Here is a 288,358-nt window from a genome sequence, read left to right as displayed (position 1 = left end):
CCGGTTCAAGTTCAGTTCAGTTTCCGAGGCCTTCCGTTCCGAGCTACCCGGTGAGTACCATTACTGGGGAGGCGTTCTGGCGTGCACATAAGTTGTGCCGGTCCAGACGGGTTTGGGTACACAAATCCGGTCTGCACTGTTTCAGCAGTGTATCTGTACTGTTTGGCAGTATATCTAGTATATCAAGTATATAAATTCAGAATAATTCAGTTCAAGTCGAGTATTATGTTTAGTGATTAAGTTTTTCTTAGATCGTCATCATCATCGTTGCTCTGTTAAATGTTAAATGTTAAATGTTTTAATAACGTTCTGCATATTGTGGTGTGAATGACTGTTCATTATTGTGTTTAATGTATTAAGTTTGTTCAAAATCAAGTATCAGATCAGTTTTCAATATGCCGCTCTTTTCGAAATTAAGACAGATCACAACAAGAAAAGGGGTACTCGAAGAAGCCGTTCCTATTCCTCCTAGGGACACTCCAGGGCACTTCATGTATCATAAACATGGCTTAGACGCTATATTATTTCTTGATTTATGGGTAGACTACACTAAGGAATTACCAGAAAGTCAGAGGTGGCCCGCGGCTGGGACCTGGGATGCAGAGTGCATCGTGAAAGTAGAGGAAGAATTATGGAAAAAGAAAGCTAGACAATCACAGAAAGACGCCATTGAATTATGGCGTAAAGAATCGTATAGACGTACAGAAAAAGCACGTAGACAGGAAGAGAAGAGTAAAGAGAATTCAAATGAAGTCCGAGAAAATCTATTGATTGAAGAAGGTGCACGAGTGAAATCAGAACAAGTAGACAGACAAAGAAATGCCCTTATGAATGGTATGTATCCCCTTCTGGCTGAAGGATTACCTAAGGCTACTCCAGGGATACCAAAAGACTTGCCAACCCCATTATTTCCAATAAAGGTACATCCTAAGGGGCATCCTAGAACCGCAGAAGATGTTTTTCTTTCCTCATATTTAGATGACGCAGCTCCCGAGTATGCTAATCCCGCCCCACATAGACCGCCTGCCAGGGAGGTTCAACGCCAAGATCCAGTACCCGTATCCCTACAGCAACAAGTTCTGACACAAGTTCCGGCAAGCACATCTGTTTCTGCATCTGTTCCTACAGCTACTTCTATAGCTGTATCCACACCTATAGTTGCTGTATCACGTTCAACGAATCCTTTCACACCCGATACCCCAGACGGGGCTACCGGAGGTGCTACCAATATCTTTTCTACGCCACCTAGAATAAATAAACTTACTTTTCAAGAGTCAGCACATTCACGTACCCCCAAACTCATAAATGCCCGTACGCTTAAGGAACTTCTTATAGATTGTAGATATGACCCTGTGCCCGGAAAAGAGGACGAAATGACCCTAGCATCATTACGTATCAGACGTATCAGACGAGCCGCGGTGTATTTAGGGAAGTTACCAGGAATGACTGCGCATCTATATAATATATACCATTTTGTCCAAACAGGGCGAGATTCTGAATGTATTAACAGAGCTATGGAATACCAGAAAGTGGAAATACAGGGGGAACTGTTACGTTTCCTCATAAATTGTGTGATCAGAAATCAAGACCGACCGGGGGTAGACCCGGAAGCAATGCAAATTCTTACCAGATGGAGCCAGAATATATCAGAAGGGAGACATGATAAGCAAAACTGTATAATAGCCATGTGCCGAAAGATCCGTAAAGAAATAGAACGCCTACTCGAAGAAAGATTAGCGGTAGACCAGTTCGAACAAAGCGAGGAAGAAGCATCAGGACTGCCCACAGGACAGTCAGAAACTATAGCCTATGTAGGTAGAGGAAGATCTTGTAATAGTACTAGATGTCTTACTGATCCGATACGTCCGATATGTCTAGAAAATAACAGGAATTTTCAAACACCAATAATAAATATAAGGTCTAACGAGCATTCATTCCAAGCCGCTGACAAATTACTGCGAGAACGAAGGGGTTATCATTTTCTCGATTCTATGGATGAACAAGAATTAGCCAGGTCAGCTGTCCATTGGGTTGACAGTCCCGGAATGTATGGTGATAATACAGTAGCACACACATTTTTGAATCTCACCCCAGATGAACAGCGTTTAGCTGGGATTTATATGATTCAACAACTTCTTATACTATATAAAAGCCAACATTCAGATCCTGGTCCCTTACCTGATATATTGACTGAATTACTCACGAATAAATGGAGAGGTTCAGGTACTAAGCTAATTAAAGAAATACTAGAATCAAGAAAGCAGTACATTCTTTTTGTATGTCCAGGACATGTCTCACTGCCCATTAAGGAAAGAACCACATATTACATGGACAGACAGAATCCCTTACGAGAAGTACACCCAATAAAAGGCGAGGACAATGAGTTTAAACGTGTATTTGTATATACACCCATATCGAAAATAGAATTGTTAGAAATGAAGAAAGTGGTACCCAGTCATGACAAAGACCCAGCGGGTTTCCACCGAGAAATTAAAGACATGTTACTCATGGGAGAGTATACCTATCCCGACATTATGACAATATTAAAGGTATTAATGCCTGCTGGCATTTATGAAAAACTCAAGGAAAAAGAGTGGGAGGTGGGAGACCAAAAGATAGATTGGACAGCATTAGAAAATGAAGAAAAGGCCCGAGGTCCAGGTTCGGGGCTTGGGGACAAAACTAAAGCACTACCAGGTTTACTAGTACAGGTACTGCCACGTTTATTAACCACGAAAAAGGAAGACTGGGGTGCAATTTCAGCCTGTAAACAAAAGCAAGATGAAGACACTAGTGATTTCTATGCACGATTTGAAAAATGTTTCGGTATAAATAGTGGCATAAAAGCAAGTAGCGAATCATACCCACATCTGTTTGTGACAAAATTAGTTGAAAATTCCTTGCCCCAAGTGAAGAATAGAGTATTAAAATTCGAGAGTACCTGGCAAGGTAACACTCCATCACAACTGTTACAAATGTTACAGTATCATCACAATAGAATTAGAGAGGAACAAGATCATGAACAAAGACGCATGAAAGACACGAAAATGAAAATGCTAGTCTCCCAGACAGTTCCAGCTGAAGGACATAAAAAGGGTACGACACATTCTGGCGATTTAGCAGGACCTGTAAAAGGGACATGCAACTATTGTAAACAACTAGGTCATCATGTACACGATTGTCCAGTCCTGAAGCGTAATATCGCCACGGGTATTACAAAAGAAAGACCACGGCCACTTAGACAGGATCAGAATGAACAAGGAGCCTTGCAGCATGCACAGTCCATGCCAGCTCCACAACAGACTATACAGTTTGTGCCAGCTGCACCAGCGCTGCCTGTTGCTGCCACGCAAACCACGACACGACAACTGTACCAGACCGCACAGTATGACTATCCTGATTATCAACGATATGCATGAACCAGCCTAGAGAGGGAAGTTGACTTACCCCTTATCGAGATCCCTGTAGATCAAGAAGGACCTTATGTACATAGTGAATTATTAGGCCAAGAAAGAAAATTTTTACTCGATACAGGGGCAAGTCGAACAACTATAAAACGTAGTGAAGTTCCAGGGGCACCCCTCTCAGGCTCACAGAATATTTCCCTTGGTTTTTCAGGAAAACCTATTGTTAATGAAGTGTCACAACCTCTTCCACTTACGATAGGACCTTTGACCCGAACTACAGATTTATTGCTTACTAAATCATGTCCAGAAAACCTGTTAGGAATAAAGACATTGAAAGCTCTAGGAGCTATAATATGTTGTTCTCCGGAAGGAGTAAGATTGTTTTTACGTGATTTTAAAGGTCATTATGTGTCTAGAGACATGGATCCCCGATTGCAGACTTTACCTACACATCTATGGGCACAAGGCCCTACTGATGTTGGTTGCATGAATATTACACCATATCGAGTTACACTAAAGGCAGGAGTGGTACTACCACGAATGCGACAATACAAGTTACCACCAGATGCTGTAGTGGCTTTACTACAAATCATTGACGAGCTCATTGCCCAAGGAGTGGTTGTAGAAACAGACTCCAATGTATGTAATTCACCGATAATTCCGATTCTCAAACGAACAGATCCGAAGGCCCCGCCAGTATATCGATTGGTTATTGATCTGCGCGAATTAAACAAGTGTATTGTGCCACAATTCCCTGTGGTCCCCGATATCTCATCATTACTGACAGCTATTGATTCCGAAGCAACATTCTTTACTGTAATTGATCTCAAAAATGCCTTTTTCAGCGTCCCAATAGATCCGGAAAGACAATATTTGTTCGGATTTAGTTTAAATGGACGTAGCTTCAAATTCTCATGCGCACCTCAAGGATTTACAGAAAGCCCCAGCATCTATAGCCAAGCACTGAAACGAGAACTCGACAGTATCCACATGCCAGTTAACACTGCCTTGCTTCAATATGTCGATGATCTGCTGATCACCGCTAGAAAGGAACCCGAATGTGAGAAAGCATCACTGACAGTTTTACAATTTCTAGCCGAAAAGGGGCACAAGGTGTCCCCTTCTAAGCTGCAATTCTGTGTCCAGCGAGTTGTTTATCTTGGACACTCGCTGTCCAAGGAGGGAAGGCAGCTTACACCCGACCGCATTCAGTTAATAGCTAACATGCCAATACCCAAGACACAAAAGGAGGTACGGGCTTTCATAGGCCTCACTTCATATTGTAGGCAGTGGATCCCTCAGTATGCATTTCTAGCAAAACCACTCATTCAGTTGACAACACAGGAGGCAGCCACATCGACTGTTCTCCCTTGGACTCAGGAACATACACAAGCTTTTGAAAGCTTAAAGAAAGCTTTATGTCAAGCACCTGTTTTAGCAACACCATGTTACAGTAAACAGTTTACACTCTTTATTACAGAACGCGAAGGTACTGCCTTGTCAGTACTCACACAGGAACAAGCAGGAGCACACAAACCATGTGCTTATTTTTCTAGTACATTAGATCCCGTAGCTCAGGCTCTGCCTGCGTGCCTGAAATCAGTGGCAGCGACAGCTTTAGCAATCAGACAAAGCGATGCCATAGTGTTAGGACATCCATTGACAGTACAAGTACCACATGCAGTGGAGGTTCTTGTGAATCGAACGCAAACACAACATTTGACTATAGCAAGACTTACAGGGTATGAACTAACACTGTTTCAGCCACATATAGAAATCAGACGTTGTAACACATTGAATCCTGCCACACTTTTACCTGTAAATGGAACAGACCCACTAGCCCATGACTGTATTGAAGTTATTACAATCACGACGAAACCCAGACAAGATTTAACCGATGTCCCATTATCAGACCCAGACCTGACGTTGTATGTAGATGGTTCATGTATGAGAAAAGGTACAGGAGAACTAGTGGCCGCTTACGCAGTCACAACAGACACTGAAATCATTGAAACAAATTGCATAAATACCTTGTCCGCTCAAGCAGCAGAGCTCGTCGCTCTGACACAAGCCTGTATTCAAGCCACAAATAAAAAAGTCAACATATACACTGATTCACGTTATGCATTCGGAGTCGTACATGACTTCGGCGTGCTGTGGCGAGAGAGAGGTTATTTAACTTCTCACGGTGCCCACATTCAGCACGGACCCCTCATTCATGCTTTATTAGATGCAATACATCTACCCACTGCAATATCAATTATGAAATGTAAAGCTCATACGAAAGTTACTGATATCATTTCTCAAGGCAATGATTTAGCTGATAGAACAGCTAAACAGACTGCTCAAACTCAAACATCCGACATGACAAAGACAATAGTCCCGACGCCAACACATTGTATGACGGTTAAAGATCCTACTCTTGACGTAATTGACATACAGACACATGCTACACCAGACGAAATAAAGAAATGGACTGAATTAGGAGGGATCCAAACCGATCAAGGATGGATGATGAAGGAAAAATCTGTGTGGTTCCTTCCTGATTCAATGGTCCAAGTTATAATTAACACTGTACATAGTCCAGCACGTCTAGGAGAAAAAGCTATGCTAGATAGCATTCAACACATTTGGTTTAATAAACATTTACGAGCTGCAGCCAAACAAAAAGTTCGTACCTGTATGATCTGTTGCCAGTTCAACCCAGGAAAAAGCGTTCCCGTAGAACAGGGTGGATTTCATCCTCCTGATCATCCTTTTGAAGTCCTCCAGATGGATTATATCCAGATGGAACGATGTAGAGGATTCAAATATGTTCTCGTAGTTGTGTGTGCTCTTTCCCGTTGGACGGAGGCATACCCGGTTTCAGATTACACTGCCCCGACTACTGCCAAACAGTTGGTTCGAGAATTCTTCCCACGATACGGTTTACCACGTGTTGTTCACTCAGATAACGGCCAGCCGTTCTCATCCGAATTAATGAAACACGTTTCACTTTTGTTAGGCTATCAGTGGAAATTCCACTGTGTCCGACACCCCGAAGCAGCAGGTCTCGTAGAAAGACATAATCAGACTCTGAAAATAAGATTATCCAAAATATGCAGAGAGAAAGGTGTCGACTGGGTAGTAGCACTACCAGTTGCACTCTTTTACACAAGAATGGTAGCACACTCTCGAACAGGGCTATCCCCGTATGAAGTGATCTTCGGCAGACCACCAAATATGTGGGGGACGCCTATACCACGTAAAATAACTGATATTGACTGTAACATGCTGACAGATTACTTGGCTTCCTTGATGTCTGCACTACAATCTTGTCGTTCACAGGTAGCTGCAGCTTTTCCTGACAACACTGAGGTGAAACCCCATGACGTGGTTCCGGGAGACTTGGTCCTCGTGAGGAACTTTGATCGAAAGACTCAGCTGGAACCTAGGTGGAGGTCACCTCAGCTGGTGTTGCTCACCACAAGAACAGCCGTGAAGATCGAAGGCAGAAAAGGATGGATTCATTCAAGTCATATCAAGAAATTTCATGGACTAAAATCAGATGTGAATACCACACCTTGTGTGTCTTCACCCATTGACTCAAAACTTCCTTTTGTGGAAAAAAGTGATTCCGAACATTATAAATTAAAGCTCAGGCCCAATCAGTCGAGCAATTTGATTGTTTAAGTCCTCTCCAAGGTGAAGCGGTTGAATTGTCTCTGACAGGTATCCCTTGGACCTGAATAGAGAAAGCACCCGAAAAATGTTGAAACGACAGGCGTACTGTAAATCACTGCGTAGTCATTGCATAGTGACGTTATTAATTTTGTTTTTCTCAAGTCTTTTAATAATTACTGCAAGTATATTGTTGCACATATATTATCCTATTTCTAGACATGTTTACAATGTTACTGCTGAACATTCTTTTAGTGAATTACCTCCGCTTGAGTTGTCTTATAGATTTGCACTGCGCAATAACACGTTTATTAGTATGTTGCATCATTCCCATCAGGTTAGCAATGCTACAAATTGTTGGATATGTGGCCGACTCCCTCCCTATCAGAATTATAAAGGAATTCTACCTCTCTTTCCATACCCGTTCACACACAACGGCTCCTGTGGAGCATGGTTTAGTTTAATTAATTCTCTAGATTCGAATTCTGCAGTTTATCAAGATAACTGGGTATGGGGAAATTTGAACTTAGTTTTGCTTAAAGTCTGCCACCCTAACAAGGAGGGACTTCCCCAGAGAACAGGAACTGATCTAGAAAATGAAGTGTATGGATTAGGTAATTTTACGCTCAATCTTATGATCCTAAATGTCGAATCAGAAGCTACTTCAATTTTGCCCGCTATGTCAATATTTCCAGTAAAAGGTGAATTATGTATAAGAAAGAATGGTTCCATACACATGGGCCATAGTAAATGCACCACTGTAGTAGAATTTAGTGATCAAGGCAAGTCTACATTTAGAGCTTCCCGCCATTCCTATTTCATATGTGGTCAGACGGCATATGTACGTTTACCTCTGGATTGGGATGGTACTTGCTATATTGGATTCCTTTTGCCACCTGTTTTTCTAGCTCCTGCTGATTATCACAGAAATATTCATTTAGTACACAATAGAGAAAGGAGAGATCTCCCGATAGTCGATTACACTGAAACAGCATGGGAAAAATACACAGATTTCAATAAAGGTCTCTTTCCCTATATAGGTACCGTTACTAATAGTAAGCTGATACGTAGATTAACTAGAACCCTTGAAGCAGTAGTGAACGAAACTATTTCCGCCTTAGGCAATTTAACAGAAGAGCAGTCTGCTATGCGAATTGTTGTGCTTCAAAATCGTCTTGTCCTTGACGTCATCCTGGCCGATAGGGGCGGAGCTTGTAGGGTCATCGGATCAAGCTGTTGCATTTTCATACCAGAAAATTCGCCATCTGTATATAAAGCCATAACTCGTCTTCATAAGATTGTAAGCCAGATACACCAGAATCCAGGCACCTGGACTTGGTCCGGTTGGTTTTGGAGTGTATTATCTACCTTTGGATGGAAGGTCCTATCTTTCCTAGGTATTGGCCTTCTCATACTATTCAGTTGCTGTCTATGTCTACAATGTGGACCAGCGATTTGTGGTCTGTGTGCCACATCGTGCATTCCACATCAAGATTTTCATTCAAGATCCCGGAAGAAGAAAGAAGAACAAATGATGCTATATGAACAGATCAACGGATTAATGAAGATTGATATCTCTTGACGGGCAAGTAGGGGACAAGGAGGGAATGTGGAAATATGGATTTTTCTGGTCAGTTATGTCCCCTATCTTGGACCCCAACGGTTCTATGTGCATGTTACAAGTACATGTATGTTCCCTCCAGTTCCAGTTATGAAGACGCAAATACATGTGCGTCCACCGTTAACATGTCCTCTGTCAGATCCGCCATGAATAGGCCGGATATTCCATTCCTAAGTATGAAAGGCCACCGGCTTTATATGGTTCACTTATGCCATTTTACAGTCCAGGCAAGTAGGCCCTGATTCTGTCATCAAACTCTTCTTGCCTTCTGCCTCTGAAAGCTCCAGTCTGAGCCTGCATCTGTGACCATGAACTTTGTCTCATTCTCTGCGCGGCTCACGAAGCCTGACATCAGCCTGCTGCCTGCCAAAAACTGTATTTCACCTTCGAAGTTATCTGCTCCGATCCCTGCCCAATGCATTCCTGTCTAGTAGTTTAAGTAAACATTCTGCCAGCTACCGAGCAAAGGCCCGGCTTCTCTGTCTTCATGCAAGTAATTCATAGCCCTATTACTATGGAAGATTCCGCCCTCGCATCTAGTATAGACACTTAGACGCTTGTACACGCACTAACAGTCAGTATAGTCAGTATAGAATAAGATTCTACTCGAAGAGACCTCTCTTTTGGATAACTTAGTTCTTTAAACATAGGATGTTAGATATGATTTGGGATTAGGTTGACTTGACCCTCCAGACTTCTGTCGCCACATGTAGAGCTAAATGTCAAGTCCCCTTCACCCCCTAGTTGCACGTCAATTACACGTCATGCTGCTGCGCGCGCATATCTGCCAAGTATTTCTGCTGACATTGCGAAATTCTTTCATGTAACCACCCTCTTATGACATCACATCTGATGACGTTCTTTAAACCACTCCCAGTTACGCCTATATTTTTGCTACGTACGAATATATTATCACCACTATCAATTGTTACGCCTCTTGTATTTGCCTCACTGTAATGCCTATTGTATAAAAGTAATTGATTGTTAATAATGTATGTACTTCACTTCCTGAACCTTCGTGGTGATGGAACCTGGAGCAACCGATTATAATCGACCACTGGAATAAAGCCCATTCCGAACCTCTAATACCACGGATTCTGCCTCTTATTTACTGAGCTATTTTATTATGTTTCTGTATCAAATTAAGTCCCGGTAATTAAATTATTTACCACATCCAGGTGCTACTGCTTTAAATGTGACTGATTCAGTAAAACATCTACAAGCTGCAGATGTACAGACAGTGCCTAGACAAATTATAACTGTTCAAATTAATATGGGCCCTACTGAAAAGGTTCAAAGAGCTGTAGAAGGAGTAAATATGTCAGGGTTTATTACAGAAACTCAGAATGCACAGATTATTGAACAGAAACTACCCCAGACAGTCCAAGCATTGAAAGATGTGGGAAAATGGTGTTTACAGCACCCACAACCCAGGATAAAATGAATATATTTGAAGATGGGATTTTTCAAACCTACTTTGAGGAAGCAGCAGTAATTAAAAAGAAAGAAAGCATGGGGGAACACATTAACCCAGACCCCGAAAAAGAGAAACAGCTTAGTGTTTTAAATTCAACATTTGAGCATGGCGAAATTAACAGTCCTTGCTATTTACATCATGAAAATGTGAACCAGTGTCAGGAAAAATAATTAATTTCCCTGAGTAAGGAAATAAATACATGTGTAGTAACTACACATTGTAGACTGACAGATTTGGCTCAAAAATATGAAATTAATGTTTCAGGAAGTTTTCCATTTCAGAAAAGTTTCAGGGTACATGTGGATGATGAGGCAAATGAGACAATGCGTTCTTTAGAAATGCAATTGCACATTGCAGAAACGAAATATATTTTTAAATGCAATGGGTTTGAGAAATTAGGAGACTAGTGCACAAGAAAACATGGGAAGAAAAAGAAATCACCAGACCTAGCAAGGGAATTGGTTAAGAAAAAGAAACCACCAGATTTAGTTGAGGAAAATAATAAGCAGAATGAAGGAGAAGCGTTTGCTTGCTCATTGAGAAAAATGGTGGGAGAAGTGCATGTTCATGTGCCACGGAACAAAAGTGAACTTGCAGAATTTCTGAACACATTCCCGAAATTGAGAGACAAACATGCTGTGGTACCCACAAGTTTATGGATTTATCAAAATTTTAAAGGAGTTGTGTATTAATTTGGAAATGATTTTTGATGCTGCCATGCAAACTGAATTATGGTTTAAATCTAAAGTTGCGATGAAAAGGCCAGGTGAGGAGACAGTCAAAAATGTTTGCATGAATGCACCATAATTTTCTCTTGTTGTTGAGAAAAATGAAGCAGTGATTACTTTTCTGAAGGGCAGAGTGCCAGCAAAATATGTTAATTGGGTACAGATTAAAAGAACAAAACAGGAGCTAAAATTGGTTCATGAGTTTTGTGAAAGTGTGTGTTTAATGTTTCAGCAGCACAGTGGTAGACAATGTCCTGATGCCACTAGCATAATATTCTTTGTGACTCAGTTGGTTATTGGTTTAATATTTTCTGATCAGATCAGTGTGCACATACAGCAAAAGCTGATAGAATGGCACCTGAAGGATGAAGGTTACTATTGTGCTGGACAGGGAATGAAGTCAAAAGAGTTTGAAGAAAAACCTATGATGGTACAGAGAAGGTTTGCACAGAAACGTTGTCAGAATAAGCTGTTTGCAGAGAATACAATTGTGGTACAGGGTGATGTTTCAGAAGCAGTGGTAAAAAGTGCTCAAGGAAGATTTGGTGTTCCACAGGATGGAAATAAAGGTGTTTTGGTTTGTGCAAATTCAGGTGTGGATGTTGTACTGCTGGAAAAAGTGTCCTTTTGCCATCTTTGTGACAGATTTGAGCACTGGAAGAAGAAATGTATATTTAAACATGATGCAGCAGTAGGAAATGTGAAAAAACAGAGAGAAATGCAGGTGCAAGAGGTGCCAGCTAAGCAAATGCAAATGTCAGTTCAGAAACAGGTACCAATGACAGGACTTTTTCAAGCCCAAATGGTCCAACAAAATATGGAAAATGCTAAAATTAATTTAAATAAGTTGTCCAGAGCAAATGTGAATTATTTCCAGAAACAAGGCCTGACAGAAAAACAATTGTTTTGCAAATTAAACAGCACAGATTACTATACACCAGATAATGTTAATTTTCAGATTCCTGATGAGGATGTACATTTTAAAATGGCCCAACAAGAGACAGCTGTAGCATTGTTTTCAGAAAAGACAGCTGAAAAATGACCTTCTGATTTGAAAGCAATAATAAACACAGAAATAAGAGAGTTCACAGAGAAAGATGTCAGATTAATAAAATGTGCAGAGCATGTCTCATTCAAATTAGAATTAGATGACATGTATTCAAGAACAGCATCAGTTGCAGGAATTTTACCAATAAAAGGATTTTTGATGGAATTGATTGGAAGTTTATGTAACTTTCTGATCACAGGTTCGCAGAAACTAAATGAAAAGAACAGATTAGAGCAGGAGATTAATAGCATCATTTTTCCATGTTGTCCTGTGGTACCGAATCCAGCCAATATACTTTTTCACATTCCATGTGCTGAAGAATGGCTTACTGTTATTGATTTTTGCCAAGTTCATGTCACAGTGCCATTGCATGAAGCTAGTGAGAAGTACTGTCAGAAAGAGAATGAATGGCTGGGGCACATAATTGGAAAGGGAGGTAGAAAAGTGCCACCAGAGAGAGTGGAAATAATTTACCAGATGAATCCACCTCAAATTCAGAAAGAAGTCAGGAAGTTTTTGGGAATGGTTAGCTGCTGTAGTGAGTGGTTGCTAAACCTTTCCCTAGTGGCTAAGCCTTTACTGAGGCTGACACACAAGGATGTGTCTGATCCGCTTCCAATGGACAACAATTGCACAAAAACATTCCTAGAGTTGAAAGAGAAAAGGTGTCGCGCCCCGGCACTAGGAATGCAAGTTTATTTAAAAGAAAATACACCGATGTGCAGTGAGAGGGAGGGCTGCGCTCTCTCAGTGCCTGTTCAAAAACATGACAGCGTTCAAAGGTCTGTGACGTATTTCCCAATGACCCTTGACCCCAACGTCACAGTAATGCCCAGCTGCCTTAATCTAGTAGCTGTGGTAGATGTCAGTCATAAAAAGAGTGAGTTTATAATAATTGCATTTCCAATTATTGTAATGGTTGCTTCCTTTGTGGAGTTGTTTTGGGAAAATATTTTGACCAAGAAATGTCTAAATTCAAATGTATTTAGCTTACTGCCAGCAAATAAAATTGTTTTTGATCAAACTGAACCTAAATGTTTAAATGTCATGAATTTCTGCATGAAACCAAAGTTAGACTTTAATAATGAACGTCTGATTCAGCCCAACCATTTTGTAGATGGACCATATTTGAAAGGTAACAATGACACATTAAGAGCAGCACATGCTGTGCTTGCTATTCATTATGTTGTCAAAGTTTCATGGCTGTCAGCAGTTACCTCAGCCCAAAATTCGAGATTGATTGCCCTTATCATAACATGCAATATAATTTCTCAATTGAGTGTCACTGTTTTCCTGGGAAAGAGAAATGCTAATTCAGTTGCACAATATTGTATCCTGTTAGTCTCAAATGTGTTATTGCAAAAGCTGATGCCCAGGTATAGATTGCCAGTTTGTCTGAAATCAGATCATAATGAGGTCTCAAAGATGATGAGTTCAGAACCACAGACTGGGCAAGGAGTGGATTGTAGCGATCTGCCTGAAGTTTCAAGCATAATAATGCAACACAAAGGCAGCACAGAGTTACACTTTGCAAAAGACTGTGTTTCAGCATCACCAAAGTTGCCTGAGTATTTACATGCAAATGCACTTGTGAAAACAACTAATGAAAAGACTAGCCATTGCCGTGAAGGTCTGACTGATGTGGAGCGTGCAGTTTCTCACCAGATTGCAGCTGCTACACAAGATCTACATAATGAATGGTGTCAAAACTTTGATCTGAGAGATGCTGTGAAATGGAAAGGCCTGTTCCAAATGATCCTGGCAAAGACTGTTGTGAAATGTGGTGGGCTTCCAAATTGGGTGCATGCCTCTCACACACGTATGGTCCTGTGTCCCCCTGATAAAACAGCTCCTCTTCAAGAAAAAATGCCAGCAGTTGTCAAAAGTCCACAGAAGAGGGTCAGTCAAGCTGTAAGGGAACACACAGAGTTTAAAGCAGCACTAGAGAATACTGAGGTGGCACTGGAAAAGCAAAAAGTGGAAACTGACTCAGATGAAAGCGGTATCCAAAGGGTGAAAGAGTCAGATGCAGCCTCTGAAGGAGAAATTAGTGCTGTGGGCCTACGAGTGGAGGTAGGAAAAAGCTGGCTGAAAGGGAAACCACAAAGTTTGCAGTGGTCCCTTGAAAAATCATTTGCACCCATAGCTGAAACATCTGATCTGATCAAAGTGAAAATAAAAGTGAAAGGCTTGGATTGGAAAAGTGCACGGAATTGATGGTGCTCTGTCAACGTTTTTCAGCACCTGAGTGGTCAAAATGCATAGAAAAAGTAAAGGATGCCACACTGTTTGAGCCACCCTGAAGGCAAGAAGGTGACACGGAGCCAAAATTTGCTGAAACAAATACATGAGAATTGTCAAACTGTTCCAAGAAGCTACTTACAGAAATCTGCACAACAACATTTGAGCTTGGCCATATATGATCTGCTTACAGACCAAATTTGTGTGGCCTGTGAAATAGAGGTAACATTGTTATGTGCTCAGCTTTTGTAATAACTAGTGATAAACAACATAATCATTTAGTAGGGTTTTCTTTTAGACACCTCTGTACTAAAGATGAGTAGTAATATTTTAGGTAGAGAAAAACATATATTTGACTCAACTAATGAAGTGGTTTTTTTTTTTTTTTAACAAATGTAACATGTGAAATTAAATTAGTGTGATAAATTTCGAAATCATTTAAGGTACAATGATTTGATATTTATCAAAAGGGTGAATTGATGGAGCTTAGATTTCACCTATAAAATGTATGCATTATTATATGACAAAAAGCTGCAGACATGAGTTTTATAATGGCACGCAGATTATGGAAAAGCAAGTTGAAAACATAGGGCTTAAGTTTGGAGGTGCTTTTATGTGAAAACATGCTTAATTAGTTGAACAGCCATGCTTATATGTGATTAATCCATATGTAATCGCACTATAGAATGCACACTAATTTAGAAAATGTATTTGTACTTTTAAAATGGCATAATGTATTTTTGAGTAGAAATGTGCTGAATTGTGTTTCACAGTGTAGAAAACCATGTGATTTTCATAGTGGACTAAATTGAAACATAAATTTGGAATGTGCTCCACTTTCCCTGCAACTTTCAATGAAAGGACCCAGATGAAAAATCCTGCTTACCGCTTCCTCCGACCTTCAAAATGTTGCATATTTTTGTAGCTTGTTTAAACGTGGAGAGAAGAACACACTATTTTTTCATAAATCACATGACTGAAATTTGAACAGGAACAAGCCTGATTAATGACGTATCCAGTCAGCCCATGGGGAGATGATATGTCTTGAAGTTCTGATTGGACCAGCTATGTGGACTGAGCACGTGAACCTTTACTTGAAATATGGCTTACAAGTGGGAGGAGTGCCTTTTTTGCCTTGCTTTTTGCCTCTCTCTTCTTTTTTCATTTTTCTGAGAGCCAGGCCCAGTTTCTGTGCTGGACACAGAGACAGGGAGGGGCTGCATTATGTGGGGGCTATGGTGCAGCTTGAGACAGAGACACAGACTAGCACAGCGAAGCAGAGGCAGAGGGAAAGAGCTGAAAGGATCAGAAAAGATTTAGATTTTAGGTCCTAAACTGCATTTATTTCTCTTTATGGGATATTTTTGCCATTATTAATTATTGATTAACCTTGTAAGACTTACTCTTTTTCTTAGAAACTCTTTAAGAGTTTTGACGGACAATTTGCGCCACATTTCCCTTCCTATATGTGATGCTTATATGCAAACTGTAATATGTTCTGTATTAATGCTATTTTTCATTTTTTTCAATTCTGTAACCTGATTGATATTTGACTAATGAATAAAGAGTCAGAGAACCTTAACTTTTTACTTAAATAAAACCCTTTAAAATAACTCACCACTCTCATTATTGCCTCTAATATTGTTTGCATTTAATTTTTTTATATATGTCAAGTCTCCTGTTTGGTGAAACACGGTCATCAAAAGATCCATAATTTTTCACCCTTTACACCGGTAAACCATAGGTGATGTGGTTTTGAATAGGGAAATTACCAGGTAATTACCGCTGGATCAGTAGCACCAATGAGAATTCAGAAGATGGTCCAAGACTTTCTGGATGACCCAACAGAGGTATATCTAGATTAAGACCCCTTGATCTATTGGTATGGCAAGGGGGCACAATGGGCAGAGCTCAGCAGGCTGGGAAACATCCTAAACAACGAAGTTCAAACAACTACTTACATTAACAATGAAGCCTTAACAACGAAGAATCGCATACAACAAAGTACTGAACCACAAAGTCCTGAACAACGACTTTTCAACAAAGAATCAGACAGGCTTACGTCTTGTTTGTATCTGGGCAGTATGTGAGGCACGTCACTTCTCTCCGCCCCCCTACCCCTCATCTACACTTTGATTAGGCAGTGTTTTAGTGTTATGTCACTCATCTCCGCCCCCTCACCTTTCTGAAGTGCAATACCAACCCCAAGACAAGGACCTTACACCTAATGTTCTTCAGAAGTTTGTACCCCATTTCCCACAAATATCTGCCACATCTCACCTTGTCAGTACCGAACCCAAGGCCACAAAACCCGAATACCAGACTTCTGTGTTAAGCATTATCAAAAGCTTTACTGATGCCCAAGTAGACCGCATCATAGTTTTAAAAATAAAACATCCTTTTAATTCTAAGAATCCATGCAGATGCAGATCTCGTATGTCCCGTGCCCTAAGTCATATGCCTCAGGTGGTTGTGAAAAAAGCTTGTCAATGGATTAATTTGTTCAGTTTTATGGACAGAGGTTGTAATGTTAAAATCCCCCTGTTATTTGTTGTCAAAATGAGAGGACCCACAGCCACCATCCATGAATAAATTATCAATAAAAAGTGTAATGAGCAATTTAAAAACATTTCTTGAAGTATTGTTATTACAATAGTGCCATCTATTGGCCAGTCACGAGGTGTTTCATTTTGTGGTTTAGGAACCCGTTGTAAAAAACGTAGTGGTTTAGCATAGCTCGTTGTTTAGCTTTCATGGTTCAGGAAGTCATGGTTTAGGCAGTAGTTGTTTAGACATACATCCCAGCAGGCTTTCAGTAAAGTATCTTGCATGTCCGGTAGCCAGAGTTCTTTTCGCCGCATGCTTTCAGTGCAGCTTACGCAGTTATCACAGTTAGAAAAACAAGTCTCTCGCCTCAGAATATGGAGAGACTGATGATGATAAATATGAACAAACACTTCATCCCAAAGCATTATAGTGCTCCTGAAACAACCAAGGTTGATAAGGGGAATTCATTTCACATCTAAAGTTTGGTCAGTGATTATCCTCCGGATGACCCTCATCCCCTTACCCCATGATGAGGACAAACTCTCCTTTCCAGACTAGTGTGACAGAAGTTAAAAATTCCAGATTCATTTATGATGTCCTGTTGTAAACCCTGTGATTTCATCCCTTTGAGGGCTGTTGGTCCTCCACCACTAGTAATAAGAAGGCCCTTTGGAAACCTTGCATTATTAGATGGACTGCTTATAGACGGAGCAAATATTTATTTACTTTAGTAAGAAAAGAAGCTCTCAGAAATAAGGGATTGTTGTTTTGCTGTATGTTGACCATCCCCTTTAAAGGTCACTAGTTACAGATAGTAGGGTAAAAGAAGTAAGTAGTATACAACTATTACTGATACAGATTGGAGGGTGGGTGGTGCTCCGCCTCATCAAGCAAGGCTAGAAGGGTTGTGTACTGTCACTCATATTCTGTTTTACAACCCTGTTTACTGAACTTGATGAGGTATGGTAAGTAGAGTAGTTAACACACATGGAAAGAGATATCAAGAAGGGAAATATTAAAAACTTGAAAGGTGATAGACACTGTGGGTATCAGTTTGCGATGGGACAGGTATGGAGAAGGACTGGGTTGATAATGCTTCCTCTTTAGCTGTTTTTCATGTTATTTTTCTAACCAATAATGCAAAAGCAGATACTCATGATATAACGAGACCGATCGATTTAACAAAACTGTTTGAGTCCCACCCTCACCTTCCTCAGCAGGCCCATACCCTCACCCAAACCTAATATACCCCAAACACACCATATATGCAACTGTCTTTCACACACTCTCCACCCAATAAAGGTCCACTACCTCCCCCAGACCGAACATATACCATAAACACCCTCCCACCAAATGCCCTTCCCACCCTCACCTTCCACAACAAGTCCCAGCTCTCATAAAAATTAGGTCTCCACAGCCTCCACCTGGCGCGAATGTTCTTGCTGGCCATGCTTTATCTCCTCCAGGTCCTGCATGTTTTGCTGGAGGAGGGCAGAGTCTGTGGTGGCAGCTGGGAGTGGCTTAGGTGTCTGTGGACCTCAGCTGCCTGTGGTGGCACTGAAATAAGTGTATCCCTCCAGCTGGTCACCTGAGGCAGCATTGGCTGCCTTGTCCTCCTCCTTCTCAAGCACCACCAGCTGGCGGTACTTCAGCGCAATTTCTTCTATTTTTGGAAGGCTCAGTTGAGTCTTGCAGTGAGTGGGCTTCTAGGCCAGGTCCTCCAGAAAAAGTAGCTAGATGATCTAAATAAAAAAGAAAATAATATGCATCATAGCACTTAATTAATTGTGCAGTAGCCATAACATTGCTGTTCGTCTAGGGCCATTGGATTTTTAAAAAATGATTCTTGGTCTGTGGGCATTTTTTCCCATACATACTTGCAGTGGCAGTGTGTGGTATGAATAATTCCATGATCACCACTATGATCAGAAATTGATATTTTTACTAAAAAAATGAAAAGTTAAAATGATTTTATGTGGTGATGCCTGCAACACATGCTTAACGAGTGTTTATGAATGAGATGACTTTTAGAAATAAATATTGCCATTAATGAATATGACACATATGAATAATGCTGCACAATTTATTTGCAACAATATTGGAGACAAAATAGTGTCAATGTATGTTTTTGGGACAACTAGTGGTGTGTTATCATAAATTCCGATGCCCCAGCTCATATTCTTCCTACTCCCTTCTGAGGCCCACACTAAGTGCAACTCCATACTAAGTTTCACACTACACCCTTCACTCAAAATATTACTCTCCAAATCGTTTTTCTCTTGGCTATGGGACAAGTAAGTGACAGTGTTAGGTAGGTAAGGTTAGCGAAGTAAAACAGCAGGCCTTCGGCTAGGTTTATGTTTGGCAATGGAATGGTTGAGTGCCATATACTAATAGGCTTAATTCCATGGTTAGTGGGAGGTAGATAATAGAATAATAATGAAGCATTAAAGTAGTTTCCTAGGCAAACATTTTGGCAGAAATGTGGCACATGCCGAAATGCGATTTTAATTTAATGGCTGGGTAGGACATGAAGAATGGGCTAAGTTATAGTCAACTGGACACTGGGCACCGCACCTTTTTTTCTAACAGTCGAATTGTAGGGATGAAGGGTCACAAATATAGGTTGGATAATTTATTAAAATATTTCTAAGAGGGTGTGAAAGAATAAGAGTAATACCTTAATAAATGTAGTATTTTTTTTTACCTTGTTTTTATTATTTTTCTACAAATTTGCAATTTACAGTGCATTTTCTATTTTGCCATTGTGTATAATACAGTTCAGACCACAGCTTCACAGAGACAGAGCCCTTATTGATAAACGGCATTCTGACCAGTTACATCTGTTATAGTCTGTTTCATTTACATATCTAGCAACATAGCTTACTGTGAAAAAACTTACATATTGCTTGTATATTAACATAACATGGAACGTTGTACCCTACACCTGAAACATTTACACTAGAATTATACATTTCCTTACATGCTGCACCCATGACTCCCCTTTCGACCACGTGCTAGACCTAGCATATCATCGTATCTGTGGATTGTGTTGGCCCAGTCGACCATTCTATGCAATGTGTATTAACTATAGTTCGGATGGCATATACTGTTGTTATGTGGGGGCTAATGGCGTGCATGGAAGGAAGGGCAGAGAAGACATGCATGAACTCACTCCAAGCAGTGGGACGAGGCACCAAAGACCACCCCCATTCCCCATACTATGAGCCTTCTGCACTCTCATGCCCGTTGACAGCCGTTGGTGTACCCGGCATCGACTGTGGGCGATCACACCAGGCTTTGCGAAAGTCTGAGAGAATCACATCCCATGCCGCAGCTATTGGTTGTTTACGCAGCCCTCTGGCATCTTCCCGCTGAAGAGCCGCACCTTCCACCTGCGCCCAGCATAGCATGGACTGGTACCAGGCTAAGGCCACTGGGGGGGTAAGAGACTTCCATTGGCGAGTAAGCAGCAGTTTGGCGACTATGAGTCCCAGATCTATGTGCCTCAAAGTCACCTTGTGTCATTTGGATCTGGGGTACAGTCCCAAGATGCACTGCTCCCACGTCCAGTCCAGCCCCCATTCCGTGCATTGAGCTAAGCAGCTGGTGACCACCCCCCAGTATGTTTGAATGGTGGCACAAGTCCACAGCATATGTAAGTCTGCTCCCACTACATCACATCTCGCGTATTTGGCATCAGTGCGACCAAAATACTTATTTATTTGCTCCGATGTCAAATATGCTCTGTGATCGATATAATATTGAATAAGTCAGAGTCAAATGTTCTGAGGAATGCGCACCGTATTTTTGAGAATATTCTCCCAGTCCCAGTCGGTAGTCGGTCGCTGCAGGTCCATGTCCCATTGGCTCCGGAGGGAGAGCAGCTGCGGTGCTGTGTGTGTTCGGAGAAATTCTGCAAACCACTTTGTTAAATGCTGGCCTGTACCCAGTTTGTGTAAGTTAAATGGGTAGCAGGCTTCCGTGCTATGTCCCCCCACAGTGCGCTTAGTGAATGGACTATTGCAGTATGTAGCAGTAATTGACCCTGCGGCAAGTCTGAGTTCTCGGCTAATTCTGCAAATGGGAGGAGTAGCGCATCAGTATATAAATCAGCCAGTGTCTGTACCCCGGCTTCTTCTCAGTGAGCAAGCTCAGCGCCGGATATTGCCCGGAGCCTTCTTGGGGTACCTAAAAACGGGAGTGATAGCACGTAAGGTATGACACGTCACGTAATATAAAGATTGTGCCGATAACATTGGTACGCCACCTCCACCAGGAAATGTGTAGGTGGACTGCCCGTTTGGGCCGGGTGGAATAGGGTCACAATCTGGGTATGCATGAGCTCAGGCACCTGCGTTGCTGTGTCCGCCATGTGGGGCACGCCAAACCAACGCACCACCCATTGGAGCTGTGCAGCCAAGTAATATTGTTCCATGTGGGGCAGTGAGAGACCGCCCTGCTTGGTCGGCAGGTATATTTTGGTTAGTGTCCCTGCTCCAAGTCCTGTGCCATATGAATTGCCGCATGTCTGATTCCAGAGACTTAAACAATGGAAGTCTGAGGTGCAATGGCAAATTTGTGAAGTAGTAAAGCAGGTGCGGCAGAACCACCATTTTTAACAATGCGATTCTGCCAATGACTGCCAGCGGCAAAGTAGACCAAATGACATCAGTGCTCTAAGCGCTGTAACAGCCCAGGTCAGGTTTCCATCAAGGAGGTCCCGTGAGCTTCTATAGATCAGGATCCCCAGGTATCTAAACGCCTCAGTCTGCCAGTTGACACCCCTGCCGCTGATGATCCGGTTCGGATCAGGGGTAGAGACTGCGAATGGATATAAGCAGGACGTATCCCATCCGAATTTGAGGAGCATTGTCTCAATAACTCAATGTGATTGCCCCACATCTTTGAGATAGATCAGCAGATCATCTGCATTTAAGGAGACCGCATGTATACCATCCCCAAGTGGTATTCCCCAGTCATCCTACGTAAAACAGAGTGCCTCCACCAATGGCTTAATGGCAAGCACGAATAACAATGGGGAAACCGGGCATCCCTGCCTCGTTCCCCATTCCACAGGAACACTACTCAAAATAAATGGGCCTGTCTTGACTCTGGCCGTGGGGAATTTGTAAAGCAACTTGACCAGCTTTAAGAATTAATCTCCCAGGCCATCACGTCGCAGTGCTGCAAACAGAAACTCCCATTCTAGGGTGTCAAAAGCTTTCTCGAGGTCTAACACCGGACACCCAGCTTGCGGCCAGTCATGCCCTGCATAATGCACCACGTAAAAGAATCGATGCAGGTTTACCGATGTACTGCGTTCTGGCACAAAACCATTCGGGTCTGCATGTACCAACTGCGACACCAAGGGGGCAACCTGCCTGCCAGTATTTTAGCGAGTATCTTATAGTCTGAGTTGAGCAGTGCTAACGGGGACTGGACAAGAGGAACATGGCGGCTGTCAGCTAAACGGCCGCAGTCGCGCTCTGCCTCGAGCTCCACGGAGGTGGTCTGAAGCCATGAACCCAATGCCGCAACCTGACGCCGCGATCCGGGTCATAATTTTTGTATGGCCGTAACCCCTTTTTTCACGTACCTTTGATGGGGCGATGTGGGGTGCCCTCCTCGGTGGATTCTCTCCTAGTGAGCGGGCAGTCTCGTGTCTCTGCCCCTGGGAGGCCGGCGACTGGTAGTGGGAGGAGGTGGCTCGGCTGTGGAGGTGCCAAGACGCTGCCTGCATCCGCCTCCGAGTCGCAAGGGGCAGAGACAGTAATGGTGCCGGTCTTCACCAGGATCCTGGGGCGCGGCTGGAGCAGTGGGCTCTCCTGCGGGTGCTGCATGAAGGTAGGATGGAGTGTGCAGTGCTCCAAGCCAATCCCCCAGTTTGGCCCCCCGCTGGTGCTGTCCACGGAGTATGCTTAACCTGCGGAGAGAAGCCAATAAGTGCAGGCATATTTTCTGCCATTTTTTCAGCTGTGGAAGGAGGGGTGGTGGTGGGGGTGGTAGGAGAAGACCCTTTTTTACCGCATGGAGATGGGTGAAGGAGGAGAAGCAGAGGTTAAAGGGATCTCCCCCCCAAAAAGAATTAGTAGGTACGCGCTCTGTGCTAGAGTGGCCCACTCATCCCACAACATTGAAATCACACAGCCTATGTTGACTCCAAGAAAATCTCCTCCTATTTTAGAAGTCAAAGCACTGGTTAAGCAGCGCAAGCAGCAAGGGGTCATAACGGACGAAGCAGATTCAAAGGGGAGAGAGGTCAGTAAGGGCAAGGGGAGAGGCAGGGAGAAGAAAAAATCATCCCTGAGGGTGAAAATTACCCCCTCCCTGAAAACCTATTATTAAGTCATGTCCTCCTCAAAAGCAGCCAAGAGTGAGCCAGAAAAAAGGGCTATCCAAGAGGGTCCTCAGGGTGGCCCCTTTAATCCATTAGTAAATGTTAAGGGTCAACTCCCAGCCCTCACCCCTTCCCAGCAGTGTAAATCGAAGGGAACTAAGCCACAAACCCCTCTGGGTAAGCAAGTAAGAAGCCCGGATGGACAGGGGGGTTCAACAGTAACTTTGTCAGCTGTCCACTCGGCAGTCAGTCTGTCTAACAGGTATACTGTCCTGGAAATTCAGGACAGTCATGACAGTGTAAGTAAAACTGCGACTGGGGAAGATGGAGCCCAAGGCTCTACACCTCGTTCATTGTCCGATACCTTACTTGTCATGAAGGAAGAAATGTCGAGCTGGTTTAAGATCTCGGAGACGAACCAGGCTGAGATGGCTAGTAGGTTCTCTGTGTCAGAAGCAAACCAGGCGGCTATTCAGTCATCCTCTGAGGTGTTAGCCCAGAAGCCGGAGGAAATTACCGCGAGGACTGATGCAATAGAGTCAGAGATCCCTAAACTTAAGGAGGCTATACACAGCACGTTAGAGGATGTGGCCAAACTAGCAGCCCAGAAAAAAGAACTCAAAGACGGCCTCAAACGGCTGGAAAATTATTCCAGGAAAAACAACTTGATGCTCTTGAATATTCCTGAGGCCCTTGAGGGTTCGGACATTAAGGGATTTCTCATCTCTTTGCTAAAGGGAACTGTTTTAAAAAGCTCACCCTGTATCGATCTGGTACACGAAATCCAAAGGGTACATGGAGATCCCTTCAGGAGGAATCCTGGCAGACAAAGACCAAGGAAGATCTTGATCAATTTCTTTTCATACTCTGTTAAGGAGTTAATTTGATCTTTGGCCATCAAGGAAGGCACTATAACTTTTTCACCTACAGGCAAAGACCCATTCCCCTTCCTGATAAGATCCGATATTTCACATATTACAGCAACAAGGCAATGGGAGTTGGGGAAGAGACTGGAGGATTGAAAACATTTGGGGGCAAAGGCTCAATTGAAATTTCCAGCCCCATTACAGGTAATGTGGGACAATCAAATGCATCAGTTCCGCTCAACAGAGGAGGTGGACGCCTTCATTGTAAAGATTAAAACGGAGACTGAAACTAGGAGAGGAGGGCGATAAAGGCATAAGGGGTTCTATGGCATTATATTCCCAGACCAAACCTATTATAATAAGCACATGACGTTTGCCCGAGGGAGCAGTGACCGAATAAGCTTAGCCTATTGGAAGGGAAGGTTCCTCAAGGGAGTAAGGGGTCTCAAGGGGGGGGAGGGGTTAGCGGGGGAACACAGGGTGGGGAGCAATGGGAGGAAATATAAAAAAAAAAATCCTCATCTTACTTGAAGCCAAAAATAATTTGGTCGATTAGACAACATCAAGGGTCTGTAAGCTGATGGCAAGAGATTTCATAAAAAATAGTAAGATATATTTTATCTCTTGCAATGTAAACGGACTGAGATGTCCAAGAAGGCAAAGGTTGATATTGAAATACCTAGAGCTCTCTGTAGCGCAGGTTTGTCTCCTACAAGAAACACACTTGAGCTCAGAGGAGTCTCACACATTATTCTCCAGAATGCCTTGGATAAAAGGTTTTTGTTCCTCTGAACAAACAATTAACAGCAGGGGAGTCGCAATCCTAATCAAGCAGGGAGTCACTTGTTCTATTAAATCGGCACAGACAGATCAGATGGGGAAGTGGATAGTGGCACATCTGGATCTCGGAGGAACAGAATTAACCTGCATCTCTTTTTATGGACTAAATGTTGACGATCCAACTTATATTTGTAAATTACAGTCCAAGATAACTATGGCATCCCCTCCCCTGATTATCGGTGGAGATTTCAATGTTCTCCTTGACCCCTTAAAAGACAGGTCAAATCAGACACACTATATAGGGGCCCCCCGAATCCGTTGAGCCATGAAGAATATGATGCATGATTTAGAGTTGGTCGACGTCTGGAGGGGAAAGAAGGGAGATCTTCCGGGTTACACGTTCTACAGTAAAAGACATCACCATTCATCTAGGATTGATTATATTCTAACTAATAGATACGTGCTGGATACCATGCTGGAGGTCACTATATTACCGAGCCACCATGCAGATCATGCCCAAATACTATTTTCATATCTTAAAAAAAGCCAATACGCTACAAACCAGATGGACACTTAATAGAGCAAAGTTATTGGATCGTGAAATTATTCAGGCTACTAAACTATCCTCCTCAGAATGCTTTAAATATTGGTTCAACGACTATAGAAATCATCTGGGATGCCTTCAAGGCCAATCTGAGGGATAGGCTTCATGTTCTCATATGCTCTAAAAACCGAGGTGATGCCCGGGCGCTACAATCAATCGAGGAAAAAATTGGGCAGTTAGAAGCCGAGAGGATTCAACTAATGGAGGGGTATCCAGTAAGGTTGGCTAAAGTTCAGGATGACCTTGAGAGGGTTAGGCAGGAGTTCAGGGGGAAACTAGATGATAAGTGCAAGGCACAATGACGTACTAAGAACATGCAAAATTATGAATATGGAGAGAAAGCAGGTGCTCTTTTGGCCTGGAAGGCTAGAGCTGATCGCTCCAAAAATAATATTAGTGAGCTTATAATAAACGATAATGGGGAAAAATCTACCAACGTTGAAGATATGCAGACCTGCCTTCTCTCGCTATTTTCAGATCTCTATAAAGAGAAATTAGCCCCCTCTAAAGAACGAATACAAACATGGTTGAGGAGTAAATCTCTCCTTGTGTTAGCCAAAGCCAGCCGGGAACTCCTGGATGCCCCTACTACATTGGAAGAGATAAAAACCCAAATTAAGATTTCTAAGAACAATAAAGCATCAGGAATGGATGCACTGCCAAATTAACTTTACAAACTCTTATCATATGAACTTTGGGAACCCTGTTTGAGTCAACATATAGTCTAATGGGCCAGATCCCTAGCACTTGGAAGGAAGGAAGCAACCATTGTTTTGATATTGAAACCTGGTAAGGACCCTCTTAAAGCACATTCATATCACCCAAACTCCCTCCTAAATGCCGATTACAAGATCTTTATGGGTATTCTGGCAGGGAGATTAGCCAAGCTGGTCCCTGAGCTGGTTAACATTGATCAGAAAGGCTTCATAACTGGGAGATACATCCAAGAGCAGACACAACTGCTGATAGGTAACATCGATCTGGTCATAACTAGAACAGACCCCTTGGCAGTAGTTGCTTTGGACGCTGCCAAGGCCTTTGACAGGGTCAGCTGGGTGTATCTCTGGGAGGTATTAGAGGCAATGGGCTTCGGCCTTATATTCATACAAACTCTGAGGAAATGTTACCAGGGAGCATCAGCAAAAATTTTGCTAAATGGAATGCTTACTTCCAGTTTTATTATCCAGAGGGGGACTAGACAGGGGTGCCCTATTTCACCCCTGTTATTCAATATATACATAGAGCCACTGGCACAAGACATCAGGTCGGATGATCTAATTTACCCCTTTAAATCTCAGCATTATCAATGTAAATTAGCTCTTTATGCTGACGATATAATTTTATACACCAGCAACCCAGAAGAAACTATCCTGAGGGTTGAAACCCTCCTGGGCGAATTTGGCGCCATCTCCGGCTATTTAGCTAACTCCTCCAAAACAGAGGTGATGTCTTGGAACTTCGATCAGTGGGGGGGACCTATCAGTAATGTGTTTAAATATCTAGTCATTATTATTGTTAAGGATCTTGAGAAAATCCCTCTTATCAACCTGAACAAATCCACCAAGGAAATTGATCGCCTCTTCGCAAGGTGGAGGAATCTTCCCTTGACAATCTACAGGAAGGTCAACCTTGTGAAGATGATCATTCTTCCAAAATCGACTTATTTGTTCAATGCTGTTCCCCTGGCTTTCCCCCAACATTTCCAGGATTCAAAGCAAGATAGGGAGTTTCATCTGGGGTGATAAGGGATTAAGGCTATCATGGAAGAAACTGAGGCATAAAGTAACTAAAGGTGGGTTAGCCCTCCCTGACATCAGCTGGTATTTAGTTGCATTCCAATTTAAAGCGACACGGATGCTACTTTTCAAACCAACTGAAACTTCTTGGGGAAGGTTGTTAGGCCAAATGGCAAGGAACGAGGGTGGTGGTGGCGCAGAAGGGTTTCTTTATTAGTTTGGGGCCCCAATGTTCTTTAAACGAGTATGCCTGAAAGTTATTAAGTCTGCCCAGGACACTTGGTTTAAAGTAAGAACGAGATGGGAAATTGGTTACTATTCCGATCTCGCCCCCCCTATATGGGACTCCTCTGGGCCACCACTCTGTCTTCAAGATGGTTTGGCTGGACTCAAGAGAGCAGGCATTTCTATCTGGTCTGACTTGGGGGATGTAAATGGAATACATCCGTGGGAGCTGTTAAGAGCCAAGATAGGTTCTAGCCTCTCTGAGTTTAAGTATATACAACTTAAATCCTGGTTTGAGGCAGAAAAAGGGGGCATAAGAGGAGAATGGGATATAGAGATTATTTTCCAATCAGTCCGGCCAATTAAGAAAAAAATCTCCATTTGGTACAAGAAGCTTTTGGACGCTGATGATTTAGAAATTCCAACCAGTCCCCCTTTAAATCTACCATAGGCGATCTTATAGAACCATCTCTAAAACTACTTTATAAATTCATTGAACCAGCTAGTTTAAAGAAAAAACATTTCTTTGTAACCAACCGCCTTTATTATAAGCCAATCAGAATAGCTAAGTCTGCCCCCCTTCCTACGCCAAAATGCCCTAGATGCATGGCACCCAATGCCAATGATATCCACATTTTTTATGAGTGTCCTGATCTAGGTATGTTTTGGAAGGGGGTGGGAGACTCTATGTGTAACATTTTCAGAGTAAACATCGAGGTCAATACATCATTAGTGTTCTTCGGTAACGATGGCCTATCCACTTTAGACCTACCACAGACACATAGAGGGTTGTTGTTATATTTGGTCCTGCTCGCCCGTAGAGAAATATGTAACAAATTAAAAGATCCCCACCTCTCAAAAACAGAAGAATAGCTAAAATCCTCACTTGCCATGGCCAGCCTCGAGTATGAAGGGACAAGAGATAAAGCCATGAACATCTGGCAGCCCTTTATGATCTGGGGCCAAGGATTGAGACTATTGTAACATCTGTGGTACTAACTCTTCTGTCCTATGATTACACCAAGCCTCCATAAAAAGAGGCTGGTCGGGTCGACCTAAGCAAGTGCAGGAAGCCTAAGGGCGCCCAGTTAGAAAATGATGACTTTTTAAGATCTGCAGTAGCATATTGGTGAGATGAGGACAAAAAAAATAAAAGAGCAGTACTAACGGGTGATAGGACCCCATGAGTTCCACATTTCCTGTGTGGCTTGGGCAGAGACACCAGCAGGGACTCGCAAAGCATGACCAGGAGAATGCCTACCTCCTGCTCATTTTTTTATACTGCAAGGAGATGCGGCCACAGGGCCTGTTGATAGGCCTAATAATACTCAGCCAGGTAACCGCCTGGCACTGGGGCCTTTCTGGTAGCTAATGAGCTGATGGCCATTCGCACTTCCTCCAGCGTGAGCGGTTCACTTAACTCGTCGCACTGGTCTACTGTGACCTGCCGTAAGGGCAAAGGGGTAAGGAACGCATCTATGTCTGCTGGCGTCACGCAGTTGATCGATTGGTATATTCTGGTGTAATGACCGGTGAACGCGCTATGTATGTCATGCTGTGCAGTTAGCACCTCTCCCTCTGCAGATCAAATTCTCATTATAAGCATCTGTGGGGTCTCCTGCCGAATCATGCGCGCCAGCAGCCTATCTGCCCCAGCCGCCTCTGCATGCGTGCATGCAGCATGTGATGCATAATTCAAGAGCACAGCCGCTCCATCACCGCAGCGCGTTTAGTTTGCTGCGCTTCTAAATCCTGCTGCACCCCAACACCCTGCCCCAGGTCAGCCTCCAGCCGTGTTAAGGTGTCTTCAATGCTCTTTACCTGTACATCTAGCTGTCTCCTAATCCTCCAACACAACCCCATGCTGTGGCCTCTCACTAATGCCTTGCCCGCATCCCACAGTGCACCCACATCAGCAACAGACCCCCCATTATGTTCAAAATATGTTTCTAGCGCTGCATGCACTGCCTCTCGAAATGGCGGGTCTTTCAGTGCTAGGGGTTGAAGTTACCACAGATGAGTGATGGGTCCCCCTGCCTCACCCTACAGCATCAGTACATGTGGGTTATGGTCTGAGTGTGTCCTGCCCAAGTATGCTGCCTTGGTGCACTGTGGAAGCAGTGAGGCACTTGCAGCGAAATGGTCAATGCGAACATGTAACCTATGTGGGTGTGAGTAGTGTGAATATCTATGTGTCTGTAGGTGGAGAGCCCTCCATATGTCCATCAGTCCCCAACTATGCAGCCATTCCCCCAACAGTCTAGCATTCATTGTCGCAACAGTCTGTGTTAGTGGCGGAAAGGACCTAGCTAGTGTCGTGTCCAGAACTGCATTAAAATCCCCTCCCAGGAGCCAGGGAATATGACACCAGCGCAATAATAGGCCAGTCAGCGACTGCCAAAAGGGTTCCTGTTCCGTGATCGGAGCATAAATGGAGCTCAGTATTACCTGTGTTCCATTCAACCATCCTTTGGCAAATACATACCTGCCATGAATGTCTATGTCTGTGTCTTTAGATATGAAATGGGTACGCAGGTGTACCCATACCAGGGCTCCCCTGGCATATGCTCAGTAGCTGGTGGCAAAAATCTGCCCCCTCCACCTGCTGTAGCATACAAATCTCCGGTTGTGAAACATGTGTTTCCTGGCGGAGAACCACATGTGCGGTATGGCGCTTTAGATATGCATACATGCCATATCTACGGACCGGTGTGTGGAGCCCACCATCGTTCCAGGTGACTACATTTGTGGGAGACATAGGTTGTGTTGATGGGGGTCTAAATTACACGGGTCAGTGGCAGGAGCATAGGGGCGACCCAGGCAGGCTTTAGTCAGTACTGAGTGCGGTTGTAGCGACTTAAAAACTCGAACAGGGGGTAGGAAAGGAACACTAGTCAGCGTTAACTGGGAGAGAGCAGATAAGCAACATATACTCACCCAAACTAAGTAGAACACCATGAGGCAACACACGGCTAGATACTAAGGGTGGGCGTAGTTCGCGAAGTAGCACTTCGCGAAGCTACGCAAAGTGAAGTTCGCACTACGCGAGCTACGCGTAGCACTTCGCGAACTGCGAAGTAACATGTTCGCACTGTGCAAGATGTTGTTTTCAATGATTGCACAGTGCGGACAAGCAACCGGCACTGTGCAATCATTGAAAATGGCATCTTGCACAGTGCGAGCTGTAGTTTTCTGCTGCTCGAGTAGATTTTTACTCGAGCTGCAGCTTTCTCAACGCGAACTGGTAGTTTCTCATCGCGAGCGGTCGCGAGCATACGCGACCCCTCGCAATGAGAAACCTGACCTTCTCGCGTTGGGAATCTCGCCGGGAGGTTCATTTTCCATGCTCGCGATCGCGAACAAGGAAAAAGTCTCGCCAGGATGTCATTTTGCTTGCTCGCGGTCGCCAACTTGACGTTGAGGACCGCGAGCAAGCAAAAAATGACCGCAGCACTACGCAACACTACGCTACGCGTGTTCGCACTGTGCTACGTGCAGTTCGCGTAGCGCGAAGTAGCGCGAACTTCGCAAACTACGCGAGCGTAGCGTAGTGCTTCGCCCAGGCCTACTAGATACGCCGTTTAGGTCTTACTGAAAGGTTGGGTGAGCTAAAGCTAGTTGTGAAGGGAGTGCATGTTGGGAGATCCGCTCTGTGTTTGCAGATGCATGTGTAACCTTACTTCGTACATCGTGCCTCAATAGGTAGCCGTCTGTTATGTTAACCAACCTGCTAAGGCCCACCCAGTTATCGCGCTCCAACCAATGGCACAAGACTATCACCTCCTAAAGCATATACGTGTTGCAAATGTCACATTAGTATTTAGCTTCTCTATCTGATACTTGTGTGCCCTGGAACTGCACACCAATGTTACATCAAATCATCCGCAGTCTGTGGTGTTACAGTTGGAAGCAGCTGTGAATCTTCATGTATCAGCCACCATGCTTGCGAGCCGTCCTCGCTGGGCGATTGCTCAGACGAGGCGTTAGTGTCCCTGTTACTCCAATGGTCACCCATGTCCACCACTGCCTGCAGTGCGTCCCTCTTCTCACGGAGTACTTGCTTACGATCGGGACCCACCGTCAACTCCACCAACGCTCCTGTCGGCCACAGACCACGCCTGGCCCACCAACCTCAGCGAGTGTCCGTCCGTGGGCCCGTACCCCTGTGTCTCCGGCTTGGTGAAGTGTGGTGACCTTTGGATTCAAGCCATTCCCATGCATCTTCTGCCGCTTTGAAGAAGTGCGTAGAGTCATCCGCTACTACTCGCAGTCTAGCAGGGAAAATTAGAGAATATTTGAGGTTAAGCTCCCTCATTCGTTGCTTGACGGTGAGGAAGGTATTCCACTGCCACAGCACACATAGGGCATAGTCCAGGAAGAAGAGGACTTGTGAGTTATTCACTTTGATCGCCTCTAATTTCCTGGCCTCGCGGAGCACCGCATCTCTATCCTTAAAATTCATGAGGCGAACTAGGAAAGGCCGGGGCCCAGCTTCCGGCAGCAGCCTGCGCGCCGGCCCCCTGTGTGCCCTTTCCACCATGAAAAAGGGCGAGAGCACACCCTCAGGCAGCAGAGACTTCAGCCAGTCCTCAGTATATGCAACTGCATCAGCACCTTCCATGCCCTCCGGCAGGCCTACCACGTATATGTTATTTCGCCTTGAGTGAAATTCTGCATCTTCCATTCTGCGCTCCAGGGAGTGAAGTCTGGCCGTGAGGTCACGTACTTCTGTGGACACCGCCTTGGCCATCGGGGATATCTCTTTCACCTCTTTATACAGTTTGTGGACCTTGCCAGTTATTTTACTGTGATCGGCATGTAAGAGCGCGAAGTCTGATGTAACTTTATCAATGCGGCCTTCCAGAGACATGCAGGTCTGAGTCAGCGCCTCACCGATCTTCGTTACGGCTTGTAGTACTGAGTCTATCTTAGACTCCAAGCTTGCAGTTATGGAGACATCTGTCGACTCAGTCTCTTGATCCAACTGGGTGGGGCCTGATGTCAAGCACGTGGGTGCCGCCCCCGCCCCTGTGCATTGCCTGCCCATCCCGGAGTGAGTGCAAGTCTTCTGGCACACGACAGATGGGGTAATGTTTCGTATGTCACTCCCTCCTGCACACACCAAGGCGACAAAGCCCGCACAGTGCGGCGAGTAGCCACATGCCCCAGTTGCCACCGGATCACTTAGTTAGCTCAGACTGTGTTGCAAGCCTGCATATCCCTTAAGCTAGTCCAGGGCAATCAAGCTGGTCTCTGACATTGAAACACTCTTCAGCGATCACACACGTGCTCCGGGGCCATGAATGCCCACAACACCATTTGCCGCGGGCCTGCCTGCAGTGCTCAGGCCTCTGACAGTACACCAAGCATTCCGCTCTCAATGAATGAACAACACCCACTTGGTGTCAAAGTGTTGTGGCAGTGGGCTCACTCATGGCAGGGGTCCATGTAGTTCAGTACATTAACCATGCCTCACAGGATCGCATTGTCACCTACAGCACACAGACACTGTACCTCCAGTTATATCAAGACAACAATGCTGCTAACTCCTGTAAGACTTTCAATTTGATCGCTGTGTTTGTGGTGCCACAACTCAGGCCCTCAACCGCATTCGGGGTAGTCAGGGAAAAAAATGAGGGGGTTGGGGGAGAGAAGGCCCCCAGAGTCTGATATCGCGTGCGTGATACACAGGCAGTCCAGAACCAAGTGACTGCAGCTTCGCCCGCTCTCACCTCTCCCACACAATTACAGCAAAGAGGGGGAGTCACAGGCCATGACTTCACCTGTTCCCTCAGTCTATAGCTGCGTTTGCAGTACACAGTCAGCTGCACACGATCAGGACACCTCAGTGCATCCCTGACTGACCAGACCCGGCTTCCAGGTGGTCCCGTGGTCCGCTCCGGTTCCCCTCAGTGGCATTGCCGAAACTCGCCTCCTCGAGGCTCAGGGGCTAGGGCCAGCACTCTGTTATTCGGTTGCCAGCTGTTTCATGTAGCGGTCAGACACTGCCACGCAGCTCCTCAGCAGGGCCCAATGCTGAGCTCCAGAAGCTGGGTGTCTGGCAAGGCCGTACATTACCCAGTCAAGGCCCACATCGCCAACTCCTCGACGGCAGACCTAACAGGGCAAAAACAGCAGTCAGCCGACTCAAACTCGCCAGCCGTGTTCTGCAGAGGATCTTCTCACTGGTAGGCGATCGTAACCGACACAATGGCACTGTTACGGACAGGATAAATGTCTGATCTTCGGATCGTGGGACGGACCCTCACTTGAGTGCGTCCGCCATCTTGGCTAGCTAGCCACGCCCAATAAATGTATGAATTGTTATTGAGAAAGGAAAGTGACCTACTATTTGTACCAGCCGCCACTCCTTCCCCGCCACTGGATGGTGGTCTCTAACTGTTGTGCAGTTTCTACTAATCAGTTAGAACAACATGTTTACAGATGTCTTAAACATAGGATGCTGCCATACTGATTCCATGCACCCCCACAGGGTATATTGTCCCTTGGACCAGCTAGCTCACAGTGTCACTGTTAGCCCTCCTAAACTTAGATAGTAAGTGAACACTTCTAGCAAGTACTGAAAATGACAACCCTGTTCCATCAGGAACTGTGGTGTCAGACCTAGATCTTTTTCACTCAGTCACTCGTTCTCATGTTCGCTCATCGAAATATAAAAACAATACACAAAGGGACAACTCTCAATATTTACTGAACTGTAGGGATTCTAGTATAGAAAATATGTGCTGCAATGAGACAACTTATACGTATACATATACAATATTATAAGAATCTAGCTTACTCCTACATTTGCATCACACACATGAAGGCCTTCTAAATAATGCCAAGGCAGTGTGATAGCGTCTCATGAAGTTATTTATGTCAGCAAGGTCGGTGTTTATTAGAAACGAAGCCAAGTGTCACAAATGTTTGTCAAAGGTCGATGTGACAAAGGGAAGGCAACTTTTGGAAAGAATTGTGTACATGTAAATTGGCACTATATTATTCAGTAGTTCCTGAGAAATTCGAAAAAAATGGATTACACCAAATTTGGCAACAAGGTAGCCCTTGCTTCAGAAAGAGCCCTTTTTGTTAAATGATGTAAATCCGTTCAGTAGTTGCTGAGAATATAGAAAAAGAAAGTTTCGATATCTGAGCACAGAGGAGGGTTTGCACACCCTCCCGGGCACGAGCTACACTCTGATTATCTGCCAACACTCCAAACCAGGAAGTGTTGGCAGCCATTTTGTGACGGTTACCAAATCAGAAGATAACTGGAAAAAAGGATGAAAAACAAGAATAGGGGGCTGGGTAGGAACACCCTGAACCTCTAGGCCTGCTCAGGGGGTTCCACAAGGACCCCCAGGGCACCCCTATTTGTTTTTTTTTATACAACAAATTCAAAGTTGTGCTGGGTGTGCGCCTCCTGCCGTGAAAATAAAAAAAAACAAGCGCGGGTTCCCGAGCTTTGTTTTTCAAAGCCTCCGGGTGGGCCAAGTCCCAAGGGCACTCAGCAAATAAATTGCGGGGGACCATGGGGGCCACCTGCAGACCCGGGGACCGCCACCTTCCCAGGGATGAAACAAAAAAAATGTGTGGGGGGGTCCCAAACTCCACACGCTGACTCGGGGACCACCACTTTCCCGGGGCTTTGATAATATACTTTGGTTTGGCACGTGGTCCCCCCTCCGCAGCCCCAGGGACCACCACCTCCCTGGGGCTCTGTTTTAAAATAAAAAATATGTGTGTGGGGGGAAAGAGCCCCCTACACACCTCGGGGACCACCACCTCCCCGGGGGCACTTAAAGTTGAAATTACGGACCCCAAGCCCCAGGAATCACCAAATCCCTAGGGCTTTAGAAATGTTGAAAGGGGGGCTGGGCCCTTAATGGCCCTGGGGACCACCACCCCCCAGGGCCGGCTCCTGATGTGTCCCGGGGTGCCCACCCCCGGGACACTGCTGTTTGCTATGGCAGGCCGGCAGCACAGCTCCCACCCTGTCATACCAAACTCTGCTTTGCTTCGTTGAAGAGAGAGCAGGGAAACCTGCTCTCACTTCAATGAAGCAAAGCAGGATTGCTTTTGGGCAAGGGGAGCTGCAAGTCAGCAGCTCCCCTTGATCAAAAGCAATACCGGCTCCCACAGGAGGTGGGGAGCCGGCGGGACATTGGGGGCATTGTGGCTCCCCCCTCTGCCCCCAATGAGTGCCCATGCCCCAGGGGATGGGGTCCCCGGGGCAAAAAATGGCCCAGGAGGGGGACAACATAGTCCCCTGCTTTAAAAAAATATATATATAAAAGGATTGGCCATGCCCCAGGGGATGAGGTTCCCGGGGCAAATATAAATTAATGGAAGTAGACAATTTTTTGTTAGCCAAAGTTTGAAGTCGCGATTCGAGCGCGGTGCTCAGCGCGACCCATAGTGTGAACGCAATGGGTGCGCAGCTTCAAGCAAATAAAATTAAGATTTTTTTTAAAAGAAGCTTGGTTATATGTCGGGTTAATTTGTGGCTCTAAAAAGAGCCCTTATTTTCATTGGGAGATTGTTGTAGCTACATGTAAGTGTGGATACAGAGCTTCAGGTTGTTGAGAAACACTCTGTTGCCTTGATCGGTGAAGTGTACTCCATCACTTCTGTAGATGCCATCCACATGGAAGCGTAGATTGTTGTTATAGATGGAACCCATCCTATGGTCTCTGAGGTAAGCAGAAACAGCTTTATTTACATTTTTCTAGCTTTCTCAATCTGAGGACAAAATTGATTGGACCAGTTCCATTTCTGTCTTTTTTGGCATATGTTAGAGTATACAAAGACAGTTTGGGGGAAAAGCAACATCAATTCTGCAAAGGTGTCCATCATTAGCATTTCCAGACCTAGCCCAGTCAATGTGCCTAGGTCATTGCCACCACAGTGCACAATCATGAGGTCAGGGGGTTGGAGATGCAAAAAGGTTTTAACCAAAGGCATTAATTGATACCACTTTAACCCTCTCTGTCCAATCCATTTAATATCTACATTTTGCAAAGCTAGATCTTTGTCAATACTCTGAGAAGTTGGCCTGGTATATGCTGTCCACTAGTTATAGTGGGCACCCTGTACCAGTCCAAACAACACCTTATTGGTTATAGGTTAAAGACAACCTTTATTGAAAGCTATCCTAGTGGTAGCTATGGAAAGCAGCCTTCAGGCTAAGTCTTGAAGGAATGTAAAGCAGCTTGTTTTTGCCAGTCTATAATCTCTTGAGTGCATAAGTGAAAGATAACCACACCAGGAATATATATAAAATATATGTATTTATTTCTAAACACATCCTCCTAGACTCTTTATGAGACTAGAGGTCAAAACACATAAGTTACACTTCAAATATCATAGTAATAGGCGCAAATACACGTCAGGCCATAGGGGCGAGCCAAACCATATACTAAAATAGTGGTATAAGAAACACGGCTTAACTAGACACAAGGCCTAGGAACTTGTAGAATCGCTGGGACCCCAAGAAACTACCCAAGGTAGTGACACAGGCAACCCACGGGGGCCGTGTGCAGTGTGTGAACAGAGCCACGAGCTCCCGTTAGCTTCTATAGGAAAAGTTGCTGTTAGATTTTTAAAGATTAGGGACACTTTATAATTGAGTCAGGACCAAACCTTTTGGACTTTAGGAAGTTCTAGGGTCAACACCCACGAGAGCACTGGAGTACTCGTGTTACCTCACTCAGGGAAGCCGGGTGCATAGGTGTCTTTTGGTGTCGGGTCGCGTCGTCGATTTCAATGGGAGCTGGCGAAGAAGTGCTGCTGCGGGGAAGATGCCAAGTGTCCGAAGAGATCCAAGCCTGGATCGAAAATGAGAAGAACCTGAAAGCAGAGCAGACAGAGTCTGGGTCACTAGCCAGTGACCAGGAAGGCATTAGGCAGATTCGAACCGATGTTGGGTGATTTCAGGTGAAGCTTGACTCTTCAGCCACGAGGACCAGGAGGCGTCGAGGACAACCAGGAGCTGGATTCGAGCTGTCCTACGAAGGATGTCGAGTGCTGCAGCGTCGGTACCCGGTTTGGACACAACAAGCCTTGGCAACAGCAACCCACGCAGCAACGAGAAAGATGCTTCGGTGCAGACCAGCAAGGTCTGTGGGACTCACCAATTGGTAGGGAGTCAGGGCACATCTAGAGCAATCAGGGAAGCCCAAGGAAATTCAAAATGACCCCCTCAGAGACCCACCAGTCGACGGACCAGGGATTGCAAAGGTACCTCGAGATGAAACACAAAATGTCGGCCCATGGGTTACTCAGGGTGACTTGGCCGACAATCATCAGTGGATTCTGTGCTCGAGGTGGGGGCTACAAGTAAGCCCAAGAACGACTTCAAGAGATATCGAGAAGTCAATGCACTTTAAAAAGGGCACGGTGACCAGGAGTTCTGATTCCACGCTACTCACGAGGGCTGCAGGTCTCAGCTTTGCTGGGGACTCGAGTCGGCCTGTGAGATGTCTGGAAATCCTCTTCCTTGGCTGCAAATACTTCGGAGTCTGGCGGGAGCTTCGGAAATGCAGACCGGCAAATTGCTTCGTTGGTGATTGCCTAAGAAAGGGGTTGGACTAGCTCTGGGGACCCACCTATGGGAGGGATTGGAAAGAAAAGTGGCTACACCCATTTCCTTTGTCCAGTTTCACACCAGAGCAGGGGCTGGAAGCCCCTGAACCCGTCGGAGCTGGGCTATGCACAGGGACACCAAATGTGCCCCTAGTGCAGGACTTCAAATCACTCAGAGAGTGCTCCCAACCAGCCCCAAAACACATAAGCCTGTCTGGGAGGTGGATACACCTCCCTGTGACAGGAAACCTATTGTCCAGGCCTCCCGTGCCGGAGGTTCGGTCAGCAGCAGGAGGCCAGACCCGTGTCTGTGGCTGCAGCATCCATTTTGTGACTCCTGGGCTCTATTAGGTTTCTACCGGGTATATCAGTGGGGACTTGTCTCTCCCTCTAGAATGATGGAATTCTACCCCCACCGCCAGAACTGGAGGGGGGTCGGATTCCAAAGTTTTTGACACCAAACACGACATGTTTCTGTGCAGCCATCCCAAAGTTAGCATTTACCGCGAGGTTATAATGCACTTAAGAGTATATGGTCAGGCTGCATTACAAACAGCTTCAGAGAAGGGTCTCCGAACGCTGCAGAGGAGCTCTGCTCATGCAGGGGTACCCTATCACACAAGAACTAAGCACTCTGCCTTCAGGATTGTTAAGGTCTGCCATAGGAGTGACTTATAGGTTTATATGTGTGTACATACATAGTGATATAGGTAACCTATATCACAGTAAAGGGTGCATGCACCACCTTAGCCAGGCTGCAGTAGCAGACCTGTGGTGTCATTTTGGGTGGTTTTCCAGGGGTGGCATAATACATGCTTCAGCCCCTGGTAGGCCTCTGGGGTACCTATACCCTGGGTACATAGTGTACCATATACTAGGGACTCACAAGTGTACCTCAGGATCCAATCTGTGGTGTACCTAATGTACATGCAATCAATTTAGAGAGGAAGCAGCTAGGCTGGGGCCCTGAATAGCACGGTCCCAGCCAGACTAAAGTCGAAAAACAGTGAAACACCAGCAAAAAGTGGGGGTAAACATGTGAAGCAGATCCTACTCTCCTACACAACCCCCCACCCCCAAATGCAGGGACATTAAACTAACCTCGTCCAGTTGAGACTTCATGTTCTAAGTGGAAATATTTGGAGAGTCCATCTGCATTGGCATGGTTACTCCTAGTTCTATGTTCCACTGTATAGTCCACCCCCTGTAGGGAAATGGACCACCTGAGAAGTTTGGGGTTTTCACCCTTCATCTGTTTTAGCGATAAGAGGGGCTTAATGCCTGTCTGAACAATGAAGTGAGTACCAAACAAGTATGGCCCCAACTTCTTCTGAGCCCAAACCACAGCAAAGGCCTCCCTCTCAATGGCTGGCCAACGTTTCTCTCTGGGGGTCAACCTTCTGCTTATGAAAGCTTCTGGTTGATTCTGACCTTCATCATTCAACTGTGACAGTACAGCCCCTACCCCCAACTCAGATGCATCTGTTTGGACAATGAACTTTTTGGAGTAGTCAGGACTTTGCAGAATGGGAGCAGTGCACATGGCCTGCTTCTGATCATTAAATGCCTTTTGACAGCTAGCTATCCACTGAACCTTTTTGGGCATTTTCTTAGAGGTTAAGTCATTCAGGGGTGTCATTATTGATCCATATCCCTTGACAAATCTTCTGTAATACCCAGTCAGGCCTAAGAAGGCTCTCACCTGAGTCTGGGTAGTGGGAGCAACCCAGTCCATTATGGTCTGGATTTTGCTCTGCAATGGTTGAACCTGGCCTCCACCTACAAGGTGGCCAAGGTACACAACCTGACTCTGTCTTATCTGGCACTTAGTAGCCTTGATATTTGGGCCTGCTTTTTGCAGGGTCTCCAAAAAATTCCTCAGGTGGACCAGGTGATCCTCCCTAGTTTAGCTAAAGACAGCAATATCATCTAGATATGCTGCACGATAGTCTTCCAGGCCTGTAGGGACTTGATTCACCAACCTTTGGAAAGTGGCAGGTGCATTCTTCTAACCAAAGGGCATTACCAAATATTGATAGTGCCCACTAGTGGTAGAAAATGCTGTCTTTGGCTCTGCATCATCAGCTAGTCTGATCTGCCAGTAGCCAGCTGTCAGATCAAATGTGCTTAGAAACTTGGCTGAGGCCAAAGTATCTATCAGCTCATCTGCCCTGGGGATGGGATGGGCATCAGTCCTAGTGCATGCATTGAGACCCCTGTAATCCACACAAAACCTAATCTCTCTTTTGTCATCTTTGGTGTGAGGTTTAGGTACCAGGACTACTGGACTAGCCCAAGGGCTATCTGAGGGTTCAATAACTCCCACATCCAACATCTTTTGGAATTCTGTCCATATACAGTCCCTGACATGGTCAGGTTGCATTTAGATCTTATTCTTCACAGGCAGACTGTCCCCAGTGTCCACTTCATGAGTGCACCAGGTAGTCTGACTTGGAGTCAGAGAAAACATATGTCTGAACTGGCTGAGAAGTTTTCTGCAGTCAGTTTGCTGCTGGGCAGTGAGGCAGCCTGCCAAGGCTACACCATCATCTGACCCATCATCAGGGTTCTGAGAAAGCAGGTCAGGGAGGGGGTTACTCTCTTCCTCCTGTCCTTCATCAGTAGCCATGAGCAATCCCATGTCTGCCCTGTCAACATATGGTTTAAGTCTGTTGACATGAAGAACCCTGTGAAGATTCCTAGGGGTTCCAAGGTCTACCAAGTAGGTGACTTCCCCTTTCTGTTCAACAATTGTATGGGGGCCACTCCATTTGTCCTGGAGGGCTGCTGGGGCCACAGGCTCCAACACCCACTCTTTCTGTCCTGGTTGATAAACATCCAGTACAGCCGTTTGGTCGTGCAGGCTTTTTGTAATTCCTGGCTAGCCTCAAGGTTTTTGGTTGCCTTTTTCATATACTCAGCCATCCTGGAGCGGAGACCAAGTACATAGTCCACTATGTCATATTTAGGGGGTTTGAGAGGTAACTCGTATCCCTCCTTCACCAGACACAAAGGACCCCTAACAGGATGGCCAAACAAACATTCAAGAAGGGCAGTAACCAGCCCTCTTTTGTGGCACCTCCCCGTAGGCTAACAAAAGACAGGGCAAAAGGATGTCCCATCTGCGCCTAAGCTTCTCTGGGAGACCTTTAATCATGCCCTTTAGGGTTTGTTGAATCTTTCAACTAAACCATTGCATTGTGGGTGATAGGGTGTGGTGAACTTGTAGTTCACGCCACACTCCTTCCACATGGCAGTCAAGTAACTAGACATGAAGTTTGCACCCCTGTCCGATACTACCTCCTGAGGAAAGACTACTCTTGAGAATACGCCCAAGAGAGCTCTTCCCACCACAGGTGCTGTAGTGGCCCTTAGGGGAATTACTTCTGGGTACTGGGTGGCATGGTCCATCACCATGAGTAGAAACCTGTGCCCAGATGCTGTCTGAGGATCCATGGGACCAACAATGTCAATCCCAACCCTCTCAAAGGGAACCCCCACCACAGGTAGTGGTATCAGGTTGGCCTTTGTGGTTCCACCTGCCTTGCCACTGGCTTGGCAGGTCACACAGGAGCGACAAAACTCCTTAGTGTCTTCAGACATGTGGGGCCAGTGAAAGTGAGGGACAATTCTGTCCCAAGTCTTGTTCTGGCCCAGGTCTCCTACTAGGGGAATATCATGGGCTAGTGTCAATAGGAAGCCCCTAAACTTCAGAGGTATAACCAACCTCCTGGATGCACCAGGATTGGGATCTCTACTCTCTAAGTAAAGGAGTCCATCATCCCAATATATCTTATGGGTGCCACTAGCATTCCCAGCAGCCTCATCAGCAGCTTGCGTTCTGAGGAGTTCAAGAGAGGGGCAGATTTTCTGCTCTTGACTCAGATCAGACCTGGAAGGGCCCCCTGTCTCCAAGAACTCAACCTGGTCAGGTTCAAGCTCCTCTGGGACAGTTCCTTCTTCAGGCTCAAGAACACCTCCCTGAGGAGACTTATCTGCATTCTGAGTCAGGTAGAAGGTGTTGCCTTAACCCTACTGCTCCTCCTTTTGGGAGGCACCTGGTCCATTATTCCAGAATCCAGGGCATGCCCAGTGTTAGACATGTTGGCCTGTGACCTAGTCACAGTGAAGACATGAGCTGGGATCCCTAACATTTCTGAATGTGTCCTGAGCTCCACTTCAGCCCAAGCTGAAGTTTCTAGATCATTGCCAAGCAAGCACTGTACTGGTAGGTCTGCACTTACCACAACCTTCTTAAGGCCAGCTACCACTCCCCAGGAGAAGTTAACAACTGCCAGAGAATGGTCTGTTCTGACATTGCTAGCATTGGTAACTTGGTACATTTCACCAAGTATAATCTGCCCAGGATCCACAAGATCTTTTGGCACCATTGTGACACTTGCTCCTGTGTCCCTGAATGCCAAAGCCTCTTTTCCATGTATTAAAGCCTGTGGTCTGTATTTGACCAGATTACTGGGACTCACAAAGGAGGGCATATCCATGCCTCCATCACAGACTAGAACAGGCTGAGTTGGAACTCTGACTCGGCCAGAGTCCATCTCAGAACCCAGGGTCAATCCTACTACACCCTTATTCTGAACATTACCACCACCAATTGTAGCTGTACTAGGGGGAACAGTTGCCTTAGGGGCAATGGTGGATGGAGTAGATTCTTTGGACTTGGTGCAGTCACTGGTCCAGTGAGTTTTCTGCTTACAGATTTTCACCATGGTTTCTTTTGGCCTTTACTCTTGTTAGACTGTGAATCCCCACCTGAAGAAGATTTTTGGGGGCCTTGTGAAGACTTCTGATCTTTACCATTCTCCCCACCCTTGTCAGAGTTTTTAGGATCTTGCTTCTTGGGTTCACTGCCTTGGTTCTGTACCTTCTGCCTCACCCTGGTTCTGACCCACCTGTCTGCCTTCTTTCCCAATTCTTGGGGAGAGGTCAGATCTGAGTCCATCAGGTACTGGTGCAACAGCTGATTCTGACAATTATTCAGGATCTGCTCCCTCATAATTACATTGTACAATCCTTGAAAGTCATGCACTTTGCTGCCAAGTAACCAACCTTCCAGAGCCTTAGTAGCACAATCTACAAAGTCTACCCAGTCTTGATTCTGTGCCTTTTGGGTATCCCTGAACTTTAACCTGTATTGCTCAGTGATTAGGCCAAACCCATCAATCAAGGCGCTCTTCAGACTGTTGTAATCATCTGCCTTCTCCTCTCTAACAGTGAGGAGCTTATCTCTACCTTTGTCTGGAAAGGAGAGCCATAAGATTGCTACCCACTGCTCCTGGAGGACCCTTTGAACTTTACAGGCCCTTTCCAGTGCAGTTATCCATTTGTAGATGTCATCCCCACTCTGGTAAGGAGGGACAATCTTATTTAGGTTTCTATGGTCATAAGACCTCTCCCTATCTCTAGGGATGTTGCTGCCACCATGGGACTCTAGTCCCATCTTTTTTCTAGCTCTGTAGAGCTCTATGGCCTCCTTATCTAGGACTACCTGCCTCTTTCTGATTTCCAGCTGAGCTTCCTCATACTTAAGCAGTCTCTCCCTCCTCTCCTGAGAGGTTTCCCTCCTATGAGAGGAAACAGAGGTCCCTACTGATGAGTAAGAATGGTTAGACTCCACTGAGGGAGGTCTTGACCTTCTAGGCCCACCACCAACTCTTCCAGGAGGGACCAAGAGGGGCTCATTGTGGCCCTCTCCATCATCTTCTAGGGGAATTGGATTTTCCAGGTCCAGACTATTGTCATCTGCCTGGCCAGCATCTGAGGTCAGGTCATGGGGAGTTTCACCCCTAGGCAGTGCTTAATTTGTGCCGGTGCTTTCCGGTGCTTAGCACTGGCACTTATTTATCAGGGCCGGGTCTAGATGTCAGGGCGAACTCACATCAACTCACATCAACGACTGCACAACGTGCGTAGAGTCAGACGACATACTTTGAAACTCTTTCTGCTGAAGAGCTGAGCTGATAATAAATCTATGCCTCCCGTCAGTGTTGCCGGTGGGGGCTGGATTTCATTTAGTCCTGTGCAGCCACAGCAGCGTACATAACCTTTTAAAATGTCATTTGCCGCCGGCCTGCCATATCGTCATGAGGCACACACGCACTACGCACCAGCAGTCCGGAACAATTAACTGAAGTAGCAGCATGTGTGTCTTGCAGTGTGCAGCAACATTCCTCTTAAAAAACAGCCCTGCCAAGTGTCACATTACCGCAAGTAAAAATATTGTTTGTCACGCATAGCAGCTTATTAAAAAAAGGACAGTGCATTACCTATTTTTGTGCTCTAGTATCAACTCCGCTATTTTTCGTTAGACTACCAAATCACACATGGGCCAGGTGGCACTGAGCAGCCAATAGATCACGTTCTAGTAAAAGTTACAACGAGGCTAGCAGACAGCTTTTCATTTGTTGGCGCTGCGCTGGCTGACCTGACTACCTCCCTTATGCTGATTGGTCAGGACCAGTACGCACATGCATGTGCCACAGGGCCTGACCTGCACGAGGAGGTTTACTTCTGCCTAGTGTGTGCGTGTGCTGGTGAGGGAAGATCGGCACCCACTTGAGTATGGCCCGCTGGCCTGGGTGAGCAATGGGCAGAAAAAGCATCCGAATACCAGCAGCACTGTTCAGCCGGGAGACGTTGATATCGCAAAAATGTGACTGCTCGGGGGTTCGCCAAGGCTCGATGGTGCCAGGTGAGCAGAGCTGTATCAGCCCTTTCTATTAAGCACAATTTCTGTGCATTCTTGAATCAACTAATACGATTCAACGGCATTAATACCATTGGTGAACTTTGAATTTCCCTCTGGATCACTATCTGAAATGTTACTCCAGTGAGTGAAACAAACACGTACAGTACACTCATAGGGATCACCTTTCTAACATCTCAAAATGTGTGCCTTGTGCATGGCAGAATGTCATGAGGACCATGATAAATTAGTGTGTTGGGTTATCAGTTTTTACCAGATGTCACTACGGAGCCTGTTGGATAAAAAGAATTACATTATTATTAATAGAGAGGGTTGTGAGTGAGCCTGGGAATACGAAGGTCAAATGCTTGGTTTTCACGAGTCATTGAATTTTTGGATGTAAACATGGACGAAATTTACATACATAAGACTAATTCGCCCCGTGATTCTCATCCTTGCGGGATAAAAAAATAAAGTTAGGTAGCTGTAAATGGCATTACAACATGAGTGAAGGTTGCACTGCTACTCCCCACGTGTTGCTGCCTGCCTATTTTAAATTTATGAATCCTATTTAGAAAAAAGAAATATTAGAAAAGTGTAGATAGCTATACCATATCTGTACTCCACATCCTTAGTAAACATCGACTCTCCTCTTTATACAATTGCCAAGGGCTTTTCAGTAGCTCTTCTGTATAAAAATTATTCTTGCACTGCCATTCAATTTGCTAGGGCTCTTCTTTGTGCAAGTGATGATGTCACTGCTGCTGGTTATTCTGCTGTACTGCATGGGAATGAAGCTTACTCCACTACTGTCTCTTTGGCTGCTCTTCTGAGTTTGTGAAGCTTGTGCTGCATGTTCTGTGCATTTTTTATGCATATCTACATATAGCAAGGGCAATCTTTGCAGCTATGCCACTGTGGCCTGGCGGATTTTGATTGGCCCCCTTAGACACTGAGGCAGCAGTGGGCAGCTTTGATTTCCATGGTGTGCCTGTTGCTGCCAAAATGGTGCCTCCTCTGATCGATGCACAACCCATCACTGCTGCTCTGTGGAAGAGGTTGGTGTGCTTAAGTGAAGCAGCACAAAATAGGGAGCATTATGGAAGTCCGTAAAAGCCATATTTTTCAAAATGCTGGTAAATGTTTCAGCATGAAGTGAGCATACTAAAGAGGGTTGTTTACCCTCTGCCACTCTTAATGTGGGTGAAGAATGGTCTTAGGCATGTGACCATTCAGGCAAAGGAGACATTTGCTAAATGCCGATGCAGGGCATGAGGTAGACAGCAACGTAGTGGAATCGCTGTCTTTAGGCATGAGTAACAGTGCGACCGGCTCAGCTCACCGTTCATTGTAGCAGCAGCTGCAGCATTGTCTGATGCCGACTCTTCCCACACTGAATCAAGAGAGAGAGGCTCAGGGCCTGCCAACCAGTGCAACGCCAGCATGACCGGTAAGTTTAGGCCTTAGCAGTATTGAGGCAAATGCAATTTCGCAGTGCGCAGCAGTCCACCACTGCGAGAGACCACTACAGCAGAGCTCCAGCATTTCCCAGCGGTTGATAAGTGGCCACACCAGTAGGGGCACACACTGGTTAGAGAGTGATGTCTCTAGAGAGCTGCAAAGTGGTGTATACTTATGAGAGGAAGGAGTCAGGAGTTAATTTGTATTGTAGAGAAGTGCATGTAGCCAAAAATGGTCTGGCAATTTTTAAACTGGAGACAGCAATGTGATTTGTCCGTGGTACTGCACGCAAGTGTAGTGAAGCAGGTGTGAAATATGGGGTGTGAGGAGAATGTGCAAACTTATGGGAGCGTTTTGGAGAAGAGTGTTTTGGACAATTTTATCAAGGGGCAGTAGATTAGTGAAATTCCATTCCAGCCTGTTTACAGCAGTTTCAAGACCTTTTGAAAGCTTCTTGTTGCTCAAAGGAGTGTCATTTTTGATATTTATCTCTGCATGCAGTTAATTTCTTTGTTTGTTTTATTCACAAGAAGGTGTTACTCTAAGTGTCACACATTTGGTCCGTGAATTTCACACGTAAGTAAACTGAAACCATAGAAATATCACACACAAGGAATCTGAAAACTTGGCAGCTATGACTGGTGTTATTTCTGATATTTATCTGTTTTCCTCTTCATTGCTTGATATTGCTCGCTAGAAAGTGTCACTCATAGTCGTTGAATGGCATTCATAATTAGATTGAAATTATGAAAATGTCACACATATGCAATCTGAAACCGTGGCAGCTATGACAAAAGGCAGTAAACCAAGTAAGTAACCAACTCCTGCTTTTCCAGTGAAATCTGCTTGTTTTGAAATGTTTTGTGACCGCAGCTCTTTCGGGGTCACGTGAAAGGTGGCATCTGTTTATTTTGAAATGTTCAGTGTCTGCCATGTCTTTAAAAGTCAATGAAAGGTTTGATCAGTTTATTCTGGAAGCTTCGGTGTGCGGCTGTCACTGGGTAAAGCAAGTTCGTTTTGCACACTTGTGACGGGACAATTAGTTGCAACGACAAAGGATTTCATTGGTATAATGCTGGAACGAGGTATTTAATTTATGTGCAAAATAATGATCTCAGGCTACGAGCCCGATAAAGAGAGATAGAAACAGAGCGATGGGAAGTGTAGAGTGAGGATGGGTCCTTGCACTTCCCTGGTGCAAGCTCCTTGTGGTTCCCTCTGGCGCCAGCCTATCACACTGCGCACCTGTGATAACTTGTCGCACTGCTTATCAATGCTATACAAGGGAGTATCCAGAAAATGAAAATATCTCCCTGTTTGACAAGCCCTGTAAGGCGCTGGTGAGCAAAACAGGACACCGTCCCTAGAGGGTTGAAGGGGAGTTGGTGCTCAAGAAACCTTTTTTTAATAGCTAATGATAAAATAGGGTTTTAAAGAGATTCCCCAAACAAAAAAAATGGCTTCTGAATGTGTGCCAAATGAATAATACAAAACGTATTTCCAGTTCATAAATGGGGTTTCCTTCCGTTAGTCACCCTTTCTCCACTTTTCCTTTCAAGAATGTATTTTCCTTTTCTCACCTCCATACTTTTTGTTTCCGTTTTGAAAATCCCAGCCTTTTTGACCGCAAAACTCCTTCATAAATCAGCCTTATGTGGGTAAATGTAAAGTCTTGAGTACTCATAAAAACCAATGCTGATGGTGTAACACCCGATGTAACGCCAGGAAAAATTCCCAGGCCTCAATTCAAATATTCTATTGATTCAAACACTATGTATTGAAGTTAAATTGGAATATTTATTTTATGGCAATCGAACTTTGATACAGAGTAAATAACACATGTCTTGTGTTGGGCTGCAAATAATGACCATGGAGGGAGCCAGTAAGTGCATATTTTGTTACATTTGTCATCATTGACCTCAATTTACAAAGCTCCTTTATGCCTTTCAAAAACATAAATGTCACATACACTACGATTAGCATTCAACACATCTTAAGTCAGCTACCTTTTAGGTTTGACTTGATCACACCTCCACCATTCATACCAGATTTTTCCATATGATGTACATGAACGGATTAGGACACAGATTTGTAGAATTGCTTGCATTTCTTAGAAAGAAAGAGATATGCGATTATTCCATCCAGGTGTTACAGATATGACAGCACAGAGGAGCTTGAGGACACACAGAGTGTTGTTATAACTAACTTTCTCAACTAGGATGACTCTGAAGCCTTACTGGACAATCTATACCACAATACATCACTGCTCTCTGTGAGGTTGGCCCCATTTAAAACTGGAAACACTAAATTTGGCATTAAATCCACAAAAAATGGTCCAATGTGGTGACAGTGGAACTGAAACAAACCAGTCTCGACCTCTAATGCAAGTTGCACAAGACTATTTTGACTGAAGATAGCCCCTCTCTAAGAGATACGTGTAAGGCCTCCAAAGTGCCATAAAGAGAGCCAAAAAGTCTTAATTTACAAAATTCATCTACCAGGTCTGACTGAATAAGAGAAACCTTCAGCATCTTTTAAGAACTGTCTAATCCAGATGCCCAGAAGAACAACCCCTGCGCATCACAACAATATTGTGACAAACTCCTGGATTTTTTTTGCTCAAAATTAGCACCATCCGTGACTCCAACTTCACTGCCCTGTACCATCTGCCTGACACTCTCTCTCCTTTCTTCACAGCGTTAGTCCTTTCTCTGCCTCCGTCTACATCGCTATTGCTCCACTGCCAGCACTCAACTAGGCCTGGGCAAAAATTTCGTTCCGTTCGCGGAAATTGCGATAATTTGACATTTTTGCGTTCCGCGGAGAGCGCGAAAATGTCAAAAATTCCGGTTTCCGCAGCTTGGCGATAATTTGTTTCTTGCTCGCGCTGTAAAATGATACATTCTCGCGCGCGCGCGATCGCCTTACCTGAATCCCTGCGTTCGCCGACAAGTTTTCTTGATCCGGTCGCGTTCTCCATGAGATGTTGTATTGTTTTTAGCCATTTGCGCTGTCTCGCGACAGTTCGCGCCCGCAGTGACGTCATGCGTCGCGCGATCACGTCTTTCTTCTCGCGATCATGCACCGCGAGAACAACTCAAAACAAGATGGCCGCGCCCGCAAGCAACCACATGGGTAAGTTGGCGACCCGCAACCATGCAGAAAATCTCGCGAACATGCCGGAAAAAAACTTCCGCATCTTCGCGATATTTCTGCTTGTTTGCGATAATTTTAAACATTCTCGCGATAATTTGCGAAGGTTAATTCCGCAAATTCCGCCCACCCCTACACTCAACCCTCACTAATATCTCTAGCATGGCATTTTAAAGGCATTTTATTTATGAGCGTAGGCATAAACAATAGGAAGGCGGGAGCCAAAAAGGTAGTAATTATAGGTGTCCCCTTTTCAGTGCATTAGTCATTTCAGCCAATTTATTCTGAAATTCTGTTTTAAATGCACTTTTTGAATTCAATTTTTTCAAAATGTTCTCGAGTGGGGGGAACCTCCTATCAAACCTTTATTTGAGGAAGGCTCCCTTGCTGATATTCAGACCGGGTATTACATCTGGCTTTCAGCAGTGCCAGTTGAGAATGTGGGTGGAGACAAATAAGTGGGTGGAGCCAGTGAAGGAAGTAGGTGGAGCCAGGTAAAGTGGGTGTGGTCTACTAAAAAAATGTGAGCACCTGCACTTAATATTTTACAAATTAAGCACTGCCCCTAGGCCCTTCCTCAGGTGCTGTCCCACCCACTCTGCCCACCCCTTCAGATCCTATAGATCTGCTGAGATCATCTAGCCTGACTACCTCTATGAGATGCTGGGTGTTTGGACTTTTGCCTGTCATCAGTTTCCCAGCTGTGCATAATGCTCTCAGTTCCATGAATGGGAGGTTATCATACTTGGAAACTAGAAGCCCATTGGCTTCTGGCAGGGACCCACTGGTTCCTGGCCTTGAAGACATTATTAGTGAGGTGTGGTGTATTGCACTACCTACTTTAGTGTGGCCTACTAAACTCTCTTCAGTTGTAGAAAGGGTGTGCTAAGCCCTTAACACACAACTCTAAGTTCAGTAGAACTTACTGTTATTCTAAAGCTTGTATTATATGTACTTAGGGCACCTTTAGTGGTTTTCAGTTAGTCACTCAATTGAGATTATCTGGTAAAACAATAGCAAGCTGGAAACCCACACGCTGCACACCGATGTGAGAAGTGGCCTGGTATATGCTGTCCACTAGTTATAGTGGGCACCCTGTACCAGTCCAAACAACCCCTTATTGGTTATAGGTTAAAGAGAACCTTTATTGAAAGCTATCCTAGTGGTAGCTATGGAGAGCAGCCTTCAGGCTAAGTCTTGAAGGAATGGAAAGCAGCTTGTTTTACCAGTCTGTAATCTCTTGAGTGTCTTAATGAAAGATAACCACAAAAGGTATATTTATAAAATACATGTATTAATTTCTAAACACATCCTCCTAGACTCTTTATGAGGCTAGAGGTTAAAACACATAAGTTACACTTCAAATATCACAGTAATAAGCACAAATACACATCAGGCCCTAGGGGCGAGCCAAACCATATACTAAAATAGTGGTATAAGAACCACGACTTAACTAGACACAAGGCGTAAAGCCTTCAGAATTGCTGGGACCCCAAGGAACCACCCAAGATAGTGACAGAGGGGACCCACGGGGGCCGTGTGCAGTGTGTGAACACAGCCGCGAGCTCCCGTTAGCTTCTATGGGAAAAGTCGCGGTTAGATTTTTAAAGATTAGGGCCACTTAGAATTGAGTCAGGACCAAACCCTTTGGGACTTAAGAAGTTCTAGGGTCAACACCCACGGGAGCACCGGAGAACTCGAGTTACCTTAGCCAGGGAAGCCGGGTGCATAGGTGTCTTTTCGTGTCGGGTCGCGTTGTCGATTTCAATGGGAGCTGGTGAAGAAGTGCAGCTGCCGGGAAGATGCGAAGTGTCTGAAGAGATCCAAGCCTGGATAGAAGATGAGAAGATGAGAAGAACCTGATAGCAGAGGGGACAGAGTCTGGGTCAGTAGACAATGACCAGGAAGGTGATAGGCATATGCCCACCGATTTCAGGTGAAGAAGTTGAAGTTTGACTACTCTTCAGCCACGAGGACCATTAGGCGTCGAGGACAACCAGGAGCTGGTTTTGAGCTGTCCCTCAAAGGATGTCAAGTGCTGCAGCGTCAGTGCCCAGTTTGGACACAACAAGTCTTGGCAACAGCAACCCACGCAGAAATGAGAAAGATGCTTCGGTGCAGACCTGCAAGGTCTGTGGGACTCACCACTTGGTAGGGAGTCAGGGCACATCTGGAGCAACCAGGGAAGCCCAAGGAAATTCAAAGTTACCCACTCAGGGACCAACTAGTCGACGGAACAGGGATCGCGAATGGACCTCAAGATGAAACACAAAATGGCGGCCCACGGTTCACTCGGTGTGACTAGGCCAACAATCTTTGGTGAATTCTGTGCTTGTGGTGGGGGCTATAAGTAAGTCTTCAAGAGACGTCGAGAAGTCAATGCACTTGCAAAAGTGCATGGTGACTAGGAGTTCCGGTTCCACTCTACTCACAAGGGCTGCGGGTCTCAGCTTTGCTGGGGACTTGGGTCGGCCTGTGAGATGTCTGGAAATCCTTTTCCTGGGCTGCAAATACTTCAGAGTCTGGCAGGAGCTTCAGAAATGCAGACTGGCAAATTGCTTCGTTGATGCCTGCCAAGCAGGGGAGTCACTCCTTGACCCCAAGGGAGATTTCTTCAGTCCTCTAGTCTTGAGTAGAGCGTCGAAGTTCCAGGATTCAGCTTTAGAGTTTCGTCCAGGGATCTCTAAAGTTCTGTTTACAGAGGTTTTAATTATACTCAAGGAAGGGGTTGGACTAGCTCTGGGGACCCACCTATTGGAGGGTTTGGAAAGAGGGGTGGCTACACCCATTTCCTTTGTCCAGTTTCACACCAGAGCAGGGGCTGGAAGCCCCTGAACCTGTCTGAGCTGGACTATGCACAGGGACACCACATGTGCCCCCAGGGCAGGACTTCAAAGCACTCAGAGAGTGCTCCCACCAAGCCCCAATACACATAAGCTTGTCTGGGAGGTGGTTACACCTCCCTGTGACAGGAAACCTATTGTCCAGGCCTCCCCTGCCGGAGTTTCGGTCAGCAGCAGGAGGCCAGACCTGTGTCTGTGACTGCAGCATCCATCTTGTGATGCCAGGGCTCTATTAAGTTTCTACCGGGTATACCAGTGGGGACATGTCTCTCCCTCTAGAAGGGTGGAAGTCTACCCCCACAGCCAGAACTGGCGGAGGGGTAGGATTCCAAAGTGTTTGATACCAAACACAACATGATTCCGTGCAGCCATCCCAAAGTTAGCATTTACCGAGAGGTTATAATGCACTTAAGAGTATATGGTCAGGCTGCATTACAAACAACATCAGAGAAGGGTCTCCGAATGCTGAAAAGGGGCTCTGCTCATGCAGGTGCACCCTCTCACACAAGAACCAAGCAGTCTGCCTTCAGGATTGTTAAGGCCTGCCATAGAAGTGACGTATAGGTTTATATGTGTGTACATACATAGTGATATAGGTAACCTATATCACAGTAAGGGGTGCATGCACCACCTTACCCAGGCTGCAGTAGCAGACCTGTGGTGTCATTTTGGGTGGCTTTCCAGGGGTGGCATAATACATGCTTCAGCCCCTGGTAGGCCTCTGGGGTAGCTATGCCCTTGGTACATAGTGTACCATATACTAGGGACTCACAAGGGTATCTCAGGATCCAATCTGTGGTGTACCTAAAGTACATGCAATCAATTTACAGAGGAAGTAGCTAGGCTGGGGCCATGAATAGGAGGATGCCAGCCAAACTAAAGTCTAAAAACAGTGAAACACCGGCAAAAAGTAGGGGGAAACATGTGAAGCAGATCCTACTCTCCTACAACTACCTCTGCGTTCAACATACCTTTTGCACCAGAAAACATAGCTATGCCCAATAATCCACACTGAAAGCATCTTGAAGTGATGACTAGAAGTAAGGAAAAGATGTCTGTAGCTGAAGTAGTCAGTTGGTAGAATGAGAGGTATCTAAAATGGTGGACAAGATGCTGTTTTTAAGAAAGTAGAGAATTGATTGACTGTTTATGAAATTTGTACATTCAAAAATAGGGTGCATTTTACTTTCTTTTAAAAACAGGTTTATTATTGGTTAGTAAAAAATGTTTGAAAGGTACAGTAGAAAGGATAAGGTCATATTTTGCAAAATAAACCACACCTGCTGTTTGCATTTGCAACATTGTGTGGTGAACTTGAAAATATGGTGAACTTGTGTGACCTGTCAGTTTAGTTGAATGTTCCATGAACTGCTACTGAGGAAACTGGCACTAAGCAGAATGGAGGTAGATGCCAGTTGCTAAGGTTTATTATGTGTAACCAATAGATGTGCTCCCACCTGATAGTTCAGACAAAGGAGCTTTCAACCCTAATGTTAGTTTGTCATCTGCTTGCATTCAGGCAGTGTGATGTGCCTTGATGGGGTGGGGTAGAATGTGTGCGACTTTGGGATTCATGTTTGTCATGTCTTGCGTGTGTCCCTCAATTGTGTTTCTTTTGTGCAAAATGTGCGGCATCACTATGTGTAAAGTTGCCTCACAGCCGCTCCTCCCTCCCTCTGAGCCTATTTACTTGTGTGCACTGCGCGGTTCTATCACTTGCACTGCTATAGCACACCATTGTCATGCTTTTATGCGCATGTCCACAAGCCTGACAACACACACTAACGTTGGCTGTTGAAGGTTGGCGGCCACGTGATTGTAGGCCTATTGTAAGGATAGGGCGGACACAATTGTAGAGTTCAAGCTTGGTGAAGTCATTATTTGAGTAGGGCTAGGCATGTGGCTCATGCTGCGGCAATACAGATACACACAACACTTGGCATGTATGAGCTAAGACCCTGAGCGATCTTGCACACTTCCTTTCTCCATTCATGTGAGCCCGCCCTCTGGGTGCATGCTACATTGTAACATTGTCAATTGTGTGCCAGGTGGCGACGACACTAAAACACAGACACGCGCATTTGTTACTTTCTTGTCGAATCCAGAACTGAACCACTGCCAGAGCCCTGGGCAAATTCAGCACAGCCCAACGCTGTACTGGCGTACGCCGGCTCTGCCCACTCCGCTTACACTTACAAGGGGGGACAACTAAGCTACATAACCAAGGTCTTCCCCACTGCCAAAGGTAACATGGTTGCTTCCACTGTCCACAGCACAATGTAATGTGGTAGAGCCCGGGGCCATCACACATACATAATGAACACACGGACACAATTAGATAGATAGTGGAACCGGCTATGGGCAAGTGCGCCCGGCCCCTTTTTATTACCAGGGTCACATGTCCAGTAATGCCTGTGCTGGATGCGTGTGGGGTAAATGTAAGCCAGCCCTCAGGGAATGGTTGGTGCTGGCAACAACTACAACAGTGATCATCGGATTACACACAGAGACTCAAACATAAAGGGTCCATGACTTGTGGTGCACTAAGGTAGGGGCTCCAGACCTGAAATCACACACAAAAGATTCTATTGTAAAGGGTCCATGACTGGTGGTGCACTGAGGTAGGGCCACTAGAGATGACCGTGCTCATGTGAAGAAAATTTTAATGTCCCTTTGGGATATTTCTGCTGCCTGAGGTGACATTGTTGCATCCGGTGTCAACAGCACGAAAGTAAATCATAAAGAGTCCATGAGTTCTGATGCACAGAGTTAGTGGCCCTGAAGCACTCAGCGTGTGTGATGGCGTGTTCTTGCAGGTCAGGATTGGATAGGATATGTGTGAGACCTGCTGACCACAGTGTAGGCTGGACGCAGTGGTCAGCAAGGGCCTACAGCCACGTGGCGTTGACTTGAGCTGCACAGAGTTAGTGGCACCTGATGCACTCAGCGTGTGTGCAGCCAATGATAATGCATTGTCCGGGCGGCGGGCCGCACTGGATGCAATGTCTGTTGCCTACTAGACTCTGCAATTAATGAATCAAGACTGAATTTGAATTGTGAGCCCTGATGACCGCAGTGTAGGCCGGAGGCAGCAGTCAGCAAGGGCCCATAGCCACGTGGCATTGACTTGAGCTACATAGAGTTAGTGGCACCTGAAGCAGTAAGCATGTGCGCAGCCAGCGATGATTCATAGTCCGGGCGGGCCGCACTGAATGCAATGTCTGTTGCCTACTGGACTGCGTCATCTGCAATCGCTACTCGATCTGAATTGTGAGCCCTGTTGTCCGCAGTGTAGGCCGGAGGCAGCGGTCAGCAAGTGCCCACAGCCACGTGGCAGTGACTTGAGCCGCACAAATTGGGAGCATACAGTCTTCTTAACCAATTATATTTTATTACACACTTTGCATGGGCACTAATCTTGATTTATTAGCCCTGCTGACCACAGTGTAAGCTGGAGCCAGTGGTCAGCAAGGACACAGAGCCACGTGGCATTGACTTGAGCTGCACAGAGTTAGTGGCACCTGAAGCCCTCAGCGTTAATGTGTGGTAAGGGCGGGGCGCACCGGGAGCAATGTTTTTGCCTGATGAATTCTGCCTCAATAAGGCCACGTGGAGGTGACTTGTGGTGCACTGAGTGGCACCTGAAGCAGTCAGCGTATCCGCAGCCAGTGATGGTGCGTGGTCCGGGCGGGCCGCAGTGGGAGCAATGTCTTTTGCCTAATAAGTTCTGCCTCAATAAGGCCACGTGACGGTGACTTGTGGTGCACTGAGTTAGTGGCACCTGAGGCACTCAGCGTGTGCGCAGCCAGCGATGATACATGGTCCAGGTGGGCCACACTGATAGCAATGTCTGTTGCCTACTGGACTGCGTCATCTGCAATCGCGATTCGATCTGAATTGGCAGGGTGAGGGCCGCCGCCCTGACAGATGTGTTGGCCTTCCTGGAAGTGAACCATGCCCAGAGCCCCAGCATATTTATTCACACGCCTAAGCTGGAGTGGCGTTCGCCGTATCAGCCCACTCCGCTTACGCTTACAGGGGGGGATGACACAGCTATATGACCGAGATCTTCCCCACTGCCTGAGGTAATATGGTTGCAACCACTGTCCACAACACTACAAGCACCAGCAGTATATGTCCACATGGAGAGGTCTGTGCTTTGCATAGAGAGGTCTGTGCAGCACATCCCCGCCACACTTGGCATTGTGTGCATTCTTATTCATGGGTGACTAGCCTCCTTCACACATACTTGGTTCCTACCTCTCCCAACATTCACCTATTGTGTGGCTGAGGGGCCATGCCGTTTTTGTAACGTCCGATGTCCTGTTCTGCGCTGCCTCAGTGGTAGTCGGGGGTTCCTGGGGGTGGTAGTGGTGGGTGTTGTGGCCCTCTTGGGTGTCCGACATGCATGATCAGTAGCTCCATGACATGTGATGGTATTCAGATGTGGAGCTGGACTTGGCTCCCTTTCATACTGTAGGCAGTCATCCTGTTTTACACCAATAAAAGGCAGGTGTTAAATTCCGACTGCTAACGCGTCTTATTGCCTGCTTTTGGATCGCATCGCAGATTTGTCTGATCATTGAAAATATCGGGAAGTGGTGTTTTCATGTTTTTTTTGCACTGGAATGGCTACTCTGCATATCATTAGCAGTAGTTGTCACTCTCCTCCGTGGCGATGTTTTTTGCGGAAGCTATCACTGGAAAACTGGTGATATCGGCAGTTTGCACCAGGCTGAGAATGGAACGATAACTGTTTTGCCACTTTTTCTGCACTAAAGTGCAGATAACCCGGCGATAAGTCCTTGAGAATATGCTCCATCACTTTTTTAATTTTTTCATCCAGAAACGCGCACCCAGCCGCTTTAAAAAAATAAAAATAAATTGGGGGCCCTGAGCAGGCCTGGGGGGTCAGAGTGTTTGTACCCTGCCCACCTTTCTTGTTTTTTAACCCTTTTTAAAAATCTTTTGTATAACAAACCCCTAATAAACACAAGGGTTCGTTTAAGAGTCACCCTATAACCCAACAGTGGGGAGTTATTGGCAGTTTAGCACAGCAAAAGTGTTAAAAGAATTATCGCCCCATTCTCAAGTTGGTGCCACATTGCCCACAGGCTGACGGTACAAACACAACTGACAACCAACATCCCTCCGCAGACAAAGCTGCTGGTTGTGCTGCACCTGTTGGCCTCTGGTACCCTTGAACCAATAACTGCCAAAGTTGGAGGAGTCTCACAGCCAGCCCTATTAAACTTCCTCACACATGTTTTGGATGCATGGCCACAAAAGGAATGGCGGGTCCCTGTATGCGCACCACACGCTCGTCCCAATTTGTACTCTTCCTGCGCAACCAACTCCAACCCCAGCCGTTGCCTTGTGCCTCCAGATCCAAGAATTTGGTTTCTGAAATGGGTGTGCACTGGGTCATGAATTCCCGTAGTCAACAGTAGTGGAAAAACAGTACTTTATTACAAAAAGATAAATTAACAACACGAAAAACATCAAACAACGAGTGACATTCCCAAAGAGGAACGTCATCAGGGCAACTTGTGGATCCAAATAACTGCAGATCCTCCTGGAAATCCCAAAGCAATTCAATATTCTGAAAGTCCGGATTCAGAAACCAGTTGGATAAATGGTGACACTGGTCAAGCGTTAATATGGTCAGAAACGTAATCTGGTAGAATGTATTGCACTTAGATAAAGCAGAATGCTTACAGGTATGATCAATCCTGCACAAAAAGAGCGTAACAGAAGTTCGTGTGGTCGTAAACTTCGTAGGAAAGAAAAGGAAGGTTAGGACCACACAAACTTCTGTTACAGTCTCATTTTGCAGGATTTATCATACCTGTAAGCATCACGGTTTGTTTCAGCTTGATACACCTGCAGTTTCACTTCAACCACACTGCGCAGGAACAGCTGGTGACGAGGCAAGGTAACCACTCCATAGCAGGCTTCCCAAACGTGTTGGGGCAATTGATGGCACATATGTACTACTTGCACCTCCTGCCGACACTGCACACAATCGCAACAGAAATCACACACATTCTAACAATGTGAAGGCAAAACTGGACCACCGGGGCCTGTACACTAATGTCATCGCAATCTTCTCAGGCAGTGTGCATGATTCCTACATCTTCCGCAAGCACCCCAGCCCTAATCCCAGACCGGTCTGCCGCCCAGCAATGGCTACCCGACCCTGCACACCCAGACCTCAATGCTCACCTGCCGCCACCGGCGTGTCTCCAAGAGGGCCAACCAAGTGCCGGAGCAACCTCCTCAGCCGTCGCTGCATTCTGCGGCATAGGCCCCCAGCGCATCCTGCTGCTCCGCGCATCCTGCTGCCTTTGGTGTACAAGCGGTCCAGCTGAGCTCACAATTCAAATCAGGTCTTGATTGCCAGGATGGCGTATCGAGGCCTACGCATCATCGCAGGCTGCCCACCCACTCACCTCTGGTGGCACTAACTCAGTGCAGCTCAAGTCATTGCCATGTGGCAGGAGGCCCGTGATGGCCAAAATGCCCTGACTGCCACCAACTCTGTGTACCTCAAGTCATTGCCACGTGGCGGGAGGACTGTGTCGGCCAAAATGCCTTGGCTGTCACAAACTCTGTGTACCTCAAGTCATCGCCACGTTGTGGGAGGCCTGTGTCGGCCAAAGTGCCTCGGCTGCCACCAACTCTGTGCACCTCAAGTCTTGGGCCCTTTATGATTGAATATTGTGGTGTGGACACCATCATGTCACCTCCGGCAGTGAGGAATGTGATGTGGTAGGTCCCTAGGCCCTCATGAATAAGTAATAACCACATGGACACACCCAGATAGAAAGTGGAAATGGCGTTGAGCACGTGCGCCCGGCCCTTTTTATTCGGCGGGTCACTTGTCCTGTGATGCTTGTGCTGGATGGGAGTGGTGTGGGTATAAACCAGCCCTGAAGGAGTGGCTGTGGCATGCTGACAACTAGACCTGTGATCAGGAAAGCACTACAGGGAAGACCAGGGACATGTAGCATTGTCGTCCCCCCGTGTAAGCATTAGCAGAGTGGGCTAGCTTGGTGTATGGTTATATGAACGGGATGCACACCGTGTTTAGTCCTGATTGCTATATTCTCATTAGTCCTCCAAAAGTGCGTGCGTGAACTGGCATAGTGCCTCACCCTGGTGACACTGACAACATCAACACTTAAATGGGGTGTCCTTAACACCCCAAGCCAGGCGCACTGCGTGATTCGTTAATTCGTTACTTGATGCTACTGCATTTGTCCAAACTTGCACAATTAATCACAGGTAATCTTGTCTCTGCTTAACGCCGTTTGATCCACACGAAGAATGATGCCATTTGCCAAATTTCTTATACTTATGATGCGACCATCCGGACTTCTGTCATAAATACGAAAGACGCATAATTCTTCTCAGGCAAGTTCTTTATTGGAAACCCAATGCATTTCGGACTACATGAGTCCTTCTTCGGGGGTAACTACAATTAAAACATTGTACAATTAATTACCACTTCGTACAATCTCATGATGCTTTCAAGTTTTCAACAGAATTGAATATTTTAGTCGACTGCAATGCTGGACTATGTGCTGGTAAACTATTATCCTAAACGATATGCATGGTTACGCTTAATAACTAAGTCCCCTTCTGTCTTTCACTCCCCAAGACCTGGCCCTTGCAAGTTATCACCCTTCTAAACTCCGTGTTGTTACATAAAAAAACCACCCACGTAACCTGAAGTGCTAGTAATCGTCATCTTCTTTCCTGCCCTCCCGTCACAACTGGGTTCAGCGTATTGATCTTTTAACAAACAAACGTCTTTTAATGCCTTCAACACATACCTGCCCAAGAGCTTAATCAAGTCCACATCCTTGTTGCGGAAAGAAAGTTCACCCGCCCATAACCGAGCTCGGTTTTTAAACCAGGCACGTAAGCCCTCCCTCATAGTCACGAGTTAAGATTGAACACCTGATTGTAATTACACCGCTGTAAACCTAATCTCTACTACAACTCCCAGCATACCTTATGTTTCTAAAACCCGCTCTCTGAATTAAACATAAATATGCATGTACATATTGTATACAACAGACAAAACCAATCTAATTTAACATCAGTGCGTTGTTCGTTGCTGTACGCAAATGCTCTAAAAATGTTCTGTAATGAAAAATCCACATCATTTACGACAATACCCCTATTATTCAAAAGAACACGATCTTTGTTTGTTAAAAGATCAATACGCTGAACCCAGTTGTGACGGGAGGGCAGGAAAGAAGATGACGATTACTAGCACTTCAGGTTACGTGGGTGGTTTTTTTATGTAACAACACGGAGTTTAGAAGGGTCATAACTTGCAAGGGCCAGGTCTTGGGGAGTGAAAGACAGAAGGGGACTTAGTTATTAAGCGTAACCATGCATATCGTTTAGGATAATAGTGTACCAGTACATAGTCCAGCAGTGCAGTCGACTAAAATATTCAATTCTGTTGAAAACTTGAAAGCATCATGAGATTGTACGAAGTGGTAATTAATTGTACAATGTTTTAATTGTAGTTACCCCCGAAGAAGGACTCATGTAGTCCGAAATGCATTGGGTTTCCAATAAAGAACTTGCCTGAGAAGAATTATGCGTCTTTCGTATTTATGACAGAAGTCCGGATGGTCGCATCATAAGTATAAGAAATTTGGCAAATGGCATCATTCTTCGTGTGGATCAAACGGCGTTAAGCAGAGACAAGATTACCTGTGATTAATTGTGCAAGTTTGGACAAATGCAGTAGCATCAAGTAACGAATTAACGAATCACGCAGTGCGCCTGGCTTGGGGTGTTAAGGACACCCCATTTAAGTGTTGATGTTGTCAGTGTCACCAGGGTGAGGCACTATGCGAGTTCACGCACGCACTTTTGGAGGACTAATGAGAATATAGCAATCAGGACTAAACACGGTGTGCATCCCGTTCATATAACCATTAACCATGAATCTTCACCCTAATTACGGTTTGCACCCACCATTGACATTGAGAAGATGATGAACAGATTTATGAAGCTTGACCCACACACTTAGCAATTTACATCGTGTTGTTTTGAATAATAGGGGTATTGTCGTAAATGATGTGGATTTTTCATTACAGAACATTTTTAGAGCATTTGCGTACAGCAACGAACAACGCACTGATGTTAAATTAGATTGGTTTTGTCTGTTGTATACAATATGTACAGGCATATTTATGTTTAATTCAGAGAGCGGGTTTTAGAAACATAAGGTATGCTGGGAGTTGTAGTAGAGATTAGGTTTACAGCGGTGTAATTACAATCAGGTGTTCAATCTTAACTCGTGACTATGAGGGAGGGCTTACGTGCCTGGTTTAAAAACCGAGCTCGGTTATGGGCGGGTGAACTTTCTTTCCGCAACAAGGATGTGGACTTGATTAAGCTCTTGGGCAGGTATGTGTTGAAGGCATTAAAAGACGTTTGTTTGTTAAAAGATCAATACGCTGAACCCAGTTGTGACGGGAGGGCAGGAAAGAAGATGACGATTACTAGCACTTCAGGTTACGTGGGTGGTTTTTTTATGTAACAACACGGAGTTTAGAAGGGTGATAACTTGCAAGGGCCAGGTCTTGGGGAGTGAAAGACAGAAGGGGACTTAGTTATTAAGCGTAACCATGCATATCGTTTAGGATAATAGTGTACCAGTACATAGTCCAGCAGTGCAGTCGACTAAAATATTCAATTCTGTTGAAAACTTGAAAGCATCATGAGATTGTACGAAGTGGTAATTAATTGTACAATGTTTTAATTGTAGTTACCCCCGAAGAAGGACTCATGTAGTCCGAAATGCATTGGGTTTCCAATAAAGAACTTGCCTGAGAAGAATTATGCGTCTTTCGTATTTATGACAGAAGTCCGGATGGTCGCATCATAAGTATAAGAAATTTGGCAAATGGCATCATTCTTCGTGTGGATCAAACGGCGTTAAGCAGAGACAAGATTACCTGTGATTAATTGTGCAAGTTTGGACAAATGCAGTAGCATCAAGTAACGAATTAACGAATCACGCAGTGCGCCTGGCTTGGGGTGTTAAGGACACCCCATTTAAGTGTTGCTAGCTTGGTGTATGCCAGTCCAGCGTAGTGGTGTGAACAATCACCCCTGGGCTCTGGGTGTGGTTCCGCCCTGTGCTGAACAAGGAAGTAAGTAATGGTTGTGTCTCTGTTATAGTGTCGGGGCCACCCAGAGCGCAATCGATAATGTTGCACGTGTTATATGGGTTAGCCACTCCCTATTTACAACACTAAGTTAGCATAACCGAGTCAACTGTTAGAAAGCCAGCTTGCAGTTTCTGCTACTTTGCACGCGACACTGTTGTTATATGTTATTCATTTTAGAAATGCTTACTCGACTTTGCCTTACAGGATAACAGTTTATTATTTAACATTCTTAACAGTGTGCTGTGACCTTTGTCTGTACATCATGTAAAGAACAAGGCTAGGACACTAGACGGTGCAGAGTGTTGTGTTCAGATTGATCGTACCACTTTTTAGACATATCATACATGCAGCTGCCAATATCTGAAGGACAAGTGCCTTTAATATTACAGTACAGAATGTTTTAGAATTCATTCGAACAGAAGAGCTGATGCATGAGAGAGCTAGCTGATCCTTTGATGTGATTCTACTAAGCTGATCTGAACGGTATGGGGTCCCCCCTGTTAGCCTATGAGACCTTCTATTAGTCTAATAATAATTTATTAGTTGCTAGAGAAAGGAGTTTGGCTGCATACCACTGTCATTATTATTATGATTGCTCCTTTTATTCTGTATGGTATTGTAACAATGCTGATGGTTTTGATCTTAACCATTTGTCTGCTAGTGTTAGCCAAAGTACTGCATCTTAGGACGCGAGGTTTATAAAATAAACTCTTTAAACTTTACCGTGTCTGTATTATTCTGTTGTGGACTGATAAATAAGTACAAACTGGTATTTCTGATGCACACCACTCCTGAGAAATATCTAAGTCGCATGTTCTGGTTTGTCTATACATTGGGACCGCCTAGCTAGATCTAGGCTAACGAATGGGACACTAAGCTAGTCGGATATGGGGTTCTTGGTTCTGAGGGGAGTTTCTGGTACACCACAGTTCTCTGAGGTCCTGGTTTCCTGCGCATAGTTCTGTGCAAACACAGAATCCCTGCAACACACCCTGTGACTCAGTTGCACCCACAACATGAGCAACATGGACGTAAGAGGGAATTACTGACCCTAAATTCATCCATACTTGCACACATGAATGATCATAGACATCTGTGTGAATTTGATCGCATATTCAGTGGAGTGTTGTCTTAAGGTATTTTCTTCTCTTATTTTTGGTATAGCCAGTATTATATACTCATCCAATCACTCCGCTAATTCCCAAGCACTTATAAATTCACCATGCACTCTCCTTGCAGTACTGTAATTATTCAGTCAGTACCCATGTACTCATGTAATGACCCAGGCACTAACACATGCACTGCTACAATCATCTGTACACTACCCATGCAGTCCTCTAACCAACTACACACTACTCATTCGCTATTCAATTCCCCAAGTAGTACCCATGCAGTCCAGTAATCACCCCATTGCTCCCCATGCACTCCTCCAATCACCCAGCCAGTACTATGTACTTATCCAATCACTCTGCCAAATACCCAGGCACTTGCAAATTTACCATGCACTCTCCTTTCAGTACTCTAATCATTCAGTTAGTACACACGTACTCATGCAATGACCCAGGCACTAACACATTCACTGCTACAATCCCCTGTGCACCACCCTTGCAGTCCTCTAACCACCTACACACTACTCATTCGCTCCTTTAATTACCCAGGTAGTACCCATGCACTCCAGCAATCACCTTGTCACTACCCATGTAATCCTCCAATCACCCAGGAAGTACCATGTACTTATCCAATCACTCCACTAATACCCAATCACTCATAAATTCACCATGCACTATCCTTGCAGTACTCCAATCATACAGTCAGTACCCATGTACTCATGCAATAACCCAAGCATTACCAATGCACTGATGCAATCACACATGCAGTACCTTTGCAGCTCTACAATCACCCACACAGTGCCCTTGCACTCATGCAATCATTCAGGAAATGTTTCTTTTTTTAACTAATAGATGTGGTTCCAAAGGAACCGTTTTTTTATAGGAGCAATTAAAAAATATTATCTTTTTAAACCTTTTTTATTTTTTTGTGTGTTTTTCATTTTTTAAAGAACATAACAAAAATAAAAACAGCAAATAAGCTGTTTCACAAAAAGAAAAGCACATTTAAAAAAAACTTAGCCTTTATGTGCTTCTAAGGCAGCTGTAACAACATTGATGCATTGTTCTGCAATGCAGAGTTTGGTGTCACACTTCTTACAGCTGATATCCACTTCAAACAGTTCAGGGATGATGTGGGGCCTTGGCGCTGGAGGAACTTGCTGTGAACAGGTAGAAGGGGCGTTTGGGTCTTGTTCTGCTGCTTCATTAAGTTGTCTCCTCCTCTCCTCTCTAGCCAGGTGAAGCGGGTGCAGAGTTTCCAGATGCTTTTTCATGCTGCTGGTTCCGCACAAGTAGGTTTTTTTCGGGCTTTCTGGACAAAATGCGTTTGTAGATTTTGCAAGTTACCTTACGGGTATTGACTGTCTTCTCACACTCTGGTACTGAGAAGAAGGCCCATACAATACTCTCCTTCCTCTTCTTCACCGGTTCAACAATATTTTCTTCCTCCATATCCAAGGGGTTGATGTCTTGCTGAGTAGAAGCCATAGTGTTGAAAAACAAAATCTCAATTGGAAAAAAAGAGAGTAACAAGAAGCAGGTCTTGTCACCATGAAAGCCAAATAATAAGAGGAGTATCGCAAGGATGGATCCTCCCTCATACAGAATGAAAATGTTTTAAACCAATCAGATTCTTTCTTTTCCTGCTGACCCAAAGTCGCGTAGGGTGCGCACACCCATCGCGTACGCATCGCGCACCCGTGAAATATTGTATACATAATTATAAAATATAAATAAAGGTTTATACATTATTTTACAAAGGATATTAGTGAAAGTGTGTTTACAAATCTGATATTTGAACTTTATATGGTAAGACCTGGTAATAAGCGCGGAGACGGCCGCTTACAGTATGCACATACATCGCGCACACGTGGCGCGTTTTAAGTTGGGATTATGTCCCTCTGAATCCTGTGGGTCCCTGGGGTCCAGCTAGCCCACCAGCTACCTCCAGTAAGTGCCACAAGGCTGCGTTGCAGAGAGGTGTAAAAAGGGGCGTGGCCTGGAGCACCTCTCTGCAACGCAGCCCTGTGGCGCTTACTGGAGGTACCTGGTGGGCTAGTTGGCCCCCAGGGACCCCCAGTATTGAAGGGGAATTAATTCCCCAATTTAAAATGTGCCACAGGGTGCTTTTGCAGAGTGTGCTTGTGAGGGGGTGGGGCCTAGGAACGATTGCGTCTTTTTTTTTTTAAAGGGGGTCTGTGTGGCCCCCCTTCCTTTTACATTTTTGTGGCCCTGGGGAACCCATCCCCCAGGGCTTCACCCCCAAATTATTATTTTGTTTTTTAAATTACGGGAAGAGGCCACATGGCCCCCTCCCATGGCCAATTCCGGGCCCCGGGGGCCCCATCCCCAGGGCATGGCCAACTTTTTAAATCTTTTTATGGAGGGGGCTGCGTAGCTCCCCTCCTCTGGCCACTTAAGGCCCCGGGGACCCCATCCCCCGGGGCCGGCCATTGATTTTTTTGTATTAATGGGGAGGGGGGCCGCGTTGCCCCCCTCCCGGGCCACTTATGGCCCCGGGGACCACATCCCCTGGGGCCTGGCTCTCGTTGGGGACAGTGGGGGGGTCCCCAATCCCCTCACGGTTCCAGCCAGCTCCCCGCCTCCTGCGGGAGCCGGCATTGCTTTTCCACATGGGGAGCAGCAAACATGCTGCTCCCCATATGGAAAAGCAATCTGCTTTGCTTCATTGAAGCGAGAGCAGGTTTCCCTGCTCTCGCTTCAATGAAGCAAAGCAGTTTGCAATGGTAGGGTGGGAGCCGCGAGGCTCCCGCCCTGCCATTGCGAACAGCAGTGTCCCGGGGGTGGGCACCCCGGGACACTGCAGGAGCCGGCCCTGGGGGGTGGCGGTCCCCAGGGCCTGTACAAGGCTCCAGGAGGGGGCCCATGTGGCCCCCTCCCACATTTTAAATTTTCCCCGGGGGTGGCGGTCCCCGGGGCTGGGGGGGCCTGAGAGACCCCCATTTTAAAGAAGCCCCGGGGTGGCGGTCCCCAGGGCTGCGGGGGGGCCGTGAGCCCCCGCCTATTTTATGTTAGTGCCCCGGGGGTGGCGGTCCCCAGGGCAGTGTGGGGGGGATTGGGACCCCCCAAACTATTTTTTCATTATGCCCCCGGGATTTGGCATATTTTTTTTCTATCGGCAGGATGCGCGCATCATCTGAGCAGGCCTAGGGGGTCAGGGTGTTTCTACCCTGCCCCCTTTTCGCGTTTTGTGACATATTTTGGGGGTTTCTCGTGCCTCAGTTCTACCGAGGCACAAGATGGCTGCCAACACTTCCTGATTCAGAGTGTTGGCAGTCAATGAAAATTCAGCTTGTGATCGGGAGGGTGCGCTCAGGGTGCGCAGAGGGTGCGCGGATTTTCCGAGGCCATAGATATATATGTACTTTTAACTGTCATTTTCTCTGGAACTACTGAACGAATTAACACCATTTAAGCAAAAGGCACGAGTCTGAACTGAGGACTACCTCTTTCTTTGCCATATTTGGTGTAATTCCATTCAGCAGTTTGGGCTGTAGCTGCGGCTAAAGGTCCTATGGGAAAATGCATGGGGAAAACGTGTTTTGGGGCCCCCTTCTTTTCTCGGCCCCCGCTCGAGGAATCACTGTGAAACTTTCAGGAAAGGAGCGGACCGGAGCTGGCCAAAAGTTTGGAAAATTTTGCGACAATTCATCAATCGACATCAAAGTTATTCTAAATAGAATGTTGCGGATTTCCTATGGAAACTAGGTCCTAACTACATCTACCTACTGGTGACCGCCAGCTGGTAATATATATATATATATATATATATATATATATATATATATATATATATATATATATATATATATATATATATATATATACTATCTACTGGCGATCGCCAGTAGATAGTTATAGTTGGGACCATTTTATTTTTCCATAGGAAATCTGAAAACTCTATTTTGAATAACTTTGGCACCGGTTGACGAATCCTCGCAAATTTTTTAAAATAGGTGGGAAGCTCTGCTCCGCTCCTACCCAGAAAGTCTTGGGGTGATTAGTCAAGCGGGGGCCGAGAAAAAAGGGGGGTCCCAAAACGCGTTTTCCCCATCGATTTTTCCATAGGGACCTTTAGTCCAAGGTACAGCCCGAACGGCTGAACAGAATTACTTGAAATTTGGCAGAGAGGTAGTCCTCAGGTCAGGGATGTGCCTTTTGAATATCTGGAGTCAATCTGTTCACTAGTTCCTGAGAAAATTTCAGTTAAATGTACATATATATCTATAAGCGCGCAATTCTGATTGGTTTTTAGATGTCAGTAAAACATTCGAATCGGTCGAAATCACGAAGTGTCGTCCGCCATTTTGCCTCTCGCAGTCTGAGGCAGTGAAAAACAAAGGTGGAGAACGTGAAAAGGGGGCAGGGTGGACAGTTCCTGACCCCCTAGACTTTTTGTCAGGGGGTCACTGAAGGACCCCCAAGGGTGAAAAAAACATTTTTTTATTTTACGAAAAAGCGCGGGGTACGCACAACGCATGTTGGGCGCTCGGTGCGTGAAGCGCACCGAGTGCCCACAGTGCGCGCACGGTGAAAAACCTGAAAAAAAAATATTAATAAATACATAACTTAGCATTTAAAAAAACATACAAATTCACTTAAAAAACCATAGGTTTCACATACGTTATAGTTAGGAATTAGCATTTAAAAAACCTTGCAAATTCACTTAAAAAACCATAGGTTTCACACATGTTATAGTTATCTGGACATTTCCCTCGTAAAAAACCAATGAAATTCCCCTGTTATAGTTAGTGCAGGTAACTATAACTCACACGACCGCAATCCTCTGCTGATGACGTCAGATATTACATCACTGTATTTAGACACCTATTTACCCATGTCTTCTTCCATTAATCTTTAGCTATACATATATTACAAATATTTATTTTTCAGAAAGACACATATGTAATGAGTGATGTACCGAGTGCCCAAGGTTCGCAATGCGCGCTGGGTGCGCGCACCTCGTGATTTAAAAAAAAAAAAAAAGTTTTTTTTTCCCTTGGGGGTCCTTCTGTGACCCCCTGACCAAGGCTAGGGGGTCAGGAACTGTCCACTCTGCCCCATTTTCACGTTCTCCATCTTTGATTTTCACCCCCTCAGACTGCGAGAGACAAAATGGCGGCCGACACTTCCTGGTTTCGACGGATTCGAATGTTTACCGACAACTAACAACCAATCAGAATTGCGCTCGCGCACGGCAGGGTGCGCGCACCCAGCGCGCACGGTGCGCGCGTATAGATATTGATATGCTTTTAAATGCTAATTTCTCAGGAAATACTGAACATATTTACACCAGACCTGCGAAAGGCACTTCCTTGACCTTATGGCTACCTCTCTGCCAAATTTCAAGTAATTGTGTTCAGCCGTTCCGGCTGTAGCTGTGTCTAAAGGTCCTATGGAAAAATGCATGGGGAAAACGCGTTTTGGGACCCCCCTTTTTTCTCGGCCCCCGCTTGACGAATCACCCCGAGACTTTCAGGGTAGGAGCTGAACGGAGCGCCCCATTAGCTTTGAAAATTTCGCAAGGATTCGTCAACCGGCGCCAAAGTTATTCAAAATAGAATTTTGAGATTTCCTATGGAAACACGGTCCTAACTATAACTATCTACTGGCAACCGCCAGTAGATAATATATATATATATATATATATATATATATATATATATTTTCACTGAAAAAACCATCTGACTCACTGTTTGTATGTGTTGAGGACAGCATGTGTGCAGGACTGTATGGGTGGATGAGTGTGTGCATGGGTGTGTTAGTGAGTGAATGACTGTCTCAATAGTGTCTCTATGAGTAACTACATATGTTTTAAACTAGTATATGTGACTATTGGTGTATATAAGTGAGTATATGTGAGAGTGAGAGATTGAAAGAGTTCCTGTATGAATAAGTATGTGTTTCTATAAGTGATTGTTAGAAAGACTAAGTATGTGTAAGTTTCTGTAGAAGTAAGTGTGGTGGGGTGTGTATAACTGTATATGCAGGTAAACGGATGTTTGATTCTTTATTAGCATGAGTGACTATGTGTGTGAGTAACTTTATGGATGAGTGGCGTTGTGTAACAGGATGTATAGGTGTATGAGTACATATGATGAGTAAGTACATGTATGAGTGACTGTATAGGACTGTTGGTGAATGAGTGGATGTGGATGTGGATCTTACAATTACTGAACAGGTTGTTGTAACTGGTATTGGTATGTCCATTGTTTAGAAAATTTTAATTTCTATTTTTGAAAGGTTATATTAGGGGGAGAGGAGGTCTGCCACTCTATCACAAGGATGATGTCATCAGTGATGTCATCAGTAATGTCATGAGTGATGTCACTGACCATGTCATGAGTGATGTAATATGTGACGTCATCAGCAGTGCATTGCGGGCGCTCGAGTTATAGTTAGCTGAACTAACTATAACGGGGACATTTCTATGGTTTTGTATGAGTGAAAAGTCCAGCTAACTATAACGCCCCTGAAACCTATGGTTTTTTCAGTGAATTTCTGAGGTTTTTTAAATGCTAATTCCTAGCTATAACGTGCCTGAAACCTATGTTTTTTTCAGTGAATTTCAAAGGTTTTTTAAATGCTAATTTTTAGCTATGCCTACAGAGATAGGACATGTGAAGAAAGAAGGAAAAACACACAGAAAGAAAAAAAAGAAATGCAGAAAGAAGCAACAGAAGTCCTCAAAGACGAAGAAAAGTGCAGGAAGAACTATAACGTGCAGAAAGAACAAACAGAAGAGCAGAAACAAGCCTTGTTGCAAAATCATCCTGTACCCTCAACTTTTTCAGACGGATACTGGTGGTAACTGAGTCTGACTAACCAGTCCTAGAGCCAGTGCTATGTTAAAAGACACTCAGAATACAGTGAAAACACCTACATACACTAGGGCACACTATGTGTTGGGGTCCCCCTGTGATTAGCATGACCTCCTCTATAAGCCCCTAGTATATAATAGGGCAGGGGATTAAAACTACCTCTTAAAACGCACCACAGGGCGTGTTTGAACACGTCACCTCATGCCCCGTCCCCTCCCTTCCCCACTGTGTAAACACGCCCTGTAGCCGTTTTAAGTTGGGAGATTAAGTCCCCTTGAATCCTGAGGGTCCCTAGGGTCCAACTAGACCACTAGGTACCTCCAGTAAGCACCACAGAGCTGCGTTGCAGAGAGGTGTAAAAAGTGGCACGGCCTGCACCACCTCTCTGCTTACTGGAAGCACCTGGTGGGCTAGTTGGACCCCAGGGTCCCTCAGGATTGAAAGGGAATTATTTCCCAAACTTAAAAACGCGCCACAGGGCCTGTGGGCGTTCTGAGTTGAGAGATTAAGTCCCCTTGAATCCTAAGGGTCCCTAGGGTCAAACTAGCCCACTACGTACCTCCAGCAAGCGCCATAGAGCTGCGTTGCATGGAGGTGTAAAAAGGGGCGTGGCCTCAGAACACCTGTCTGCAACGCAGCTCCCTGGCGCATACTGGAGATACCTGTTGGGCTAGTTGGCCCTCGGGGACCCTCAGTATTGAAGGGGAATTAATTCCTCAACTTACAACTGGCCAGGGGGCACGTTTGCAGAGTGTTGCAAGGAGGGGGCGTGGCCTCCGGCGCGATGCCGGTCTTTTATTTATTTATTTTTAAGAAGGAGGGCTGTGTGGCCCCCTTTCTTTTTCTAATTTATTTGCTGTGGGGACCCCATCCCCCAGGGCCTGTATCCTAATTTTGTTTGTTGAAAAAAATTAATTTGGCCCTCCCAAGGCCTTAATCGGCCCGGGGACCCCAACCCCCAGGTCATGGCCTTTTATTTATTTTTTTATTCTTTAGGAGGGGGGCTGTGTTGCCCCCCTCCTCAGGCCACTTATGGCCCCGGGGACCACATCCCCCGGGGCCGGCCTTTGTTTTTTATTTAAAAAAATATATATATATTTATAGAAACACCTAGGACATGCTGGACAAACCGTATGTACCTATCACCATGACAATTTGCGTGATATTCATTAAAAGGCGACCATGCATACAATGAATCCACGTAGAATGTATTCACACCGCTAGAGAAGCTCTGACATGTCTGACACCCTACCGTGCCTAATCCCGGCGCCCCCGCTGGTGGGTACTCTCCAAGTAGACACCCTTGTCGTTTATTTATACAAACATGGGTAGCTATTGACGGGCACATTTAATACACATGCACACCAAGCCATTCAAAGGGGATTCGACAAAAATTTGACCAAACTATGCAAGAAACCCCCTCACGGTTAATAAAACACACATCCACCGCCGGATGTGTAATACTTTTTATTTTACTCTCTGGAAAGGAGACAAATCTCACTTGAGAGTCACAGCGTGCTCCTGGCTGAGCCCAATGCTGTGTTACACCCACCAGTGCCCGCCGAGTGCCACACACCTCTGTGTTGTATTCCACCAGCTAGTGCGTATGCTATGACACTCTCTAGCCCATGTGCACTGTAACACCACCCCGTGAATATGTCATGCCACACTTGCCTTCGCACGGGTTATATTGCCCCATCTAACGTGCCTTCCTCTATGCCTATGTTATAAAGCACAGCGCTATGCCATACATATTACAATCTGGGATCCATATCTTTGTCACAGTGCATATGCAATGTTACACTACCCAGCACATATTTTATATTACAACTTTAGAGACTACTTAGGTTACACAACACTGCCCTGTGCATATTACACTCCAAGGCGCATATCACATAGCAAGCGCTGGTGCCTGTGCTATCTCGCGCTCTCCAATGAATCTGTCATTGCGCACAATGTATTGCATATGATATTTCACGCCCCGGTTCATCTCATATCACACTTTTTGGTGCATAGTTTATACCATATACTATATCTAGTTTTAATTTTCAATCGTGCTCTCAGGACTATGTTCTATATAACACTGCGTCCACCTACCCTTTTCACGGGCATTACATTTTGCGATGGGGGTGGAGGGTCAGGGGATGTTTCTGCCAAGTGAGCCCGGACTCACAGTCCCAAACATCCTCTTCTTCCTGAATAAAAGTGAGATTATGCTGCATACTTGTTCATATTTTAAGTAGTTCGCACAGACACACATTTTAAAAACAATAACGTTCCTAATACCCACCTTCTATGAACAGTTAGCTTGCTGCCCCATCCACCTCCTCCCAATCCTCTGTTGTCTGAATCCATGGACTAGCCTCTTCCCTCCTCCCATGCATGGTCTGATGTGCTGCCACTGCCCTGCATTTAGCATGATGTACCAGTCCACTCATCCTGCCCTCCATTGCCCAATTCTATGGCCCATCATTGACCTCCTGCTTAGCCTCTGTGCTTTGCTTGCTGCCCCTATTCTCCTTCCCCCTGCCCTCCGATGTCTTTGTGCATGCCCCTGCTCCATCCTTTTTGACCACCATGTTCCATGGACCTGCCACTCCTATCTACTCCGAGTGTTCTGTTGAGCTGCCACTCCCCTACACCTGCCTAGCATTGTCAAATGACTGTAACCTGTCCCTGCCACCTCCACCCTGCCTGTCCACATGCCATGTCCCTATCCCCTTCCTCCTGTCCTCCATGGTCCATTTTACTGCCACACCCTTCTGCCCTCCCTGGTCTGTTGTGCTGCAGCTGCTCTTCCTGCCTGCCCCACGCGGTCTGTTGTGAGGCCTCTTCCCCTGAACTCTCTTGTCTGTGCCCAGGTCCTGACCCTCCCTTCTATCCTCCATGGTCCTTTGTGCATGCCCCAGCACCCTCCTTCTTGCCCATCATAGCCATTGTGCTGCCACTAACCCTCTCGCTTGCCATGCATGGTCTTCTGTGCTGCCATGGCCCCTCCCACCTTCCCTGTGTGGTCAGCTAGCTGCTCCTGACCCCCTCCCACCTTCCCTCCATGGTCTGTGTGTATGCCATCATAGTCTCACTGTTGCTCTCCATGGTGTGTCTTGTTTCTAGTGCCCATCCTGCCTGAGCTCCATGGTCATCTTGCTGCTCCTACCCTGCCCCCTTGCCCCCAGCCCTCTGTTTCCATGTGCAGACCTCTATTCCCTCCCTCCTGGCTTGTCGGTTCCATTGTAATGCCCCTGATCCGTCCCGCCTGCCCTTTATGGTCTTTTATGCTGCAGCTTTCTCTCCTGTCTGTCCATTATGGTCAGCAGGCTACCATTGCCTCTTTCCCCTCTGTTATCTGTTGTCCATGTGCATGGTCCTGTCCCCTCCCTATTGCTTTCTATGGATTGTTGTGCTGCACTCCCGTACCGCATGCCCTGTGTGGTGTATTGTGCTGCTGCAAACCCTGATGCCTGCCCTGTAGGGTCAGTTTGGTGCACCTCTCAATGTCCCTCCTGTCCTCTGTTATCCGAGTCCATGTCCTTTCCCCAATTCATCCTGCCTACCATGATCCAATGTACCCTACTTGCGAACATTTTGAACTTGGTAAGAGGGAGATTTTGAAATAAAACTGGGGTATTGATTTTCCTCTTTGAGTTACATTGAAAAAGAGAAGATTGTAGACAGGAAACAGATCAAGTAAAGCCCATTTGAGCTTAAAAACATCGGACGTTTCCTGGCTGAAACAGGTCTGTTGGCATGTATGGTTGTATGTCCACTGCCTCTTCCTTCTGCCCACAATGGTCTATTATATTGCCACAGCCTCTCTTGCCAGTCCTGTATTGTTGGTTTGTTGCCCCTGCCCCCCTTTCCACTGCCCTCCATAGTCTGTTGTGCTGCCACTGCCCTTCCTGCCTGCCTAGTGTGGTCAAATTGTTGCCTCTGCACTCTCCTACCTGCCTTCAATTTTCAGAGTCCGTGCCCCTGGTCTCTGCCTCTCAACAGTATCCCAATGAACAACTAGATTGCTAACATTCTATATTTATTACAAAAGTGTGGAATGCCTGACGTCATCTTGATGTAATCAAAACTGTAATGCCTAGAGCATTTCCTTTAGAAATTACATATATGAGAGGGTCTTATTTGCATCAAAATTATGGTTAGTGCTCTAAAAAACTAAAATGAGGACATATTTTCTGAGTTTTCAAATAGCGACAAAGAACTTTTAAATTATTTGTAATCTTAGTTTTTTTATCCAGTTGACCACTTGATTAAATGTTGCATCCAAGGGGAGAGGGTGTGGTGTTACTTCCAGAGCTGCAGACTTTGCAACTGGGGAACCAGGTTGGAGTTTCTGCTTCAGCTCAACATTCTGTGATTCTGGTCAAATCACTTAATCTCCCCATGTCTACAACCAAAATGAATTTGATCTTGTGTGATGTAACCAATGTTCGTGTAAAGCACTCCAATACCTGACAAGTCTGCACTATATAAAACTGCAAATACACAAAAAATAAGTGTTTTGCACACTTCTGTCATTGGGCTACATTTGGGCTACATCTGGGTGATATTTGGGCTACATTTGGGCTCTTTTGTCTCTGGTGGCCATTTTAGGAGATTTATTTGTTATGAAGTTTCCTAATTTCCTCATTTACTGCAGTCTCCTCAGTAGGAAATGCTTTCAGTTTTTTACTTTGATTCCATCAAGAAGGTATTCAGATATGTCACACATTTGCCATAAATTCTGAATGTTAGCACTCTAGTTGCTCATTAGATCACTGTAGTAAAGCTACTGCTCACCACGGAAGTCTGCTGCTAGTATTAGAAGTGCATGTTTCAGTCTGCATATCAGAATTTTTTAATGAAATAGAAGAGGATTTGAGAAGTCACTCAAAATGTGCCCTAATTTTTCTTTCTTCAGCACTAATCATAATTTCTATGGCAAAATGAACCCCCTCATTGTGTTCCTTTTTAAATTAAATGTTTTAAGTGTTACCAGTTTATTCAAATCAAGATGGCTTCAGGTGTGCCACACTTTTGTCATAAGTAAGACAGTAAGCGCTCTAGTTGTTCTTAAGAAAACTCTGGGACATTCTGTAATTGGGCTATACTTGGGCTACATCTGGGTGATATTTGGGCTACATTTGGGCTCTTTTGTCTCTGGTGGCCATCTTGGGAGACCTATGTGTTGTGAAGTTTCCTAATTTCCTCATTTACTGCAGTCTCCTCAGTAGGAAATACTTTCAGTTTTTTACTTTGGTTCCATCAAGAAGGCATTCAGATGTGTCACATATTTGCCATAAATTCTGAATGTTGGCACTTTAGTTGCTCATTAGATCACTGTAGTACAGCTACTGCTCATCAGGGAAGTCTGCTGCTGGTAGTCAAAGTGCAAGTTTCAGTCTGCATGTCAGAATTTTTTATGAAATAGAAGAGGATTTTCCCCTCTGTTATCTGTTGTCCATGTGCATGGTCCTGTCCCCTCCCTATTGCTTTCTATGGATTGGTGTGCGGCACTCCCGTCCCGCATGCCCTGTGTGGTGTATTGTGCTGCTGCAAACCCTGATGCCTGCCCTGCAGGGTCAGTTTGGTGCACCTCTCCATGTCCCTCCTGTCATCTGTTATCCAAGTCCATGTCCCTACCCCATTTCCTTCCATGATCCAATGTACCATACTTGCGAACATTTTGAACTTGGTAAGAGGGAGATTTTGAAAAAAAACTGGGGTATTGATTTTCCCCTTTGAGTTACATTGAAAAAGAGGAGATTGTAGACAGGAGACAGATCAAATAAAGGCCATTTGAGCTTGTCTGTTGTCATGTATGGTTGTACTACCATTGCCTCTTCCTTCTGCCCACAATGGTCTATTACATTGCCACAGCCTCTCTTGCAAGTCCTGTATTGTTTTATTTGTTGCCCCTGCCCCCCTTTCCACTGCCCTCCATAGTCTGTTGTGCTTCCTCCGCCCTTCCTGCCTGCTCAGTGTGGTTAAATTGTTGACTTTGCACCCTCCTACCTTCCTTCAATTTTCAGAGTCCGTGCCCCTGGCCTCTGCCTCTCAACAGTATCCTAATGAACAACTAGATTGCTAACATTCTATATTTATTACAAAAGTGTGGAACGCCTGACGTCATCTTGATGTAATCAAAACTGTAATACCTAGAGCATTTCCTTTAGAAATTACATATATGAGAGGGTCTTATTGGCATCAAAATTATGGTTAGTGCTCTAAAAGACTAAAATAAGGACATATTTTCTGAGTTTTCAAATAGCGACAAAGCACTTTTAAATTATTTGTTATCTTTATGTTTTGTTATCCAGTTGACCACTTGATTAAATGTTGCACTTAGGGTAGAGGATGTGGTGTTACTTCCAGAACTGCAGACTTTGCAACGGCGGAACCAGGTTGGAGTTTCTGCTTCAGCTCGACATTCTGTGATTCTGGTCAAATCACTTAGTCTCCCCATGTCTACAACCAAAATGAATTTGTTCTTGTGTGAAGTAACCAATGCTCATGTAAAGCACTCCAATACCTGACAAGTCTGCACTATATAACACTGCAAAAACACAAAATAATAAGTATTTTGCACACTTCTGTCATTGGGCTATATTTGGGCTACATCTGGGTGATTTTGGGCTACATTTGGGCTCTTTTGTCTCCGGTGGCCATCTTGGAGATTTATTTGTTATGAAGTTTCCTAATTTCCTCATGTACTGCAGTCTCCTCAGTAGGAAATGCTTTCAGTTTTTTACTTTGATTCCATCATGAAGGTATTCAGATATGTCACACATTTGCCATAAATTCTGAATGTTAGCACTCTAGTTGCTCATTAGATCACTGTAGTAAAACTACTGTTCACCATGGAAGTCTGCTACTGGTATTAAAAGTGCATGTTTCAGTCTGCATGTCAGAATTTTTTAATGAAATAGAAGAGGATTTGAGAAGTCACTCAAAATGTGCCTGCTGTCGTGATTACGGCGCTTGCCGGTACTCCCGTTACTCCCGCTAACACACACACAGAATGATCGGGAGACTCACTTCCGGGTGGAAGTGGAGTCCCGGTCTAGTCTTGCAACACCAACGAAAGGTCAGGAAACCACTTCCGGGGGAAACGCTTAAACAGCGCGTTTCCCGCCGGAGTCATTGCTTCGAATTCTTGGAGGTAGCTTGAGTCGCGAGGATCGTCCCGGAGCCAAGCAGCGTCGAACGCCAGTGGACTCGCCGTGCTGTGGAGACAGGTGGAGGCTTTTGCAACCACGCTGGAACCAAGTAAAGGTATCCTACCCGATCCGGGAATCTTGCAAACGCCGGAGCGTTGCGAGGTTTGATCTTGTTTCCCCCGCGCTGGAGCGCATTTACCTTGTTTAATTTCACCGCGCTGGAGCGCATTTGCTTTGTTTATTTCCACCGCGCTGGAGCGCATTTTCGTTGTTTTAAGTGCACCCCGCTGGGGCGCTTGTATTGCTTTTTGATTTCTCTGCGCAGGAGCGCTTTATGGTAATTTTGTCCCCAAACCGCGCAGGAGCGCTGAGGGGTTACTTTGGGGGGTTATTTCTCTTCTTTACTTTTGCACAGTTCCATTGCACTGACGCTGAGGTGGGCCAGAATACCCCAGTGTTGTAGCAGCATTCAGCGGAACGTGTGCCTTCCAGAAGTGCCTCTGGTGTATTAGGACACTCGAGGGCACGATAAGCGCAGGAGCGCTTTTCTTTGACTTAGGAGGAGCTTACAGGACAGCACCTGATTCAGGAAGCCTCTCCGGGCTGCCAGTATATTTGATACCCGTGGACTGCTGAGCACTGATGAGTCTTCCGAACGGGGACAAGAGCATTTCTGTGTGTGGATTACGGGGTGTATAGAAGAAGGAGTTGGGGTCCCTTACTAAGCTGGGTCTTTGTTCTTATTTTCCAGTCGTCTTCGAGAAACCCTACGCTCCAACCCCCTACCTTCTTTTCTGGCTCCCTTCCCTGCGTCCATCTCATCCCTGCTGGGTTCTACCTTCCACGAGGGTCAGGTGGGTACAGGGACGGGCGCTCTTGTCGTCTCTGCCGAATCACTCCACAAGCAGAGGTAAGCCTTGTGGGGTACTTGACACCCTCATTTTCTTTCTTCAGCATTAATCATAATTTCTATGGTAAAATGAACCCCCTCATTGTGTTTCTTTTTAAATTAAATGTTTTAAGTGTTACCAGTTTATTCCAATTAAGATGGCTTCAGGTGTGCCATACTTTTGTCATTGTACTTTTGTATATTGGTCCCAAGATGGCTGCCAACACTTCTTGGATGAAGTACTGACAGCCAATCAGATCTCACGATGAGATGTGTGGTTAGGCTACGCCCAGATATGTATGTGATTTTACTTTTGATTTTCTCAGGAACTACTGAACAGATTGACACCATATATGCAAAAGGCACATGCCTGACCTGAGGACTACCTCTTTGCCAAATTTCAAGTAATTCTGTTCAGCTGTTCGGGCTGTACCTTGGACTAAAGGTCCCTATGGAAAATTGCATGGGGAAAATGCATTTTGGGACCCCCTTTTTCTCAGCCCCTGCTTGACGAATCCCCCCGAGACTTTCAGGGTAGGAGCGGAGTGGAGCTCCCCACCTATTTTGAAAATTTCGCGAGGATTCGTCAACCGGCGCCAAAGTTATTCCAAATCGAATGTTGCGGATTTCCTATGGAAACACGGTCCTAACTATAACTATCTACTGGCGACCGCCAGTAGATAATATATATATATATATATATATATATATATATATATATATATGCAAACGCGTCTGTTTTGTTATAGTTTTCACCGAAATAAATCCTTAACTGGATTGAATACCAACAGGAGTGCTGGTCCTTGTTGTGTGTGAAAGCAACAGTGGAGCGTGTAGATATATATATATATCTCAACTAAATACTCCTCAAAACCTCCACACGGCGAAATGAGGAAATGGACCCATCGACTGCTGGTTAGAAATTTGATCTTTATTCCAACCTCTCTTGTTGACGCGTTTCGAGCATCAAGTGCTCTTGATCACACAACGAGCACCGCGTCAGCCATTATTTTAAATGCAATGTGTGTCCCACCCCTTAGTGTTTGTCATGTGATCTTCCACCATGGATATAAAAGAGTTACTTCATTGACGCATATCATTCGGACAGCATATCAAAAGGGACACAAGTATAACCCAATATTTTACCATTTCTCATGTACAGCCCAAATGCTGCAATAGGGTACTCTTGCACAGTGTTGACCCCAAAATTACATATATAAAACAGGTTTGTATACCTTGAATTTGTTCATGATAGGTGAATTTTCTCACTTTTTTGCCTGCATAAATGCTGAGAATCACTTGTAAAGTGACACGTGCAATAAAGATACATACACCCATCAATATACAATATGCATTATTATAAATTCACTCAATAGTAATAAAACCTAATGAATAAATTATGTGCAGAGTAACAATAAATGTGCAAATTACAGCCTGTGCAAAATCACGAAAAAAACCCACGTCCCTATATTTGCATTTGACATACTTAATTGAAGATTTAAAACCTCTTCTAAAAACCCACCTTATAGTGAAAATATTGAAAAAAGACTTTTTGATAAAAATATACATATAAAATATATACATATATTAAACTTCTTCTAATTATTTGTGATTATAAAGTGCTATTTTTGTACCCTTAAGTACTAAAATATGTTGAGTTTAAAACTCAATAAAATACCTATTTCCCCACTAAGAGTTTTACACTAAGATATTTACAAATTTTAAAAGAATCTGGGTAATGGGATGGATAGGAATGATATCAACAGTACCTGACCTGTGTCGTAGACCAATCAAAAATACACATTATGTATTATAGATTCAGTCTAAAATGCTGGACAATATTCAATTGGTTTCAGTGCGCTACGGTTTAACCTTCTAGTTGGTTATCTAAGACAACAAACTAAAACCAGTTATAAAAAGTTATAAAAAGTTATGTAGGTCCTCCGTTGTGTTTAAACCATTGGGGTATTTGCTATCAAGTTCTAGTATATAGCCGGTTTCCTTTCTTCTCAATAGCTTTTCTCTATTTTCTCCCCTTCTAAGTGGTGCCACTGCATCTATTCCAAAATAAGTTAGACATGCTAAATCATTGTTGTGAGTCGATTTAAAATGGCGTGCCACCGGGTAAGATTGATCATTGTTAACAATGGCTCTCAGGTGTTGTAAGATCCTGACGTGCACCTGTAGCTTGGTACTTACCACATAACGCAAGCCACAGGTGCACACCAGGACATACACAGCAAACTCAGTGCGACAACTGTAGTTGCCCCTGATCGCCACTAGATTTTTAGAAAGGGGAGTGTCGTAATGGGTTGTATTGTTGCCAAATTTACACGCTCTGCAAGACGTGCATTTAAAAAACCCATTCTTCAATTTTAGCCAGGTACTGCCATTGCTTAGTTCTGGACTAGATCTCACCAGTCTGTTACGCATGGATTGTGCTCTTCTATATGTAATATTGGGAGTTTTGGTTAATTTTTCTCCCAATATGCCATCTGTTAATATGATGGGCCAGTTCTTTGTAATGATAGTTTTAATTTTTCTTTCCTGTTTGCTGAATGTCATTATAAAACGAGGTGTCTCACATTCTGTTGTATCTTCTTTTGTTGTGGGCTTCAGTAACGACTCCCTAGACCGTTCTTGCGTTTTGTTCAATGCTTTAGCCAGAGTTCGTTTACTGTAACCTCTGGCTTTCAAACGACTCATCATTGCTGCCGCCCCTTCATTAAAGCCTTCTGTTGTGCTGCACATTCTTTTGAGTCTTAATAGCTCCCCATAGGGTATGCTTTCTATTAGATGGCTGGGATGGCCACTGCTGACATGTAAAATACTATTGCCAGCAGTGGCTTTGCGAAATATTGATGTTGATAATATGTTATTTTTTTAAATCTTTTTTTAATTTTTTAATTTTTTTTATTTCAATTTGAACATCTAAAAATTCAGCTTTGGTTGTACTCACATTGGATGTAAACACCAGGTTATAATTATTGATGTTCAATGATTCCGCAAACTTATGGGCACTTAATTCGCCTCCCTCCCACACACAGAAAACATCATCAATGAATCGATACCAATGACGCACATGAATGAAGTCAGGGGTGGCGATGAGATCACGCTCCTCCCACCAGCCAACATGAAGACATGCAAAGCTGGGGGAGAAGCATGATCTCATCGCCACACCTCCAGTCTGTTTCCAAATCTCTTTACCAAACATGAAGAAATTGTTGTGTAAACACCAACTTATTAGGTCATAAATCATTTGATTGTGGCTGTAATATTCACAGGATCTTCTGCCTAGAAAGTGTTTAATGGCCTCCAATCCTTTATCATGGTTGATACTCGTATAGAGTGATTCAATGTCTAGTGTTATCATACACCACTTTTCCTGCCATTTTATCTGGTTTAATCTGTTCAAAAAATACCCAGTGTCCCGAATGTAACTTGGGAGCATTTTCACAAAGTCCTGTAAATAAAAGTCAATGTATTGGGAGATGTTTTCGCTTACACTGTTGATTGCTGCAATGATCGGTCTGCCCGGTGTAGGTAATCTCATTTTGTGAACTTTCAGTATGAAATATAGATTTGTTATGATTGGGTTTTCATTGTGAAGAAATGCAAATTCAGTGGGTGATATTGAACCTTCCCTCTTGAATTTCAACAATGATTTTTTTATATTTTCTTTTGCTTTTTTATACTCAACCCCATTAGATTTTCTGTAGCACTCAACATCTTCCAAGTGTCTCAATGCCTCAATGATGTAATCTGTTTTGCGCCAAAGCACTATATTTCCGCCTTTATCTGATTTATTTATAATGATTTCATGATTCATGCTGAGTTTCCTCATTAAGTTGGTATATTGTACTTCGTTGTATGACCTTGTAGTCCTGAGACCATTCACTTTCTTGTTGAGTTTTTTTAAATCTTCAATAACACATTCATAAAAGATATCCACTGCGTCTTTGGGCATTACCGGGGTAAAGATACTCTTAGGCTTAAATGGGCTTTCACCTGCTCCTTTTTGCTTGATGTTGATATTAAATAGTTACGTTTGCGTACTTGTAGCTTCTGTCAAATTGTGTTGTGAGGTATTGACAGAGGTTTCTGCAAGTTCACATAGTGTCAATAAAAGTTTGGCATCAGCTGCTACAGTTGTAGAATTTTCATTGCTTGGAACTTTATGTGTTCCCTCAAGTGAACTCACATTAGCTGCCACATTACTGGTACTTGCTTTGATGGTGAAGAATTTTTTCAGTTTAAGTTTTCTAACAAAACAGAAAATATCTGCCCTCGTGTTGATGTAATTAAAATTATTTTCAGGGCCGAAACTCAGGCCTAGAGCTAGGAGTTGTTTTTCTGCCGTTGTTAAAATTTCATCTGTTAGATTAATTATAGTGCAGTCTTCTGTTGCCTCTTTTTGTACCACGTTTTTTTTTTTTCAATGTATTTCTTTATTTATTTAAAAAAAAAAGTTTTGCTATGGTTTTCTTATGTTGTTATCTCCTTGCTCTTCTTCTCGCATTTCTCCTTTTTCTGTTTTGTTGTTCCGCGTTCTGGGGCGTAATGTCTGTAGCTTTTCTTCCACTAAAAAATCCACTTCTTCACCTACATTCAATACCATGTTGTATGTATACTCTCCATTGACACTTAATTCAGAGCCTGATGTACTCGTTAAGGATGCCGTATCTTCATCTGATTCCAATCCTCTTCCACCTATGCTTTGTTGGTTTTACTGGCGTATTTGTGTTTGATTGTTGGGTTTGTCACCTAATCTTAATCTTTTAGCATGTTCAAATCTACGTGCAAAAGTATATATTTGTCCCATCTCATAATCTCTTTGATCACGGGAGAATTTATGCGCCTTGCGCATCTTGATTTTATCCTCATGTTTGCGTAATCTGCTACTTATTTCTGAGCGTGTGTTTGATATTAAATCCTTCTCCTCCATTATGTCTATTTTGTCAAGTTCTTCATTGATTTTGGTGATTTCATCCAACAATATTTGACGATCAATTAGAGCATATTTGCTTAGAATTTTAACCATATATATATATTTATATTTATTTTATCTACTGGCGGTCGCCAGTGGATAGTTACAGTTAGGACCTAGTTTCCATAGGAAACTCATTTTTAGTTTTCGCAATAACTTTGGCGCCGGTTGACGAATCTTTGAGAATATTTTAAACTTATGGCACATTACGGTCAGCTCCTATCCTGAAAGTTTCTGGGTGATTCGCCAAGCGGTGGCCAAGAAAAGAGGGGGTCCCAAAACATGTTTTCTCTATGTTATTTCCCATAGGAAACTTTAGACACAGCTACATCCCGAACTGCTGAACGGAATTACACCACAATTGGCAAAAATGTAGCCCTTGGTTCAGAAAGAACTCTTTTTGTTAAATTATACACACATATATATATATATATATATATATATATATATATATATATATATATATATATATATATATATATATATATATATATTACCTACTGGCGGTCGCCAGTAGGTAGTTATAGTTAGGACCCCTTTTCCATAGGAAATCCGCAACATTCTATTTTGAATAACTTTGGCGCCGGTCGACGAATCCTCGCGAATTTCTCAAAATAGGTGGGGCGCTACGCTCCGCTCCTACCCTGAAAGTCTCGGGGGGATTCGTCAAGCGGGGGCTGAGATAAAACGGGGGTCCCAAAACGCGTTTTTCCCATGCATTTTTCCATAGGACCTTTAGACAGGGCTACAGCCCGAACGGCTGAACAGAATTACTAGAAATTTGGCAGAGAGGTAGTCCCTAGGTCAAGGAAGTGCTTTTTGTAGGTTTGGTGTAAATCTGTTCAGTAGATTCTGAGAAAATAGCCTTTAAATCAATATATATATCTGAGCCAGCTTACGGTACGCTTACCGTAAGCTTACCGTACGCGTACGGTGGCGTGCGCGAGCGCGATTCTGATTGGCTCTTAGATCTTAGTAAACATTCGAATCGGCCGAAACCAGGAAGCGGCGGCCGCCATTTTGTGTGTTTCACTCAGAAAAAAAAGAGTGAAAACAAGAAAAGGGGGCAAGGAGGAGAGTTACAGACCCCCTTACATTTGTGAGGGGGTCAAAAAAGGACAGAAAAGTACAAAGAAAACATTTATTGATTTTTAAAAAAATCACGGGGTACGCGTACGGTAAGCGTACGAAAGAAAAAAAAATTTAAAAAATAAATGAAATGCAGATTTAAGAGTTTAGATATTAGGGGGCTCTAAAAAGAGCCGTTGTGTTTATGAAGTGATTTTTTAAGTGGTACCTACAAGTAAGTACCGATGCAGAGTCTAAGGTTCAAGAGGAAGACTCTGTTCCCTTCATCATTGAAGTGTACACCATCTCCTCTATAAATGTCTTGCATGTCATAACGCAAGTTGTTGTGGTAAATGGCACCCATACCATAGTCACGGAGGAAAGCAGAAACAGATTTGTTGACGTGCTTCCTTGCTTTGTCAATTTGCGGACAGAAATGATTGGACCAGTTCCATTTTTGCCTTTGGCATATGTTGGAAAACACAAAGGCAGTTTTAGGGAAAAGAGAAAACAGTTGTGCAAAGGTGTCCTTCATAAGCATTTCCAGACCTACCCCAGTCAAAGTGCCTAGGTCATTGCCACCACAGTGCACTATTATGAGGTCAGGGTGTTGGTTTTGCATGAAGGATTTCACCAATGGCATCAATTGGTGCCACTTTAACCCTCTCTGACCAATCCATTTAATGTCTACATTTGGCAAAGCAAGGTCTCTCACCATACCTGTTTTCTCTGCAAACTTTTCACTCCAGAAGACATAGCTGTGCCCTACAATCCACACTGTGAACATCTTCAAAGGAGATCTGGATGCACTCAGGAGGTGTAATTCAGAAGAATGGGAAAAAGAAATGAAAAACAGTTTGGAAATGGAGGCATACATAATTTTTTTTTTTTAAAAAGAACTGATTGGCTGTTTCATACCATTCTACACTAAAAACTAGGCTGTATGTGTAAATATATAGAAGCATGTTTTGTATTGGTACAGAAAAATGTGTTACCAAAGAACAGTACTATGGATTTGCTGTAAGGTTTGAAAAGTCAAGCACTCTTGCTCTGTGGAATTGAAACATTGTTTGGCGAACTTCTGACCTAACTCCACACAGCAGTGTTCCATGAGGTGTTGCTATGGTAGCAGGCAGAAGTCAAGTTGGGGGAAGGGTACTTTAAGAAAAGGGTTGGTTTTCAACCAATAGAAATGTGTGATTACATTTGAAAAAAAGGGGGAAGCACTGAGATTTGAAACTTACATGTATATGTGTGGAAAAATAGAGGGAAACTTTGCCATTTTCTGGTTCTGCTGAGAGGCGAGAGGTGTAGAGAACAGAGATCCTGGCTCTGATAATCTGCTGTTTGAGTGCCACATTTCTTTCACAACTAACTAATTTTAAAGGTGAGTTATGAGTTTGAGAGGGGATGTATATGGTAAATTAAGAAATGAATAATAGAATTGGAATTCCTTTTGTAGAAGTTGTGTTTATTATTTTCTGTTTTGGGAGAAATTTAAATGTGAGGAACATGTAAAATAATATGGACTATTTTTTCATGATAAATTAAGGTGTACTGGTAAAAATAAGGAATACTTTAAGGGTTTGAGGTTGCAGTCAGTAATGCAAATACATTCAGCATCACTAAGGCTGGTTGCCCTTGCTGGAGTGTAGGCAGTCACCGAGGATACACATGGTGGTGGTCTGAAAAAGCAGTTTGGACATGGGCTTTTTAAAAAAATCTAAAAAGTGGATTCATAATGTGTCAGTCTGTAAAAGTGATTTTCACTTGCCAAAAAAAAAGAGCAGTAAGTGTGCATTTAAATTGGCAAAGAAATTTCGTTTTGTGACTAATGTGAAAACATGACTCTGTGTGCAAATAGGAATTACAGGCAGAGATTTATTGCGTTTTGCTCTGGTGATTTCACAGTTGCATTAGTAGGAAAAAGGGGGAGCGATTTTTTGGGGGAAGAAGCAGACTCTTAGCACACACCCAGCTCCTTTCCATGTATAATCATGCACAGTATTTAGAAGCGAGTGGGGTTTTGAGGTTTCAGTCTGTAATGCAAATACATTCAGCATCACTAAGGCTGGTTGCCCTTGCTGGAGTGTAGGCAGTCACCGAGAATACACATGGTGGTGGTCTGAAAAAGCAGTCTGGACATGTGCAATTAAAAAAATCTAAAAAGTGGATTCATAATGTGTCAGTCTGTAAAAGTGATTTTCACTTGCCAAAAAAAAGAGCAGTAAGTGTGCATTTAAATTGGCAAAGAAATTTCGTTTTGGGACTAATGTGAAAACATGACTGTGTGCAAATAGGAATTACAGGCAGAGATTTATTGCGTTTTGCTCTGGTGATTTCACAGTTGCATTAGTAGGAAAAAGGGGGAGCGATTTTTTGGGGGAAGAAGCAGACTTTTAGCACACACCCAGCTCCTTTCCATGTATAATCATGCACAGTATTTACAAGCGAGTGGGGTTTTGAGGTTTCAGTCTGTAATGCAAATACATTCAGCATCACTAAGGCTGGTTGCCCTTGCTGGAGTGTAGGCAGTCACCGAGGATACACATGGTGGTGGTCTGAAAAAGCAGTCTGGACATGGGCTTTTTAAAAAAACTGAAAAGTGGTTTCATAATGTGTCAGTCTGTAAAAGTGATTTTCACTTGCCCAAAAAAAAGAGCAGTAAGTGTGCTTTCAAATTGGCAAAGAAATTTCGTTTTGGGACTAATGTGAAAACATGACTCTGTGTGGAAATAGGAATTACAGGCAGAGATTTATTGCGTTTTGCTCTGGTGATTTCACAGTTGCATTAGTAGGAAAAAGGGGGAGCGATTTTTTGGGGGAAGAAGCAGACTCTTAGCACACACCCAGCTCCTTTCCATGTATAATCATGCACAGTATTTAGAAGCGAGTGGGGTTTTGAGGTTTCAGTCTGTAATGCAAATACATTCAGCATCACTAAGGCTGGTTGCCCTTGCTGGAGTGTAGGCAGTCACCGAGGATACACATGGTGGTGGTCTGAAAAAGCAGTCTGGACATGGGCTTTTTAAAAAAACTGAAAAGTGGTTTCATAATGTGTCAGTCTGTAAAAGTGATTTTAACTTGCCAAAAAAAAAGAGCAGTAAGTGTGCATTCAAATTGGCAAAGAAATTTCGTTTTGTGACTAATGTGAAAACATGACTCTGTGTGCAAATAGGATTTACAAGCAGAGATTTATTGCGTTTTGCTCTGGTGATTTCACAGTTGCATTAGTAGGAAAAAGGGGGAGCGATTTTTTGGGGGAAGAAGCAGACTCTTAGCACACACCCAGCTCCTTTCCATGTATAATCATGCACAGTATTTACAAGCGAGTGGGGTTTTGAGGTTTCAGTCTGTAATGCAAATACATTCAGCATCACTAAGGCTGGTTGCCCTTGCTGGAGTGTAGGCAGTCACCGAGGATACACATGGTGGTGGTCTGAAAAAGCAGTCTGGACATGGGCTTTTTAAAAAAACTGAAAAGTGGTTTCATAATGTGTCAGTCTGTAAAAGTGATTTTCACTTGCCCAAAAAAAAGAGCAGTAAGTGTGCTTTCAAATTGGCAAAGAAATTTCGTTTTGGGACTAATGTGAAAACATGACTCTGTGTGGAAATAGGAATTACAGGCAGAGATTTATTGCGTTTTGCTCTGGTGATTTCACAGTTGCATTAGTAGGAAAAAGGGGGAGCGATTTTTTGGGGGAAGAAGCAGACTCTTAGCACACACCCAGCTCCTTTCCATGTATAATCATGCACAGTATTTAGAAGCGAGTGTGGTTTTGAGGTTTCAGTCTGTAATGCAAATACATTCAGCATCACTAAGGCTGGTTGCCCTTGCGGGAGTGTAGGCAGTCACCGAGGCTACACATGGTGGTGGTCTGAAAAAGCAGTCTGGACATGGGCTTTTTAAAAAAACTGAAAAGTGGTTTCATAATGTGTCAGTCTGTAAAAGTGATTTTAACTTGCCAAAAAAAAAGAGCAGTAAGTGTGCATTCAAATTGGCAAAGAAATTACGTTTTGTGACTATTGTGAAAAGAAATGTAGTAATATATTTAAATAAAATAAAGGAATTTTTTTTAGTTTTTTTCAGGTATTGCTGAAGAGCAGTGGACAAAATTTAAGATGCCTACAAAATCCAGAGTTCAAAAAACGCACAAAAAAAAACCTATATTTGAAGACAACTAGAGGACCAAAGTTAGTAGAAGATGCTCATGTTGGGAAAAAGGGAAAATCTTCTGGTAAGCAGAAAAAACAATTTCTAAAAAATATATTCAAAAGAATGAAAAATGTACAAAATGTCTGTACTCGAAAGGATGTTTTGAAAAAAAAAGGAGAGGAAAAAATTGACAATTTAGTTAATGCAAATATACCTTCTGCAACTGAAAAGATTTATATAAATAGAAAAACAGCGTTTAAAGAGATACGTAGAAAAATGTTTCAGAGAAGAGTTATGTCCAATTTGATGAAGGATGTGAAGAAATATAAGAAAAAGACAAAGTTTTATAAAAGAAAAAAAGAAATAGAAGCCATTGCAGCAAAGGCATTAGAATTAAAAAGGAAACTATTCATTTTAATTTTGAATAGGATGCGCACATTAGACAAAATGGTTAATGTACTGAAATCACATAGCAAAAGGAAAAGAGTAGTGAACAGAACAAACTTTTGTAAAGTGTTTTTAGGAAAGTGGATGCATAGTTCAAGTAGTGAACTTTTTTTTAATGAAGAGAGCTATTTTCAAAGTAATAGTTTGCTGCATGCAGTTGACACCAGAGGTCGTTCTTACGAAGTAAAAAATGGTTGCATAATGGAGAAGGAGATAATGGTTCCAAGAGATGAGGTACAAGTGATGGCAGATGAGGCTATGGGGAGACGTCCTAAAGCCCCAGTGTACACTTGGAATTGTAGTAGTATTTGCACTGTGCGTCAGGAATCTATTGACAAATTTCGAGAGTTTCTAAGAGAATATAGTAAAAAAAGTATAAAACAGAAGATTAAGGTGCTTCAAAGTCTGGATCCATGCAGAGTGAGAGAGAATACTGGTTTGCAGGGTCATTCTCTGGCTTGTCTATCTAGAAAAGTGTGCAATAGTGTTTTACATCATTTTAGGATGCTGGCTGTTCATCATACTGAAATGAGAAAGTTTGTGAGACGGTTGTATTTTGCCAAAAGTCCAGCAATAAAGTTAAATGAATTGAATAGGGCTCTGTTCCGAGGAACGGTATCAGATGTAGAGAAGGTTGTTGATGAAATTCAGTTTTGTTACTTTGGTCCTGAACAAAACAGTGCAGAGAAGGACACAGTAAATGAGGAAGAAGTGGAAGAGAATGTAGAACCCTCTGTAAGTAACACATTTAATGATCACATAACAAAATTTGCAATAGTCTCTAATGAAAGACCAAATTTTACTTGTATTTGTTGCCGCAGAACTCATTATAGAAAACAAACTAGGAATGTTGATCTCTACAGAAAGAGTGAAAATGAAGATAATTATAAGTGGAAGGATTTTGCCACATATATATTTCTAGAAAATTGTTTTGATTTGGGTGAAGATCAGCGTATTTGTAAATACTGTTACAACAAGTTAGAGGAAAATAGAATGCCGACCACAGCTGTACATAATAATTTAGAATTGGATGCTATTCCTGCTGAACTTTCTGAATTAAATACATATGAGTCTATACTCATTCAATGTGTTCATCCGTTCCAGACCATAGTACGTATGGAGCCCAAAACTGGTAAATTACCTCCTTCTGATTTACTGAGAGGTTTAAAAGGAAGAGTGGTGTATTTGCCCTTGGATTTGAAAAAAAATATGGAAACTATTGATGCAGATACTTTGGAAACTGAACCATTAGTTATTCTGGTTAATGGTGTACCTACAAAGAATAAGAAGATTTGGCAGGAGCTGGTAGATGTGCGGAAAGTACAAAGAGCAAATTTGTATTTGAAAAGGAATAACAAATGGTATGAATCAATTTATATAGAAGAAGAAGAAGAAGAAGATTTACAAGAAGACACAGAAACACCAACTGGACAAATTGAAAAAGTGGACAAGTCAAAGGAAGAAGAAATTTATGAACATTTTAGCATACATCCTCTTCATTCAAAAGAAGTTATGGGAGATAATATTGATCTCTTTCAGATGAAGAAAGCGAAAGGAACTCCCGTGAGTGTATGGGAGGAGAGCTTGGAAGCTCGATGTTTTCCCCAGCTGTTTCCTAAAGGAAAAGGAGGACGATACGATGAACGTCCAGAACAGATTCCAGCTTCTGAGTATCGGACTACAAGACTATATGCTGAAGATCCCAGATTTCGACAAAGTATTCCTTATTTGTTCCATCTTTTATTTGAAAGCGACTTGTCTGCACTGTCTTATGCAGTAAATCACATTTTAAAAAGTGGATTACATTTACAAAATGTGTCTGCTAAGGATTTTATGGAGAAAGTGCAGCACCGAGATTATCATTTGGAAACACAACTGATCAATCTGATGGCTTGTCAGCGTGGGACAAATGAATATTGGTACCGACGCCATGGTGAATTAAAATGCATGTTACGGAATTTAGGAACACCAACATGGTTCGTTACCCTAAGCTGTGCGGAGTATGCTTGGGATGATTTACTGGATTTTCTACGAGAGGCAAATTCAAACATTAAAAACATCGAATACAAGACAGCAGGAGAACTGTGCTCATTGGATCGGGTTAATGTTTGCAGATATTTCAATCATAGATTTGAGGCTATGATGTCCTTCATCTGCAATAAAAAAAATCCACCTCTTGGAGAAGTAGTAGATTTCTTTTGGAGAAAAGAGTACCAGGCAAGAGGTGCTCCTCATATTCATATGCTGTTGTGGATCAAGGATGCCCCAAAGTTTGGAACAGATACTGATGAAGCAGTGTTATCTTTCATTGAAGAATATGCAACATGTGCTATACCAAAAAGCACAGAAGAGAAAAAGTTAAAGGAGCAAGTTTCACGTTTCCAAAGTCATCGGTGTGGAAAATACTGTCGACGGAAATACAAGAGCAAAGATAAATACTACACTAAATGTCGATTTGGATTTCCTAGACCTGTTCTTTCAAATGGAAGAGTCAACAGTTTTATGTCAGCTGTGAGACATACTATCACAAGAAAATCACCTAAGAATACCTACAACCTAAAAAGAAAAGAAGAATCAAAAAATATAAATGACTACAACCCAGTCATTTTATCCATGTGGAACGCTAACATGGATATACAGTATGTAGCTGACAATTCCATTGCTGTTGCTCGATATGTAACGTCTTACATTACGAAATCAGAAAAAACAGAATTGAAGGAAATGTGGGAAGAGATTTCTCACGAGAAGACTGTCAGTAAGAAGCTGTACAGTTTCAGTTTGAAGATGTTATCGCATCGAGAAATTGGATCCTGCGAATGTTCAGATAGGTTATCTTCTGCAAGTCTCTACTCGAAGTCAAGAAGAATAATTTGGGCAAGTTTAGGCCTTGCAGCAATGAGAAATCGGGTACTGAAATCTGTTGGAGAAATTGAATATTTGGCCGAGAATGACCCAGAAAGTACAGATATTTTGAAATCAAACATGTTGGACACATATTATCCCAAGAGAAGTCAACATCTGGAGAACATGTGTCTCTATGAAGTGCTGCAGAACTACATTTATTCACGGAAAGCCGCAGAAGACATCAACAATGGAAAATATAAAGTCATTGGTGAGGAAGGATGTTTGGTGAAGCAAAAAAAAGGAAGTTTGATAAATCACAGGAAGCTGAGTTGCGACACTACTGACAAGAAGGAATTTTACTACTTGGCTCTTTTACAGTTGTTTAAACCATGGCGTACAGAGGATGAACTACTGGGAGAATTTCAAAGCTATGAAGATTCTTTTAATGCTTGCAAAGACAGCATACAATGCAGTACATTCTCAAGTTATCTGCAAATGTTAAATGAAGAAATTGAACAGGAAACTACAATTGCAGCAGAAATAGCTAGAGACAGTTCTCAGGACAGCCAAAGTTCAGGAACACTCAGTCAAGATCCCCTAGGACAACCAATCGTTGAAAATGAAGCATCAATAGCCATGAATGAAGTGGAAACGGCTATGAATCAAGCTCAAGAAGAATTTATAGACTTAGAAAATTTGGAAAGACAACTGAATGAAGAGCAGCAACAAATTTATGAAGAGATCAGAAACAAAATTGATCACGGATTTCTACATGAAAAAAAAGAGTGCTCATGCACATCATTTCATCCAATCAGGATGTATGTAAGCGGACAAGCTGGAACTGGAAAAAGTTTCCTTATAAAAGTCATCAGAAGCTACCTACAGCAAAAAACAGATTCTACTTTGTCTTGTGTGGTTACTGCTCCAACTGGGTTAGCAGCATATAACATAAAAGGAATCACTTTACATCGTTTGCTAATGTTACCAGTGGAGCATGAGAACAAAATACAATACAACAAGCTAACTGGAGAAGCATCCTTGGAAGTTTCAAGAGTATTGAAGAAGATGCAAGTTCTCATTATTGATGAGGTGAGCATGGTATCAAACTTAATGCTTGCCTTTGTGCATTTAAGAATGCAGCAAATTTTGAAGACAGACTATGACATGTTATTTGGTGGAAAACACGTCATAGTTTTTGGAGATCTTTTGCAACTTACTCCAGTTAAAGGACAACCAGTGTTTAATACTGTCACACATGAAGACACGAAGAAGTCATTGGGAAGCATCGGAAATACAAATATTTGGTCCTTCTTTGAGTACAAGGAACTTACTACTAATATGAGGCAAGCAAGCGATGAAGAATATGGAAGTATTCTGAAAGATATCAGAATTGGACTACTCACAGAAGTTGGCAAAAAAGCATTACAGAGTCGGTTGCTACATAATTTATTTCCAAAGGAAGAAATAGTTGCAGAGAAAATATACAAGAACATTGCAGAAAACAAAAGTGTCATCTGCTTAATGCCAACTCTACGTGAATGCTCAATATTTAATGAGGAGCTTTTGAAATTGGAAAAGGAAGAGATCAGGAAATTAGAAGCAGTGGACAAAATTGAGGATGGAAGAATTACTGTCACAGTAACAGGCAAACTGAAAAATAAATTGGATTCACTAGAGAAGAACATCTCCAAAACAGCTGGATTAGAAAAAAATCTATATGTTTGCATGAACTGTAGAGTATTTTTAAGAAGACATTTGGATGTTGAAAAAGGTTTAGTTAATGGAGCTATGGGAAGAGTTGTGGGTTTTATTAATTATCAGAAAAAAGATGGAATTGAATGTTTAAAAATAAAATTTGATCAGATAGAAGAAGTTAAAGATATTTGTCGTTGTACAGTTCGTTTCATGCTTGTGAAAGACTTATATGTACGTAGGAAGCAGTTTCCGTTTTCTCTAGCATATGCTGTAACTATTCACAAGTCTCAAGGATTGACTGTAGATTGTGCATTTGTGAACATTGGTTCAACTGTGTTCAAAGAAGGTATGGCATATGTTGCTTTGTCACGAGTGAAAACATTATCAGGTTTATTCATGATAGACTTTGATGATTCAAAAGTTAGTGCTGATACAAACTGTGTAAAGGAGTATAATAGATTAAGAAGAAGTTATGCTCCTCATTTAGGTCAGTATCCTGTGTTGGAGAAACGTGTAGTTTCTCGTAAAAGAAAAAATGAGAATATCTGTAATGAAGATGTAGAGAAGAGGAAAAAAAAGAGGAGTGATGTAATTGCAAGCAAAAAGAAAAAGGAAAATGAAGAACAGGTTGTAGGATGTCATTTTGAAAATAGCTCTGGTGTCAACTGCTACGCAAATGTAGTGCTGAATGTTGCATTTTATCTGGAAAGTTTGCAAGAGCAGATAATAGTAAATCAGGGAAAAAGATTCTGTTCTGAGCTGAGTCTCCTTTTTCAAAAGCTGAGTAAAGATGAAACTCAAATAGAAAGTGCTACTGAAATTAGAGAACTTTTAGATATATGTTCAGGACGAACACAGTTTTCTCAAAATGAACAGCAAGATGCACACAAATTTTTGATGTATTTTCTTCAAGTACTGGAAGAAGAAGAAGTTGCAATTGATATTTTATTTGGTCTCTCTTATAAATGGGAACATAGTTGTGAAAACTGTTATAATATATGTGGCTCTAATGTTGATAATGAAAGGTTTATTTATTTGACATTGCCAGAGAGTAAAACAGTCACTTTTTCAAAATTAGTTAAAGATGCTAATCATAGCATGAAATGCGGTGAGTGTAAATCTGACATGTTTTCAACATTAATTTTAAAGGAATACGGACAGTATGTAATTTTAATGATGCAACGATGTAGAGCTGATGGTTCAAAATTGGATACTTTAATAAAGAAGTTTACAGGACAGCAATTATCAATTTCAGGAAAAACTTTTGTAACTGTTGCAATAATTTTCCATGATGGACCTACTGTTACTTCTGGACATTACACAGTTTATCTTAAATGTGAAAAAGGCTGGACACTGTGTAATGATTCCCAATTGATTTTCAAACAACGTTTGCCTTTTGATTTAGCAAATTCCTATCTAATCTTCCTGAAACCTAAATTTTAGAGAGACTTGGTAAGATCTGGACAAAATAATTTTACCATTTTACTGGATTACCATTGGAATTTTCTAAAAAAAAGATTTTTTAAATTATCATTTGGCCTAATGGAAAGATAACCAATTGTAATGTGGACTTTTTTAATTTTTGATGAAACTTTCAAAAACCAATAATTTAGAGAAAATCGGTAACATCTGCACAATTTAAATTTTGGAATGTAATTGGAGTGCCATTGTAAATTTTTTCAAAAAAGATTTTAAAAATTACTATTTGGCCATGCGGAAAAGTAACCAATTCTATTGTGGACTTAATAAATTATTTAAAAAAAATTCGGGAACCCAAATGTTACAGAGAATCGGTGAGATCTGGACAAATTAAACTTTAGAATTTTATTGGATTACCATTGGAAATTTAATCCAAAAAAACGTTTAAAATTACTATTTGGCCTAAAGGAAATGGAATCAGATGTATTGTGGAGTTATTTGAGATATAATATTGTGATTATACTTCTGAAACAAAAATATCAGACGGTATTTTAAAGAAATAAGTATTGTTTTTTGATGATATTTTTTTAGAATATTATGCATTTCTGTAATGTTAAGTTTAAGTGAGAAGAGATTCTGGGCTTTTTTAATACAATCTTTGAGATTGGTATTTTTTTTTTGCCCGCTGTTAAATGATGAATGCAATTGCTTTCACAATTTAAAGTGAAATGCAATATATTCTGAAAACAGCAAAAATAAGGCAAAAATATTTTTTGGTAAATATGTAAATACGTGTACTGTATTTTAAAATGTTTAAAAAATATTAATACTTTTTTCTTTTTTTTCAGATTGATATAGAAAATTTTCGAAAACTAGAACCATTTTTAAAGCAATTTTTTTAAAAAAAAACAAATGAATAAATATTTTTTTGAGTGGGTATGGTAAGTCAATAATAATGATTGTAGTGTTTCAAAGTCCTTGTAATGTGATTATTGATTTTTAGTGTTTTTAAAAAAAAAAAAAAAAAATTACGCGCACCGTACGCGTACGGTAAAAAAAAAAAAAAACGTTTTTAAAAACATCTATAAAAAAAAGATGAAAGATAAGGTTGGCTCTTAAAAGCCGTTGTGTTCATGCAGGGAGAGAGGAAAGAAAGAATGGGAAAATTAGTCTCTGTGACAAGTGTGCTGATCTATTTTGAGGTTCACTAGGGAAACACTGGTCTTCCTATGACAAATTAGATCATGACAAGAGGCACATCGAATATCAACCCTCAGAAATCGAGGGTTAATTTCCAGAGGGCCAGCAAAAGGAGATGCTCCCCCCACAGATGAAGGGCTCACCTGACCTGCAGAAGAAGGAGTCAGCCCTGCAGATGATGGTCCAGGCTGAGCTGCTGTGGATGTGCTTGGTTGACTTTCTGAAGGGTTACCTCCAAAAAGTCGAGCATGTGTCCTTTTGTGTACATCCTTGAGGTGCCTCATCATGGTATGATTCCCAAAGGAATACTTCCTGTCAGGATTACCTCTTGAAAGTACACGCTGACACAGCTTGCAAGTCACTAAGGGTGCATTTACCTTTAGCTGGCCTTCAGGAAAAGTAAAATAATCCCATACATAAGAGGTCTTTTGTTTCCTCGCTCTCTGCCTCAAGGTAGTGCTGCTAGTGCTAGCCTCACTCTCAGAAGAGCTCTGCTGTTCTGCCATCGTATCACAAAGACAACCCAGCTCCTTCTCCTAAGGGATCACAAGCAGAAATGAGGGGAATGGGTGTGGTGTAGGAGAGTTCTAGAACTGAAAGTAGTTTCAACCAATCAAAAGTTGTGTTTCATGATCACATGACCTACCGTACGCTTACGGTACGCTTACGGTACGCTTACGGCAAAAGTGCGCATGCGTGTAAAAAAGACACGCGCTTGCGTGCATGCGCATAACAGTCACTACCCGACACTTCCGCGTAACGTGCGCGTGTAGCATACACGCGTACGCGTCCCACGCGGAGTACGCGCGGCTACGCAAATTGCGTAACTATACGCAAACAGCGTAGATAAATTACGGACATTGCGTAAACCGTACGCTTACCGTAAGCTTACGGTACGCGTACTAAAAAAAAAAGGAAAAAATGTACTGCAAAAAATTATAACATGTTTATTTTATGAAATATATTTAAAAAAACATATTAAAGAATTTTAAAAATTTAACCATAGTCTTTATAAAAGGTTAGAACATTAAATTAAAAATATGTTTAAAAAAATAGAAGAAAAAAAAAAATTAGCATTTAAAAAACCTTGCAAATTCACTGAAAAAACCATGGGTTTCACACACGTTATAGTTAGGAATTAGCATTTAAAAAACCTTGCTAATTCAATGAAAAAACCATAGGTTTCACACACGTTATAGTTAGGAATTAGCATTTAAAAAACCTTAGAAATTCATTGAAAAAACCAAAGGTTTCACACACGTTATAGTTAGCTGGACATTTTACTCGTAAAAAAACATTGAAATTCCCCCGTTATAGTTAGTTAAGCTAACTATAACTCGCGCGCCCGCAATGCACTGCTGATGACGTCACATATTACATCACTCATGACATGGTCAGTGACATCACTCATGACATCACTGATGACATCTCAAATGACATCACTGATGGCATCACTGATGACATCATCCTTGTGATAGAGTGGCAGACCTCGTCTCACCCTAATATAACCTTTGATACACACATTCATAAATAGAGACTAAACTTTTCAAAACAATGGACATACCAATATCAGTTACAACAACCTCTTCAGTAATTCTAAGATCCACATACACATCCACTCATTCACCAACAGTCCTATACAGTCACTCATACATGTACTCATTCATCATATGTACTCATACACCTATACATCCTGTTACACAATGCCACTCATCCGTAGAGTTACTCACACACATAGTCACTCATGCTAATAAAGAATCAAACATCCGTTTACTTGCATATAGTTATACACACACCACCACACTTACTTCTACAAAAACTTACACATACTTAGTCTTTTAAACAATCACTTATAGAAACACATACTTATTCATACAGGAACTCTTTCAATCTCTCACTCTCACATATACTCACTTATATACACCAATAGTCACATATACTAGTTAAAAACATATGTAGTTACTCATAAAGACACTGTAGAGACAGTCATTCACTCACTAACACACCCATACACACACTCATCCACCCATGCAGTCCTGCACACATACTATCTTCAACACATACAAACAGTGAGTCACTCATTCATGCACCTATGCACTACGTAATACCCCCCACCGAACCATGCAGACACTCAGACTGATAATCAAAAAACCAACTAATAACCTATATAGACACTCATGTAGGTACTCACCAACCCATATAGCCACTTATACACAAAGTGAAAGACTGATACAGATATATACATATTTAAACATTACTCACTAAGCCATGTATTCACTACGACACACCTAATCAGTCAGTTACACAATCAATTTTTCAAAAACAAATCATCCATTTAGACACTTATACACTCATTTATTCTTCCATCGACCTTGAGATATACATATATAAAACATATTTAATTTTCAGAAAAACACACATTCACGGGATGATGTCATCAGTGATGTCATCAGTGATGTCATTTGAGATGTCATCAGTGATGTCATGAGTGATGTCACTGACCATGTCATGAGTGATGTAATATTAGGCCTGGGCGAAGCACTACGCTACGCTCGCGTAGTTTGCGAAGTTCGCGCTACTTCGCACTACGCGAACTGCACGTAGCACAGTGCGAACACGCGTAGCGTAGTGTTGCGTAGTGCTGCGGTCATTTTTTGCTTGCTCGCGGTCCTCAACGTCAAGTTGGCGACCGCGAGCAAGCAAAATGACATCCTGGCGAGACTATTTCCTTGTTCGCGATCGCGAGCATGGAAAATAAACCTCCCGGCGAGATTCCCAACGCGAGAAGGTCAGGTTTCTCATTGCGAGGGGTCGCGTATGCTCGCGACCGCTCGCGATGAGAAACTACCAGTTCGCGTTGAGAAAGCTGCAGCTCGAGTAAAAATCTACTCGAGCAGCAGAAAACTACAGCTCGCACTGTGCAAGATGCCATTTTCAATGATTGCACAGTGCCGGTTGCTTGTCCGCACTGTGCAATCATTGAAAACAACATCTTGCACAGTGCGAACATGTTACTTCGCAGTTCGCGAAGTGCTACGCGTAGCTCGCGTAGTGCGAACTTCACTTTGCGTAGCTTCGCGAAGTGCTACTTCACGAACTACGCCCACCCTTATGTAATATGTGACGTCATCAGCAGTGCATTGCGGGCGCGCGAGTTATAGTTAGCTTAACTAACTATAACGGGGGAATTTCAATGGTTTTTTACGAGTAAAATGTCCAGCTAACTATAACGTGTGTGAAACCTTTGGTTTTTTCATTGAATATATATATATATATATACATACATACATACATATATATATATATATATATATATATATATATATATATATATATATATATATATATATATATATATATATTATCTACTGGCGGTCGCCAGTAGATAGTTATAGTTAGGACCGTGTTTCCATAGGAAACACGCAACATTCTATTTGGAATAACTTTGGCGCCGGTTGACGAATCCTCACGAAATTTTCAAAATAGGTGGGGCGCTCCGCTCCGCTCCTACCCTGAAAGTCTCGGGGGATTCATCAAGTGGGGGCTTAGAAAAAAGGGGGGTCCCAAAACACGTTTTCCCCATGCGATTTTCCATAGGGACCTTTAGTCCAAGGTACAGCCCGAACGGCTGAACAGATTTACTTGAAATTTGGTAAAGACGTAGTCCTCAGGTCAGGGAAGTGCCTTTTGCAGGTCTGGTGTCAATCTGTTCAGTAGTTCCTGAGAAAATCAACAGTAAAATCATATATATATGTGGGCGGAGCCTAACCACACATCTCATCCTGAGATCTGATTGGCTGTCAGCACTTCATCCAAGAAGTGTTGGCAGCCATCTTGGGACCAATATACATGATAGCACCTCATTAAAAAGCATTGTAGTTAATAGAAGGTTTTAAGACTTTAGTTACATTATAAATCATTTGTTGATGGTACCATACTCATTTTAGGTATGTTCTAAGGTGATTTCACCATGTGAAAACGCCTTCTGCTGGGAAATCATGATTGAGAGAAAAATATTTTCTCATGCTTTTCCCACAGAGGTTTGTAAGGTGATCTATAAGCTAAACTGACATGCAGACTGAAACATGCACTTTCAATACCAGCAGCAGTTTTCCCTGGTGAGCAGTAGCTTTACTACAGTGATCTAATGAGCAAAAAGAGTGCTAACATTCTGAATTTATGGCAAATGTGGGACACATCTGAATGCCTTCTTGATGGAATCAAAGTAAAAAACTGAAAGTATTTCCTACTGAGGAGACTGCAGTAAATGAGGAAATTAGGAAACTTCATAACAAATAAATCTCCCAAGATGGCCACCAGAGACAAAAGAGCCCAAATGTAGCCCAAATATCACCCAGATGCAGCACACGTATAGCCCAATGACAGAATGTCCCAGAGTGTTCTTAAGAACAACTAGAGTGCTTACTGTCTTACGTATGACAAAAGTATGGCGCACCTGAAGCCATCTTGATTGGAATACACTGGTAACACTTAAAACATTTAATTTAAAAAGGAACACAATGAGGGGGTTCATTTCGCCATAGATTATGATTAGTGCTGAAGAAAGAAAAATTAGGGCACATTTTGAGTGACTTCTCAAATCCTCTTCTATTTCATAAAAAAATTCTGATATGCAGACTGAAACATGAACTTTTAATACCAGCAGCAGACTTCCGTGGTGGGCAGTAGCTCTACTACATTGATCTAATGAACAACTAGAGTGGTAACATTCAGAATGTATGGCAAATGTGTGACATATCTGAATACCTTCTTGATGGAATCAAAGTAAAAAACTGAAAGCATTTCCTACTGAGTAGACTGCAGTATATGAGGAAATTTGGAAACTTCATAACAAATAAATCTCCCAAGATGGCCACCAGAGACCAGTTTTATATAGTGCAGACTTGTCAGGTATTGGAGTGTTTTACATGAGCATTGGTTACATCACACAAGATCAAATTCATTTTGGTTGTAGACATGGGGAGATTAAGTGATTTGACCAGAATCACAGAATGTTGAGCTGAAGCAGAAACTCCAACCTGGTTCCCCAGTTGCAAAGTCTGCAGCTCTGGAAGTAACACCACATCCTCTCCCCTAGGTGCAACATTTAATCAAGTGGTCAACTGGATAAAAAAACATAAAGTTTACAAATAATTGAAAAGTTCTTTGTCGCTATTTGAAGACTCAGAAAATATGTACTCATTTTAGTTTTTTAGAGCACTAACCATAATTTTGATGCAAATAAGACCCTCTCATATATGTAATTTCTTAAGGAAATGCTCTAGGTATTACAGTTGTTCATTGGGATACTGTTGAGAGGCAGAGGCCAGGGGCACAGACTCTAAAAATTGAAGGCAGGTAGGAGAGTGCAGAGGCAACAATTTGACCACACTGGGCAGGCAGGAAGGGCAGTGGCAGCACAACAGACTATGGAGGGCAGTGAAAAGGGGGGCAGGGGCAACAAACCAACAATACAGGACTGGCAAGAGAGGCTGTGGCAATATAATAGACCATTGTGGGCAGAAGGAAGAGGCAGTGGTAGTACAACCATACTTGCCAACAGACCTGTTTCAGCCAGGAAACGTCCAATGTTTTAAGCTCAAATCGACTTTATTTGATCTGACTCCTGTCTACAATCTCCTCTTTTTCAATGTAACTCAAAGGGGTAAATCAATACCCCAGTTTTTTTCAAAATCTCCCTTTTACCAAGTTCAAAATGTTCGCAAGTATGGTACATTGGATCATGGTAGGCAGGAGGAATTGGGGTAGGGACATGGACTTGGATAACAGAGGACAGGAGGGACATTGAGAGGTGCACCAAACTGACCCTACAGGGCAGGCATCAGGGTTTGCAGCAGCACAATACACCACACAGGGCATGCGGGACGGGAGTGCAGCACAACAATCCATAGAAAGCAAGAGGGAGGGGACAGGACCATGCACATGGACAACAGAGAACTGAGGGGCAAGAGGCAATGGTAGCTAGCTGACCATAATGGACAGACAGGAGAGAAAGTTGCAGCATAACAGACCATAAAGGGCAGGAGGGACGGATCAGGGGCATTACAATGGAACAGACAAGCCAGGAGGGAGGGAGTAGGGGGCTGCACATGTAAACAGAGGGCTGGGGGCAAGGGGGCAGGGCAGGAGCAGCAAGATAGCCATGGAGGTCAGGCAGGATGGGCACTAGAAGAAAGACACACCATGAAGAGCAACAGTGAGACTGTGATGGCATACACACAGACCATGGAGGGAAGGTGGGAGGGGTCAGGGGCAGCTTACTGACCACACAGGGAAGGTGGGAGGGGCCACGGCAGCACAGACCATGCATGGCAAGTGGGAGGGTTAGTGGCAGCACAATGGCTATGATGGGCAAGAAGGAGGGTGCAAGGGCATGCACAAAGGACGATGGAGGATAGAAGGGAGGGTCAGGACCTGTGCACAGACAAGAAAGTTCAGGGGAAGGGGCCTCACAACAGACCGCACGGGGCAGGCAGGAGGAGCAGTTGCAGAACACCAGACCAGGGAGGGCAGAAGGGTGTGGCAGTACAATGGACCATGTAGGAGAGGAGGAAGAGGATAGGGGCATGGCATGTGGACAGGCAGGGTGGAAGTGGCAGGGACAGGTTACAGTCATCTGACAATGTTAAGCAGGTGGGAGGGGAGGGGCAGCTCAACAGAACACTCAGAGTAGATAGGAGTGGCAGGTCCATGGAACATGGTGGGCAAAAAGGATGGAGCAGGGGCATGGACAAAGACATCGGAGGGCAGGGGGAAGGAGAATAGGGGCAGCAAGCTAAGCACAGAGTTTAAGCAGGAGGTCAATGATGGGGCATATAATTGGGCAATGGAGGGCAGGAGGAGTGGACTGGTGCATCATACTAAATTGAGGGCAGTGGCAGCACATCAGACCATGCATGGCAGAAGGGAGGAGGCTAGTCCATGGATTCAGACAACAGAGGATAGGGAGGAGGTGGATGGGGCAGCAAGCTAACTGTTCAGAGAAGGCGGGTATTAGGAACTTTATTGTTTTTAAAACGTGTGTCTGTGCGAACTACTTAAAATATGAACAAGTATGCAGCATAATCTCACTTTTATTCAGGAAGAAGAGGACGTTTGTGACTGTGACTCCGGGCTCATTTGGCAGAAACACCTCCTGACCCTTCACCCCCTATCGCAAAATGTAATGCCCGTGAAAAGGGTAGGTGAACACAGTGTTATATAGAACATAGTCCTGAGAGCACGATTGAAAATGAAAACTAGATATAGTGTATGGTATAAACTATGCACCAAAAAGTGTGATATAAGATGAACCGGGCGTGTTCGCAATACATTGTGCGCAATGACAGATTCATTGGAGAGCGCGAGATAGCACAGGCACTAGCGCGTGCTATGCGATATGCGCCTTGGAGTGTAATATGCACAGGGCAGTGTTGTGTAACCTAACTAGCCTCTAAAGTTGTAATATAAAATATGTGCTGGGGATTGTAACGTTGCATATGCACTGTGACAAAGATATGGATCCCAGATTGTAATATGTATGGCATAGCGCTGTGCGTTATAACATAGGCATCGAGGAAGGCACGTTAGATGGGGCAATATAACCCGTGCGAAGACAAGTGTGGCATGACATATTCACGGGGTGGTGTTACAGTGCACATGGGCTAGAGAGTGTTATAGCATATGCACTAGCTAGTGGAATACAACACAGAGGTGTGTGGCACTCAGCAGGCAATGGTGGGTGTAACACAGCATTGGGCTCTGCCAGGAGCGCGCTGTGACTCTCAAGTGATGTTCGTCCCCTTTCCAGAGAGTAAAATAAAAAGTATTACACATCCGGCAGTGGATGTGTGTTTTATTAACCATGAGGGGGGTTTCTTGCAAAGTTTTGGTTGAATTTTTGTCGAATCCCATTTGAATGGCTTGGTGTGCATGTGTATTAAATGTGCCCGTCAATAGCTACCCATGTTTGTATAAATAAACGACAAGGGTGTCTACCAGGATTAGGCACGGTAGGGCATCAGACATGTCAGAGCTTCACTAGTGGTGTAAATACATTCCACGTGGATTCATTGTATGCATAGTCGCCTTTTAATGAATATCACGCAAATCGTCATGGTGATAGGTACGTACGGTTTGTCCAGCATGTCCTAGGTGTGTCTATAAATATATATTTTTTTTAAATAATAAAAAACAGTGGCCGGCCCTGGGGATTGGGGTCAAAAAAATATAATTAGGAGACAGGCCCTGGGGGATGGGGTCATCAGGGCCAATAAATTAGAATAAGAAGGGGAACCACACAGCCCCCCTTCTTAAAAAATTTAAATAAATAAAAGACTGGCATCGTGCCGGAGGCCATGCCCCCTCCTTGTAGCACTCTTCAAACGCGCCCCCTGGCGAGTTGTACGTTGGGGAATTAATTCCTCTTCAATTCTGAGGGTCCCTGAGGGCCAACTAGCCCAACAGGCATCTCCAGTATGCGCCAGGGAGCTGCGCTGCAGACAGGAGTTCTGAGGCCAAGCCCCTTTTTACACCTCTCTGCAACGCAGCTCTGTGGCGCTTACTGGAGGTACCTAGTGGTCTAGTTTGACCCTAGGGACCCTTAGGATTCAAAGGGACTTAATCTCTCAACTTAGAACAGCCACAGGGCGCGTTTACACAGTGGTGAATGGAGGGGACGGGGCCTGAGGTGACGTGTGCAAACACGCACTATGGCACGTTTTAAATTGGGGATATAATTTCCCTTCAATACTGAGGGCCCCTGGGGGCTAACTAGCCCACCAAGTGCTTCCAGTAAGCACCACTGAGCTGCATTGCAGAGAGGTGGTCCAGGCCGTGCCACTTTTTACACCTCTCTGCAACGCAGCTCTGTGGCACTTACTGGAGGTACCTAGTGGGCTAGTTGGACCCTAGGGACCCTCAGGATTGAAATGAACTTAATCTCCCAACTAAAAACGGACACAGGGCGTGTTTACACAGTGGTGAAGGGAGGGGACGGGGCCTGAGTTAACGTGTGCAAAAAGGCCCTGTAGCCTGTTTTAAGAGGTAGTTTACCTGCCCTATTATATACTAGGGGCTTACAGAGGAGGTCATGCTAATCACAGGGGGACCCCAACGCATAATGTTGAAGTACTGGGTATTTTAAGCCCAGCGGTGCAGGGGAACACACCCTATGACTTCGGGTTCTTCCTGTTTCAGACTTACAGAAACACAGAGTCTTCTGGGTGAAGTCAAAGATCAGTTTATTGGCTGCAGACAAATTACAGGTATCCTAGAAGTACAACAGCGTGTATGTTCTCAGGAGACTGCTAAAAATCACAGAAACGGGCTTCTTCTTAAATACAGAATATCCTGCTTCAGGCATACATTCCTTGGTTTACGATATGGCCATTACATGTATACATTACAAACGAAAAGGCAGAGTCATGATGACCATCCCACATTCCAGTTAAGCCAGCCCGCAATTATTTACCCAGCAAGGTTCAGATCCCACATCAGATATCGATAGGCCCCAATAAACATGAGCATCTCCTGTTTGGAAAACAAGCCATAAAGCAGGAACAGTCAGGTGAGAAAGAGATTAGCTGGAGGCTCGTGTAGGATGAAAAGACTTCATGGTGTGTCAAGCCCTGATGCTAATCACAGGTGGCCAGAGGACGGGGAACTCGTGGGACCAGTTTGACCTGGGGCAGCGGAGCCAAGCTGCCCAGGTCACAGAAAAGTCAAAGAAAGGCACATGTGCTCTAAAAGGCCCGTATTCGCTTCATGCTATGTAGCCTATGTGAGGGCAACCATAAGATGGCCACCGCTCTAAAATGGAACCCACGTAGTGATGTATAATAGCGTATACACAGTGCATTCATAGCTAAAACGTTACACAAAGCACTTGTACATACCGCATTACCATTCGCGGTTCACTAATACCGGGATAGACAGGGGTAGGGCCCTGCCTCCTACGCGGTCCCAAATTCTAAAGTACGACAGACCCTCCTTTTGACCTTACATAGGCAATAACTATACTCATTTCAATCCAAGTCTAGGTCAATATTCACGAAGTCATGGAGATGTTGCTGTAGCATCATCCTATTACTTAGCTCGTCCCTCGATACAGGTTTCCTTACACATAATGTAGCACAGAGGCCACATATCGCAGGAGCACACTGTATGCACAGACAGAACAGGAAAAGGATGGCTAAGATCATTCCAATGACCATCAAAACTTTCCAACCCCAGGCAGATATCAGTTCCCAGAACCACCCCACCAGTGACCAATCTCCTTTATCCACGTGTATGGACTCAGATATTTTATGTAGTTTGGAGATGGCTTGACAAACTGTTGGAGCGTTGTCTGGTATGAAAATGCAACAACTAGATTGGATAACCTTACATACCCCACCGCGGTCTGCAAGTATGATGTCTAGAACCATGCGGTTCTGCAAAGTCATGAGGCGATCCGCTTGGAGCTCAGCTGTCAAATTACCAAGGGCACCAGCCGTAACACTAACAGTGGATTCAACCACACGAGTCAGTTGTCTCAAGTTCCTACTATTGACCATAGGTCCCCAAAACGGCAGGAAACCCAAAAAGAAATCTCCCGCTTCCTGACCGGCAGTATCCTCCTTAATAATCACGCCTCTCACAACTCTGGTCTTGTGATAGTCGGAGGCGGCAGTAAATGTTGGCGGTAGCAGATTTGCAATATAACATGTGCCCGAGAAGTCAGGGGGCAACCATGTATATGCTCGGTCATTGCAGATAAAATATGTACCCTTGGCAGCCAAAAACGCAGGGGAAAACTGTGACGGAAAAGTATACGTTTCAGTACAGTCACTTCTCCCCAGTTGAGCTCTAGGATTCTGACCATTACCTTGCAAACAGAACCGACCTATGTGGGGTACGACCCAGATTGGGGATGAGATTTTTTGCTGTCTTTCGCCCAGACTAATACTATACCCCGTCGCGTTCTACCCTACATAAGCTCTCAACTCTTCTTTGGGAATAGATGAGTATGCGTCGATATCTCTGCTCATATCAGCAACTCCTTTCATTAAAGCTTTATTATTGGTGCTAGGTCTGATGGAACGCGGTTGTCGCGGGGAGTACGCATCTAGTGCATAGAAAAACATGGTCTGGAATGCCCATGACGATCCATTGTAACTATACGGCAGCACTAGATAGGGAATACCCTTATTAATGGTATGTGGCATTAAACCACACACCCAGCAATTGGTTGTATTCATGACTAGTTGGTGTTGGTGCAGGAGCTGAATAAACAAGTTATTCACAAATTCAGACCGTCTAGCTTGTTCATGTTCAGGCAGAGGGTGAAAAGAGTGTGAGGAGACAGTAGGAGGAGGTATAGGCTGTACAGTGGGTGCAATGGGCTCTTGAGAGGAGAAGAATACAAATCCTACAGTAAACACTACCATACTACATAATACGAACAGGCATAAAAATACAAAACGTTTGCTCTTCATTATTTTACATATTCTTGCTTTAAAGTTCATTTCCTCAGCGGGTCTCTCCATCTTGAAAAACTCCATCCTCTAATCGTGCCGCTCGCGGCGGGTGAGTATCTTCTGCTAAGGAGTACGCCTGTCAGTCCAGGGAACGCCCTAGACCAACCAGAACCGTCGACCTAACGTCTTCTGCCTGTACCCCAAAGTCTTGGCACCGCGACCCTGCAGCTGAACCCGGATGGTGGTTCGAAAAACAAAAATCAAGAAAGTCCTTCAGATGGGAGAGCTCTGGTTAGCAAAAAATAAACAGGTAAAAGAAAAAGAATATTTATTTGTCCATAGGCCTTGGTCTTAGATTGTAATGAAAACGGCCAGGTACTGTTTGATCTTGAAACAAAAGTTCAGGCTCTGTAGTGTCCAATCGAATTGACGGTGGCACAGCTTCTTGCAAAATATCGTCACTTTCCTGTGCTGAAGGTGTGCCTTTTATGCGTGCATCACTGAACGGCACAAAACGAGGTACAGTGTCTGTTTCAGAGTCTGTGATACCCTCCTGGACCCACTGGTCATACGGCAGAGGCAAAGGTATCCTCTTCACGTGGGCGCCGTGGATCCAGTTCTTTTTCCCCTTTACTCGAACAGCTGATCTTGTGGATAGGAGTACGAGATGAGGGCCGATCCAACGAGGCTCATCATTGCTCTTGCGCTGGAAGTTTTTGATGAGGACCCACGTGCCAGGGTCGATAGGGTGTCCTGGAGCCTCAGAGGCCTGGGGGAGAGTATCATGCACCTGTTGGTGTAAAACACGCAGTTTAACCATCAAATCATACAAGTAATCAAGCAGTACTGGATGCTCGATTTCACTGAATTTTGTCGGTCTTGGCACACCCCATACATTGGCCGGGCGGCCAAAAACAACCTCGTAGGGACTAAGTCCCACTCGTGAATGCACAGTCATTCTGGTGGACAGGAGTGCTAGAGGCAGAGCGTCAGGCCATTTAAGACCTGAGCTCGCTTGGATTTTGGCCAGCTTGAGTTTTAGAGCGCCATTGTAGCGCTCTACTAATCCAGCTGATTGGGGGTGATTTGCAGCGTGAAATTTCTGCTTTATCCCTACTCCCTCACACACATTCTTCATCACTTGACTCACAAACTCACTCCCATTATCACTCCACACCATTCTTGGCATTCCAAACCTAGGGAAAAATTCCTTCACAAGGGCTTTGGCTGTGGACAGAGCAGTGTTATCTTTTAGAGGATAGGCCTCTATCCATTTTGAGAAAGCGCAAACAACCACCAATACATATTTCAGGTTGTTGCATCTTTCCATGTGGATAAAATCCAACTGCAAAACTTCAAATGGATATGATGGAGGCGCAAAATGACCAGCTGGAGTTGGGGTTCCCCTACCAGGGTTGTACTTCAAGCATACCATACAATTCTTGACCACATTCTCTGCACACTTAGGAATTCCAGCATTCTGCCATACTGGAGCCAACAACTTACAGATTCCTTTCGTACTGATGTGTGCCATTCCATGTGCCATAGTAACCACTGGAAGCACATATGCATCAGGTAACAACCATCGCCTATGGTCTGACAAATCAATCCAACAACCATTCTCATCCAACTTACCCATACTTTCTCTCCACTTGCTTAACTCTTTCTCTGTGGCTTCAGCTTGAAGGGACTTCACACTCTCTATTGTGTTTTCACACATTCCAACATCACCAACCCATCTGGCAGGGCCTGCAATATACATTCGAGTCTTTACATCTTTTGCTGTTTCTTTCGCGACTTCATCAGCAAACGCGTTACCATGACCAACATCATCAGTGATTTACTTGTGCGCACTGCATTTCATAATCGCAACTTGTGATGGTAGGGTCAGCGACTCAAGGAGATCATTCACCAGTCAGGAACCCACGTTCCTTCCACAATCGCCCAAAACTATGAGCCACGCCAAAGGCGTACTGGCTATCCGTATATATGTTCACTTTCATTCCTTCAGACACCACGCATGCTCTCGTAAGGGCAATCAATTCTGCTGCTTGAGCCGAATTCTGTGGCACACGTGCAGTTTCCACAATCGTGTGCAAAGTCGTGATAGCATATGCAGCAGTTGTATCACCATTTGGAAGCTTGAAACACAAACCATCCACCCATAAAGTACCATCACACTCAGTCAGGGGAGTATCTTTAAGATCTACTCTCCCTTTCGTCTCTTCTTCTGTTCTGAACAGACAATCATGTTGCTCAATCTCATCTAGGTCTGCTGGAATTGGTAATAGTGTAGCTGGATTCAACGTGTTGCATCTCTTTATGTGTATATGATTTGCTAACAGTGTCAGCTCATAACCAGATAATCGCGCACTAGTTAAGTGTTGTGTCTTGGTCCTGTTTAACAATGTGTCCACAGCATGTGGAACCATGACAATCAATGTATTATCCATAACTAGGCCAGCAGACTGTCGAATAGACATAGCTGCGGCGGCTGTGGCTCTCAGACAACTTGGCAATGCCCTTGCTACCGGGTCCAAGGTTGACGAAAAATATGCGCATGGACGCGGTCTATCGCCAAAAGGCTGTGTCAACACTGATAATGCGCAACCATCTTTTTCATGAACATACAATGTAAAAGGCTTGCTGTAGTCAGGGGTACCCAACACAGGAGCTGAACATAATGCATTACGCAATTCCCAAAAACTTTTCTGACACTCTTCAGACCATGGAATAGGATTCGGTGTGTCTTTGCATGTTAATGCTAACAAAGGTTTTGCCAACAAGGAAAAATTAGGAATCCAATGCCTACAGTATGAAGTAATGCCCAAGAAAGAACGCACTTCTCTCTGTGTTCTTGGCACACTCAACTGTGCAATGGCTTCAATTCTTTCTGGGGTCAGTTTCCTTCCCTCCTTCGATAAGAGATGACCTAAGTAGGTCACTTCTTGTCGACAATATTGCAGCTTTGAGAGAGACACTTTGTGATGAAAGGCAGACAAATGACACAACAATGACAAGGTAGCTTCTTTGCAAATCTTTTAAGTATCCGCGGCGATTAGTAAATCGTCAACGTACTGAATGAGGAAAGCGCCACTGGGTAAAACCAGTGCATCAAGCTGCGCTTTTAAAGCCTGACTGTATATTGATGGACTTTCACAGTAGCCCTGGGTAGCGCGTTTAAAGCGGAAACTGCGACCTCCTAAACTAAAACCAAAAATGTCTCTGCTCTCCTCTGCAATTGGGATGCTAAAGAAAGCATTCTTCAGATCAATCACTGAGAACCATGCAGCCGAGGCTGGAATCATGGTTAACAAGGCAGTTATATCAGGGACAACTGGAAACTGTGGCACAACAATCTTATTTACCTCTCTAAGATCAATCACAAATCTGTAAACAGGTGGCTGTGAAGGGTCCGTTTGTTTTAAGACAGGTAAAACAGGACTATTGCAAACGTTGCCTCTTGTCTCTTCAATTACACCCTTTTTAATCAAATCACTGACAATTGCTAACAATGCTTTCTGACCTTCATTGGAGATCTTGTACTGGGGAATACGTGGCAATCTGACATTGGCTTTTAAAGGGACCACATATGGCGGTATTTCCAAAAGACCCACATCATTGGGACCAGTAGCCCAAAGGACATCCGGAAGGGATGACAATTCAGGTGGCATTGCATTTTTAGACAAATACATCGGGGAAATCACTTTCTTACCTAATGTAAGTTGTACTCCTGAGGGAGAACAATATAGCGTTGAATGCAATCTTTTTAGCAAATCTAAGCCTAGCAAATTTTCACCACAACCTGTCGTTAGAATGAGGGGTGCTTTTAGCTCACAAGGACCAACAGAAAGTGACATAGGACTAGAAATCGGGTTCCTAACTGGGGCACCAGAAAAACCTACTGAGACATTCATTTCGCCAGACAAAGGCGCTCCAGGGAGTTTTGAATGCATGATTGAACTCTTTGCAGCACCAGTATCCAGCAGAAAGGGCTCCGTTATGTTTGCTGTAGTTACTTTAACATAGGGTCCACTCTGATCCACTGGCACTGAAACAACTCCCTCTCTCTGTCTATGGCTGTCCTAGTAATCATTATCTTCTACATTGTCATCTTCTGCATAATAATCAATATTGTAGTACTGAGCTGTATTAACAGTCGCGTTGGCTTGCTGATCAAAGCTATTTATGGTATTTTGAGGCGGAAGAGGACGCGCGTTCTGGGGAGCATTTCCACGCCCTCTGCCTCTAGGAGCTTGCTGACCACCTCTACCTCTTGCGCCATACGCATTACTGTTACGCTGCATTAATTTAGGGCAACTATATTTAAAATGACCTTCCTCTTTGCAATATGAACATTGGTTGGGACCTACAGGGATTCGTGGTTGATAATACCCGTTCATTTGCTGATTATTCTGAAACTGTTGGGGCTGCTGATAGATACCTTGTGTTTGCCTATAATTATTCTGTCCTCCACGTGGCGGATAGGCCTGCTGTAAAAGGACCTTTGTTTTAAGTTCTTTCGTTTTCTTATCTGTTCTATCCTTCTCATCTTTGTCTCTATTCTCATAATACTGTTCAGTAGCCAGTATTTGCGGTGAAAAGGAAACAGCCCAGGAACTTTCTGAGTCTTTTAATTTTTTACACAACTCGGGAAGTAGATTCTGCACAAATTTATCAACAAATAACCGTTGGCCACCTTCAGTGCTCATGTCTTGACCACTGTGGTCGATAAACGTTTCTTCAAACCTGGTAAAGAAATCAGACACTGTCTCATCTTTCTTCTGCTTACATGCGGATAGTTTATCCCAATTTACGCGCATCGCGGGCATTATAGTTTTCATGTAGGTAATAATTCTACCAGGGAGTTCTGCTACCAAAGGGTCAGGCTTCGCGCCACCAACTTGTCTAGCGTCTGCAGCAATGATATTAGCCCATGTACCCCCTAGCTCTACAGCATGATCCGTATTACGGATGGATCCCCATAAAGGCTGTGGAACAACATTCCCGAACAACATATCTATGTCAGCCAAATTCATGACACACGATTCTGCAGTTTGGGATAACTCCTTATAATATCCTGTAGGGTTCTTACGGGGGTCAGGCAATGTCTGTTTAAGCGCTAAGACCTCAGATCGCTTCCAAGGGACATGCACCCAAAAATGTGCTAAGACAGGTGGATTAGCATTTGGATCAGCAGGTCTCCAAACTGGGGGAATCTCACGCATCGGATATTGGCGCGCTTTTACCTTTTTCCCCACATTGAGTTCCTGTTCGAACAATGATTGCTGGCAATCACCATTTCTGAGGGACAGTAAAGTCGCAACTGCTTTATCTACATTGGGACCCACAATTGTACCTTTTTCAAAATCAAATCGCACTCGACACAATTCCTGTGGGTTTGGGTTTGCACCATTATCCTCCAATTCCTCACAGAGGAATTCACACATTTTATCAAAGACATACCTCTGTTTTGGGGCATCCCATTGGTGAAAAACGTTAACAACTGATTCCACATCATAGAGTGAAGGGAAACCAATCCACCTACGCGCCAGATGATCTAACACCTCTTTCTCGTCGGGATCAGGCAGCTGACTGCGCAATTGCTTACGCTGTAAGGCAGGAGTCGCACTAGATGACCCAAAGAGAGGCGACATTAAACTAGTAACTACATTAGCTAGTCGTTGTCGTGCTGAAGGAGAAGTTGAGGCGAAAACAGGGGGATAGACAGAGGGAAGAAAAACGGATTCAGATACAGGTACCGGGGTAGTGCAAGAAGGAGCGCCAGAGGAAGCCGCTGGCGTGCTAGGCAAAGTCGCAGGAAGCGCAGGGACAACAGGTAGCAAAACTGGCGGCCCTTGAGAGGGCTGCACTGCAGGGATAGGAGCCAGCTGAAGAGGAGCTGGCAGCTGCGGGAAGGCTTGCGGCATATTTACTGGAGGCTGCGCATTTACAAGCTGTGGAGGTGCTGTGGCATTTTGCGCATACGGGGGTGGTGAACTTAACAAATGGGACATTAGGGAATCTTTTTCTTTCTCTTTTGTCTCTTCTTGCACAAGGGGTGACAAAACAGGGTGACATTTATCAATCCCTAGTTTGACCTGTCTGTGCAATTGCTCATTCATTTGTTCCTCCTCATTATCTTTAAATTGCACAGCTGCTTGCATCACTGACATACCTCTCTCTCTCTTATTTCTTTTCGCTAGCTTAATTTCCTTCTGTTTGGCTTCCTTTCGCCATAGGCGGAAAGAATCAAACATCGCCGGCCGGGCTTTCTTTTTAAAGAATTTCCCTTCCAAATTATCTAAGATATCTGTATCGAAACTACCATTTTGGGGCCATTTTAAAACACCGTCCTTTCTGGTGTATTGGATCCATACTTCATTATATGCAATGGGGCCCACGCCATGTTTTACATAAAGCTCATAAGTTGGAGTTCCAATTGGAGGAACCGGACATGAATCCTCCAACTGGAAATCCCTTCTACAACTCAAACAAAACCAATTACCAAATACACTAGCACCAGGCATCTTCGCTCACTAGTCTAATTCCAAACTTCAAAGGATTATCGATTACGATAGTCTCGTGAATACACGAGTCCTCTGGCTTTGGGGTTTGCAAACTCCAAATAAACCAAAATTATCCCGAAGGATACCAAATTCAAACTTATACTGAACTGAATATTGATGATCGATGGCGTCACCAGAAGACTCTCTCGATTGTTTCGCTCTACCAAAAAATCGTCAAGGGTCCAAAACAGGGCGATTAATCAGGGCAGCAGTCCTTCGTAGCCGCCGGGACGCGGAGAACATCGCAGAAAAGGCTTGTGGACCACGTCGACATGCAGGGGTCGATGAAGTGGTGGCCTTCCTCCAGAATTTCCACACGAAGCTCCTCACGAACCTCTGGCTTGGACCGGTACCGCTGAAATCGCGCCGAGTTGGGCGCCAACTGAAGTACTGGGTATTTTAAGCCCAGCGGTGCAGGGGAACACACCCTATGACTTCGGGTTCTTCCTGTTTCAGACCTACAGAAACACAGAGTCTTCTGGGTGAAGTCAAAGATCAGTTTATTGGCTGCAGACCAATTACAGGTATCCTAGAAGTACAACAGCGTGTATGTTCTCAGGAGACTGCTAAAAATCACAGAAACGGGCTTCTTCTTAAATACAGAATATCCTGCTTCAGGCATACATTCCTTGGTTTACGATATGGCCATTATATGTATACATTACAAACGAAAAGGCAGAGTCATGATGACCATCCCACATTCCAGTTAAGCCAGCCCGCAATTATTTACCCAGCAAGGTTCAGATCCCACATCAGATATCGATAGGCCCCAATAAACATGAGCATCTCCTCTTTGGAAAACAAGCCATAAAGCAGGAACAGTCAGGTGAGAAAGAGATTAGCTGGAGGCTCGTGTAGGATGAAAAGACTTCATGGTGTGTCAAGCCCCGATGCTAATCACAGGTGGCCAGAGGACGGGGAACTCGTGGGACCAGTTTGACCTGGGGCAGCGGAGCCAAGCTGCCCAGGTCACAGAAAAGTCAAAGAAAGGCACATGTGCTCTAAAAGGCCCGTATTCGCTTCATGCTATGTAGCCTATGTGAGGGCAACCATAAGATGGCCACCGCTCTAAAATGGAACCCACGTAGTGATGTATAATAGCGTATACACAGTGCATTCATAGCTAAAATGTTACACAAAGCACTTGTACATACCGCATTAACCATTCGCGGTTCACTAATACCGGGATAGACAGGGGTAGGGCCCTGCCTCCTACGCGGTCCCAAATTCTAAAGTACGACAATGTTCCCTAGTGTATGTAGGTGTTTTCACTGTATTCTAAGTGTCTTTTAACATAGCACTGGCTCTAGGACTGGTTAGTCAGACTCAGTTACCACCAGTATCCGTCTGAAAAAGTTGAGGGTACAGGATGATTTTGCAACAAGGCTTCTTTCTGCTCTTCTTTTTGTTCTTTCTGCACGTTATCCTTCTTCCTGCACTCTTCTTCGTCTTTGAGGACTTCTGTTGCTTCTTTCTGCACTTCTTTTTTTTCTTTCTGTGCATTTTTTCTTCTTTCTTCACATGTCCTATCTCTGTAGGCATAGTTAGAAATTAGCATTTAAAAAAACCTTTGAAATTCACAGAAAAAACCATAGGTTTCCGGCACGTTATAGTTAGGAATTAGCATTTAAAAAACCTCAGAAATTCACTGAAAAACCATAGGTTTCAGGGGTGTTATAGTTAGCTGGACTTTTCACTCATACAAAACCCTTGAAATTCCCCGGTTATAGTTAGTTCAGCTAACTATAACTCGCGCGCCCGCAATGCACTGCTGATGACGTCACATATTACATCACTCATGACATGGTCACTGACATCACTGATGACATCACTGATGACATCATCCTTGTGATAGAGTGGCAGACCTCCTCTCACCCTAATATAACCTTTGATACACACATTCAAAAATAGAGACTAAAATTTTCAAAACAATGGACATACCAATACCAGTTACAACAACCTCTTCAGTAATTCTAAGATCCACATACACATCCACTCATTCACCAACAGTCCTATACAGTCACTCATACATGTACTCACTCATCATATGTACTCATACACCTATACATCCTGTTACACAATGCCACTCATCCATAGAGTTACTCACACACATAGTCACTCATGCTAATAAAGAATCAAACATATATTTACTTGCATATAGAGTTATACACACACCACCACACTTACTTCTATGGAAGCTTACACATACTTAGTCTTTTAAACAATCACTTATAGAAACACATACTTATTCATAAGGAACTCTTTCAATCTCTCACTCTCACATATACTCACTTATATACACCAATAGTCACATATGCTAGTTTAAAACATATGTAGTTACTCATAAAGACACAATTCAGACAGTCATTCACTCACTAACACACCCATACACACACTCATCCACCCATACAGTCCTGCACACATGCTGTGTTCAACACATACAAACAGTGAGTCACTCATTCATGCACCTATGCACTACGTAATACCCCCCACCGAACCATGCAGACACTCAGACTGATACTCAAAAAACCAACTAATAACCTATATAGACACCCATGTAGCTACTCACCAACCCATGCAGCCACTTATACACAAAGTGAGAGACTGATACAGATATTTACATATTTAAACATTACTCACTAAGCCATGTATTCACTATGATACACTTAATCAGTCAGTTACACAATCAATTTTTCAAAAACAAATCATCCATTTAGACACTTATATACCCATTTATTCTTCCATCGACCTTGAGATATACATATATAAAACATATTTAATTTTCAGAAAAACAAACATTCACTGGATGATGTCATCAGTGATGTCATCAGTGATGTCATTTGAGATGTCATGAGTGATGTCATGAGTGATGTCACTGACCATGTCATGAGTGATGTAATATGTGACGTCATCAGCAGTGCATTGCGGGCGCGCGAGTTATAGTTAGCTGAACTAACTATAACGGGGGAATTGCAATGGTTTTGTACGAGTGAAAAGTCCAGCTAACTATAACACCCCTGAAACCTATGGTTTTTTCAGTGAATTTCTGAGGTTTTTTAAATGCTAATTCCGAACTATAACGTGCCTGAAACCTATGTTTTTTTCTGTGAATATATATATATATTACCTACTGGCGGTCGCCAGTAGGTAGTTATAGTTAGGACCCTGTTTCCATAGGAAAACCGCAACATTCTATTTTGAATAACTTTGGCGCCGGTCGACGAATACTCGCGAAATTTTCAAAACTAATGGGGCGCTACGCTACGCTCCTACCCTGAAAGTCTCGGGGGGATTCGTCAATCGGGGGCTGAGAAAAAAGGGGGGTCCCAAAACGCGTTTTCCCCATGCATTTTTCCATAGGACCTTTAGACACAGCTACAGCCCAAACGGCTGAACAGAGTTACTTGAAATTTGGCAGAGAGGTAGTCTACAGGTCAAGGAAGTGCCTTTTGTAGGTCTGGTGTAAATCTGTTCAGTAGTTCCTGAGAAAATAGCATTTAAATCAATATATATATCTGTGGCAGCTTACCGTGCGCTTACCGTACGCGTACGGTGCCGTGCGCGAGCGCGATTCTGATTATTTGATCATTTAATAGAAAACCTTTCCCAACGAAGTGCATAATATGTCCTCCGTGTGTGGACGATGCGCGAAGCGCATCGTGCGTACATGGCCCACGGCATGGCCCACGGCACTAACTGCGTAAAGTGGGCGCGCAGTGCGCGAAGCGCACCGTGCGCGCACGGAACGAACTGCGTGAAGTAAGCGCGCACGCCACGAACGGCGTAAAGTAACTTAGCATTTAAAAAACCGTACAAATTCACTGAAAAAACCATAGGTTTCACACACGCTATAGTTAGGAATTAGCATTTAAAAAACCTTGCAAATTCACTGAAAAAACCATAGGTTTCACACATGTTATAGTTAGCTGGACATTTCACTCGTAAAAAACCATTGAAATTCCCCCGTTATAGTTAGTGCAGGCAACTATAACTCACGCGACCGCAATCCTCTGCTGATGACATATGTGTCTTTATGAAAAAAAAATATTTGCAATATATGTATAGCTAAAATTTAATGGAAGAAGACATGGGCAAATAAGTGTCTAAATACAGTATTAGCATCAGCAGAGGATTGCGGTCGCGTGAGTTATAGTTGCCTGCACTAACTATAACGGGGGAGTTTCAATGGTTTTTTACGAGTGAAATGTCCAGCTAACTATAACATGTGTGAAACCTATGGTTTTTTCAGTGAATATATATATATATATATATATATATATATATATATATATATATATATATATATATATATACAAAACACATATAAACTTTACAGAAACACACAGTCACTGGATGATGTTATCAGTGATGTCATTTGAGATGTCATCAGTGATGTCACTGACCATGTCATAAATGATGTAATATGTGACATCATTACCAGTTCATTGCGGGGTGTGAGTTATAGTTAGCTGAACTAACTATAAAGGCCGAATTTCTCTGGTTTTGTATGAGTGAAATGTCCAACTAACTATAACATCCCTGAAACCTATGTCTTTTTTAGTGAAAAAAAAATATATATATATATATATATATCGTACTGCCTGTCACCAGTTGGTAGTTATAGTTAGGACCTAGTTTCTATAGGAAAAGCGTTTTTTGATTTGCCAATATCTTTGATGTCATTTGAAGAATCTTCGCGAAATTTTCAAAACTAATGGGGTGCTCCAATCAGCTCCTGTCTTTCGAAAGTTGTGTCATTATTTGTCAAGCGGGGGCTGGGAAAACGGGGAGTACCAAAATGCGTTTTCACCATGTTACTGTCCATAGGAAACTTAAGCCATGGCTACAGCCCAAACTGCTGAATGGAATGACACCAAATTTTGCAAAAATGTAGATCCTGGTCCAGAAAGAACTCTTTTTGTTAAATGGTATAAAGTAGTTCCTGAGAAATTCATATAGAAAAAAATGAGCATCTGGTGACCGTGGTGGATCTGCGAACTCTTCCGATCACGAGCTTGAGTCTGATTGTCTGCCAACATTTTAAACCAGGATAAAAGGTTAAACAAAAGTGTTAAAATCAAGAAAAATACCCTGGTCCACTAGGCCTGCTCAGGGGTTCCCAAAGGGAACAGGAGGGCCAAAAAAGCATTTAGAAAAAACTATTTTCAGCAAGATTCCTAGCCTAATATTTAGAAAAAGAAAGTGTGGTCTCCTGTGCTTACTTTAATTAAGCCTAAGGGTGGCCCACTCGCAGCCCGAAGGACCTCCACATCCCCGGGGCTTCAATTGACCCCCACACTACCCAGGGGACCACCACCTCCCCAGGGCAATAAATTATTAAATTGCAGGGGTTTGTAGTGGACTCCCAGCATGTTTGCAGCTCCCTTTGTCCAAAAGCAATGCCGGGCTCCCACAGGAGGCAAGAGACGACAGGCACTGAGGGGGCATTGGGGCTCCCCCCTCGGTCCCCAACTTGAGGCAAGACCCTGGGGATGGTGTCCCCGGGGCCAAAAATGTCCCGGGAGGGGGGCCCCGGAGGTCCCCGTGGCCGAAAACGGCCTGTGGAGGGTGGATGCACGGCCCCCTCCCCTATAAAAAAATAAATAAACAAAGGCCTAGCCCTGGGGGATGGGGTCGCCGCGGCCGTAATCAGCCTCGGGAGGGGGGCTTGCGCTCGCCTCCCTTTTCAATAATATTTTTTTTTTAAATGGCTCAGGCTCCAGGGGATTGGGTCCCTGGGGCCAAAAAGGGTCAAGCGAAGGGGGCGGGGGCACACAGCCCCCCTTCCAAAGAGAAAAAACAGAAAAGAAATCAGCAACTCACCAGAGGCCCCCCTTTCCCTGCACCACTATGCAAGCACGCAGGCTGGCATGTTTGGGGTTGCGGGATTAAGTACCCTTCACTGGGTCCTTAGGGGCCAACTAGCCCACCTGGTACCTCCAGTAAGCCCCACACGGTGGGATTGCTGAGAAGTGATAGGAGGCCATGCCCCTTTTACACCACTCTTTAAACGTGCCGCTTGGTGCACTGCTGGTGGGGTGATGAGGTCCCCTTGTGTCCTGAGGACCTCAGGACTAAAGTGGACTTCATCCTCAAAGCAGCAGTGTGCCAGGAGGTGTGTTTGCAGAGTGGTGTAAAAAGGGGGCATGGCCACTGACCAGTCTAGCTGTGTCAGGTTTACTAGAGGTAATAGGAGGGCTAGTTGGCCCCAGAGACCCTCAGGAGGCAAGGGGACATCATCCCCCAACTAAGAGCACACCAGGAGTTGTGTTTGCAGAGTGGTGGATAAAGGGGGCATGGCCTGTGCCCGACTCTCAGCAATCCCACTGTGTGGGGCTTACTGGAGGTAACAGGTAGGCTAGTAGAGCCCTAAATGCCCCCAGCAGCATAGGGGACTGTAATCCCCATCCAAGAGCGGACCACGGAGCACGTTTGCAGAGTGGTGGGCAAAGAGGGAGTAGCCTGCTATGGGAACTTTGCAATCCTGCTGTGTGGGACTTACTGGAGGTAGTTGGAGAGGTAGTTGGCCCCCAAGGATGTCCTTGCTAAAAGGTCTTCAGTGGCCATAGGAATCATATGCATTATATTGGCCTAGGATTCATATGCATTATATCACTGAATTCCAAGACACTATGAGGACACAGAAAGTATTCAATGTTTACTTTGGCTCAGGCTAGGGATCATAAGTGATAGTTATTTAAGGAGTAGTTGTGCTGGAATAGGATGGTTTGCCTGATTTGTGTTTCTTGTGTTTCATTTTATATAATTTGGTTTTAACAGAAGTTGAGGCTGAGAGAGCCTCAGCTCTTTGATTCAGCAGAGATTAAATCTTTTTTCTTGCATTAACTATGCATATTGTATATGTTGTCATTGTAGCCTTGGAAACGTTTTGGCAATTGACTCCAGATTCTATTCATCAAACATCATGAATTAGCCATTTTAGCAGGATGGTAGAATATAAAGGGTTAAAAGCACAAAAATATTGAAATTCACCAGTAATAGTTATCTCAAGTAACTGTAACTATAGGTCATGAGTTACAGTTACTTGAGATAATTATAACTTCAGTTGGTTTGTTTGTTTAATTTAATTTAATCAGCATAATAGAACGGCCCTTTAACCTTTGTTTTTTTCAGTGAACCTCTAAGGGGTTTTTGAGAACATACATATAACAGTCACTTTAACCTTTAATTTGTTAGTGAATTTCTAAAGTTCTTTTCAAAGTAAGTTACTATCATTATATAGAAGGCAAGTCTGTTAGTTCTGTCAATAAAGCATGTATACTAAAACACAAACACAAACATTGGCAGTCTTTTTTTTATTACACACCTCAGGCCACATAATACACCTAAACACAAGGGATCCCTACATGCCAATTCTCTGGAAATGCTTGAAAATATCAACACATTCCCCTCCCTCAGGTCATATTCTGTAGACCCTAGAAAACAAAGGGTTAATATTTTTAAAGTCTTTATCAAGGGGATTGCTGCTCTTTATGCTGCCCCCACCAGTATTAATAAACATGCTGGTGGTGTCCCTGCCTTGACTGGGGGCATGATCAGCAGTACGAAATATGTAAATTAGCCCATGAAGGACATTATTGAGTTCTCCCTGCAGACCCTGGCGCACATTATTCATTTTTTCATTTTGTCAAAACTGCTTTTATTATCTTTTCAAGCATGGAAATAGCAGGACAAACCCGATAGTACAGTTCCTTCACCAGAGTAAGCAGCTGATGTCAAAGTCAGGGTCATGTAAAAGATGAAACTGACCAATTTCTGATAGTATACAAATCGCCTGCATTAAGCACCAAAGAAATTACAACAATTCCTCAAGCCTCAACAACCTCTCCCTCTCCCTCCCCCTCCTGCCAATCCTAACCCCTAACTAACTACTGTACATGGGGACTTTAGTAATAGTATGAGAGGGATCATCGTCTCCAAACTGGCTTACATCTAGCAGACACAAGAGCATCACAATCTACAGCCCCATTCTCCCTGTGACACATGCGGCAACCCCCGTAAGAACTGGAAAAGATGCAGGGCTTTGCTTCGGGTAGGGCAGGCATATAAAGACAGACCCACAGATAGGTAATGTACAAGAGGACCCCTGATGTACTCAACATTTTTGTAGGTATCCAATAATACATCTGACATGCACTCCATTGTAACTGCTTTCCATAACCTGGCATGCTAATGGGTCAGCAAGGGCGCCTCCTTATGTTCCCATGCAGGTGCTACTGGCATCTTTGCAACACCAAAGCAGATCCACATCACTGTCTTATCCCCAATGATTTGATAATTCAATGAGTCACTTCTCAGCCCCAATATTAGAAATCCAGAATCAGTAAGGACGGAGTAGCCTAGAATCTCCTTGAGCTGAGCAAGAATCTCATTCCAAAAGGGTTGAATACTCGGGCAATCCCACCAAATATGTTCAAAATCACTGGGCATTCCACATCCTCTCCAAGGAAAGGTCAGACATGTGTGATTTTTTTGGGAGTTTAGATGGGTTGAGGTACCAATCAACATGAGTTTATAATGTGCTTCCCTCATGCCTTCTAAGTGATTAAACTGAAGAATATCCCACCCCACCTAGGACCAACAAACCTCTGAGATAGTGCAGGCTAATGTCTGGTCCCTGAGTTCCATGTGCCACAGCCACAGTGTAAGCAAGGAATCTAATAAGAGATAAGACAGAAAAGAGATACATCTCTTGGTGCCGCTCCCGGCTGAGTGAAGCTCTCAATAGGGGTCGGGCTCCTAGTGGCTGACTCCCTCACAGCCAGTTAGAGCACCCAGTGGGCTAGTTGAGTATAACAAAAGAATTCTGTAGATAAGAGGTGGAATTACCACTGACAATGTTCAAAAGTCAAAATGTCCCAAATCTGGAATAAATCAGATATCGTAAGGCATCCCCCCAGCCTCCACACCTGGAACAGGCCTAAATGTAGTGCTGGAGTGAAGGCAGGGTTGAAGTGAATAGGTGTAAGAGGTGAAAGAAGCCTGTCTAAGCACCTCATACCACACTTTAAGCGAAGTCTTGTTAGTCGGGCTCAAATATGTATTTAGAGGCCTGTCTGCCTTGGGCTTCCACAGCAGTTCCCAGATGTATTTCCTCACAACTGCTCTGTCTATATGGAGCCAATGTTTATCTGACTCCCGGGGCTGACCACTCTGGGATCACCATCAACTGGGCTGCCTTATAATGAAGATTGAAGTCGGGTAGGGCTAGACCCATGGTGGACCTCGGTTAACCCAACAGTTTGTACAACAGATATGCCCTCTGGTTTTGCCACACAGACTGAATCAATAAAGAGAGGAGTGCCGGAAGATAGCTTTGATCTAGCTTAACTAGAAGTCTTTGAAATAGATAAAGTAACTTGGACAATACCGTCATGTTAACTGCACGAATTCTCCCCAGCAATGACAGGTACAAAGGTGCCAATCTGTGAAGCTCAGTCTTCAGTTGTTGTAAAAATGGGGAATAGTTAAAGAGAAAGGGATACAAAAATGCTGGGAGAAATCTTAATACCCAAGTAGGTGATGTCCCTCTTAGCCCATTGAAATAGCATGTGTGTCCTTATCACTTCCACTTTGGACAAGGGCAGAGTCAAGTTAAGTAAAAAGGATTTAGTTAAGTGAACACAAAACCCCGCCACCCATCCAAAGCGATCCAGCTCCTCTAGAAGAGAAGAAAATGATTCTTGGGTGATGTCAAAGGCAAGAGAACTTCGTCCACAAGGTTTATACCTTCGATCCCTGGGGCCGCCCAGATCATGTCTGCTAGTGGTTCAGTACTTAAAGCACTTAACAAGGGTGACAAAGGTCACCTTCATCTTGTCCCTCTTGCCAGTTGGAACAATTCTGAGCTCTCCCTATTCACCAACACTCTGGAACAAGGCCATGCATAATTGGCCCTGACCATGGTGATACATTGTTCAGAAAAATCAAATCAAATTTTCGTTGAGTGTGCCGCAGAACTTACTAATCCACCCAGTCAAAAGCCTTCTCCACATCCAACGTTGATTTTAGTGGCTCTTTCGATTAGATGGATAACTCATGCATTTTCCTGCCTTTGATGAATCCATATTGAGCTACGTGAATCAGGTCACGAAGTAAGCCACCTAACCTTGTAGACAGTATCTTTGAATGTTGTTTGGTGTCCAAGTTCAGCAGCGCTATGGGGCAATAGGAGCCACATACCTTAAGGTCCTTACACTGTTTGGTATAAGGCAAACCCTACAACTAGAAAAAAATATATACTGTGTCTCGAGAATAACATTCCAATAAGGCAATACCTCATCTCCGGCGTAATGGTAATTACCCACTGAGGCAACCCAAACAGAACTAACAGAAGTGAATCAGGGAGAGGATGTAGCTTTCTGGCTAGAGTGGTCGACTTCAAAGCTGGGGAACTGGGTTCGAGTCTCGCCAACAACGCTCAACATCCTGTAAATCTGGGCAAATCACTTAATCTCCCCGTGACTAACAAAAATGAATGTGTCTGTCGGTAAAGCAACTGGTGCTCATGTGAAGCGCTCTGATACCGATTACTCGGGTCTAGTTTGCAGCATATAAAACTCAAAAAAATCAAGGATCTGTGATAGAGCGGGTTACCAGCTTGGGCTACACACACATACCAAATACTCACCTGGGCCCATAACATTCATACAGATAAGCTAGTAAAAACCCGCTGTCATCAATTTTGAGAATTTACCTGTAATTTGATATTCACCTTTACCAAATCTTCCTGTCAATAAATGTCCTTTACCCAATGAATCAGGTTGCTGAGTTAGTTTAAGGTGGAAAATGACATTTATATTCCATCGAAATGACCACAAACTCAAAAAGTTTTAAAATCATTATCTAATCAATAATTTTGTGAGTCATAATCAATTACAGTCAACACCATCTTCCTTCAAGTAGAATTTAAAATTCAAATGAAACTAGTCACAAATAAAAAGATCAATCATGACAGTACCTATAAAAGGGAGTAAAAGAGAGCAGGTACAAAGACAGGTTTCACATAATTATATTTACCTAAGGTGATAGACGAACCCTACTCCTTGAAGATGGGCCAGTTGGAGACCACAGGGACAGGTGGCAGACTGAGGATCAGCACAGGTTCAGTTCTGGGAAGGTGACCTTTTCTAAATGCAATGCCAGCGTCATACCCCTCTCTGGTGCTACTCTCCTCGAATTTCTCTTCCGAAATCCCCTTTCCAAATGATTGGATTATCTTGGTCTCTTGAGCAGGGTCTCTGGCATCTGCAGGGTGTGAGACAGAGTCTGTGGCAGCATACATGTCGGGTCTAAGTCTGACAGGATCTCGCTCTGACTCTATGACGGGTCCGAATCTGACAGTTAACTAACTAACTTTACCTCAATTATACTATTCTGTGTTCATGTACCACCCACAAAAGTTTCAATATTCGTGTTTTCCACTATTCTGATTGAACAGGGCAAGGAGGTGAGTTCATCACACCATACTAAAAGTAATATATTTCTCTTTGGACCATTGTTCTATGTTTCTGCCCCTTAATTTACTTTCCCAAACCTTTATTCCCAACCGCATTTCTCATTATAATCAATACAGTTTGAAACATTATTCATAATTTTGTCCTTTGTCCGGGTCAATAGGTCGATTTCTCAGGCGTCTCTGCCCAGTGTGGCCTTGGCTGTGTTTCAAGTTGTGCCGTCATGGTTTCCTGCAGGTTTCTGTGCGCCTGCGCGCTGGACAGGTGGGTAGGGATTTCAGTCACCCTCCGAGGCCATAAAATGAACTAATAATAAAGTCAGAAATAGACACGTTAGAATGAGGAAATAAATGATCTCACTGTACACCACTTATCTCTACTCTATCCCCATTTACTTATTTTAATCTTCCGCATTAGTTTTTCATAGAACTGATAAGGTTTAGTTTAAGCAATAGCATGTGCATTATCATGTGAGTTTCAAGCAGCCATATTAAAGCTATTGCGCAGCTGCAAAGGTTCCCCCCAAGCATAGAAGGCGTCATACTACGAAGATGCAGTAGACGCATGCGCAATGAAGTTCAAGAGTTTTTGGCAACCATTTTAAGACACTCGCGTTACTTGTTAGTAATACACATAGGAAAGCTTCCCCTAGATACAGTATGTTGTGTATAATGAAATATTAGTATTAACAAAACATATTTGTTACGTGATTACATGTTATTTGAGAGGATTGCATACAAGCACATTTCTTTAATACGAAGCGTTGCTCCATCAATATCCTCACTGATGGCATTTAATGACTTCACTAACTTCTACTGAATCAGATGCCAACTTTAGCACATCTCAATTTCTTCTTCAGCCCTTTTTTTTCTTTTTCCTTTTTGCATTGTAATCCTCTCTTTTTTTTTGTAAAAGTCTCCTTTTAATTCTTCCAGCTGTATTTCTTCGAATTTTCTTTTCTTACACCTTTCATTTACTTCATACCTCTTTCTCCCTTTGCAGCATTTGTGCCAAAACATTATTGCTAATACTAATAGCGTTATTCCCATTATGGGCAATAATATTTGACCTAGAGTACCTTTACCTATGTTGGAAAACCAACTACCTATGTTAGAAATACTATTTATCAATTTCTTGCATATTCTTTCAACTTCCAGTTGTTTCAACTCTTCTTCTAATTTTGTAATATTTTTAATATATCGTCCAATTTCAACACTTTTATCAGGAATATAAGTGCAACAATGTTGCATTTTCAATATTTTACAGACTCCACCCTCTTTTGCTAATAATATGTCAAGTGCAAGTCGATTTTGCATAACCATAGATCTGACCGCAACTAGTTCAGTGTTAATAATTAAGAATCCTCCAGCAGCGTCAGTAGATAATCGATCAACTACTGTGGACAACTGACACATTTTCCGTGAATTTAGAACTCCCCGTGAAGGTATCAATGCTAGGCCTGGGTGGTAAATTTCGTTCCGCTCGCGGAATTTGCGATATTTTGACATTTTTTGCGTTCCGCGGAGAGCGCGAAAATGTAAAATCTTTCGCAACCTGCCGCGGAACGGAAGTATTTTTCTTGTTCGCGCTTTAAAAATGCGTTCTCGCGTGCACGGTCGCGACTTACCGGGTCCCTGCATTCAACGCCGAGTTTTCCTATCCGTTCGCGCGCGTCACAAGATGTTGGATTGTCGGTAGCCGGTTGCGCTATCCCGCGAGAGTTTGCGATCACGAACACGTCATTGCGATTACAAACAGGAAATAAGCATCGCGAGCAAGATGGCAACGCCCATTAACGACCGCATTGGGCAAGTTATATTTCCCCGCGAGCACGCAAAAACACATCGCGAACGGGCGGGAAAAGCAATCTCCGCATCTTCGCGAAAGTTCTGCATGCTCGCGGAGATTTTGCGCAGTTTCGCGATAATTTGCGAAAGTCTATTTCGCAAATTCCGCCCACCCCTAATCAATGCACCAAAAATGTTACCTACTAATTCAGAAAAACTAGCTCTTTTTCTACGTGTTAGTCCATTATTATCTTCATTGCGTCCAGTGATTCTTTTTACATGGTATACTTTAGGGAATACTATTTCGAAATAGCAACTCCCATACCAATGGTCTGGCAGCCTAAAATAGACTTTATTGCCACACACATAATAAATTCCAGGAAATACTGGATCGGTCCCTCCTTTTAGTCCCCATCCCCCAATTACTAAGAAATTATGTTCACATTCACTGGAACCAATAAACACATTGTTATATTCAGTGTTTAAGCTATGGAGACAGATTTTCCCTTTCTTTTCAAAGTCCTGGGACACAGCAGCATGAGTCTTGTCATTTGCATAATGCACTTCCTCTTCAGTCCATCTGAGGTTTAGGCTCAAAAGCTCTTCTTTGGAAATACTGTCTCCTTGTCTCAACTAAATTCAAACATATTTTCTCTTCTTCTTGAAATTTACAGGTTAAATTGTGCTTATGTGCTTAGGCTATATCTATTACTTTCATCGTTAGAAAATATTCACCCATAAATTGTGAGTCTCTTGTACTAAGGACAGGGTTCACGCTCTTTCACATAGGAACCTCAGAAAACATCACATCTATATTAGAATAATAATATTGAAATTTCCCTGTTCTTTAAATTAAGCTTGCTAAAACACTACACGAAATACCATATGTCAAAGGTAAATGATGATATGTTACTCCTTCTGCTACAGATGCGGGTAATTTCATTCATACGTAACAATCACTAACCTCCATGGTAGGCCTGGGCTAAAATTCCGTTCCGCTCGCGGAAATTGCGATAATTTGACATTTTCGCGTTCCGCGGAGAGCGCGAAAATGTCAAAATTTCCGCAATCCGCATTTTACCGGAAATTTTTTGCTTGCTCGCGCTGTAAAATAATACATTATCGCCTTACCTAAATCACCGCGTTCTCCGACAAGTTTTCCCGATCCGGTCACGTTCTCCACGAGATGTTGGATTGTTGGTAGCCATTTGCGCTGTCTCGCGACAGTTCGCGCCCGCAGTAATGTCATTCATCACGCGATCACGTCTTTCTTCTCGCGATCATGCACCGCGAGACAAGTGAAAACAAGATGGCCGCGCCTGCGAGCAACCGCATGGGTAAGTTGGCGAGCTGCAACCACGCAGAAAATACCACGAATGGGCGGGAAAAAAACTTCCGCATCATCGCGATATTTCCGTGTGTTTGCGGAGATTTTTAACATTTTCGTGATAATTTGCAAAAGTGAATTTCGCAAATTCCGCCCATAGTCACTACATATTGTACTAACAGGTTTGTAAAAACATTTAAGTCTGTATCATTTTTATTCACAGTGGGATGTAAATCTAACTCATCTGGTGCTTCTAATTGTACTCTATTTACTTTGATAGTAGCTACCTTTTCATGTGTATTACTGTTATTCTGTACATTCGTAACCATCAAATAGGGAATGGTTACTGTTAGTACTAACCATATTATGAGTACCAAAAATATGCTACATATACATATTCTACAACACTTCTTTAAACAATTCGGTTTTCCAGCTGCTCTATTTTCAGCCATTTATCAAATGAGATAAGAAGATTTCTCCTCTTATCTTTAGTATTTTAACTTTGTGCCAGAATATAAAGAGGAAACATTATTTTCAAGTTGGTCTCACTTCTTCATCAATTTGCTCTGCATTTCAGCTTTCATCATCTTCTCCAATTATTTCAAAATTCTCGAAATCTTCAAGAAGAACGTACGTCCGTTCAGGAGCTTTGAATTTGTTATTTATTAATTTCAATCTTGGGCTTCTTCATTTTGGTGTTTCAATTGATGGTCCAGATCGACTGGATACTTTGTCTACTTGCTCTGGTTCTTCTGTTATGGTTTTGGAATCAATCATTTTTATTGTACGGAAATCAATGTACACAGCCTCCTGCCTACATCTCACGTCCGGCAGAGCAAAATATATAGCTTTTAAAATCACAGCCCGGAGGCTGACTACACAAAAGTTTGACATGTAGGACTTCTGCAATGACTTCCAATTTAAAAATAACCATGATATAGACAGAATAAAACAGACAAAGAACAATAAACGCAAACCTCCCACCCAGTCCCCCAACCCTCCCCCGCACCAGTTCCAGCTTAAGATAAAGCCCCGTAAGACAAGGCCACATACTATATCTCGTACTCTCATATCTGCTCAACCCTCCGGATACGAAGTGGAGCCCAGCGGTTCCAGGGGAACTAGTCTAAGAATCTGCAAGTTTTTTGGGCATGTCACTTCTTACAAATCTTTTGTCAATAGGTGTATGAAGGGGGCCCATAATTTTGCAAACTCTTTGCCCCTCCCTTCCACACTGAGCGACATGCGCTCCATCGCTAGACGATGCCATAAGCGATGTATCCAAGCTAGGATATTCGGTGACGATGGTGTCCCCCAAAGAGCTCGGATATCCTGATGAGCCACCAGCAGCGCCAGAGCAGTCTGCCTGCCTCTGAGGAATCTCAACGGGAAGGCCTTTGGGTGGGAGAGACCTAGCAATGTGTATTCTGGGGCACGGGGAATGCAATCTGAAACGCAGCATCAATATCGTCCAGGACTTGCGTCCAATAGCGTTCCAGTTTCGGACAGTTCCATAATAGGTGGGCTAGGGTTCCAGTGGATACGCAACCCCTCCAGCAGAGATCCGTCTTATTCTTGTCCCAGCAGTTCACTCAAGCAGGGGTGTAGTACCAATATGTGATTACTTTAAAAGTGGATTCCTCCCCCGCAGTATTGTGTGCAGTGTGATGCGCTCTGTATATGATATGGTCCCATTCTTTAGATGTCAATGGCCTACCCACTTCCGTTTCCTAGCGTACCTGTGCCTTGGTACGTTGACTAGAGGGAGGCGCCATAAGCATGGAATAAAGTTCGGAAATGAGCTGACGATCATCTGCCTTGCGCACTAACCATTTTTCAAATGCAGTCAGGGGTCTGGACATAAGGGTAAAATTAGCGGGGCGAGTCACCCAGTGAGCGACCTGGTTGTATGGAAATACGTCCTTAGCTAAAAGATCATAGTCCTATCGCAGTTGCGCAAATGATCTCAACCCCTTTGTGTCAAAGAGTGACCCGACTCTTTTGCAGCCCTCCTCTCGCCACCTCTGAAACACTACCGACTTCTGTCCCGGTGGAAAATCAGGGATATCAACAATGGGGAACATAGGCGATGAAAAGGATGTCCACCCTTTCTTCACGGCTACTCTGTCCTAGACCTTGAGGGTGGGCGAGGTAACCGGTGAAGAATATAGCCCCATACTCTATGATTGCGGGGTAGCCACAATTCCCTCCAGATATTCGCCCAAGCAACTGCCTGATCCATAAAATCCCAATGTTTACTGGACAAAGGCCTGTTCTATTCCACTACGTAGTGGAGACACACAGCTTGATAATAGCCGCCAATAAGCGGGAGCCCCAAACCACCCTGTGCTTTCGGCCGTGTCATTTGGGTGAGAGAGAGTCGTGGCTTTTCCCTTCCCCCACAAAGCTATTAATAAGGCTCTGCAGTTTCCTGAGCATTCCCGTCAGTGGAGTCATCGGCAGCATTTGGAAGATGTATAAGATGCCCAGGAGAACGGTCATTTCCACCACCGCTATCCTCCCAAACCAAGCCAAGCGTAGCCGGGACCAGGCAACCAGCGCCTTGGTCGTGTGTTCCAAAAGCAGGACGTAATTGAGTGAGATTGTCCTCCCAATGGTCAACGCCAACTTAACCCCCAGATATGTTATGTCCGTGTGCGTCCAATGGAAAGTGAAATCCCTTTGTCGGGCCTTCACCTCCTCCGAGGGAATAGATAGATTGAGGATCATAGATTTCCCTAAATTAACTTTGAACCCGAAGACTTCTCCAAAGGCCGCCATTTCATTGAGTAGAGCAGGAAGAGACGTCCTAGGCTAATTAAGCGACAAAATCACATTGTCTGCGTACAGACTAATTTTATGGACATTAGCCCCAAACTTAAGACCCACCACCCGCTGATTGGCCTGAATCTGTTGCGCGAAAGGCTCCATATAGAGCGCAAATAAAAGCGGCGACAGGGGGCAGCCCTTCCAAGTCAGACCTGCACCCATTGACCCTCACATACGCCCTGGGGGAATGATATATGTACCTGATCCATTGCAATAAGTTCTCACTGATCCCATATCTTCCTAGCACTGTGAAGAGATAGCCCCAACCCACACGGTCAAAGGCTTTTTCTGCATCTATGAATAATAGAAAGGCCGGTCTTCGAGATCTCTGTGTGCTGTCGATGAGGTGCAACAAACGTTTGGCATTATCACTCCCCTGCCTAGACGGAATTAAACCCGATTGGTCTGGCTCAATGATGTCCGCCATAAGGGGGTTAAGGTGCGCCACTAATATTCCCGCAAAGAGCTTTACATCAATGTTGAGGAGTGAGATAGGTCTGTATGACCCTCAAGCCCGCGCATCCTTGCCCGGTTTCAAAATAACCGAAATCGACGCCTCTGACATAGAGGGGGTCACTGATCCAGAGTCAAGAAAAGAGGTAAGCATGCGAGTGAAAAAGGGAGCCAGCTCTGCACAGAACGTCCTGTAAAAGGACGCGGGGAATTCATCCGGTCCCGGACACTTCACCAGCTTCAGTCTAGAGACAGCAGAAATCACCTCCTCAATACGAATTGCCGCATCAAGGTCCTCCGTCACAGTCCTAGGGAGAGGTGTTATATCACAGGTGTTCAGATACGCATGTGGATCCTCCGGTTTCGAGTCCGGATCTGAATAGAGGCGGTGGTAAAAACTGCAGAAGGCGTCAACAATCTGCTCAACTGCAGACTGGTCTACCCCCGCGTGATCACTGATCGACTGGATCAATGATGATTGTGTCTTAACTTGAAGCCTATGCGCCAACAGCTTCCCGCACCTGTCACTTCTAAGATAATATTTGTGCCTCAACCTGAGAAGGAAATGTTCCGCTCTTTCCAGACCTAAGTGCTTCAGGGCACGTCCTGCGGTTTTCTAGCTCCCGCCACACCCGCGGAGTCCCGGTACGCTTATGAATCGCTTTTAACTCTCCGACCTCCCTTTCTAACCCAGTGCACTTTCTCTGCGACTGGAATTGTAGGCTACTGCAATGGCGGTAAACTCTCCGCGTGCCTCCAACTTTAGGGCCTCCCAAACCGATGACAAGGAGGTGGACCCCACATCGTTCTCCCAGAGATAGTGCACTATAGTGTCTCGCATGCGCTTCACCACCTCCTCAGAGTGCGACAGGCTTGTGCACGCTGTGCAGGGAGAAGGACCGAAATGAGGGCGTGGTCAGAGAGAGAGCGGGGAGTAATAGTAGAGGAATGGAGACTGGGCATGAGTGAGGTGGAGGCAAAAAAATTATCAAGGCGTGCATGTGAGAAGTTGGCCTGATATATGCTGTCCACTAGTTATAGTGGGCACCCTGTATCAATCCAACCCCTTATGGTGAATAGGTTAAAGACAACCTTTATTGAAAGCTATCCTAGTGGTAGCTATGGAGAGCAGCCTTCAGGCTAAGTCTTGAAGGAATGTAAAGCAGCTTGTTTTACCAGTCTACCATCTCTTGAAAGATCAAATGAAAGGACAACCACACCAGGTATATATTTAACATATATGTATTTAAGTTAAAACACACCTCTCTAGTCTCTTTATGAGACTGGAGCTCGAAGTACTTAAGTTACAAGTCAGCAATCAACAGTAATAGCACAAATACACATTTGGGCCCTAGGGGCGTACCAAACCATATACCAATAAAGTGGTATAAGAACCACGACTGAGTTAGACACACGGCCTAGAGCCTGTAGAAGTGCTTGGAGCACAAGGAACCACCCAAGGTAGTGACACAGGAGACCCACGGGGACACGTGCATGTAAGAACACAGCTGCGAATCGCCATTTACTCCTAGGGGGAAGGTCGCGGTTGGAAATTTAGAGTTTAGGGACACTTAGAAGATATCTACGAGCAAACCCTTTTGGACATAGAGGTGTCTAGGGCCAACACCCACGGGAGCAACAGAGTACTCGAGTTACCTCACCCAGGGAAGCCGGGTGCATAGGTGTCAAATGGTGTTGGGTCGTGTCGCTGTTTTCAGTGAAAGCTGCTCAGGAAGTGCTGCCGTGAAGAGGAGAAGTGTCCGGAGAGATCTAAGCCTGGATCTAGGATGGAAGGAACCTGAAAGCAGTGGGGACAGAGTCTGGGTCACTTACCCATGACCAAGGGCACAATAGACCACTGCCCACAGATGTCGGGTGCTTCAGGTGAGTTGACGGGTGTCTTGAATCTTCAGCCACGAGGTCCAAGAGGCACCGATGACAACCAGGAGCTGGATTCAAGCTGTCCCAAAAAGTCTGTCGAGTGCTGCGGTGTCGGCGACCAGATTCGACCCAACAAGCCTTGGCAACGGCAAGTCACTTGGAATCAGAGAAAAGACGTTGGTGCAGTCCACAAAGTCTGGGGGACTCACCCAGCAAGGGTAAGTCAGGACACGTCTGGAGCAACCAGGAAAGCCCAATCAGAAGAGAAGTTGCCTTCGTGGGTACATACTAGCCAATGGGCTAGCGATCAAGAAGGAGCCTTGAGCGGTTGCACTGGAAACTGGCTAACGGGTCACATGTGGAGTGGAGGCCAGAAATATTTGGTGCAGGAGATGCTCAAGGCTGGGGCTACTGGGAGCCGAAAACACAACTTCGAGGAAGACCAGGAAGATGACGGATCAGCAAAAAATCACGGTGTCCAGGGGTCACGGTTCCAAGTCACCCACAATAGCCACGGGCCTCAGCTTTGATGTGGACTCAGGGAAGCCTCAGGGAAGTCTGGAAATCCACCTCTGGTGATGCAAAGACTTCAGCGGCAGGTGGAGCTTCAGCGATGCAGACCAGTCAGTTGCTTCTTTGGTGCCTGCCAGGCAGGGGAGTCACTCCATGACCCCAAGGCATATTTCTTCAGTCTTCTAGTCAAAATAGAACATCGAAGGTCCAGGATAACTTTTGCAGACTTATGTCCAGGGTAATCTAAAGTCGCAAAGACTGGGTTCCCATACTTATACAAAGTTTGGGGGTTGGACATACTCTAGGGACCCACCTATGGTAGGGTTTGGAAAGAGGGGTGGTTACTAGGCCTGGGCCAAAATTCCGTTCCGTTCGCAGAAATTGTGATATTTTGGCATTTTCGCGTTCCGCGGAAAGCGCAAAAATGTCAAAATTTCCGCATTCCGCAGCTTAGCGATAATTTGTTTCTTGCTCGCGCTGTAAAAAAATTAATTCTCGCGTTCGCGAGATCGCGTTACCTGAAACCTTGCGTTCGCCGACAAGTTTTCCCGACCCGGTCGCGTTCTCCACGAGATGTTGGATTTTGGTAGCCATTTTGCGCTGTCTCGCGACAGTTCGCGGCCGCATTAACGTCATTTGTCACGCGATCACGTAATTTGTCGCGTGATCACGTCTTTCTTCTCGCGATCATGCACCGCGCGAGTATGAGAAGATTGCGATCTCGAACATGTCATTCTCCATCGCGAGCCAGAGGATGAGGACGCGGGCACGTCTAATCGAATGCGAACAGGAGAAAGAGACCCCGAACACGTCATATCCAACGCGACAGGGACAAAGAAGAGAACACGATCATGTCGTTTTCGACACGCCGGTGGAAGTAATGTGAAGCTCGAGAACTCAACATCGTAAAATTTTCAATTTGGAGAGGAATATCGGCTCTAGCAGCATGAAACCATCTGCAAATGCTGATTTTGGATGAAAAGAACTCCTTACATTGACATTTGGCTTTCCTTTTTTGTGCAAGGAGTCATTTTTTTAAAAGGTGGAGAGAGGGAGGAAGTGACACAGAATCTCCAACTTCCTGTTCCTGTCCAGCAGGCTCCTCCCAGTGCTTAGTCCATCTCCTGCTCATTCTGCCTTTGGATTTGGAGCTGGAAAGATCACTCTTTTTGTCTGCTGCATCATTGCAATTGGATTTGAGGATTTTTGGAATAGGATATTTTACAAGTAAGTGGTTGTTGTGTTTTTTTGATTGTGGGCATTGCAGTTGTTGTAACTACAATTTATTTTTGATAATTAATTATCATCATTCCTTTTTTTTTTTTTTTAATTTAGTGGGTAGTAGTAGTAGGCCCGAGCTAGCCATGGGCATGGCCTCATGGGTGTGTGTGTGCATGATGAAGCAACTGTTCCTTTTGTTGTTTTTTGAATGTATTTCATTTTCAAGCACATTTAGGGCATGGATGGCATTGGATTGAGTTGGGGAAGTGTGTTTTTTGGGGTGGCCTTTGTGATGTTGTTGGGCCTGGCCATGTGGCTGGTGGCCATTTTGAAGCCTAGGCCTGCAAGCTTGCCTGGCCTTGTCTGCCAACAGGCCTGCTTTTTCATCCACTAGGATCAGAGCAGGTAGCCACAGCTTTATTAATCAAGTGTTTTCTGTGTGATCTGTTGAATTTAGACATCATTTAGGGCATGGAAGGCATTGGATTGAGTTGGGGAAGTGTGTTTTGTGGGGGTGGCCTTTGTGATGTTGTTGGGCCTGGCCATGTGGCTGGTGGCCTTTTTGAGGCCTAGGCCTGCAAGCTTGCCTGGCCTTGTCTGCCAACAGGCCTGCTTTTTCATCCACTAGGATCAGAGCAGGTAGCCACAGCTTTATTAATCAAGTGTTTTCTGTGTGATCTGTTGAATTTAGACATCATTTAGGGCATGGAATGGATGGCATTGGATTGAGTTGGGGAAGTGTGTTTTTTGGGGCTGGCCTTTGTGATGTTGTTGGGCCTGGCCATGTGGCTGGTGGCCATTTTGAGGCCTAGGCCTGCAAGGTTGCCTGGCCTTGTCTGCCAACAGGCCTGCTTTTTCATCCACTAGGATCAGAGCAGGTAGCCACAGCTTTATTAATCAAGTGTTTTCTGTGTGATCTGTTGAATTTAGACATCATTTAGGGCATGGATGGCATTGGATTGAGTTGGGGAAGTGTGTTTTTTGGGGGTGGCCTTTGTGATGTTGTTGGGCCTGGCCATGTGGCTGGTGGCCATTTTGAGGCCTAGGCCTGCAAGCTTGCCTGGCCTTGACTGCCAACAGGCCTGCTTTTTCATCCACTAGGATCAGAGCAGGTAGCCACAGCTTTATTAATCAAGTGTTTTCTGTGTGATCTGTTGAATTTAGACATCATTTAGGGCATGGATGGCATTGGATTGAGTTGGGGAAGTGTGTTTTTTGGGGGTGGCCTTTGTGATGTTGTTGGGCCTGGCCATGTGGCTGGTGGCCATTTTGAGGCCTAGGCCTGCAAGCTTGCCTGGCCTTGACTGCCAACAGGCCTGCTTTTTCATCCACTAGGATCAGAGCAGGTAGCCACAGCTTTATTAATCAAGTGTTTTCTGTGTGATCTGTTGAATTTAGACATCATTTAGGGCATGGATGGCATTGGATTGAGTTGGGGAAGTGTGTTTTTTGGGGGTGGCCTTTGTGATGTTGTTGGGCCTGGCCATGTGGCTGGTGGCCATTTTGAGGCCTAGGCCTGCAAGCTTGCCTGGCCTTGTCTGCCAACAGGCCTGCTTTTTCATCCACTAGGATCAGAGCAGGTAGCCACAGCTTTATTAATCAAGTGTTTTCTGTGTGATCTGTTGAATTTAGACATCATTTAGGGCATGGATGGCATTGGATTGAGTTGGGGAAGTGTGTTTTTTGGGGGTGGCCTTTGTGATGTTGTTGGGCCTGGCCATGTGGCTGGTGGCCATTTTGAGGCCTAGGCCTGCAAGCTTGCCTGGCCTTGACTGCCAACAGGCCTACTTTTTCATCCACTAGGATCAGAGCAGGTAGCCACAGCTTTATTAATCAAGTGTTTTCTGTGTGATCTGTTGAATTTAGACATCATTTATGGCATGGATGGCATTGGATTGAGTTGGGGAAGTGTGTTTTTTGGGGGTGGCCTTTGTGATGTTGTTGGGCCTGGCCATGTGGCTGGTGGCCATTTTGAGGCCTAGGCCTGCAAGCTTGCCTGGCCTTGTCTGCCAACAGGCCTGCTTTTTCATCCACTAGGATCAGAGCAGGTAGCCACAGCTTTATTAATCAAGTGTTTTCTGTGTGATCTGTTGAATTTAGACATCATTTAGGGCATGGATGACATTGGATTGAGTTGGGGAAGTGTGTTTTTTGGGGGTTGCCTTTGTGATGTTGTTGGGCCTGGCCTTGTGGCTGGTGGCCATTTTGAGGCCTAGGCCTGCAAGCTTGCCTGGCCTTGTCTGCCAACAGGCCTGCTTTTTCATCCACTAGGATCAGAGCAGGTAGCCACAACTGTATTAATCAAGTGTTTTCTGTGTGATCTGTTGAATTTAGACATCATTTAGGGCATGGATGGCATTGGATTGAGTTGGGGAAGTGTGTTTTTTGGGGGTGGCCTTTCTGATGTTGTTGGGCCTTGCCATGTGGCTGGTGGCCATTTTGAGGCCTAGGCCTGCAAGCTTGCCTAGCCTTGTCTGCCAACAGGCCTGCTTTTTCATCCACTAGGATCAGAGCAGGTAGCCACAGCTTTATTAATCAAGTGTTTTCTCTGTGATCTGTTGAATTTAGACATCATTTAGGGCATGGATGGCATTGGATTGAGTTGGGGAAGTGTGTTTTTTGGGGGTGGCCTTTGTGATGTTGTTGGGCCTGGCCATGTGGCTGGTGGCCATTTTGAGGCCTAGGCCTGCAAGGTTGCCTGGCCTTGACTGCCAACAGGCCTGCTTTTTCATCCACTAGGATCAGAGCAGGTAGCCACAGCTTTATTAATCAAGTGTTTTCTGTGTGATCTGTTGAATTTAGACATCATTTAGGGCATGGATGGCATTGGATTGAGTTGGGGAAGTGTGTTTTTTGGGGGTGGCCTTTGTGATGTTGTTGGGCCTGGCCATGTGGCTGGTGGCCATTTTGAGGCCTAGGCCTGCAAGCTTGCCTGGCCTTGACTGCCAACAGGCCTGCTTTTTCATCCACTAGGATCAGAGCAGGTAGCCACAGCTTTATTAATCAAGTGTTTTCTGTGTGATCTGTTGAATTTAGACATCATTTAGGGCATGGATGGCATTGGATTGAGTTGGGGAAGTGTGTTTTTTGGGGGTGGCCTTTGTGATGTTGTTGGGCCTGGCCATGTGGCTGGTGGCCATTTTGAGGCCTAGGCCTGCAAGCTTGCCTGGCCTTGACTGCCAACAGGCCTGCTTTTTCATCCACTAGGATCAGAGCAGGTAGCCACAGCTTTATTAATCAAGTGTTTTCTGTGTGATCTGTTGAATTTAGACATCATTTAGGGCATGGATGGCATTGGATTGAGTTGGGGAAGTGTGTTTTTTGGGGGTGGCCTTTGTGATGTTGTTGGGCCTGGCCATGTGGCTGGTGGCCATTTTGAGGCCTAGGCCTGCAAGCTTGCCTGGCCTTGTCTGCCAACAGGCCTGCTTTTTCATCCACTAGGATCAGAGCAGGTAGCCACAGCTTTATTAATCAAGTGTTTTCTCTGTGATCTGTTGAATTTAGACATCATTTAGGGCATGGATGGCATTGGATTGAGTTGGGGAAGTGTGTTTTTTGGGGGTGGCCTTTGTGATGTTGTTGGGCCTGGCCATGTGGCTGGTGGCCATTTAAGGCCTAGGCCTGCAAGCATGCCTGGCCTTGACTGCCAACAGGCCTGCTTTTTCATCCACTAAGATCAGAGCAGGTAGCCACAGCTTTATTAATCAAGTGTTTTCTGTGTGATCTGTTGAATTTAGACATCATTTAGGGCATGGATGGCATTGGATTGAGTTGGGGAAGTGTGTTTTTTGGGGGTGGCCTTTGTGATGTTGGGCCTGGCCATGTGGCTGGTGGCCATTTTGAGGCCTAGGCCTGCAAGCTTGCCTGGCCTTGTCTGCCAACAGGCCTGCTTTTTAATCCACTAGGATCAGAGCAGGTAGCCACAGATTTATTAATCAAGTGTTTTCTCTGTGATCTGTTGAATTTAGACATCATTTAGGGCATGGATGGCATTGGATTGAGTTGGGGAAGTGTGTTTTTTGGGGCTGGCCTTTGTGATGTTGTTGGGCCTGGCCATGTGGCTGGTGGCCATTTTGAGGCCTAGGCCTGCAAGGTTGCCTGGCCTTGTCTGCCAACAGGCCTGCTTTTTCATCCACTAGGATCAGAGCAGGTAGCCACAGCTTTATTAATCAAGTGTTTTCTGTGTGATCTGTTGAATTTAGACATCATTTAGGGCATGGATGGCATTGGATTGAGTTGGGGAAGTGTGTTTTTTGGGGGTGGCCTTTGTGATGTTGTTGGGCCTGGCCATGTGGCTGGTGGCCATTTTGAGGCCTAGGCCTGCAAGCTTGCCTGGCCTTGACTGCCAACAGGCCTGCTTTTTCATCCACTAGGATCAGAGCAGGTAGCCACAGCTTTATTAATCAAGTGTTTTCTGTGTGATCTGTTGAATTCAGACATCATTTAGGGCATGGATGGCATTGGATTGAGTTGGGGAAGTGTGTTTTTTGGGGGTGGCCTTTGTGATGTTGTTGGGCCTGGCCATGTGGCTGGTGGCCATTTTGAGGCCTAGGCCTGCAAGCTTGCCTGGCCTTGACTGCCAACAGGCCTACTTTTTCATCCACTAGGATCAGAGCAGGTAGCCACAGCTTTATTAATCAAGTGTTTTCTGTGTGATCTGTTGAATTTAGACATCATTTATGGCATGGATGGCATTGGATTGAGTTGGGGAAGTGTGTTTTTTGGGGGTGGCCTTTGTGATGTTGTTGGGCCTGGCCATGTGGCTGGTGGCCATTTTGAGGCCTAGGCCTGCAAGCTTACCTGGCCTTGTCTGCCAACAGGCCTGCTTTTTCATCCACTAGGATCAGAGCAGGTAGCCACAGCTTTATTAATCAAGTGTTTTCTGTGTGATCTGTTGAATTTAGACATCATTTAGGGCATGGATGGCATTGGATTGAGTTGGGGAAGTGTGTTTTTTGGGGGTTGCCTTTGTGATGTTGTTGGGCCTGGCCTTGTGGCTGGTGGCCATTTTGAGGCCTAGGCCTGCAAGCTTACCTGGCCTTGTCTGCCAACAGGCCTGCTTTTTCATCCACTAGGATCAGAGCAGGTAGCCACAACTGTATTAATCAAGTGTTTTCTGTGTGATCTGTTGAATTTAGACATCATTTAGGGCATGGATGGCAATGGATTGAGTTGGGGAAGTGTGTTTTTTGGGGGTGGCCTTTGTGATGTTGTTGGGCCTTGCCATGTGGCTGGTGGCCATTTTGAGGCCTAGGCCTGCTAGCTTGCCTGGCCTTGTCTGCCAACAGGCCTGCTTTTTCATCCACTAGGATCAGAGCAGGTAGCCACAGCTTTATTAATCAAGTGTTTTCTCTGTGATCTGTTGAATTTAGACATCATTTAGGGCATGGATGGCATTGGATTGAGTTGGGGAAGTGTGTTTTTTGGGGGTGGCCTTTGTGATGTTGTTGGGCCTGGCCATGTGGCTGGTGGCCATTTAAGGCCTAGGCCTGCAAGCATGCCTGGCCTTGACTGCCAACAGGCCTGCTTTTTCATCCACTAAGATCAGAGCAGGTAGCCACAGCTTTATTAATCAAGTGTTTTCTGTGTGATCTGTTGAATTTAGACATCATTTAGGGCATGGATGGCATTGGATTGAGTTGGGGAAGTGTGTTTTTTGGGGGTGGCCTTTGTGATGTTGGGCCTGGCCATGTGGCTGGTGGCCATTTTGAAGCCTAGGCCTGCAAGCTTGCCTGGCCTTGTCTGCCAACAGGCCTGCTTTTTCATCCACTAGGATCAGAGCAGGTTGCCACAGCTTTATTAAACAAGTGTTTTCTGTGTGATCTGTTGAATTTAGACATCATTTAGGGCATGGATGGCATTGGATTGAGTTGGGGAAGTGTGTTTTTTGGGGTGGCCTTTCTGATGTTGGTTGTCTTAAAGACATGCTTTTGTTGTATGTGTCTGGTGTGTTGGTGTGCAATGCATGCACCCTGCAGACCTTTTTGGGGCCTGTGAATGTTCGTATTTCCATTTTGTTGCATTAAAAAGCCAGAGCAGTGTGCTTTAGCATGCATCCTTTACCTGGCTTTTATAGGTCTTTTGTCAGATCCTGGTGTTTCCGAGGCCCCCGGCTTGTTTGTGATTTGTGAGTGTCCATGTGGGTGGTGGCCTTTTTTGGTGTTTGGACTGTGAGTTATTAGTGTCCTGCTTTTGCCATAGGCCTGCATGGCTTTCCTATTGGCTATTTGGCTTACTGCTTCCATCCATCCTCCCCCTTTGCCAGCAGCAGCTCCATGGATGCTGAGATGCTCAAATAATTTAATGGCCCACCCCACTTTCATTACATTTTTATTTTGGTGGTTATTATTAACTTTCCTATCCTTCCTGAGAGTGTAGTGTGTGGCTGTACACAGTAGTATAACATAGCTGTAGTTAAAAAAAAGTCATAAATGGCTAGACTATCTTTTGTTTGCACTAGTACAGTACTAAGTAACTAAACCACAACAACAAATGCAACATTTCACTGATGTTCTTCTCCTGTCTTATTTGCTTTTAGGTGCACAAAAGACAGAGTAGGAGGTGTCATCAGCATCATCCGGCTACCTGTTGTACTGCCAGCCAGACAGAAGTCCTGCTGCGCATCACATCCACGTGTGACCAGAACTTGTTGTGCATCTGCATCCTGCCTGACGTCTGAAGAAGATGGCCCCAAAGAAAGGTACCAGGTCCAGTACCAAGAAAGTTGCCGGTGAGAAGAAGGAACAGAAAAAGGAAGTGCCATTAACCACGACTGGTGGTGTGCCGGCCAATGTTTTTTTTGGCACCAAAGCATTGTCCGGGAACCAAGCTGGGAGCAGCACAGCAGTCCAACTCCACCAACCTAGGCCCAAGGGCTTTAGTGTCTCAGAGGTAGCCCGTCTACTAACGAGCAGCGATGTTGAAGAAATGTCATTACCGCAAAGTAGTACACAATCAAGTTCAACGCAGGCGCAAACTCGGCAGATCAGTGTGCAGCCGCCGCAACAAGAACAGAAGCAGCTGCCGCAACAAGAACAGAAGCAGCCGCCGCAACAAGAACAGAAGCAGCCACCACAACAAGAATAGCAGCAGCCGCCGCAACAAGAACAGCAGCAGCCGCCGCAACAAGAACAGCAGCAGCCGCCGCAACAAGAACAGCAGCAGCCGCCGCAACAAGAACAACAGCAGCTGCCGCAACAGCCCACCATAGTATTTGTTGCTCCTGACGTAGGGGCATTTCAGGAAATCGAGCTTCCTGCAGACAAAGTGGAGCAAAGTCAAACCACTGTTTCAGAAGATCTATTGTCTTCCAGACCACCAGCAAGGAAAAGGAGTCTTAGTCCATCATCTTCTTCTTCAAGCCCCGCTTCTGATGATCGTGATGACACTTGGGTCCCACCAGCTCGGTCTGAAAGTGATATACGTCACAAGACAATGCTTCTGAAAAGGAAGGTCCCAGAAAAACTTAGAGTTATGGAGGTAGATTTAGAAGAGGGGGGTGATGATGTTGATGAAGACGAGCCAGTCATCACGCACATTACTCCCGCCCCAAAGGGATTGGAGACCGACATTCTCACCCTATCCAGAAAGGCTGCTACTGAGCGGGATGTAGCACAGATCTCACCAACACAGGTTACACCACCACTACCTCCAGCTGCCATATTTTCCAAGGCCCGGCAGGGACCTACATCCAGCTCAACCATCTCAGTAGGAAGTGGTAGTAAAAGTCACAGTGTAGGTGGACAGGGTCACATATTTTCAAGAACCCCCTCAAGTTCATCTGGTGTTGAAAGTGGCACATCCAGCAGTGCCAGAAAGTTCTCCTCCCCAGTTTGGGACTTCTTTCCTGTTAGCGCCAAGGAGGAGAACATTGCTATATGCTCAATTTGTAGGCAAGGTGTTCGGCGTGGTAAGCTTGGTACAAACTATGGTACCGGAGGACAAGCAAGTCATCTCAGAATACACCACACTATCGTGTGGGAGGATCACCTACTTAAGTTAAAAGAAAGTAGAAAAACTAAACCCATTGAAGTTGCTCAGGATTCAGAATCAGGGAACGATATTATTGTGGTGGCAGGTGAAGAACAGGGAGGCATTTCTATCCCTGTCTCCAGTAGTGCAGTCACTGCAGTGGTAACACCCACATCCTCCTCAGTAACATCAGAGTGGCACCGCAGTAAGAGCCATACTCAGAGTGTGGGTGAGACACCAAGGCGACCGGCGAGTACCTCAATGAGACAATCTGTGTCGTTGAGCCTTAGTGGGTTAATGAAAACAGCACCACTAAGGAAAGTAAGCCAGCCTACCATTGAGAGCATGTTTAGGTTGGAGGGGCCACCCAACGGCACGATTGTACAATAAGAAGCTGGCTAAAATGTTAGCGCTGGAACTTCTTCCTTTTTCATTTGTGGAAGGGGTGGGTTTCCTTGAATTTGTGTATGCCATCTGCCCGAAATGGAAAGTTCCCAGCCGGTCCTATTTCGCAAGAATTGCTGTTCCGGCACTACATCATGATGTGCTGGAATTGGTTGGACAAGCTTTGGAGAAGAGTGCTGAGCACAATATCCACCTGACAACAGACATGTGGAGCAGTTGCCAAGCCACAGATTACATGTGCATCACTGCACACTGGATCTCTTTTGTGGGGGTTAGAGATAAACTATCTGCACGAGGTGTTGTTGACACAGCTGCGATTTTTGAAGGTACTCGGAAACATGCAACTGTAGCCATGTTCGCCATGGAGAAATCTCATACGGCTGAAAACATTTTAGAAGAGTTTTGCACCAAGGTTTTGGAATGGCTGCGGCCCAGAGGGCTTGGTATTGGTTTTGTTGCCACAGACAATGGCAGTAATGTACTTAAGGCCATGGAACTTGGTTCCTATATTAGGGTTCCATGTTTGGCACACTGCATAAACATTATAGTGCAAGACTTTCTGAAAAAAGAACCCATAGTCAGCAATTTACTGGCCATCTGCCGAAGAATATGCACTCATTTCAGCCATTCTTTTAAAGCTCGGAAGCAGCTGAGAATCATCCAACGTGAATTTAGAATGCCAGTCAAGGCATTCATCCAGGAGGTGGCAACACGTTGGAACTCAACGTATTACATGCTTGATCGTCTGTACGAACAGCACAGGTCCCTCCATGAATATGTCTGGTACAGAAGCAGTGATACTAGTGTTAAAGGCATGACCCTTCAGAGGGAGCAATGGACCCTAATTAAATGCCTGACTGGGATGATGTCTCCTTTTGAGGTCTTCACACGTGAAGTCAGCAAGGAGGACTGTACAATGGGCCAAGCTATCCCATTGTTGCAAATGCTAGAGCATGAGCTGAATAATGTGTCTGAATCCTACAAAGGTGTAGAGGACAGAAGGCAAGCCCATGACTTGGTGAAGAGCTTATCCAGGCGCTTATCTGAAAATGTAAGGATACAACATAAAATTTTGTCACAAGAACTTTACATTTGTGCCACAATTCTGGATCCACGTGCAAAATTAGGACTATTCCTTGCTTTTTCCGACAATGATGTTGCCCGCTACAAAAGTTGTATAGCTGAAGAAGCCATTAAGTTTGAAAATAAAGGGCTGCTAATTAAAAGCCCGTCACATCAACCCACAACAAGTACTGATACTGAAGCAGGCCATGCAGAATCAAGTGCAACTTCGTCGGCTGAGGGCAGTGCGGTTGGCTCACAATCACAACACTCACCATCACTATCGACTACAGAAACAAAAACTGGATCATTAGGCCGAGTACAATCATCATCATTACAGGATTGGTATGTAAAGATGGGCTATTGTAAGCACAGTGCTGATGCACAGAAAAAACAGCACAAAAGCTTACCATCAGCAACCCTGAACATTGAGCGGATGGTCCAGGCCTATCTGGACGACCCAACAGAGGTGTACGTTGATCAAAACCCATTGCAGTATTGGTATAGGAAAAGGTCTGAATGGCCACAGCTCAGCAGGCTGGCGATAAGCTATCTGGCTTGCCCTGTCGCAAGTGTCTCTTCCGAACCTGTTTTCAGTGCTGCTGGTTCCATTGTAACATTGAGAAAGACCAGTCTATCTCCAAAAAACGTGGAGAGGTTAACAATGATCAAAATGAATCAGCACTTCATACCGCCGAATTACACAATGCATGAATCAACAGAGGAAGATGAGGACAGCGGCTCAGGTGACGGAAGTATTGTGTCAGATGATTACCTACTACTGGAAGAACCCCCAGAGTTTGAGGACGAGCTATACTTCCCTGACAATTAGGCTCGCACTTACTGTCTTCCTCCCTTTTTTCCCCCTTTGTTTATGTGTCTGTCGTTCCGGTTATAAACTTGTGAATCGCCACAAATATATTATCAACGTCTTCTACACTTCTAATTTAATATACAAGTTTCAGGTGTCTGCCATTTGACAGTACAGTCCTCCGAATCCAGCTCCTCCGCTCAATCATACTGAATCTCCTGCTCAATTCCATTTCCCTCATGAATGATGATTGGATGATGGTAACAACAAATTCAAACTTTCCTCGTCCTTCCAAATCAAGTGGACCATGAATCAGATGACTACTATAGCTATCCTCCTTTCAGAGCCGAGAGAGACTGGCCATTAACTGAAAATAAGATGTAACAGGTAATGATTGATGCCATGCATTGGACGCAGAGTCGCAGACTGAAATATTTAGATTTTGTTGTGTTTGTTGCGCATGAATTTATGTAATTGTGCACTGCCACTAATCAACTTTCTACAGAACACACAAATTTTCCCCTTCTTGCAAATAAGAAATGTGTACTTCTCCTGCATCTTGGTGATACATTGTTTTTAATTCAATACAGGAAGGGGACTCACTCAATCTGCGCAATGCAAATGACTGTGACACAACAGGACCGTCCATGATGATGATGGCGAAATTGACGGCCCATTAACAAGATGAGATGGAACAGGTAATGATTGATGCCATGCATTGGCCGCAGAATCGCAGACTGAATGATGTAGATTTTGTTGTGTTTGTTGCGCATGAATTTATGTAATTGTGCACTGCCACTAATCAACTTTCTACAGAACACACTAATTTTCCCCGTCTTGCAAATAAGAAATGTGTACTTCTCCTGCATCTTGGTGATACATTGCTTTTAATTCAATACAGGAAGGGGACTCACTCAATCTGCGCAATGCAAATGACTGTGACACAACAGCACCGTCCATCATGATGATGGCGAAAGAGATGGCCCGTTAACTTAAGATGAGAAGGAACAGGTAATGAATGATGACAATTAATGGCATGCATTGGACACCTGACTCTGAGCTATTGGTCTTTGTGTTTGCGTTGTTTGTTTGTTGTGCACAAAGTGATGTCAAAGTGTACTAGTTGTAATCTATCTTTCTGTACACAATAAAGAATGACTCAAGTCAGTAATATTTATATTTCTACTCTTGTTGTGTCATAAAAATTATAATTATACTGCAGGCCGATCTTCAGTCAGTCAGTAAAAGTATCAGAGATGATGATGAAGTCAGGAGGATGATTCAGGAGTGGCATAAAACGGAAAAGCCTAAAGGTAAACACGTCAACAACAGCCGCAGCAGACCCAAATGTCTGTGTAGAAGTTGAATAGAGTGTAGCGGTGGGATGACTGCAGTGCATTGATTTTACTAACTTAAACTGTAAAATGCTATGTTTGGAATGGATAATGTGCTTTGCGTTTGTCCAACTCTTTGAGAAGAAAAAGGACTCTAAAGTGTTAACGTAGGATGTGCTAATGCTAAGCACTGTGGCCCTGCTCTCTCCTGTTACTGTTGAAGGTCAATGCTGGAAACAGACTAGAGTAGAGATGATGCATATGTATACATGCCACCTCGGAAAGTGTTTTTGTTGCACTACACCATCACTTGTGCATTTGTTTTCACTTTCTTTCTCAATATCCCCTTTGGTTTTCCATCTAAAATTACAGGCCGGGCCTTGCCCAAAACTTTGTAAAACATTGCAATGCATATTAATTACCTTACCAATCAATCACCTTTTTTTTTTCCTGCCGGGCAGTGGCGAGTGGTGAGGCGACACACCCAAGATTGATGGACGAGAGGAGCAAGAGGAATGCCGAGATGCAAAAATCCAGTCCACATTTTTTACCAGGATAAGACAGTAACAGTATCCACTTTTAACTTCTTTTAAATAATTTGATTAATATCTTGTATACAATCTTTACAACAGTGTGTTCTTGGAGTTGTTATTATCAATCATCATTAGGTTTGCTCTGTGTTTACGATTCTTCCCTACCAATATTTAAAATTTCTATTTGCTATCTGTTAAAGTATTAAGGCCGGAACAACAGAACAAGAACTAGAAATGTATGTAATCCGGGTCTCTCATCATCATGCATGCATTGCCTTTTTCTCCCTTAACATATGGATATGGTAGTCTTCAATGATTGTCGTTTGTTTGTCTATGTATGCATACTGTTTTTCTATGTCAAACCTTTCCCAAAAACCCCCATCCATTCATCAAACCCTAACCCTCTTCCCCCGGGCTGTGTGAATTATTGTCGAGGTGTAACTATATTAAATGTACACCAATACTTAATCACACACTTGCTGGGGCGGATGTGGTGAAAGCAACACTACTTCAATTTCAAGGCAGAGCGATGATCTTCTTCTGCTTGGCCACCCATGAGTAGGATATTTCAGAGGTTATTTTATTTAACAAAGGAACATATACCTCAGTATGAATTGCCGGCATTGATTGGATTTGTTTGTTGTCATTCCTCATATACAGCACTAACTGTTAGACTGTAGGCATAGTCAAGTGACTCGACACAACTATAGTTTGTAACTCTGTCTAGTAGGCTATCCTCCTAACCACCATTCAGTTTTTTTGTCAAATATTTGAGAATATTATTGTTGCTCGGTAAGTTCTGTACTGTACTTCATTCAACTACTCCTCTAACAGTCTCTCAAAGGCGATTGACTGTCTCCTTTTCTTTTTTTGGAAATGCTGCCGCCCTGCCAGTGTCTACTACTACTACTATACTACCACCACCACCACCACCACCCCAATCATGGCATGTATGAAAAAGGAAACCATCTTCACCATGCAGCCAGTGCTGTGCCACAGTTGGACATAAACATCAAGCACCGGTAAGAGAGAAGTTTTGGGGAGGCAGAATTAATAATGGACATGTTGTTAATGATTTCATTTTCACACACCACTCCAAAGAATGCATAGACTAGAGGACAGACTGAAAGTACTAGAAGGACCAATCAATGAGTGAGGTGTGTTGCATCTATCTGTTTGTGTCTTATACAGTCAGCAAATTATTGAAATCAAACACAGGCTATGGGCGGCCATGCACCAGCAAGGAAACAGTGTGATGTAAAACAGTTACCCCACCTACAAAACATTAACAACATTGCATGTAACATAGAAAAATATATTTAATTTACCCTAACAAAAATAAACTAAACCCACAAAAGCTGACCCACCCCCCTCCCTAACCCCAACCAATGTCCATAGAACGAAGTCCGTAACACCCAAACAAGTTCCCACCCACCCACCCAAACAAGAATTAAAAAAGGGGCAGAACAGGATGACAGGGACTAAGTGGTGGGCCGGGATTGAAGGAGGACACGCATCTGGCGCATCTCGTCCTCTAAACGGGCGACGCGGCGTCTAAGGCCACGGCAGTTGCAGCCACAGAGGGGGGGGGCACCGGAGATGGCACAGTGGCGGCGGGCAGCCGCCAGACGGTGGCGCCGTTCTGCTGGAGGGTGGTGGCTGGGGCCCGGGGCACTGGAGGAGGCTTGAACAAATGCTGCCGCAGTCTCCTCCTCCTCCTCGGCTAGGACCACCAGCCGCCGGTATTCCTGCTGGATTGCCTCCAGCTTCCGGCGCCGTGCCTTGGCGGCCAACTCCTTCCGGTTGAGTTTCGGAGTAGCTGTGTATCAAAAAGAAAAAAACAAGACAATTGTAAAATATACTCTTAGAAAAACAGTAGGACAAGGTAATTATTTATACACATAGTGGCATGGTAGAGTAGCACTATAAAATAAAGCACAGTAGTACATAACATTTTAAATGTCGCCCGTCCTTTTTCCTTCCACCCGTCTTTCACTTTTTAGTTGAACAGTGCACCAGGTGCTCTTCTCCATAAAACTTTCAAAGCGCAGTTGAAATCAGATAGATGAGGCCATTGGTTACTCAATACTCCGGCTCCTAGTCCTATGCCAAATAAAGGGAATTCTAGTCTTCTAGTTCACTCTTCAAACGTCCCCAACAACTCATACTTACTTACAACATCGGATAGCGGGCGGACTTTGTCCGCCCGCCATCCTCATGCTAACAAGGGTGGGGGTCCCGTGGGGACAATTAATTAGGATGATGCGCCCGGCACAGAGGCGGGCGCATCCTGTTTTTTTTTTACATTCTGGTTGGCTTTGCTGAAAGCAATGCTAAAATGTTGTGCTGCTTTTCCAAGCACAACATGACGGGCCCCGCACGGAGCCTGTCACATTTTGCTTTGAAAGGCGGGGGGGTACCATAGCATAGGTAGGTACCCTCCTTGGGGGCCCCCAAGCATACTCTGCAATGTCTGCATGCCTTTCCGTGGCGGACGGCAATGCCGCCACGCAAAGGCATTCCAAAATGCAGATTATATGGCTGGCGGTGTGTTCAGAGAGACACCACCGCCATATTGAACCCTTTTCCACCTGGTCGACATGTGGGGGGTCTGAATATTTTCTACAGGGATGGCGGGAGGTTTGCCCCTGCGGTGTCGGCAGTGAATTCCAGCCGGCCCGGCGGGGGCAATACGCCCACCATCCTAATGGGGCCCTAAGTCACAACTGTACAGTATACATATACATACAGTACACCCTTGCAGTGAGTGTACTGTCAAGTTCAACAATAGTTAAGGATTATGAATCTAACTTACCACCGCCCGCCACTGGTGCTGCCACTCCCCCTACTGCTCCATTGCTATCTGCAGCAACTGCCGCATCCTCACCCTCTGCGTCGCCTTCGCTGGCCCCGGCAATGGTGGTCGGTAGTGCACCTAGAAAACATTACACATTTATTAGGTGTCATATACACCTCCCCCTATTGATCAGTAGCAAGGTTGAAAAATGAGTTCATACTAACATACATCACTAGTACAAATCAGGTAGTAGTAGAGTAGACACTAATAGTTATATATGATCATTGTAGCCTTTGCTTAATTAGCCCTAGCCATGCTACCATTTTACCTTTGTGACTTTTATTTTTGCACATGTGACGTTACCTTTACCTTGCAGCTTCTTAAGACACCTTTGAGCCCACATGACCTGCCTCACACTGCTACTGTCTAGTCTACGTGCTGCGTACAAGCGGTCCACAAACATTAACAAGCCACTTTTTTAGGAAGTACTGGTATACTACTGTTACTGTTAGTCCATATTGCTTATCCATAGATGCTACACTTTTTGGCACGGCTGCAAAATGCTTGCAAGTTGCAATATACTAACGCACACCATTTCTTTTTTCGCATTACAGACGCAAGATTCCCTTCTACGAACCAGAGCTTCTGAATGATGCAACAACTACCAGTACTAGGTTCTTCTAAGGTGAGGGGTCCCTTCACTCACATCTTCTTTTATAAATTTATATAATCTAAATTGCTATGGGATGGTGGTGCTGCCTTCCACCACTGTTCAGTTATCATGATTTAATTCCCAACTGTATAAGTGTAACAATGTATATTGTTTTAATGTTATTGATTTTCCGGTTGGTGCTGCTAAGAAAACAGTGTACAGACCTTCTCAAATTGAAATAAACATTTTGAACTTACATAGACTTGGTGGTATTTGGTGTGGACTAACTTACACGAGTGAGCAAATTAAAGAAAGGGTGTGCATGTGAATTGCTTCCACGACTGACAGGTTGGGTGTGTTATGTTCTGGGTTGTCCACTTGTTGGGTAACTTGGGGGGAGGGTTCCGAGACCTAATAGTTATGACAAGACAGTACTATAGTCAAGCAGTGGAATTGTGGTGGGTGTGGAATTTCTGATTGAGGTGTGCAAGGAAGGTCCAACCTACCATCACCAACATCCTATTTTCTGGTGCAAATGTATGTGCAAGATCCCTACAACAGTAGTATGTCCTATAGGGTATCATATCAAAATAGTAATAAATCTGGTAGGGCTGTTGTTGCTGTGAATTTTCAAAGCCTCAAGATCAATAAGAGTAAAAGTAGTACAAGACGACGACCCAACGGATTGGACTCAATGGCTCGAGCTACTGGTGAATATGAGTTTTATATTACAACCTTTCACAAAGAGTGGCACTGGCCAACTGGGCAAGACTAGCTACTACAGTACAGACAGACTGATAGTATGTAGTAGTAGTAGTACTCAGAGTCATCATAGCGGAGGCAGGGATAAGATTTTTGAAACCGTACAGATCGAAGGATAATTGGTGGTAAAAAAATAGCATTTGGAAACCAACAATAGTTCAGGAAAAATATGGGGCAGTAAAAGTTATGGAATAAGAAATATTATTAAAAACAAGAAGACTTACTGGGGCCAGCAGAGAAGCCCTCAGCGGTGTCCTCCTGGTGGTGTTGTTCCTGTCCCGCCGACTGCCCAGTCCCTGTCGGTCTGCCCCTGGGTGCTGATGAACAGGAAAAATATAAGAAAGAGACAAACATTGATGGATGGTGTTAAACAAATACAATATTTTTCAACAACGGTCAAAAAACACTTATGTAAACAACAATTGCAATAACTACATTGACCAATCTCATCAGGTCAACATGTAATATCGGGGGATTCGCAGTTCGACTACTTAAGTTACTATTTATCAACAGTAATCCAGTCTTCCATTCTGATTCCAGAAAACTAAGTTACAACTAAGCCTAAGTACAACGTACCACCCAACCTAGCCCACCTATTCCAGGCATGCCAATTGTACATTTATGCATTTCCACTGTTTTCTCAACAATGCGTATGGTCAAATCATGGAGGACACATGAACATGACTACATTTTTTGTATACACCAAATTTTGGTTTGGTTGATGCTGATCTGCTACTGCTAAGTAACTGCTAAGCCTACCACCACTCATTGAACAAACTAGAAAGGGTTCTAAAGACTGCCGTACTAGCAGCACGTCACGTAACTGAGTGAGGGGGCATCACGCATACCACTAACAAATTAGAAGCTCATACAAAGTAGTGTACCTAAACATCAATCCGCCCCTATCTATTAGTGACGGGAAAAAGTAAGGAGTGGACTAAAGTCACTGTAGCATTACGTAACTTAATTTCTCTAAAATAAACTCGTAAAGAATCACGCTAAGCAAGCGCAAATGCATAGCTGCAAACAAGTAAGATTAGTAATAGCGCAGAAGAGCACCATAATCACAGAAGACTTTTAAACGTTATTAACCTGGAATGTATTGTAAGCAGCAACATTCTAGCTGGTTGGAAGGAAAAAAAATATTTGCAATATATAACACAGAGCGGAAGAACAGACACAAAGTTGTAGTAATTAAATATGTACTCACCAAGCCCCGGGACCTCCACTCCTAGCAGGTCCAGCAGGTCCTGCTCACGTTCCAGGATGTCGGACCACCGGTGCGTCAGCTGTGCCTGGGTGCGCCGGACCCCAGAGATGCGCGACACTGCCTGGTGCACCTTCCCCCACCGCTGCCGACGCTCCCGGAGGCCGTACCCGGACCCAGGCCTGCCACCTGCTGCCAGGGTTGAGGGGAGGTGGCGCTGCACAAAGACAATTAGTGCAGCCAACTCCTCCTCCCCAAATAAGGCCCGTGCCTGCACCCCTTGTGGGCGCCGCCATCCGCAAGGAAGGCGGTCGCGGCTCTGGCTGCACCGGCGAACAGCCCTACCCTTGGACATGGTTCTGGGGACGGGGCAGGAAAGAAAAGGTAAAATAAATAAAGGAGTAAAGGAAATAAATAGCAGGCAATAGAAAGAGGAAAAAGTAGCTTACAAACAAAAACAAAATAGACAAAAACCAAAAATATAGAAGCAGGAAAATAGTTAGAGAAATAATAAGTAATAAAGATCCCGAAAAAGTGGCTATAAACAAAGGATTGAAAGGATTTTGGGAGGATTGAAAATCAGGCCCCAGAACCATGCAATAGAGTGAAAAACAAGATGGCCGCGCCCATTGCGACCACGTGCGCAAGTTCGCGCGATATTTTCTCCCCGAGCAAGCAAAAAGCAACGCGATCAAGTAAAAGCGGTCGCGAACAGGAAATTTCGACCGCGAACGGGTGCGAACATGCATTGCGCGACCCGGAACAGGAAGTAAGCATCGCGAGAGGGCGGGACAAGTGAAAACAAGATGGCCGCGCCCTTGAGCAACCGCATGGGTAAGTTGGCGACCCGCGATCACGCAAAAAATACCGCAAACAGGCGGGAAAAAAACTTCTGCGTCTTCGCTATATTTCCGGCGTGTTTGCGGAGATTTTTTGCATTTTCGCGATAATTTGCGAAAGTTAATTTCGCAAATTCCGCCCACCCCTAGTGGTTACACCCATTTCCTTTGTCCAGTTTTGTGCCAGAGCAGGGGCAGGTAGCCCCTGCAACCGGTTTGAACAGGGACACTAAGTGGGCCCCCAGTGCAGAACTTCAAAGCACCAGAGAGTGCTCCCGCCCAGCCCCAATACACATCTGCCTATCTGGGGAGGTGGTTACACCTCCCTGGGACAGGAAACCTATTGTCCAGGCCTCCCCTGCCAGAGTTTCGGTCAGCAGCAGGAGGCCAGACCCGTGTCTGTGGCAGTGGCATCCATTTTGTGATGCCAGGGCTGTAGAAAGTCTTTACCAGGTTAGACCAGTGTGAACATGTCCCTCCCTCTAGAAGGGTGGAATGCTACCCCCGCCACCAGAACTGGCAGGGGGGTAGTATTCCAAAGCATTTGACACCAAACACATTTCCGTGCAGTCATCCCAAAGTTAGCATTTACCGCGAGGTTATAATGCACTTAAGAGTATATGGTCAGGTTTCACCACAAACAGCATCAGAGGAGGTACTCCGAATGCTGCAGAGGGGCTCTGCTCATGCAGGGGCACCCTCTCACAGAAAAACCAAGCACTCTGCCGTCAGGATTGTTAAGTCCTGCCATAGGAGTGACTTATAGGTTTTATATGTGTGTGCAATTGCAGTGCTATAGGTAGCTCATACCACAGTAAGGGGTGCAAGCACCACCTTACCCAGGTTGCAGTAGCAGATCTGTGGTGTCATTTTGGAGTGCTTCCCAGGGGTGGCATAATACATGCTTCAGCCCCTGGTAGGCCTCTGAGGTACCTATGCCATAGGTACATAGTATACCATATACTGGGGCTTATAAGGCACTCCAGAATCCAATTGGAAATGTACCTAATGTACATGGAAACCATTTTAGAGAGGAAGCAGCTAGGTTGGTGTCCTGATTAGCAGGGCCACAGCCAGAGTAAGGTCGAAAAACAGTGAAACACCAGCAAAAAGTGGGGGTACCCATGTGAAGCAGATCCTACTCTCCTACAGCGCATATGTTTTATGTGCCGCAGAGTAATATGTAAAGTCTTGTTCAGAGGGATGCTGTACCCACCACACATCACACAGTCCACTATCTACAAGCCAGTCCTTGCCTGCCACGGACAGAGCCCCTGCTTGGTGCGTTCGATGCCCAGACCTATCCCGTCCTGTATCCTTCACCAGATGCAGATCCCCGCCCACCAGAATCGCAGCATCCGGGGAAGTGAGAACCTCCGATAAAGCGGTGAGAAGGAAGGGTTCCTGTTTCTCATTCGGGGCGTAGAGCGTCCCAATGGTAATGTGCGTCCCCCCCACTGCAACCTTATAGCCAGCAACTACCCCTTAATTTCTGCCACTGTTGAAATTATTTTGCATTGGCACCGAGCCCCTATTAAGATAGCCACTCCGTTTTTCTTGGATGGCCCCGAAGACCACACTTGCTGCGGGAACCACCTATCATGCATGCGCATAACATCTTTGGTGAGCAAGTGCATCTCCTGGAGTAGGAAAATATCACAGTCAGCATTTTCAAGGAGGGAGAGCACTGCAGCACGTTTAACCGGGTTGTTTAGACCTCGAACATTCAGGCTTACCACCTTAAGGTCCCTGACCATATATCAACCTGCAATGCGCTCTACATGGCAAACGCCGGCATCTGACCCTATGTGCATCAGAACAAGAGCCCTGGCCCTTCTATTGATAGGTGGCAATAGGACAAGAACTGGTGCGGAGGAACCCAACTGCTTCCTAAAACCACCCTACCCCAAAAAAAAACCAATACCACAGCCCCTAAGAAAGGAAGTGTTAACGAACAAAACATGACCAAAGTTCATCTCAGGGAGTAAAATTCAGGAGATCGTGGCTGCAACTAACATCCACTCCAAGGAGAGATCAAAACGTGACCACCTCACGGTGAAGAACAGTCCAAACATTCAACCAGGCACCGCCTTCCACCCCACCGGTGCCCCTCTGTGTGCCCACTCCCATGTCACCACCTGGCAACATCACGGGGTGACAGGGTGGTCCGTAGCGTGCACCACGGAGGAAAGTACTGCCTCTTTCTCCTTGTTCCTTGTAGCCTAATCAGGTTTCTTGATTGGGGTCGATCTACCCACTCGCTGCCAACCAGAAGTATGATGAGCACTTTGCGGCTTGGGTCTCTCTGCTCCGTCCAAGGAAAGGGTATACTCGAGACCAAGGATTCCCATGGCTTCCTCAAGTGATCTGAGCTGCAGCAACTTGCCCTGATGTTTAATTATTAGACGAAATGGGTGGCCACATGCATAGGGAATATTGTTCTCTCGCAAATGTGTGGTCACCGGTTTGAACGCCCTTCTCTTGGTGAGGGTGGAGGCTGCCAAATCCTGAAAAAGAGTCGGTTGGCAGCCATGGAATTGTATCGGCTGGGCCTCACGGGCTTTCCGAAGTATGTGCTCTTTTAATTGGAAGTCGTGAACGCACACTAAAATATCAGGGGGCAGCGCTTTATTTCCTCATGGGAGGCCCACACGATGGACCCTATCCATTTGAATGTCCAGGGTCTCCTCCTCTCCTAGGATCTGCTGGAAAAGCGCGCTGACATACGCTCTCAGATTATCTCCCTCCTCCTTCCATGGGACCGCCCTGATGCTCACGTTGTTCCGTCTGGAACGGTTCTCCAGGTCCTCAGTGTGGGCCTGGAGATCGATGTTCTGATTGCTTAGGCGCAACACATCTTGCTGAAAGTGGTGGATCTCTTCAGCCCTAGCCAGATCGTGATCCTCAAGGTTTGCCACCTGCTCATCAATATCGTCTACATCACAATGCACCTCCTTTAAGTCCGAAGCCAGCTGGGATCTCAGGTCCTGTATATCCTCTTTGATGACCAAGAAGAGCTCCACCATAAAGGCTTTAGTTGCTGGTGAGTCATCTCTCTCGGGTGAGCAGGACCCCTTGTCTCCCTGGGGCGCACAGGGAGCACACTGTTTCTGGAGGAGTTCTTTTAGAGATTTCTTTTTGCGCCCTCGTGCTTCAGCCATGGCGCTCACCTTCCGTACACTGATCTCAAACGCCACCTGGACTGCTCCCTAGCTGCGAAGCTCCCATCATCCCCTCTCACAGCACTGATCCAGGACCTACCGTTCGCCCAAGAGCAGACCACAAACGGCCCTCTCCAGGCCCAGCCGGCTTACTGGTTTACCAGTGACTCTCCACTTTCACCCAAAACGTCACTCAAACGCCCCATCCGCCAATACCTGGACCGAGGGGCCCTGCCACAATTCCAGTGTCTCTCTTACCGCTCAGCCCTCCACGCGGGGAGCAATCAACTTCTGGGCTCTCCCCTGCTGGGGACTTAGAATGCAAGACTGCAGGGCTCTGTAGGATGGCAGGGGAGGCACAACTGTCCACTGCACCGCGGACCGATCAGGCTCGCTCCAGCTCTGCGCTCACCCGGCGTGTCTTCACGTCTGTCTCTCGCTGCCACAGCACCTTAAGCTTTCACCGCTACTACACCACTCCGGACTCGAGCCACCGTGGGACCTCACTACCTTCTCCACAGTTACCTGTGCACTACTGGCAGGAGTAACAGGCCCAGAGACCCTGTGGTTTGCATCGGGCCCCCGATACCGAGGACCGCTAAACTCGCAGCCCCAGGCCCCGCAGAGACCTCAGCACCACCCTCCAAACCCACGCAGCCTCTGCCAGAGTCTTTTCCAGGCGGGCCTTTTCAAGCAGGAATCCGGCTGCTGCAGAGGGACAGCAGTCCAGGTATTGTGGGGGGAACCCTCAGCCTCCGCCCCTGGACTCACTGATGGTGGTGACTCCCAGCGTATGGCCCTCAAGCTCCGTCCCCACACCATTTTCCGGCCTCCTCCATCCACCGAACCATGGACCGAGCAAGTCCCCACCTAGCTGTGTCGCATCAACCCCCAAGCCGCTTACCGCACTCTTCCCGCTCGCAGGCAGACTTGACTGGCACTCGGCCTGACAGCTGCTTCGCACCCTCTCGCTCCCCAGCAGGGGAAGCGTGTGCAGTCCACTTCTCTCAGCCCTCAGGCTCCAGAGCTCCGCCTGCCCGTCTCACCCCGATCAAGGGGCCAGGCTCTCTGCTCCTCCCAGGCCAGCGGGCAGAACCCCAAAGTGGCACCAGCTCGAACTGCTGGGCTCTGGCATGACAACGGTGCGTATTGCCACCTCCGCGCACCGGGCAGACCTTGGATGGGCCCCACTGTGCCACACTCCCATGTGTCGATGCTGGGCAGAACCACCAGGCTGCACCAGTCACCCTGGGCCTTCTGTCAGGGCCTTGCTCCTCTCAGGCATGAGAGGCTGCAATCCCTCACCGTCACCGCAAACCACAGGAAGAGAGTTGGGGCTCGTAAGATGCGGTCCACCACTACAGCTCAAGGCAGCAGAGCCACACAAACTCCGCTGACAGGTGGATGGCGCGAGAGGTGAGTGATTGAACAAGGCTAAAGCTTGGTGGCGCCGGAGGGACAGGATTCCACGTCCTATCTCTCCGCCATCTTGGCCATGCCCCCTATAATGGTTTTAAAGTGGTATTTCACTCTCTTGATAACACCAGGCCAATTATCACCTTTTTTGATTCTTTTAGTTTGCACTGTACATTCACTTTCTTCAAGTGTTCTTTTATTTTCACTAATTTGTGGCACAACTTGATTTTTTTTGTTTTCCGAATCCCTCTCTACCTGACCTTGTCCAGGGCTTGATATTTTAATGTCACCTGCCTGGATGCATTCTTCTTCCCTAATCTGACCCTGTTCAGGTTTAGTTGTGATTGGTTTTTCTTCTTCTTTTACCTGAACTTGTTTGACTTTTCCTGTCTGGTCCTGCTCAGGTCTTTCTGCTTCTTGATTTTCTTCTGCCTGAACGTGTTCTCTAAGATCTAACTGTCCTTCCTCAGATTCTGGGGCTGTGTTTTCAATTTCATTTCCCTGAGTAGTTTGCTCTTTCCTTACTTGGTCCTGCTCAGTTTCCCTAACAATCGTGTTTTCCATTTCCTGAGCGTGTTCTTCTGTACCTATCTGGTCCTCACTCTTTTCCTGACTAGCTCATCTAGTTTGGCTTCTTGTTCTTACAATCACATCAGGAATATCAACTATTGGAATCCAATCATCCTGACTGGTGATTGGTTGTTTGTGGTCAGCTACTTCAGTATTTATTCTTTGGGATCCTTCAGCTGCACAACCTTCAGCTCCCTCAACTGTTTGAGTGAGTTGAGGTTCTTCCTCGTCAGGTGCTGGTATTATGGCTTGCATGAATCCAATTAGGCAAACCTGCATATTTTACTGCTGTTGTTGTAACCAACATAACCTGATGTGGTTTGTCCCACCTTGGTGCTAGGCACGATTCTCGAGTGTGATTGTCCCAGTCACCGGGATTCAGATCATGTGCTTGGTTGGCTGCCTGGGGACTGCGTCTTCTCTAACCTGGTGAGATATAGAACGCACTTGGTCAGCCAACTCTTTGCAATACTCCAGTTCCAAATCGTCAGTTATATTTAACAGCTTGTGTCCTGGTACACATGCCTGCCTCATCGCTCTTCCCATGATTATTTCATGGGAACACAATCTGGTATTCTTGTCCCATCAGAACAAGAGGTAAAGCATCAGGCCAGTCCAGTGGAGCGGATGCACACACCTTTCCCAGCCTTGACTTAATTGTGCCATTCAATTGTTCTACCACTCCAGATGCCTCTGGTCGGTATGCGCAGTGCAGCATTTGTTCAATTTTAAATGCTTCACAAATGAATCATATTACTTCATTATTAAAATGTGACCCTCAGTATGATTCAATAGTTACTCGAAAACCAAAATGAGGTGTAAGCTCTCTCAATAGGAGTTTGGTCACTGTCAAGCTGTCATTTCTTCTGGTGCGGTATGCCTCCACCCACTTTGAAAATAAAAAAACAATGACAAATACATATTTCAATCTTAGACAAACAAGCAACTGAATGAAATCAATTTGAAGTCTTATAAAGGGACCTTCAGCTTTTTAAATTTTCCCCATACAGACTATTGTTTTCCGGGATTCATTTGTTGGCATGTCAAACATCTTTGGCAAAGACTCTCTGCAATGTTCCTTAACCTTGGATTAAACCAATCTCGTCTGAAGAGTCTAATCATTGCATCTCTGCCTATATGGGTGTCTCCATGATACATCCTAGCCATGGCGGTGAGCATACAGTCTGGCAATACAGGTCTGTCATCTAAGTAAACCCATACACCATCTTTTGCCCTTCTCTGACAGCCAATTTTCTCCCACTCTTCTCTTTCTTTTGTCTCTGCTACATCTTGTAGTTCTCTTACTTCTCTCCATGTTTGTAATCCTGACAATAGCATAAGTTGGCAGCTGATTCCATAATTTTCAACTTTCCTGTTATTTGAAATTTTGCGCAGTGTTAGGCAACCTGGTCAGCATATCGATTACCTGCAGTCACACGGTCATTTCCTGACTGATGTATGGCACATTTGACCAATGCCACTTCTTTTGGTAATTGTATTGCTTCAAGCAACTCTTTAATAAATTGTCAATTTTTAATGGGAGACCCTGAAGAAGTGAAGAAGTCTTGCTGCATCCAAAGCTGTCCAAAGTTGTGCATAACCCCGTAACCATACTGACTGTCAGTTTAAATGGTTACTCTCCAATTTTTCCCGTTTTTGCAAGCTTTAATTAAAGCTATCAATTCGGCTACTTGTGCAGACTTGACTCCTGGTAAATAAGATGCTTCGACTATTCCAGCCAATGTACACACAGCATAAGCAGCACTCAAACCTCCTTCCTCATGGCGCATACGTGAGCCATCTACAAAAAGCTTATGCTCGGCATCTTTCAAAGGCACATCCTGTATGTCTGGACGGTGTTTAGTACTGAGTTCTGTTACGTCCAGACATTCATGTTCAGCTTCATCTTTCACTTCCTCCTTGTATGGATCTGGTAACAAGGTAGCTGGGTTAAGACCAGTACATCTAATTATGGTCACATTTTCTGCTCCTAATATTATTCTTTCATATTTTTTTTCAATCTGCTTGGAGTGAGATACTGAGTTCAAGTTCTTGTTAAAAGAATCACAACTGCATGAGGGACATACACCTATACAGGGTGTCCCATCACAATTGACTTGCTTTGTTCCAAACTTAGGCACGTTGCGGCCACAGCTTTTAGGCATCCTGGCAATGCGGTTGCCACGGGATCTAAGGTAGCAGAAAAATATGCCACAGGAAGTCGCATTAGACTATGTCTCTGTGTTAAGACTGAAAGTGCACAATTATCTCTCTCACAACAGAATAATGCAAATTATTTAGAATAATCTGGCATACCTAGAGCAGGTGCTTCACATAAACAATTTTGTAATTTCACAAAGGCTTGCATGCTCTGATCGTCCCACTCTACTGGGTCTTTTGCTCGTTTCTTAGTCATTTGTATCAAGGGTTTTGCCACTAGAGAAAACCCTACAATTCATTGCCTGCAATATCCCACGATACCAAGGAACATTCTTATTTCCTTCTGGGACTGCGGTAGTTTCATTTGTTTTATTATTTTTATTCTCTCAGTGGGCACTCTCCTTAATCCTCATTCTGTTTGGTGTCCCAAATATTTTACTTTGTTTCTACAAAATTGTAATTTCTCAGGGGACACTTTATGCCCACCTTTAGCTAGATGGTTCAATAGGGCAATGGAATCAGTCACACAGTATCACCTTGTTTTAGATGCGACCAGTAGGTTGTCAATATACTGTACCAGGACTGACTCTCAGGGTAGTACTAATGTCTCAAGACATTTTTTCTAAATTTGGTTAAAAATCGAAGAACATTCTGTGTACCCTTGAGGAATGCGATTCCAAACATAAATACGATCCTCAAATTTGAAGGAAGATAAAAACTGCCTATCAGGATGCAATGGGCTGTAGAAAAAGGCATGACATAAAATAATTACGGTAAACCATCTTGCATTCCATGGTATTTGGTACAAAATTACTGCAGGATTGGGTACTCTACGGCACAAGAATCTTATTTATCTTTCTTAAATCTTGAACTACCCTATGTTTTCTGTTTGGTTTCTTAATGTCAATTATAGGTAAATTACAGGGACTACTCATGATTTCTTTTAAAAAACCTTGTTCGACCATTCGATCAATTTCTGCTGCAACATCAACCTTTACTTCGGGACTCATCTTGTATTGTTGAGTATTTGGATTGACTGCACCTTCTTTCACAGTCCTTTAACAGGGTATACATCTGTCATTAACCCTACTTATTTTCTGTAAAATCCCACACTTCAGGATTCACTGTTGTTTTGACCTCATCTGGTAAGTCATCTTTGGTCATCACGGAATATAAATCATCTACTTCTGTTCCTTGTTTAGCTAACATGATTTTATATAGTCCACATTTGTCTGGGGTTTGAATGGAAACACCGCCCGATGTGCAAAATATGGTGCAATTCATTTTGCACATCAAGTCCCTTCCTAATAAATTTAGAGGGCTAGAATCGCATCCTACAAACGTATGAATCTCTTTAAATTTTCCGATGCACACCTCCATTGGTTATGTAATAGGGGTCCTAATTTGTTTATTAGAAACGCCCACTACTTGGATCGTTTCTCCCGAGAGGGGTAGGTCTGGGATGTCTGCTGTTCTCACAGTAGAACGGGTACCACCAGTGTCCAACAAAAAGGTAATGTCATTTTCTTCTACCTTTCCATCAATATATGGACCTGACTGATCTACCGGTAAGGATGCGCCACGTACGCACTCCTTTTCCTCCCCTCTCAGGCACTGTCATTGATCTTGGTCTTCGAAATACGTATCCTGCAAAAGAAACTGCGATGTTACGTAATTTTTCTTACCACTTCCTTCTTGGAATCCGGTGTCCGCACTGTACTTGGCTTGACTCACAAAATTTGGCAATTGTGAATTTGGCAGGTGGCAATTGTGAGAAGATGGCCTGATATATGCTGTCCACTAGTTATAGTGGATACCTTGTATCAGCCCAAACAACCCCTTATTGGTTATAGGCTAAAGACAACCTTTATTGAAAGTTATCCTAGTGGTAGCTATGGAGAGCAGCCTTCAAGCATAGGTCTTGATGTAAAGCAGCTTGTTTTACCAGTCTATAATCTCTTGAGTCACTAAATGAAAGATAAACACACTAGGTATATATGTAAAATATATGTATTTATTACTAAACACACCCTCCTAGTCTCTTTATGAGATTAGAGGGCAAAACACATACGTTACAATTCAATAATCACAGTAAAACAGCACAAATACACGTCAGACCCTAGGGGTGAGCCAAACCATATACTAAAATAGTGGTATAAGAACCACCACTTAACTAGACACAAGGCCTAGAGCCTGTAGAATCACTGGGGCCCCAAGGAACCACCCAAGGGAGTGACACAGGGTACCCACGGGGGCTGTGTGCAGTGTGTGAACACAGCACCGAGCTCGTGTTACCTTCTATGGGGAAAGTCGCGGTTAGATTTGTAAAGATTAGGGACACTTAGAAATGTGTTAGGACCAAACCCTTTTGTACTTAGGAAGTTCTAGGGCTAGCACCCATGAGAGTACTCGTGTTACCTCACCCAGGGAAACCGGGTGCATAAGTGTGTTTTGGTGTCGGGTCGCGTCGTCGATTTCAATGGGAGCTGGCGAAGAAGTGCTGCTGCCGTGAAGATGCGAAGTGTCCAAAGAGATACAAGCCTGGATTGAAGATGAGAAGAACCTGAAAGCAGAGGGGACAGAGTCTGGGTCACTAGCCAGTGACCAGGAAGGTGATGGACAGATGCCCACCTATGTTGGGTTATTTTAGGTGAAAGAGGTGAAGCTTGACTCTTCAGGCACGAGGACCAGGAGGCATCGAGGATGACCAGGAGCTGGATTCGAGCTGTCCGACAAAGGATGTCGAGTGCTGCAGCATTGGTGCCCAGATTGGACACAACAAGCCTTGGAAACAGCAACCCATGCAGAAATGATAAAGATGCTTCGCTGCAGACCAGCAAGGTCTGTGCAACTCACCACTGGGTAGGGATTAGGGGCTCGTCTGGAGCAATCAGGAAAGCCCTAGGAAATTCAAAGTTACCCCCTCAGGGACCCACCAGTCAATGGACCGGGGGTCGCGAAGGGACCTCGAAACAAAACACAAAATGGCGTCCCACAGGTCACTCGGAAAGACCAGGCTGACCATCTTCAGTTGATTCAGTGCTCAAGGTGGGGGCTACAAGTCAGTCAAAGAACGACTTCAGGAGATGTTGAGAAGTCAATGCACTTGCAAAAGTGCACGGTGACCAGGAGTTCTGGCTCTACGCTACTCACGAGGGGGATGCGGGTCTCAGCTTTGCTGGGGACTTGGGTCGGCCTCTGAGATGTCTGGAAATCCTCTTCATGGGCTGCAAATACTTGGAGTCCAGCGGGAGCTTCGATAATGCAGACCGGAAAATTGCTTCATTGAAGCCTGCCAAGCAGAGGAGTCACTCCTTGACCCCAAGGGAGATTTCTTCAGTCCTCTGGTCTTTAGCAGAGCATCGAAGGTCCAGGATTTGGTGTCAGAGTTTTGTCCAGGGTATTCTAAAGTTCTGGTTACAGAGGTTATTTACTTATACCTAAGGAAGGGGTTGGACTAGCTCTGGGGAACCACCTATGGGAGGGTTTGGAAAGAGGGGTGGCTACACCCATTTCCTTTGTCCAGTTTCATGCCAGAGCAGGGGCTGGAAGCCCCTGAACCAGTCTGAGCTGGACTATGCACAGGGACACCAAATGTGTGCCCAGTGCAGGACTTCAAAGCACTCAGAAAGTGCTCCAACCCAGCCCCAATACACATAATCCTGTCTGGGAGGTGGTTACACCTCCCTGTGACAGGAAACCTATTGTCCAGGCCTCCCCTGCCGGAGTTTCGGTCAGCAGTAGGAGGCCAGACTTGTGTCTGTGGCTGCAGCATCCATTTTGTGATGCCAGGGCTCTATTAAGTTTCTACCGGGTATACCAGTGCTGCCATGTCTCTCCTTCTAGAAGGGTGGGATCATACTCCCACACCAGTTACTGGTGTGGGGGTATTATTCTAAGGTGTTTGACACCAAACACGACGTGTTTCAGTGCAGCCAGTCCAAAGTTAGCCTTTACCGTTTGGTTATAATGCACTTAAGAGTATATGGTCAGGCTGCACTACTGACAAACCCGGAGAAGAGATTCCGGAGGCTGCAGAGGGGCTCAGCTCATGCCTGGGCACCCCCTCACATATAACCAAGTACCTTGCCTTCAGGATTGATAAGGCCTGCCATAGGGGTGACTGATAGGTTTGTATGTGCAGTATATGGTGAGATATAGTGAGCCTGTATCTCAGTAAAGGGTGCATGCACCACCTTACCCAGGCTGCAGTAGCAGACCTGTGGTGTCATTTTGAGTGGCTTTCCAGGGGTGGCATAATACATTCTTCAGCCCCTGGTAGGCCTCTGGGGTACCTATGCCCTGCGTACATAGTATACCATATACTAGGGACTTATAAGGGCACCTCAGATCCAATCTGTAATGTACCTAAAGTACATGGAATCATTTTAGAGAGGAAGCAGCTAGGCTGGGGCCCTGAATAGCAGGGTCCCAGCCAGACTAAAGTTGAAAAACAGTGAAACACCAGCAAAAAGTGGGGTAAACATGTGAAGCAGATCCTACTCTCCTACAGCAATTGACTCTGAAGGTTTACAACCTGCTACGGTTGACTCATTATCACCTCATTCTGTGTCTGTGGTTTTAAATTTCGATTTGGGCCAATTTTATGCTGTATATTTTTACACTTGTTTTTACAATGCCCCAATTTTAAGCAACCATGACAAGGGAACATTCACTTAACATCTTCTCTGCTCAACTGTCCTTTCGGTTGACCCCATTATTTTTACCCTGACCTTGCCCCCTTCCTGTATTTCCTGCCTGATTCTGTAGCTGGAGTTTTTGCAGTTCTGCTAATTTCACTTGAGCCCACATCACTGGCTCTTCTAAATTCTTTTGTCTATAGTCAATTTCATCCCCGCAGTATTTTGCATATTTTAAGATCTCATCTATGGGCTTTGCTTTCCAGCACAAATTATGCTGCTTAATCATTTCGGATATTTCTTTTCTTAACCCTGACACAAACCAATACACAAAATGAGTCATGTCCTTATCCCCAGTACTCTCAAATCCACTATACTGTTTGACACCTGTAGAAGGCGCTCATAGTACGCATGTACAGACTCATCTTTCTCTTGGGTTGTTCTATCTATTTTTATCCAATCTGTTTCTTTTGGGGGAATTTTCCCTTTTAAGAAAGTGATTACCTGGTTATATTTCTTCATAACCTCTCCTGTTTTCTCATTTCTCGGGTACTCATCATTAGGCCAATCGACTGTAATTTTACATTGAGTCCACAAATCAGCAGGCATCACTTTGTCAAAAAAAACATCTAAATCCTTCAACAAACATTTCAAAACTTTCACAAACCTTTCAAACTGTCTATACCATTCCACTGGTTTTTCTCTACATTTTGGGAAATCATTTGTGAATGACAAAATATCCTGTCGGGTCCATGGGACATATACATATCCACCCCCCTGGAACTTTTCCCATTGGGTACAATCTTTTAGCCTTCTCTCTTTCTTTCATTAAATATTCAGATGTCGATCGATTTGTCTGTGCTTCTTCCTTTTTCTTTATCCACCGAACTTTCCATCTGTCCAAATCTCCCCATTTCTGCAATATTGTCATTAATTCCCTTACCTGCAATTTTCTTCCTGACATGTTCATGTTTTCCAAATCTTTATCAGAAAATTCGGCTCTATAAGGTGTTTGCAGTACTTTGGATCTCCCTATCGCTATTTCCATTTCAGAGGCTAAATTTACCAGTTTCTCATGAAATATTTTTTGTGTTTCAGTTTATGCTTCTGCAAATGAACAGCAATTCTTCCTCACTATAGGTGTTTAGCCTATCTAGTCCTACATTTCCAGCTATAATTTCTTCTAATTTAATTCTTAATTTGAAAATATCTAATGTTTTTGGTGGTGGATTTGGCTTCTCTATTTCTTGTGCCCATCTTTCTATTTCTTCTGAGGTTACTATTGTGGCACTTTTTGATCCTTTGGATGTCTCGATTCGTACCTCTTTTGAGCAACCTGGTGTAACTCTTCTGGGTGTGTCATTTATTTGCCCTCTTATCGGCAAGACCATTAATGAAATTACAGACTCGCAGTTACTAGTTTGGTCATCAACTATTATCATCTCTTTTCTTGGCTCAATAATGGGTGTGGTCATGACAAGTGTTTTAGGACAATATAATTTATCCCCGTACAATGGGACAACAGGACCTATATTCACAGGTGCAGTCAGTGCTTCAGGATGCGTGTTTGACTGAAACATTTTCTGTATTAATTCACTTCTATTTTTATTTATCGCTTCCCTTTCTTTTTCCTGAAGTACCCTTTCCATTGTTCTCTCAGGTACTATTTGTAGTACCAAGGGTATGTCTAGAATCGGAGCACTCGGGGTAGTTCTATTAGGTCTTTCTTGATAAGGCGGAGGATTTTTCATTAAAATATCTTCTAAATAATCATCTTCTAAGTCTCAGCAACCTTTTACTGTTAAATGCTTTTTCTTTTCTGAGCATTTTCCTCCTGTCTGTTCTTCAGCCATCAATACCGGATATAACCCTTCAGTTAACATGGCCTGCCTCCACTGTTTCATCTGTTTATCTCGGGCTTCAGGTGGAAATTTTGGATAAAATCTGCTCAAATTCCTGTCACTTCTTGGTCTATCCCACTCAAATGCCTCAGTCTCCCATTCTTCTAGTGCTTCATACTGAGTTAATCTGGGTCTCGGTTCTAGTTCCTTCATTCTAGTGCGTAAATTATGTAGAATTCTTCCATTATATGTTCCGTATCTGGAAAAGCCAGTATTCCATCATCTTTTGTATATTCTATCCAATTTTCTAACCATACGCAAGTATGATAGCCTCTTTCTACCATCATGTAGGATGCAGGAGTTTTCGGAGGAGGAATGAGAATCCCTTCTCTAGTTTTAATGGGTTTATCCTTTTTAAAATAATTCTTGATTTTCTGCATAAATGACTTTTTTCTTTTCTCTCCATACATTGTGTGCGATATTCCTTTTATGTACTGTTTGTGGACAAAACCTAAATATCTTCTGTCTGGGCGAGTCCCTATTAATGTTGGATCGTACATTCAAGTTCCAGTATCTATTATTATTCTTGGGGACTCTATGGTTATGACCAATTAATTATCAGCTCTTACTTTAATGATTCTCCAATACCAGTGCAGCTTCTTATTTCTCTTAACCAATCAAAAGTTGTTTTGCTATGTTTTTAACCAATACTAGCGCGGCGCTCAGTGACGTCAGTATCACTCCTCTTTGTGATGTCAGTGCAGCACTCGCAACTGACCCCTCCTTTACAAGGTAATGCGAAAACTTATTTTCTCACAATTTTACATGCAATTTTTTTATTAATCAAAAACAGAGAAACATTTGCTAGTGTGTCTGATCCTCTAAATTCAAAGAATAGTCAACACTTTTACTGCGAGCAAACCTTTCCGCTTACTCTTCACACACTACGAGTAAAACCTTTCCACTTACTCTTTATTCAAGCATTAGAGAACCTGCTACTTCTTCAGTATTACCCTTTCTAGGTGATATAAGACCAAAGTTTCACCAGCGAACTACTTTGCTATCAATTACTCTCACTTTCATATGGAAGAAAATAATCCCTAAATCAGTGCTTCTATTCCGGCATAACTTTCAGCACTTTCCTGATCGAGACAAGTAACCTCACTGCAGTGTGGCTTCCAACCAACCGCTATTCAATATTCCCGGGAATTTCAAGACTACATGAAACAATACACAAACGAATAACGGTTGGTAATGCATAAATCAATAATACAATCCACAATATTCTCTACCTAACTAACTAGAACCTAACCATGTCTCTGCTACCAAGTAAAACTGATGGAGCGGGTTACCATTTCGGGTTACACACACATAGCAAATACTCAGCTGTGCCCAAAACATTCATACAGATAAGCTAGTAAAAACCCGCTGTCATCAATTTTGAGAATTTACCTGCAATTTGATATTCACCTTTACCAAATCTTACCAACTCGATCTTTCTGTCAATACATTTCCTTTACCTAATGAATCAGGTTGCTGGGTTAGTTTAAGGTAGAAAATTACATTTACTTTCCTTTGAAATGACCACAAACTCAAAAAGTTTTAAAATCTTTACCTATTCAATAATTTTGTGAGTCATAATCAATTACAGTCAACACCTTCTTCCTTCAAGTAGAATTTAAAATTCAAATGAAACTAGTCACAAATAAAAAGATCAATGATGACAGTCCCTGTAAAAGGGAGGAAAAGAGAGCAGGTACAAAGACAGGTTTCACAGAATTATATTTACCTAAGGTGATAGATGAACCTAACTCCTTGAAGATGGGCCAGTTGGAGTCCACCGGGACAGGTGGCAGACTGAGTATCAGGACAGGTTCAGTTCTGGGAGGGTAACCTCTTCTAAGTGCAATGCCAGCATCACACTCTCTGGTGCTACGCTCCTTGAATTTCTCTTCCGAAATCTCCTTTCTAAATGATTGGATTATCGATCAGTATCTCTATCTCTCGAGCAGGGTCTCTGGCATCTGCAGGGTCTGAGACAGCGTCTCAGACAGAGTCTGTGGCAGCATATGTGTCGGGTCTGAGTCTGACAGGATCTCGCTCTGACTCTATGACTGTCCGAAACTGACAGTTAACTAACTATCTTTACCTCAATTATACTATTCTGTGTTCGTGTACCACCCCCAAAAGTTTCAATATTCGTGTTTTCCCCTATACTGATTGGACAGGGCAAGGAGGTGAGTTCATCACACCATACTAAAAGTAATATTTTTCTCTTTGGATCATTGTTCTATGTTTCTGCCCCTTAATTTACTTTCCCAAACCTCTATTCCCACCCGCATTTCACGTTATGATCAATACATTTTGAAACATTATTCATAATTTCGTCCTTTGTCTGGGTCAATAGATCGATTTCTCAGGTGTCTCTGCCCAGAGTGGCCTTGGCTGTGTTTCAAGTTGTGCCATCATGGTTTCCGGCAATTTTCTGTGCGTCTGCGCACTGGACAGTTGGGTAGGGATTTTAGTCACCCTCCGAGGCCCAAATATGAACTAATATTAAAGTCAGATAAAGACACGTTAGAATGCGTAAATAAATGATCTCACTGTATACCACTTATCTCTACTCTATCCCCATTTACTTATTTTAATCTTTCACATTAGTTTTTAGTAGAACTTATAAGGTTTAGTTTAAGCAATAGCATGTGTATTATCATGTGAGTTTCAAGCGGCCATATTAAAGCTATTGCGCAGCTGTAAAGTTTCCCCCCAAGCATAGAAGGCATCATACTACGTAGATGCAGTAGACGCATACACAATGAAGTTCCAGTATTTTTGGTGGCCATTTTAAGACACTCGGGTTACTTGTCAGTAATACACATAGGAAAGCTTCCCCTACTTGTTGGTATAAAACCATATTGCCATGGTGAGACTGGATGGGCTATGATCCCCCCTAACCGAGTCGTGAAGATTTTTGAGTCCAGTTTGGCGTCAACGTTCATGAGGGATATGGGTCTGTATGATGCAGGATTGTCATCGGGTTTCCCTTTTTTTCAATACAACCACGATATCTGCTCCTTGCCAGGACTGAGTTGAATCCCGCTATATTGTATTCCAAGAAACAGGTCAAAGAGTATCGGAGCCATTTCCTCTTGAATTGCTTTATATAATTCCAATGGAATTCTATCAGGACTTGCCGCTTTTCCTGAAGCCATGGATTTCAGGGCTGATAGCACCTCTTCCATCATGATTTCTTTATCAACCTCTCGTCGCAATTCTTCACTAAGCCTACGGTGACTTCCTAGGGCTAACTCAGTTTCATTGGAGACCATAGGATCAAGACTATCCTGCTGATACAAATCTTGATAACATTTTTCAAAGGTCTTGATAATGTATTTTATTTCTGTATGATGTATACCGTCTTGCCCTTTAATTTCCGTTATGTTGTTTCTGACAACTCTTTGTTTAGTCCGCAGGGCAAGTATCTTACCTACAGTCTTGCCATATTCACATCTCTCGCTTTTGTGTGCCTGATGAATAGCTGCCCCCTTCCTGATGTAATAGCTACTTATTTAGGCTTTTGTAATCGTTATTTATTGTCGCAGTAATAATTCTTCCCTCTCTTGTTTTTGTCGAATTGCGTTTGTGTGATCTTCTTCTAATTCCCCCAGTTCAGTTATCAACGTATTAATTTCCTTCTTCTCTTGTTTTATAACCATCCCCACAAAACTGATTGTTTCTCCCCAGAGGACTGCTTTAAAGCTATCCCAAACTACACATCGCGAAGAACTATATCGGTTCATCTCGTAATATTCTGTGGCCCATTGTTTAATGTGTTTGAGATATTGGTCATTAGATAATAAAGATCTATCAAACGTCCACTTAGACTGGGGACGGTCTTCAGTTTGAAATACTAAATCCATGACTAAGGGATTGTGGTCCGATAGTAATTTGGGTAATTTCTTTACCCCTGCAGTCGTAATCGGAGAGGAGGTCACCAAGAAATAATCTAGCCTGACACATTTGTTATGAGGATTTGAAAAATATGTATAACCAGGGTCGGCAGGATGTTTTACCCCCACACATCCTTCAAGTCATAGCTAATCCGCAGAGCCGAGAGGGCTCGATGAACATGGGGTTTCCTCCCCTGGTATTTCTGGGTTCTACTGTAGCCAGTATCATAGTGAATGTTCAAATCCCAATAGATTATTAATGGACCTGGCCATGATGATAGTTCGACTTCTAGGTCTCGGAAGATTTGAGCATCATCCTCATTTGATCCATATATTGTACAGATGGTCAATCCCATGGGGAGTTGTGCAATAGCCCATCTCCCCCACTTATCTTCCAAGACCCGTTTAGCTGGACCAGTACAGTTCCTTACATGAATTGCGACTCCCCTAATAGTTGAAGTTTGTGTAGAGCAGGCTACGAGAATATATCCCCTTATAGCTAAAATATCTTGTTTCCCCCAGGGAATATGCGTTTCTTGTTGCCATATTATATCAACTTTTAAGCCTCTTAATATTTCGGCGACCCTGAAACTCTTTAATTTGTCATTGAGACCCCCAACATTGACTGAACAGATAGTGATCTTACCCATTTAAGTTATTTTATTTCCTCTGAATTAATCGCTCTGGCTTATTTATACTTGCTATCTCATGCCTTTTATTTACATCCTCTCCAGTTTTTTCTTTTTGCTCGCCCTCCACTCTGTGTCCCACCCCCCAACCTCCCTTCCCCCTCCCTTTCTGCCTTCCCCACCCCACTGTGCCCTTGAGCCCCTACCCCACCCCATCCCCTGTAGAAAGGCATCCTGACTGGTTAGTCTGTTATGAGGGTTGCTGCCCCCTTATCCATATGTTTTGTTTCCTGGCAGCTAGGAAATAAAAAGCATTTTATTCCTTCTCTCCCCATTCCCCTTCTTCTTTCTCTCTCTTTCCCCTTCCCTTCCTCCTTTCTCCCTTTCCCCCTTTCAGAGCAGGCAAGAGTGAGTAAAAAAGAACAAAAAAAAGAAGCAAGATCAAAAAATTGAATATACAGTGGCCACTAGAATAGCGAAACAGGAATAACAGAAAGCTCGGATATAGGGATAATTAGTCGTGTAGTGAAGACAGGGTTTTGCCTGCACACATTGCTATGTTAGCATAAGTGTTTTTAGAAGTTAAACGTCATCTTGCCACTTTGCTGCTTTTGCACACGACACTACAGGTAGCTATTATTATAAGTAAAACTGCTTGCTTGCTTTTTCTTCACATGAGAACGGTCTGTTTTTCAAATCCCTAGACGTGCACCGCGACCTTAGTCTGAACACTGTGTGCAGAAACCATCAAGGTCAAATAACAATGATTGCTGTTGAATTCAGGTTGATCGGCGCACGCTCTAGACACAACAAGCACACAACTGCAAATATCTGAAACTCGGGTGCCTTTAATATTGCATTTGCATGCATGATTCTGACACACTTGGAGAAAACTTTTCCAGATACAGAGAGCAGTGCTGATCCTGTGATGTGATTCACCTAAGCTGATCTTTGAGGTATGGGGTTCCCCATTCAAACCTAGAGACCTCCTATTATTATATAAAAACTAGCTTATTAGCAAGGGGAGGGTGGTACACAAGGTATTATAGGACCTGTTTCCACTATCATTGTAATATGTTTTCTTCCTTCATTTTCTATGGAATTGTAACAATACTGATGGTTTTAGTTTTGATCATTTGTTTGCTTATGTTAGCCAAAGTACTGCATCTTAGAGCACGTAGTTAAAAATAAACATTTTAAACTTTTCCGTGTCGCTGATTACTCATGTTGTGGACTGATATGAGAATAATAAAGAAAAAGTGTTTCTGATTCCCACCATTCCTGAGAGTATTCTAAGTCGCTTGTTTTGGGTTGTCTAATCGTTGGTAGCTTCGATACGATACGGAGAATGAATGAGACACTGATGCTAGTCAGATAGGGGTTCTAGGTACTAAGATGAGTTTTTTGGTACACAATAATTCACTGAGGGCCTAGTTTCCTGTGCATGAGCAGAATCCCCACAACAGTCTAAGATTTAAGGTCCCAGTCCTCTGAGTATTCTTTCACTTTGATCTCGGAGGTGAAGAATCAAGTATGATCGCCCTTGATCACTTTTAGACAAGCTGGATGCAGCAGATATGCTTGTCCCCCCGATCTTGTACTGGCTGAATCATCTGAGGAAGGCGCCATCCTCTCTCCACCGTGTAGTGGCAAAAGTCTGGTTGGACAAAGAAAAAAGAATCCCCACCACTGCGCTTCGGTGTTGGCTTTGCCTTATCATATATTGCTTCTCACAGTAAGAAATTGCCAAAATAGACAAGTATGGCATGGGGCTTCGTGTCGGGTTTCACAGGTTGTTTGAGATTGAACGGGACCCGATGGGCTCTTTGTACCTCTAGAGCCCAATTCCAACCATCTAAATCCGGAAATGCTTTAGATAGCATATCAGCCACGTATGCCCAAGTATCTGACCCTTCCTTTCCCTCTGGTACACCTAGTACCCCTAGATTATTTTGGCGTTGTGGATTTTCGTGGTCTTCTAACTTCCACTGTATGTCAGTTAGTTGGGCGTCATGAGCAGTTGTACTTGTGCGTGTGGCTGCTAAGATTTCTGTTCACATTTCAAGGGTTGTGAGGTGTTCATTAATAGCAAAACACGACTTTGCGACACTTTTAACAGCCCCATGAATCTTCCGCATAGCTGTCTTTGTATGTTTGCTATCTTGGCATGTTTCTTCACGATGGGAGAGTATGCATTGGAGGACAGTGTCTAAAGTTGGAGGTGCTGGGGAGAGTGTACTGTCGTCTTTAGAGGGTGGTGTTGTACAGGTCCTAAGAAGATCTGCTCCCGAGTGGTCCCATCTTAGACTTTTTTTTCGTAGGCTGGGGTGACTTGTTTTTCTCACTGCCTTACGCATTGTGGCTATTGTGTCTTTTTTGCCACTGTCCGAGTCATCCTCACTAGAGTCTCCAAGGGAGTCAGACCCTGTCCCTGAGCCTGATGCTGACCAGATCCCACCTGAAAGCGAGAAGAAACAGTCCATATCCTGCTCACTGTGGTTCGAGGAAGTAGCATGATTTATAGCCATAGCACCTCCGAGATCGGGATTGAGCGTTATGTCTATTAGTTGAGCCCCAGGCCCTTCTAAAGCACATCCACCAGTTTTGCCTCTTATCTCAGGTTGCAGGCAGGGGGGTGAGAGGAACAGGAGGCAGCTGAGTATGCTGACTGGGTTTAGGTGCATCAACAGTCAGAGATAGGGCTTCCTGTGAAACATCAAAAAGAGTTGCCTCATCAGCCTCCCCAATCACACCACCACCTTCTGTATCACTCCCCCCTGGAGCTGCTCACCTGTGTACACATTCTTGTGGTTGTGGATGCTTTACTCCTGGTGCCACTCGCAGGAGATCTAACACAGAGGGTTCGCTCGCGGGTGGCGCTCTAGTTCGATTTTTCCTTTCCTCCAGCTTCTCAGTCCTGAGTACAGCATTCCCAGTGTTCCCCCCCCACCGGGACTCGGGTGAGGGTCCAAAGATGTTATCATTTTGGAGGAAAAGCCAGCACCTGCACCCCTGCCTGACCACGTGTTCCCCTTTATTCCAGTTTCCACAGAGATTTTGGGAGCCATGGTTTCCCCAGAGTACGCCCGGCAAAGATCCGAGCAGAACAGGCAGTGTTTTCTCTTCTCACCGCCAGATGTCAATGTGGTCAAAAAAGTGAGGAACGCCCTTGTGAGCTCCGCACGGCACAGTGCTGATCCACACTGGGTGGGACGGGGCAGAGCTTCAGGTATGCAAGTGCCGCTTCCATTCTGCTTCTATTCTTTATTTTCTGGCTCTGCTTTTCATTTTTTTTGTTCACTCGTTTTCCTTTGTTTCTTTTTTAGGCTTTTTAGTCAATTACCGCTATCGGCAAACACATTTTTTTTGCTGGCTCGTAGTTGTTGCTGCCGGTTTCACTTCAGAATTGGACCATGGTCAGAGAACAGTAGAGCAACCGGCTTACGCAGTCGCCATCTTGTCTCTCCCCCGCAGGGCACTTCTGGCCATAACCAGCCTCCCTTTCAGACCATATCAGACGTGCTATAGCTTGTTTGATTATTCTGAGACAACTGGTGAGAAGATGGCTATGATCCTCCTAGATGAAGAGAAGGCATTCGATCGTGTCTCTTGGCAGTATCTTTGGGCGACTGTGGTACAGAGAGGATTTGGGACTGACTTTTCGACAGCCATACAGACAATGTATCACAGACCATATACGAGGCTCAACATAATGGGTAAAGAATCAAATTCCATTGAAATTTCAAGAGGGACAAGACAGGGCTGTCCCTGTTCTCCAATTTTATTTGCCCTTTATATCAATATTTTCATAGAACAAATCCTCCAAGATCAGATAATTACATCAGTCAACTGTAATGGGTACGATACAAAGATAATGGCCTATGCCGATGATATGGCAGGGGTAACCACAGACCCAGAAAACGCAATTAGTCAAATTCAGAAATTAGCCAGCAAATATGGTCGAAAATCCAGTTGCCTGTTGAATACAGGGAAAACCCAGATCTTATGCAACTCTAAAACCCCCTGCAACGACCCTCGAAGATTAAATGAGGTAATCTATCTCAACATTAAGATCAGTAGCAACGTATAGACCATTTAGAAAATAAACATGCCACCCATGATTAATAAAATCAGCACAGATCTACGTAGTCTAGATAGACTACATATATCACTTATAGGACGATGTAATGTACTTAAGATGGTTATGCTCCCTAAGGTCCTATATATGTTTAGGACTATCCCACTAGAAATTGAAGATTTATTTTTAAAGAAATTAGACAGCATATTTAGTAATTTTGTTTGGAAATACTACAAAATTTGATGCTTCCTTAAATTCTTAGCACTACCACAAGATCGAGGAGGATGGTTTGCCCCTAATCTTAGATACTATTACTATACAACTTTCCTACAGCAAATGGCTTTTGTGATTTCATCAGGCGCCGGTAACAGACAACATGATGTAAACGGGGACCTCCCCTCGATATATGAGCTAGCATTAGGAATAAATGCACAGGGAGTACTTCTCCGACAGATAGAGCCCAGCTACTATAAAAAAGCAAAATTTAAGGTGGTAATTGCAATCTGGAATATATGGAAAAGAATGGTAGAGCTCACGAACATATCAAAATATAATAGGTATATGCCATTGTGGCGATCTCCTCTCTTTCCCACATTAATGTATGATACATTGGCTAGGCATTGCGAGGCTAAGGGAATCTTGAAGGTGGGGGATCTTTATTTAATTGAATAAAGGCTGTCGTTCTCTGAGCTACAGCAAAGGTACGGTATAGCGGTCGGAACATACTTTAAGTACAGACAGTTTAACAGTTTTTTAAATCAAATTAAGGAAGAGGGGTTCTCCATGCACAGCAAGTTTTTTAATAGAGACTATATTTCAGCCCCAGACAAAAATCAAAAACATATAAAATGTTGATAGATACGCTTCCTGACGACCTTGAGGTAGTAGAAACTAAATGGGCTACCAAAGTAGGAGACCCCGACATTGATTTGTATAATTCACTAGCTTTAGCTAAGGGGACATTCCTCGCAGCCAACCTGAAAGCCCAACACTATTATATGATATATGATCTTTACTCTACTCCCACAAAATTACATTGGTGGGGGAAAAGAGGGGACGATAAATGCCCCCGATGCGATCAAGGGCCAGCAGATACAATCCACATGTTTTATGGCTGCGAGAAGTTGAATCCCCTGATAAAACAAATAGAGGAATTTTTGTCAGCAGCAATAGACACTTTAATCAATATAACCCCAAACCTAATGTTGTTCGGATGCGATGAGAAGGCACAATGTGACCATCGTAAGAACAAGTTTGTTTTTATTTCAATACCTGTAACTCGGCTTCTCATTGCTGCACATTGGAACGATGTGGACCCTCCTCAATTTCAGGCTTGGCTGGGATACTTGTTGGCTATATACCAACTTGAGAAATCATTATATAAATGTAAAGGCCATGATGCAAGAAGGAGATGCAGGGCAATCTGGGCCCCTATGAAGAAATGGATCATAAAGCAATCTGTCATGTAAGACGATAGGTTGAATCATGGGGTATATATTCCTGGTCTTAGATTTTGTGACAGAAAAGAACTGGTCTATAATCAGTGATTTCTATTTCTCTCCTCCCCCCTTTTTTATCTGTATTGTAAATATCTATGAAATATTGAAGAATAAGCTCTTGCGTAATTAGATGTCAGCCATATTTATATGTAACATTTCTTATGAATATATATTTTTTTACTTGGTATACTCTCTCCAAATAAAAAAAAAAAAGGAAATCTTCCCCTAGATACAGTTTGCTGTGAATAATAAAATATTAGTATTTACAAAACATATTGGTTACGTGATTACATGTTATTTGAGAGGATTGCATACAAGCAAGTTTCTTTAATTCGAAACCTTGCTCCATCTTCTGTATGACTTTCCCGGAAAGAACAAGAGTATGTCCTACTCACCGGTATCCATCCCTGCCCAGTCTCCAATGCAATTTTTATGCCATCCCTCAGCCCGATAGCCACTATAGGGGAGCCCTAGTAATATCTGTTGAGCAGCAAGTAGCACCCAGTTCCACACTGAAGGCCCCTTCAACCCATGTCAGGCCGCTCCCCTGCCCTTTAGCAAAGAACAAACAGTGGGAGCTTCTCCTATATCAGAGTTTCTTCTGGGCTTAAGGGCAACCCTGGGTAAGCCACTTTCTCTGGGCTCTCTGCGCTGTGGGTGAGCCAGTCTAGCTACCAGCTTCCTCCTCAGCCATTTGCTCCATGTCTGCTGCCAAACCCAAGAGCTGCAGTGCCTGCTGAAGGTCAATGACATGCTGTGGTTTGTTATCCCATTTAAATGATGACTCCAAGGGGTATGTCCATGGATATTGAATTTGATCTTATCGCAGTGTTTTTGCCACCGGGAAGAATTGACGGCACCTCGCCAAGGTCACTGGGGCAATGTCCTGAAATATGGAGAAGGATACCCCCTGAAAGGAGAGCTCCTCAAATTTGCGGGCCGCTTGTAGGATTGCATCTTTCACCTTAAAGGATTGGAGCTTGGCCAGCACATCTCTAGGTCATCTCTTTAATCCTTTCAATATAGAGCCCACCCTGTGGACTCTGTTGACCTTGTTTTTCAAATGCTTGATTCCTAATAGGTCAGAGAAGAACCCCGCAAGAAAGACCTCCAAGTTCGGTCCTTCAGTCACCTCTGCCAGATTGCAAATTCTTACCTTGTCCCTCCGTGACCTGTTTTCAAGGCCTTCACACTTCAGGATGGATGCCTGTAGCTGTGTGTTAAGGAGGGCCACTGATTCCTCAACCTGGCCTGTTCAGTGCTCCAGTTCTTGACTTTTAGTTTGAAGGTCCATGGCTCTAGACCCAACCAAGTCGACATCTTGCTGCATGGGCGTCAGGCAACGATTGATATCTGATGCAAGAGTCTTGAGGGAAGAGGACATATCCACTTTCAGCTCCTCATGTAGTTTGCATTGAAAGTCTCTCAAGGAGGCCAAGAGGTCTTTGTTTGTCAGAGCCATTGTGCTATCTGTATGGGACTTGAGGGAACTATCCTGTGACTCCGCTGGAGCAAAATAGCTGGAGAACCTGTTATTCTGGGCTTTCTTTTGTGGCATTGACGCTGCTGCTATGGAGTATCGTGGCTCCCAGACTCTGTAGGGCATACCAACACCAAGGCGGGAGGCTCACAACTCCGTCCTCCAGGCAAGAGTATCCAGACCACCCTCAGTATGTTAACTCCTTCCATTGCCTCAGCAGTGGTGCTTAACAACCCCAGGAGCTCCCAGGAACTTCTCTTCCCCAGCTCACCACGGCCCAATTGCACTACTCACAAGAGGTTCTCAGCTAACTGCCCCAGCTCTAATACTTCAATGAGCACCCCGGGGCTACTCCAGATTCATGAGCAGCAACTCAGTGCCTGGCAAGCTCGCACCCTTCAGCAAAAATAAGAAAACAAATGGGAGGCAAAGACAAGTAATGTCTGTCACCAAATGGACCGTTAGTCAGGCAGCTGTCCTTTTCCTCCGATGCGAGTCCCCACTTCACAGGCCTCTGAAGTGGTCCTTTTTTTATCTCTTTCTGCTGCTGCAAAACGTGGTCACGGCAGCACGGAGCCCCCAGCCGCCAAAGACATATTTTCTGCCACCATCATGAGGTCAGACCCAATGCAGCCTCAGGGTCCCAGTGCTCTACTCTCCCTGCTAGCTGCCAGATACCCACCAGGCTCTTGACGCCATCCTGCCCAGCAATCGCTAGCCCCTGCACCACCAGCCACAGGCCTCTGTCACATGCTTGGGGTCCAATATGGGTCAAGGTGCCAGCAGGTGGCACCATCCCCGCTTCCAAAAAGTTGCAGCAGTCGGTGGGCACAGTGTGTGTCACCACCCTCACCACCCATCCTGGCATAAGAAGGGCCCCTGGAGTCCCAGGCTACACCACTGATCTCGGCTCAGTCTCTTGTTCAGCCCCTCAGGCCCGGTAGGCCAGCAGAAGGTGCACTCCTTGTAGCTGCCAAGCCCACGGGCATCCACAATCACTCAACATCTGGGCTTCCCACAGGGTCCCACGGCTCTCTTTCTAACTCAGCAAACTGAACACAGGTAGGTCACAGCCCTTACATCATCTTGTTTCCAAAAAATAAGCTGATCGTTGATTCTCAGTGAAGGTTGCCTCGGACCCCTCGTTGATGACATCCACTCGGGCATCTTGGTTGGCCACGCCCCGCACAAAGCCCATTTTTTAACATTTTTGGGGGAGTCTTGGATTCAACCAATGTTTGTTCATAAAGAGGGGGCTGAAGGAGGAGCCCCAAGGCCCCCGCAGTCATGGCTTCTCTACGGCCATCACCCATCCTGGATGAGGCAGGAACCAACACTATTACCACTCAGTGGGAGCAGCTTTTCTTTCTGGATGCAATTCTCTTTATTCCATCTGTCAAGAGTGCAAGCAAGGTTTTTGTGCTCCCACTCAGTGGGAGCAGCTTTCTGCTCCCACAAAGTGAGAGCACAGAAGATTTCTCTGCTTGAGCATTTGTGTGTAGGGAAACAATGGTATCCCAGGTAATAAAGTCCCTGTGACACCACCACGGAGCAGGCCCCAGGGGCTGGTGTCCCTGGGGACTCAATGAGCTTTGGTGAGGGGACCCACATTCCTGCCCCCTTAAACTGCTTTAGTGTGGGTGTTGGCCAGTGACTGACACCAGGGAGGCATATAAAGGCCTCTCTGGTTAAATCATCAAAGGGAGTCCTTCATAACATTATAAACTCGAGTTGCTCTGGAAGAACTTACCAAGCAGCCTGAGACTTTTTTTTAGCTATTATTGTAATTACGATCAGCTCACAGGGTGCACTGAAGTAGTTACACTAAAGTGAAAGTAAAACAAGCCACTGAGCTCTTTTTGCTTTCACTGCATCAGTGCTCATGAGGAATATCTCACACCCTCAAGCACTGATTTGGGTGGGAGAGGTATCACTGGAAAAGGAAGAATCTCACTTTTCAATTGATATATTTGCACAATGGATTCCAGCTTGGGGTTTGCAACAGGAGAGCAATCCCCAAGCAGGGATCCATCCACTAGACACCAGGGATGGGAGATCAGACCCTTAGGAAAGAGCTTGTGTTACACTCAGCACATTTGATGGCTACAGTCTGGATCAGAAAGCCCACTAGACACAAGGGCTTAACAAAATAGGAGGGGGGGGCTGCCCATTACAGGAATGGCCATGGCTTCACCGCTAAGAATATTTTCAGGCAGTCTTTCTACTCCCTGGGGGACAGGTGGGAATGATTAACCCTGGGTATGGCAATGTCCTCACCCCCAATACATATACTGGCAGTCTTTCTCCCCCCTCTTCTGGGGGACAGATGGCTTGATTGCCCAAATCTGCCCCTAGAAGGGACAGGAAGCCCACTAGACACCAGGCGCATATAAAAAAATAAAGGGGGGCTGACCACCATGGGCATTGCCATGTCCCCACCCCACCAAACAAATATGCTGCTAGTCTATCAGCACCCCATTGGAGGCAGATGGGTTGATTGCCCTCATTCTGCCTGCTAGGATGAGAAGACACTAGAAAGCAGGGAACTATACCGAAGATAGAGGGGGTGCACATTATGCTCATGGCCATGCCCACAGCACTACAAAAATAGGCTGGCAGTCTTTACGCCCCCGTATGGGGCAGATGTAGGTGATTACCCCCAATCTGCCCCCTGGCAGGGTGGGGTGCAGAAAGTCGACTAGACATTTGATATTGTGTTGATGCTGTATTTCTTTGGAGTAGGAAAGACCCCTGGAGCTTGGGTTCACCCCCCTTTAGACTTTCTGCCTCTCAGGGGGGGTAGATATTGATATCCACCTCTAATCTGCCTTCAGGGGGCCAGAAAACCAACTGAACAGCAGGGATTTCAAAACAGTGCTGAAATAAATAAATGGAGGAGGTCCTACCCTGGCATCAAGCCATACCATGCCCCAGAAGGGGCAATTGTGTCTTGATACCCCCCAGAGGATTCCCTAAATATGAACCTGAGGGTGGGTAGAAAGTCCACTTGAAACCAGGGATTTTGCTTTTGTAGCAAAAGAAAGTGGTGGGGTGTTGTACGATGGCATTGGCCACACCCCCACCCCAAAAAAGACAAACCAGTCTTCCCTCTGGGCAGACAGAAGCTTTGCCCCCAATGTACTCCTGGGGGGACAAAAAGCCCACTGTATTCCACAACTACTTTTTTTTAAAATAAAATACTGTGGTGGATCTCGCCCATCCTAACATGAGGCCCCACTCATATTCTTAAAGGGTCAGTCTTTCTGCTCCTCTGCAGACTAAAAAATCCTATCTCAATGGCAAGCAAGAGGACATTTGATTCTTTTAGGTGTTGTTTTTACATGTGGACCTGGAGAGTGTGGCTAACTCCCAAAATGTCCCCACTTGCAATAATGAATGGCTTTGCTTTTGTGCTTGAGAAGACTTCTACCTAGGAAAACCCACTTGACCTGAACAGTTCCGAAAACCAGAATCTCCCGGGAGAGTCTAATCTGGTATTCATCATGTTGATCCCACAACATTTTCTTGCATACAATGACCGGCCAACATCAAACCTTGACTAAAAATACATATTCTCCTTACATTTCTGTGAGGAAGACTTCTGGAATCTGTGGGGAGCCATAAATTACCTTCAACCCTGAGTTTCTACATGCCTCCTGATGAGAACAGTACTCCACTTGTGTGGGTGGGATAAGAGACCACGACACACAAGGCCCTTAAGCGCTAAGTGGGGAGATCTGCGAAAGGCGTAGCTGAGGGATACGGGGTCATATTCAACCGCAATTCCTGGCAACCTACAAATCACAGATATTTTGTAAAAATTAGACAACCAGAAGATTCCTAGGTAGGGTAACTTTGAGCAGATCCCATGAGGTTTTCTTACCCACAATACTCTGCAAACCTTAAACATTGCCTGAAATCACACATTTTCCTTACATTTATGTGATAGAAATTTCTGTAATCAGCAGGTATCCACAAAAGTCATAACACCCAGAGTTATACACTGGTACCGATAAAAATGTTGCGCCGCTTGTGTGGCTGTGCCTAGTGCCTGCGTCAGGATATCAGGATAGACCAAACCAAGGTTGATGGGAGTCCCAATGGATCCAATTGACCTTGGTTGGATCTGTGTCTGGTATGGGCAGTTTGCATATATATATATATATATATATATATATATATATATATATATATATATATATATATATATTTGCTACTCAACAAAGCATATTTAATTTTTTAATTTGGATAACACTCAGAGTACAAATGAAACATATGCTGAGGACCCTAAAGGGCACGTCCACTGGTAAAAAAATATAACAATCCCCTCAGCACTGTATTATTGCCAGAGTAGTACAGCCCCCACTGCAGCATGCCCTCCTTGCTGGCATACCTATGCTGGAGAGTCCAAAGGCGCCAGAGTCCCGGAGCTGCTTCTGGAAGACCTTCCCTCCGCCGGGATTAATATGAATCCTCCACTGCCCAGCGGTAGTGTTCACTCGACGTTGGCACAATCCCGGGGCCAGGGTGTCACCCTGATGCATGCGTCCTGCGAACATAGGAAGTTCTCGGTTGCAGGCCCATTCCAGCAACTCTCTGCTTTAGCAGTGGGACTGTGATGGTGGTGGTGGGGGCCTGGCCCACCTCGGGTCTTAAATACCAACAACGCGTGTTGTTTTTTAAATTTTCTCACCAGCATTCGCGACCCCAGCGCAAATTTGGCTGATCTTTTTTTTTATTATTTGTTTGGCCCTGGGGGTCCTTGTGGGACTCCCTGAGCAGGCCTATGGGGTCATGGTGTGTGTACCCTGCCCCCTTTTCATGTTTTTTATCTTTGTTTCACCCTTTTTCTTGTCACTCGGTTACTGACAGCACTTCCTGGCTTGGAGTGAAGATCGTGCCCGGGAGGGTTCGCAAACCCTCCTCGGTGCTCAGATATCGATATTTTTCTTTTATTAATTTCTCGAGAACTAATGAACAGATTTACACCATTTAACAAAAAGGTCGCAGTCCAAACCAAAACCTTCCTTTTTGCTAAATTTGGTGTAATTCCGTTCAGCAGTTCGGGCTATTGCCTGTAATAAAGTTCCTATGGAAAATAACTTGGAGAAAAAGCACTTTGGGACCCCCCTTTTTTCTTGGCCCCCGCTTGACGAATCACCCCATCAATTGTTGTATATGGACCCCATTTTGTGGTGTCTGAGGTATGCAGAGACAGCTTTGTCGACTTTTTTCCAAGATCTTTCAATCTGAGGACAAAATTGTTTGGACCATTTCTACTTCTGTCTTTGGCATATATTGGAATATACAAAGACAGTTTGAGGCAAACGTAACATCAATTGTCCAAAGGTGTCCTTCATAAGCATTTCCACATCTACCCCAGTCAATGTCGTTTCCACCACAGTGCACAATCATGAGGTCAGGGTGTTGGGGATGCAAACAGGTTTTAACCAAAGGCAACAATTGATGCCACTTCAATCCTCTCTGTCCAAACCATTTAATGTCCACATTTTGTAAACCTAGGTCTAAGTCAATATGTCTCTGTTCTGTATACCTCTTGCACCAGAAAACATAGCTATGTCCTACGATCCACACTAGCATTTTGAAGGTATGGCTGGAAGGTATGGAAAGATGTCTGTAGCTCATGCAGTTCCTTTGTAGAATAAGAGATATGTTTAAAGATGGGGAACTAGTTTCTTTTCGCATACAAATTGGTACCTGAATGGGAGATGAAAAGCATTGTTTTTTAAAAGTAGGGTGCACATTTGTTTTGTGGAAAAGTATGTTTGTGATTGGTTAAGAAAAAGCAGTTTGCACGTACATATTATAGTATATATTATAGGATAAAATTTGCTCAACTCAACCACACCTGCTACTTGCATTTGGAAGGCACTGTTCGGACTTAAAACAATTGTTAGGTTTAAAAAAATTGATGAACTTTTAACTTCCACGTGTTGTAGAATGTTCTAGAAAATGTGTTGATAGAATACGTTGCATTTCTGACTTTGATGTGTACTTGAATATTTAAAAACCTATTTATATGGAAATGTAGAAAGTAATAGAGAGAATTTTTGAAAGCTAAAAGAATCAAGGAACTATTGTAATTTGTTCTTGATTACCTACTGGTGGTCACCAGTAGGTAGTAATCACTGTAAACGGTCTGAAAGTGCGGTGTTGCTCAGAGTGGCATGGTGGTGGTATGATATGGTGCTACACTCGGGTATGAAACCGAGAGTCTAAACCGTGAGGTCATTGCTGTAAAATGATGTGGTCTGGTGTTTGTAGCATACGTGTGCAACTAGTGTTAGTAGGTATTTATACCATACAGGGAGTGGGAAGCGAACTAATGACCGCTACTGTGTGTTGATAGTATACCAGAAGTGGGAAGCAAAGTAGTTACGCCTTTTTGTGTGAAGACTTGGGGATTAAAACAAGCTGATTGCTGTAATGTGATGGGCTCTGGGCAGTGTAGGATACTACCCACTGTAGTATAAGTGTGTAGTTAGTGTTAGTATGTGTTTATAGTATATAGGGAGTGGGAAGCGAACTAATCATCCCTACTGGTGTGAAGACTCGGGGATTAAACCGTGAGCCTAAATTGTGAGCTCATTGCTGTAAAGTGATGTGCTTTGGGCACTGTAGCATACTTGTGGAAGAAGTGTTAGTTTACGTTTATACAATATAGGGAGTGGGACGTGAAATTCTTACCCCTACCGGTGTCAAGACTCGTGGATGAAACTATGAGCTCATTGCTGTAAAGTCATGTGCTCTGTGTAGTATTCCATTGTCATAGTCATAGTAGAATGTTAGTATGCAATTCTACTAGAATCTAAGGGGCATATTATCAAGGAACGGTGTTAAAATTATCGCCACTTTAGTGGCAGAAAACTGCCGCCAAAATGGCGATAATGGGCTTGATAATATGCCATACAGAATTTCAATAGTAGCCCATGTTAACAGGAGAACATGGGCTTCTATTGGAATTCTCTACGGCATATTATCAAGCCCATTATCGCTGTTTTAGCAGCAGTTTCCTGCCGTTAAAGCAGCAATAATTTTAACGCCATTCCTTGATAATATGGCCCTCAGTATGTAATGTTAGAATGTAGGGCTGTCATGAGGGGAACCTTGCGGAGTTTGTTCACGGTGCTGAATTAGACTGTTGCTTTGCTGTCTGCTCCTGTTGGTGATTGTTTCAGGTGTCTTGTTTTCTTGTAATAAATCTACTTATTGGATTCACTGCTGTCTGCCTCTTCACAACATAAATTTGGCAACGAGTGGGAGAAGGCAAAAAGAAGGCACCACTCAGCAATATTTCAAAATTGCTTGCTTTGTGCTGAAGACCCGTTTTGTTTGTGTAGCTGTTTCTACTCATGCCAGGGTTGTCGGCTCATTGAACTATGTCATCCGAATTCTGGTAGGATTTATATTTTTAGATTTTGTGCTTCCTCTGCTTCTTCACTACATTCTGGTCGCTATACTACAAGTGTGTAAATATTGTTAGTATGCGTTTATACTAACAAATGCATCATGGTGCTAGGGAGGGCGACCTCTCAGGCGTAGCTCATATAATGTCCCGGGGTGTGCATTCGCTGGACATTTGTGTTTGCTATTAGAGGGTGGTGCATGGCTTCCACCCTGTGATAGGAAATACTCGTTCGACTACTTGAAGCCAGAGGAGGAAAACCTTGTATCGCTGTAATAGAGGGGATGCGGATGGTAAAATTGGAGAGAAAAGAACAACAGAAAAAAAGCGGGGTCTCACCCATTCTTTTAAATGAGGCCCCTGGTGGGTGGGTAATGTTCCATGGCCAATCCAATTATTATACTGCGGGGCCTCTATAGGACTCGGTATCTTAATGTCACATATAAATTAGGCATGGAAGGGCAAAGATACGTTTTGCAGCATAGGGGAGCGGCACCTTTCCGGGTATTGTTTGCTAATTGTTCGGTGGGTTCGAGGCCAACTGAAGTACGAGGATCGCCACACTCCGGGTCTTTATTTAAATATGCAGGGTGGACCTCGGCAGTCCCTGAAGCCTCAGTGGTCCTAGGCAGTGCCTTATTTGTTCTGTAATCACACGGGCAGTACTTATGGTGTTATAAAGTGATACACTCATAGAAATCTTGCACTTGTACAATTACCCAGGCTTCATTTGTCTAATAGTCAGTTAGATTATGTTTGGTAGGTGCACTCTAATATTAAATAATGTTGTCCTTAAAATCTCCTATAAACAGATGATTTTCACAATAAACAATAGACAAGTGTCGTCAGAAAAAGAAGACCTATACATTCATTTATTTATTTGAAAAAATAAGTAACCTTTATTAAAACAGAAATAAATAGAAATGTAACTTTAATAGAACGGTATAATAAAAAAAACATGGGTTGGACTCCAGTGGAAGCAGCGTAGGAAACCTGCAAGACAAAAGTGAAACATAAGTATGTGTGCTATGTGGCAGAGGTAAAGAAAGGTAGTCTGAATGAAAGGACCATAGTGAGAATGGAAGAGAGGGGGAGTGGGTGGAAGTGAGAAGGGGAGGTAGAGTTAAAAGAAGAGAGGGGGGAAGAGATAGAGCGTCGGCCTATTGCACCCAGCCCTTAGTGTTTACCCTCCGTCACCCGTTTGTCTAGGACGCTGGGGTCTGCGAGACAGAGTATGGTTCAGCAAGTCCTTAAAATTAAATACATGAGGCCAGAGATAGACCAGGTCTCCGATCGGGGACGGTGTCTTGATACCACGATGGAAGGTGTCAGAATGCCAAAGCATCATTGTGGGGTCAGCTCCCGCGCCGCCCTTCTTGTGGCAATCAATGGAATGTCTGAAAATGGAGAAATAATTTAATGGTGGAAACGTCTGGAGGTAAATGAAGGTTTATTTCAAGCTTGATATATAAAATAGGAGTTGAGTGCATCCTTCGTTTTTGAAGTACGATCTACCAACTGTTAGTGGTAATCATGGTTCAAAGAGGAGTTGGAGTGCACGAGAATACACAAGGTTAAATAATAATATGTTATGCCAATGTTCACGCACAAAGGAAAAGAGTGTATGCTAGAAGCATAATGTGCACGTGTAATGTAGTGGCGGGAGCCTGTGTGCATGTACACTTAGTAAGGAGCTCACTACAGTGTCCTAAAAGCCATTGCCACGTGTCTGTAGGGCAGCGCTGTGACTGAATGTGGTCAGAGATCACATCATTACGCATGGCAACATCGCTTTTTCTCACGTGCGCACTCAGGGTGATGCACCCCACCCCTCCCGCAGAACCGCCCTCAACAGGTGTCTGTAGGGCAGCGCTGCCCGTAGGTTCAGGCCTACCTTATTATGGTATAGCAGGTCTTTAAAATGAAATAGAGATGTGACTAGGCCTGGGCGGTAAATTCCGTTCCGTTCACGGAATTTGCGGAATTTGGGTAATTTCGCGTTCCGCGGAGAACGCGAAATTGCCCAAAATCCCGCTTTCCGCGACTTCGCGAAATTTTTGCTTGTTCGCGTTCTCAAAATGCGTGTTCGCGAGATATTTCTCCCCGAGCACGCAAACAACGATTGCGAACAGGAAAAAAGCATCGCGAACAAGCAATTCCGCGTGTTCGCGGAATTTCTGCGTGTTCGCGGAGATTTTTTACCGTTTCGCGGAGATTTGCGTAACGCGATTACGCAAATTCCGCCCACCCCTAGATGTGACTGAATAAGGTCAAAGATCACATCATAACACATGGCAATATCGCTTATTCGCACGTGTGCAGTCTGGCTGATGCATTCCATCCCTCCCGCAGTATGGCGCTGAAGAGGTGTCTGTAGGGCAGCGCAGCCCGCTGGCTCAGGCCTACAGTACAGTCCTGCAGGTCTTTAAATTGAGACAGAGATGTGACTGAATGAGGTCAAAGATCACCTCATAACACATGGCAATATCATTTGTTTGGACCTGCGGAGCTAGGCTGCAGCACCCCACCCCTGTCGCTGCCGCACGCTCAATTGGAGGCCCTGTGCACCCAGGCCGCTCTGCTTACCTGCTGTCATTGTTGTGTGAGCAAACACTATGGGCAGCAGTGCTCACAATTCAGATGGAGTTTTGATTGCAGGAGAGTGTACACCTCATGGATCCCTTTCATAGACGACGGGCAGTAGGACTCACAATTTAGAGCCCATGCTGATTGCCAGTATGGAGTACACCTCATGAATCCATTTCTTTTTTTTATTGCACATTGTGATATGCGAGGTGGATGCGGCAAATCATTTGAGGTCGTGTGGAAGAAGCGGGACGTTTGGCGTCGTGGTTATCCTATTTATATGTACGCAAAGTGGGCTGGGCTTGCGTATGCCAGGCCAGCGCAGGGGTGTGAATAATTATTGCGGGGACTTGGACATTGTTCAGTTCCTGCCTGGCCAGGAAGTGTACTTATGTGTGTTTCTTTTGTAGTTTTGACCTCGCAGATTGTGCAATTTAGATTAGTGTAGCATGTATCGGGAGGGCGGAAACTATTGTTAATGAGATGGCATGTGATCTAGGATGTGCAGTCTGCCCGTGGCTGATGATGCTCCTTAGAGCCAGCAATACCCAGGCCGAATGGCAGCACAATATTGTGCAGGCACACACACCAGGGGCATCATGTAACACATATTTGTTTTTTGATGGAACGTTTGAGATGCATGGCAATCACACATGGAAGGCTAATGTACAGAGCATGAATATTGATCATTGCATGTTGTGTGTAGTATAAGATATGTGTATACAGGAAAACACTTTTCAAAAAAGCTTTCTAAGCAGAAGAGGTGTCTCTCATCAAACGCTGTAGAGAGAATGAGTAAAATGGATGGGGTTGTACAACTGTTACAATGGTAAATGTTATGAACCAATCATATGCTTTTATTTAACGTCACATGGCAATTGTGCACCGAGCGCGCACGGAGGCCGCACCCGACGTGATTTTGACAAAATATATTTATCATAATATAAGTTTATTAAAGTTAGAAATATATAAATATTTAAAATAATTTAGATTTTCGTGTCCTCTCATATACTGTTTAAAGTTATTTAGATATACTTTTGAGACAAAAAAAAAAGGTAATGGCGTACCCGGCGCGATACTATACGTTTGTGAAATAACATAGGGCCTGGCAGCGTGTACTCGTCGAATACACAACGCGCAGCAGGCGCGACCCCATACGTACATGACATAACGCGTGGCTTGGTACTGCGTAACTGTTGGATACCAAAGTAGTACCTGTGGTGACTTCATGCGTATATGATGTTATGCGGGACGCGGTGCCACAAACTCGTCGGATACGAAATGCGCATCATTTACGCGTTTAGCAATGTGGCGGATAGGATTCGTGTGGTGATGGAGCTTGGTACGCTACCAGTATGGGAGTGCAGTTTTCTCCCCCACCCCCACAAAAAAATATACATATTTTTTGGGGAAGATATAAAACATTACATGATTTTTAAAGTTAAAAACAAGAAGTATAATAGAGTTCAAAAATATTTAAAAATATAATAGAAAATATATAGGTTTTATAAACATTAAAATATGAAATTAACATTTAAAAAACCTTTGAAATTCACTGACAAAACCATAGGTTTTATAGACGTTATAGTTAGGAATTAGCATTTAAAAAACTTTAGAAATTCACTAAAAAAACATAGGTTTCAGGTACGTTATAGTTAGTTGAACATATGACTCATAAAATCAGAGAAATTCACCTGGTATAGTTAGTTGAGCTAACTATAACTCGCGCGCCCGCATTGCACAGCTGATGATGTCACATAATACATCACTCATGACATGGTCAGTGACATCACTGATGACATCACTGATGACATCTCAAATGACATCACTGATGACATTACTCATGACATCATCCACGTGACAATCTGATGCACATACTGATGCTCTAATATAAAGTTTAATACACCCATTGTAAAATGCTGACTACTATTTTTGAAACCATACACAGAAGAATGCCATATACTACATAGCACTCACTATTTCCTAGGTCTACACACACATCCAGTCACTTATACATGTAGTTACTCATCAATAGAGGACTATAATATGCACTCATACATCTATACATGGAGTCACACGCTGTCATTCATCCATAGAGTTACTCACACGCCTAGTCAGTAATGCAAAGAATGAATCACATACCCATTTCATCATGTATACAGTTATACACACCAACTTCGTTATGTTAAGACATACCACATCACTTATTTATACAGATACTAACACATATTTACTGTCATATACAATCTCTGATAGAAGCAGACACTTATTTATACACCCACTCTTGAAATAACTTAGTCTCACGTATACTAATTTATATACTCCAACACTCACATATAGTAGCTTAAAACATATGTAGTTAGTCACAGATATACCACTGAGACATTTATTCACTCACCAACACACCCATAGACACACTAACTCACTCGTACAGACCTTTCCAGATGCACTTTTTAATCCATACAACCACTGAATCACCCACTCAGACATCTAAGCACAGACTCATACACCCACCCACCCACACAGACACTCAGGGACCCATACAGATACTCAGACAACAAATTAATAACCTATATATATACTCATGTAGTTATTCAGCAACCCATACAGTTGCTTACACACCAAAGGAGAGATTAATATAGACTTTTACACAGTTTAGTCTCTAACCCACGCATTCAGTAAGACACATTCAATCACTCACTTATACAGTCAGTCACATACATACAACATAATTCCTTTAGGCACTTGTAAATGCATTCATTCTTCAATACACCTTGGCATATATATATATATAACATATTTACATTTTATAGAAACACACATTCACTGGATGATGTCCTGAATGATGTCATCAGTGATGTCATTTGAGATGTCATCAGTGATGTCATGAGTGATGTCACTGACTATGTCATGAGTGATGTAAAATGTGACATCATCAGCAGTGCATTGCGGGCACACGAGTTATAGTTAGCTCAACTAACTATAGCAGGCAAATTTCTCTGGTTTTATATGATTCAAATGTTCAACTAACTATAACGTCCCTGAAACCTATGTTTTTTTAGTGAATTTCTAAGGTTTTTTAAATGCTAATTCCTAACTATAACATCTGTAAAACCTATGTTTTTTTCAGTGAATATATATATATATATATATTCACTGAAAAAAACATAGGTTTCAGGGGCGTTATTGTTAGCTGGACTTTTCACTCGTACAAAACCATTGAAATTCCCCGTTATAGTTAGTTCAGCTAACTATAACTCGCGCGCCCGCAATGCACTGCTGATGACGTCACATATTACATCACTCATGACATGGTCCGTGACATCACTCATGACATCACTGATGACATCTCAAATGACATCACTGATGACATCACTGATGACATCATCCAGTGAATGTGTGTTTTTATGAAAATTACATATGTTTTATATATGTATATCTCAAGGTCGATGGAAGAATAAATGGGTATATAAGTGTCTAAATGGATGATTTGTTTTTGAAAAATTGTTTGTATAACTGACTGATTAAGTGTATCTTAGTGAATACATGGCTTAGTGAGTAATGTTTAAATATGTAAATATCTGTATCAGTCTCTCACTTTGTGTATAAGTGGCTGCATGGGTTGGTGAGTAGCTACATGAGTGTCTAGATAGGTTATTAGTTGTTTTTTTGAGTATCAGTATGAGTGTCTGAGTGTCTGTAAGGTTTGGTGGGGTGTATTACGTAGTGCATAGGGGCATGAATGAGTTACTCACTGTTTGAATATGTTGAAGACAGCATGTGTGCAGGACTGTATGGGTGGATGAGTGTGTGCATGGGTGTGTTAGTGAGTGAATGACTGTCTCAATAGTGTCTTTATGAGTAACTACATATGTTTTAAACTAGTATATGTGACTAATGGTGTATATAAGTGAGTATATGTGAGAGTGAGAGATTGAAAGAGTTCCTGTATGAATAAGTATGTGTTTCTATAATTGATTGTTTAAAAGACTAATTTTGTGTAAGTTTCTGTAGAAGTAAGTGTGGTGGTGTGTGTATAACTGTATATGCAAGTAAATGGATGTTTGATTCTTTATTAGCATGAGTGACTATGTGTGTGAGTAACCCTATGGATGAGTGGCGTTGTGTAACAGGATGTGTAGGTGTATGAGTACATATGATAGGTGAGTACATGTATGAATGACTGTATAGGACTGTTGGTGAATGAGTGGATGTGTATGTGGATCTTAGAATTACTAAATAGGTTGTTGTAACTGGTATTGGTATGTCCATTGTTTTGAACATTTTATTTCTATTTTTGAATGTGTGTATCAAAGGTTATATTAGGGGGAGAGGAGGTCTGCCACTCTATCATAAGGATGATGTCATCAGTGATGTCATTTGAGATGTCATCAGTGATGTCATGAGTAGGGGTGGGCGGAATTTGCCTAGTCGCGTTACGCAAATCTCCGCGAAATGGTTTAAAATCTCCGCGAACACGCAGAAATTCCGCAAACACGCGGAATTGCTTGTTCGCGATGCTTTTTTCCTGTTCGCGACCACTGTTTGCGTGCTCGGGGGGAAATATCTCGCGAACACGCATTTTGAGATCGCGAACAAGCAAAAAGTCCGCGAAGCCGCGGAAAGCAGAATTTTGGGCAATTCCGCGTTCTCCGCGGAACGCGAAATTACATAAAATTCCGCAAATTCCGCGAGCGGAACGGAATTTGCCGCCCAGGCCTAGTCATGAGTGATGTCACTGACCATGTCATGAGTGATGTAATATGTGACGTCATCAGCAGTGCATTGCGGGCACGCCAGTTATAGTTAGCTGAACTAACTAATACTACCACATTCTGATGCTCTTATACAATTACTGATACAAGCACACACTCATCCATACAGCCACTCTCGCAATCACACACTCTCACATATAGACAGTTATATACTCTTACACACATATACACTGCGTTTCACATATGTAGTTACTGACACATGTACAACTGAGATATACATACAATCACTAACACACCCATACATACACTCACTCAACCATACAGTCCATCACAGTTGCACTCTTAAAACCATGCACCCATAGAATCACCCACTCACACATCTATGCACAGAGTCACATACAACCTACCCACACAAACACTCAGGCACCCATACAGATACTCAGACAACCAATCAATAACCCATATAGACACTCATATAGCTATTCACAAAACCATGCAGCCACATATACACCAACACACAGACACATTCAGACATTCACACAGTTTAGTCACTAGTCTGCAGTAAGATACATTTAATGTCTCACTTGTAGAGTCAGTTACGCACCTAGAAAATCATCCATTCACACACTTGTACACCCAGTCATTCTTCAACAGGTCTTTCCCTATATATATAAAAACTTTACAGAAACACAGACTCACTGGATGACGCCATCAGTGATGTCATCAGTGATGTCATTTGAGATGTCATCAGTGATGTCATCAGTGATGTCACTGACCATGTCATGAGTGATGTAATATGTGACATCATCAGCATTGCATTGCGGGGGCGCGAGTTATAGTTAGCTGAACTAACTATAACGGGGGAATTTCAATTGTTTTATTCGAGTGAAAAGTCCAGCTAACTATAACGCCCCTGAAACCTTTGTTTTTTTCAGTGAATTTCTAAGGTTTTTTAAATGCTAATTCCTAACTATAACATGCCTGAAACCTATGTTTTTTTCAGTGAATTTCAAAGGTTTTTTAAATGCTAATTTCTAACTATGCCTACAGAGATAGGACATGTGAAGAAAGAAGAAAAAATGCACAGAAAGAAAAAAAAGAAGTTCAGAAAGAAGCAACAGAAATCCTCAAAGACGAAGAAAAGTGCAGGAAGAAGGATAACGTGCAGAAAGAACAAATAGAAGAGCAGAAAAAAGCCTTGTTGCAAAATCATCCTGGTAACTGAGTCTGACTAACCAGTCCTAGAGCCAGTGCTATGTTAAAAGACACTCAGAATACAGTGATAACACCTACATACACTAGGGAACACTATGCCTTGGAGTCCCCCTGTGATTAGCATGACCTCCTCTGTAAGCCCCTGGTATATAATAGGGCAGGGGATTAAAACTACCTCTTAAAACACGCCACAGGGCGTGTTAGCACACGTCACCTCAGGCCCCGTTCCCTCACTTCCCCACTGTGTAAACATGCCCTGTGGCCGTTTTAAGTTGGGAGATTAAGTCCCCTTGAATCCTGAGGGTCCCTAGGGTCCAAATAGACCACTAGGTAGGTCCAGTAAGTGCAACAGGGATGCGTTGCAGAGAGATGTAAATAGGGGCACAGCCTGCACCACCTCTCTGCAACGCAGAGCAGTGGCGCTTACTGGAAGCACCTGGTGGGCTAGTTGGCACCCAGGGGCCCTCAGGATTGAAAGGGAATTATTTCCCAAACTTTAAAAGTCGCCATTGGGCGTGTTTGCACACGTCACCTCAGGCCCCGTCCCCTCCCTTCCCCATTGTGTAAACATGCCCTGTGGCCGTTTTTTAAGTTGGGAGATTAAGTCCCCTTGAATCCTGAGGGTCCCTAGGGACAAAATAGCCCACTAGGCACGTCCAGTAAGCGCCATTGCAGAGAGGTGTAAATAGGGGCACGGCCTGCACCACCTCTCTGCAACGCAGAGCAGTGGCGCTTACTGGAAGCACCTGGTGGGCTAGTTGGCCCCCAGGGTCCCTCAGGATTGAAAGGGAATTATTTTCCCAACTTAAAGTGCGCCAAAGGGCGTGGTTGCACATGTCACCTCATGCCCCTTCCCCTCCCTTCACCACTGTGTAAACGTGCCCTTTGGCCGTTCTAAGTTGAGAGATTAAGTCCCCTTGAATCCTAAGGGTCCCTAGGGTCAAACTAGGCCACTAGGTACCTCCAGTAAGCGCCACAGAGCTGCATTGCAAAGAGGTGTAAAAAGGGGCATGGCCTCAGAACACATGTCTGCAACGCAGCTCCCTGGCGCATACTGGAGATACCTGTTGGGCTAGTTGGCCCTCAGGGACACTCAGTATTGAAGGGGAATTAATTCCCCAACTTACAACTGGCCAGAAGGCGCTTTTGCAGTGTGCTGCAAGGAGGGGACGTGGCCTCCGGCACGATGCCGGTCTTTTATTTATTTTACTTTTTTAAGAAGGAGGGCTGTGTGGCCCCCCTTCTTTTTCTAATTTATTGGCCCTGGGGACCCCATCCTCCAGGGGCTGCACCCTATTTTTTTTTGGGAGAAGAAAAAATTTGGCCCGCCCAAGGCCTTAATCGGCCCCGGGAAACCCAACCCCCGGGTCGTGACCTTTTTTTTTTTTATTGTTTAGAAGGGGGGCTGCGTTGCCCCCCTCCTCAGGCCACTTATGGTCCCGGGGATGCCATCCCCCAGGGCCGGCGTTTGTTTTTTAATATTTAAGAAAAATATATATTTATAGAAACACCTAGGACATGCTGGACAAACCGTATGTACCTATCACCATGACGATTTGCGTGATATTCATTAAAAGGCGACTATGCATACAAAGAATCCACGTGGAATGTATTTACACCGCTAGTGAAGCTCTGACATGTCTGACGACCTACAGTGCCTAATCCCGGCGCCCCCGCCGGTGGGCACTCTCCAAGTAGACACCCTTGTCGTTTATTTATACAAACATGGGTAGCTATTGACGGGCACATTTTATAGTGCCTGTGCTATCTCCCCCTCTCCAATGAATCTGTCATTGTGCACAATGTATTGCCAATTATATTTCACGCCCCGGTTCATCTTATATCACACTTTTTGGTGCATAGTTTATACCATATACTATATCTAGATTTCATTTTCAATCGTGCTCTCAGGACTATGTTCTATATAACACTGCATCCACCTACCCTTTTCACTGGCATTACATTTTGCGATGGGGGTGGAGGGTCAGGGAGTGTTTCTGCCAAGTGAGCCCGGAGTCACAGTCACAAACGTCATCTTCTTCCTGAATAAAAGTGAGATTATGCTGCATACTTGTTCATATGTTAAGTAGTTCGCACAGACACACATTTTAAAAACAATAAAATTCCTAATACCCACCTTCTCTAAACAGTTACCTTGCTGCCCCATCCACCTCCTCCCTATCCTCTGTTGTCTGAATCCATGGACTAGCCTCCTCCCTCCTGCCATGCATGGTCTGATGTGCTGCCACTGCCCTCTATTTAGCATGATGTACCAGTCCACTCCTCCTGCCCTATATTGCCCAATTCTATGGCCCATCATTGACCTCCTGCTTAGCCTCTGTGCTTAGCTTGCTGTCCCTTTTCTCCTTCTCCCTGCCCTCTGATGTCTTTGTGCATGCCCCTGCTCCATCCTTTTTGCCCACCATGTTCCATGGACCTGCCACTCCTATCTACTCTGAGTGTTCTGTTGAGCTGCCACTCTCCTCCCACCTGCCTAGCATTGTCAGATGACTGTAACCTGTCTCTGCCACCTCCACCCTGCCTGTCCACATGCCATGCCCCTATCCCCTTCCTCCTGTCCTCTATGGTCCATTTTACTGCCACACCCTTCTGCCCTCCCTGGTCTATTGTGCTGCAACTGCTCCTCCTGCCTGCCCCACGCGGTCTGTTGTGAGGCCCCTTCCCCTGAACTCTCTTGTCTGTGCCCAGGTCCTGACCCTCCCTTCTATCCTCCATTGTCCTTTGTACATGCCCCTGCACCCTCCTTCTTGCCCATCATAGCCATTGTGCTGCCACTAACTCTCCCGCTTGCCATGCATGGTCTTCTGTGCTGCCATGGCCCCTCCCACCTTCCCTGTGTGGTCAGCTAGCTGCTCCTGACACCCTCCCACCTTCCCTCCATGGTCTGTGTGTATGCCATCATAGTCTCACTGTTGCTCTTCATGGTGTGTCTTGTTTCTAGTGCCCATCCTGCTTGACCTCCATGGTCATCTTGCTGCTCCTGCCCTGCCCCATGCCCCCAGCCCTCTGTTTCCATGTGCAGACCCCTATTCCCTCCCTACTGGCTTGCCTGTTCCATTGTAATGCCCCTGATCCGTCCAACCTGCCCTTTATAGTTTGTTATGCTGCAGCTTTCTCTCATGTCTGTCCATTATGGTCAGCTAGCTACCATTGCCTCTTTCTCCTCTGTTCTCTGTTGTCCATGTGCATGGTCCTGTCCCATCCCTATTGCTTTCTATGGATTGTTGTGCTGCACTCCCGTCCCGCATGCCCTGTGTGGTGTATTGTGCTGCTGTAAATCCTGATGCCTGCCCTGTAGGGTCAGTTTGGTACACCTCTCCATGTCCCTCGTGTCCTCTGTTATCCAAGTCCATGTCCCTACCCCAATTCCTCCTGCCTACCATGATCCAATGTACCATACTTGCGAACATTTTGAACTTGGTAAAAGGGAGATTTTGAAAAAAACTGGGGTATTGATTTACCCCTTTGAGTTACATTGAAAAAGAGGAGATTGTAGACAGGAGTCAGATCAAATAAAGTCCATTTGAGCTTAAAACATTGGACATTTCCTGGCTGAAACAGGTCTGTTTGCATGTATGGTTGTACTACCACTGCCTCTTCCTTCTGCCCACAATGGTCTATTATATTGCCACAGCCTCTCTTGCCAGTCCTGTATTGTTGGTTTGTTGCCCCTGCCCCCCTTTTCACTGCCCTCCGTAGTCTGTTGTGCTGCCACTACCCTTCCTGCCTGCCCAGTGTGGTCAAATTGTTGCCTCTGCACTCTCCTACCTGCCTTCAATTTTTAGAGTCCGTGCCCCTGGCCTCTGCCTCTCAACAGTATCCCAATGAACAACTGTAATACCTAGAGCATTTCCTTAAGAAATTTCATATATGAGAGGGTCTTATTTGCATCAAAATTATGGTTAGTGCTCTAAAAAACTAAAATGAGTACATATTTTCTGAGTCTTCAAATTGCGACAAAGAACTTTTCAATTATTTGTAATCTTTATGTTTTTTTATCTAGTTGACCACTTGATTAAATGTTGCACCTAGGGGAGAGGATGTGGTGTTACTTCCAGAGCTGCAGACTTTGCAACTGGGGAACCAGGTTGGAGTTTCTGCTTCAGCTCAACATTCTGTGATTCTGGTCAAATCACTTAATCTCCCCATGTCTACAACCAAAATGAATTTGATCTTGTATGATGTAACCAATGCTCATGTAAAACACTCCAATACCTGACAAGTCTGCACTATATAAAACTGGTCTCTGGTGGCCATCTTGGGAGATTTATTTGTTATGAAGTTTCCAAATTTCCTCATATACTGCAGTCTACTCAGTAGGAAATGCTTTCAGTTTTTTACTTTGATTCCATCAAGAAGGTATTCAGATATGTCACACATTTGCCATACATTCTGAATGTTACCACTCTAGTTGTTCATTAGATCAATGTAGTAAAGCTACTGCCCACCACGGAAGTCTGCTGCTGGTATTAAAAGTTCATGTTTCAGTCTGCATATCAGAATTTTTTTATGAAATAGAAGAGGATTTGAGAAGTCACTCAAAATGTGCCCTAATTTTTCTTTCTTCAGCACTAGTCATAATTTCTATGGCAAAATGAACCCCCTCATTGTGTTCCTTTTTAAATTAAATGTTTTAAGTGTTACCAGTGTATTCCAATCAAGATGGCTTCAGGTGTGCCATACTTTTGTCATAAGTAAGACAGTAAGCACTCTAGTTGTTCTTAAGAACACTCTGGGACATTCTGTCATTGGGCTATACGTGTGCTGCATCTGGGTGATATTTGGGCTACATTTGGGCTCTTTTGTCTCTGGTGGCCATCTTGGGAGATTTATTTGTTATGAAGTTTCCTAATTTCCTCATTTACTGCAGTCTCCTCAGTAGGAAATACTTTCAGTTTTTTACTTTGGTTCCATCAAGAAGGTATTCAGATGTGTCACATATTTGCCATAAATTCTGAATGTTGGCACTTTAGTTGCTCATTAGATCACTGCAGTACAGCTACTGCTCACCAGGGAAGTCTGCTGCTGGTAGTCGAAGTGCAAGTTTCAGTCTGCATGTCAGAATTTTATTATGAAATAGAAGAGGATTTGAGAAGTCAAAATGTGCTCTAATTTTTCTTTCTGCAGCACTGATCATACTTTCTGTGAAAAAATGAACCCCCTCATTTAGTTCCTTTGTAAATTAAATGTTTTAAGTGTTACCACTTTATTCCAATCAAGATGGCTTCAGGTGTGCCATACTTTTGTCATAAGTAAAACTGTTAGTGCTCTAGTTGTTCGTTAGAACACTCTGGGACATTCTGTCATTGGGCTATACTTTGGCTACATCTGGGTGATAGTTGTGCTACATTTGGGCTCTTTTGTCTCTGGTGGCCATTTTGGGAGACTTTTTTGTTATGAAGTTTCCTAATTTCCTCATTTACTACACTCTCCTCAGTAGGAAATACTTTCAGTTTTTTACTTTGATTCCATCAAGAAGGCATTCAGATGTGTCACACATTTGCCATAAATTCAGAATGTTAGCACTCTAGTTGCTTATTAGATCATTGTAGTAAAGCTACTGCTCACCATGGAAGTCTACTGCTGGTATTGAAAGTGCATGTTTCAGTCTGCATGTCAGAATTGTTTAATGAAATAGAAGAGGATTTGAGAAGTCACTCAAAATGTGCCCTAATTTTTCTTTCTGCAGCACTAATCATACTTTCTATGGCAAAATGAACCCCCTCATTTTGTTCCTTTTTAAATTAAATGTTTTAAGAGTTACCACTTTATTCCAATCAAGATGGCTTCAGGTGTGCAAAAAGTTTGTTATAAGTAGGACTGTTAGCGCTCTAGTTGTTCTTTAGAACACTCTGCGAAGCTGCAGTAGAACACAAAGGAATCAACTGACAGTCTCTGCCTAGTTGGATGTACATGTTTTACTGAGAATGTCAGACTTCATTCTCACATGACTGAGAAAGATAATGTGAATTTACAGAAAATATGCTCTCAGTTTAGCTTATAGATCACCTTCCATACCTCTGTGGGAAAAGCATGAGCAAATAGTTTTCTCTCAAACATGATTCATGATATCACAGCAGAAAGCTTCTTGACATGGTAAATCACCTTAGAACACACCACAATTCCTAAAATGAGTATGGTACCATCAAGAAATGATTTAGAATGTAACTAAAGTCTTAAAATCTTCTATTAACTGCAATGCTTTTTAATGAGTTGCTATCATGTATATTGGTCCCAAGATGGCTGCCAACACTTCTTGGATGAAGTACTGACAGCCAATCAGATCTCACGATGAGATGTGTGGTTAGGCTCTGCCCAGATATATCTATCTTTTTAAATCTAATTTTCTCAGGAACTGCTGAACAGATTTACACCATTTAAGCAAAAGGCACGAGTCTGAACTGAGGACTACCTCTTTGCCAAATTTGGTTTAATTCCGTTCAGCAGTTCGGGCTGTAGCTGCGTCAACATTTCCTATGGGAAAATGCATGGGGAAAATATGTTTTGGGACCCCCCTTTTTTCTGGCCCCCGCTTGACGAATCACTGTGAAATTTTCAGGATAGGAGCGGACCGGAGCTAGCCAAAACTTTGGAAAATGTCGCGAAGATTCGTTATTCCAAATAGAATGTTGAGGATTTCCTATGGAAAATAGGTCCTAACTATAACTACCTACTGGCGACTGACAGTATGCAATATATATATATACATATATATATATATATTCACTGAAAAAACCATAGGTTTCACACATGTTATAGTTAGCGGAAATTTTACTGATAAAAAACCAGTGAAATTGCCCCGTTATAGTTAGTGCTGGCAACTATAACTCACGCGACCGCAATCCTCTGCTGATGCTAATACTGTATTTAGACACTTATTTGCCCATGTCTTCTTCCATACATTTTTTGCTATACATATATTACAAATATTTTTTTTTCATAAAGACACATATGTCATCAGCAGAAGATTGCGGTCGCGTGAGTTATAGTTGCCAGCACTAACTATAACGGGGCAATTTCACTGGTTTTTTATCAGTAAAATTTCCGCTAACTATAACATGTGTGAAACCTATGGTTTTTTCAGTGAATTTGCAAGGTTTTTTAAATGCTAATTCCTAACTATAACGTGTGTGAAACCTATGGTTTTTTCAGTGAATTTGTACGGTTTTTTAAATGCTAAGTTACTTTACGCCATTCGAGGCGTGCGCGCCCACTTAACGCAGTTCGTTCCGTGCACGGTTTTTTTCAACTTTAATAAGCCCTGTACATTTGGTGGCCTTCGGCCACCAAAAGCACAGGGGGTGGGGTCAATGTGGATAGTGTTTTTTTTATTTCGATTTTATAATTTCATGTTGCCAAAATTTTTTTTTTTTTTACCTATTAATAAGCCCTGTACATTTGGTGGCCTACGGCCACCAAAAGCACAGGGGGTGGGGTAAGTGTGGATAGTGTTTTTTTTTTTTTTTTTTTTTTACCGTACGGTAAGCGTACGGTAAGCGTACTCGGCGAAATTGCCGAAAAAAAAATAAAACCGTTTTTGCTCTTGGGGGATGTTTGGGGACTCCCTCAACATGACTATGTGGGAGGGAGTTGTCAAAACAGCCCCGTAACATGTTTTTGGCCATCTTGTTTGATAAACAACACTCAGTGCGAGAGACAAAATGGCGGCCGCCGCTTCCTGGTTTCGGCCGATTCGAATGTTTACTAAGATCTAAGAGCCAATCAGAATCGCGCTCGCGCACGCCTCCGTACGCTTACGGTAAGCGTACGGTAAGCGTACCGTAAGCGGGCTCAGATATATATATTGATTTAAAGGCTATTTTCTCAGAATCTACTGAACAGATTTACACCAAACCTACAAAAGGCACTTCCTTGACCTAGGGACTACCTCTCTGCCAAATTTCTAGTAATTCTGTTCAGCCGTTCGGGCTGTAGCTCGTTCTAAAGGTCCTATGGAAAAATGCATGGGAAAAACGCGTTTTGGGACCCCCCTTTTATCTCAGCCCCCGCTTGACGAATCCCCCCGAGACTTTCAGGGTAGGAGCGGAGCGTAGCGCCCCACCTATTTTGAGAAATTCGCGAGGATTCATCGACCGGCGCCAAAGTTATTCAAAATAGAATGTTGAGGTTTTCCTATGGAAAAGGGGTCCTAACTATAACTACCTACTGGCGACCGCCAGTAGGTAATATATATATATATATATATATATATATATATATATATATATATATATATTCACTGAAAAAACCATAGGGGTTTCAGGGGCGTTATAGTTAGGAATTGGCATTTAAAAAACTTTAAAAATTCACTGAAAAAAACATAGGTTTCAGGGGCGTTATAGTAAGCTGGACATTTCCCTCATACAAAACCCTAGAACTTCCCCCATTATAGTTAGTTCAGCTAACTATAACTTGCACCCCCGCAATGCACTGCTGATGACGTCACATATTACATCACTCATGACATGGTCAGTGACATCACTGATGACATCACTGATGACATCTCAAATGACATCACTGATGACATCACTAATATCTAACTATTGAAAGACCCCAACCATTTCAATCATTCTTCTTTGATCTTCTTTGGAAGAGCATCTCCTTGCAGAGAAGAAGCTTTTTTGACTAAGTTTTTACTTAGCTCAAACTTTTTTTACAGAACAGATAATGGCTTCAGGGCAGCAGGCATCTCCTGCATCTCCTCATACATCTGAGGATGATTTTTTATCTGTGGTGTGGAAATTTTTTACCTATCCTGAGGGGCAAACTAAAACCAATGCCACCTTGGTGACATGCAAGATCTGCAAAAGAGTGCTGTCTCGAGGGGATCCTAACACGAAACACTCTTGCGGGACAGCTAGTATGATGAAGCACCTGAGGACCCTTCATCCGGTAAATCTTGCTCGGGAGGAATGCCGGAGGATGAGAGTTGCTCCTGCTCCTTCCGACTCATCGCACCCGAGCACTTCAAGAGTGCATCCTTCAGCACAAAATTTGGACATCCGTCCACAATTCCAATTTTTGAAAGTGCTCTGCACTAAATGCAACGCAACATTATGCTACGGAAGCAGTCTATATATCTGATCTGCCGTCGGCAAGAAACTCACCGTTGCTATTTTTATTTATTTTTTCCCTGAAGTTCATTGTTTTTTTCCTCCTGTTCTGTTTTTTCCTTTTTTTTTTGCAGAAAAACCCCCCAAAATTAAAAATTGTTCAGAAAACCCCCCCCAAAAAAATACAAAAGAAGAAAGAAGAAAAAAAAAAGTTATTGTAAGAACTAACTTTCCTGGTTTAAAAAGAGAGTTATATTTGTTTGTGTGAAAGTTTAGATGAATGTATGTGTAGTACATAATTGACTGAATGAATGCATTAGTAGCGTATGGTGAATGTATAAGTGCAGAACTATGAGGAAGTGCTGCAGCATCACACAGTAACCTCTTTAACTGCAGTGTGCTGTAGTACTTCCGAAGCACAGGGATTCAACATATGTACATAAATATGTTGCAAATCTATGCTTCTCTCTGCACGGCTGCTTAACCTGCAGCCATGTGGTGACACAGGCACCCTTGCACCATAGTGCAAGGATATCTGTGTCATGTGCTGTTTGTTTTTGTGCAGGAAGACACACCTTCCTGAACAAAAACAATCAGTAAAGGCATTTTTCTCCTTCAATGTATGCTGAGCATTGTAGCATGCATTGAAGATATACAAATGAAAACAATTCTCCTTGTTGTGCTTTCCTACACCAATTTTAGAATGGTGCAGCATTTGCACACATATCGAGATTTATGATTTCTGATAAATCTAGAGATGTGTCTTGTTCTATGAGTATGCAGTGCAATCATGCAAAACAATACTTATAGAACACCCTTTCAACGCAAAGTGTTGTGTATGATGAGGTTGTATTTACATAGAGTAGAAAAAGTGCACAGAGTGCCTTTTACTCTCTTTGTAAATATGAAACAGTGTCTTGCGCAATAGCTATGTTACAAAAAGTGACATATTTCTGTTTTTAAAATTGCTTGCGAATGATAGAAGGTAAGCACAGAGTTTTGTCTGCAAAGATGTTCAAAGAAGAATGATTGAAATGATTGCGGTCCTTCAATAGGTACAATGGGAAATATTATGAACCCCTCAAATCTCTTTTTTTGCAGGTCACATGATATCCGACTATGGTCAGATTTCAAAACTACATAGGTATAAACAGAGTGTTTTTAAAAACATGTTTAAACTTTGTAGCTTCTTGCAGATCTCTCCAGTCTGCATATTGATACTTAGTTAAACTTACCTTCACAGTAATAGAAATAAAAAATGGTATACTTTTTTTTCAGATTTTGTTTGTAATCTAAATTGATGTAAATTGCTTATTTTAAAATTAGGATCTGTGAAAGAAAAGAAAAAAATAGTTATAGCATGTAATAATAATTTTTTTACAACACATCATAATTTCCACAAAGTAATTTGTTTGCCTTTTTTGCTGTTCTTAGAATATATTGAATAGTGATTTCAATCGTACTCATCACTTAACAGCGGGCAAAAAAAAAACAATGAGAAAGATTGTTGAAAAAAAAAAACAACATGCTATTCTCAGTAAAATACCAGAAAATACAAATCACACATATATGAAATGCTGACGGCTAACAAAATTATATAACTTTAACTTATAAAAACTAAAAATGTTGCCGCTTTAAAATATTCACCGAATCAATGACCACCAAAAAGTCCATAATTCAAACATATACCTTTCCTTGAGGCCAAATGGTATTTTTGCACTCCTTTTTTATGTAAATTGTCCAATGGTAGTCCTATTAAATTATAATAATAAATTTCTCAGAGAGTGAATTATCTTCCTAAAACTTTGGCTTTAAAAATATTAGTTAGGAATTTGGTAATTCACTACGCAAACGTTGTTTGAAAACCAACTGAGCATCATTACAAAGTGTACAGCCTTTGTCACATTTTACATAGGCAGTGTAATGTCCAGATGTGGTGGAAGGACCATCATGGAAAATTATAGCAATTGCTACAAAAGTCCTTCCTGATATTGATAGTTGTGCTGCTACAAATTGCTTTATTAAAGTATCCAATTTTCTGCCGTCAGCTGTACAACGTTGCATCATTAAAATTATGTATTTGCCATATTTTGTTAAAAATAATGTGGATAACATTTCTGATTTACATTGGCTACACTCCATGTTTTGATTTGCACCTTTAACTAATTATTGAAAGACATTGATTTACAGTCTGGTAATGTTAAATACAGAAATCTTTCAGTGTCTACATTAGTGGTACATGTATACATGCAATTTTCACAATGATGTTCCCATTTGTAAGAAAGGCCAAAAATATTTTCTATTTCTACACCTTCATTTTCAAAAATGGTAAGCATATACATTAAAAATTCTTGAGCATCTTGTTGGATATTTTGTGAAAATTGTGTAGAACCAGAACACACATCCAAAAGATTACGAACATCTGAAACAGATTGTATTTTATTTGTGTCTGTTGTCAATATTTCAAAAACAGAATGCAACAGAGAACAAAATCTTTGTTGCCGATTCTGCATAATTTGTTCTTGCAAACCTTCAAGATAAAAAACAACATTGACCACTACATTAGCATAGCAGTTGACACCTGAACTATTTTCAAACTGATATCCAACAACCTCTTCAACAGTGTCCAATTTCTTTTTACTTGCAATCACAATATTATCTTGTGCTATTCCCTTCTCAACACCTTCAAAACAGATACTGTCAAACCTTCTTTTTCGACCAACCACACGCTTTTCAAATACAGGATATTGATTTAAATTTGGAGCATACATCTTTCTTAACCTATCATACTCTTTTACACAGTTTGCATCTGCAGTAACCTTTGTCTCATCAAAAACAAACCAGATAATGTTCTGACTCGCGACAAAGCAACATATGCCATACCCTCTTTAAATACAGTAGATCCCAATGTTCACCAATGCACTGTCTACACTTAATCCTTGAGATTTATGAATAGTCACTGCATATGCCAGAGAAAATGGAAATTGTTTCTACGCACAAATAAATCTTTAACAAGCAAAAAACGAACTGAACAACGACCAATTTCTTTAACTTCTTCAATCTGATCAAATTTAATTTTTAAAAATTCAATTCCTTCTTTTTTCTGATAATTAACAAAATCTACCGCTTTACCCATTGCGCCATTAACTAACCCTTTTTCTACATCCAAATTTCGCCTTAAAATTCCCCGACAGCTTACACACGAATATAGGGTCTTTTCTAAACCAGCTGTTTTAGATATTTTTTTTTCTAAAGAATCCAGTTTTGTTTTCAACGTTCCCGTCAAAATATTAGTAATTCCTTCATGCTCTATTTTATCGATGGCTTCCATTTTTATAATTTCTTCATTTTCCAGTTTCAATAGTTCTTCGTTGAATATGGAACACTCTCGCAGTGTTGGCATTAAACAGATCACTGATTTATTTTCAGCAATTTCCATGTACACTTTTGCAGGAAGTACATTTTCATTTGGAAAGACATTGCAAAGTAATCGACTTTCCAAAGCTTGTTTGCCATGTTTTGTAAGAATTCCAATTCTTATATCTTGAAGAATACTTCCATATTCAGCATCATTTGCCTGTCGCATATTTGTTGTCAGTTCTTTGTATTCAAAATTAGTCCAAATGTTCACATTACCAACACTACCAAGAGACTTTCTGGTATCTTCATGGTCAAGTGTTTTAAATACCGGTTGTCCTTTTACCGGAGTAAGTTGCAATAGATCTCCAAAAACTATGACGTGTTTTCCTCCAAATAACACGTCATACTCTGTTTTAAGAATTTGCTGCATTCTTAAATGCACAAAGGCAAGCATCAAGTTGGAGACCATGCTCACCTCATCAATAATGAGAAGTTTCATTTTCTTCAAGACTCTTGAAACTTCACAACAAGCTTGTGGTATTCCAATTTGTTCTCATGCTCTACTGGTAGCATTATTAAACGATGTAAAGTAATTCCTTTAATGTTATGTGCTGCCAACCCAGTTGGAGCAGTGACAACACAAGACAGATGCGACTCAGTTGTTTTTTGCAGATAACTTGTATTTAATTTAATTAAGAAACTTTTTCCTGTTCCATCTCGACCACTCACATACATTCGGATAGGTTGAAATGATGTACATGAGCACCCTTTCTTTTCATGAAGTAATCCATGGTCAATCTGCTCTTTCACTTGTTGATATATTTGTTTCTGTTCAACATTTAGTTGTTCTTCCAAGTTTCGTAACTGTACTACATCTTCTTGAGCTTGATACATTGCTGTTTCCACCTCATTCATGGCAGTTGCTTCTTCATTTTCAACAATTGGTTGTCATAGTGGATCTTGACTCAGTGCAGCAGAACTTTGACTGTCTTGAGAACTGTCTCTAGCAATCTCAGCTGCAATTGTAGCTTCTTGATCAATTTCATCATTCAACATTTTCACATAATTTGCAAAAGCACTGCATTGTATGCTATCTTTACAAGCATTAAATGAATCTTCATAGCTCTGAAAATCTCCAAGTAATTCCAGTTCTGAACGCCATGGTTTGAACATTTGTAAAAGGGCTAAATAGTAAAATTCCCTTTTATCAGCAGTGTTGCAACTCAGTTTCCTGTGATTAATTACATTTCCTTTCCTCTGTTTCACCAGACATCCTTCAGAACCAATAACTGCATATTTTCCATCATTGATGTTCTCTGTAGTATTCCGTTTAAAAGTGTAGTTTTGCAGCACTTCATAGAGACACATGCTCTCAAGATGATGACTTCTGTTCGGCTAATATGTGTCCAACATATTCATTTTCAAAATATCTGTACTTTCTGGTTCTTTTTCTGCTAAATATTCAATTTCTTGAACAGATTTCAGTACCCGATTTTGCATTCCTGCAAGACCTAGACCCACCCAAATGATTCTTCTACTTTTGAATATAGACTTGCAGATGATAACCGATGTGAACATTCATATGCTCCAATTTCACGATGCGATAACATCTTCAAACTGAAACTATATCATTTCTTACTTAGAGTCTTCTCGTGAGAAATCTCTTCCCACATTTCTTTCAATTCCGTCTTTTCTGATTTAGTAATGTAGGACGTTACATACCGAGCGACAGCAATGGAATTGTCTGCAAGATACTGAATATCCATGTTAGCATTCCACATGGATAAAATAATTGTAGTCATTTATGTATTTTGATTCTTCACTTCTTTTTAAGTTGTAGGTATTTTTCTGAGACTTTCTTGTGATAGTATGTCGCACAGCTGACATAAAACTGTTCACTCTTCCTTTGGATAATACAGGACGTGGAAATCCAAAACGACATTTGGTATAGAACTTATCCTTTGACTTGTACTTTCGTCTACAGTATTTTCCACATCAATGGCATTGGAATCGTAAGACTTCTTGTTTTAAGTTTTTATGTTCTTTGCTATTGGGTACAGCACATGTGGCATAATCTTCAATGAAAGACAAAATAGTTTCATCTGAAACTGTTCCAAATTTGTGGGCGTCCTTGATCCATCACAACATATGTATATGAGGAGCACCTCTTGCTTGATACTCCTTTCTCCAAAAGAAATCCACAACTTCTCCAAGAGGAGGATTCTTTTTATTGCAGATTAAAGACATCATAGCTTCAAATCTATGATTGAAATATCTGCATACATTAACAGGATCCAATGAGCACAATTCTCTAGGTGTCTTGTATTCAATATTTTTTATATTGCAATTTGCCTCTTGAAGAAATTCAAGTAAATCATCCCAAGCATACTCAGCACAGCTTAGTGTAACAAACCATGTAGGAGTTCCCAAGTTCCGTAGCATACATTTCAGTTCTCCATGACGACGGTACCAATATTCATTAGTCCCTCGCTGACATGCCATCAGATTAATCAACTGAGATTCTAAATGATCATCTCTCTGATGCACTTTATCCATAAAATCCTTAGCAGTTACATTTTGCAGATGCATTCCAGTTTTTAAAAGGTGATTTACTGCACATGAAAGTCCAGACAAGTCACTTTCATACAGAAGATGAAACATTTAAGGGATACATTGTCAACATCTTGGATCTTCTGCATATAATCTTGTTGTCCGATATTCAGATGCAGGAATCTGCACAGGACGTTCATCATATCGTCCACCTTTTCCTGTTGGAAACAACTGCGGGAAACAACTTCCTGTTGCTTTTTTCATTTGGAACAACTCAATCGTATTCCCCATCACCTCTTTGGAATGAAGTGGATGTACACTGTAATGTTCATAGATTTCTTCACATCTGGACATGTCCACTTTTTCAATTTGTCCTCTTAATGTTTCAGTATCTTCTGCTAAATCTATTTCTTCTTCTCCTACAAACACATTTCTATAGTACTCATTATTTTTTAACAGATACAATGATGCCTTTTGCACTTTTCTATCATCCACTAACTCTAGCCAGATTTTCTTATTCTTAGTAGGAACACCATTAACTAGAATGACTAGTGGCTCATTTTCTGCATGGTCTACACCAATAGTTTCAATATTTTTCCTCAAGTCTAACGGTAAATACACAACTCTTCCTTTCAATCCTCTTTGCAACTCTGATGAAGGTAATTTACCTGTTTTAGGCTCCATACGAACAATAGCTTGAAACGGGTGAACACATTGAATGAGAATAGACTCATACGTATTTAAATCTATCAGCTCTGGAGGAATAGCAACCAACTCTAGATTATTATGAACTGCTCTAGCAGGCATTCTATTCTCATCTAATTTGTTACAAAAATATTTGCAAATACGCTGCTCAGATCCCAAATGAAAACAATTCTCTACCAGCAAATATGTTGCAAATTTCATCCACTTATCATTATCTTCTATTTCACTTTTTAAATACAGATTGACACCCCTAGTCTGATTTTTATAGTGAGTTCGCCGACAACAAATACAAGAAACATTTGGTTTTACACCTGAAATTACCTTAAACTTTGTGATTTCATCCTCAAAATATTTTGTAATCACAGTTTCTACATTGTCTTCAACATTTTCTTCTACTAATGTCACAGTTTCTCCATTCTCTTGCTGAGGACCAAAGTAACAAAACTCAATATCCTCACAAACCTTCTTCACATCTGATACTGAGCCACATAAAAGAGCACTGTTCAACTCATTTAACTTTAGTGCTGGACTTTTTGCATAATACAATCTTCTCACTAACTTCCGCATTTGAGTATGATGTACTGCCACCATCCTGAAATGGTGAAAAACACTTTCACAAACTTTCCTAGAAAGACAAGCCAGAGAATGACCCTGCAAACCAGTATTTTTTCTCACTCTGCAAGGGTCTAGTCCTTGCAACACCTTAATCTTTTGTTTAACACTTTTTTTTGGTATATGCTCGTAAAAAACGACATAATTTATCAATAGATTCCTGTCGTACACTACAAATACTACTGCAATCCTATGTATACACAGGGTGTTTAGGACGTCTCCCTAGAACTTCATCAGCTATCACTTCTTCTACATTTCTTTTAACCAGTTTCTCTTTCTCAATTGGACAACCATCTCTAACTTCGTAACCTCTACCACTGGTGTCAACTGCAAACACTAATTTTTTGCTCTGTAAATAACTCTCTTCATTAAAGAAAGGCTCTGAACTGGAACTGTATTTCCATTCTCCCCAAAAAATATCACACATTTTTTTTTCTATTAATTACTCTTTTCCTCCTACTTTGGCCTTCATTAAATTGATTGGTTTATCTAGTGATCGAATTCTGTTTAATACTAAAATGAATAGTTTCCTTTTTACTTCAAAAGCCTTTTCAACAATGTTTTCAATATGCTTCTTCTTTTTATAAAATAGAGCTCTCTTTTTATATTTCTTCACATCTTTCTGCAAATTATGTACTACTCTCTTGTAAAATATTTTTTTTCGTAATTCCTTATACTGATTTTGCCTTCTTTTAGCACACTTTGTCTCCTTTGACTGAACAATTGCTTTTTTGCTTTTCCTATTATTTTGAATATTTTTTCTAGTTGAAGCATTCTCAGAGGCTTCAGCGTGCTGTACATTCTGTTTCCTCCTACAAACATTTCTAATAAATTTCTTTGTGATCTTACCAGAAGCTTTTTTCTTTTAGCCACATTATCTTGTACAATCAATACTTGTGGTTGACTTTTCTTCAAGTAATTCTCCTGTCTCTGTTCTTTTCTTTTTTTTTCAGGCATGATTTCTCTATTTTAGCGTCGAAAAACAGTATCTGTAAAAAAGAATAACAAATAAAAGTATATTAATAACATTCAAATTCACACTATTCTATTACTGTAAAAACACATTTTATATAAAAACTGACTAAGAAACTATAGCCATGAAGCACAAGTATGACGATGGTTAAAACACTACAAGCATAGTGCATACTACTTTGAAACAGTATATGCCCTAAAGCCTACCTCACTGAAAGAGTACATGCTAACTGACTGAATGATTACAATACTATTAGGAAACAAACTGGGTGTGTGACAGGGTATTTCCTAGAAGTGTATGAATACTGACATGATTATTGATGGTGTGAAAGACAAGTGTGAAGGTGATTAGAGACCTACTTGCATACTGGACACATGTTTCAATCCATTCATGGACACATGTTTCAATCAATTTATATGTTAAGGCATGTCTCACTCCAATACTATTTGGATTCTGATTAAATGATTAGAGTACTGCAAGAAGAATGCCTGGGTGAGTTTATAAGTGTTCGGGTTTTGGCACAGTGAATGGATTACTCCGTGGTGTTGAATGGGTCACTAGAGAACTCCAAGAGGAGTGACAGAGTATTTGCTAGAAGTGTATGAATACTGACTAGGGAATTGAAGGTGTAAAACACAAGTGTGTAGGTGGTTAGAGGACTGCATGCATAGTGGATAGGCATTTGAAGCAATTCATGTACTAAGGCCTGGCTCACTGCATGAGTACTTGGGTACTGACTGAATGATTAGAGTACTGCAAAGAGAGTGCCTGGGTGAATTTATAAGTGTTTGGGTTTTGGCGCACTGAATGGATTAGTACATGGTGCTGAATGGGTCACTGGAGGACTACAAAGGGAGTGAAAGGATGTTTGCTGCACTATATGTATACTGAGTGGGGAATTAAAGATGTGAAAGACAAGTGTGTAGGTGGTTAGAAGACTGCATGCGGACTGGATAGACGTTTGAAGCAATTCATGTGCTAAGGGCTGGCTCACTGCATGAGTACTTGGATACTGACTGAATGATTAAAGCACTGCAAGGAGACTACCTGGGTGAATTTATAAGTGGTTGCCTTTCAGTGCAGTGAATGGATTAGTACATGGTGCTGAATGGGTCACTGGAGTAGTATAAGGAGAGTGAGAGAGTATTTGCAGGAACTGTATGAATACTGTCTGGGATATTGAAGGTGTGAAAGACAAGTATTTGGTTGGCTAGAGACCTACATCCAGAATGGATAGACGTTTGAAACAGTCCATAGAGTAACACTTGGATCACTGCAAAACTACCTGACTACTGACTGAATCATTAGAGTACTACAAAAAAGAGTGACTCAGTGAATCTTTTTAAGATTTTGGATTCTAGTGCAGTGAATAGGTTAGTACTTACTGCCAAATGAGTCAGTGGAGGTGTGCAATTAAAGTGACAGAGTGTTTATTGCAGTTTAAAGATGCTGACAGAGAGATTGAACGTCTCAAAGGCAATTGTGTTGGTACTTACAGGCCTCCATGCATACTGGAAACACATTTGAATCAATCCATGTGCTAGGGCCTGCCTCACTCCATTAGTACTTAGGTACTGACTGAATGATTAGACTATTGCAAGAAGCTTACCTGGGTGAATTTACAAGTGTTTCAGTTTTGGCACAGTGAATGCATTACTACATGGTGCTGAATAAGTCACTGGAACACTGCAAGGGGAGTGATATGATGTTTGCTGAAAGTAAATGGGTACTGACTGGGCAATTGAAGCTGTTAAGGACAAGTGTATAGTGTGTTACAAGACTGCATGCATACTGCATAGACATTTGTAGCCCTCTATGTGGTAATCCATGGTTCACTACATGAGTACCTGGAAACTGACTGAATCATTAGACTACTGCTACAAGAGTGCCAGTTTTGGCACAGTAAAAAGATTAGTACATGGTACTCGATCAGGCACTGGATGAGTGCAAGATGAGTGACAAGATGTTTATTGAAGTATATAGAAACTGACTAGTTAATTAAAGAAGTGAAAGACAAATGTGTAGGTGACTAGAGGCCTGTATGCATACTGAATAGGGGTTTCAAGCAGTCCATGTTGTAAGGCCTGGCTCGCTGCATGAGCACTTGGATACTGACTGAATGATAAGAGTACTAAAAAGAGAGTGCCTGAGTGAATTTATAAGTGTTTGGGTTTTGGCAAAGTAAATAGTTTAGTATATGCTACTGAATGGGTCACTAGAGGAGTACATGGGGAGTAACAGAGTGTTTGCTTGAAGTGTATGAATACTGACTGTGGAATTAAAGGTGTGAAAGACAAGTGTGTAGTAGATTAGAGGACTGCATGCATAGTGGATAGGGGTTTGAAGCAGTCCATGTGCTAAGGCCTGGTCACTGCATGAGGACTTGGGTACTGACTGAATGATTTGAGTACTGCAAGGAGAGTGCCTGGGTGAATTTATAGGTGGTTGGGTTTTGGCGCAGTAAATGATTACTAAATGGTGCTTAATGAGTCGCTGGAGAACTATAAGGGGAGTGACAGTGTGTTTGCTGGAACTGTATGAATACTGACTGGGGAATTGAAGGTGTGAAAGACAAGTGTGTAGGTGGTTAGAGGACTGCCTGCATAGTGGATAGGGGTTCGAAGCAGTCCATGTTCTAAGGCCTGGCTCAGTGCATGAGTACTTGGGTACTGACTGGTTGGGTTTTCGCACAGTGAATGGATTAGTACATGGTGCTAAATGGGTCACTAGAGGAGTGCAAGGGGAGTGACAGGGTGTTTGCTGGAAGTGTATAGATACTGACTGGGGAATTGCAGGTATGAAAGACAAGTGTGTAGATGGTTAGAGGACTGCATGCATAGTGGATAGGGGTTTGAAGCAGTCCATGTGCTAAGGCCTGGTCACTGCATGAGGACTTGGGTACTGACTGAATGATTAGAGTACTGCAAGGAGAGTGCCTGGGTGAATTTATAAGTGGTTGGGTTTTGGTGCAGTAAATGGATTAGTACATGGTGCTGAATGGATCAGTAGAGGAGTGCAAAGGGAGTAACAGGGTGTTTGCTGGAAGTGTATGGATATTGACTGGGGAATTGAAGGTGTGAAAGACAAATGCGTTGGTGGTTAGAGGACTGCATGCATAGTGGATGGGCGTTTGAATAAATTCATGTGCTAAGGCCTGCCTCACTCCATTACTACTTGGATATTAACTGAATGTTTACAGTATTGCAAGGAGAGTTCCTGGGTGAATACATAAGCAATGACTGGCTTCTAATTCTACCAAAACTTGAGAACGGGAAAGGTTTTTAAGCAGTTATGTGTATGTAAATATATGAAATATCCAAATGCTTCTGTCACAGTGGTTCCCAAATGCACACAGACTCACAGTGTGATTCTAGACAAGCAACACTATCCCTTGGACATTAAAACACATTCACTGCTCTGGAAGGAGTAAGGAGACTGCACACAATCTACATATTTCAGTACTGCACTTTAGTGTCAAAGCCTAACTCATTTTATCAAAGCATAAGCAAATACTAGCTTCTAATGCTACTAAAACTTGACAACATGGCAGGTTTTAAAACAGTTATCTGCTCGCAAATACATGATGTTCCCAAATGCTTCTCTCACAGTGGTTTCCAAATGCACACAGACTCACAGTGTGATTCTATACAAGCAACACTATCCCTAGGAGTTTACAAAAACTCATTCACTACTATGGAAGGGGTAAGGGGACTGCACACAATCTACATATTTAAGTACTGCACTTAAGTGTCAATGCCTGACTCATTTAATCAAAGCATAAGCCATGACTGGCTACTAATGCTACTAAAACTTGACAACATGACAGGTTTTAAAACACTAATCTGTCAGCAAATACATAATGTTAGCAAATGCTTCTCTCACAATCCTTACCCAAATGCACACAGACTCACAGTGTGATTTTAGACAAGCAACACTATCCTAGGAGTTTACCAAAACTCATTCACTAGTCTAGAAGAGGTAAGGGTACTGCACACAATCTACATATTTAAGTACTGTACTTTAGTGTCAAAGCCTGACTCATTTTATTAATGCATATGCAAAGACTGGCTTCTAATGCTACTAAAACTTGACAACATGGCAGGTTTTAAAACAGTTATCTGTCAGGAAATACATGATGTTCCCAAATGCTTCCCTAGGAGTTTACCAAAACACATTTCCTAATCGACGAGTACTACATTTTAGTGTTCAAACATGACTCATTTTGCAAATTCATAAACAATGACTGATTACTAATTGTACCAAAATATAAAAACAGCACAGTTATCTGTCTGCAAACACATGAATAACACAAATGCTTATCACAGAATGGTTTCTACATGCACACATACTGTCAATAAGATTGTAGACAAAAAAAGAACTCCCTACACTTTAGCAGGAGAAATACATTAGTCTGATTAAAATCAAAATAGTCTACATACATCCCCTCACAATTAAATAACTCACCTTTCAAGTTGTTTTGTAGATTAAGAAGTATGTCAGTCACACACCAGATATCAGTCACACACCAGATTTTCTTATACAGAATCTCTGCACTGTGCACCTGTCAACAAAACCAAAGAATGGCAAAGTTTCCCTCTCATTTTCCACACATATACATGTAAACATCAAATCACATTCCTTCCCACATAAATTCAAAAGCAAACAGACATTTCTATTGGTTAAACATTTCAACCCTTTCCAAATGAAATACATTTGAACCCTACCCACATTCTGCCTTCTGCCTGTTACCATAGCAACAGGTCATGGAACACTGAACTGAGCACACAGGTCACACATTCAGCACACAATGTTGCTAATCAAAACAGCAAGTGTGCTTGACTTTTCAACATATCAGCTTATCATATATAATGTTCCTATTACGCACTTTTTGTTAACCAATAAGAATCATGCGTTTAAAAAACAGAAACATGCACCCTACCTTTCAGTGTAGAAGGTTGTCAAACAACCAATGATTTCTTGTCTTTTTTCAAAACTGCATCTTAGCTAACATTTTAGAAAAATCTTTTCAAACTGCCATTTCATTTACAGAGACCATCTGAGTGCATCCAGACCTCCCTTCAAGATGCTTAGAGTGTGGATTGTGGGACACAGCTATATTTTCTGGAGCCAAAGGTATGAAGAAAACAAAGGCATTCACAGAGACCTAGGTGTGTCAAATGTAGACATTAAATGGATTGGACAGTTAGGGTTAAAGTGGCACCAATTGATGCCATTGGTAAAAACCTTTATGCATATCCAACACCCTGACCTCATAATAGTGCACTGTGGTGGCAATGACCTAGGCACTTTGACTGGGGTAGGTCTGGAAATGCTTATGAAGGACACCTTTGCAGAATTGTTTTCACTTTTTCCCAAAACTGCCTTTGTATATTCTAACATATGCCAAAGGCAGAAGTGGAACTGGTCCAATAATTTTTGTCCACAGATTAAGAAAGCTAGGAAACATGTGAATAAATCTGTTTCTGCTTTTCTCCGAGACTATAGAATGGGGTCCATTTACAATAACAATCTGCGCTTTCATATGCAAGAGATGTATAGGAGAGATGGAGTATATTTTACTGATGAAGGAAACAGAGTCTTCCTCAACAACTTTAGACTCTGTATAGGTACTTACTTATAAGTACCAAAACCTCTCAATGAACACAACGGTTCTTCTTAGAGCCACTCAAGAACAAAACACTTAAGCTAGATGTTTATCTCCCAAAAATTTAAGTTTTTTTTCCTTGGATCCGCGTACCCAACGCGTTAGGAACCGTGCACCCACAGCGAGAGGAACTGTGCTCCCAATGCGTTAGAATGCGCGACTCCTAATTTTACAGTAAAAAAAAAATTGCCCCTATCACTAATTTTTATTATCCCCGGGGACCCCATCCCCCGGGGCTTATAAAAAAATGTTGGAGACCGTGGGGGGAGCCCCAACGCCCCCATGGTCCCAGCCGGCTCCCTGCGTCCTTGGGAGCCGGCATTGCTTTTCCACATGAGGAACTTCTGACATGCAGCTCCCCGTGTTGAAAAGCAATATCGTTTGGATTTTGAAAGAGAGAGCAGGACCTCTCATAGCAAACAACAGTGTCCTGGGGGTGGCGGTCCCCAGGGCCCTCGAGGGCTCCAGGAAGGGGGCCACGCAGCCCCCCTCCCCCTCTTAATGTATAACCATTTTGCCCCCGGGATTTGGCCCACCCGGGGTCTAATTATTAAAGAAGCGCATATATATATATATATATATATATATTACCTACTGGCGGTCGCCAGTAGGTAGTTATAGTTAGGACCTATTTTCCATTGGAAATCTGGAACATTCTATTCCCAATAACTTTGGCACCGGTTGACGAATCTTCGCGAAATTCTCAAAACTTTTGGCCAGCTCTGGTCCACTCCTATCCTGCAAGTCTCTGGGTGATTCGTTAAGCGGGGGCCAAGAAAAAAGGGGGTCTCAAAACATATTTTCCCCATGCAATTTTCCATAGGAACCTTTAGTTGCAGCTACAGCCCAAACTGCTGAACGGAATTACACCAAATTTGGCAAAAAGGTAGCCCTTGGTTCAGAACCGTGCCTTTTGGTTAAATGGTGTAAATCCGTTCAGTAGTTCCTGAGAAAATCAAAAGTAAAATCACATATATACCTAGGCGGATCCTAACCACACATCTCATTGTGAGATCTGATTGGCTGTCAGCACTTCATCCAAGAAGTGTTGGCAGCCATCTTGGGACCAATATACATGGAAGCACCTCATTAAAAAGCATTGCAGTTAATAGACGGTTTTAAGACTGTAGTTACATTATAAATCATTTGTTGATGGTACCATACTCATTTTAGGAATTGTGGTGTGTTCCAAGGTGATTTTACTATGTGAAAAAGCCTTCTGCTGGGATATCATGAATCATGTTTCCCACAGAGGTTTGGAAGGTGACCTATAAGCTAAACTGAGACCATATTTTCTGTAAATTCACATTATCTTTCTCAGTCATGCTAGAATGAAGTCTGACATTCTCAGTAAAACATGTACATCCAACAAGGGCAGAGACTGTCAGATGATTCCTTTGTGTTCTAATGCAGCTTCCCAGAGTGTTCTAAAGAACAACTAGAGCGCTAACAGTCCTACTTATGACAAACGTATTGCACACCTGAAGCCATCTTGATTGGAATAAAGTGGTAACTCTTAAAACATTTAATTTAAAAAGGAACAAAATGAGGGGGTTCATTTTGCCATAGAAAGTATGATTAGTGCTGCAGAAAGAAAAATTAGGGCACATTTTGAGTGACTTCTCAAATCCACTTCTATTTCATTGAACAATTCTGACATGCAGACTGAAACATGCACTTTCAATACCAGCAGCAGACTTCCCTGGTGAGCAGTAGCTTTACTACAATGATCTAATAAGCAACTAGAGTGCTAACATTCTGAATTTATGGCAAATGTGTGACACATCTGAATGCCTTCTTGATGGAATCAAAGTAAAAAACTGAAAGTATTTCCTACTGAGGAGACTGTAGTAAATGAGGAAATTAGGAAACTTCATAACAAAAAAGTCTCCCAAAATGGCCACCAGAGACAAAAGAGCCCAAATGTAGCACAACTATCACCCAGATGTAGCCAAAGTATAGCCCAATGACAGAATGTCCCAGAGTGTTCTAACAAACAATTAGAGCGCTAACAGTCTTACTTATGACAAAAGTACGGCACACCTGAAGCCATCTTGATTGGAATAAAGTGGTAACACTTAAAACATTTAATTTACAAAGGAACAAAATGAGGGGGTTCATTTTGCCATAGAAATTATGATTAGTGCTTCAGAAAGAAAAATTATGGCACATTTTGACTTCTCAAATCCTCTTCTATTTCATTAAAAAAATTCTGACATGCAGACTTAAACATGCACTTTCAATACCAGCAGCAAACGTCCCTGGTGAGCAGTACCTTTACTACAGTGATCTAATGAGCAACTAGAGTGCTAACATTCAGAATTTTTGCCAAATGTGTGACACATCTGAATGCCTTCTTGATGGAACCAAAGTAAAAAACTGAAAGTGTTTCCTACTGAGGAGACTGCAGTAAATGAGGAAATTAGGACACTTCATAACAAATAAGTCTCCCAAGATGGCCACCAGAGACAAAAGAGCCCAAATGTAGCACAAATATCACCCAGATGTAGCCCACATGTAGCCCAATGACAGAAGTGTGCAAAACACTTTTTATTTTTTGTGTTTTTGCAGTTTTATATAGTGCAGACTTGTCAGGTATTGGAGTGCTTTACATTAGCATGGGTTACATCACACAAGAACAAATTTATTCTGGTTGCAGACATGGGGAGATTAAGTGATTTGACCAGAATCACAGAGTGTCGAGCTGAAGCAGAAATTCCAACCTGGTTCCTCAGTTGCAAAGTCTGCAGCTCTGGAAGTAACACCACATCCTCTCCCCTAAGTGCAATATTTAATCAAGTGGTCAACTGGATAAAAAAACATAAAGATAACAAATAATTTAAAAGTGCTTTGTCGCTATTTGAAAACTCAGAAAATATGTCCTCATTTTAGTTTTAGCCAACTAGCCCAACAGGTATCTCCAGTATGTGCCAGGAAGCTGCGTTGCAGACAGGTGTACATAGGCCACGCCCCTTTCTCCACCTCTCTGGAACGCAGCCCTGTGGCGCTTACTGGAGGTACCTAGTGGGCTAGTTTGACCATAGGAACCCTTAGGATTCAAGGGGACTTAATCTCTCAACTTAGAATGGCCACAGGGCGCGGTTACACAGTGGTAAAGGGGGGGGGACGGGGTCTGAGGTGACGTGTGCAAACACGCCCTGTGGCACGTTTTAAGTTGGGGAAATAATTCCCCTTCAATCCTACTGGACCCTTTGGGCCAACTAGCCCACCAGGTGCTTCCAGTAAGCACCACTGCGCTGCGTTGCAGAGAGGTGGTGCAGGCTGTGCCCCTTTTTACACCTCTCTGCAATGGTGTTTACTGGACGTACCTAGTGGGCTAATTTGATCCTAGGGACCCTCAGGACTCAAGGGGAGTTAATCTCCTAACTTAAAACTGCCACAGGGCATGTTTACACAGTGGGGAAGGGAGGGGACGGGGCCTGAGGTGACGTGTGCAAACACGCCCTATGGCGCGTTTTAAAATGGGGAAATAATTCCCCTTTAATCCTGAGGGACCATGGGGGCCAACTAGTCCACCAGGTGCTTCTAGTAAGCGCCACTGTGCTGTGTTGCAGAGAGGAGGTCCAGGCTGTGCTCATTTTCTCTGCAACGCAGCTCTGTAGTGCTAACTAGAGATACCTGATGAGCTAGTTGTACTCAAGGGACACTCAGGATTCAAGGGGACTTTATCCCCCAAATTAAATGGTCACAGGGCGTGTTTGCAAAACGTTAGCTTAGCCCCCCTCACTCCCTTCACCAGTGTGCAAATGTGCTCTGTGGCATGTTTAAGAGGAAGTTTTAATCCCCCTGCCCTATTATATACTAGGGGCTTACAGAGGAGGTCATGCTAATAACAGGGGTACCCCAACGCATAGTGTTCCCTAGTGAATGTAGGTGTTTTAACTGTATTCTAAGGGGCATATTTATAATAAACTGGCGCATCTCTGCATATCAGCAGGGATGCGCCAGTTGTTGTGCGTCACGGCTCCGCCACCATGGATGCGCCGCGTTTACAATGTGGCGCACCATGGGGCAAAAATGGACAAATGCGTGACGCATCTACTGCCGTAATGGTGGCGCATTGCTGGAGTTGCATCACAAGCGCGACGCAGCTCCAGCATGGCTCGGGGGTGCCCTATCTTTAAAATGCTGCGTCAATCCTTACGCCTGCTTCAAGCAGGCGCAGGGTTTTGACGCAGCATGGCCTTAAATGTGGCTGAGTAAAATCTTGTAGATTTCACTCAGCCACATTTAGGAGGCGTTCATGCGCCGGAACGCCCCCCCGCGCCGGAACACCTACATGTGGAGCAGGGCTTTACAATGTGACGCATCCCCTGATGTCATGAGTGATGTCACTGACCATGTCATGAGTGATGTAATATGTGACATCATCAGTAGTGCATTGTGAGCGTGCAAGTTATAGTTAGCTGAACTAACTATAACAGTGGAATTTCAAAGGTTTCGTGCGAGTGAAATGTCCAGCTAACTATAACACCCCTGAAACCTATGTTTTTTTCTGTGAATTGCTAAGGTTTTTTACATGCTAATTCCTAACTATGATGTGCCTGAAACCTATGGTTTTTTAAGTGAATATATATATATATATATATATTCACTGAAAAAACCATAGGTTTCGGGGACGTTATAGTTAGGAATTAGCATTTAAAAAACCTTTGAAATTCACTGAAATAAACATAGGTTTCAGGGACGTTATTGTTAGTTAGACATTTCACTCGTACAATACCAGAGAAATTTGGCCATTATAGTTAGGTCAGCTAACTAAAACTCGTGCCCCTGCAACGCACTGCTGATGACATCACATATTACATCATTCATGACATGGTCAGTGACATCACTGATGACATCACTGATGACATCTCAAATGACATCACTGATGACATCACTAATGACATCATCCAGTGACTGTACGTTTCTGTAAAGTTTAAATATGTTTTATTTATATATAGGCCAATGTGTATTGAAGAATAAGTGGGTGTATAAGTGTCTGAATGGTTTATTTAGTAAGTTTGTGACTGACTGTATAAGTGAGTTATTAAAGGTGTCTTAGTGAATGCATGGATTAGTCACTGAACTATTTAAATGACTGTATCAGTCTGTCTGTTGGTGTGTAAGTGGCTGCATTGGTTGGTGAGTAGCTACATGAGTGTCTATATGGGTTATTTATTGGTTGTCTGAGTATCTGTAGGGGAGCCTGAGTGTCTGTGTGGGTGGGTGGGGGGTGTGTGATTCCATGCATGGATGTGTGAGTGGGTGATTCACTGGGTGTATGGGTTCAAGAGTGCATCTGTGAACGTCTGTTTGGGTAGGTAAGTGTGTGTATGGGTGTGTTGGCGAGTGAATAGATGTCTCAGTGGTATATGTGTGAGTAACTACATATGTGAAAGGCAGTATATGTGAGAGTTGGAGTATATAAATGAACTACATGTTAGAGTGAGTGATTGTGAGAATGGCTCTATGGATGAATGTGTGGTTGTATGAGTGATTGTATAAGAGAGTAAGTATGTGTTAGTGTCTGTATGACTAAGTGAACTTGTTTTTGTATAACTGTATAGGTGAGTAAATGGAAGTGTGATTGATTTTTTCCATGACCGACTAGGTGTGTGAGTAATGCTATGGATGAGTGGTGGTGTGTAAGTGTCTGTGTAAGTGTATAAGTGCATATGATATTGCTGAACTGGTGAGTAGATGTGTGTGTAGACCTGGAATCAGTGAGTTGGTATGTACTAACTGCTATTGGTCTGTCTATGGTTTTGATATTGGTAGTCTGTATTTTAGAGTAGGTGTATCAAAGGTTATATTAGGGTGTGAGGAGGTGCATCAGATTATCACGTGGATGATATCAGCAGTGATGTCATCAGTGACGTCATTTGAGATGTTATCAGTGATGTCATCAGTGATATCACTGACCATGTCATGAATTATGTAATATGTGACTTCATCAGCAGTGCATTGCGGGGGCACGAGTTATAGTTAGCTGAACTAACATAACTATGATTTTTTCAGTGAATTTCCAAGGTTTTTTAAATGCTAATTCCCAACTATAACTTGCCTGAAACCAATTTTTTTTAGTGAATTTCAAAGGTTTTTAAAATGCTAATTCCTAACTATAAATGGCCTGAAACCTATGGTTTTTTCAGTGAAAAAAAAAATTTTTTTTTTTTTTTCTTTTTCTTTCCAGACGTCCTTCCGTCTCCCCCCGCCCAAGGCATGCAGATCGTCAGATGCCGGCGGAGCACGCCGACTTCCCAATATCCCAAATTAGTACATTTCACGATCACACAAGGGGCTATCTTTTCATCACCAGATCTCCTTTAATTTCAGTTACGCGTTGCGCATGTCACAGCAGGCTTGTTCACACGCTGAAGTGGGGGTTAAGGTTACGTATATTCTATTCACAGTTAAGACAGAGAAAGGACTTCATTCAAAATGTCCCTACACTAGTCAAGTGTTTTTAGTGGCCATTTTAAGCTAGTCAAATACAAAATTATATGCACATATTCTTTTCCATTTGGTCTGTATGAGAATGAATTATCATTCTTTCGGCATAGTGCCATAGAAATTGATAATCTAATCATTTATAAAACTAAATCCATGTAGATTAAATTCTATTCAGTCCATGCGTGACTTGTTTACTTTTCATTTGACATAGTGTCTGATGCTTTAAGCCATTCATTCACACTATTTTTTACCTTAGATATAAATCACAGTAATCATTCATTTTATGTAATATGTTATCGACTTAGTGCCAAACTCAATATGCCCTGTCCATCTTTATCTTATTCTTTCTTGTACATAACGATTTTTTCCAAATTAAGTTTAAGACCAACACCAAAAAAAAAGTGAATAGATGTAAATACATACAATGATAGTGCTAACTATTTCCCTTTACTAAATATAAATATACAGAATAGAACATAAGCATTAGGAACATGAAGGTTCTCTTATCTGTAATATAATGATTTCATATATGTTGATATGATGTTCTGGAATAAAAGGGTAGGGGTGAATCTTGATTCCCTTACGGAGTCGGCCCCTTCCTTTCCTCCTATAGTTAAAACAAAATACAAAAAACAATAAAGGACTATTAGTATCATCATCATCATCATCATCATCATTAAGTCTTTATTTCGATTAAAATAATCATGAAAGACAGCACAAACAGTATTAAGTCAAAATGCTTAAGATACGAACACAGAGCCGTAAATAGCAATCATAAGAAATATCGCTAAAAACATTAATTAGTACTAAAAATGTTATCATGTAAAAAGGCTCAAGAGTACAAAAACCACAATAAAACCATAGAAATACATCGATAAAATGTGTGAGACCAAATAATTCAACACCATTGTCAGTTTATTAACAGGGCCACACTAAAATAACTTTACGTAAGAGTAGTTATAACTAGACTTGGATTTCTCTTAGTTTTTTGGAACGGATAAGCCAAGCCCATTTAAAAAATTTCGCCATAGCAATAACTATTGGGTCGTTAGTTGATGTCTGCAGAATCCTTAGCGCCTCCGTGGCAGATCTAGTACCTAGGTTCATACAGATAGGTTTCAACCATTTAGTCCTGGGTAACTTATATGCCGGACACACAAAGAGAACATGAGATATGGATTCCGTCTGGGCCAGGCAAACAGTACAGTGATCTGGCCCATGCAGAAGCCATTTACTTGTAAAGGTGTTGATCAGAAGAGAGCCAACCCTAAACTGGTGGTATAGTTTCCTCTCCATTGGTTTTAGGATGACATCCAAGTAAGGTTCAAGCACAAAGTCCTGTTTGTGCGTCAAAAAGTCCCTCGACAGGGTGGGCCTAATAGTAGAGGAAAAATAATTACTCTTAATCATGTCCCAATAGGCAGTCTTAAACTCCCTTTTTGTTGGGAACGGGTTTTTTTCAGGGTATTAGTATCTAATAGTAAAGTTAAAAACACTCTAAATAACATTTTTTCACATTGCATTGTACGCTTTTTCTAATTTTCATAAAAAATTTTCAAGCAACTCTTTTTTTAGATCTCATTATAATGTCCTAAAGTTCTCGCAAATGGACACTCTGTTCTTCATCCTGATTTAGACCTCCCGGATGTTTACTCTGCAGGTTAATGATGTGCCAAGTTTCCCTTTGTCTAAGTTGTAACTCTCTATTGCCGCCCCTTCTGTTATACTCTATTTGTTCTATTGGATAGAATGATAACAGTGAACTATTCGACAAATGGTATTTGGTAAAATGCCTGGCTACAGGATAATGCAGGTCTTTGTTGTTTATTGCTGCGGCTCAAGTCAACACCACATGGTTGTGGGCCCTTGATGACCGCTGCCTCTGGCCTACAATGCGGTCAGCAGGTCTCACACATATCCAATCCAATCCTGACCTGCAAGAACACGCCATCAACGCTGGCTGCACACATGCTGAGCTCTTCAAGTGTTACTAACTCTGTGCATCACAACTCATGGACCTTTTATGATTGACTTTCGTGCTGTAGACACCGAACGCAACAATGGCACCTCAGGCAGCAGGAATATCCCGAAGGTACATAAGCATTTTCTTCACATGAGCATGGTCATCTCTAGTGCCCCTACCACAGTGCACCACAAGTCATGGACCCTTTACGATTGAATCTCTGTGTGTAATCCAAGGATCACTGTTGTAGTTGTTGCCAGCACCAACCATTCCCTCTGGGCTGGCTTACAATCACCCCACACGCATCTAGCACAGTCGTCATTGGACATGTGACCCTGGTAATAAAAAGGGATCGGGTGCACGTGCCTGTAGCCGGTTCCACTATCTATCTAACTGTGTCCGTGTTTTCATTATGTACGCATGATGGTCCCGGGCCCTACCACATTACATTGTGCTGTGGACAGCGGACGCAATCATGTTACCTCTGGCAGTGGGGAAGACCTCAGTTATGTAGCTTTGACATCCCCTGTAAGTGTAAGCGGTGTGGGCAGAGCCAGCGTATACCAGTACAGTGTAGGGGTGTGCAGAATTTGCTCAAGGCTCTGGCCGTGGTTCAGTTCTGGACTTGACAAGGAAGTAACAAATGCATGTGTCTGTGTTTTAGTGTCTGCTCCACCTGGCACACAATCGACAATGTTGCAATGTAGCATGCACCCGGAGGGCGGGCTCGCACGAACGGAGAAATGAAGGAGCGCAAGACCACTCAGGGTCTTGGATCATACATACCAAGTGTTGTGTGTATTGCCGCAGCATGAGCCACATGGCTAGCCCTACTCACAGCGTGACTTCACCAGGCATGAACTCTACATCTGTGTCTGCCCAATCCTTACCATAGGCCTACACTCACGTGGCCACCCACCTTCAGCGACCAAGATCAATGTGTCGTTGTCAGGCTTATGGACATGCACATAATAGCATGACAATGATGTGCCGTAGGAGTGCAAGTCAGAAAACCGAGCAGCACACACAAGTAAATAGGCTCGGAGGGAGGGAGGAGCAGCTGTGAGGCAACATAACACACAGTGATGCTGCACATTTACCACACGCAAGACATGACAAACATGAATCCCAAAATAGCACAAATCCTACCCCACAACCAACAAGGCACATCACACTGCCTGAATGCAAGCAGATGACAAACTAAAATTATCGTTGAAAGCTCCTTTGTCTGAACTATCAGGCGGGAGCACATCTATTGGTTACGCATAATAGCCCTTAGCAACTGACTTCTACCCCCATTCTGCTTAAAGCCAGTTTCCTTAGTAATAGTTCATGGAACATTCAACTAAACTTACAGGTCACAAGTTCACCACACAATGTTGCAAATGCAAACAGCAGGTGTGGTTGTCTTTGCAAAATATGACCTTATCCTCTCTACTGTACCTTACAAACATGTTTTACTAACCAATAAGTAACCTGTTTTTTAAAGAAAGTAAAATGCACCCTATTTTTTAATGTACCAAGTTCTTAAACAGCCAATCAATTCTCTACTTTCTTAAAAACAGCATCTTGTCCACCATTTTAGATACCCCTCATTCTACCAACTGACTACTTCAGCTACATACATCTTTTCATTACTTCCAGTCATCCCTTCAAGATGCTTTCAGTGTGGATTTTTGGGCCCAGCTATGTTTTCTGGTGCAAAAGTTATGCTGAAAGCAGAGGTATTGATTGACAAAGAGGTAGCTTTGCAAAATGTAGACATTAAATGGATTGGACAGAGAGGATTAAAGTGACATCAATTAATGCCTTTGGTTAAAACCTTTTTGCATCTCCAACCCCCTGACCTCATGATTGTGCACTGTGTTGGCAATGACTTAGGCACATTGACTGGGGTAGGTCTGGAAATGCTAATGAAGGACAACTTTGCAGAATTTATGTTGCTTTTCCCCCAAACTGTCTTTGTATACTCTAACTAGGCCTGGGCAAAAATTTCGTTCCGTTCGCGGAAATTGCGATAATTTGACATTTTTGCGTTCCGCGGAGAGCGCGAAAATGTCAAAAATTCCGGTTTCCGCAGCTTGGCGATAATTTGTTTCTTGCTCGCGCTGTAAAATGATACATTCTCGCGCGCGCGCGATCGCCTTACCTGAATCCCTGCGTTCGCCGACAAGTTTTCTTGATCCGGTCGCGTTCTCCATGAGATGTTGTATTGTTTTTAGCCATTTGCGCTGTCTCGCGACAGTTCGCGCCCGCAGTGACGTCATGCGTCGCGCGATCACGTCTTTCTTCTCGCGATCATGCACCGCGAGAACAACTCAAAACAAGATGGCCGCGCCCGCAAGCAACCACATGGGTAAGTTGGCGACCCGCAACCATGCAGAAAATCTCGCGAACATGCCGGAAAAAAACTTCCGCATCTTCGCGATATTTCTGCTTGTTTGCGATAATTTTAAACATTCTCGCGATAATTTGCGAAGGTTAATTCCGCAAATTCCGCCCACCCCTAACTCTAACATATGCCAAAGACAGAAATGGAACTGGCCCAATACATTTTGTCCTCAGATTGAGAAAGCTAGACAAAATGTCAATAAAGCTGATTCTGCTTACCTCAGAGACCATAGGATGGGCTCCATCTATAACAACAAACTTCGCTTCCATATGGATAGCATCTACAGAAGTGATGGAGTACACTTCACTGATCAAGGCAACAGAGTGTTTCTCAACAACCTGAAGCTCTGCATCTGCACTTACATGTAGCTACAACAATCTCCCAAAGAAAACAAGAGCTCTGAATTATTTTTGCTTGGAGTCGCACACCCATCATGTTCACACTAGGGGGCCACACTGAGCGCCGCGCTCTAGTCGCAATTTCAAACTTTGGCAAAAAAATGATCTACTTCCATTAATTTATATTTGCCCCGGGAACCCCAACCCCCGGGGCATGGCCAGTTCTTTTATAAATATTTTTTTTATGCAGGGAGATTGATTTTGAGCAAGGAGAGCTACTGACATGCAGCTCCCCTTGCCCAAAAGCAAACCTGCTTTGCTTCATTGGAGCGAGAGCAGGTTTCCCTGCTCTCGCTTCAACCAAGCAAGCAGAGTTTGTTATGATAGGGTGGGAGCCGTGCTCACGTCCTGCCATAGCAAACAGCAGTGTCCTGGAGTGGGCACCCTGGGGCACTACAGGAGCCAGCCATGGGGGGTAGCAGTCCCCAGGGACACTATGGGCTTCAGGAAGAGGGCCACGCAACCCCCTTCCAACATTTCTAAAGCCCCGGGGAGGTGTTGATTCCCTGGGCCTGGGGGTCCGTAACAAATTTCAACTTTAAGTGCCCCGGGGAGGTTGTGGTCTCTGAGGCTTGTGGGGATGGGCTCTTCCCCCCACACATATCATTTTTATTTTAAAAAAGAGCCCAGCTGAGGCAGTGGTCCTCTAGTCAGCGTGTGGAGTTTTGGACCCCCACCCTTTTTTTTGTTTCAGCCCCGGAAAGGTGGTGGTCCCTGGGTCTGCAGGCGGGTCCCGCGGGCTCCCACAAATTATTTGCTGAGTGCCCCTGGGACCTGGCTCACCCGGGGGCTTTGAAAAACGAAACTCGGGAACCCGCGCTTGTTTTTTTTATTTTCATGGTAGAAGGTGCGCACCCAGTGCGACTTAGTATTTTTTTATTAAAAAAAATATAGGAGGGCCCTGGGTGTCCTTGTGGAACTCCCTGAGCCGGCCTAGGTGTTCAAGGTATTCCTACCCTGCCCCCCATTCTTGTTTTTCATCCTTTTTTCCACAGTTATCTTCTGACTCGATAACCGAGTCACAAAATGGCTGCCAACCCTTCCTGGTTTGGAGTGTTGGCAGCCAATCAGAGTGTAGCTCATGCCCGGGAGGGTGCGCGAACCCTCCTCGGTGCTCAGATCTCGAAACTTTCGTTTTCTAATTTCTCAGCAACTACTGAACGGATTTACACCATTTATAAAAAGGCTCTTTCTGAAGCAAAGACTACTGTGTTGCCAAATTTGGTGTAATTCCGTTCAGCAGTTCGGGCTGTAGCTTTGTCTAAAGTTTCCTATGGAGGACAGATATCTAACCCATTCTTTTTCTACTTTCTCAGGAACTACTGAACGGATTTACGCCATTTAAAATAAAGGCTCTTTCTGAACCAAGACTTACCTTCTTGCCAAATGTGGTGTAATTCCGTTCAGCAGTTCGGGCTGTAGCTTTGTCTAAAGTTTCCTATGGAAATTAACATGGGGAAAACACGTTTTGGGACCCCTCTTTATTCTCAGTTCCCACTTGATGAATCCGCGCCTGTTTTTTTTATTTTCATGGCAGGAGGCGCGCACCCAGTGCGACTTAATTTTTTTTATAAAAAGAAAAATAGGGTGGGGCCCTGGGGGTCCTTGTGGAACCCCCTGAACTGGCCTAGGGGGTCAAGGTATTCCTACCCTGCTCCCCATTCTTGTTTTTCATCCTTTTTTCCACAGTTATCTTCTGACTCGGTAACCGAGTCACGAAATCGCTGCCAACCCTTCCTGGTTTGGAATGATGGCAGCCAATCAGAGTGTAGCTCGTGCCCGGGAGGGTGCGCAAACCCTCCTCTGTGCTCAGATATTGAAACTTTCTTTTTCTAATTTCTCAGCAACTACTGAACGGATTTACACCATTTAACAAAAAGGCTCTTTCTGAAGCAAACACTACTTTGTTGCCAAATTTGGTGCAATTCCGTTCAGCAGTTCGGGCTGTAGCTTTTTCTAAAGTTTCCTATGGAGGACAGATATCTAACCCATTCTTTTTCTACTTTCTCAGGAACTACTGAACGGATTTACACCATTTAAAATAAAGGCTCTTTCTGGACCAAGACCTACCTTCTTGCCAAATGTGGTGTAATTCCGTTCAGCAGTTCGGGCTGTGGCTTTATCTAAAGTTTCCTATTGAAATTAACATGTGGAAAACACGTTTTGGGACCCCGCTTTTTTTTCAGTCCCCGCTTGATGAATCACCCCGGAACTTTCAAGACAGAAGCTGACCAGAGCTGGCCACTTTTTTGGGAAATTTTGCGAAGATTCATTAACCACCGCCAAAGTTATAGGGAAAAGAAAAAATGCTTTTCCTATGGAAATTAGGTCCTAACTATAACTACCTACTGGCGACCACCATCAGTAGGTAATATATATATATATAAATATATATATATATATATATTGTCACTGAAAAAAACACAGGTTTCAGGGACGTTATAGTCAGTTGATCATTTCACTTGTACAAAACCAGAGAAATTCAGCCGTTATAGTTAGTTCGGCTAACTATAACTTGTGCCCCCACAATGCACTGCTGATGACGTCACATATTATGGCATTCATGGCATGGTCAGTGACATCACTGATGACATCACTGCTGACATCTCAAATGACATCACTGATGACATCACTATTGACATCATCCAGTCACTGTGTGTTTCTGTAAAGTTTAAATATATTTATATATATATATATAAATGCCAAAGTGTAATGTAGAATGAGTGGGTGTATGAGTGTCTGATTAGATGATTTAGTAGGTGCGTGATTGACTGTATAATTCAGTGATTAAAAGTGTCTTACTGAATGCATTGATTAGTGACGAAACTGTGTAAATGTCGGTATCAGTCTGTCAGTTGGTGTGTAAGTAGCTGCATCGGTTGGTGAGTAGCTACATGAAAATGTATATGAGTTATTGCTTGGTTATCTGAGTATCTGTATGGATGCCTGAGTGTCTCTGTGGATGGGTGGGAGGTGTGTGACTCTGTGCATAGATATGTGAATGGTTGATTCACTAGGTGTATGGGTTCAAGAGTGCATGTGGAAACAGCTGTATGGGTGGGTGAGTGTGTGTATGGGTGTGTTGGTGAGTGAATGGATGTCTCAATAGTACATGTCCGAGTAACTACATATGTAAAAGGCAGTGTTTGTGAGAGTTGGAGTATATAAATGATTATACGTGAGAGTCAATGATTGTGAGAGTGGCTATATGGATGAGTGTGTACTTGTATCAGTGATTGTATAATAGAGTAAGTATTGGTTAATATCTATATGAATAAGTGAGGTGGTTTGTGTATAACTGTATTGGTGAGTAAATGGAAGAGTGATTGATTCTTTGCATGACTGACTAGGTGTGTGAGTAATTCTGGATGAGTGGCAGTGTGTGAGTGTCTGTATAGGTTTATGAGTGCATATGATAGTGTTTTATTGATGAGTGATGGCATGTAGGAGTGACTGTATGGGTGAATGAGTGGATGTTGGTATAGACCTGGAAATCAGTGTGTGGGTATGTAGTAACTGGTATGGTGTAATATGTGATGTCATCAGAAGTGAATTGCAGGGGCATGAGTTAAAGTTAGCTGAACTAACTATAACAGCCAAATTTCTCTGGTTTTGTACGAGTAAAATGTCCACCTAACTATAACCTCCCTGAAACCTGTGTTTTTTTCAGTGAATTTCAAAGGTTATTTAAATGCAATTTCTAACTATAACGTCCGTGAAACCTATGGTTTTTTCAGTGAATTTCAAAGGTTTTGGTCCCCAGGGCATTGGGGGGCTTGAGCCACATGTATTTAATAAAAAATAGAGGCCCGGGGAAGTGGTGGTCCACAGGGCGTGTGGGGGGCTTGATCCCCCATACACATTTGTATTTATGCAAATGAGAGCCCCAGGGAGGTGGTGGTCCCCAGGGCTGAGGGGGCTGCGTGCCCCCCTTCAAATAATCAATTAATCCCCGGGGAGGTGCCAGTACCCAGGGTTGCGGGGGCCCCTGTGGTCCCCCACTATATAATTTGGAATTGCCTCCGGCACCTAGCCTACCCAGAGTCTTAACAATAACTAAGCGCTTCATTTCTTTTTTTTTGTCAGGATTCGTTGGCACACAGCACGAATTCTGCCATTTAAAAAAAAATGCTTTTTTTTGTCCCAGGGATCCCTGTGGGACCCCCTCATCAGGCCTGGGGGGTAAGGGTGTTTCTACCCTGCCCCTTTTCTTGTTTTTTAATGTTTTTTTTCACTTTTTTCTTGTGACGTGGTTACGGAGTCACAAGATGGCTGCCAACACTTCCTGGTTTGGAGTGTTGGCAGCCAATCAGAAGTCAGCTCGTGCTCGGGAGGAGTCTCAACTCCTCTTTGGTGGTCAGATATCAAAACTTTTCTTTTTTTAATTTCTCTGAAACTACTGAATGGATTTACACCATTTAAAAAAGGGGCTCTTTCTGAACCAAGACCTTTGTGTCAAATTTGGTGTAATTCCGTTCAGCAGTTCTTGGCCCCACTTGACGAATCATCCCAAAAACTTTCAAGACAGGAGCTGACCGGAGCGCCCCATTAGTTTTGAAATTTTTGCGAAGATTCGTCAACCAGCACCAAAGATATTGGCAAAGAAAAAACGCTTTTTGATTAGAAAAGAGGTCCTAACTATAATGACCTCTATATATATTTTGGGTCCGTGTTCGTCTCTGCGCATTGAAGCTGCGTAACTGATGAGACGATTCCTGGTGGCATCTACGTTTTCTCCGATCATCTTCCACGGAGTGTCACGGACCCCTTCTTCGAATTTGGGCCGAGCGAAAGGAAGTATCCTTCTGGGTTTCCGGAAGTTCGAGGAGCTCCGGCTTGGAGCAGACGCGAGAGCCCCCGGTCAGCCGACTACTACACCTACCGAAAGCCAGAGGTCAGCCTGCTCGGATTGCACGCGGCTGTGAAAACTGCTGAGGTAGGCGAATCGGCATTAGTAACCGGTGTGCGTACCCACTCTTGTGAACATTGCTATTCTGCAATTTTCAACGGTAGTGGGATCACTGTCACGGACTATATTTAAAAAACTTGAAACAATGGCCGCCGGCACTGCAAGAAGCCGTGAGGAAGCGGCATCAGCTATGTTTGACGATTCACCTGTTATAGAATCGGAACTAATATGTTCTCAGGAGATTCCCAGGGTGGGAAATACCGATTTGAAGGAACTTTTTAAGAAACTTGAAAAAGCGATGCGCATTGAGACCTCTAAATGGTGGGAGCATCGGTCTTTGTCACGCTACTTGGAAGTGGGGCGCATACCGCGTGGTTTACGCATCATGCTGGCACCCAGTTACGAGAACCCGGACCCTCAGATGTTGGTTGAATGGGCAGAATGTAACCTACAATCATCGGCTAACTTATTAAAAATCTTGGTCAGATATGCTGAAAGTGACCGTCTGAAAATACAAACAACTATTGACGATTTAAATGAACAAATCAACAAGCTTGGTTCCTCTGATATGGAGAAAAAGTATCATGAGGAAATGCAGACCCGGCTGGCCAGGGAGGAGGAGTCAATTAAGAAACGGAAGGCTTTCAAGTTTCATAGGGACAAGATCGATTATCAGAACGGGCAAATATTTACTTTTGCAAGAAAATATGTCACCCTTAAACAGAAAGCATGTCAGTCTGTCGCAGCTGCAGCAAACCAACAAGACCGTGGGTCATTCCTCATCCTCTATTTCCGATCTAAGCTCGGTCCCGGGCAGTGAATCCGAAAATGAACAAACCTCCACGATCAAGGAGTTGGGGTTTACAAGGCTTACCCCGGCACAGGAGGTGGATTGCCTATGGCAAGACGGACGCCAAACGCTAAGACCCCGCGCACCAAATACGAGAGGAACAGAAGGAACAACACCAAGCGAAGGGAACGTAGGCAACAGCACAGAATCCGGCAGCGGTCAAAGAACACAGAACAGCAAAAGGGGCCAGAAGCGATGGACTCGCAAACGCTAAACACGTCAATTGAACCCCGTGCAGTTATCAACCTTACCAACATGCAATTAAGTGCCAATGAGGAGAAAATCCTGGCCCTCGGACTTTCATTCTGCCCAGCGGATGACTTCAACTATGCGCAAACTCGCATAGACGTATACAAATTCATACGGAAGCTAAAACTCAGAAAGTTCTTTGAGCTCAACAAGGACAGAATGAGTACCAAACAAGGGGAAACGTCGACTGGGTTTTCTGGTTCCCCAGTGGGGACCGTGGGTGATTTCAATCTCCTTCGAGATCTCCAACAACTGCACGAAGAGGGCCGTATTTGTGGCTCTACTCAAAGTGTTGTTGCTCCCATCACCAATAAACCAGGCACAACTTCATTCAAACCAAAGTCCACTTTTAATCCCATCATGGTCCACGATAACATTGAAGTTTACAACGAAATGGTAACTTGCCAGCTAAAATCCTTGCATAAATCTGTCAAGAATACGCGGCAAAAACAACAACATTGGAACCATGGCTATGGGAGTTTGATGAAAAAGATCCAAGGTGATGACAATGTAATCGTCCGGCAATCGGACAAAGGAGGAAATGTTGTTTTATGGCCAAGACAGTTGTATATTGAGGAAGCCCTGCTCCACCTGAATGACAGGTTGTGTTACAAAAGGAGTGAGTGGACAGCAGTAAAATCAGCTTGGGGTGACTTTTATAACAACTTATTGGCGTGGAAAAGTACAGGTCTCCTTAGCTCCGATGAATTCAAGTTCTTGAAAGTAAACCACCCGGTCATGCCAGTCTTCTACATTATCCCCAAGATACATAAGAACATAGCTAAACCCCCAGGGAGGCCAATTATTTCGGCCAGGGGCAGTATTTTGGAGAAGGCCTCCTTGTATATTGATTTCTTTTTACAAAAATATGTGAGGAGTTTACCTTCTTACATACAGGACACCAACGATTTTTTGAGAAAGATTAACGATATTGAGTGGCATGATGATTACTGGTTAATTACTCTTGACGTTGTTGCGCTATACACTAGTATTCAGCACCAGGTTGGGATCAAGGCGGTGGAATACTTTTTAAGAACGGAACCCATGTACATGATGGACCACTGTAAGATGATTTTAGCCATGATTAACATCTGCCTTAACAACAACTTTTTTCTATTTCAGAACACTGTATTCCAACAGTTAAGAGGCGTGGCTATGGGGGCTTGCTTCTCCCCAAGCTACGCGTGTTTACACATGGGCATGTGGGAGGAGCAAGTCCTCCGCAATGACTATAGCGATGCCATGTCAAACAACATCATTGCCTGGCATCGCTATATTGATGATCTTTTTGTCATCTGGAAGGGGTCGAAATCAGCAGCTTCTGATTTTATTCAGGCTATCAATATTAATCAGTTGAATTTGCAATTTACAGCTGAGTTAAGCCAGAATCATGTCAATTTTCTAAATGTTGAGGTTTTTGTACTGGAGGGCAAGCTTCAAACTAAATTGTTCCGTAAAGCAACTGCAGGGAACACAGTACTGCATGCATTTAGTCATCATCCCAGTCATCTTATACGTAGTATTCACTATGGGGAGATGCTGCGTATAAGATGCATTTGCAGTACTGATTTACATTGTTGAGAAGCACAGGAGCAGAGCAAGCTTAGATTCTTGGCAAGGGGTTATGCCCCGGCCATTATTGACAAGGCCATTTCTCGCACCAGATCTCTGGCTAGAGATCAGATATTGAGTCCCTCTGCAGCTGATTCCTCTTTAGCAGCCACTCATTGCCTTCCATCTGCCCAGAATGACGCACCAAGACTGATTCTAACCTTTAGTCGCCAGCATTCTAACTTGCGTAGAATTTTTAAAAAGAACTGGTCACTGATTCGTCAGGACCCGGTTATTGGTAATGGCATATCCAATTCCCCTGCCATAACTTTTTGCAAGGCCCGCTCGATGAGCGATATGCTGGTTAAGAGCAGTCCTGAACTGAGCAGCAACACCAGTAATTGGTTACAGGCCAGCAAGGGATTTATTAAATGCTCCTCTTGCAAGGCCTGCATTTTAGGCAAGAGTACAACATCTTACATCTCTCCCTTCTTCATTACCCCCTGCAAGATCAACAAGAAACTTACGTGCAGGACAGACTTTGCAGTTTATGTGCTGGAGTGTACTTGTGGCCTGCAATACGTTGGGAGTACCAAGTTGCAGGCTCACAAACGTATACTCCAGCACATGAGGGCTATCACCAATCATGACGCGTCTTATCCGGTGGCAAGGCACTTTAGTTTTAAGCATAACAGCAGCCTGGAACATTTGTGCTACTTCGTCATAGATTCAGTGCCTCCACTCAGATGGGGTGGTGATAGGGAAGCCTTCCTCAGAAAACTAGAGACTAGGTATATCTTGGAGCTAGACTCCAAGGTCCCTAATGGATTGAACTCTAGCGAGGATTTCTTCACTTGGCTCTAAGTTCCACTCTTGATGCAGGGTTAGTTCCTGTTATTTCATGTGATTTCCTGTTGTTGAATGACTATGCTGTGTGGCATAGGTTTCTCTTGAACCTTGAATTATGAATTATGATGTAACCGATAATTATACAGGTTGAATTGTCTGTTTTATATTTTATAGTTTGTTGTTACATGTTTTTGCTTCTTCTTTCACTTATTATTTTTCACGAATTTCAACGTGTGTTCTTTTGAATCATGACTTTCAGCACAGTGGACGATATCATGTTTGGGTAACCCTTGTGATCAATTTGGTTTACCATGGGGCATCATGCAGGATATTGGCACTGGATTTAACCAGACATTTGGAACAACCCTATTTTGCATTGGCTTATTGCAATAGACATTTGTAGCCAGTTTCTCCTTTTATCTATATTATACATGTGGAGTGACGTTTATATGGCACTTATGTTTAAATTTTGAACTCTTCAAATTTAAAAACCGTACTTGGCCTATTGGGGTTTTAGCATGTTGTCTCAGATAATTTTAACATTATGGGAATAACAATTTTTTATATGCAAAACTTGACTCCTGTTTGTTGTCTTCTCCAGGAATTATCACGTATTTTACATGTATAAGGAGGACTATTTTAAACAACAAATGTACAGTTGTTTGCGTATTTTGCACAGTTATTTTCATCCTACAGCGATATTCCTAAGCTGTTTTCTATGTCCATTGTCATGATGTCATTAATTATGTACGCACTTGCACTTTAAAAGGTCAGGCTTCTGACAGCAGCGTCATGTGATCAAGGCCTCCCGCAGGCCGAAACGCGTCATGGCGGCTGTGTAAAGTTTTTGTCCGAATAAAATTCTCCAGCACTTACTTTGGGTCCGTGTTCGTCTCTGCGCATTGAAGCTGCGTAACTAATGAGGCGATTCCTGGTGGCATATATATATATATTCACTGAAAAAACCATAGGTTTCACACACGTTATAGTTAGGAATTAGCATTTAAAAAACCTTAAAAATTCAGTGAAAAAACCATAGGTTTCACACATGTTATAGTTAGCTGGACATTTTACTCGTAAAAAACCAATGAAATTGCCCCGTTATAGTTAGTTCAGCTAACTATAACTCGCGCGCCCGCAATGCACTGCTGATGACGTCACATATTACATCACTCATGACATGGTCAGTGACATCACTCATGACATCACTGATGACATCTCAAATGACATCACTGATGACCTCACTGATGACATCATCCAGTGAATGTGTGTTTTTCTGAAAATTAAATATGTTTTATATATGTATATCTCAAGGTCAATGGAAGAATAAATGGGTATATAAGTGTCTAAATGGATGATTTGTTTTTGAAAAATTGATTGTGTAACTGACTGATTAAGTGTATCTCTCACTTTGTGTATAAGTGGCTGCATGGGTTGGTGAGTAGCTACATGGGTGTCTATATAGGTTATTAGTTGTTTTTTTGAGTATCAGTCTGAGTGTCTGTATGGTACGGTGGGGGGTATTACGTAGTGCATAGATGCATGAATGAGTGACTCACTGTTTGTATGTGTTGAAGACAGCATGTGTGCAGGACTGTATGGGTGGATGAGTGTGTGTATGGGTGTGTTAGTGAGTGAATGACTGTCTCAATAGTGTCTTCAGGAGTAACTACATATGTTTTAAACTAGTATATGTGACTATTGGTGTATATATGTGAGTATATGTGAGAGGGAGAGATTGAAAGAGTTCCTGTATGAATAAGTATGTGTTTCTATAAGTGATTGTTTAAAAGACTAAGTATGTGTAAGTTTCCGTAGAAGTAAGTATGGTGGTGTGTGTATTACTGTATATGCAAGTAAATGTATGTTTTATTCTTTATTAGCATGAGTGACTATGTGTGTGAGTAACTCTATGGATGAGTGGCATTGTGTAACAGGATGTATAGATGTATGAGTACATATGATGAGTGAGTACATGTATGAGTGACTGTATAGGACTGTTGGTGAATGAGTGGATGTGTATGTGGATCTTAGAATTACTGAAGAGGTTGTTGTAACTGGTATTGGTATGTCCATTGTTTTGAAATTTTTAGTCTCTATTTTTGAATGTGTGTATCAAAGCTTATATTAAGGTGAGAGGAGGTCTGCCACTCTATCACAAGGATGATGTCATCAGTGAGGTCATCAGTGATGTCATTTGAGATGTCATCAGTGATGTCATGAGTGATGTCACTGACCATGTCATGAGTGATGTAATATGTGACGTCATCAGCAGTGCATTGCGGGCGCGCGAGTTATAGTTAGCTGAACTAACTATAACGGGGCAATTTCATTGGTTTTTTACGAGTAAAATGTCCAGCTAACTATAACATGTGTGAAACCTATGGTTTTTTCACTGAATTTTTAAGGTTTTTTAAATGCTAATTCCTAACTATAACGTGTGTGAAACCTATGGTTTTTTCAGTGAATTTCTAAGGTTTTTTAAATGCTAATTCCTAACTATAACGTGTGTGAAACCCATGGTTTTTTCAGTGAATTTGCAAGGTTTTTTAAATGCTAATTCCTAACTATAACGTGTGTGAAACCCATGGTTTTTTCAGTGAATTTGCAAGGTTTTTTAAATGCTATTTTTTTTTTATATTCTTCATTTTTTTCAAACATATTTTTAATTTAATTTTCTTATCTTTTATAAAGACTATGCTTAAATTTTTAAAATCCTTAAATATTTTTTTTATATATATTTTTTAAAATAAACATGTAAAATTTATTTCCAGATTTTTTTTTTTTTTTTTTTTTTTTTTTTTTTTATAGTACGCGTACCGTAAGCTCACGGTAAGCGTACGGTTTACGCAACGTCCGTAATCTATCTACGCTGCTTGCGCATAGTTACGTACTTTGCGTAGCCGCGCGTACTGCGCGTGGGACGCGTGCGCGCTTACGCAACACGCGCACGTTACGCGGAAGTGCCGGGAAATGACTGTTATGCGCATGCGCGCAAGCGCGTGTCTTTTTTACGCGCACGCGTACTTTTTGCCGTAAGCGCTCCGTAAGCGTACCGTAAGCGTACGGTAGGTCATGTGATCATGAAACACAACTTTTGATTGGTGGAAACTACTTTCAGTTCTAGAACTCTCCTACACCACACCCATTCCCCTCATTTCTGCTTGTGATCCCTTGGAAGAAGGAGCTGGTTTGTCTTTGGGATACGATGGCAGAACAGCAGAGCCCTTCTGAGAGTGAGGCTAGCACCAGCAGCACTGTCTTGAGGCAGAGAGCGAGGAAAGTAAAGCCTTCTTATGTTTGGGATTATTTTACTTTTCCAGAAGGCCAGCAAAAGGTGAATGCACCCTTAGTTACTTGCAAGCTGTGTAAGCGTGTACTTTCTAGAGGTAATCCTGACAGGAAGTATTCCTTTGGGAATCACACCATGATGAGGCACCTCCAGGATGTACACAGAAGGACACATGGTCATCTTTTTGGAGGTAACTCTTCAGAAAGACGAGCCAGTACATCCACAGCAGCTCAGCCTGGACCATCATCTGCAGGGCTGACTCCTTCTTCTGCAGGTCAGGTGAGCCCTTCATCTGTGGGGGGAGAATCTCCTTTTGCTGGCCCTCTGGAAATTAATCCTCGGTTTGCGAGGGTTGAAGTACGGTGCGCCACTTGTCACGATCTAATTACTTATAGGGAGACCAGTGTTTCCCTGGTGAACAGTAAAATAGATCAGCACACTTGTCGTACTGTCTAATATTCCCAATCTTTCTTTCCTCTGTCCCTGCATGAACACAACGGTTCTTTTAAGAGCCAACCTTATCTTTCATCTTTTTTTTACATGTTTTTAAAAACTTTTTTTATTTTTTTTTTACCGTACGCGTACGGTACGCGTAATTTTTTTTTTTTTTTTTAAAAAAACACTAAAAATAATTTATCACATTACAAGGTCTTTGAGAGACTACAATTATTACTATTGACTTACCATACTCACTCAAAGAAATATTTATTCATTTGTTTTTTTAAAAAATAGTTTTTAAAATGGTTGTAGTTTTCGAAAATTTTCTATATCGATCTGGAAAAAAAGAAAAAAGTATTAATATTTTTATAACAATTTATAATACAGTACACATATTTACATTTTTTACCAAAAAATAATTTTTGCCTTATTTTTGCTGTTTTCAGAATATATTGCATTTCACTATAAATTGTGAAAGCAATTGCATTCATCATTTTACAGCGGGCAAAAAAAATTAACAATCTCAAAGATTGTATTAAAAAAGCCCAGAATCTCTTCTCATTTAAACTTATCATTACAGAAATGCATATTAGTCTAAAAAAATGTCATCTAAAAACAATACTTTTTTCTTTAAAATACCGTCTGATATTTTTGTTTCAGAAGTACATTCACAATATTATATCTCAAATAACTCCAAAATACATCTGATTTTATTTCCTTTAGGCCAAATAGTATTTTTTATTCTTTCCCTGGAATAAATTTCCAAGGGAAAACCATTAAAATTCTAAAGTTTAATCTGTCCAGATCTCACCGATTCTCTGTAACATTTTGGTACACGAAAATTTTTTGAATAATTTATTTAGTCCACAATAGAATTGCTTACTTTTCCACATGGCCAAATAGTAATTTTTTAAATCATTTTTGAAAAAATTTCCAATGGCAGTCCAATAACATTCCAAAATTTAAAATGTGCAGAAGTTACCGATAAGCTCTAAATTATTGGTTTTTCAAAATTGCATTAAAAATTTAAAAAGTCCACATTACAATTGGTTATCTTTCCTTTAGGCCAAATGATAATTTTAAAAATCTTTTTTCTACAAAATTGCAATGGTAATCCTGTAAAATGGTAAAATTATTTTGTCCAGATCTTGCCAAGTCTCTCTAAAATTTAGGTTTCAGGAAGATTAGATAGGAATTTGCTAAATCAAAAGGCAAACGTTGTTTGAAAATCAATTGGGAATCATTACACAGTGTCCATCCTTTTTCACATTTTAGATAAACTGTGTAATGTCCAGAAGTAACAGTAGGTCCATCATGGAAAATTATTGCAACAGTTACAAAAGTTTTTCCTGAAATTGATAATTGCTGTCCTGTAAACTTCTTTATTAAAGTATCCAATTTTGATCCATCAGCTCTACATCGTTGCATCATTAAAATTACATACTGTCCGTATTCCCTTAAAATTAATGTTGATAACATGTCAGAATTACACTCACCACATTTCATGCTATGATTAGCATCTTTAACTAAGTTTGCAAAAGTGACTGTTTTACTCTCTGGCAATGTCAAATAAATAAACCTTTCATTATCAACAATAGAACCACTTATATTATAACAATTATCACAACTATGTTCCCATTTATAAGAGAGACCAAAAAAAATGTCAATGGGAACTCCTTCTTCTTCCACTACCTGAAGAAAATACATCAAAAATTCGTGAGCATCTTGCTGTTCATTTTGAGAAAACTGTGTTCGTCCTGAACATACATCTAAAAGTTTTCTAATATCAGTAGCACTTTCTATTTGAGTTTTATCTTTACTCAGCTTTTGAAAAAGGAGACTGAGCTCTGAACAGAATCTTTTTCCCTGATTTATTATTATCTGCTCTTGCAAACTTTCCAGATAAAATGCAACATTCAGCACTACATTTGCGTAGCAGTTGACACCAGAGCTATTTTCAAAATGACATCCTACAACCTGTTCTTCATTTTCCTTATTCTTTCTGCTTGCAATTACATCACTCCTCTTTTTTTTCCTCCTCTCTACATCTTCATTACAGATATTCTCATTTCTCCTTTTACGAGAAACTACACGTTTCTCCAACACAGGATACTGACCTAAATGAGGAGCATAGCTTCTTCTTAATCTATTATACTCCTTTACACAGTTTGTATCAGCACTAACTTTTGAGTCATCGAAGTCTATCATGAATAAACCTGATAATGTTTTGACTCGTGACAAAGCAACATATGCCATACCTTCTTTGAACACACTAGATCCAATGTTCACAAATGCACAATCTACAGTCAATCCTTGAGACTTGTGAATAGTTACAGCATATGCTAGTGAAAACGGAAACTGCTTCCTACGTACATATAAGTCTTTCACAAGCATGAAACGAACTGAACAACGACAAATGTCTTTAACTTCCTCTATCTGATCAAATTTTATTTTTAACCATTCAATTCCATCTTTTTTCTGATAATTAATAAAACCCACAACTCTTCCCATCGCTCCATTTACTAAGCCTTTTTCAACATCCAAATTTCTCCTTAAAAACACTCTACAGTTCATGCAAACATATAGATTTTTTTCTAATCCTGCTGTTTTGGAGATGTTCTTCTCTAGTGAGTCCAATTTATTTTTCAGTTTGCCTGTTACTGTGACAGTAATTCTTCCATCCTCAATTTTGTCCACTGCTTCCAATTTCCTGATCTCTTCCTTTTCCAATTTCAAAAGCTCCTCATTAAATATTGAGCATTCACGTAGAGTTGGCATTAAGCAGATGACACTTTTGTTTTCTGCAATATTCTTGTATATTTTCTCTGCAACTATTTCTTCATTTGGAAATAAGTTATGTAACAGCCGACTCTGTAATGCTTTTTTCCCAACTTCTGTGAGTAGTCCAATCCTGATATCTTTCAGAATACTTCCATATTCTTCATCGTTTGCTTGCCTCATATTAGTTGTAAGTTCCTTGTACTCAAAGAAGGACCAAATATTTGTATTTCCAATGCTTCCCAATGACTTCTTCGTGTCTTCATGTGTCACAGTATTAAACACTGGTTGTCCTTTAACCGGAGTAAGTTGCAAAAGATCCCCAAAAACTATGACGTGTTTTCCACCAAATAACACGTCATAGTCTGTCTTCAAAATTTGCTGCATTCTTAAATGCACAAAGGCAAGCATTAAGTTTGATACCATGCTCACCTCATCAATAATGAGAACTTGCATCTTCTTCAATACTCTTGAAACTTCCAAGCATGCTTCTCCAGTTAGCTTGTTGAATTGTATTTTGTTCTCATGCTCCACTGGTAACATTAGCAAACGATGTAAGGTGATTCCTTTTATGTTATATGCTGCTAACCCAGTTGGAGCAGTAACCACACAAGACAAAGTAGAATCCGTTTTTTGCTTTAGGTAGCTTCTGATGACTTTAATTAGGAAACTTTTTCCAGTGCCAGCTTGTCCGCTTACATACATCCTGATTGGATGAAATGATGTGCATGAGCACTCTTTTTTTTCATGTAGAAATCCGTGATCAATTTTGTTTTTGATCTCTTCATAAATTTGTTGCTGCTCTTGATTCAGTTGTCTTTCCAAATTTTCTAAGTCTATAAATTCTTCTTGAGCTTGATTCATAGCCGTTTCCACTTCATTCATGGCTATTGATGCTTCATTTTCAACGATTGGTTGTCCTAGGGGATCTTGACTGTATGTTCCTGAACTTTGGCTGTCCTGAGAACTGTCTCTAGCTATTTCTGCTGCAATTGTAGTTTCCTGTTCAATTTCTTCATTTAACATTTGCAGATAAGTTGAGAATGTACTGCATTGTATGCTGTCTTTGCAAGCATTAAAAGAATCTTCATAGCTCTGGAATTCTCCCAGTAGTTCATCCTCTGAACGCCATGGTTTAAACAACTGTAAAAGAGCCAAGTAGTAAAATTCTTTCTTGTCGGTAGTGTCGCAACTCAGCTTCCGGTGATTTATCAAACTTCCTTTGGTTTGCTTCACCAAACATCCTTCTTCACCAACGACGTTATATTTTCCATTATTGATGTCTTCTGCAGCTTTCCGTGAATAAATGTAGTTCTGCAGCACTTCATAGAGACACATGTTCTCCAGATGATGACTTCTCTTGGGATAATATGTGTCCAACATGTTTGTTTTCAATATATCTGTACTTTCAGGTTCGAACTGTGCCAAATATTCAATTTCTCCAACAGATTTCAGTACCCGATTTCTCATTGCTGCAAGGCCTAAACTTGCCCAAATTATTCTTCTTGACTTCGAGTAGAGACTTGCAGAAGATAATCTATCTGAACATTCGTAGGATCCAATTTCTCGATGCGATAACATCTTCAAACTGAAACTGTACAGCTTCTTACTGACAGTCTTCTCGTGAGAAATCTCTTCCCACATTTCCTTCAATTCTGTTTTTTCTGATTTCGTAATGTAAGACGTTACATATCGAGCAACAGCAATGGAATTGTCAGCAACATACTGTATATCCATGTTAGCGTTCCACATGGATAAAATGACTGGGTTGTAGTCATTTATATTTTTTGATTCTTCTTTTCTTTTAAGGTTGTAGGTATTCTTAGGTGATTTTCTTGTGATAGTATGTCTCACAGCTGACATAAAACTGTTGACTCTTCCATTTGTAAGAACAGGTCTAGGAAATCCAAATCGACATTTAGTGTAGTATTTTTCTTTGCTCTTGTATTTCCGTCGACAGTATTTTCCACACCGATGACTTTGGAAACGTAGAACTTGCTCCTTTAACTTTTTTTCTTCTGTGCTTTTAGGTATAGCACATGTTGCATATTCTTCAATGTAAGATAACACTGCTTCATCAGTATCTGTTCCAAACTTTGGGGCATCCTTGATCCACAGCAGCATATGAATATGAGGAGCACCTCTTGCCTGGTACTCTTTTCTCCAAAAGAAATCCACTACTTCTCCAAGGGGTGGATTTTTTTTATTGCAGATGAAGGACATCATAGCCTCAAATCTATGATTGAAATATCTGCAAACATTAACCGGATCCAATGAGCACAGTTCTCCTGCTGTCTTGTATTCGATGTTTTCAATGTTTGAATTGGCCTCTCGTAGAAAATCCAGTAAATCATCCCAAGCGTACTCGGCGCAGCTTAGGGTAAGGAACCATGTTGGTGTTCCTAAATTGCGTAACATGCATTTTAGTTCACCATGGCGTCGGTACCAATATTCATTTGTCCCACGCTGACAAGCCATCAGATTGATCAGTTGTGTTTCCAAATGATCATCTCGGTGCTGCACTTTCTCCATAAAATCCTTAGCAGACACATTTTGTAAATGTACTCCACTTTTTAAAATGTGATTTACTGCATAAGACAGTGCAGACAAGTCGCTTTCAAATAAAAGATGGAACAAATAAGGGATACTTTGTCGAAATCTGGGATCTTCAGCATATAGTCTTGTAGTCCGATACTCTGAAGCTGGAATCTGTTCTGGACGTTCATCGTATCGTCCTCCTTTTCCTTTAGGAAACAGCTGGGGAAAACATCGAGCTTCCAAGCTCTCCTCCCATACACTCACGGGATTTCCTTTTGCTTTCTTCATCTGAAAGAGATCAATATTGTCTCCCATAACTTCTTTCGAATGGAGAGGATGTATGCTAAAATGTTCATAAATTTCTTCTTCCTTTGACTTGTCCACTTTTTCAATTTGTCCACTTGGTGTTTCTGTATCTCCTTGTAAATCTTCTTCTTCTTCTTCTTCTACTATATAAATTGATTCATACCATTTGTTATTTTTTTTCAAATACAAATTTGCTCTTTGTACTTTCCGCACATCTACCAGCTCCTGCCAAATCTTCTTATTCTTTGTAGGTACACCATTAACCAGAATAATTAATGGTTCAGTTTCCAAAGTATCCGCATCAATAGTTTCCATATTTTTTTTCAAATCCAAGGGCAAATACACCACTCTACCTTTTAAACCTCTCAGTAAATCTGAAGGAGGTAATTTACCAGTTTTGGGCTCCATACGTACTATGGTCTGGAACGGATGAACACATTGAATGAGTATAGACTCATATGTATTTAATTCAGAAAGTTCAGCAGGAATAGCATCCAATTCTAAATTATTATGTACAGCTCTGGTCGGCATTCTATTTTCCTCTAACTTGTTGTAGCAGTATTTACAAATACGCTGATCTTCACCCAATTCAAAAAAAATTTCAAGAAATATATATGTTGCAAAATCCATCCACTTATAATTATCTTCATTTTCACTCTTTCTGTAGAGATCAACATTCCTAGTTTGTTTTCTATAATGAGTTCTGCGGCAACAAATACAAGTAACATTTGGTCTTTCATTAGAGACTATTGCAAATTTTGTTATGTGATCATTAAATGTCTTACTTACACAAGGTTCTACATTCTCTTCCACTTCTGCCTCATTTACTGTGTCCTTCTCTGCACTGTTTTGTTCAGGACCAAAGTAACAAAACTGAATTTCATCAACAACCTTCTCTACATCTGATACCGTTCCTCGGAACAGAGCCCTATTCAATTCATTTAACTTTATTGCTGGACTTTTGGCAAAATACAACCGTCTCACAAACTTTCTCATTTCAGTATGATGAACAGCCAGCATCCTAAAATGATGGAAAACACTATTGCACACTTTTCTAGATAGACAAGCAAGAGAATGACCCTGCAAACCAGTATTCTCTCTCACTCTGCATGGATCCAGACTTTGAAGCACCTTAATCTTTTGTTTTACACTTTTTTTACTATATTCTCTTAGAAACTCTCGAAATCTGTCAATAGATTCCTGACGCACAGTGCAAATACTACTACAATTCCAAGTGTACACTGGGGCTTTAGGACGTCTCCCCATTGCCTCATCTGCCATCACTTGTACCTCATCTCTTGGAACCATTATCTCCTTCTCCATTATGCAACCATTTTTTACTTCGTATGAACGACCTCTGGTGTCAACTGCATGCAGCAAACTATTACTTTGAAAATAGCTCTCTTCATTAAAAAAAGGTTCACTACTTGAGCTATGCATCCACTTTCCTAAAAACACTTTACAAAAATTTGTTCTGTTCACTACTCTTTTGCTTTTGCTTTGTGATTTCAGTACATTAACCATTTTATCTAATGTACGCATCCTATTCAAAATTAATATGAATAGTTTCCTTTTTAATTCTAATGCTTTTGCTGCAATGGCTTCAATTTCTTTTTTTCTCTTGTAATATTTAGCCTTTTGCTTATATTTCTTTATATCCTTTATCAAATTGGACATAACTCTTCTCTGAAACATTTTTCTACGTATCTCTTTAAATGCTGTTTTTCTGTTTATGTTAAACTTTTCAATTGCAGAAGGTATATTTGCATTAACTAAATCCTCAATTTTTTGCTGTTCTGTAGGTTTTTTTACATTTTTCCGACAACAGACATTTTGTACATTTTTCTTTGTTTTGAATAATTTGTTTATAAATTGTTTTTTTTGCTTACCAGAAGATTTTTTCTTTTTCCCTACATCAGCATCTTCTACTAACTTGTCTTCAAATATAGTTTTTTTTTTAGCGTTTTTTGAACTCGAGATTTTGTAGGCATCTTAAATTTTGTTCACTGTTCTTCAGCAATACCTGCAAAAAAACTAAAAAAAAATCCTTTATTGTATTTAAATATATTACTACATTTCTTTTCACAATAGTCACAAAACGAAATTTCTTTGCCAATTTGAATGCACACAAACTCCTCTTTTTTTTTGGGCAAGTGAAAATCTGTATAACAAACTGTCACATTATGAAACCAAGCTGTTTTTTTTTCAGACCACCACCGTGTGTATTCTCTGTGACTGCCTACACTCCAGCAGGGGCAACCAGCCTTAGTGATGCTGAATGTATTTGCATTACAGACTTAAACCTGAAAACCCCACTCGCTTCTAATTACTGTGCATGACTATACATGGCAAGCACATGGGTGTGTGCTAAACCTCTGCTTCTTCCCCCAAAAATTCGCTCCTCTTTTCCATCTACTGCAACTGTGAAATCACCAGAGCAAGACGCAATACATTTCTGCCTATAATTCTTCTATACACACAGAGTCATGTTTTCACATTAGTGCCAAAACGAAATTTCTTTGCCAATTTGAAAGCACACTTACTGCTCTTTTTTTTTCGGGGGCAAGTGTATATCTCTTTTTTCAATTTGAAATCACTTTTACAGACTGACACATTATGTAACTACAACAAAAACAATTCCCATTTCTATTATTCATTTCTTAAGTTACCACATACATCCCCTCTCAAACTGTAAACTCACCTTTTAAATTAGTTAGTTGTGAAAGAAATGTGGCACTCAAACAGCAGATTATCAGAGCCAGGATCTCTGTTGTGTTCACCTCTCTCCTCTCAGCAGAACCAGATAATGGCAAACTTTCCCTCTATTTTTCCACACATATACATGTAAGTTTCAAATCTCAGTGCTTCCCCCTTTTTTTTCACATGTAATCACACATTTCTATTGGTTGAAAACCAACCCTTTTCCAACAGTACCCTTCCCCCAACTTGACTTCTGCCTAGTACCCTTCCCCCAACTTGACTTCTGCCTGCTACCATAGCAACAGCTCATGGAACACTGCTGTGTGCAGTTAGGTCAGAAGTTCGACACACAATGTTTCAATTCCACAGAGCAAGAGTGCTTGACTTTTCAAACCTAACAGCAAATCCAAAGTACTGTTCTTTGGTTACACATTTTTTTGTACCAATAAAAAACATGTTTCTATTAATTTTCACATACAGCCTAGTTTTTATTCTGGAATGGTATGAAACAGCCAATCAGTTCTTTTTGTTTTAAAAAAATATGTATGCCTCCATTTCCAAACTGTCTTTCTTTTCATATTGCCATTCTACTGAAAGACACCTCCTGAGTGCATCCAGTTCTCCTTTGAAGATGTTCACAGTGTGGATTGTAGGGCACAGCTATGTCTTCTGGAGTGAAAAGTTTGCAGAGAAAACAGATATGGTGAGAGACCTTGCTTTGCCAAATGTAGACATTAAATGGATTGGTCAGAGAGGGTTAAAGTGGCACCAATTGATGCCATTGGTGAAATCCTTCATTCAAATCCAACACCCTGACCTCATAATAGTGCACTGTGGTGGCAATGACCTAGGCACTTTGACTGGGGTAGGTCTGGAAATGCTTATGAAGGACACCTTTGCACAACTGTTTACACTTTTCCCTAAAACTGCCTTTGTGTTTTCCAACATATGCCAAAGGCAAAAATGGAACTGGTCCAATCATTTCTGTCCACAGATTGACAAAGCAAGAAAGCACGTCAACAAATCTGTTTCTGCTTTCCTCCGTGACTATGGTATGGGTGCCATTTACCACAACAACTTGCGTTACAACATGCAAGACATTTATAGAGGAGATGGTGTGCACTTCAATGATGAAGGGAACAGAGTCTTCCTCTTGAACCTTAGACTCTGCATCGGTACTTACTTGTAGGTACCACTAAAAAAATGACTCCATAAACACAACAGCTCTTTTTAGAGCTCCCTAATTTCTAAACTCTTAAATCTGATTTTCATTTATTTTTTATTTTTTTTTTTTACCGTACGCTTACCGTAAGCGTACCCCGTGATTTTTTTTAAAATCAATTAATGTTTTTTTTGTACTTTTCTGTCCTTCTTTGACCCCCTTACAAATGTTAGGGGGTCTGTAACTCTCCTCATTGCCCCCTTTTCTTCTTTTCACTCTTTTTTTTTTCAGAGTGAAACAGAAAATGGCGGCCGCCGCTTCCTGGTTTCGTCCGATTCGAATGTTTACTAAGATCTAAGAGCCAATCAGAATCGCGCTCGCGCACGCCACCGTACGCTTACCGTAAGCGTACCCCGTGTTTTTTTAAAAAATCAATTAATGTTTTTTTTGTACTTTTCTGTCCTTCTTTGACCCCCTTACAAATGTTAGGGGGTCTGTAACTCTCCTCATTGCCCCCTTTTCTTCTTTTCACTCTTTTTTTTTTCAGAGTGAAACAGAAAATGGCGGCCGCCGCTTCCTGGTTTCGGCTGATTCGAATGTTTACTAAGATCTAAGAGCCAATCAGAATCGCGCTCGCGCACGCCACCGTACGCTTACCGTAAGCGTACGGTAAGCGTACCGTAAGCTGGCTCAGATATATATATTGATTTAAAGGCTATTTTCTCAGAATCTACTGAACAGATTTACACCAAACCTACAAAAGGCACTTCCTTGACCTAGGGACTATCTCTCTGCCAAATTTTGAGTAATTCTGTTCAGCCGTTTGGGCTGTAGCTCGTTCTAAAGGTCCTATGGAAAAATGCATGGGAAAAACGCGTTTTGGGACCCCCCTTTTATCTCAGCCCCCGCTTGACGGATCCCCCCGAGACTTTCAGGGTAGGAGCGGAGCGTAGCGCCCCACCTATTTTGAGAAATTCGCGAGGATTCATCGACCGGCGCCAAAGTTATTCAAAATAGAATGTTGAGGTTTTCCTATGGAAACGTGGTCCTAACTATAACTACCTACTGGCGACCGCCAGTAGGTAATATATATATATATATATATATATATATATATATTCACTGAAAAAACCATAGGTTTCACACATGTTATAGTTAGCGGAAATTTTACTGATAAAAAACCAATGAAATTCCCCCGTTATAGTTAGTGCAGGCAACTATAACTCACGCGACCGCAATCCTCTGCTGATGCTAATACTGTATTTAGACACTTATTTGCCCATGTCTTCTTCCATACATTTTTAGCTATACATATATTACAAATATTTTTTTTTCATAAAGACACATATGTCATCAGCAGAAGATTGGGGTCGCGTGAGTTATAGTTGCCTGCACTAACTATAACGGGGGAATTTCATTGGTTTTTTATCAGTAAAATTTCCGCTAACTATAACATGTGTGAAACCTATGGTTTTTTCAGTGAATTTGCAAGGTTTTTTAAATGCTAATTCCTAACTATAACGTGTATGAAACCTATGGTTTTTTCAGTGAATTTGTACTGTTTTTTAAATGCTAAGTTACTTTACGCCATTCGTGGCACCGCGCGCCCACTTTACGCAGTTAGTGCCGTACACGCAAGGTGGGCACGCGGTAATCTGTTAAATTTAATTTGTAAGTGATGCCAATAATACGCCATGCACAGAGAGTGTTTTTTTTTTTTTTTATTAAAATTTTTAGCGTAAGCGCACCGTACGCGTACGGTAAGCGTAATCGGCGAAATTTTCAAAAAATAAAAATTTACCGTTTTTGGCCTTAGGGGATCTTTGAGGACTCAACTAACATGGCTATGTGCATGGGCACTGTCTAAACAGCCCCTTTATATGTTTTTTGCCTTTGTTTACAGCCCCTTCTCAGAGTGCGAGAGAGAAAATGGCGGCCGCCGCTTCCTGGTTTCGACCGATTCGAATGTTTACTTAGATGTAACAGCCAATCAGAATCGCGCTCGCGCACGCCACCGTACGCGTACGGTAAGCTTACGGTAAGCGTACCGTAAGCTGGCTCAGATATATATATTGATTTAAAGGCTATTTTCTCAGAATCTACTGAACAGATTTACACCAAACCTACAAAAGGCACTTCCTTGACCTAGGGACTACCTCTCTGCCAAATTTCTAGTAATTCTGTTCAGCCGTTCGGGCTGTAGCCCTGTCTAAAGGTCCTATGGAAAAATGCATGGGAAAAACGCATTTTGGGACCCCCCTTTTATCTCAGTCCCCGCTTGACGAATCCCCCTGAGACTTTCAGGGTAGGAGCGGAGCGTAGCACCCCACCTATTTTGAGAAATTCGCGAGGATTCGTCAACCGGCGCCAAAGTTATTCAAAATAGAATGTTGCGGATTTCCTATGGAAAAGGGGTCCTAACTATAACTACCTACTGGCGACCGCCAGTAGGTAATATATATATATATATATATATATATTATACTCCTGCAGAATTCTTCGATAACGAAAAATAAGGACAGCAACCACGGACTCTTAGGATCAATTGCGCTATTTATTTAGCAACAACTCATATATATTACCTCTTCCATAGTTAGGGCGGGTTGAGTGGGAACAGATACAGAAATGTAAAAAAAACGCACAGGGGTGTAGGAAACTAATTACAAAGCGAAAATACAAAAAATGGTGATGGGTAGAGCCGGATGGGGTGGCTAGGGCATAGAGAGCAGGAAACAGGAGGGGTTGGCCAGGCAGGAGCAGGCTTAATAAAACAAAGTGGACATGTGCTTGCATTTCATGACATACTATTCAAACTGTTTTGTGCGCAAACAGAATCACAGGCGTCATTTTCAGATCCTATGTGCTTGAGAAGCATCTTGTGTAATTCTGCGTAATCTTACTGAATATTTGGGCAGTTCCATGTGATTATGCTTCATGGAATTATGCAAGTTAGACCCATTAATACAATAATGGAGTGATCAATCTTCCATCTTTGTGAAGAAAAATAAATGGGGGAGCCTCTGATGATGTAAACTTGTCTACAGCGCACACTGCTCAGAGGACAGTAGCTAGCGCCAGGACACGTTAGGGTAACCGCTGCGCTGTAGAAATATAAAAAAATTTAAAAATGATGCAGCCCCAATTGACTGAGCCATGTTACGTTAGTTCACAGGACTAAGAAGTAGTAGTTAGATTCCATGATGATGGGCTAAAATGTATGCAAGTGGGATGGTCAGAAGGCTGCGCTGACACACCACAGGAGCCTCCACAACCTCACAAAAATCCACCGACCTGTTTCCTTACCCCTTGACATAAAGTGCCACACCCTCTAACAGCTTTCCTCCTTGGGAAGAATGAGGCAGGCTTGATCGGCCTGATGGGGGAGTGCCATGCTCGGACATAGGTGGTGGGCTGTTCTCAGGCTCTGGCATGAGCTTGGGACTGGAAAATAAACAGCAACGGACTGAAGGCGCCTTTTTTTTCTCTGTCCCTGATGTTGCCTCCGACTGAGGACTTTTGGTGCTGCTTTCATATGTGACTTATGGCATATAGTCATAAAGCAAGGTCCCTCTCTGACTGTGTTTCAATATGTTGGTTTTTAAATTATATGATTGCCAATGCAATTATTATGAAAACAAATTCAGCACTTCCAGACACTAAAGTATCAACAAATCCAATCAATCATGGCAACAAATGTGTCATCCTGATTCATGTATTGATTATATTCACTGATAAATAAATACAATAAACCATGTCAGCTAAGACAGTAAGAGTACATGACAATGTGGCATCTTAAACAGCAGCGGGGCGTGTCAATAAGTCAGCTTAGGCAGTAAAGGAGACACCATAGTAACTTTTCTACGCATGTCGCGAAACGTCACACTTCTATGAAAGAGATAAGAGTCTGAGGATGGGTGAAGAAAGAAAACAAAACCGCGTGGTGGAGCTAAAACATGGAAATAGAAAACCTTGAATGGGAATTGCCACAGGGTTCATGACAAACGATATCCCCTAAGTGGGTCTTTAACTACTCTGCCTCACTACCCACAGAGAGTCAACTGCAGCAATTGGGTACTTATATGCTTATTTATGGGCCCTTGCGTCACGTTTGCTTAGCTGGTGCGTCACTTTTTGTGACGCACCTGGGGCATAATAAATGTGCCATGATGCGTCATATTTACAAAGTGACGCATCTAGGTAGATGCGTCACTTTGTGAACCCCTGCGCCACATTATACCCGCATCAGGTATAATGTATGCATTCCAACGCAAGAAAGGGTCGTAGAAGTGACGCAGTGAAATCTCTAAAATTTCACTGTGCCACTTCTAGGATGCAAATGCGTCAATATCTGACGCCTGCCTCATGGCACATTTAACATGTTACTTGCCCATGTGTAACGACCCAAGGTAGAGGTACACAGATGTGGAGTTAGAAACAATAAATGTATATGCACCTCTGTACACTTCATTTTTTTGGGATATTTTATCTAAAATATTAGTGTGCCACGACATTCTTGAACTCGATGATCAAGAGAAATATTATTCTGTGCGGGGAGCACACCGTTGTTAGGTTCTATAATACAGTGGGGCTCTCGACTTTGCTTCATTTTTTCAGCCTCCTGTGTGGGTATTGTTCCTCCTGGTCAATGCTGCTTAAGAACAAATTTTCTGCAATGATGACTTAATAAAGGACATCTGTAGTATTATATATGCAGTTTATTGTTAAGGCCCATTAACACATTTTCCATGCTGTAATATTTTGAGTTTGTTTACTTACTGGTTACGGAAAGCGTAATCACCTTATGAGGAAATCCTTCTGAACATCAAATCATCGGTAATTGAAGACATTCCAAGTCGCATGGAAACAGTCTTTGAAAATCCATTTTCAATTACACTGCAACCCCGTTGGACACCTCTCAAGCAGAAGCACGCTAGAGCACTGTATTGCTTTGTGTGGCTTTTGCTAACAAAGATGATCAAACTTCTATCACCAGAGTTTCAGTCTCCGGAGGAACGTCCTCCCTCGCCTGCTTCCTAATAGCATATTGAAAATATATGACATCTGTTCTTCAGGGGTGACATTCAATACATTGTCTATGAAAGGCACTTCACCCCTTCTTCTTAAGGTAGATTTCTTTCATCATGGGGGAAGCCTAAAGTGTAACGTGCTTAGGCTACTTGTAAACAGATGTATCAAGGCAACCTTCACAGTCCTGAAAAAAAATAACTTGGCATGAGTAATTACCGGAAATACCTCGCGAATCACTCCTGTTCCCTAGTTATGTCAAGCATACTCTGGTTACAGAGCTCATTCAATCGTATATTAAATTACGAAATTGCAGGAGGTACCTCTTCTGCAATCACATTTCCAAACAGTTCATTGTTTTAAAATAAAATAAGTAGCTCATTTCCTTGAGGTTGTCTATCCACCATGGAAGTACTATCCACTCGTTACAAAATACTGGTCGTAATTTGAGATCAATATTTTTGCAGCCTGAAAAGCTATTTGAATAACTGATCTGTGTACTAATAGGTCAATCTTTACAAATATAAATATTAGTGGGTTGGAATCCGGCCTACGGCATGCTTATTAATAATGTAAGTCGTAAATTGCGAACCCTCTGCCATTTGTTAGCATCACAGGGATGGAGGTATGCTGGGATACCTCCATAAATAAAAATTAAAAAAAAATGTGAATGGACAACCTTTAAAAAAGGAAGAAAAAATGTAAGTTTTGAAAAGTTTGTTTTAATAATACACAGCGTTCTCATGAACCCCTGCCTACCATAAATGTTTTTTGACTACTCACAAAGATGAAGGGGCCGATTGGGGGCCCATTGGGAACCCCTTCCTTGCAAGTTGGTTACAACTGCTATTCCAGTTATCAGCTTGTTATAAGGAGTCGGTATTTGGAAGGGATGCCTTAAACAGGCCTCTTCCAAATACTGATTCAGTATGGTGCTCCAAACCCATTTAGTGATTCAGTAACTTTTTACTGAATCAGTGATTGGGATTAGTAAATTCCAAAAACTCACTTACTGGTCACAGAATCTCAGGGTTTGAGACGAGTAAATGTGTTCGTGTAACTGTCCTGTTTTACAGCATCGAAAAGAAAGAAAGAAGTGATCAAGTAATAAATGAAAACTGTATTAATCTCATTGCTCCATAAAAGTGCTGGTAATTGTTTATGTTCTTTGCTTCTTAGCCTAAGTCAAAGAGGTTCCAAGATCAGAGGTCTGTTCTGGACCTGAACTTTGAGGTAGAAGAAGAATTTTGCTTTAATGCAGAATGAGTTTGTGAATGTAGTTTGCTATGAATCATAAATGAGGTTGATGGATGGTATAGAGTAGAGAAAGTGATTTTAATGTGATGCAATGTGCTTTATTTCAAAGAACAGGGCATTTAGTAAGAAAAGATGTGCTGTACACTACAATACTAATGAACTAATGAACTATATAGACATGTCGGCCTTGGGGTGGTCTTCCCGCAACTTTTTTGCCTACATCCTCTACTTTTTGCAGATCTCGGTTTTGATGCCTTAGTACTCTGCACACTTTACCACTGCTGAGCACCTTAACACTTTGCAACATTGGCTTATCTCCAATTGGCATATTTAACTTACTTGTAAGTTCCTTGTAAAGTGGACCTACATGTGTCCAGGGACAGTAGATTTACTGTGACTACAGGGTCTGCAGCACTGATTTTGCCACCAACTTAGGTAGCCCTTTAAAAATGTCACAGGCCTGCCATTGCAGCGTGTGTGTGCAGTTTTAAACAGCCCTTTTGATCTGGCAAAATAAACAATTTGAGAGCCCCAAATTTTCCCGTTTATTACAACTATATAAGTCACCCCTAGAGTAGGCCCTAGACAGCCAGAGGGCAGTGCGCAGTGTATTTAAAAAGTAGGAAATATATCTTTGAGTTTTATATATCTTGGTGGTGAAAAACTCTTACCTTTGTTTTTCACTCACTACTGCAAGGCCTGCCTTTCCCATAGCATAAAATTGGAGTTACCTTATCACATTTATAGGCTGTCATTTAAAAAATGGAAACAGGTACCCAGTTCATATCTGGTGCCTTTGGAATTGCAATGAAAAATCCTAACTTATGGTAAAGTCGAATTTTAAATTACAATTTTGAAACTACCACTTGTAGAAAGTTGGCTTTTTTCTGCCTTAGACATTTAGTGCCTGTACCGTGTCCTGGGTCACATGACTGGGAACAGCTTATAGTCGGGCTTTGCATATTTCTCCTAGATAGCCACACTCAATAGGAAGCTATGGTTTGCCTGGATGGACATCACTGGCAGGATGAGAGGGCGGGGCTGGGCCCAGCCGTACTTACACTTGACTAGACTGTGACCTGCCTCCACAAAAAGGACTGCATACTCCCTGTAGATATTCTAGAACAATGGCAGTGACAGCAGAATGCCTGGGGATTTCAAAGGGAAACCTCTAGAAGCTTATTTCTGAATTCAAATGCACAACTGGGTATAATTACTGGACCTCACAAATCAACTCTTCAGTACACTTCTAAACCTGTGGTTTCCTTGCCAGGAAAATGACTGCTGTGCTGCTGAAGAACTGACACTGTGCTAGACTGCTGCCTTGCTGGAGTGCTTTCTTGCTGTGCTTACCTGCTGCCCTCTTGATTGAGTGGAAAAGACTGGACCTGCGTCTCTTAAACCCAGAACACCAGGGTGACTCCAAGGGCTAGTCGGCTGACCTCCTGATCTGAAGCATTAGGGACACAACAGGCTTCCAACAACCTTGATGAGCTTTTGGAGATGCATCTGTGCGCCTGTGAGAGGTACTGAGACCTGAAAGAATTGTGGCAGCTTGGTCAGCAACCCCAGATACATTTAGTTTTTTATCTCTACTGATGAAGGATAATATCCAGAAACACGTGGCTAGAGATTGACAGCACTATCCTGCACCAACTTTGGTGAAACACTTCAGCAAAAACTCAAGTAAGCATTTAAAACGAACTGCATTTACCATAATGCTAAGGGGTGAACTGTGCTGGGAGGTCAAGCAGTGTGCTCCCACCCCCCTTCAACCTTGCACATGTCCCTGGACTCTGCTGTCTGTTAGCCTACCCTTTGAAGATGTGCCACACCAGTACTGGACCCTTGGAAGTGGGCCTAAGGTGCTCTACCAGCCTCTATGGATTTAGTGGAACTGACACATCTCCTCTGCTGTGCGACACAAATCCAAGCAGAACCAATGCATTGCTGCTACTGCATGTATCGGAATCGCTGCAAAGTCGTCAAACGCTGCAGTGAGACGCATTCTGATACAGGCCCTCACATCCCTCTTGAACAACAACCTCGATGGCAGCCCCGAACTCTGCCTTGCTGCTCCTCGGAACTGACGCATCACCCTGACTGCACAATGCATCCTCGACACCGAACTTCGCATCGCAAAGCCCTTGTCTAAGGAATCCTCAACAACGTCATAGGACCTCACTTCACAGCCTCGCAACATCTCAGAACCAATGCCTCGCTTTGGTTGCATAACACATCTTCGACGCAGATCCTAAAAATACTGCACAAACCAGGACTTGAGGTACTTTGTTGAGCGGGCCTAACTGGGTTTCTGTAGCCCGCCCATGCTTCATCATGGTCAGCCTGAATCTGCAACTTTTACCAAGTCCAGCCCAACCAGATAGCCACAGTTGGAGCTTTACACCTTTTGTTGCTATTTTTATATAAAATCTTTCAAATTAAATATCTCAAGTTTTATTGATTATATTTTTGTCATTTTGGTCTTGTTTTACTTATTAAAACACACCCTATTTTCTAACACTATTATGGGATCCTTTTGTGGTGTGCTTTTTCTGTGTTACTGTCTGAAATGTTAAACAAATAATTTACTCATTGCTTCTGAGTCAAGCCTGACTGCCCTATGTGGTTGAGCAAAGGCATTTTTTTTTTTTTGGCATTAGCTAACTTTTTTTTATATTTTTATTAATTTTTTTCCAACAACCAAGTTGCTCTACAATACAACAGGCCAGCATTTTTTCAAATCTGAACAGGAGAATAAATCTTCATAGTCCATACCATACACAATATCTTTGTAATATTACACGCTCCGTTAGCATACCACCAATACAGCAATACACATTCATCATATATCTAGACAGTCATGAGGAAAAGCAAAAAAATTATAGAATAAAATTACATTGCATAGTATCATAGAGAGGGCCTAAGAAGTCTCTGACCAAATCCATTAAACCTACATTATCCAGAAGGGGAGCAGATCTAAAATCAGGTGTAAATTAACCCCGTCCACGCTTATGACGGAGCGGTTCTGTCATGAGCGTCGGTTGCGCTGTGCGCATGGCGGAACCGCTCCGTCATGGCCCCGCCCGTGCAATAGAACCTTCAGCACAGCGCGAAAATCCACGCCGCGCTGAAGGTGTTAAGACCCCATCACATCAATGTCTCAATCTGGGTTTCGCCCACACTTGTTTCTCTGATAGATTCTTGCTGACTCTGAGCCCAGGTCAGAAATGGTTCCCAGATGTTCCGAGGTCTACAAGTAGGTGGCATAAGCTCCCCAAATGTGCTCAACTGTGTGTGAGCATATGTGACATCAATAATCCACCCTATAATGGAGGGCACCTTTCTCCTGCACCAGTGGACTGCAACTTGCCATTTAGCAAACAACAAAAGAAGTGCATGTGTACGCTGCTTGGGTGGTGTGTCCTTAACATAGCCTAATAAGCCAAGGGTAGGGGATGGGACATCTGACCTATTAAGGATTTGATTCACTGAGGTGAAAATTAGGGACCAGAATTCGGCAATCCTGGGGCAATCCCATGCTACATGCAGAAACGAGGCAGGGGTGTATCTACAGCCCCAGCAGCCGTCATCTGCTCTAAGTCCCATACGATGGAGACTCACAGGTGAATCTATGCAAATATTTAAAATGAATCAATCACAGCTTATAATTAGAAGAGGGAAATCCCACTGAGCGTCAGACAACGGAGTGGAGAGTTCACTATTCCAGTGTTGCAGGGATTTAGGTGACACCAACGGGGCGGTATTTTGCATTTCTGTGTACAAATGTGTAATGAGTTTCCGAGGAAACGGGGATCTCAACAAGTTCTCCAGTGTGGGCAGAGCCGCCGGAGCCAGCGGAAAACCCTCCCAAAGGGTGCGACATGCCGTGCGCAGCTTGTGATATAAAAAGAGCTCATCAAATGGCACCGCCTGTCCTACATCCGCTTTCGGGGGGCCTGAACGTGTCTCCTGGGTATAAGTCAGCAAAAGTCTGAAGTTTCATCTTTTGTGCATGTGTCTTACTGATACCCTCCTGAATGCAAGGCAACATTGGATTCTGCGCTAAAGGGATGGAGGGGGCATATAACACCGGGATATCCACTCTTTTACGCAACTCGTCCCACGCCCAACAAAGTGTTCCAGAGGAACCCACATCTCCGTGTGGATGACGTGACTTTTGGTAAAGTGCCACCTTGAGCGGGACCGGAGCCATAGCAGCAGTCTCTACTGCTACATGGGGCTGGAAGGACGTCGGATGGACCCAGTAGTGCAAGAATTGAGCTTGGGCACAAAGGGCATACAGGTGCATTTCTGGGGCACCTAAGCCGCCCTGTTTCAACGGGAGTGTCAGCAGGTCCTAGGAGGTTCTGTCCTGTCTGCCCGCCCATGCCAAGGAGACCTACTGCAACTTCAGGGTCTTAAAAAATTGCCATGTAAGAGGGATTGGTATATTAACAAATATAAAAACTTCAGTAAAATATCCATTTTAACCAGTGCTATCCTTCCGGCTAGAGACAATTGCAGCAGAAACCATATATTAACCTTCTCCTCCAACCACGTTATGGCCCGTATGTAATTTAAATTCCACACCTCCTGTTTATCTCGACTTATCCAAACCCCCAAATATTTAACCGCCTCAGCCTACCATCTCAGGGGGAACTCAGACCTCACCGGGGGCGTACCATCAGTCAGCGGAAATATCACCGAATTGGCCCAGTTTATGAAGATACCAGCCAGACCCCTGAATCAGATAAACTCCCTCAAGATGGGATCCAAGTTCTCCTCTGGATTGATAATGTATAGAGTCGCATCATCTGCGTACAGGGAAAAAAGTAGGCTCCGGGAGCTGAACCCTATACCTCGGGTTGTGTGATGCTGTCTGATACAGGCAGCCAAGGGCTCCATCACGATCGCGAAGAGCAAAGGAGGTAGAGGGCATCCTTGTCATATACCTCATGAAATAAGAAAGGGGTCGGAAAGTAGGCCATTCACCTTAATCCGAGTGCTGGGTAGAGTATACAACAGCCTAATTTGGTTAATGAAGAGCGGACTAAACCCAATGCGGCCTAGAATTGTAAACAGATATGGCCATTCGAGCGAATTGAACGCCTTGGTGGCGTCTAAGAACACAGCCGCTGCTCGCACATCTGGGTGTAGATAATTCAGCACCGATAAGATTGTCCTCAAGTTATGAGAGGTCGACCTCCCGGGAATGAACCCCGACTGATCGGGGAGTGCAATGATGGGAAGCATGGGCTGCAACCTATTAGCAATCAGCTTGGCTAGGATTTTAACGTCCACATTTATCATTGATAGTGGCCGATAGGAATCCAACTCCACTTCTGGCTTCCCTGGTTTCAGGAGCGTGATGATGATCGTTTCCCTCATGGACTGAGGTAACACCCCAACCTCCAACGCTTCTTCATATACTGCCAACAGCTGAGGTGCTAATTCCTCTACATAGGTTTTATAAAAGGACGAAGTCAGGCCATCAGGCCCAGGGGCCTTATCTAGCGGTAAACTTTTTATAACCTGGGCGACATCCTCCACTGTGAACGGGAGATCCATTTACTCTCTATGGGTGTTGTTGAACCAGACTAGTGCCAATGGATCAATGAAATCTTGCATCCCTTCGGGGCATGTTTCCTGTATAGTAATATATAAGTGAGAATAAAAGTTAGAGAACTCATCTAGAATGCCTACTTGGCCCCTGATAATGGCCCCCTGAGGAGTCCGAATTTCGTGAATGAATGCAGTCGATCGATAGGGTTGGTTCATACCAGCTAATATACTGCCTGGTCTATTGCCTTCCCCATACTTGCGCGCCTCAGCATGTTTCCCTAAGAACTTAACTTCACGTTGAGCCTCTTAGGCGAAGTCTAATAATGTGGACTTCAGGAGAGCCGCTGTTCGGGGCTCATTTGTGGAATAGAATTGCTCCTCGAGCTTCCTTATCCGGGTTTCCAGAGATGCGATCGTGCCCCAGAAAGCCTTTAACACACCCACCTGCTTGGCAATACACTGACCCCTAATAACTACCTTGAATGCCTCCCAAAGTGAAGCTTCAGTAGCTACCGAGCGCGCGTTAAGGGTAAAATAATCAGTAAGAGCAAAGGTAAATTTAGGGTTTGCATTTGACTGCACCCTCAGAAGATTTGAAGTTGCTGCTTAAGAAGTGGTTCACCTCCCTCAACCAGCAAACCAACATCTTACAGCAAGGGTAAGGTTGTCACTCATTAAACCAAAGAGGTGAGTGATTCACTCAATATAAATTGGTAAAAAGTAAATGTAACTCTCTAATAATTGGTAACCAGGAGAAATGCTGAAAGGTATTTTCAGTCCATGCTAAATTATGACTACAGAGACCTTTTTTCATTGAACATTGGTATTACTCATTACAGTTAATGTGGTGAAATCTAGTTACACTTCTGTCCTCTACCACATATTTTTTATTTTTTATTTTGGTTAATAAAGGTTTTGGTAATCTTACATGACAGTGGTCACATTTGTAACAATCCCATGAAGTATATTACAATGAGGAATCCGTTACATCGCATTTTCCAATAATACACAGTTGATCAATCACATAGCATATCAGTTTCTCATTGAAAATTCAGGTATTTAGATTAATGACTCGTTTTACGTAGATCAGGATGTTCTCGTAGGTATGCAGTAAGTGGCTCCCAAATATCTGAGGGCTTGGAAGAGGTTGGTAGTTCTTCCACATATATTAAAAAATTGTCTCTACAATAGACAGCATCCAATATCCAGCTTGTTAGAGTAGGGGTTAGCTTGCTATCCCAATGCATCGCTACTCTACGTTTTGCCAACAGCAACATTATGGTAGCCAAATTCTTCTTTGCAGACTTCACAGGTATGTTGAGACCTAATAGGCATAATTGTTGTGTGCACGACAGTGAACATGATATGAGTATACCTAAATGGTAAATCACAGCCTCCCAATATTTCTTTATCGTACCACAATTCCATGCAAGATGTGCAACATATTCTTGGTCAATCCCACATCTCTTACAATGCGCATTTTCACATAGTCCATATTTATATAGTTTGGCTGGAGTGTGATACGCTTGATGTATATATTTGTAATGGATGATGTGGAGATTGCCATTGGGTGTGAGCAGTGTAGTGAGTGTGCAGCAGGAAGCCCAGTCTTCGTCCATCAGGGAGATGTCTAACGGATTTATCCCAGTTGTCACGGGCCTTAAGGGTGTGAGCTCCAATATCTGCTTGTACCAGTTTATACAATTGTGAAACTATATTAGAGTGAGTGGAGGTAGCTATCAGAGTCTGTAGCGACTGCAGGGCAAGGGGTTCAATCGGATAGGTTGGGTACAATTCCCTGATAGCGGCTCTCAGTATATGATAAATTAATCGGAATAACAGTGATTGGTTGCTTATATATGCCAGATCATCAGGAGTAATGAAGGTTCCATTTGGATATAGGTCGCCCATCTGTGCTACACCCACTTGTTCCAAAATCATCATGCTATTTTTTTCTTGTGTGACTGATAGCGCAGGGTGATTTGTCAGCGGCAGATTCGGGATGTATATGGGAGTTTTGTTTGCTAATTGACTAATGCGCTGCCAGGCTTGTGAGGTTGTCCGTATCGTATCTATTTCTCGCATTGATAAATGAGGTTGTGTATGCGTTAGTATGCTGGATAGTGGTACTGGGTCAGCTTCACCATCTTCTACTGCGGGGTGCGGCAGGTATTGCACTGGGTGATACCAATAGTATGCATATTGTGCATGAGCACCTAAATAATATAAATAGATATCAGGGACTGTAAAGCCGCCTGCGGCATATGGGAGTGACTTGGTTTGGAGACTTATTCGGGCCTGTTTACCGGCCCATATCAATCTAACAAGATTGGTATATTGAGAAAGAGATATAGCAACTTAGGTAGTAACACCATTTTTATTAGTGATATTCTATCAGCTAGTGAGAGGGGGAGAATGATCCACCTAGTTATTTGTGTTTCTATGCAATCTATTGCTGTGACAAAATTGTACCTAAGTACTAATTCAGAGTCTCGATGTATCCAGATTCCGAGATATTTATTTGGATCCTCCTGCCATACTAGAGGGAATTACATTTGTGGTGCTTTTGTATTTACTGTTAATGGTACCGCCGATGATTTGCTCCAGTTAATTTGCAGGCCCGGGTGACGCCCATATTTTATATATTCTCGCAATAGTAGTGAAAGTTTCTCTTCAGGGTCTCGTAGGTATAATACCATATCATCTGCATATAATGATATGCTAATGGGTCTCAAATTAAACCGCAGTCTGTGCGTATTTCTGACGTATTTTGCAAGCCAGCAACTCTAACGCAATGGAGAAGAGTAGAGGAAACAGCGGGCAACCCCGTCTAGTGCCACGTTGTATTGGTAATGCTTCTGATATATGTCTATTTACTTTGATGCGGGCAGTAGGTTTAGTGTATAAAAGAGCAATCCAGTTGGTAAGCATAGGCGTTAAGCCAATTTTTAGGAAAATCGTGAACATATAGGGCCACTCGGCAGAATCGAAGGCCTTAGCTGCATCTAATAGTACCGCCACAGCTTGTAATTCTGGATTTAGTTGATGTAAAAGGGCAAATATGGTGCGCAAATTACGTGTGGTCAATCGATCTGGAATAAATCCTGATTGGTCGGGTAGGACTATAGTGGACATGAGTGGTTGTGGCCTCATGGCAATGATCTATGCTAATATCTTGACGTCTATATTTATTAATGAGAGGGGTCTGTAAGACTCTTCTTTTGCAGGATTTTTATCTGGCTTTAGCAGTGTCACTATAAGCGCTTCGCGTAGCCTTGGAGGAAGGATTTTATTGTTAGAAGCTTCGTCATACATCTCAAGAAGGTGTGGAATTAATAAGTCTGAATACGCTTTATAAAATTCCCCAATATGTCAGGACCAGGTGATTTTATAGCGATCTGTACTTCTTCCTCCGTTATAGGTTGGACTAGGTATTCACGATGTGTATCGGATAACCATACGAGCGCTATGTCTTCAATATATTACAGAATTTCGAGCACTGGCATTGTATGTTGTGTTCTATAAAAGTCGTTGTATGTTTCCACAAATGTGGTCAGTATACCTTGGGTGTTGCAGCGTATCTGCCCACTATCATCCTCTATTTGTACAACAGTGTGCTGTTTATGCTCAGTGTGCACTTTTTGTGCTAGTAGTCGGCCTGGCCTACCTCCTTCACCTATCTTTCGTGCTGCATGAGGTCAGGAAGTTTATCTTATTTCATCATCTGCTAGTGTATTGTACTGATTAATCTCATCCCGTAGGTAACCAAGAGTGAGAGCACTATGGGTGTTATCATATACTGCTTCTAGTAGTTTTATGCATCTTTGCATTTCTTCGACAAGGGTTTGAATATCTTTTAAAATGCCGGCATTCATACTTATACAGATGCTCCTTAGAGTCGCCTTAAATGCCTCCCACAGTATACCTGCACTGTCAACTGATCATGCATTGTTTGCAAAATAATCCTCTATCACCAATTGGACTGTTTCTTTGTAGATAGGGTCTAAAAGTGCAAAGGCATTGAAGCGCCACACAAATGGCGGGGGTGTATATGTCGGAATCCGTAGGGCTAATAGGACAGGTTTAGGGTCAGATAGTGTCTTGGGTAGATGAATTATGTCCTTAGCCCATGTGGAAGTCTGGTCAGTAAGGAGCCGATAATCAAGCCTAGACCAACTGTTATGTACTGTCAATGAATGAGTGCTTTCCAATGTGGTTGGGTGTCGTATGCGCCATACGTCATGCAAGCGGAACTCTGTCATGACATTTGAAATATTTGAGACAGCACGTTTATGGTGTTCAGTGATGTTTTGAGATCTGTCTTGCGTAGTATCCAGTGCGACATTCAAGTCACCCACCCCAGATCAGCTCCAGAAGTGGCAGGTCTCGTATTTTTGTCCAGAGATTCATAAAAAAGTCAGGATCGTCCGTTTTCATACTATAGACATTAATAATACCTACTTTGGTGCCTCTTAGTATGCCTGTGATAATGATGTACCTTCCTTGCGGATCAGTGAGTGTCTGGTCTAACAGAAAGTGAGTGCCCTTACATATAATTGTCGTCACCCCTCGTGCATTTGAGGAGTAGGTGGCTGATGCTGCAAGTTTGGACAATCTGTAGCCTAATTTATCCGCTTATGTAAATGTAAAAGTAAATGCGTTTCTTGGAGTAATGCTACAGCAACATGATGTCTATCAAGGTAGGCGAAGACTTGCCTAATCTTCCTGGGACTGTATAGGCCTCTTCATACATGGTTGGGTTGCACTCCGATTTTTCTGAACCTGTAACACACATTTAAACCACACAATTCATCTTATGGCGTGCTCGCTGGTGACCTGCCAAGCCCGAACAGCACGTATAGAACTGAACACCGTCATATTGAGGCTACTTTTTGCCCCAAAACCAGTGGCGACAGCCTTTACTGAAGTTGCAGGTACACTTAATTCTTCATCTTCTTTAGTTTAGTTTTCCGTGTCCTTTTATACCAAGTTTTTCCACTTCTGTTACTTGTAAACATACAGCATCCCATGCAAGGAAATGCAATTTCCAACATTTCTCATGTCCAAGTGGGCCATCCGAACCTCTTCAAAGAACACGTAATAAGGCAACTTTCGTCAAAAGCAGTTTATTATAACCCAATGCATTTCGGGCCCCTCAGGGAGGGCCCTTCATCAGGGGTAACTGTAAATGAACAATAGGACATATGTTCAAAACCCAAAAGCAAGCAACAACATATATTCCATAACGATGCACATTGTCAATCTAGTTACATTAACTCTGTTCTTTTCCCTATGTAACTCTAAATATTTAATAACTGTCAATTAATGTCCCCCATTCTTTTTATGGCCTCTTCTTTGCTGCTCCGTTTACCTCAGTCGATAGTTCCCTGGTTAGGCCTCTGACATTCCAGGTAATAAATAGTAGGGATGTAGCTTTAGCCATACTATGTGATTTTTGTATCTCCAATTATACCAAATAGGTCTGATGCTGCATGTGTTTGTGTCTGCGTTTCTCTACTCGTGTGTATTGCATTTGAAGGTGATGCGTATGTGTACGCATGGACATTGGATCCCAGTAGATATGTGACCATCAATGTTCCAAACCTCGTCCTGTCCCTCCCCACACACACTTTGCCATCCCATTTATGGCAAAGCCAATTCCATTTAACTGCTAACAAGAAACTATCCCACCCCGAACCCTTCCTTTGATTAATAACCGATAAAGGAAAACAAAAGTTGTGGCATACACAAGAGGGTGGCAGCTGCCAGCTAACAACCCCAACGATAACAAAGTTGGGGGATCCAGCCACAATCACATAAAACTGTGAAAGCACATAATAAGCGTGTCATAACCCATAAAAGGAGAGCAATTACCTGGACAGTGGTGGTCCCAAAACGTAGCAACACTTTGCTATAGTAATCCACAACAGTTATCCACTTACCCTTACTTACATAGCCGGTGTGTTTCTAAGTGACACAAGGCAGCCAAGAAAGTGTAAGGAAAAAGAAAAAAAAGGAGTCATGCAAGGGCATACCATACAGTTCCTTGCTGCTATGCGCGAAGTTCCAAGAAGTACGGCTGTTATTCGACATCTGAGGTGTGATCTGAGGTGTGATCATGTTCAGCATGTAGTCCCCTCTGAGATTTACGTCGAAGAGCATGCGGGTGGTTCAATTGTAAGAATTTAAGAACTTCCTTAGGATAGTTACAGATGCTGCTCTTTCCGTCGTCTGTCATTTTCAAGCGAGCTGGGTATAACATTGTATAGGAGATATTGTTCTCTCTCAATTTCTTTTTCACATCAATGAACTTCTTTCTTGCTTCTTGCACTTGCGATGAAAAATCCGGGTAGAAGGAAATAGTCATTCCTTCATGTTTAATGTTCCTAGTTCCCTGGCTTTACGAAGCGCTGCATCCCTATCTCTATAGTTCGATATTTTGGCGATTATGGGGCGGGGCGGTCCGTGCCCTAGGTGCCGGCAGTGGTGAGAGAGATCTGTGGGCCCTTTCCACAATAAATACATCAGAAAAGGTGTCTCTACCGAGGAGAGCGGTTAATAGTGTCTCGATGTATCGTTCCATGTTTCCTGTTCGCGTCGACTCCGCCACCCCATAAGGTGTAGGTTGCAGCGCCGTGACCTGGCTTCTAAATCTTCAGTTTTAGCCATCAGGGTCTGCAGGACCTTGTCCGCTTTTGTTTGTTTCAATTCAAGTTGATGATATGAGTCCTCTGCTTCTGATATTCGGCATTCTGCCATGTCTATACGTTCTGTATGTTTGTCCAATCGCTCCGACATACGATCAACACGGTACGTCAGAGAGTCTATTTTCCCGTCAATGTTGGAAAGGGTTGACTGTATCATTGTAAACATTGACTGGAAGTCAGCTGTCATGTCGGATCCCGGCGTAGTCATGTTCACTTGGCTCTGCTCAGGGGCCTCAGTGGTCATCTCCATCACTTTACGCTGGTGTTCGAAATGTAGTTTAGGTTGAGTTTTATCCGGTTTCCCCATCTCACTGACACTTTGGGGTTATCTTGATTGATTGCAGAAGTGCCCTGCAAATGCGATGGTATCTTGGATGAGCGCTTGATAAAGCTGCAGGTGCACTAATTGAGAGAGTACTCAGAATATCCTAGAAAACTTTGCGTAGTTATGGCTGTCTTACTGGTGTTCTGAGCCGGGCTTCGATACAGAGTAGATTTCTGGAGGTACAGTTTCGCCTATATAGATTGAGCAGGTTGTGCTCAAGTGGGCACAGGGCTGTACAGTATGCTCCTGTATTAGGTTGGCAGTCCAGGCACTAGGATGTGGCAGGGGTATGGTGCAGTGAATGAGCTGGTACACAAGGCGCGGTCTCGCTGCAGGGCCATAGTTATGGAGGGAAACCGGTAGCAGGAAGTTTGTGGCCACCTACCTAATGGGGATATCTCTGCAGGGTGGATTGTTCTTTGTAATTGATATTGCAGGTGCAGAGATAGGTTGGAAATATGCGTGTGTACAGAAGCCTCTAGCAGCCACCCCTCTTCCAGACAACTATAGCATATCCGATGATGGGCCCAGCACACCCACAAATCACTGTGTTGATCTGAACAATGTATAGCTTCACAGGATTGTCGCTTGGCCTCTGGTGCCTGTATGATCCGGCAGTTGTGGGTCGTACATGCCCTCCCCCACCTCCTCTGTTCCCAGCCTCTGTACTTGATCTAGTCTGGGGCAATTTTTGGGTGACAAGCGTCGCTGGTGCCGCCACAGGCTCTCTCACTGTTCAAATGCAGTACTGCTCCAGCGACGATGGAGGTTCGTGCCCTTAGGGCGGTCGCGGCTGGGTTCCGCCTGCTGCTGCCGCACTCCTCCGTGGCCCCAACCTTCTTGCATGCACCTGGACGTAAGCAACCACAAGCAGTTTAGAGGCAGGCAGAGAGGTCTCCGGAGCGCTCACTGTCGCACACAGTTCACACTGTGCGCAGGGCACTAGAGCGCCGATTTCTGCCTAAGGCCTACACCACACAGGCTGCGCTCCGGGCTTGCGTGCTGATTATGTCGCGATGCATGCAACCACAGGCCTCCGGCTGCTGCTCGGTGAGACTCACTTCGCTGGTCCGCGGCACTCTGGGTAGATATATCACAGAGAGAGACACCTGATTTTGTAGCTGGTGCCCTCCGCCATGCTGTCGCTTGGTTTTCTTATAACGTTTGTGGGTTATTCAGACAGGATAAATGTAGGATTGTGGCTTGATAGGGAGAGCTCGCCTACGGCGCGGCCATTTCCTAGCGTGGCTAGCTCTGCCCTTGACCAAGCCCCAATCGTCCTCTACCACATACTTGACTCTGTTAGCCATAGGGGTGCAGTGAATGATAATGCGATAGGGTAGTGAATTATTTATACACTTGCATACATATGTAATCCACCCTATTTAATAAGGTAAGATTGCTAGCTATTTATTAATTATTCCCCATTTTCATATTTTTCCCCATAACCCTCCCACATTTACTCCTAAATATTATACCTACATGTACAAGGACGGCTACCACCTTGGCGAAGCCCCCCACACAGACATAAAGGAGAGGCAGGGTACTGCTGCGTTATGTTAATTGCATTTTAGCAGGGGACTGCTGTGTTATGTTAATTTCATTTTATAGTGTGCGTGTCATACTATTTCACTGTCTAACAGCATATTATTATTTGGGGTGAGTGGGCGCCCATCTCAATGCATAATAACACTAAAAGAGTGAATCCCAAAGTCCCTAAAATAGCCTGAGCTCAAGTACCTGGTAACTATGGTACCTAGCAGACAGGCTTTACTTTGAGCTATTTTTAAAGTATTTATGAAGTACAAAAACAGTAATAAAGCCAAAATATCAAAAAATAACAATCCCAAAACTGAATTAGAAAAATGAAGAAAAAATGTAATGCACAAAATTAAAACATAAAAGCCAAAAAATGAAACCAGACATATGAATGTTTAAAGTTTTAAGTAAAAATAGGGCCAAGAAGTATTAAGTTCAAATCATAGTCTATGGAGAGACTGGGATCTAGGTGCAGTTTCAGGCTGACTGCAATGGAATGTAGGTCAGATACCCCAAGCAAGTTTGTCCCAGTCGAAGATTTTATCTACAGACTTAGGGCCTGATTTAGAGTTTGCCAGGTGGGTTACTCCATCACAAATGTTTCCAGATATCTCAGTTGCCTTATTACAAATCCATTAAATCCTATTGAACTTTTTATAAGGTGGAATGGACATCCACCATATTTGTGGCAAAATAGTCCATCCGCCAAACTCTAAGTCAGGCCTTTAGTCTTTTTTTGAAACTCAAAATCCACCAGCAGGGCAAGTATGAAGCTAAATCCAGGGAAAGTGAATCAGACTCCTTTGAAGTGAGGTACCACTGATGGCCCCTGGAGGTCTTGGAAGTCCAAACATTTTCCCAAATTTTAACTGTTTCTCAAGTAACTCCTTTGAGACACATCTTAGTCTCCCAGGACCTCAGACTCAGCACTTAGGTGCCAAGATTCACTACACAAAAGGCCACTAGCAAGGTCCAGTATAGGTCCAGTTGGTAGTAGCCAACTAGTCATTTCAATAAAAAGGCCCCTTGCAGCTTACTATGTTCTTGCAGCTACACAAGAGGTCAGCCGACTGACCCGTAGTGTCCACTTCTTTATCCTAGTTACAAGAGTGAGATGGACCAGTCTTTCAGTGGTCCCCTCAGTTCAGAGACTCTAGGTAAATTCAAGGTAAATATAGCACTCTATTGATTGCTACCTAGGAGATATGCTGAAAGTTATAGTTATTTCATGCTACACTGTGAGTGCAGAGGACTTTATTCATGGAACATTGGCATTACTCACTACAATTAGTGTGATGAAATCTAGTTACATCCATTGTCTTCTACAACTGACTCTATGAGGTATAGGGGTGTAGTGCATGCTAATATGATAGGTAAGTGAATTATGTTTACACTAGACATGTCAATATATAATGCACCCTACTTAAGATGGTGAGATTGCTAAATCCTACCCGACAGAGCCCTCAGCTCACCCCACATCCACAAAGGAATGGACTGCGATTCTACAATGGGGTAAACATTGACCAGGTTTGATGGTGCCAGGTGGAGGGCAGCCTAAATGGAAAGTCTAAAAAGCACTTTCATTAACCCATTCTGATCACATGTTTTAGACTACCTTTGTGGAAATAGGCAGCCACAGACCTCCATTTATATATACAGTTTGGTGACTTGCACTTATAGAGCTGATTCACAAACTTAATTTTGTAGTATATAGAGTAATAATACGGCAGTACTGTTATTGTACTGGCCAACTGGTCACTTCAGGAAAAAAAGACTCCTTGCAGTTTGTTGTGTTCTTGTAGCCACATAGGAGGTTAGTCAACTGATTCTTGAGGCTCACTTCTTTAATCTAGGTACAGGAGGTATCAGGAAGAGTCCCTCAGCGGCCCCCCCTCAGGTCAGAGAAGGTAGGTCAAGTCCTCTTGTGATCTTCTGCAGGATCTAAAAGCGTTCTGAGAAGGGTGCCTTAGGATGCCACATTTATGATTGGAATTAATTGTGGGTTACTCCTGGCGTCTCCCTAAACAATGGGGTAAAGGTTCCCAGGGGCTACCATACTAACCATTTAGGCAGTTCCTGTTTGCCTCTCTAGCAAACAATGTGACAATGCCCTCACTCCTGCAATTCAAGACAAAGAACCCCTTTTGCCAAACTCTTGTGTCCACCCAGAGGTGTGTCCAGAGAAATGAGCAGTACCCTCTCCTGAGTCCACTCCAAGTTAATTCTTGGGTAGATTCCCCCCATTTGGGTTCTTAAACACGCCTGGGAAGTGTGGGCCTTGTGGACAAAGGATTTCACTTCTTCAGATATCTGCTTACACTAAACTATGAAGGAGCAGGCCTCTCCTCTGTACATGTAAATGTACTTAATTTCTTGGATGTACCCCAACTCTTCTTCCAGGGCTGATAGGGATCCAATGCTCCACACCTTGTCAATCTTTTCACCAAGTCTAAGTGATATTTCTGCTCTGGGAGCAGTTTCCCCACCTCAATACGGTAAAGCTATTGCTGTGAAGCTGCTAGCAGGCTAATGCAAATTAGACTCAAGGAACTTCAGGCAGGAAAAAGGTAATTTTCTAGAAATACGTTTTCTCAATATTCAATAAATCTCTAACTTCACCAATCAATTGGTTTTTTAATAAATATGAACAATAGTAGTTAAATAACTATTTCAGCTGTTCCCTGTCAAAAGGAATAGAATAAAATGTATAATCTGCACTATGACATTCTCTAGGATCCAGATACAGCCCTGCTAGTGAAAACGTCTCTTGGAGGCTAGTCACTGGAGGAACATGCCACCTTTAAATTTGCTCATCTTCCACTTTTTGATATCAAGCACCCAACCCTCTAGAGACCAAGGTTTACTTAGGCATGACTTAATATTATTTAAAAGTTGGCCTTCCTGTTTGTCACAAAGTGTTGTTTTGAAGATCACACAGCAGTTTTGAAGCTGCTGCAGTTATGCTACACAGAATAGGGATGTAACCAGGCTTTACAGACTCGATCTGTGGTTGGCATAGACGTGCAGAGTTCTACAGGTTGCATTTGACTTTCAGGCCCTGGTTGTACTTCCCACACCATACAATAGGGATTCATTGGCAAGTTAAATATGTATATCGAAGCAAGTCAATTTTTAAAACAGAAGTGCACAGAATTCAAAAGACAGCAAAAGACTAAAAAATCAAGGGTGGCCATGTGGAAAAAACAGATTTGCAACATTCACTATCTAAAATATGTAGTTTGCAAATCAGCCCAAATATGTTCTATATGAGTAATTCAATAGCCTTTTAAGGTGAAGAGAACAATTTCCATTTCCTTGTGTAGAGAATAAAGTCCAAAAGAAATATGATTCTATACTCCTTAAAGGTAGGATAGAATCAGTTATTCCGACTGATAAGTTATAACTAAAATTCAAAATATTAAAAATCCACATAATAGTTGTTTGTGTTCATTATTATTTTTCAAACATGTCAAAGAAAACAAACAATTTACAAGTTAAATAAGATGTGGTAAAAAAGTATATTGATTGTCTACCGAGGGCACTGTGAATCATGAGGAAACGTATACACAATAACTTCAAAAGGGCCACCACCATTACAAAAGAAAGTGAGAGCTCAGTGTATTCATGTGAAATACAGATTCCAGTCAGGCATTGATGCATAGTGCGTCCTCCAGAGGGAAATAGCCTTTCTCCAAGCTGGACTAACATTTCAGAATTACTTCTGGTTTCATCTTCCTCAGCCTAAACCGAGGGCATTGAGGACTACGGTCATAACCATGACCCAGTATAGGAGGATAAGACAGAAATCATTATGACTCCCTTATACCACCTTAGAAATACATACTACAGGTCAGAATGCCAAGAGGATACACTGAGTGATCAAGCATCACTCCGGACCAAATCAGGGGACTGAGTAGGTCAGATGAAGTCCTTCCTGTGACTCACAAATGCTTTCTTTGATGAGGAGAAATAATGGAGCTCTCTGGTACTTCCAGTCAAGGCATTCCGAAAGGCATCCTTATTCTGAAACAGAAAATGAGTTAAGTAGAGAATCAGCTTTTAAAAATTAACTAAACAAATGCTTGAAAGCAGCTTCTTTATGAGATACATTGATTATGAACATGGGTCATGTGACCTCTAAATATTTATTGTACCAAATTGTGAGGATGTACATCCTAAATTACGTGTGCGGATCTTGCATTAATGGAACAAGATTTAGAATCCTGTTGATAATCTTAGGTTACCATAGCAAGGGAGACATGTGACCACAAGTTCAGAGTTTGACTAGGAAGCCAGTTCTCTCTATTGTGGAAAATGGACTGAGGGGACAAGAGAGAAAAACTAAAATACAAGCAGTCTATCGCTGATGAGATTCTAAATGAGAGAGTATAAGGGCTACTTTAGCTATCTATGTAGGAAACACTAGTGATCGAGTCAAGAAATGTCACCTATATTGATCCCTATAAAATTTTAATTTCCGAGCATCACCTCTATACTTTTCAGGAGAAGCAAAAACCATCTATGTTCAAGCGGCTAATTCCCAAACTAATGACAGTTTGCTGCACTTGTGTGTCATTAGAGAACTTCTTGCCTTGGATGTTTTTCCCAAACTACTGGATGTTTCTTTGCTACTATTTTGGTGATTCTACTACTTTAATAAGTTCTTTCTTGCCTAGCTATCCTCAATGCTCTTCTATCTTAGAAATGATGTGCTAACGTATGAATAGGCTTCTAAAAATACATTATTTTATTTTGGGGCTTGGCCACTGCAAATATCTTGCAAATATGGGAACTATGTTTAAAATCCTGTTGCTAATCTCCAAGCCACCATACAATAAGAGAGACATAACGATGAGTCTAGAGTTTAACTCAGAAGATGCTGCTCTATATTGGGAAAATTTGTTATGGTGTTAAGTCACTGAGAGAGACTAAAACAGGTGGTAAATAAACGGTGATGTTAAAATGCCACAGGACAGTTCGTCTCGCCACACCGAGGTTTAGATACTGAAAATATGGCACTGAAATGCTATATAGAGGATAGATGAGAATGAATAGAATAAGAAACCAAATCTGACCCCTCCTACAGAATACTCTGCTCAGGGACCTTGCCATGTCTTGCAAGAAGAATGCCACTAATGAGACAAAGGAGTACCAGGAATGTCTCTGCACAACACAGAGAACCTGGAGACTGGAGGAGATGACTACCGGCAGGAGTTAGTTTCTTGGTTGTGCCGGGTAAAAAAACAAATACATTGTGGTGGCCTTCCACCATTTGGGGGACCTTGAAGAAAAGGAGGTGAAAGCAGCAGGTTTAGGGAAGGAGTGGGTTTTGATGGATGGAATGGGTGGAGCAAGTTGGGAATGAGTACTAAACACTTATTCTGATTAGGGAAAAAGTGGGTCTGTTGTAATGCAGGCCACCATTTTATCCTCCTGCACTCGATGTTGCAAAATTGATCATGCAGAAAGAAAAGATGGCAATGGACTGATCCCGCCATGAGCATGCCTTTCCCCTGTGCCTTGGCGCTGCTGGCTAGCATGCATCATTGTCTGCTGTGCCGGCCCCAGGGAATTCAAGAACTGTAGCCCCATCCATCTACTAAAGTCCCATCTCTTTGCTCGCCATCCCTGCCAAAGTCCTCGAGAAGACCATCAACCCCCAACTCACAGAACACCTAGAAACAACTTGATGGACGCCTCCCAATACAGTTTCCATGCCAACCACAGCACTGAGACCACCCTTATTGCCACACTGAAAACATCAGAACCCTCCTCAACTTGGAAGAGAAAGCTGAACTGATCCTCCGCAACCTCTCAGCAGTATTCGATTCCATATCCCAAACTCATTAAGAGACTACACCACATTGGAAATCAGTAAGATTTCTTCATATGGATTGCATCCTTCATCGCAAGACAATGCAAGAGAATCCGCCAAGCACCCTTCACTTGGGACCCCACCCTGTTCAACACCTACATGACACCCTTGGTCAACATCGTCAGAACCCATGGCCCCAACATCATATCCTATGCAGACAACACCCAGCTCTTCCTCTCACTTTCAGAAGACCCCTTCACCACTAAGACCAACTTCCACTCCTGCATGAGTAGTGCTACTGACTGCATGAAGGCCAACTGCCTGTAGCTGAACATTGACAAGATGTAAGTTCTGACTTTCGTGGACAACACCTCCCTGTTGAACAACACCTGGTGGATCTTCGAACTCTGACTCACACAACAGACCATGCCCGCTACCTTGGTATCATCTTGGACAGCAAACTCACCATGAAATGCCAGATCAATGCAGTCTCCTCAACCTTCTACCAACACCATCTGCATGCTCCTAAAGATATTCAAATGACTAACCGTCAGCACCAGGGAAACCGTTATTCAAACCTTAGTCACCAGCCAGCTGGACAACAACAATTCACTCTATGCAGGAATTACCACCCAACGCCTGCAAAGACTTCAGACGGCACAAACTCAGCTGCCAGGCTCATCCTCAACCTCCCTAAATGGACCCACATCACCCCCATCTTAGAAACCTTCACTGGCTCCCCATCCAGAAAAGATGCCAATTCAAGATGCTCACACACGCCTACAAGGGCTTTCACAACAAAGGGCAAGCATACACCAACCACGGTCTGAACTTCCACCAACACTCCAGACACCTGCTCCCTGCCTCCCTCACCATTTCTCACACTTCCCGTATCTGATGAAGCTACAGTGGATGTTGGTGATTCTACTACCTCGCCTCCAAGTCCTGGAATGACCTTCTGCTACATCTTCGAACATTATCCTCTCTCACAGAATTCAGAAAGGGTCTCAAACCTGGCGTTTTGACTGATCCCAGCAAGAACCTACTACCTGGATACTCTTGCAAGTGATTAGCAGCGTTACACAAATTAGAATTGATTGAATGGATCTCAGAAAAATGATTCTTTTAACTCAAAGAGAACGAAAATCAAATCAACAGCATTTGTAAAGTGCAACATGTTTACACTTAGGTGTATCTGGGCACTGTGTCTCTATCAAAGAGCCTGATCTTGAGTCTCTTTCTCAAGTCTGCCAGAGCGGGGGTTGTAGGTAGCTGATGGGGAAGGTCATTGCAGGTCTTGGCAGCGATGTAGTAGAAGGAACGGCCACTGCTGCGGCTGCAACGTGTGCAACGGCTGCAACAGCTGCAAGGGTGTTGGCGAGGGCCAGTGAAGAGGAGCACATGCATCTGGAGGGTTGGTGGAAGTTCAGTCGATGGTTGATGTTGGCAGGTCCTAAGTTGCAGAGGGATTTGTAGGCATGTACGAGGATCTTGAACTGGCATCTCTTCTGGATGGGGAGCCAACGGGATTCTCTCAGGTGGGGGCAATGTGGGTATGTTTGTGGAGGTCCAGGAGGAGGCTTGCTGCTGGATTCTGTATGGTCTGGAGTCTTCTGAGAAGCCAGGTGTAAATGCCAGCATAGAGGGCTTTGCTATAATTGAGGCGACTGGTGACCAGGGCCTCAATGGCGGTCTTTCGAGTGTTGGTTGGGATCCATCTGAAGATTTTGCAAAGCATGCGGATTGTGTGGAAGCAGGCAGAGGTGATTGCGTTGGATTGACGTTTCATGGTTAGTTGGCTGGCGAGGATGATGCCGAGGTTGTGTGCATGGTTTTTTAATGTGGGAGTAGGTCCGAGTTCTGCAGGTCTTCAGCTGTGGTAACAGAAGGAGGTGTTTTTCCCAAAGATCAAAACTTCAATTTTGTCGGAGTTGAGTTGGAGGCAGTTGTCTCTCATCCATTTGGCTTCATAAGTCATGGCATTGCAGAAGATGGTTTTGGTGTTGGAGGGGTCCTCGGTGAATGAGAGAATCAATTGAGTGTTGTCTGTGTAGGAGATTATATTGAGTGCATGGGATCTGATGATGTCTATGAGGGGGTCATGTAGATGTTGAAAAGTTTGGAGCTGCGGGATGATTCTTGTGGTACGATGCAAATGTTGTCTCTAGGTGCGGAGGTGAAGGGAGGCAGCCGGATGCTCGGTGTGCATCCTGTAGAGAAAAAGGCTGTATGCCTATGTTTTAGAGTCTGTTGATGAGGGGGCTGCGGGAGATGGTGTTGAACGCTGCAGAGAGGTCATGGAGGATCAGAGCCACAGTTTCTCCACAGCTGAGTAGTGTTCTGATGTTGTATGTGGCAGCAATTAGTGCGGTCTCAGTGCTGTGGTTGACATGGAACCCTGATTGAGACTCATAAAGTAAGTGGTTTTGATCCAGGAATTCAGTGAGCTGCTGGTTTTCTTTTTTTTCATTTTATTCCAGACTATCATTAGTTCTTTGTATAATAACAATTGGAGTTTGTCCTTAGAGCATTGTAGTGAGGGACGATTTTGTTTTCGCTACAGCTCTGTGTCCATTTGCTTATGGATTTATTTACGGTGCAGTATTTACTTTACGAACTCTTGCCGGATAATTAGCAGGTCTTTTGGCTTCTGAGAAAGCCTTTTTAACCTCATTTATGATTATAATTCTCGTTATGATTCTGCGTGGTTCTATAGACCTTAGTCGTTTCAATATGGCAGATAATTAGCAGGACTTTTGGTTTCCAAGAAAGTTTAATTTTTACAATTAACCGCAGTTCTGATTATAACCCTTTTGGTGTGATTCGGTGTGGTTTTAAATATAACCTAGTATGCGCCAATATTGCCGTTTCTTTCCACTTTTCCTGTTAGTTCTTTTTCAACTTACGATATGCATTACCGGTAGCTGACGCGCTGGTGACGTCACCACGCCCTTGAACGGGATTTACTGCCGGCTTTAAATGATGGCACGTTGTACCTTACTGTAGAGAGCCACTCGGCCTCTACGAGACAATGTATATACATACACATGCATCCCCCACCCCTCGAGGCGGGCTCGCCTCGAGGGTATAAATAAAGTGACGGAAGACCACTCGTGGTCTTTCCGGTTAACCATTATCTGACTCACCATCTCTGTGTTGTATACCACGGTGTCTTTGAATGCGTGGCCTGCACTGGGTCACCACATTGGCGACGAGGCCGGAAGTCCCGCTGCATGCTGCCGGCACGTACTGCTGCCCCGCGGCATCATCGGAGCCCACCCGAGATGCTCCATCGCTGCCGGCGCTTACTGCCGGTCGCGCTCCTGGTCGGAGGACTCCCTACTGTCCCGGCCCATCCGCGCCACCCGCGCATGTCTTCCGGTGGGGATACGCTCCAGGGGCGTGCCGCGTCATCAGCGGGGCCAGCGCGGCCTGGAGAGGCGCTGCCTCAACGTGCGCTGGAAGCACTTCCTCGCCCGGGGTCGGCCTACTCCCACGAGGCCCTCAGAGTAGCCCGCCCCGCTGACAACGGAGCGGAGGCTCCGCATCGCTGCAGGCTGTGGATCACCCAGTATCCAGGCAACGGAGGCCGGGCCACGTGGTGGGGGATCCCTGAAGAAAAAAACAAGCATTGGCGAACAGCCAGATCTGCCAACAACAAGCAGTGGCAGCAGCAAGTTCCCCTGAAGGTGGGGTGGACCAACGAGCACTGGCAACAGCAAGTTTGTCATCAACAAGCATTGGCAGCGACAAGGCCCCCTTTCGGATGCCAGAAGGTCCCTGCGGATGCTGAACGTCACCGGCCTGTTGACAGGAGCCACAGCGGACAAAGGCGAAACGTCCAGGGACGGAGTGAGTACGCCTGCCACGCGCCCCGCGTCTCCTCAGCTGCTCACCTGCCCAGCCAGCTGTATCACGTGTGCAACGCCAGGTGTGGTGTGACTGCTGATCGCCATGAGCAACCCGCCACTTGCCGGGGGCAACGCCACGCCACCCCAGCAAGCGGCCCCGGTTGGAGGGGGAGGACAGGTGGCTGACCCACGCCGTCACCACGCAATGACTAACCCGCTCCCGCCGTTCAGCGAGATGGCGGACCCGGCCACTGCTGCACCCCGATGGAGGGCATGGGTCGGTCAGGTCAACAACTATTTCACGGGGACCCGTGAGACGGATGGTACAGTGAAGCGCTCCCTGCTGATCTTTTATGGGGGGCCCGAAATTTATGATCTCTTCAAGACCCTGCCGAACACAGGCAATGCGGACAATTACGATGCCGCAGTGGCGGCCCTCAACCGACACTTCGATCCGCAGCTAAATCTAGACTTTGAAAAATTTTAATTCCGACGGTCCCTCCAATTAGAAGATGAGTCCATCGATATGTTCCATGCGCGCCTGAGGAAGTTAGCAGCCACCTGCGAGTTTGCCAATCCAAGAGAAGAGATAAGGAGCCAGATCATACTTGGATGTAAGTCGACTGCGGGGAAGAGCACCCCCCCACAGCCACGTGCAGAGCAAAAGGGTGCGAATACTCCCGCTGCGGGAGATTGAACCACTGCGTGAAAGTCTACCGCAGTAGCCAGCCACGACCTGCCCCGAGGAGACCGAGAGGCTTCACGCAAAGAGTCAGACAACTGTCGATTGCGGAGTCAGATGGAACAGAAAAGGAAGTGTCGCACCACCACAACCTTGACCTGGAAGATGAGGACGACGAGATCTACTATGTCGCGTTTGTGGGCCAGTCAGGGAGCCGACGGAGGCCACCGCCCATGTGCTCAGTCAGAATACTGGACACCAATCTTCAGGCGCTCATTGACACTGGGGCGACAGTGAATGTCATGGACTCCCAGCAATTCGATGCCCTGGAACACAGACCTCCTCTACTACCGACCAAAGCAAGGATATATGCGTATGGAGGAGTCGACCCCCTTCCCCTGAGATGCACTTTTGAAACAACAGTCGCCAGCGGCTCCCTCACCAACGTAGCCCGGTTTCACGTGGCGGAAGGAAAAAAAGGCACCCTCCTAAGCTGCCACACGGCCGAAGACTTGGGTCTCGTGTTCTTCACGAACAAAGTACATGAAGCACACGCAGAGGACATGTTGAGAGAGTTCCCTGAACTGTTCAAGGGGTTGGGGAAGCTAAAAGGAAAGCAATTCAGACATCACATAGACCCCACAATCAAACTGGTAGCCCTGCGACACCGAAGAGTACCCTACAACCTGAGGCCCCAGGTTGAAGCAGAGCTGGCAAAGCTTGAAGCACTGGATGTCATCAAGACAGGTCCCACGCCCTGGGTATCCCCGCTGGTGGTCGCCACAAAGCCGAAACAGCCCGGAGCAATCAGACTGTGTGTTGACATGAGGTTACCCAATGCAGCAGTTAAGAGAGAGCGCCATGTAACACCTACCATGGATGATATTGTTGTGGACCTTAATGGCGCCAAATGGTTTTCGAAACTAGACCTTAACGCGGGATACCACCAGTTGGAGCTGGAACCGAGCAGCAGGTACATCACGACGTTTGCGACACATGTAGGCCTTAGAAGGTATAAACGCCTCAGTTTCGGGGTATCTTCGGCTGCGGAGGTATTTCAGAATGCCATCAAGGAAACCCTGTCTGGCCTGACAGGAGTGATTAATCTAAGAGATGATATTCTCGTATTCTCATGTACACTAGAGGACCACCATGCCCAGTTGAGAGCCACACTCCAACGGCTCAGAGACCATGGCCTCACACTGCACAAAGAGAAGTGTGTGTTCTATCAAGAATCTATCGACTTCTTTGGCTACACATTCACACGGGACGGCCTGAAGGTGGACCCAAAGAAGGCAATTGCCCTGTGGTCGGCGAGCATACCCAAATCACCAACCGAGGTGAGGAGCTTCCTCGGGATGGCGACATATTGTGGGAGATTCATCCCAAACCTAGCTGCATTGTCAGAACCCCTCTGTGTCCTCACGAGATGCGACCAGCCCTGGCGATGGACAGTAGAGGCTAATGCAGCGTTCGTGAAGATCAAGGCGGGTCTGCAAGACAAGACTGTCATGGCATACTTCTGCCCGGGGAGGCCGACTGAACTTGTCGTGGACGCTAGTCCGGTGGGTCTCGGAGTGGTGCTGCTTCAGGAGCACGAGAAAGGCACGTGGAAACCAGTCGCATACGCCAGTCAGGCGCTGTCGGACACAGAAACGCGGTATGCACAGATGGAAAGAGAGGCTCTAGCGATCAAGTGGGCCTGCCAACATTTTCATTTGTATTTGTTCGGACAGGATTTTAACGTGATCACGGACCACAAACCGCTAGTCCCACTATTTGGGGGCACCACACAGCTGGCTCCGCCCCGGATTGAACGGTGGGCAGTGCAACTGCAGCAATACCGGCTCACGGTAATCTTCCGTCCAGGCACCCTGAAGATCTTCCCCCAGCATGTGTCCCTGCGGACGTCCAATACTCCGCAGCTACGTGAAAATGATCAGCCGAGACGCCTGCCCAGATGCAATGACCTTGGAGGAAGTTGGCCAGGCAACGGACCAGGACAAAACTCTGAACAAAGTCTAAGAGGTCCTGGCATTCCACAACTGGAAGAGGTTCCTGGAAGATAACCAGGTGCTCACAGAGGAAGAGAAGCACGCCCAGCAGCAAATGTGGCAAGTCCGCCACGAGCGGAGCATTGGGGAATGTGGCACGGTGCTACGAGGCCATCTGCTGGTCGTCCCAAGAGTACTACAGGAGCGGTGTTTACGCTTGGCACACGAAGGCCATCAGGGGATGGCGAAAACCAAAGCACGCCTCAGGAACAAGGTTTGGTTCCCAACCATGGACACAAAGGTTGAGGAACTGGTACGGAGGTGCCGAGCATGCACAATCACAGGAGGGGATCCACCGTCAACGTTGTCATCACGGAGGAGCCGTGTCATCGCCCGTGGTACAACGTGAGCGTAGACTTCGGCAGCTTCCCGGATCGGAGACAGATGTTGGTATTGGTGGACGCATACACGAAGTTCCCGGTGGTGGAAGTGGTGGAGTCCACGTCGTTTCAACACATCCGGAAGGCTGTGGAGAAGACCTTCGCCATGTTGGGGAACCCGAAGGTAATTCGATCGGACAATGGGCCACCCTTCCAAGGCCAAGAGTTCAGAGAATACATGGCACAGCGGGCGATCTGGCACAGGCGGATAACTCCTCTGTGGCCGCAGGCGAATGGAGATGTCGAGAGTCTGATGCGCACGCTGAACAGAGCCCTTCGCATTGCTGTCGAGCAGGGACAGGATGCGGAAGCGGCACTAACCAAGTTCCTTGATGTATATCGACACACACCGCACTGCACAACGAAGTGCGCCCCAGCCCATCTCCTGTTTAAGGAAGCATCGCGAGATGGAATACCAACGGATCCGTCCTGGAGCCCACCGACACGGGATGATGACGCGGTGCAGGGGAGAAGGGAGCTAACGAACAACAAAGCCAGTGAATACCGAAGGGCCCGTGAACATCACATAGTGTTTGGAGACAAAGTCATAGTGAAAGATCGACACCCGGGATGGAAGTTCCGGACACCTTTTGAACCAGAAGTGTGGATGGTGCTATCAACAAAAGGAACAATGATAACGGCCAGAAGAGGCGATGTGAGGGTGACAAGAAACGCTTCGTACTTCAAGAGAGTTGAGGGAGAACTGGCCGCAGAACAATCGAGTGAAGAAGCAGGAGGGGAACAGGATGGTTTCCCAGAGCGAGTGGCCACCCCGGAGAGAGCGTCCCCAAGGCGGAGTGGAGACATTCCACCAGGAGTCTCAGGACAAGCCACAAGTAACCATCAGGAGAAACAAGCTCGAGGAGAATAGTCTGGTCCCCGGGGGCGGGACGAGAGAGGTGTGTCCAGTAGGGGAGCGGGCTCCAGGTTGCGAAGTAACCCAGCTCCCAGCCAAAGACTCAGAGACTGTGTATGCCCCTCGCCTTGACGGAGACTCTCAAATGAATGGCACTGTCTAAAATAATGGAGGGATGTAGAGAGCCACTCTGCCTCTACGAGACAATGTATATACATACACATGCATCCCCCACCCCTCGAGGCTGGCTCGCCTCGAGGGTATACATAAAGTGACGGAAGACCGCTCGTGGTCTTTCCGGTTAACCATTATCTGACTCACCGTCTCTGTGTTGTATTCCACGGTGTCTTTGAATGCGTGGCCTGCACTGGGTCACCACACTTACTAAGTTTATGCAGGTTATTATGCTGTCGTCTGTACCTCGATCAGTTTGAAGGTAAGCTGTTTAGAATCCTGGTGGCTTTGTGATATTGCGTATCACTACATATCATAACTCAGCGCCCAATCTTTCTATTTGGCTTTTTTCTTAACAAATAGGACAGAAGGTCTCGTTAGACTGGTACATCGGCCCAAACGACCTTTGGCATTCTTAAATATGAGTGGGACAACTGGGTTCTGTACACTGTCTAACCGCTGCGTACCTGGGGCGGGCTTGATGTCTCGAACCCCTTGATTTCAAGGTCTGTCGAGACCTCATATATTCAATAGGCCATTGCTATCCAATTAAGGCAGATTTGATCCATTTTTTTACTTTTTTGTTATCCTTTAATTCTGGAGATGAGTTACGGCTTATGTGCTATGTACGAGTCTTCTCCTCTGGTCGCTTGCACTTATTTGTATGCCTGTCGGCACTCCTCACACACAATGTGGGCTCTGCCACCTATTTGGCCGATTTTACGTCCTTGTTGTTTTCACGTACAATTTTTGGGATATATTAATTTGAGACCTTTATGCTTTTTCTACAGTGTAGATTTATTATACTTGCTCCTTGCTGTGAATTTCATGCACTGTATACTTTTGGACTCTTCATTTACTGAATGTTATCCCTTTCCTGCATTTGTCCTCCTGTCTTCTTTTTATTTAGAAGCTTATAGCAGGAATTACTCATACCTGCTCAACTGTATATGGGAGCCAAATACGGGACTTTTGTGTTCTTCCTTGACACACCTCATATATTCTGAAGGTGAGACACTATTTGCTTGACTTATTTTTATCACGTTATCAGGCCATAAGGGATTCCCTGATAGTTGCTTTTCTTGTTTTTACCCTTTAAACTTTGTGGTTATACTGGCTTTATAGGTCTTCTATATGGGCCCTCACCGTTATGATTCTTAAGTATGGTCCTAATATGGGGGCCTTAATGTTTTGGAGCTTGTTCTTTATGACTATGTTTATTCTGGTTTTGACCTTACTGTTTGATTATTTATTGTATTATTTTTCCAATAGACTACAATTTGGATTCAATATACTGGGATATATTCATACGCTTTGTGATCTTTACCTTGATGAGACTGAAGCAGCGCAAAAACCCTAGTAACGCGGTAATAACCCGTACCGGTATCCTGCCCCGAAGCACAGACCCGACGTCACACTTATTCATTCACACATGCAGTCATTGGTGGGGCCTATAACACCAACACTCACACGTCACTTCCACACCGGTCTGCACACACAGGAGGGATGAGTGGTTCAAGCGCCAGACATGTGAGGAGAACACCTTATAACCTATAGGGAAGGAAAAGTAATTTACAAATATATATCAACGCCCTTTCACCTACAGATCCTCAATCCCAAAACATCAAGGCACTCAACCCACTTCGGTCGATCAGACCAAATTAGTTGGATTGGTTGATGGTGATTTAGAACCAGCTGAAACACATTTCAAGACTTCAGAATCTATCTCTTAAATGAAACTCGCAACTCATAATTTCTCGTTAATCAATAATTTGTTTATCTAAATTTTCATAATACTCTGAAATTGCATTTGCCTCGTCAAAGTTTTAAGAAAGTTTATCAAATTTGTAGTAAATCGCAGAACTTTATATTTACCTAATCTGGCTATTTGGAGTCCTCTAATTCATTGGCTCTGCATATTTTTGTCGTAAATTGTCCGAAAGCAATTCAAAGCTCAAAGTTCTTTGCTCAGCACGCTGCAGTCCCAATGATCGGCAATGGACCAAAGACATGCAAGCATCTATCATTGCCCACAGATTTAGGAAAGTTCGCAGTCATCAGATAATCGGGCAGTATCTGGACCTTCAAGATTCAGGAAATGCAGCGCACCTCCTGAGCAGCATCGATCGTTGATGAGCTAAGCTAAGCGTAAGCGTCCCTCTCTATTCTACTACGTATTTTTATTATAAAATGAAGCAAAGATGATGCAAATTAAATGTTTTAGGTCAGTCGGAATTGGCTGGTTGAGATCGTCCGATGTCAGATATTAGGGTTTCAGTTCAGTTCGAGGGGTGAGGTCATGGGTTCGTGTAAAAGTCAGTCTGTTCCGGTTTTCTGTAAAGTCGAGTGTTTTCTGTCTTGGCCGTCTTCCCACTGTGTCTTTGCTCGAGTAAATGGGGACAAAGGTTGTGATGAGGTTTAGAAAACTTCACGCACCTGGGACAGTGGCCACTTCATCGTGTAGCGTCGGCGGCTGTTAGATCTGGGGGTCTCTAGTTGGCAGGGTAGGTACCACTGTCCAAGTAGGGACCCTTGCTTCTAGTCGGGGAAAGGGGGATACACTGTTAAGATAACCCCTGCTCACCCTCTAGGTAGCTTGGTCTGAGGAGTCTAGGCTATCAAAGGCAATGTGTAAAGTATTTGTACCAACACTCACAGTAACAAAGTGAAAACACCACAGATTTACTCTACACCAGTTTTAGAAAAATAAGGTATCTTTACTAAAAACTTCACAAGACCAAATACTACAGAAAAACCAACATACAATTAAAAAGGTTACTTTAAAGATAGTTCAAGAGTTTGTAGAAAGTACTCCAGGATGTAAAAATCAGTGTCCTGCACAATGCGACTCTCAATGCACAAAATGCGACACTCTCGTGCCCAACAGTACCTGTAGTTGCGCTAAAGTTCCCAAAACCTATAACAATGAAGATGGCAAAGGCGATGCGATACTCCTGAGACCTTGGGGAGGCTTTGCAGCAGCCCTGCTTCACGCAGCAGAGGTGGATGCGCCGGCTCCGATCTGTAGGGGGAGGATGCGATGACTTTGGCTTTCGTTGCG

The sequence above is a fragment of the Triturus cristatus genome, chromosome 3_2 (genome assembly GCF_964204655.1).
Source record: "Triturus cristatus chromosome 3_2, aTriCri1.1, whole genome shotgun sequence".
NCBI lineage: Eukaryota > Metazoa > Chordata > Amphibia > Caudata > Salamandridae > Triturus > Triturus cristatus.
The sequence above is the reverse complement of the archived record's forward strand: the minus strand, read 5'-3'. Positions refer to the sequence as shown.